The sequence below is a fragment of the Lampetra fluviatilis genome, chromosome 24 (assembly GCF_964198595.1).
Source record: "Lampetra fluviatilis chromosome 24, kcLamFluv1.1, whole genome shotgun sequence".
NCBI classification, from domain to species: domain Eukaryota; kingdom Metazoa; phylum Chordata; class Hyperoartia; order Petromyzontiformes; family Petromyzontidae; genus Lampetra; species Lampetra fluviatilis.
Window position 1 is genome coordinate 11,853,257 of NC_136298.1, and position 206,787 is coordinate 12,060,043.

Below are 206,787 nucleotides of genomic sequence, written 5' to 3' on the forward strand. Positions count from 1 at the left end.
TAATCATAAGTGTGATTGCATACGTGTATAATGTCTTCGAAAATAGTATGTTTAAGTTCCACTCTATATCCGTCAAAGGAAGCGGCTGGACAATAATTACTAGCTGGAAGGTGGCTAATGTTACTGCAGTTACTTAGGGACAGTTATTTATTTCATTTCAACACTTAATTCAAATTCAAAAAAAATACACGTGGGGAAGTGACGCTTCACATTGAAGCAGCTTCACTTTAAAGTAGATTACAGAGCTTCTCTCCGTTTCTCGTCAACATTCTAACGTGGACTCTGGAGAGACGCGCCGTCGGTGGCGAGGTGGGAACGGGGCCCGCGGTGCGTCAAGCGACGCGAGACAGCGCGGCGCCTCCAGCGCGTTCACGACCCCGTCGGCGCGTCGTTTATTGCCCTCTTGTTGACTACGCCGGCAAGCGATGTTTGCCTCGTGGCGCAATAGGCAGAGGCGCAGCCCTGCAACTGCTCACGCCACCGCTGGCAGAAAGAGTCCTCCGCTCGAGCGAACTCAGGGGAGCCCCTCTGGAGGGTACCTTGGTCTACTCTTCCCCGCACGTTCAAAGGTCACTTTACGACACCACACGTGACACTGCCGATCGACCGGCTGTCATTGAGCCACCGTGTACTGCTGGGTGGACAGGGGCGGGAGATAATAAAAACGAAGAGACTTGCAACGTCGCTTCTTCACCCGCCTTGCTGTGACATCGAATCGAGCCGGCGGCGTGTGGGCTGTGGGCCCAGCGTGCTGACCACGACACCTCTGCAGCATCGCCACCAGACATAACGGCACCTCGCGTGACTTCTCATAAGACGACTAAGCCATTTTGAGTCGCTGTTGTTCTTGTTACGTGCGTGTCATGACACCGGTAAACCTTGCGCCTGACAGTCTTCAACAGAATTCCGTGGTCTTTAACGTCAACTTTACTGCAGATGGTTTGTTTTGGTAATCTCGGTGCTTGTAACATTGGCGCGTGAGCGGGAATTGTCGTCCGCCCCCCACAGCGCCTTCTGCGTCGTTACCTCCGTTCAGCAGCCCCCGGTGTCTCCAGGTTGCCACTTGAGGGTCTGGTCACAACGAAACTTCGTCTCGCGACGAGACCCGTGCCAAGCAGCGCCGCTTCAGACAGAGAAGTGGACAATGGGAGAGAGAGAGAGGGGGGTGTGGGAGCTTGGCTGGGCTTCCCTCACGTCGTTTTACTGCTTAATGAGGAAACTTTTAAACGGGTGCGTAAAGCCCGGGGTGTAATAAAACATCGGGGGTAATAATGCCAGAAAGAAGAAAAAAACATAATCTGCGCACGTACATCGCGATGTCGTCAAAATGTGTATGTGGATCTTGTCTCGCCACCGCACGTAGCCAGCCGTGCTAATTGGAGTCAGGGTGGCTAGGAGATGTCATCTCCCTCGCCTGGTCTACAGGAGGTCGTGGGCTCGATCCCGACCCCGACGCCTGCTGCTGTATATTTGCAGTTTGCGTGTTCTTGATCCATCATTGGCAGACGTGGCACTTGGGCGTCTCGTGCTGTTAGAAGATGACTTTTGCGCTGCTTCCCAGCGCGCACACACGCACAGGTACAGAGGCTGGTAGGGCTACACAAGTGATAGGTCTCGTAGGAATAAACGAACAGATGACAGGGCTGGTAGAGAGTGCGAGACAATCAACCACAAATGTACATGATGTAGAGATGCGGTTACGCGTCTGTGCTCTCTGCATGCAAGTTGCACTGTGATTGTGTGGTATGGTGGGACAGGTCTCTCGGCCACATTGAAGCCGGCATGTCGCCCCCGGAAACATTCTTCTCCATTGAAGACAGGTTTTATAGAAAGATTAATTCGTGACTTGGCAGTAAAGTCCTGTCAAGCGCGAGGATATGCGTTTACTTAGAACGCACGCCCTTGTGTATCCCTCTCGATCGCTGCGATGGGAAATGTTCGCGATTTCGTTCGCAAACATCATGAGCACCCACCTCTGTAAATGTTTAAAAACAGAGAAGTAACGTTTTCCAATGTTGTACTTGTTGGGTGTATTTTATTCGTTTATTTAATAACTACATTTATCACACATCGAGCCGTGAAAACAAATAAACTCGGCGTTTAAATAACATCACGAGGTTTCATAATATCGTTTTTTTGGGGTTAGAACGCGTACATATAAATGTGTCGTGAGAACCCGCCACCACCCGACACAGGCAACTAGTAAGGTTTGTCACGTAAACAGAACATGCCAATTAATTACTGGCACAGCACACCGGTGTGTTGGAGAGACAATCCACAAAATTTACAATCTGAGTACGACGTTTCGCCCGTAGTTACAACTAGCTTCATCAGTCGACAGCCAGATCTGTGTCGGGTGATGGCGGGTTTAACGACACATTTATATTTACACGATCTAACCCAAAAAAAAACTATATTATGGATGACTGGCCGCGAAAGCCTCCTGCGTGTTACAATCACGAGGTTCATTCACAACACACATGCACCCTCTTTGTTTAATTCTCCTTCCAACCAATGACACAATAAACACAACACAAGGGCATCGTCAACCCCCCATTAGTTGTGATTTCTCTTTGCCTCATGGGTCCCCTTCAAAGCCAGCAACCGAGAGAAACCATTCAACGGTGATGACCAGCGGCATTATCGCATCCGATAGCCTACCCTTGTTAATATACCGTAAGTTGAACTTCTTTCGCAGCGTACATAGCCAACCGTGCTAATCGGAGGTGCGGGGGTGAAGGACATCAAACTAAACACAAAAATCAGATTTAAAGCTTTCGTGACTGCAGGGAATCATCTTCTTGGTTCTTTCGGTAAAGTCACGTAGAAGGGAAGTAATACAATAATAAAAATAAAACATAATAAAATAAAATAATATAATAAAATAAATCTCACTTATTTTATTATGTTTTATTTGTATTATTTTATTACTTCCCTTCTACGTGACTTTACCGAAAGAACCAAGAAGACAAAATTCAGTTGCAAAGAAAATGTCGCTTTCAATCTCGAAAATTAGAGGTGAGCGCTGCTAACGATGCATCCACAGTGTCGCGCTCAGCTCCGAGCTCAAGGACGCGGACTCGAACCGCATTCAGCATCCCACTGACGACAATCTCGACAGTTGGGCCCATAGTGATGTTTTGGCAAATTCCGACGCTCATCCGAAACATTTACTGACATGAACTACGAACGCATATTCGTTGTATTATAAAACACAGCTCCCCCCCCCTCCCCCCCACTGTATTTGAAAGCAAAAGTTGGGTGATGCTTTTGGAAGACGATTCTTCCAAAGCGATGCATGGCCACCCAGAGGACATGAGACACCACCAGCCGTTCAGAATCATCTTCCATAAGACATCTCCCTCCCACTTACCTGGTAAGATGAAACGATATTTTATTGTTAAATTCTTTTTTACCTTTCCTATACTTTGCGCTCCTATCGTGGTTTTGTATTGTTTGTTGTTGTAACGTTCTGACCTGCCCCTACTGGACATGTGAAAACAAATTTTTATAGCTCATCGGATTCCTCCAGTATAAATACGTGTTCTGATTCTGATTCGCTCGAAAGCAGCACTCTCATCATCGTCATCGTCTTCTGGAAGACGACTCTCCACAGAACCGCATTCCGAACTAAACTCTGGATGAGTCGCATCAGGTTCAACATCCACCTGCGTGATTAGGCTACAGAGTGAATAAATGTGAACGTGCTATGTCGACTGGAGCAATTTAATTGGACTTCCAGTAACCGCAGTATTATCCAGGGTGGCTGCTGGGTTCGAACAACGAACCTCTGAAACGAGTGGCGAACGCCACCTCAACAGGACCCGGCAAGAATTTGCAAGACTGGAAATGAAGTTCATTGTCAAGGATGTGTAAAACACATCTTACCGCGAGGTGCCTACGATTCATAATAAAGTTTTTGGGTTAGATCGCGTTATTTATAAATGTGTCGTAACCCTCCACCACCCGACACGGCCAATCAGCAAAAAAGTGTCACGTTGACAAAAGACAAATAGTTCACTACTTTAGCCCACCGGTGTGTTGATGTGTTAAACTGCCTACGATGGTTACGTGTTGTCATGACTTGTGCTATAAAATACACACCACGCGATAAATTTGGGTTTATTATCCAAGTGTTATTTAATAATTCTGTAAAACACACACACACGCGGTAAATCGTGTTGATTGTTTGAGTGCGTTTTACGTGCGGGCCTACACGTTGACCCGATGTGATGGCATCGTGGCAGACGAGCAGTGCCAATGAACTATGGTTCGGGTCGTCCCCTATCGCGGGGCTAATTGCGCTTTCGTCAATGAATAACGAGCGAACACCAAAGCACACGAGGTGGGTAACAGCGTGCAGCTGAAAGGAACGCCCGAAATCAAATCGTTGGTTGTTGTATTTCGGAGTTCTGCCCTGGGGCACCGCAGTGGCGAGATGTCAATTACCTCGCCTAGTATGCAAGAGGTCCGTGGTTTCGATCCCGACCCTGATGCCTGAATAGTTAGACTTTGCACGTTCTCCCCGTAGTCGCGTGGATTTTTCTCCGGGCCCTCCGGTTTTTCCTCCACATTTAACAACATGCGTTTAAGAGTCTTTGGCTGCTATACATTTCCACGTGATAAGCCACTTGGTTGAGCTTTCATCTGCGGCCAAGTCGCTTCTGGAAAAGTGCTCTATATCTCAGTGGGCCTTACCTGCTAAAATAAAAAAAAACTGATTTCAGTTCAGTTTTTTACACGTGAGCTCTGAACACAAAGTTTTCTGATATTTCACAATGCCCATGAATCGCACATTCAAATCAAAACGTCAGTGTCTCTGTGCTCAAAAAAATATAATAAATCAGACGGTCAAATAGCCGAGCGGTCACTCGTCCTAAGGTAAAACAATCCGCACCGCACATATCGTCATGAACTCAGTTTTCTAAAGCACCGTTTTAATTTCACACGAAGGGTTTCCAACTGAAACATTCACATGTTAAACCACCGATGTATTTTCTATTTAAATTGCATAAAAAATGTGCAGTATTCAAATTGTAGATGTTACCGTTTACAGAGTTCACACATTCCAGGGATGGCCAAACAGGCTCGCCAGCCCACACATGGCCCCAGTGCACTTCAAATGTGTCTCGATAAGGACCTTTTTAGCGATACTGTATTTCTAACTTTTCAAAGTCACTTTCAGATTGATAGAGGAACAAGAAATCTGCGCAAGACACGAGGAGCAGACACGAGGACTCCCACGGGACGCGCTCCTGAAGATTTCCGATTTCAAAACTCCAGAGCCAACCAGCGCGAGTGAGCCGACCGCGTGACCACACAATGTGGCCACCCCATGTGACCACCCCATGTGACGAATGAGTCTTGTGACGCTGGGTCATGTGATGATTGTGGTGTGCGGTTCGTATGGTCGGAAAGTTGTGTCATCTCTCTGATAGTTACGATATCTACATGTCCACCTGTGACTTGTGCGTGATGTTGTCAGTTAAAGATGGAATGTCATGGAATGTTTCTTTTTGCTCAGATCCATTTTTTTCTGGAGGTTTTTTTGTCTCAAGCGACGTTTAGGAAAGTTGTTTTTTGTTACCCTGGAAAATATGGAGAGAGAAAAATATAGCTGAATCAGATAAGTATGAAACGCTGCTGTTTGGAACATGATTGGAATGTTTATGCAGAGTTTTCTGTCATTACCTTAAAGTAGATCTGGTCTTAGATTTGAAGCTTTCGTGACTGCAATGATTCATATTCTTAGGTTTTTTCGGTAAAGTCACGTAGGTAAAACATTAAAATTAATGAAAGTAAAATAAAACAAAACAAAAAAATAAAATTCACGACGTTTCGGAGGCAACACAAGTCTCCGTCATCAGGTGGGACCGTCACATCCGAATTAGCTGCATCAAGTGAAGCAATGATTCAAGATGTAATCCCTTATAAGCAAGTTGAAGGGAGGTGGAGGGGGGTGGAGAGCTTATCAGGCTGTGGTAGCCAACGTTTCCATTCATTGGCTACCACAGCCTGATAAGCTCTCCACCCCCCCTCTCCACCTCCCTTCAACTTGCTTTTAAGGGATTACATCTTGAATCATTGCTTCACTTGATGCAGCTAATTCGGCTGTGACGGTCCCACCTGATGACGGAGACTTGTGTTGCCTCCGAAACGTCGTGAATTTTATTTTTTTGTTTTGTTTTATTTTACTTTCATTAATTTTAATGTTTTACCTACGTGACTTTACCGAAAAAACCTAAGAATATAGATCTGGTCTTCTTGTCGAAGGACCTGGGTGTGAAGTGAGTGGTTGTGTTCATTTACTGGACGTCTGTGAAAGAGAGCTTCGCAGCTAATCGGATTCCTCCAGGATAAATACAGATTCTGATTAAATTTCACTAAACACGAGGAGATCATTTGGGTCAAACACTCGCGAACTTCATCTCTCGTTTCGTTTTTTTTGTCAGTCATCGTAAAAGTAAGGGGACACATTTTTACGCTGGTAGAATTTTTAATTGGTGGGTGATTCAAAGGTGTGTGTATATTTTTGTAACTCAGGTTTTTGCTATGAACGTCTCTGCTTCTTGCTCTCTGCTCGTACCTCGTGACGAACGCGGGGGTCGAGACCCCCCACGGGATGAACGCGAACACCGCGATGAATCTAAACGTAACCGCCCTAAATTGCACGTAAAAGTTTTTGTTATTCGTATCCGTGGCAACTGCGCGTTGAATTATTATTCGGTTTTGTCCCCCAGTAAACTGTAATTCTGTACTGTACTTGATTTATTGACCCGTGCCAACTCGATGTCCGGTTGATGAACCTCTTAAACGGATATCTCGCTCGGTTCCGCAAACTTATTGTACGTAAACTTATCCCGCAAACGTATTGTACACGACTTGCTTTGCTTTAGGCCAACTTTTGCAGCTTTAGTAAGTTTTGTCACTGAAATGTCAATATCTGATGATGGTGTACTCGTTATTGACGGTGTGTTGTAACAGTAATCTTCGCCGGTGCTTTGACTCATAACCCTATACAGCACATACACATGTTTGACGATACGGATAAAGTGAGGTGAAGAGGGATTGGAACAGTGGGGGAGGAGGTGGGAGATGGGGGGGTTTATTTTATTTTTTACTAAATATGAGATACAAGATGGAAAACAGGGGGAGGGAGAAGAGATGCGAAAAGAGGCATAAAAACAACCGAGCTACAGAAAGAGAAACACAACAACTCTGAGACTCAACAACTCTGAGTCACAACAACTCCGAGGCACAACAACTCCGACTCACAACAACTCCGAGACAGAAACAGGAGAGGATCCTGCAAGCGATAGAGGCAGAGAAAGGTAAGTTTGTTATAAACAAGGAAACACACGGGAACAGCTGAGACCCGCCCCCCCTCACCCAAATATGTCACCTATTCACAACAATTCTGCCTATCGCCGAGCTGCTCTGCCAGAATCGCTGTGATCTGTTATCGCCGCAGTGCTCGCACGGCCACTCGGTCCGTGGGAGATGGACGATCATCGCTCTCGTATTGAACTCATCCCCCCCCCCGTCACTCCACGCTAAGCTGTGGGCGTTGTATCACAGGAGAGTGTGCCACGACTTGTCGATCAGGCACCAACGCTGTTTGGTAACCACACCTTCCCCCTGCCCACCACCGCCACCATCACCCACCCCACCCACCATCCCCAACTTTGCAACTTTTTCTGAGAATCTGCACAGACAACGCAGGATCTCAACACATTCGCGATTCGTTCTTCCTCGCGACAGTAAAAGAACACAAATCATCAGCTGGTCCTTCTCCGCATTTATTCGGCCGCTCCACACGCGTGTTCGAACGACACGCGCGCGTTCCATAACGCGCGTGTTGTGCTTCGGCAATGCGAGAGATCCTGCAGACAACATGCCGGAGACAACGAGCACAAGCACTGGCCCTCACGAGTAATATTCTTATTAGATGTCCCGATTGCGTGCTCCACAATTCATCCCAACCACGGGACGCGTCGTTTTTGAACGCACGTGCAAGACTTTGTACGTGCGTTGAACTTCTTTCGCAGCGTACGAAGCTAATCATGCTCATTGGAGGCGTGGTGGGCGACAACAAACTAAAGACAAAAGCAGTTCATCCAGCAGTATATTAGTAAAGTGCTTAAGACTATAATAATAATTGTCATCAGTGGTGGGAAATGTTAATGTAGCAGTCCCCGTGTGACACTCATTCGTCCCGTTGCAGCAGCAGCAGCTACAACAGCAGGAGCAACAGTCGCAGCAGCTGCAGCAGCAGCTACAGCTACAGCAGCAGATGCTGCTACAGCAGCAACAACAGCAGCAGCTACAGCAGGGGTCGGCAACCTACGGCTCCGGAGCCGCATGCGGCTCTTTACGGGCTGCTTCTTGACAATATGTACGTATGTACAGTATGTACTCAGATGCATTGCGGCTCTTGAAATACTGAATTTTGTACCGAATTGGAAAGAAATGGCTCTTCTTGTTATTTTGGTTGCCGACCCCTGAGCTACAGCAACAACAGCAGCAGCAGCTGCAGCAGCAGCTACAGCAGCTACAGCAACAACAACAGCAGCAGCAACATCAGCTACAGCAGAAACAACAGCAGCAGCAGCTACAGCAGCAAAAACAGCAGCAGCTACAGCAACAACAGCAGCAGCAGCTACAGCAGCAGCAGCTACAGCAGCAACAACAGCAGCAGCTACATCAACAACAGCAGCAGCTACAGCATCAGCAGCTACAGCAGCAGGCCATGCCTCACTGCCGTGTCCTGTCTGCGGAAACGCCGCAGTGTCGGCAATGGGCACGGTTCTGCAAAGTGCCGGTCAGTTCTCGTCTTGGCATTGCGAGGGCAGTGCCGCTGTGGCGCGGAGATGACACCACCACTCATGTAATTATCGTCAAATAAAATCCGCGCAACGACTTCAACGGCCCCCGTGTAAGGTGATCGCGGTGGAGATTAAAGAAAACGAGGCCATCGACTCCGGCTACGATCCGGGGGCTTGCGGCGACTTTCCGCTGCATCCGCCGAGCGTGAACCTCGCGTCTCCGGCGCAAAGACCAGGAGCGCGCTACCGGCTCATGTTGGGGATCCATCCCTCGTGAGTCTGAGCCAGTTCTGCGAGAGACTCAACACGGTGTTGCTGTTTCAGAGAGCCCGCTTCAGCGTGTGGTCTATGCGCACTCGTGATGGACAGGACTCGTATGCGTTGCGCAACAACAAACGCTCCTACTTATTGTGGCGATCTGGTATAATTTACTTGGGTGGCAAACACCCGTGACCTTCACAAACAAAGTTAACCCCTGACCCCCGTACCCCGCGCCTGTCCCGGCAGCCTCTGTGCTGCGTTGTTGAGGGGGGAGGGGGCATGCTGCATCCACAGGCGTGGGAAGCCACGCAGCGTTTGTTTAATCTCTGCCTGCCCAGGCAAGCCTCCAGTTCGGTAGGCACAGATGCTTTACGGTGCTCTGTATAACTTTCCAAAGTGGTGGAGCTCGAGCACATGTTCACCAAAGTACGCGGTGCGTGTAGGGAGAGCAGTCTCACTCGAGTTAACGTTTTTATATCGGACATTGGCTTGGTCTCCGGGGCTAAAGCTGATCAAACTAAAACTATTTTTTTTTACCAAGTAAGGCCCTTTTTCAGAAGCGACCTGGCCACAAATGACAGCTCAACGAAGTGGCTTGTCACGTGGAAATGTTATAGTAACAGCCAAATTCTCTAAACGCATGTTTCTAAATGTGGAGAGAGAAACTGGAGGACCCGGAGAAAAATCCACACGACCACGGGGAGAGAGACACGCAAACTCCAAATATACAGCAGGCGTCAGGGTCGGGGTCGAACCCACGGACCTCTTCCATACGAGGCGAGGTGGTAAACATTTCATGGGTATCGATTTAAAGCTTTCGTGACTGCAGGGATTCATCTTCTTGGTTCTTTCGGTAAAGTCACGTAGAAGGGAAGTAATAAAATAATAAAAATAAAACATAATAAAACAATTCTCACGACGTTTCGGCCACAACGCAAGTAGCCGTCCTCAGGCGAAGAATGAAACACCACCAAGCTTGGAGCGTATATTTAAGCTGGGTTAGAGGGGGGGAGGTGGGAAGAAGAGCGCCTAGACAAAATAATTTGCACCTCCCCCCCTCTAACCCAGCTTAAATATACGCTCCAAGCTTGGTGGTGTTTCATTCTTCGCCTGAGGACGGCTACTTGCGTTGTGGCCGAAACGTCGTGAGAATTGTTTTATTATGTTGTATTATTTTATTACTTCCCTTCTACGTGACTTTACCGAAAGAACCAAGAAGATTTCATGGGTAATCTAGCGTAATAATACTGACTTTGGCGTACTCTTTCATGCTGGCTAGGTGTCTTGAAATAGGTTGACGCATTCACATTTCGCCCTGCCACACGTGACCTGCCAATCGACCAACCGGTGCTCCTATTTACGGCGACCTCACATCTCGTGGTGCAGGCTACAGGCAAACTCTCTCCCGCAAGCCACGTGCCATCAGACTACACGTTTACACGGAACGTTACGCCAACGTTGGGCCAAAATTTCCATGCACACGCCAACATTGCATGTTTACTTGGTGATGAGGCCTGATGAAGGCTTCTCGTGCTGGTGGGTGGCGGTGGTGGTTAGAGAGTGGCCAAGTGGCGTGAGGTCACCACAGTTGTAATGAGTGGGTGGCTGTTTGCCGCTGAGTGGGCCGTGTAGTCTTACAAACGGCTTGTCCATGTATGCTTTGGAAACACACCGTGTGCATAACTTAACTCCACTGTGTCTGCAGCACCGGAGTTGTGTCAAAAAGTAACAACGGTTCATCCATCAAATACATCGGACAAAATGTCACCCATTAAGCGCGGCGTAACCATTGAGTGTGCAGGCGGTGCAACTGCCCAGGCACGGGAGAGGGGCATGGACAAGTTGGGGGGGGGGGGGATTATATGGTCGCACTCATTACACACAAAGTGCTCGCCACAAATGAACCACAATGCCTTGCTGATTTCGTCAAGGAGCATAAACCATCATCACGCAAACTCCGGTCATCCTCACAGCAGCAGCAGCAGCTTTTGGCTGGCCATCGGACAAAGACGGTCACTACATTGCACACTTTCAGATCGGCTTTGGCGACCATCTGGAACGCTCTTCCTTCCGATATTAGAAAGCCACTGGAGCTATGCACTTTAAAACCTAAATTGAAAAGTAATTTCTTTAGAACTGCTTTTTGTATTAAAATTGTTGTCCTTTCCACGTACCTCCAATTAGCAATGTTGGCTATATACGGTGCGAAAGAAGTTAATCATACATACATTTCATTAATTCACCAAAATGCAATGGCCAAATTATATTCAGCATCGTGGTTTGAACAGACGTGGCCGATGGCACTGAGCATCTGCGGAACACAACCTGTGGTTTCAATCCCGTGAAGCATTTCACAAGCACCAGGTTCTTTATAGGAAACAGGCGGGTGCAGCATTTGATATATTTTTTATTTCCATACGTGTGCTCAAGCCTCATTGTATCTGATGCCACTCCTAATTGGGCCCATTGCTTCTTCGACCCCATCGCAGTCTGTAAAAGGAGCGAGCTGATGAGTCCTTACAAACTAAATAAATGTCTGTGGGCCCTGGACTGCCAAATGTCGTTCTTGAAAGCCTGCCAGCAGAAATATTTTCAATAAATATAATGCACGAATGTAATATGTATATATTATATTTTCGCAGTATCCCTTGAAGCGGATATTAACAATGCTATGAATGTGTAAGTGTATAGAACGATTGCAGTTCTACCTCTGTTTGCTTACGTTTTATTTCACCCATGATGCTCCACAGTGGCGCGTAATGCGGTTTGTGTGTGCGGTATAATCGTTAAGAATGTATGTCAGGGAAATATATTTTATTAACATATTCACTGGCCTAGGTTCAGACGCACAAACAGGTTCGTTGGGGACAAAACACACGTCTGTGGTTACTGCATGGGGCAGAACCATCAATTGCTTGAGGCCTCTCAACAAAAAAATGGGCACGATCAGATTTCGCACTAAGAGAGTGGAAGGTTGAGGTGTATGATTTGAGAGGAGTGACAGAAGCTCCTCCTGTGTTAACCCACTGCCCAAGTCACGCGAAAAGCACACGATCTTGTCAGATCTTGGAAGCTCGTCAGGTTTAAGTCTGGATGGTGTTTTGATGAGAGAAGACGATGAAAGCAGGTGATATAGGCTACAGAGGGCAGTGCAGCAGGGGGGCAGTGCCCTGGCACCCCTAACATTCGCGCGGGTCCTCCAGGGCAACTTTAGAGCAACTCCCAGCAGTTAAAGTGAAGGCAGCACTTATGCAGAACATTGGGACACGATTTACAGCCATGCTGATATCGCTCTGATATTTATTGAAGTTATAAACGTTGCGGTTTGGAGGAGTGGTTAGTGCACTGCGCTACCAACCGGGCCACCTTTGATTCCCAGTCACGGCTAACATCAGTGGCCAATTAAAGCTGAAGCGGTCGTTGGACCCCCAAAGTCACCAAATGACCGACGTGGTAAAATATGGTCGAGCAACCCCCACGACCAACATAGCATGAGGTAACCTTCATCCAGCAGTGGATAAACTTCTATGTTATCAAGTTGCTGCTTAAGTGAATGTATACGCGAAAATAAGGTTTAAATTAACAATGGCAGGTTATTTTTTATATACCGACACTAAGCAGAAAGGAAGATTTTAACATTTCTGCCAATTGGCACGTTATTCGTTGCTGTGTTTTGCTTTCTGCAATCCCTCAATGTGCAGAGTTTTTACAGCCTGCGTGGAGTGGTAGACGCGGTTCCCCTCGCCTGCACGCTGGGGCGTGTTGGCAAGGGTGGCCGAATTCGATCATTCGCTCGGGCCTACCTTGCAGGCTTGGCTTGGGCCCTGTTGTGGCAGAGCTTTCATGAGGACATTTCTCACTATACAGTTTTTAAAGTTTCTGTCTCACATATCTGGCATTGAAACAATGTCGCATTTGAAGATTCTAATAATTAGTATTATTTAAAAAAGGAACATGTTAAATGAATCCACTGATGGATCAAGGTTTCCCGAAGACAACGCCATCTCTTACACATTCATCATCTCTCAACACAGTCTTGTGATGTATACTGAGCAATCCATCTAGTGCCTGTGTAATGTAGTAACTCCACGGGAGACGACTTCACGGGTAACACACTCTTTATTTTATCAAACTTGGTTACAGGTGACTAACACCTACTTTGTATCTCGGGTGACAACCACCCACTTAGCTACTTGGCGACTAACGCCCACTGAGCTACTCGGATGACCAACATCCACTTAGTACTCGGGTGACAAACACCCACTTAGCTACTTGGCGACTAACGCCCACTGAGTTACTCGGATGACCAACATCCACTTAGTACTCGGGTGACAAACACCCACTTAGCTACTTGGCGACTAACGCCCACTGAGCTACTCGGATGACCAACATTCTCTTAGCTACTTGGCGACTAACGCCACTGAGCTACTCGGATGACCAACATCCACTTAGTACTCGGGTGACAAACACCCACTTAGCTACTTGGCGACTAACGCCCACTGAGCTACTCGGATGACCAACATCCACTTAGCTACTCGGCGACTAACGCCACTGAGCTACTCGGATGACCAACATCCACTTAGCTACTCGGCGACTAACGCCACTGAGCTACTCGGCTTCACTAGGTCTTCAGCTCCGTCTTCGGGTCTTCAACTGGGTAACTCTCCCCGAGTGCTCTCGCGCGTCCACCTTTATACCCCACCTGCGGACGTCGCTGCGAGCACCCACTTATTCGACCAATCGCCGGGCGCTGGCTACGATCCTCTTTTCCCACATCTCATCGTGCCTCACCACTCACTCCGCGCCGCCTCGTCATCTGTCACTCCCGGCGCGCGCGTCCACACCACGCCCACAACGCGTGCCCAACCCCGCACCCCGCGCCGCCCCGTGATCCATCACTGTCACAGTCGGCGCACGTCAATACCACCACTACATCACCCCCTACCACATAGCTCGCAGCCGCCCCGGCTGCTACAAAAATATACAAACCCTCCCTGTGTGCCCCGTAACACAACACAACAACAAGAACAACAACTAAGCTAACAACACAACACGACGCGAACACCACCATCTGCAACCCTCAACCAATGCCACCGCGACAATAGAACAATATATACAAACCGGCGAGTGACAATAGCAATGTGTATACAAAAAAAATAAATGGAAAATTTTTTTTTTTTCTTTCGACTCGTGCAGTGTCCCCTTTTCTTCCGAGCGTCCCTACAACGGGACATTACCCCGGCAGAGGGGAACACCGGGCGAGCTCGGTGTAGAGCACAAAAAAAACCGTCCTCATGAAAATTGTTGAGACCTAGCCCGAGTCCGCCTTGCCGGTCCATCGTACGGCACCAGACGCGGTTGAACGTCCGGTGGTGCCGGCAGTTCAGGAAGACATCGGCCAGGCATCGAGGACTCGTGCGTGCCCCGGGGTTCAGGCTCTCGACGGTCAGCAGCCGTCAAGCCCGAGGCACCGGGTTTTGTTGGGATGACTTGTGGCCCTGGTCGTCGTCCCGACGTGGTCCTGCGGCGCGCGGACGCGGGGCCCGGCACCCGGCTGCGACGTGACCCCGAAGGCCGCAGTTGTAGCAGACGACGGACGTCGTAGGTTTCGGTTGCTCCAGCTTGCGGGGCGAACGTGTGGGCGAACGACCTCCCGTTCTCCACTCCCCCGGACACGATGCAGCGAAGCCCCGCTCCTGCACCGCAGCTGGCTGAGGTTCGGCGATCGTGGCGGCCAGTGCCGCATTCCCCGGCCATTTGCAGACGACCCCCGGCTTGCGTTTGAGGACCTCGTACGCGTGAATGCTCGTGGCGATCGCCAGGGAGCAGATCTCCATCTCGTCTGCCACGTTGATGGGGACCCCCAACTCGTGGGCCAACACCAGCAGCTGCTCCGTCACCATGGCGTCCTTCCCCTCCTTATCCATGCGGGGAAAAGCCGCGTCCGCCAAGGCGAGCAGTGCCGTGCGGTAGGCTAGCGTCGTTTCCCCAGCCACCTTCCGCCGATCGTAGAACTGGTGGCGGCACGTGGAGGGCGGCCCGAACACCTTCGCCATCAGGTGTAGTGCGGCCTGGAGCGTAGAGCGGGACGACCTTGCAGCAGATGTGAAGGCTGCAAGCGCGTCGTCGTCAAGCATCGCTGGCAACGCACGCAGGGCAGTGGTGTCGGACCACCCCGACATCTCCTGATGAGCGAGGAACCTTCGTTGGAAGGCTCCCCAGTCGCCCCCATCCGCCTTGAACGCCGACAGCGCGGGCAATCTTTGCTGGAGGACCCGATCGTCGTCGACGTCGGAGAGATTTTCCCGCGCTCCGCTGGAGTTGTGTAAAGTGTCGGCTCGGTTGTCAGGCGCAAAATGGAGGGCTCCGGCGCGCGCCGATGACGTGGGCTGCGCTGCGCGGAGGTGTCCGGCCACGTGGCGTCCGTCTTTCCCGCCAATCGGTGGCGGCCCCCCAAAAACGGCGGCAACTTCCAGGCTTTTGGCGCGAAGCGCCCTTTGGCGGGAATCCTCCACCGTCGCTTCCTCCACGACCCCCGCAGCCGTTTTTCCGCTCGCCGGAACGGAGATGTCGGCCAAGACAGCGGCGGCGGCGAGTAGCAACTCCGCCAAGCGGGCGTGCGCGTCCTGGAGGCCGGTGTCGGAGGCAAGCGGAGCGTCGGCCATCACCGCGAAGTGCTGCATCGGCGGCAACTCCTCGTCCTCTACTCCCGAGGTCGGTGTCCCCGGTACGCCGTCGTCATCCCGACCTCGCTCGTGGGTACGGGTAGTCTTCCTTGTGTCCATACTTCTTGAAGACAGGTTTACTTCTGACGCCAGTTGTAATGTAGTAACTCCACGGGAGACGACTTCACGGGTAACACACTCTTTATTTTATCAAACTTGGTTACAGGTGACTAACACCTACTTTGTATCTCGGGTGACAACCACCCACTTAGCTACTTGGCGACTAACGCCCACTGAGCTACTCGGATGACCAACATCCACTTAGTACTCGGGTGACAAACACCCACTTAGCTACTTGGCGACTAACGCCCACTGAGTTACTCGGATGACCAACATCCACTTAGTACTCGGGTGACAAACACCCACTTAGCTACTTGGCGACTAACGCCCACTGAGCTACTCGGATGACCAACATCCTCTTAGCTACTTGGCGACTAACGCCACTGAGCTACTCGGATGACCAACATCCACTTAGTACTCGGGTGACAAACACCCACTTAGCTACTTGGCGACTAACGCCCACTGAGCTACTCGGATGACCAACATCCACTTAGCTACTCGGCGACTAACGCCACTGAGCTACTCGGATGACCAACATCCACTTAGCTACTCGGCGACTAACGCCACTGAGCTACTCGGCTTCACTAGGTCTTCAGCTCCGTCTTCGGGTCTTCAACTGGGTAACTCTCCCCGAGTGCTCTCGCGCGTCCCCCTTTATACCCCACCTGCGGACGTCGCTGCGAGCACCCACTTATTCGACCAATCGCCGGGCGCTGGCTACGATCCTCTTTTCCCACATCTCATCGTGCCTCACCACTCACTCCGCGCCGCCTCGTCATCTGTCACTCCCGGCGCGCGCGTCCACACCACGCCCACAACGCGTGCCCAACCCCGCACCCCGCGCCGCCCCGTGATCCATCACTGTCACAGTCGGCGCACGTCAATACCACCACTACATCTGCACTCGAGCTGATTTCATCGCTGTATCTTCATGGCTGATGATATCTCTTATTATTGATGATGATTACGATGATAACTAAATACAGAATTCCTCTTATCCGCGGTGATCCGGGGAACCCATACCGCGGATCCTACTATTCGTGAATATTATCCACTTCTCCTGGTAAACAAATCACGGATAATTGGAAGAACAGCGCTGTGGACAACCCTGCAGCTACGAGAGATAACGGAAGTGATGCATAATAGGGTCACGTATAAGATAAGCTTTCCTGTAAGTGTTTAATTGTAAATGTCGTGGGAATTCGTAGAGTGATGGAGACTCATCTCAGTGTTGGTGTTTGTCACTAACCAAGCAGACATTCACTTGCCTCTAAACATTCTACGATTCCCCAGAGCCTCACTACCCTCTATTTATTTGCCGTTGCAATTCGTGGTGTCAATTAAATAGACACCACGAAATATGAGAAGACCCAAAGGCCATGTGGTGGATTACTGTAAGGGACACTGCAAAGGATACGTATGTAAGAGGGTTGAGCGTTGAGGGTTGATCGTGCGGCCATTGTGGAACTCTGGCAGAAGGAAGGAAGCGTTGCGTGTGGCGAAATTCTCGAACTTGCGAGTCGTGAAGACCGTTTGATGTTGACACCGCACGTTGTGCATGTCGCCGTGCTGTGAATCTAGGGCCGTGGTTCTTATGACTCGGGGCGCAAACACCACCTGCGGTTGCGAGATGGCCTTTCTGGGGTTGCGAGATATGGCCATATTTTTTTAGAAGGTAAATAATCGAAAAACAAATAAAGCATGGGCACGTAAGTATACAACTACTTTGTTTAGTCAAACCTGCGTATCCATTAGCATTACACATGTTTTCACGAATGAGAAGGTCTCCCCAAGCTGTCAACAACCTCTCACGGCTTCGTGATGCCACAATCCATCATTTCGCTGCTGCCCAAGGGTTGACCTCAGCTCCATGTCCTCAGTGGATGCCTTCTTCGGACTTGTTGCCTCCTCTGAGCTGCCAACTGTCGCGTTTCATCCTCAACCAGCGACCGTCGTCGCGCACACCTCCGATGAACACGGTCGACGATGTACGGTGCAAAAGAAGTTCAACACACGTACATATCTGTTCCGTCCGACTCAAGCCCGCTTAATTTTATGTGTCGCGGTCAATGGGGTGTTCTCCTAACTTGTATGTGTGTGCGCGTTCTCAGTCATCACGTGTGGGGAGCGGTGGTGCAATGGTTAGCGTGCTGCGCTACGAACCTGGCGACCCGAGTTCGATGACCGTTCACGGCCAGCAACACCAGTGACGATTATCTGAACCGGTTATGGGCCTCCCCTAGGTCGACTCAGCCTCAAATGAGTAACTGGCGTGGTGTATAAACATCGCCACTGGGGAGACAAAGGCGGCCGGGCGTGGTGGTGGCCACCCACTCGTGTGCCGTGCCGGCCTTCACTGGTGCTCGCTAACAGCACTTGCCCCAATAGTCTGCTCGGGCTATACGGGTGATCTTTATCTTTGTTTGCTCTCATCCGCCACGTGCGCCTCTCCATGCATTCTTCACCGCTCGTTCCACTCTCTTCGTCGGTTGTCCCCACGTGTCTGCTGGTCCACGCGTCACCGCGGGTAATGTGCTTTGATTGCCCAACCGTGAAGGTAATTAAACCTCAGCAAGCCTTCATCCTCCAACGCCGGCGTTTAAATGATTGTATGCCTGTTACGTACGCAGCGGTGAGGTCAACCACATTTGTGAGTGGCCTGATCAGAGCCGCTCTTTGTTGGATTGTTTTAATAAAGATGTATCATTGATTCGTAAACATCGCACTGATCACATACAACCGCGGTGTGATCTTGTACGAAGTGGGGGGTGGTGGGAGCATACAACGAGGTGAGCACGATACAGTTAATGTTCAGCTCTAAACAAGTGGCTGATAATGACAACAAACTAAAATGATGATGATGATAGCTCGGTCCTGAGAGCGACTCTGAACCTCGAGATACTGCGCGCTACAAACATGTACGCGTTTAATGTTCACACTCGACATCAGTGGGCTCCCAAAGCAAAGCCTTGGAGACGCGGGACGCGACTTGGTCCCCTGGTGATGGTGGTGGACCCTACTCGCTGCAGCAGTGGTTCTTCTTCGTAACCTGGGGAGCACGTACACCCCTAGGGGGTGCGAGATGCCCTTTTTGGGGGGGGGGTGCGAGACGTGGCCAGATTTTTTTAGACGCTAAATCATCGAAAGACAAACACGTAAGTATACAACTACTTTGTTTCATGAAACCTATGTATGTCATAACATTGTTCGACGCTTGAGAACTAAAAGGGGGTGCAAGGCTGCAGTCAAGGTGAAGAACCACTGCCCGACACCTTCCGTGCTTAGCAAGTTGCTACATTAATGTCCTAAACCAACGAATGATCTCTTGCTGACAGGACCGGCTTCAGTTGCCCGTTCTTGAAAGCGTCTCTCGCTACTCGCTTCTGCCACGCCAGGGCGTGAAGAGTGCGGCCCCCTCTGCTGCTGCTGATGTGAGTCGGGGGAACTATGTGTCGAACTTCTTTCGCACCGTACCTAGCCAACCGTGCTTATCGGAGGTTGCGGGGAAAGGCGATCCGACAAAGTGCGGCGTGGCTGGCGGGAGACCTTGCGAGCGGCATTGTTATGACAAGGTGGGTAATGAGTCCACCAAGGAGGAAAAACCCGATCGGCCGGCTTTTCCGAGCGCTATCAATTCCCAGGCTTGTGAATACAGTACAAGCGTCGCCTTTATTACTACCCGGCAGAGGCTCTCGGGGGAGGGGCCCTTTTACTCTGGCACTTGGGATTGAAACAGGAGTGTCGCCGTGTAGTCTTGAGAAAGTGGCGTTCTTGTAACTTTTCAGCGGAGATATGGCCTCCTAACTCTGTGCGTGGCACCTCCCACGAAACGTTCAATCCAGGACACAATTATTATCAGCCATTGTCCAACCGGAGTTGACTCGGCTCATCATCCCTCCGGGGTAAATAATATTAGTACCACTTTGCGGGGGAAGTCATCGGCGGCTGAATCTGTGGATGATGAGAAACACCCACCATAGATAGTAGTGCAGTCCTGAACAGCCATGAGTTTAAAACAACACGCAGACGTTTGTACAAAGAAATTACACAACCTAAGTACTCTTGTCTTAGATCACCCTGAATAACGATAACGAACAATGACGATGACCACCAATAACGGTGATCAATAAGGATGGCGACTTCAGACAAAAGGGACCACGGTGCATTTATTCCGTAAATGTAGTTTTTTTGCATATGCAACAAGGCTGGTGTGGATTTTACAAGTGCGTTCGTGCTGTTGGACGGTCGTCAATGGTTATCCTCTAGATAGACTCGCCCCCGTCATAGGAATGTGAAATGGCCACCACTGGTTCAGGGCTGTAAATGGGAGATGAGCAAACGTCTTGGTGCTCATTTGGGCAGCAAATCACTTCGAAGATCACGTGGGATGAGAGAACACAAACTCTCGCCTCCGCTTACCCCCCTCCCCCGCTCGGCGTGAATTCATTCCGCGAGAAGAACCGCGGGTACTGTCTCGAGGACTTCTTCTCGCGGCGAGAAAACCGCTTACCTCAAGGTCCCCTGCAGGTGTTTCATAACGCAGTGGTAGGGGGGGGGAAGGGAACAGACACTGAGTTCTCGCTCTGCGATTTAAGGTGAATTGAGCTCTTGAAAGGCGCATTGCCTGCATTTTTTGTTGTAAATATATATTTATTTTACAAAATAATTTCGATCCAATTTCCTCCCGATGTTGTACCCTCGGCGCAATGCCGTAAAATGAAGAATCCATTTGGGTCTCTCAAACGCGAGGTAGAAACCAGAGGACTACTTCTGAGATGCCCCCTTTAAGTAAGAGGGCACATTCCTTGCTAAAAGAAGCCGGCACGGGAACATCGTCATGGAGGAGACAGAGTGACCACGCCATGGGAGACTCGCGGAAAAAATGAATTTTCCAACAAACACGTCATCTGACCGGTTTGGGCTTTTGCGTGCGTACGTAAAATGGAAAGTGTCAGCTGGCGTGACAAGAAGATGACCCGCGATGCGCTGAGAGAGAATGGCTACAATCGCCAATTGCCGAGCAGTCTGATGAGAAGGAAGGTGGCATCTGTGGGACATAGCTGAAGAGGATCACATCTGGAGATGTGATGTTGGTTATGATGAATAAAAAGAAGAAGATGATTCTACAAATGAAAATGGAATGAGGGAGGAACGGGAAGAGGAAGGAAACGGAGCGATGGGTGGGAATCTTTGAGCACTTGGATTGGACTCTCCGTGAGAGACGCTGAAGAAGGGCTGCCACCTATCCATGTTTGACCCGGGACAATCCGGCGTCATTGATTTGTACCCAGATCGTGAAAATTGTGTTGAACTGCATTACAGTGCACCAGTAGCGCAGCGTTGCTAGACCTCGGCTGACCGGGAAGGATTGTGTCGGCGTTGGGCCTCCACTGGAAACGTCAGAAACCCGATGCTGAAGACATCAGCCCTCGGTGACGAGGGTGACACGAGGCAAGGAGATGGCACGTCGAATATGGAGCTGCTTCTCAGGCGTTCCCAAACAAGTCAACGCGTATGCGGGTAGAGGCTACCTTGGGCAGAACTCTGTTCTAATTCTTCACGCAAAATTTCAAGAATTTGTTTGACATTTCACCAAAATTATCAAGCAGCACGAATGCGACAGAAATGAGAACAAATAAAAATTTTACTTTCAGGTGTTTTTTTAACAATGCTCGTGTCACTTACTGGGCCTCGGTGTAGACTGAAAATGGTAGGTCGCGTTATTGTGTCAAGAGTCAAATTGTTCTTAATTTTGACCCCGTCATAAGCGACACACCACAATCTTACAACTCTTACAACTCACACCTCGTTCAGTGAAACTGGCGGAGCGGTCATTTAGTGTTTTAGGACAAACGCACACACAACGATCCCCCGTGTAGCCTTAACAGACTGTAGGGGCAAGTGCTGTTAGCGAGCACCTATGACGGCCGGAACGGTACACGAGCGAGTGGGTGGCCAGCACCACGCCCGACCGCCTTTGTATCCCTAGTGGCGATGTTTACACACCGCGCCAGATACTCATTTAAGGCTGAGTCGACCTAGGGAATGCCCAGGACCGGTTCAGATAATCGTCACTGCTGTTGGTGACCGTGAGCGCGAATGGAACTCGGGTCGCTGGGTTCGTAGCGCAGGGCGCTAACCGCTACACGACCGCTCCACCCAATCGCTCCCCACACACGTACAGACACGCACACACACAGAGGCGCATGTATACAGACTGGCCCCTTGTATGTAGATATTGCCCAGTTAATCGTAAGTAGACTTAAGGGAGTCACTGCAATGTATTGATGCCTGCACTTTTATGGGCTGGCGCATATTGACAGAAACCGATATAGTAACATCAACGTTTCATGTAAATGTAGGTGAGAAATTGGTATTGCTGAATAATTGAAATGCCTCTTCATGGATGCACACACAGCCGAGGAAAACTACTTTGATAATGCACGTTTTTTTTTGTTAAATTCCAGAAATGCACCTCATGGTTTTTCATAAGTTACGTTTTCTGCTGATGTGGCAAGAGTAATGTAGCTCGTCTATATTTAATGCGGCACACTATGAAGCCTACGGGTTAATTATTAATGTCTCGTTGTATATATCCCACGTTTAGTGGTCCTCTGCCTTGTATCACACGCAGTGCACACGGTATTACTACGGGGAATGGGGGTGACTGACGCCACAATTTCCCATATTCTTCTCGCCACGTGAAAAAAAAAAACTCAAGTAAATGTATTTTGTTCACATTCCATCGGCCACACGGGGCCTTCTGTGTGTGCACCGTTATCAGCAGCATTGGTTCAATGCAAGCAAATAATTGTTGTATTCGGTATAGGCAAATGCTTTTGTATGAAAAGCTGTAAAACATGTTGAGTTGAACCACAATGCACGAGCGAAACACGCTGACTAAAATGCCGCAAGAGCTTGCAAATTAACACCCTTTAACCCCCGGCTCGTTTGGCTGCAACAACAACAACATTATCAACAACAATTTGCATCTAAGTGCAGTCGCATCTCAAGACAAATTTGCAAGAAAAAATGTCAAAAAGTTCGCGAGTGTAGAGGTGGGTGTGGGCCCGCACTGAGACTCGCCCATTCATATGTTCTACTTAAAGATACAACTGAGAATGGTTCCGAGTCGCCTGTACCCCCCCCCCCCCAGTACCCCCCCCCCTGTACCCCCACGTAGCAGAAGGAGGTTCCGCCCTGTGCCCCACGATGCGTCGTGGGTGTGCGCGTGCGTGTGTTGGGGGGGTGGGGGGGGGTCTGTGCGCGCGCGGTGTTCTTTTTGCTGCTCTGTTTAATTGAGACGTAAAGTTGAGCTTGGAGCGGCTTCAAGTCGGAACAAGTCGGAACAGGTGTTTCGTCTTTCTTGTCAGGACTTTGGGAGACACTCGGTAGGATGTCTTCAGCCCCCCCGTCCCACCCACCACTCCTCGTGACTTCAGCGCACGGGCATGCAGAGCCCCCCCCCTTCTCTCTTCGCATTTACGCGTGGCCGCAGCGACAGCCAACAACTTTGCTCCGCGTGTCATCGCCCTCGGACGTCCACGCAGCGACGTGGTTCAGTGGGCAGAGCGTGCCGCTCGCGGTTTGGAGCAGTTTGACTCTGCAACATCATCACCACCATCACCATCATCCCTCCCGTCGGTGGTAGCCGTTTGGGTTTGACCCCGACTCCGTGTTCAGGTGGCAGGGATTGATTTCGTACCGAGGTGTGGAACCGGTATTGCGTTGAACTTTATGACAGTAGACTGCACACTGTTGATAACAGACCTAGGCTGGCCACTATCAATTGCTCGAGCCAAGCAATGAGTGCTTTAATGTTTGCATTCCCTTTGTGCTGTTCGCCTTTTGGCATCCTCTGGTCTAACACCGGCGGGACAAGGAGGCTGTCCCTGGTGTAGGACAATCCGTTTCTAGTACAATGTATGCATTATTATCAACGCATGTTTACATGTTTGACCACAAGTATGTGTGGTTGATGCACACTTGGCGATGCCTTGTGATAGGTGTGTCTCTTTGGTGTGGGAAACATCTGAACACCTCCCAGAAAGAGCAAAACCGATCATTGTTTTCACCGTCTTGATGTAGCCACATTGGTAAAAAAAAAGGTAAACATTGAATTCAATGTTAGGGACCGTCCGTAAATGATGTCACGCCCCAAGGGGGGGGGGTCAGACATTTGTGACGATGTGTGACGAGGGGGGGGGGTTGAGAAATGTGATATCGCATCAAAATGCGCAATTTTAAATAAATATAGACAACACGTTCTACTTAATTAAATAGACTTTTTAATAAAAAACATTCTCATACAACATCAGAGTGCAGTGGCACATTAAATACGCACTACAATGACAATAGTTTAAAGCGATTTGAAGCATGTTTTATTTTGGGGGGGGGAGGGCAGAGCTTTGTGACGTCATATTTGAGGGGGGGGGGTCTGACTTTTTGTGACGCCGTGTGACGAGGGGGGGGGTCAAAAATCGTCCAAAATCGCGTGACGTCATTTATGGACGGCCCCTTAAGAAAACAATGATCAGAAATGTTGAAGGCTTGTAACAAATACAATAGCAGCCAAGCCAGCGAGAGGAGACGAGTGAAAAACAAACGTGAGGTCTTTTTTTTCTTGTGCTCGGGCGATGCAACTGCAGCCAGCAAACTTCTCACGAAGCGCCCCTTGCACCAATGTCCCCTCACCACCACCCCTTCGTGGCTGAGTGACTTTTACTATAAACGGGGCTTTGCCTCTCTCGTCCTTGGAGAGTCAGCCAGGGGGGTCACTCTTGCCAAACGAGACCCGTCCGTGGCCCGCTGGAATCCTCACCTGCCCGGCTCGACGGAACCATCGTGGAGACTTCGCTTCAGAATATCGCCCACTCTGCGCGCCTGCTAGAGGGAAGTCCCCCTCAGTTTCTTGTGTAAATACTGCGAGGGGTGTCAATGTTGATCGGTCTCCCCGGCAACGCGCGTGTACGGAGTATGCACACACACGCCGCACACACGCATGTGTGGGTGTGCGTACGTGTGTGTCTATGCTGACAAGCACTTGCCCCAACAGTCTGTTAAGGCTATACGGGGGATTTTTGTCTTTGTGTCTTATCAGTGCGCTACGAACCTGGCGACCCAGGTTCCATTCCCGCTCATGGCCAACACCAGTGACAATTATCTGAACCGGTCCTGGGCCTCCTATAGGGCGACTCAGCCTCAAATGAGTAACTCGTGCAATGTGTAAAATATCAGCCCTGGGGAGACAAAGGCGGCCGGGTGTGGTGCTGGGCACCTACCCCCTCTAGTGCCGTGCCGGCCTTCATAGTGCTCGCTAACAGCACTTGCCCCAACAGTCTGTTGAGGCTATACAGGGAGTCTTTGTTTTGTGTCTTATTAAATATAATTCTTGCGTTGTAAGAATGATGTGTGTGTGTTGGACCCACTACATGTGTGTTATGGTGGAGCGGTAGTGTCGTGGTTAACGCGCTGCGCTACGAACACGGTAACCCGAGTTCAATTCCCACTCACGGTCAACATCTGAACCTTTTCTCGGCCTCCCCTAGGTCGACTCAGCCTCAAACGATTACCTAGTGCGATGTGTAAAAATCACCACTGGGGAAACAAAGGCGGCCGGGTGTGGTGTTGCTCAGTACTTGCCCTAACAGCCTATTAAAAGCTATCTGTGGGATTTTTGTAATTTGTGAGTGGGTGATGGTGGACTACATTGTTCCTGAAGATGCTCCCGGCATGTGGCGCGAAACGTCGGGACACCATGCCAGACAAAACGTTGGCACAACCCGGAAACACATCGGAGGAACCATAGAACCAGACAGCACAACCGCGACAAACCTACACATTGGCTGTTAAATCCAGGTGTCACCCAGCAACAACAGCTTACTTGTGAGTTCTGAGATTATGCAGGACGTTCAGTGCTAAACACAAAATTGCAGTTGCTCATGGACATTTCGGGAGGTTCAACCGTCAGCTGGGGGCTCATTCCCCCTCCAGCCCCCCAGCTAACTTTATTGGGCTGGGCTTCACTCAGCTTTTTTCTCAGTGTGTGTGTTCTGTACGTAGCACGCGTGGGCCTGTACAGAACGCCACGCTCGCAGTATCCGCACTAGCAAGGATGGTGCTGATGTGGTTTCATGATCAATGTCACGCTGAACTTGCAATCCAAGTGGTCGTCCGTTCGATCTCTCGCCGCGGGAGTTGAAACAATGCGGCAAGTTTCTTAAACTCCCCCCCCCCACCCTCCGTGCCTCTGACCACCCAGAAGTATAAATGGGTTAACCTCAATTCGTTGATCGGAAGGCCACGTGTGGTGGGGTAAAGTGTGCGCACCGCCAAACTCTTCCACGACATCTGCCCGGCGTGGAAGAGTAGACAAAATACCCGTGTCCCTCTCTCTCTTTCTTTAGAGGGCCTCCGTGGATATCTCTCGAGTGGAGGCCTCTTCCCACCAGCAGTGTTCTGAACGAGCCGTTGCAGGGCTGCGCCTCGGCCGTTGTACTGTACGCACCAAACATCTGCTCTTTCGAGTCGCCGCCACGATTTGGGTTTTTTTTTCGCGTTTGCGCAGCACACGCATTGGCGCGCACATGTTCATTTCTGCTTATTCCTGTAAACTTATTTTTTTATTATTCTTACTCGTTAAAGTCAGTGTGTTTGTTATGAGTTTCCATGGGAATACGCGGAGCTCTGTACACGACTTCTTTATCCCGTGTTTTCACTTTCCAAACTTTGATTTGGCCAGAAACTCCCTTCTCATGAAGAGTCATTTTCTTGCGGCGCTTTCCACGTTGTACATCACAACGGACAGCGACACTTAAGCTTCCAAGTGTGGACCCCGCTGTTTATTTTAAAGTCCCAGAGGACAAACGATTTGAATCTCCGGGTTTTTTAAATATTTTACTTCTTCTTCTTCTACTGCTTCACTTTTAGAAGTTTTATTTGGATTTGTTTTCGTTTGCCTACAATTGTATTGTCTTTGTGTAATATAGCACGCGCTACAATCGGCACGGCGTCACATATCCGACGGTCCCACGTCGGCCGCGACCAATTAACCGACCAATTTAACCAATTAATGAAACGACCAATTCACCGACCAATTCACCGAGTAATTAACCGATTAACTAAACGACCAATTCACCGACCAACTATCCGAACAATTAACTGATTAATTAAATGACCAAATAACAAATTAACCGATTAATTAACCGACAAATTAACCGGTTAATCAAACGACCAATAAACCAGTTAATTAAACAACCAATAAACCGACCAATTAGCCGCCCACACGTCCAGTGGAGTATGTGCCCTTTGGGCTGGCTGTCATTTTCCATAGATGATGAAAATTAAAAATCGATGGCTACCCTCTCTGGCAATGAAACAGGTGTTCAGATATTGAAACAGCAAATCGATACCTTTCATTGTCTTTGCGCTGTTCGCCTTTTGGCGTTCTCTGGTCTAACAATGGTGAGACGAGGCCTTGAAGAAGGCTGCTGTCTCTGGTGTAGGCCAATCAGTTTGAAGGACAATGCCATATGTTATCAGATCATCTTTGTTTGCATGTTTTGCCACGAGTATGTGTTATTCATGCAGACGTGATGCCTTGGTGTTGGAACATCTTAACACCTGTTTGTTGCAAGAAAGGGTAAAACTTATTGTTATTTTTCATAATTTTTGATATTGGCAAAACGGTCCTATATATATTTTCTACAGATATTCACAAATCTAATGAAATTTTATTTTTTGTCACTGGCGGTTATGCGTTCTTATTCTCGCGTGCATTCACTTCTGAAGCACAGTCAGGCATTCTCCCCATACACAATAATGTCCAGTAACCTGTTTGTGCTTTTTTCGTGTTTAGTTTGTTATCCTTCCCCCGCGCCTGGCTACGTACAGGTGCGCAAGATACTTAACCTCCATAAATACACGCGCAGTGTAACTTGTCATTTTCTTCAGAATGTGTCCCCTTATCCGACCTTATCACATATCCGCTTGTTCCTTCAGTGCCCCCAGCGAGTTGGATACGCGACGTTGCGATGTACACTTAACACGTCGCCTTCGCCGCCCATGTAACGATTCAGAGTGTTACGTGGTCAGGCACAGTGATCCGCCACTCTGCAGACGAGGCATTGTGGATCACGTAGATTCGTAAACCTACAAAGTCCGCTGGAATTGGTGGTAGGTCAGTGCGGCAAGTGGGTCTGTGAACTTGTTTGTGCAAATCTCCGAGTTCTATTTCCTCGTATGCATGAGTGGTCACCCCTCCCCCCAAAGCATTCTGGGTTTCCTCCCACGTGTAAACCATAAATCATTTATTTACTTCTGCGTGTACGTTGTATGTATTTGTTTTACCGAATTTCGTTAGCCAATAAAGACTCTGTAAACTCCACAATGCCAAAAGTAAATAACTGTTGCGTTGAATCGTGACCACAGATTGTAACAACCGAGGCATATCCTGCAAAGAGTTGCTAACCCACTTAACGCTAGTTTCAGATGACCCACGCTAGCTTCATTGGGACGCTTCACAATGCAACACGTCAGTGTATCATCTCCCGAAACACGCAGCCGCCACACAACGAAGTTAACAATTCACGTGTTTTTTCATATCCTCTCTCAACAACGGCACCACTCCGCTGTGGACAATGAGACCACGCGGGTTATCAAGTGTGATCCAGGACGCCCGTCACGGTTCATCACATCGCAAGGGGAGCGAATCGCCATCGGCTTAACTCGACCGTCAGTCGCCGCTTCACCGTAGCCCTCCGGCGGCTTCGTGATTCACCGCACACGTGGCTCTGGCTGCGGCGGTGGGACTTGAACCCTGACCTTCGTGCAGACGTGGGGGGCGGTGGGGGGGGGTCGGTGTGGAGCTGCCCGACCTTTTCGGTCCATTCTAGATTTGAAGCTTTCGTGACTGCAAGGATTCATATTCTTAGGTTTTTTCAATAAAGTCACGTAGGTTAAAATTAAAAATTAATAAAAGTAAAATAAAAATAAAAATCACGACGTTTCGGAGGCAACACAAGCTTCCGTCTTCAGGTGGAACAGTCACAGCAAGTGACTTTTCGGTCCACCCAGCCACTCGCGCCGGCGCTTCCGATTTCCGCGAGAGAGGGCAGCTGCTGCTGAGCGCAACGGCGCCTCTTCACCGGTCGGGCTTCACGAAATCGCTCGGCGTCGTTGATGGCGCAGTCGGTTCACAAACTCCCTCGCGGTGCACCGACTACGGAGGCCACCCCCTGACGAACTCCGCGCGCCGTGCCCCATTCACAGCGGCCGCAGAAGGTCGCCTTGACGTCGTTCGCAAAGGGAGGGCAGGCCGCTCGTGCGCCAGCGTCACGGTCCAACATTTGCGAAATTGGATTCAAATTACCCGCAGATTGCTCAATTGGGATGATCCACGGCGACCGGAGGCAACTGCCGTGACTGCTGCAGACTGTGTCGGCGACACATCTCATTCTTGCGCTGTAATTAAAGGCTACATGGGGGATCTGTATCTTTGTATACGTGTGTGTGTGTGCACGCGCGTGTGTGTGCACGCGTGTATGTATGTGCACACGTGTGTGTGTGTGCGTGTGCACACGTGTGTGTGAATGTGTGCACGGCTCCCGAGCGGTGGTGTGGTTAGCGCGCTGCGCTACGAACCCGGCGACCCGGGTTCGATTCCCGCTCAATGCCAACACCGGTTACGATTATCTGAACCGGTCTTGGGCCTCCCCCTAGGTCGACTCAGCCTCAAATTAGTACCGGGTGCGGTGTGGAAACATCGCCACTCGAGAAACAAAGACGTCTAGGTGCTGCTCGCTAACAGCACTTGCCCCAACAGTTTGTGAAGGCAATACGGGGGATCTTTGTCTTTGTGCTGTGTGAATGTGTGCACATCCCCGCGTCTTCAGGCCAGAAAGTGGATCCCTGCGTGGAAGTGAAACGACGTGGGGAGATCACTTCTCCAAGCGCTGATGTTTCACAACGGGGAGAGAGAGAAAGAGAGACAGCTGCAAGTGGAACTCTGCTGCGGGGTGAGCCGCATTCAACTGAAATCGGGAAGCAAAACGTACAAAGTCTGGGTGGAGGGGTCTTTTTTTTACGCTCAGAAATAAGTCGCGGTTAATTAAACCTAATGCCGTGCAACGACGGAACACGCTCTACCGATTATATCTGGATTCGAATTAGCGACGTCCATTTCGCCTAACGTCAGCATGCCAATGCACACGTCTCCTTCGTAAGTGGTGAATTAAAGACACGAGTCACAGTGTTGCGACTGTGGCCATGCAACTCAACCGACGAACATTACAACAGTAAACCGCTGGCTGGAGTCGCACCACCGATTTCGCACCTCCGATTAGGACGGTTGGCTATGTACGGTGCGAAAGAAGTTCAACACACTGTGCATACTGTACGTACGTCGTCTGCTGCACTCCTTCAATGGAGGATGAGTAGCACACTCATACCAACTCACTCCTGGCGTTCAGACCTCAATGTTGGGCATTTATTTCCTGGACTTATTGCTGCCAAAAGAAAAGAATAGAATGTAACGGCCCAAGCAGATTCAATCTTAGGTTTTTTATATTTTACGGCAAGTAGATAAATACAACTTCTGTCCCTGTCCCTGTCCGTTCGTTTATTTTTTCCTTTGATATTTTTCGAGATAGCCTCTCATTCGATGAAAGTGCCAGGGAGGGCCTCGGCGTGGCCGACCCGGTCTTTCGTCTTGTCTTGACACACTCTGCTGGGTCGGTTGCCCCCTGTCCTGCGTTTCCCAGGGTCGTCCTCTTGTTGAGGAAGGCGGCTGCTCACCCGGAGCGCTACATGTCCCCCGGTGTTTGTCAGTTGCGTACCTACGACGACAACAACAACAATAATAACGCACCATAATAAAATTACAATAATATTGTTCACGAAAGCCTACGTTTTAAAATAACAGACTACTCATGACAAGGCATTCACACACGGTTCTGCCCTTGTCCAGTACTGTGAGACATTCTTCCAGTAATATATTGTTTTTTTCATATTACTTCACTCGCGCAAATTGCATCTCAACACGCTGCACTGTATGTCGAGTTTGTAACGTGCACAGATTAGTTTTTGTTGCGTAAACACGCAACGCATTTTTCAACGCATGTTTACATGCGACGCGTGTTTCCTGCAGCATGTTTTATTGGACTCTTCCCTTCAGCGCGACGCCTGAACGTCACCTTGCTTTGGCTCCGATCCTCTACCATCACCGGCCAGGCTACCAGCACCATGGAAACACTTCCCATGAAGGGTCTCGCGTCTGGCGGATTGTGTCAAACTGACACAGGATCACGGTTTCGCTCGACCCACGGATTCCTTTACATCTTGGAAGCTGCTCAGCGTGCGATTCCTCCTCCTCCTCCCTTCTTCTTCTCCTCCCTCCTCAGCTTTGTTTGCTTTGGAGGACGGATCGAGGGAGGGCTATGGATCACCGGCGACTCTGCCAGCAACGCTCACCGAACCGCGCTGTGGTCCACGTTTTGGTGGATCGCTGCGCTCACCCTGGCGTCAGTAAAGTCCACGCGGCTTGGCTCTCGAAATATAATTCGTGTGTTGTCGTTGAAAACTCGTTGAAGGTTATCGGAATATAATTAGAGTTTTGTTTCCTAATTGCTCGTTTATAAAAAAATCCTCGTAAATTTGTTTTATTTTCATGCCGTTGGATTGGCTCCGTGGTCCATTGCCGTGACGGGGGTTTTGTTTTTGTGATGCAGTAATTCTGGCCGCTGCCCTTTAAGAGCTTTACCAACAACGACTGGACGCGTTTCGTACCACATCGACATAAGTGGCTAATTAACAAATTATCGAGCGATGCTGCTGCTGCTGCGCTGACATTGGTACGAGAATAACAACAACAACAACACAAATAGACTCAACACCTTCGTCAGTAACACCGTGGCCTCAAAAGGGGAAATAAGAGGCGACGTTTCAGCCAATGGCCACTTTCTGAGCGCATGAGTGATTGCCCCCTCTCCTCATCACGCATTTACGTGCTCTCAAGAAAAGCCACTGTCAAAACGTCCGACTTGTAGATTATGGTTTGGTTTTTTAAGGCAATGTTATTTACCAATGTGTTGAGTTTTAATTGCCTAATTAGTCAATTGGCGGGCGGTCAGTGCTAAAGAAGCGGACGTGCACACACACGGAGCGGGTCTGGGACCATATCACACGGAATATGCCCGATCTCATCTTGGACCGCTCAGTAGGTTGGAGCCTGAGTAGTGTCTGGCTGGATGACCGAATGCATCCGCAAGTGTTGTGGGCTGGCCCGCGGGGATACACCGTCATCAGGGGGCAGTGCTGCAAAATCCATTGTTGGACAGTACTCGTCTATGCTCCAGGCTTCACCAACCCGCGTTGACCAGCGTGGTGAAGTATGTAAAAACACCCACAACCAGCACGATGTTGTGGTAGAGTAACGTTTATAATGACGCTCGGATGGTTATATACGGTTAATCACAAACGTGCGCCCATTAACCCTCTAATTACAGAGATAGCTGCTTCAATGGCAAGCTTTAGTTTTAAGTAACGAACGTCCGATGCACGTGCGGACGTGTGGACTCCCCTCGCAGCAGATACCACAGTCACTGCGTCTGTGTGCCACACGGTGTGAGCCACTCACAGTCCCACTTGCAGTCTCGTCGTAGCTGAACACGAAACTTAAAAACTAAACGAAAGATTATTTTTAATTTTACCAGTTAAGGCCCACTGAGTTGTAAAGCTCGTTTTCAGAACGCGTGACGTTGATTCGAAATGTGTGGAGGGGAAAAGATTAGGTTTTATTCCCCCCCCCCCCCCATGACGATGTACTGGGAATTCAATCGGCACTCGTCAAGGTTCTTCCCCGGGTCAACTTAACCTGAAATAAACAAACCCCCATCGCAACAACAACAACAAAGGTCATGACTCGCCGAGTCAGAGCTGGCACGCGTGTGGCAGAGGTCTCCCCTCCCTCCCTCTCTCTGCCGCGTCTCTGTGGGCAGCAGAAGTTTACATTTTTGCTTTGTTGTCTCTGCCTGATTGACACAATGCGAGGCGCCGTCGCTGGAACATTCAGGACACCTGTAGCGCGCGGGTGGAACTGAACATGCCGTGTGGTGCGGCCACAGGTGCGAATGGACCTCTATCACTTACGGATGGCCAACATGCGTTGGGGGAGCGAGACGGCCGTGCGTGTGTCTATGTGTGTGTACGTGTGTGACGATTATCCGAACCGGTCCTGGGCCTCCCTTAGGTCGACTCAGCCTCAAATGAGCACCTGGTGCGATGTGTAAACAAGGCCACTGGGGAGACAAAGGCGGCCGGGCGTGGTGTTGGCCACCCACCCCCTCGTGTGCCGGGCCGGCCTTTATAGGTGCTCGCTAACAGCACTTGCCCCTACAGTATGTGAAGGCTATGAGGGGGGTCTTTATCTGTGTGTGTGTACGCGTGTGTGTGTGTACGTGTGTGTGTGTACGTGTGCGTGTGTGCGCAAGCGAGCGGTGGTGTAGCGGTTAGCGCGCTGCGCTATGAACCCGGCGACCCGACTCTGATTCCCGCTCAAGGCCAACACCAGTGACGAGTATCTGAATCGGTCTTGGGCCTCCCCCTAGGTCGACTCAGCCTCAAATTAGTACCGGGTGCGGTGTGGAAACATCCCCACTGTAGAGACAATGGCGGCAGCGCGTGTTGTTGGCCACCCAACTCTCCCTCGTGAGCAGTGTCCGCCTTTATAGGTGCTCGCTAACAGCACTTGCCACGACAGTCTGTTCAGGCTATACGGGGAATCTTTGTATTTGTTTGCAGGGAGGATGGGAGGAGGGGTAACATGACGATGGTAGCGGTTCTCAACCCTTGGGGCCTGGCGTTCAGGGGGGAGCGGGGAAGAGGTGGTCGCAGGCTGCGGCAGGGATACCGTGCAGGCGAAATTTTGAATGTGCGCGGGCCACGTAAGCACCGCGTTGGAGGGGCACCGAACCGAGTCTGTCTCGTGTGCTCCCTGCCCCCAGGGATCGGTACGGGGTGCGAATGATCTCAGTCAATGAATTGCAGCACAAGTCCGGGACGCGCCTTACATTTTTTTGGGAGGGATGTTGGGGGGGGGCGTCCCTTCGACACAAACAAATCGACGTGTTCGCAGCGATAGTAATTGACTTCGTCTTGTGAGATGCTGCCACCCTGGTGCGGTGTCAGGGAGTTGCACATGGCGCAGAGCCTCAAGACGCAAGGCCACGTGCTGCAATGCTGTACCCAGTTTGTGTAATCAGTTCAATGCTACTTGGAATTACTTTGTGTGTTTTTGTTTTACTTTCGTTTCAGACTGCTCACTTACTGTCCTTTCCCTCCCCCCGCTATCTCTCTAAAGAAACGAAATATGGCCCCGGTGTTCCTGTAGAATGTGTCGAGATGTCGTCGCATTTCAACGTTAACCAAATTGTCAAACCAAAACCTGCATCGTTCGGACTAAGGTAGAAACAATGATCACTAAACAAACCTTGATTGTGTTACCGGCAGCATACTGTTATCCTCTTAGGTTTAATGTTTATGGGTTTTTTTACTGGGATTGTGTTGTAAACCAGTATGAGGCCTTGTGTGAATGGCGCTATACCGTACATAAAACTGAGTTTTACTTACTTTTTACTGACTATTAAATGAAGACATTTGAACCCAATGCCCAGTAAGCAGAGTAAAACATTGTGTCAAGGAACAGTCGCTGATAAATAAACACATTGTACAACTTGTTTTGTGGAACTTTATCGACACCAGCCTAAAAGTTTGGGAGTGCCTCTTAACGTATGCATTGTCTTATCATCCGGAGAACACGTCATATATTTTGTTTTTGCCGCAGACTTACAACAAACTAAATGGCAAAGCGTCGCGAAAACATCAGAAACAAAAAGCAGTCTTTGCTAAAAAACAGAGCGAGTAAGCGACATCTGAAGGGACATGAAAGAGGTGGGGGGGGGGTCACAATGCTGCCTTTGTGTCACATTTGGAAAATGCCGCAGTCGTGAGTGGGAAGTCTCTGCCTGCTCGGGGCAGCAGTGGCTCCACTATCGGCAAAGTTTCCGTGATTCTCCCACACAAACTCGGGTCACGTGATGGCTGGCGGGCGCTGTCCCTTGGCGGAAAATCCTTCTCCAAATCGTCCCCACGCAGCGGGGAGGCTGCTCTAAGCCCCCCGCCCCCCCCCCCCCGTGGCTCCGCTGTGGCTCGGCCTCTAACGCCCACGGTCAGCGCAGGATCGAGTCGCTCATCTGTGGAATAAAGAGCTTCATAGCTCATCGGATTCCTGCAGTCAAAATAAAGATGCTGATTCTGGCGCAGGGCTTAGCCGTGGCTCTCAGGCCCAGGCTCAGTCTGGTGGGAATCCTGAGCCACGGCTGGAACCGTGGGCTCAGAGCCGGCTCTAATTAAGCGTGGCTGTGAGCCGGCTCACTGGAGCCAGAGCCAAGCTTGAGCCGTTACCAAGACTGTGGGCCTTACGAGTTTGGCTGCTGAACAACACGTGCGCTCTTCTGCGGGTCTCGTATCGGACGGTCAGCTGCACAAGTTGGCAAGTCACAGCTCCTCCTGGCGTGCTGCTGATAACGAAACTCACAAAGCATTGCACATCGATTCGTGTCGTCTACGGCACCCATAACCAAGTGAATAACTATCACACCTGTGTCAGTGCTCAACACCATGGCCCCTGTGTCTATGGCGTTGTGATCGTGACACCCAATGTCCACCGTGATGGCGATGAGTCTGTTCGGATTTTGTGCACCCGCCTGTACACTCCGTCCTTGTGGACAAAACTAGTTCTGTGCCACGGGTCAAATGCGAAACGTGTATTGCCTTCATCAAGCCACACGCAACACCGCTGGTAGCGACTGGAGAAGTGACGGTTCGTACGTGTCGGAGACCAGCTACAGCATCTGTCGCAGTCCTAACGGGCGCGGTTTGATTTATTTATTTGTTCCTGTGCCTCTCCATAAAATAGTCCTGCCTTTATTTCTCATTGGTTCTGAGTTCTAAGTTTGGGGGGGGGGGCTATATTTTTGCAGCCAAGAGAAACAGACTGTTGGCCGCCTCCGCCTTGGTAATCTGGCATTGATAAGCCAAGAGGAATTTAAAACAAGAATCTGTCAAAATAAGAAAAAGGTGTTTGGGAAAATACCGTCGTATCCTTTAATCACAGGCTTTGGACAATTATTATTACACAACGCGTGGGGTGTTTTGTACTTTAATTGAGAAACGTGATATGGTGTGGGGCCCTTGCCAGTGGCGTGCCTGGTCAGGGCACGGTGTGAGTGGTTTGTCTAAAAACAACATCGTGCGTGCTTACGTAACACAACATATATTGCTGCCCGAAAAAAAAGATACATCCACAAGTTAAAAACCGTAACGAATATGACTAAAGTTGCTTTCGTTTGAAAGTTACAGACCGCTGTGTGTGTTTTCCTTGGCGCGAGTTTTGTTAGCGAGCACCTCTTAAGGCTGACGCAGCAACGTCGTGTTCATGAGTGGTGTGACCGAACCTACCACAGCCAGCCGTCTTCGTCTTCCCAGTGCTGCTGTTAATCACACACTGCACCAGGTGCTCATTTAAGGCTGAGTTAGCCTCGGGGGGGGGGAGGGGTGGACTCAGTTCGGGCTCAGATAACACTTGCTACTGATGTTGTGAATCATGAGCACACATTAAACCCTCCCATGCGATCTCACTCCTCACCAATGTGCTCACCCAGGCCAGAGTTTCCCCTGCGAGAACGCACGCTGCTGGACAGCTTTAATTTCAGGAGGCCAATAGCCTGATGGGCGTTGCATATTTATTTCATTTCACATGGCGAAACAACGGCCTTGTTTGGTGGGTTGTATATTCATTAATTATTTTGATAACCACGTTTCGATAGACGGCACGTGTCCATTCCCCTCTTAGAGAAAATGTCATTTCTCTGATTTCACCACATCAAGCGCTGTTTAAGGGCTACGCCGTCCTTCATCTATTTTAAGATATAAATGGAACCTTTGTGCGCGCTTTTAAGTCGAGTGCTGCGCAGTGGGTGAGCATCTTCATGAATCTGACCACTCAGTAAACCAACAGCAAACGCAGCATTGCTAACAAACCTTTCCGAGTCGAACAGCTCTACGATTATTCGTTTGTTGTTTGTGAAAAAGAAATGATTAAGACGTCCCAGATGAACATTTTATGACAGAATCCCTTGCTCGGTGAGGATAGAGAATGTCTCTCCATGTCGACACGCTCCCGAATGCGCACCCAAAGGTATTCCCAGTGTCGATAACGTTGCACAAATTCGGTAAGACAAAGATCCCCCGTATAGCCTTAACAGACTGTAGGGGCAAGTGCTGTTAGCGAGCACCTATAAAAGCCGGCACGGCACACGAGGGGGTGGGTGGCCAACACCACGCCCGGCCGCCTTTGTCTCCCCAGTGGCGATTTTTACACATCGCATCAGATGCTCATTTGAGGCTGAGTCGACCTAGGGGATACCCAGAACCGGTTCAGATAATCGTCACCGGTGTTGGCCGTGAGCGGGAATCGAACCCAGGTCGCCGGGTTCGTAGCGCTAACCGCTACATTACCGGTCCTCGATAAGACACACACACCACATCTACCTTGTTAAGAGATGCACCCCCACCCCACCCATCCCCAAACTTTTTCTTGAAACTACAGGAGACACAAAAAGATTCGTCTTATAATCCAGAGAATACGGTAGCTATTAAAAGAACTCTCCTGCTGATGTCAGAAATGTGGAGGACCACTGGAGCTGATCAAAGGGCGCACAGAGCTGGGGTGGCGGGGACGAACTCCGATACAGCATCGGGTATTTGGATTGGCGGTTACAAAGACAGACACCTAAACGTGTGTGTGTATGTTTATGTTTGTGTGTTTGTGAGTGAGGAGCGGTGGTGTAGCGGTTAGCGCGCTGCGTAAAAACTCGGCGATTCGAGTTAGATTCCCCCCGCTTACAGCGAACACCGGTGACGATTATTTGAACCGGTTCTGGGCCTCCCCGAGGTCGATTCTGCTTCAAATGAATAGGGGTGCCTTGTGTAAACATCGCCACTAGAGAGACAAAGGCGGCCGGGCGTGATGCTGGCGACCCACCCCCTCGTGTGCAGTGCCGGCCTTCATAGACGCTCGCTAACGTCACTTGTCCCAACAGTCTGTTAAAGGCTATACGGGGGATCTTTGCCTTTGTTTGTGAGAGCAGAGGTGGTGTATCTGTCTCTCATCTCGGTCAGTCGACCCACAGCACCCAGGTCTGTCCTGTGACCTCCTGCCAGTGAGCCTTCGACACGTCACGTGGCCTCAAGGTGCCACCTAGCCTGGCACAAGCACCACGGTGACGTTGTGAACGGGGGGAGGCTGTTGCCGTGAGCGTGGCACCTTTCGGTGCAGTGGCTCGCCACAACAAACGCGCCTGGGTTTCCTTTGCGTCTGATTGAGTTGGCCGAGGGAACGGCATTCGCGCAGAAATGTCACTCGGGTATCGGATGGGCCAAGGCCTCCAAAATTTATTTCGGTGCAAGTTCTGTTCCTTTCACGTGGACCAAATATAGCGGCCTGCCCCGACTCGGAAACGCGTTGCCCTATCGACAGATCTCAGGTTTAAAACTCGGCCGAGGGTACGGAGAGTTCTAGCCAAACCAGAGCCTCTGTGTTCGCGTTCGTGTCTTAATTTCGCTGGGTTATATATAAAGTTACATAAAATTGTAAGCCAACCACGGAAGGCTCGTGGTTGGTGAGTCTTTCATGGTTGTGCTGTGCAGGACTCCGATGGGTTTTCCGGTCGTGCCGCGTGTCAGCGATGTCCCGACGCTCCAGTTCATGAAGCATTCAGAAACCAAAGTTGCTGAAGAAGCTTCTAGCACATGGAGCGAAACGTCAAACATAGTGTCGAACAACACGCAGCCTTTGGTTCTCCAGCTCTGTGAGGATGAGAGTTTCCTTCAGCTCTGGATAACTCATGACACCCGTGGGTTTTCAATAAGAGCCCAGAGCGTCCCAGTTTTACCGACACAATCCATCATCACGTTCTTTACTTTTAATGTACTCCGCGATGTTTCATGGGCGAACTGTCATGACACATGTAAAAGTGATGGCTTCAATGAGTACTGAGGCAGTGCTTCTCTGTTGTTTACACGCTTAAGCCAGAGGTGGAATTCCACATTCATATGACAGGAGTGGTTTTGTTTTCCATAAAAGTTTACGCATTATTATTATTTAAAAAAATGTAATCAACTACTTTATTGGTGATCGGTTGCTTGAGTCTCTTGCAACTTGGTAGCCACCCGGCCATCCTGTCTGCCCGAAGGCAGGAAACCCCCTGGCGGATGATGCCGATGACGTCACCAAGCCGCCGCCCATCGCCTCCAGTCCAGCGGCACATGTGTGAGCAGAGGTGTGATTTTGTTACTTTGACCCCAATTATATTCCTGTTGTGCCATCCATCAGTCGACTCGATTGCTTAAACAATCGTGGAGGGGGGGGGGCAGAACTCAGCTGTGATCTGTGGCATGGACGGTGGGAGAGGCCGTAGGCTTTTAATTGAACGAGACATCTGGCCTCCAACCGGTGCGGTGAGCTGGCCCCGCCCGGGGTGTGTTAGTTTTCGGCACGCCCGGCGTGTTCGGACACATCTGCGAACACGAAGCAACGCCCTGATCCGTCGCTTTGGCCGTTTCCAAGCTCCTCGACTCAGCATTCGCGTGCACGGGTTGTTACGCGTGCGTGGCAGCATTTTCTGTTTTAAGAGAGCAAAGCATTTTGTTGTTGTTGCATTTTGTGCCACCTCTCTTTGAACAGCATCAGCAGCAGCCTTGGGCAGTCCACTGCTGGATGCAGGCCAAATACCCTCTAGAGCAGTGGTGCTTAACCTTTACTGCAGCCTTGCATCCCTTTCGTTCTCAATTGTTAGGGGAAACAAATGTTAATAAATACGTAGGCTTGATGAAACAAAGTAATTGTACCTACGTGCCCCGGGCTTAATTTGTGTGTTCGATTATTTACCACGTCTCGCACCGCCAGGGGATGCGTGCACCTCAGGTGCACCACTGTTCTAGAGCGGCTCTCTAAAGCTTCGTCTTGTGGGGGCTTCTGTAGCAGGGGCGTGAGCAAGCCATTGCAGGGCTGCCACCATCGTCCGTTTTACACACGCAAACGGCGTGTGACCATCGTCGCAGATGCCTTCTTCTCCTTTGCGGAGTTATGTGTACGCCAGGTAAAGGTGTGTGCCTTTGTACTGTAAAACCGCATGCGAACCGCAGATGTAAAGCGATAGGCGGAAAGGCACATTCGCATTCGCCTGACCCAGCAACATGTCACTGTCGCCTTGGATTTAGAGGAGACTTTAATGAATTTAAATTCGGTCAGAATATGCATCGTGTAGGGGTGGTGGTGGTGGTGGTGGGGGTTTAAAATAATACGCAATGCGTTTTCAGGGTGAGGTTTTCATGGTCTTCGTACAAGCCGCATTGGAAGAATAGACGGGTCGTCTGTAATGTTAACAAGGAGTAGGTGGAAGAGGAATTTGGGTTAAGGATCGATTATATCTCAGGGAGAGAACGAGGGTCAACCGGCACTGCAGTTAAAGGCAAAGAAGTCGAGTTGGGAGTGGGCCGGACGCGTCGTCAGCGCGACCGAGGAGAGACGGGAAGACGAAACGGGCTCCGGGGTGGAAACCGCGAATCAGGAGAGGAGATGAGTAGAGCAGAAGACACGGCAGCAGCAGTGGGAGTTAAAAGGCTGATACCAACACCAACAACAATAACATTTAAGAATAGTTTTTACCCTTTCTGGAAATATAGCAGTTTTGTTAAGATGTTAAAACACCAAACTGAAGCATTTTGTAAGGAATCATGTCTGCATTGACCACATATACTTGTGGTGAGCATGCAAACAAAAAAAAACATGCTCTGGTAGTATATGCATCGTCTTTGAAACTGATTGGTCCACACCAGAGACAGCTTTCAACAATAACAAAATTACGATTCATAGTTGGGTTAGATATGCCGTGTAGGTAACATGTATGTCGTAAACCCTCCTCCACTCGACACAGCCAATTAATAAAGTTGTCACGTGATGAACAAACGTGCCAGTGTATTTCTGCTTCCGCAGCAGCAGCACCGCCTCCGCTGTTGTTGTTGTCAGACAACGATCTCACAACGTGCAACAATTGGGCAGTGCGGACGCCTCGCTGGCCGTTACAACCAGTATCATTAGGCAGTTGTCAGAATTGTCAAATTATCCTCCAGTGTTGGGCCTCGATTATTAATTCTTCATAATTAAAGCTCTGGACTGTGTTTTGGTTTGTTGTTTTTGTCGTCCGAGGCAGTCCCGCATTTCTGGGCAGCTTTCTGGTGTCGTAGAAGCATTGCGCCGGATCTGCTTATCTCCTGAGGTTCAGAAGACGGGGTCACCGTGACCCTGCCGACACGCGTGGTCTCCGCCCCACAGACCTGGCTTGTGGTCCGAGCGTTTCCCTGGCTGCCCCCGGACGCCGCGGGGTCCCGCGGGGAAGTTGTTCCACCCACGGCTTCCCTCTCCGGCTCGCATCCCGTCGACATGCAGCTCTCCTCCCCACCCGGACCACCAAAAGCGCCGTTGCCAACTCGGCAGTTATGTCGCTAGGTATAGCGGGTGGCAGGCCGGTGCGGTGGTAACCTCGGTGCCACACAACCAAAGTTCGATTCCCAACTCGGTCACCTTTCTGTGGGGAGTTTGTGCGGTCTCTCCCAGTCCTGCGGGGGTTTTCCTGCAGGAGTTCTCCGGTTTCCTCCCTTAGCTTCAGAGGGACTCACGCTGTGACCCGGCATTGGACGAAACGTCCCCACGCTGAAACGTTACCTGCGAAAATACCTCGATTGAGATTTCTGCATCGCAACATCACCCTCTGCTAAAACAACAACAAAAAACATTGGGCAGGACCCACCTCTTGCAATAAGAGTCTTGAGACTCGGCGAGGCTTCGCTGGGTAAAGAAGCCAAATAACAGCGGCGCCTTTTGTAGCACTTCCAGGATTTCTTCACCGCGCATCATCTTCGAATTGGAAACTGCATCTCGTCCGTCGATTCAAAGCCGTCCGCATGCCAACGTCCTTTAAGAATCCCGTGGCCTTCTCAATGGCTCGCAGTGTCGAGCCACATCTCCCGCTTTGGGTCATCGCCTTTGGCAACTTTGGCAATTTTGTTCACGAAAATGTAGAGCGCAGCAGCTCTTGGGGTTTCCCAACGTCGCTTTCCAAGTGACCAGCGCCCAAAAATCTCGCGGATTTCTGGGATTCCGGATCCGCATGGGGGATCCGGTATCAGTGCACTGTTTATAACACTTGGCAGATCGTCGATTTAGCTTTTGGCGGGGTTTAGAAGCTCCACCTAGCAACATCTCGCGACTTATCGAGCGCTCGTTGGGCCACCCTGCAACTTGGCGATTTGTAAAAGCCGCGTAACCAGCCAAGCCTCTCGGCAGCCACCGCCGGGCCAGTGAACGCCCGTCCTTGGCGTCCCCCGAACGAGCCCTGCCCCCTCAGAGCGTCACTCGCCGCCCTCGCAGCGAGTGAGGCCCCCTGCTCGCTGACCCCGCGCACGAGGCCCACGAGCGCTTGGTGAAGCGGCAGCACGTGGGCAGCTTGACGAAATAAGTTCACGGTTGGGATCCAGCTGCCGCCCTGCGGAACTACTTTTTATTTTACCAAGGTAAGGCCCCACTGAGCTATGTATTTATTTTTCAGAAGCCACCTGGCAATTACAAATGAGAGCTCAACGAAGTGGCTTATCGTGTGGAAATGTATAGCAGCAGCCAAAAACTCCAAACGCACGTTGATTCGAAATGTGGAGGGGAAAAACCGGAGGACTCGGAGAAAAATCCACGCGACCACGGGGAGAACATAAAAGCTCCAGATATAGTCGTCAGGTCGAGGATCGAACCTACAACCTCCTGTATACCAGGCGATGTAGTAAACATCTCGGCACTGTAACCTGCGATGCATTAACCGTTAAAGATCGCGTAATGTTGCTTGAAAAATTGGATGGCCACGTGTGCTGGCGTCACGGTTCAAATTTTACTTTTTTATATTACCAACAAATTACTGATTCGAGTAAATCGACGAAGCAAGGTCGCCCCCCTATTGGCTGGATACGCTCACACCTTGTGAAGCCGACAACGCCTTCATCATAGCTGTGTACATTAAGAATGGCATGAATGCGAAAATGTCCTCACGATTTGCGAGGCATTTTGTTTGCAAAAGTAGGGCTCGAAAAGTATAGCGGTAGATTCGCTGTGACCTGTGACCTGTAACTTGCTTTTTATCATTGGCCAAAAAAAGATGGTGCGCTCTTTGTGAATCAGCCAAGTACCAGATGGTTGCTGTGGATTTTCCGAAATCTAATCGGACACGTTTCTTAAATGCGCAGACCTCTGTCCACCCAGCGGTACAAATGTACAAACGGGTACGCCTCAGTGAATGAGCAGGTCGTGTGTCGTGTGGGTACTCCCAGAGAGTGGACCACGTACCCTCTAGAGGAGACTCGACGGTGGCGTGACCGAGCATTTACCAGGGCTGTACATTTTTATAATTGTGAGAGAGAGGCTACGCGTGCGTTTTGAGCACAGAAAGACACGGTATGTCACCCGTCTCGGATAACGATGGTTTTAAACCACCACGAACCCAGCGTAGGGGCTTCGGTGCCAAAGTGAATATAAAAAGGGAGGGGAACGAAAAAAAATAACACTCGGCTGGCTTGGCACGGCTCTATCAGCCACCAGAGAAGTGTTGCCACCTGTGTGGGTGTGGACCGAGGCCAGGCGTTGCAAATCTCCTTCAGAGAAAAAAAAACGCACACAAACCACCCATGCACACACACCCACGGGCGCACACACACACATAACCCACGCACGCACACACATGGACACACGCACGCACACACACACAACCCACCCACGCGCACACACCCACGCGCACACACACACACACACAACCCGCCCACCCACGCACACCCACGCACACACACACAACCCACACACGCACACACACGGACACACGCACACACACACAACCCACCCACGCACACACACACAACCCACACGCGCACACACCCACGCGCACACAGACACAACCCACCCACCCACTCACACACACGCAACCCACCCACCCACGCACACACACACACAACCCACCCACGCCCACACACGGACACACACGGCCACACGCACGCGCACACGTGTGAGTACGCAGGGAAAGGGTGGGTGCCGCTCTGATTTGTTTGGCAAGCGTCGCTGCCACCAATTAAGTGGCTTAGATTGCCAACCACGTGTGGGGTAATCAGATGCCATTAATGGCAATTTTGAGCGAAATGACGCTCGGTGCCCCGTGTGGAGAAATCTGTGGCACCACGTGCCTCACGCCTGGCGCGTGCGGCGACAATCAACGAAAGGAAAACTTTAAACCTCGCACGGATGAATACGGTGTTGACGTGTCGTTTTATTTTTAATCCAGGATTACATTTTTGTTGCATAATTTCAACCACAATATTGTTTACCCCCCCCCCCCCACACACACACGTACACACAAAATGCAGCAAATAAGTTAAGGGAGGCAAACATTACATTGAAAAAAGTTTTGCTTTACATTTTTAGAGTTTGACTTCAACTGGTTACTCTCTCCCCGCGCCAAATGTAGGCCGCTGTAAAAATGTAATTACATTACTGTAATTAAGTAAAGAAAAAAATGGTCTTTCACGACCAATATTATTCATCCTGTAAATGCTTTCGCTTGGGTGAGGTCGTGTTAATGAAACGTGTGTCATAACCCCTCCTCCACCCGACACACAGAACCAGTTAATGAAAATGGACCGTGAAGCAAACGCGCCAGTCGATAATTACCGATTCGGCAGCACCACCGCTCGGTGACTTGGAGAATAATGTCACACAAGGCCCCACGGTGGAGCTGCTCACCCCGAGCTGTGCGTGCTCTGATACGCGTGGCATTGTGTTTGTACTGCCCGCCTTTTGGCGATGCTCTCAGGTCTCACACTCGTAGTGAGACTCGGCCATAAAGACGGATGTCCCTGGTGAGGGACAATCAGTTTCAAAGAAAATGAAGAATATTTTATAATCAGAGCATGTTTCGATTCAAAGCTTTCGTGACTGCAGGGATTCATCTTCTTGGTTCTTTCGGTAAAGTCACGTAGAATGGAAATAAGAAAATAATAAAAATAAAATATTAAATAATTCTTACGACGTTTCGGCCACAACGCAAGCAGCCGTCCTCAGGCGGAGAGCAGGTCTGTCGAGAAGACAGAGTCTGACTCTGTTTTATTTTTATTATTTTATTATTTCCATTCTACGTGACTTTACCGAAAGAACCAAGAAGACAGAGCATGTATGTTTGTATGTTCACCACGAGTACGTGTGATTAATTCAGACTTTGATTCCTTGCAAAAGGTTTCTATTTGGTGATTAAACACATTCTGTTTTATTGCCGGAAAGGGTAAAACCTGTTCTTATTTTTAATACTTTGATACTGGTAAAAAGGTCCCATGGCATTGTCACAACATTGGCATGGGCACGGAGTCATCCAACGTGATGCCATCGATGGAGTGTAGGTGTTGTGATGCCCGACGTTCACGGAGAAATAAAATAGACTTTGGAGGGTCGATGTTTCTTCCGTAAAAATAGCTTCGCAAATTAAGTTTGTTTTTTTCTCCCCGCCCTGTCATTAACCTCCCCATTGCCACGCGTGTACCTGGCGCAAACTCATTACACCGCATACATTCTGAAGACAGATTTACATCGCTCTTTGCGGGTTCGGTTTGTGCGATTTTGCACTGTCTATGCAGCTAACCTATTTCTGCCCAAAATTCGCTCTACGCATATGCAGCTATGCGGTCGGTAGTGTGATAATGTTTGTGTACTGTGTGTGTGTACTGCGTGTACTGTGTGTGTCCTGTGTGTGTACTGTATGCGTACTGTGTGCTGTGTGTGTACTCTGTGTGTACTATGTGTACAGCGTGTGTATGTGTACTCTGTGTGTGTACTGTGTGTCTACTGTCTGTGTATACTGTGTATAGTGTGTGTACTGTGTGTGCACTGTGTGCACTGTGTGCAATGTGTGTGTATTGTGTGTGTACTGTGTGTACTGTATGTGTGTACTGTGTGTATACTGTGTGTACTGTGTGTGTACTGTGTATTGTGTGTATACTGTGTGTATACTGTGTGTACTGTATGTGTATACTGTATGTGTGTACTGTATGTACTGTGTGTGTGTACTGTGTGTGTACTGTATGCGTGTACTATGTGTACAGTATGTACTGTGTGTGTACTGTATGTGTAAACTGTATGTGTGTACTGTATGTACTGTATGTGTGTACTGTGTGTGTACTGTGTGTGCTCTATTCGGTAGGCAGCTGTCTCGTGCTGGGCTTTATTGGTTTTGTGGGATTTGTTCAACTGTACTTCATCTTATAACTCAATTTTATTCCACTTTGTTAGGTCTTTATTATTTGCATTTCCCCCGTAAAATTCTCACGACCGAGTGGTAACAGTGCGTCTGGGTGGGGGCATCAGAGGTTTTAGAACGTATCCCTTTTACATGTAAGTATGACTTCGTGTTGTGCGGTTTCGCTTTGTGCGCACTTTTTTAGAACGCATCTACCGCACGAGGCAATGGAATCCCGTGTTGCTAATGTGCTGTGTTGCACGTGTGTCGGCGCCTTGGAGGCAAGGGTTGGAAGATCTCCATGGGAAAGGGGTTGGTTTGTTGGATAATTTATCAGGCGCTACAGCGTCACAATAATCTTCATCAGCCTCACCATCATCACCGCCACCATCGTCATATAGATAATAACGCACCTCCTTGCCCGCAAAAAAAAACAGGATTTATATTTTGCATTGAAAATATCTGATTGACGATGCAATTCTAATGAGCGTCAAGGCGCATTTCACTCGTGATCGGGTAAGAGACAGACGGTGGCCTCCGTGTGAGCGGCGTTTGTCGGCTGCGTCTCGCCAAACGCGCGCGTGGCCAGCGCGCGCGCGCCTCCTCCTGCCAGAGGAGCCCAGAACGAAGCCCTCCGGCCGCGTCTCATCTCGGAAGCCGAGCCGGGTCGCGCGCGGCCGCACGGCGCTTCGCATTGATTGGGGACCACCGCGTGCATTCCAGGGGTTGGTACAGGCTCGGGGCTGTGTGATGGGCAGCAAAGGGCAGTGCAGGGGAGGGGGGGAAGAAGATGATGGTGATGCCCCTAATGCTTAAGCTCCCACATCCATGTTGGCCAACTTTCACCAAGCCACATTGACCAGTGGTGACGGTGCGGGGAGGCGCGCATATCGAACAGTGAACTTGTGTCTACAGTGCAACTTACACGTGTGTCTGTGTGTCTGTGTGCGCCCGGCACAGGATGTTAACCTAGGCTGTCGGTGGTTGGAGTGCAGGAATTTCACCAATCACTCACAACGCCCGCCACACCCCGCGTACACGCGCCGTACCAGCATCGGTCTTCACAATATTTGTTTTTATTGATTCGAGAGCGGCACACTTCTAGCCACAGTTGAATGCATTGCTACGATCGTGACAGTCCGAACAACAGTTGCGTGTAGCAGCCCCCTTTTCTATTGTGCCATGCGCGCGCAGTATATCTGGATTTAATATTTATAATTTACAAATCTGGCCACTGCGATCGAATCAACGGTGTGTTCGCTCTCTCGCTCCACGATTCACCAGGGACAGGTTTCACGAGATATACGAGGTATTCGCAAACAGTTTGTATGGAGCCAAACCTCCATTCCGACTTACGGTAAGGGGAAGAAAAAAAACCTCTAAAGTAAATATATAAATATATGCAAGAGTAATGGTGTGCATACGTGACGGTCAAACATTGGTCGCCCATGAAGTCATGAGCTATTTTCTGTGCGCATGATGTCATCGCGTGTGCCCCGTTGGTAGCTTCAATTAAATGATCAGCTTTCCAGAAGCACCGAGCAAGCCGGTGTTCACATCAGTGATATTATTATGATGATGATTTTTTTATACTCCACGAGAGGCGGTGATTCTTGCAAGACCCGTGGTTAATCTTTATAGAGGATATGATAAAGTGTAATTATTGTATGGTTATGCGTTTCGTGTTGGTACCAGCAGGGTGAATTTATTCCTGGCTGCGGTTGGAGCAGCTGCTCTGGCTGTCTTGTATCGTGGTTTGCACGCAGAGTAAACACGAACAGGTAATATTGAATATGAAAAGCACAATTTTACAGCTGATGATGGTGATGATGTAGCTACATCACGGGATCGCGATCAATGACGACGGGACGCCTTCATCCAGCAGTGAATTGATCATGACTGATTATAGTGATGATGATTATTTAAAACCCTTCGGTAATCCACTGCTGGATGAAGGGCTTCCCACACCTCGGTGTTGCGTGACCATACTTCACCACGCTGGTCATTGCGGGCCGGTGAAGGGGTCGAGGGTGTGGTACGGGTGAGAATAACGTTGAAAATGGAATCCATTACTCCACGCAGGCTGGGACTTTAATGAAGTCATGTACATTTGACAGAGCATGCATCTCATTTATGGCATTCATTATGATGACCAACATTAATTGATTATCATCATCTGCTGCTGCCGAATGACCATCATTCGGGGCAACGCACAGCAAATACTCGCCCCCTACTGGCAGACAGAATTCACTCCGGCAAAATGAGACTCATCCCGGTCTCTTGAGTTCCCAACCTGTTTTTCACCGAATAAACTTGACGGCAGGGATTTAGTAGCTGTAACGGGTGGTTCTCTAAGGGAATACAACAAAAGGTGCCCCCTTTGTACACGCGGTGCTCACAGCACCCGCTAGACAGAAGGCCGCCTCCCGCTTCTCCCTCCGAGCTGATTGAAAGAGCTCTCCGCGCGCGTCCACTCACTACCCCCCCCCCCCACACATGCCATCTGCTAATTGACTCGGTCTCTCCAGTTGGACCCCCATTCTTCCTGCCGGAACGTGATGTCGGATGAGGTGGGGGGTGGAGGAAACAAAAACGCCCTCGATTTGAACCGCGTTCCACCTGGGGATGAGAGCCACCATCGTGGTGCCGCATTGCGAGTTCAAGTTCAGAGGACAGACGTAGGAGGCTGTTGTCCGCTGCTCCGTGATCTCGTCGTGCCCCCCCCCTGCCCGTGTTTGTTTACTGGTTTTTGTTGTTGTTGTTGTTGTTGCTCCGAAATGCTGGAAGCTTCTACGGGAGGCATGAATTCACTTCCCTTTTTTTTACGGCGCGTCGCATTTCGGGGCGCACATCTCAGACGCGTTGATGAGCTGGAAGAGTCATTAGCGCCGCTGGCTTCGCGTCTCTTCGCGTGCAATGCGTTGCTGAGGCGTGCCTTTAATGTTGTGTCTTGCTGTGCTTTGTGTGAGTCAGGCTTGTGTTTCACGTTGTGTGTTAGTGTGCTCTTTGTCAGTAAGGCATTTGTTTCGTGATGCGTATTTGCGTGCTTTGTCGCCTTGACATTCTCCGGGCACGTTCTATCATTGATCCTGTACGGTATCCATGCCGCAGCCTGCGCCCCGCCCCTGCATGACACTGTCTGAACTGAATGATTTTAATTGCCCGGTAAAATTAAACTTGAACAATTTGTATGTTGAACTTCTTTCGCACCGTGCGTAGCCAACCGTGCTAATCGCAGGTGCGAATTTACTACCGCTTCATAAATAAACAGGTGAACAATACAGTTATTGTTTGCACGGGTAAATAGTTTAAGCTTGCTGTGACATGAATTTCACTTCTTGATTCCTCCACTCACGTCGAGAATTCGGTCGACTAGTCTCGTATCATGCCTACTGCGCTCAACTACCACGTTGCATGTCGCATCAGCAACATCTCAGTACTCACCCACTCGCTCACCCACTCATCCGACAATCGCTCACTCACTCATCCACCCAATCGCTCACCCACTCATCCAACAATCGCTCACCCACTCATCCACCCACTCGCTCACCCACTCATCCGACAATCGCTCACTCACTCATCCACCCAATCGCTCACCCACTCATCCACCAATCGCTCACCCACTCATCCACCAATCGCTCACCCACTCATCCACCCAATTGCTCACCCACTCATCCGACAATCGCTCACTCACTCATCCACCCAATCGCTCACCCACTCATCCACCAATCGCTCACCCACTCATCCACCCAATCGCTCACCCACTCATCCACCAATCGCTCACCCACTCGCTCACCCACTGGTCCACCCACTCGATCACCCCCCCATTCACCCACTCACTCACCCACTCATCAACCCACTCGCTCACCCACTCATCCACCCACTTGCTCATCCACCCACTCGCTCACCCACTCGCTCACCCACTCATCCACCAATCGCTCACCCACTCGCTCACCCACTGGTCCACCCACTCGATCACCCCCCCATTCACCCACTCACTCACCCACTCATCAACCCACTCGCTCACCCACTCATCCACCCACTTGCTCATCCACCCACTCGCTCACCCACTCGCTCACCCACTCATCCACCCACTCGCTCACCCACTCATCCACCCACTCGCTCACCCACTCATCCACCCACTTGCTCACCCACTCATCCACCCACTTGCTCTCCCACTCATCTACCCACTCGCTCACCCACTCATCCACAAATTTGCTCACCCACTCATCCACCCACTGGCTCACCCACTCAACCACACCACACATGGTTACAACACTTATCTTACTGCTTCCACACTCCCACTGCTCCACTTTAGAACTCCTTCCCATCGTCCGTTGTTTCCAAGCTCTTATAACCTTGCTCATTTCAAGACGTGTATTTCTGTGCAATTAGCATCGATTGCAACTTGAATGGCGCCGTTTGTTGCTGGCCGCTTGGCATGTTGGGCCTCGCGGGTTCGTGGTCAGCAAACTGCGATTTAAAAAAAAAATACAAAACCACACCGATGAAGGATGTTCGTAGAGGATGATGTCACCACCCCAGCGTGATGAGTGGTTCTGGTGTCAGGGGTTAGAGAAAGGAAAATGATTCACTCGGTGCCGAGAAGCTCATCGCGCAACGGGGCCCGAGTTGAATAAAAATCCTCAACAAGCAGAAAATCAACAAAAAATCCGCTCCGGGCGAACCGAAAGCCGCGAAAGCCGGCAGCGTCGGGGAGTAGCAACTCGACACTGCCACAGAGGTGCAGGGGGCAGCCCTGAAATGGCCCTCTCACTCCCCTGCTCGCGGAAACGGCTTCTACCAGGGGGGAGGGAGCCCTTGAGACCTCCCTCTCCGGATTGTGCGTTTGGCCTACTCTTCCACGCCGGCCGGACGTCTTGGGAGACGTCTGAGCACCGACACTTGACCCCACCCCGCCCGGACCTGCGTGAACATCGACTGCCTGCGGAACATCTCAATGTGTGTTGATCGGTGGAGAGGAACACGGAGAGGATGTCGCGACCTGCCACGACGGGAGATCGAGCGTAACCGGCGAACCCCCTCTGGAGCACAAGCCGAGTGAGCGTTGCTTGGCATTGCACCGCAGTGGCAACAGCAGCAGCGACATCAATCACGTGCGCGTTATTGATGAGATCGCCATCAAATAACGGCCTCCACCCCCCCCCCACGCCTTCTCCGTGAGACGCGCGCACTCGAGCAAGGTGGTGGTGGTGTTGTCGCTACTACTACGATCGTTGTATTAAATATGTGGAATGAAGTCCTAGCTCCTCATGGGGGGGAGAGACGGGGGGGGGTTCAGCCGAGTGCCGCGCTGGCTGGCAGCAGTCCAACGCCTCTCGCTGCCTAAGTGTGACCCGCGGCGGTCTGGACCCGGCAGTCGTGGTTCATGTTGCGTTAGGGGGGCGGCGGGGTGGTGGGAAGCGTCCCCCGCCCCTCTTCCTCCCCCACCCACCCACCACCGTCTTCCAGACGGGCTGCGTATCTGACGTCTCGTTGTTAAGGACGCGTTGACGGGAATCGCCTTTTCAACTTCTTGCAGGAGGTTAAAAGCGAAGTCTTTTTTTAAAAAACATTTATGCACCACTGCTGCTGTGAATGTTGTCGTCCGCTCGATTGGCCACAGAACAAAGGCCGGCCACTGCATCGCGCTGCGCTTTCAGATGTGCTGCTTCTGCGGCCGTCTGGAATGCTCTTCTTTCCGATAATAGGGAGCCACTGGGGAGCTATGCGAGTTTAAACCGTCTGGACTGAAAAAGCATTTCTTTAGAAATGTTATTTGTGTTTAGTTTGTTGTTCTTCGCCCCCACACACCACCGAATATCACGGTGGGATACGTACGGTGCGAAAGAAGCTCAACATACATATTTGTACAGTATAATCGAGGCACAAGAACGTGAGCTGTTCCGTTCAATTGCTGAAGAAGCTTCCCGGTTCTTGGAGCGAAACGTCGGACGTCCAGCCTAAAGATTCCACGGCACAACAATGAAAACACAGCAAGAGCTGCATTTCTGCTGTGTACTCGTTTTGCTACGATGGCTTTAGGGAAGACATAAGGGTAAGAATATCGTTTATAGGAAATGAATTATTGGATTGGATGGACGCGTTAATTGGGTTCATTGGTCCCTGCCACTTTCACTTTCACTGCTGGGCGGGTATTGAGATCTTTTTTTGGCTTGAAACTTTTGTGACTGCAGGAATTTATATTCTTGGGTTTTTTTCGGTAAAGTCACGTAAATAGAAAAATAATAATCAAAATAAAAAGCACGACGTTTCGATCGCAACACAACCGGTCATCATCAGGAAAAGGGGGTTAGCCTCGAAAGGCAAACTGTTTATAAAGGTTTAAAATGGGCGTAGCCCAAGTGTCAACAGCATGGGCGGGGCAGCTGATGTTAATGTGAGTGGTGGGCGGGGCAGCTGATGTTAATGTGAGTGGTGGGCGGGGCAGCTGATGTTAATGTGAGTGGTGGGCGGGGCAGCTGATGTTAATGTGAGTGGTGGGCGGGGCAGCTGATGTTAATGTGAGTGGTGGGCGGGGCAGCTCATGTTAATGTGAGTGATGGACAACGACGGCGCTGGTGGTGGGTTTCCACCAATCAAAGGGCTGCAAGATAAAATTAGCATGTTAATGTAAGATCGGAGAGCGGCCTCCACGGCGAGCGCGCTGAGGTGGCTATGTTAATGTAAAAGATTAGCATGTTAATGTAAGAAATTAGCATGTTAATGTGAGAGATTAGCATGTTAATGTAAGATAGTATCATGTTAATGTAAGAGATTAGCATGTTAATGTAAGAGATTAGCATGTTAATGTGAGAGATTAGCATGTTAATGTAAGAGATGAGCATGTTAATGTAAGAGATTAGCATGTTAATCTAGAAGAGATTAGCATGTCAATGTAAGATCGCAGGCTGTGTTGGTGTGAGAAATTTAAGCTGTTCATATCAAATCGGAGAGCCGAAAATAACAACTAACATCGGAAGGTGGCAGGATGGGAACATCACAGCCCGTTATGACTTAAACTGGTTGATCACGTCCTCAATGATAATCATGGCACGTCAATATTGATTTTTTTAAAAACGGACGATACGATAATCGTGGGTGTGACGTGGCACGACTTATAGCGTTATCGCCCTATCGCAGCGTCCCCTCTTTTTCATACCGGCAGCAGTGTGTGCACTGTAATGGACAATTGCATATTACTCGTGCTGCAGAGTGGTCATACGCAACGTTTGTATTTTGCTTTCTGGATGCCGGTCTACGTTCCATTCCGTCTCGCCTGCTGCCCGCTGATGGCATCAGAAACGGAATGACCCCCCCCACCACCTCCATCCCCCTGTCTCCTCTACTAAATCATCGTCACTTCAGATAATTGTAGTCTCCCTTTCGGATCTTTCTCCCACTGATGTCAATCACTTTGCTTCTCTGCTTCGTCTACCTTCCTGGTTGCCCCCCCCCCACCATACAAAGGGACAGACCGCTGCATTCTATTCTGTCCCTTCTCACCAACGTCGTTATATACAATCAACAATTGCAGATAATGTATAGGGGTTTGCAAATGTATTGTGTTGATGGGTTTTTTTGTGACATACCACTGCGTGAATTTTCGTGGTGGGGAGCGGTGGTGCAGCGGTTAGCGCACTGCGCTACGAACACGGGGATCTGAGTTCAATTCCCGCTCACGGCCAACACCAGTGACGATTATATAAACTGGTATTGGGTCTCTCCTAGGTCAACCCAGCCTCAAATGAATACCTGGTGCGGTGTGTATGAGGGAGACAAAAGCGGAAGGACGTGGTGCTGGCCACCCACCCCCTCGTGTTCCATGTCCACCTTCATAGGTGCTCGCTAACAACACTTGCAACTGTTCAGGCTATTCGGGGGATTTGTGTCTTTGCTGTATAGCTCAACGGTTTGTTAAGGGGTTCTACCGTGTGTTCGAGTTGCAACATGTACATTTCCTCTGTTTAACTAGGATGATAACTCAAGAGGTCACGTGTAAGTTTCATTTGCTAAGAATGAATGAATGAAAGCAGGGCATCGGTTAGTGAGTGAATGAGTGGGTGTGGGGTTGAGTGAGAGCGTGGGTGAGTGACATGATGGATGCGTGGGTAAATGATGGCGTGAGTGAGTTTCAAGTGTCAAGGTTATTTTCTTTCACCAAGTGATAACTCAAGAAACCAGGATGAGTCACCAATATAGCTAAACAAAATGAAATAAAGTACAGCAATTAACCAAATAGAAATCAGAGCCAGAATGACTGTGTCGCATTCAAAATCGCAAATGCTGCACAAATACAAATCGATGTTAAGTAATAACTTCCCAGCAGCGCAAGTCGGCGCGGATAGATTATCTTTAGACGGATCAGAGTACAATCACAAATTCACTTACAGAAACATGACACAGATGTCGGGTGACTGAACTCAAATGTAAACAGACAAGGATGTACGAGAGTCAAATGCGATTGGTCGCTGTCGGTGCGATATTAGATTTCACGATGTAGCGATGACCACGATATCAGTTTCACGATATACCGACTACCACGATATTAGATTTCACGATGTAGCGATGACCACGATATCAGTTTCACGATATACCGACTACCACGATATTAGATTTCACGATGTAGCGATGACCACGATATCAGTTTCACGATATACCGTCTACCACGATATTAGATTTCACGATGTAGCGATGACCACGATATCAGTTTCACGATATACTGACTACCACGATATTAGATTTCACGATGTAGCGATGACCACGATATCAGTTTCACGATATACCGACTACCACGATATTATATTTCACGATGTAGCGATGACCACGATATCAGTTTCACAATATACCGTCTACCACGATATTAGATTTCACAATGTAGCGATGACCACGATATCAGTTTCACGATATACCGACTACCACGATATTATATTTCACGATGTAGCGATGACCACGATATCAGTTTCACGATATACCGACTACCACGATATTATATTTCACGATGTAGCGATGACCACGTTATCAATTTCACGATGTACCGACTACCACGATATCAGTTTCACGATGTAGCGATTACCACGTTATCAGTTTCACGACATACCGACTACCACGATATCAGTTTCACGATGTACCGACTACCACGATATCAGGTTTTCATAGCCCTTTGATTGCTTCGCTGGGAGCTTCCTCACAGGAGCATTCATTTCCTGAAGAAGCTCCCGCGCAAAACGTCGGACATCGTGCCAAACAATACGCAGCACGAGCCGAAAACAAATGGCCGAGCGTTGTGTTGAACAACTGGCTAATTGTGTGAAGAGTAATGGCCTCTGTGCATTAGGAATTGATACGAAAAAAATTGCTGAGCTGATAAAACAAAAATACGAATAAATTGAGAGTATATACAGTCGTGCCGAATTATCAGAAGCATCTAGACGATAGACACTGACGCCAAGGTACGCATATGTACATAGCGACTCTGCCTGCAAGGTAAGCAATTATAAACTCTCACGGCTTTGCTCAAATTCAAGAAAGCTATTCACGCTGATCTCCCACACACTGACGACCCTGTTTGCCACTGGGCACTTGGCGTGTTGGGTCCCTTTGGATCCCTGTGGCTTGAAACAAAAAGCACAAAAAGAACGCAAAAGACGAGAAGAGATCGTGGACAGGCTGAGCCGGAGCGCTACTATCTGGAGAACGTATGTACGTCGGACTTCTTTCGCACCGTACGTAGCCAACCGTGCTAATCGGCGGTGCGGGGGGGGGACAACAAACGAAGGATCATCGGTGGCGGTAGCGACGGAGGCTTGGGGAGGCTTTCATTCAGCAGTGGATTGATCTTGGCCGATGATGATAAATATTCATTGTGCAGTCATTGTGCGGGGCTGAGTGCAGAGAGAGAGAGAGCTCGGACATGAGCGGTGGGACGGGAGCGGCGTGCGGACGCAACAGGACGGCCAGCGTCGTTGACGTCGTGAATTTTTGGGAAGTCGGTCACGTACTCTTTGGTTCTTTCGGTAAAGTCACGTAGGTAGAAGAAAAATAATAATAGATCACGACGTTTCGATCGCCACACAAGCAATCGTCAGAAGGTGACGATTGCTTTCATCAAGTGACCAGTGCCAGTGTTAGACTCGAGAACAACGCCAAAAGGCATCGTCCAGGAACGTAACTCCCGCGTTCGGCGAGGTCTGCTTGCATTGCCATTATTTTTACCCAGAATGCTGCACGATAATGTTCTCAGTGAGGTTTTATTTTATTTTTTCCGCTGATGGCCCATGGGTGGGGAGAAAGAGGCACTCACCAATGACATCTGGTAAAGCCATCAGTGCGGAACATTACTAACATGCCTGCTTCTGCTGACGATCCCCAAGAATGGTGAAACGAGTGCGCCGTTTGTCAGCTTAAACAGTGCCGCTGGTTAACGTCAGCGTGGAAGGTCGATAGCCTAAGCATATTTTTTTTTATGAGGAAACGAGGAACTGAATGTTATTAATTTATTACTCAAATTTCTCCCCTACAGTGAGGTTTTATTGCAAAATATAGTTTTGTAATAACCACAAAAGGCTACTGGCGCGTATCGCCATGCCTTCCCAAGTGGTTTCGCACGCATTGCCCCCAACCCTGGGCTGGCCCATCAACAATGCAGACGGACGTGACACAATCATCTTAATGCGATTCGCAGGCAAGCTCACCACAAGAGCTGTGGTGGCTACGCTGCGCGTGGCTGCCCGTCATCCGGCACTGTGTGGAGGCAGCGGCGAGAGTTGGTGGATCACCGCACCAAGTGTTGTGAAAAAAAATGACAGTCCCTTCTTCCCGTGGGCGTGGAGGAGGCGCTGGACCCTGGCTCGCCAGGAGAGCGCGGTACAGCAAATGTGGACCCCCACCTCTTCCATCTGTGTGGGAGAGCGTGTTGCCCCCTCGCATATGTGGATTTCCTCAGGGTGCTCCAGTCTCCTCTCACGTATAAACACTCCTTCATTGTTATTCTTGGGTTTTTTCGGTAAAGTTACGTAGGTAAAAAATAAAAATTTATAAAAGTAAAATATTATTAAAATGTTATTAATTTTACTTTCATTAATTTTTTACCTACGTGACTTTACCGAAAAAAACCTAAGAATATGAATCCTTGTAGTCACGAAAGCTTCAAATCTAGAACTCATTCATTGGCCGATAACACCTTCATACGTGGAGCGCCGCAGAGCTTGGGGGTGAGGGGTGGGGGGTGTGGCGCCGGCTCACCGCCTGGCTGCCTTTCCCGCTCGCCTTTGGTCCCTGTCTCGTGCCACTTGAGTCGTCCTCTCGCTACGAGAGCGAGTGAATACTGTGGCGAGTGAATACTGTGGCGAGTGAATACTGTGGCGAGTGAATACTGTGGCGTGTGAATACTGTGGCGTGTGAATACTGCGGCGTGTGAATACTGCGGCGTGTGAATACTGTGGCGTGTGAATACTGTGGCGTGTGAATACTGTGGCGTGTGAATACTGCGGCGTGTGAATACTGCGGCGTGTGAATACTGCGGCGTGTGAATACTGCGGCGTGTGAATACTGTGGCGTGTGAATACTGCGGCGTGTGAATACTGCGGCGTGTGAATACTGTGGCGTGTGAATACTGTGGCGTGTGAATGCTGTGGCGTGTGAATACTGTGGCGTGTGAATACTGCGGCGTGTGAATACTGTGGCGAGTGAATACTGTGGCGTGTGAATACTGCGGCGTGTGATTGCCAGGGGGAGACGTTGCGGCGGTGGGAGGGAGGGCGGCAGGGAGGGGGTGGAGGAGGTAGCCGCTGGTTTGGTGAGGGCCATTCCGAGGGAGGTGGGAGTCGGGGCTGGCTCCCACGGGGCGCTCCACAAACTGAGGCGCAGTGCGAGGAGGTGGGGGTGGCGGCGATGTTGAGAATCCAACGGGGGAGCGGTGGTGCCGCGGTTAGCGCTACGCTGCGCTACGGATCCAAGCGACGCGAGTTCGATTTCCGCTCACGGCCACCACCGGTGACGATGGTTTCCGGAACCGTTCCTAGGCCTCCCCTTCGGTCGGCTCAGCCTCGAATGAGTGCCTCGCGGGACGTGTAAACGTCAATGATTATACAGCACTGTTTACATTTTAAAACGTACGCGGCACATTCCTGTAATCAATACGTGGGTGACTCAGTGGTCAGAGCTCCAATACCCACACCCCCGCCTGCATGGACAGCCACCTACAGTGGTCCTGGGGTGCGTTTCCCCCCCCCCAGAACTGGAGGTGGTCAAATCAAATGGGACATTGCCTTAGCTGCGTGGGTCACCCGCGTGATCACCCGTGCCAGGAAGGTTTATCCCGGGATTTTGAAGTAATTTGGCAACGTTACAAACGGCATAGGCGCAGCCCTGCAATAGCTCGCCGTGGCCACCGCTGGCGGAAAACGCCTCCGCTGCGACTGCTATCTTTAGGCAGCTCGTCGCGAAGCTACTTTGGCCTAATCTTCCACGATGTGAATAGGTCGTGGAAGAGGTGGGAGTAACCACACTGTGCTCCACCACCCAGCGGCGTGGCCTGCCAGTAGGTGGTGGCGAGTCCCTTCACACTACCGGGTGGACAGAGGCAGTGGGGGAATTAAAAAAACTTGCAACGTTTTGTTTCATCGGAGCGAGCAGGCGGCCTCTGCTTTGCAAAGTCCACCGTGCTGCTGAACATCGCGTCGCGGTAGCAGCCCTCGGCTCTCAGCTCGGTTACATATAACTCGTTCTTATTTTTTTTTGTTTTTAAACGCAGCAGCAGGCCAACTGCATGTGCCTCTCTCTGCAAGCAAGGGGCCGCCACGCAGGGTGGTCAGTAGGTAGGGTAGTCCAGATCTCTTGGGACGCACAATTAATTGACTGACCCCTAACATAATTAATTGTCCTTTTGTATATTCTTTTTTTTAATGAACTTTACTTCAAGAAAAAATACGAAGTTGAAGATAATTAAATGGGGGGGGGGGCACAAGACATCTGGACCAGCCCTGCACTGGCGTTTAGCGTGTATAAGCAGACTGAAGTCTTGTGGATATACTTTGGGCAAACAGCTCCCAGGCAAGTTGACACGTGGCCCAAAGCAGCTGCAAGGTTTCATTTATTTTGCGGCTCGAGAAGACGTCGCCATAGCGGGCAAACCCACAAAAAAACACACAGCCAGCAGCCGGCTCCAGTGTCTGACAGCGGTGGCCTGCGGACACGTTGACTGGGGTTCCAATTCACCCCCTTGTTCGTTCAAAGTGTCACTTTGATTCAATGGGACTCTACCGTATCCATAGGGCAAATGCAAAAGTTATTCGTCGTTCCGAAAAGAAAACTCGTCTACTCACGAGCAGGAGAATGCAGTAATCTATTGAGGCTTATCACCTGCTCTGACACGCACACGATACAGCGGTGCCAGAGAACGTGTTTTTTTACGTACAGTACACATCGAGTCAAACCCATCCAATGCCCCTGTACCCGTGTGTGTGTGATGCCGTTTCCCCTTGTTGCATGGCAAACGTTACATGGCAAACGTGTCTAATCGTAGCTTCGTTGAGAGTTGTTTTCACAATTTCCAATGTTATTTTTTTTACACATTGGTACGACGTCCACTTCGGCGATGCGGCGATGACATCGGCTCGTGCGGAGGCGCTCGGTGGATTATGAGCGGTGGCGGCGGTTTGGGGAGGCCTTCATCCAGCAGTGGATTGACCCCTTCAGTGACCTTTACACTAAGGGCCCTACGCGGTGTGCAAGATTGACCTTAACGTGGCGATGCAGCCTCCAAACAAACAAACAAAAATCCCCTCCTCCTCTCTCCAATCATGTTGCAAGCGACGGGGCTCTCCAAAAACCCTGAGCTGGCAGAATCTGGCCGAGTAACAACTCCCCTTTGGTTGTCTACATTGGCTTCGCCGGGGGTGGGTGTGGAGTGGGGGTGGGAGTCACTTGGCTCACAATCACCGCCGCCCTCCCCCACCACCACCACCACCGACTGCATTTTCCTGTGGTTCCCTCCCCAGATGGCCCCTAAATTTGTCCGGCAACTTTCACTGTAATCACTTCTGTCACTCTCCCCCCAACCCGCGACCTCTGACCCCCCCCCCGCCCGTGACGCGGAGGGCTCTTACCAGGCCCTCTCGAGCCAGCAGTTTAGTCATCATTACGGTGCTGTGCATGTCGAGTGTGCGTGCCGAGGGCAGTGGTTCGCTTCTTGCGTACGATGGCGATATTGTTCAGTTGCGGAACGCCGCCAACGTCAAGGTCTGCTCGCCACGAGAGGGATCCAAGAAGAGAGTTCGTGTCGCTTTGATATCCCTGCTCCGTTGATTTAGCGCAGACTACTGTGGCTTACGATGTGGTCATTAATTCGGGTTGCATGGGCACAGTCGCACTACTGTGGTGTGTCTCGACGTGTCTCTGTCTCTATGGGGCCGTCCATAAATGACGTCACGCGATTTTGGACGATTTTTGACCCCCCCCCCCTTCGTCACACGGCGTCACAAAAAGTCAGACCACCCCCCTCAAATATGACGTCACAAAGCTCTGCCTCCCCCCCCAAAATAAAACATGCTTCAAATCGCTTTAAGCTATTGTCATTGTAGTGCGTATTTAATGTGGCGCTGCACTCTGATGTTGCAGGAGAAAACATTTATTAAAAAGTCTATTTAATTTAGTAGAACTTGTCCAATTTATTTAAAGTTGCGCATTTTTACGTGACGTCACATTTCTCAAACGTCACACATCGTCACAAATGTCTGCCCCCCCCCCCTAGGTGCGTGACGTCATTTATGGACGGCCCCTGTGTATCTCTGTGTCCCTGCGGGTTGCATGGCGAGAGCAGTGTTGCGGTGGCCCCACTCCGCACTCTAATGACAGAGCGCGCTGCTCACCCACGATGAGATTTGAGCACCAGTTGGTATCTGAAATATGGCCAATTGGTATCTGATTGTTGTGGTCATGAGTCCGTATGTTCTATGTTGAATGAGCCCAAAGTATATGGCAAGTGATTAATAACGATGATTATATTAATAATAATGTACAGTCATTTGACAATCCACTTCTGAAAGTCGCCTCCCAGCGCTGGGTCGGTCATGGGAGTTGTCTGGAAGGATTTCCACCGCTGACGTACAAACAATCTGGGACGGATCTTGGGAAGAGGGGAGTGCTGCGTGTTCGAGCATTGTCTTGAGGGTTGCTTCGTTACGCAACTGGCAACGACGACCGGGACTTTGAATGTCCTGGCAAAACTTAAAGATTTCCCAGAACAGCAGCGACCTCAAAATAAATTTAAAAAATCAAGAGGACAATCCTGAGAAAATCAGGACAGGTGGTAAACCTAGCGTTGGCAATACTTCACTACGCTGGTCAGTGTGGGTTAGTGAATGGTCAAGGGAGGGGGCCAGGACCGGTTCAGATACCACAGTAATGTTAGCCTTGGCAGAGAATCGAACTCGGGCCCTTAACGCAGTGGTCTAGATTTCCATGCCACCCCTCCGTTCCCGTACGAACTTGGTCGCTTGATGATTCAGCATCAGCACAGGAGACACAAAGGTGGCCAGATGTGTACGGTGCTGGTTCAATCGCGATCTTGTTTGCCTTACTTTCCAGGAAGGAATTAAGGAATCGAATGTATTGGGCACTTTAATGCCCCGGCATCGCAAAGTGCCTTAACATCTCATCCCGCGGCATGTCATCATTATGGGGCGGTGACGCGGCCTAGCGGGAGAGCGTTCGCCGTTTCTTGTTGAGTTCACGGTTCGTGTCCAGCGGCCGCCCTGGTTAATGCTGCGGTGAGGTGTATGAACCGTAATTGTGCTACGCGCCGTCTGCCTCACAGTGAACGATCAAGATCTCTCCTGATGACATTCGCAAGAGTGGGGTCATTGTGTGCCGGCACCGAGATCCACACTTTTCTAAATTCGAAAATAATTTTAAATTCAACTTGTAATGCCCTGCACACAGTATTCGCTCGCTCTCAAAGACAGAGAACGACTCACAAGAGGCGCGACAAGGAGGAGGAGGAACCACACGCCAGCGAGAAAGACAGCAGCCAGCTGGAAAGCAGCCACCACAACCCCCCACAAGCGCTGCGGTCCTCTATGTATTAAGTTGTTTTCCCGCACCTCCAATTAGCGCGGTTGGCTGCGTACGACGCGAAATAAGTTCAACATAAATACACCCACCAACTATAATTTATAAATAACGCGATCTAACCCAAAAACGTTTATTATGAATAATATTGGTCGCGAAAGCCTACGCGTTAAAGCATAATTGTTTTTCATCTTTGTGCAATAGTTCTGTAACATTACAGTACAGTACCACTGTACACCGTGCGCGTGCCTCGCGACGTGAGACTGTTTTCTTTACAAACTCACGCGCAGACTCCAGGATCGCGCCGGGGAGGCGTGGGGGTGGGGGTCCGGGCTCAGTGAGTCAGCCCGCGGTGCCCTGACACAGCAGCGATGGCACGAGACCGGCACTGAGTCACGCGTGGCTGTCTGGCCCATTTCCCCCCTCCCCCCCCCCACAAGCCGTACTTCACAGCTGTCTCTGACCTCACACAATGCCGCCCCCCCTCCTCCCCCTTAACAACCCCTCCCCGTGCAAGGTTGCCTCTTGCGGCGCTGGGATCACGCGCTGGGATCTCACGCCGGGGCCACGCTGGGACGGAACGAAGCCCTCTCTGCAAGAGGTTTCGGAGAGTGAATTTGTTTTGCCATCGATTGCTGCCCGATATCCCCCCATGGTGTTGTTTCTTGATTGTTTGCAAGACGGTGAGCGTATTTAAACATCAACATTCAAAGCGCGCAACTTCGATATCGTAATCGTCGTCGTGCCATGATCTATCGGCTGTTGGATGAATGCCCTCCCCATTCACACGCCGCCGTGGTCTCGCGGTGCGATAATCCACCTCACTTCCGCGCGTGAGCTGATTCAATCGAATGTCTCTGCGGTGGATGTTCCATCTCAGGGGGAGTGTTGTTGGCCTCCTTTGGCTGCCACTCCTTGACTAGTCTCGACCACCGGGGCACCATCCCTTCATGTGGCGACGCGTCGCGCCCAAGGTCCAAAGTGACATTTCTGACTCTTAGGTTTTTTCGGTAAAGTCACGTAGGTAAAAAATAAAATTAAAATTAATCAAAGTAATTATAGAAATAAAATACAATATGTTTATTATATAATATTTTTATTATATTATTTTATTGTATTTCTATTATTACTTTTATTAATTTTAATTTAATTTCTTACCTACGTGACTTTACCGAAAAAACCTAAGAGTATGAATCCTTGCAGTCACGAAAGCTTCAAATCTAGAATGACATTTCTGAACTGAAGTTCCAGATGTCTCACTTGAAGGAGGGGAACACTCCTCGCCCTTCAGAAAGGGAAATCTCGCGGATCAGGTGGCTTCACTGTTGACATCATCAAAGTAAACGTGCCCAGTCGTTGGAAAGTAGGTGTTTATAAAAAAAGAGAAACGGGTATTTTAAATGTCAATTCTCAGACGCTCGTTGCGTCTTTAAAACTCAAAACGTGATTGAAAAGGAGGGGCGACGCTCATGCGTGTTTCAAAGTATGTTTTGTTCACAACATCTTGTTGATAGGAGGAGTTGGGCATTGCCTAACAGAGCTACGCTTCACCACGACACTTCTCCATGCAATCCCCAGCAGAGTGATGCCAACATAAACAGGCGGCGATGCCATGATGCCCTTTGCCTTTCGCGTCTCGAGAAGGGTCATCCCGAGGCAACAACCCGTGGCGCACACACCCGCATATAAAACTTGGCAGCCCTCTTTGTCAAATGGCCTTTCGTTCCTGGGGATCTTTCGACCATACTTCACCGAGCTGGTCAGTTCGTGTTATTGACGAGGGAGGGCTCAGAACCAGTTCAGATAATCACTCGCCTCTGACGTGTGGATGTGGCCGGAAATAAAACTCACTTCGCGAGATTCATAAATTCAGTGTGCTAACCGCTATGCCTCCGATCCACCCCAGCACTAACCCTTGGGTATTATAATTCAGACAGCATTTCCTGCACAGTATGATGGTCAATATGCAACACACACGCACACAAAGTGTCAAACACTAACTCACCCAGTTGGCTTGAATCATGTTCTCCACTCTGTGCGTTTGATGATGTCACTTCCCATTTTTGTCACTGCCGCTGCCATCCTAGAGGATGCCGAACGAGTTTCTGCATTTTCTTTGTCAAACGCAGGTGCCCGGATACGCAGCTTGCACGCTGCCGTAATCTCGCTAGCCTTCACACGGCATCTTCCTTCCCTCCCTCACTCCCGAGAACTTCAATCACAGCTTTAATCTGTGAAAAAGAGCCTCATATGCCCATCGGATTCCTCCAGTATAAATACATTATTCTGAGCCAACCGTGCTAATCGGAGGTGCGGGGGAAGGGCAGTGCCTCCATGTGGATGCGAGTGGTTTGGTTTGTCATGTGACGCGGTTGCTTTTGCTCTAATCTTATTCTGGCGTATACGGCTGAACGTAAAAAGCCATCAAGAAATTTGGATCCAGTTTATTAGGGCAATTGGTGGTGTTCGTGGAGATCAGGTGGTGGCTCCCGCAATGCCTCCAAACGGAATGTTCATGTTTCGAGGGGAGAGGCTGCAGGGCGCGTGGTGGCGCGTTCCTGCCGCCTCCTTCGATATACGTTTTGTTAAAAAAATGGATTCCCTCGTTATTCGTGAACTTGCTATCCGCGAATCGCATTAGAAACTCGACACGGCTGCATCGAGAGAGAGAAAGAAAGTTACGAGATTAAGTGAGGAGAAAAGTGATTATTGTGCAGCATCATCATAATGTAAGGTAAGTTCATTTATAAACTTTTATTTAATAATTCTAGATTTGAAGCTTTCGTGACTGCAAGGATTCATACCCTTTGGTTTTTTCGGTAAAGTCACGTAGGTAAAAAAATATTCAATTAATGAAAACAACTAAATTAAATCACGATGGTTAATTACATCCTTCCAATGATTGCTCAATTTGAATCCATCCTCTCGGTTGAAGTTATGTTTGTATATCTGGATGGCTTCATGGACAAATCTTTGGTAGTATCCACGAGGCGTGCAGAGTACCTTGGTATCGGAGAACACAATGTCATGAGAACCAGCAGTATTATAACAGTGGTCAGCTACGGCCGAAGAATTTGTCCTGCCATGCTTCAAATCCGACTTGTGCTGGAGAATGCGGTCACAAATATGTCGTTTCGTTTCCCCGATATAACAATCACCACATGTGCAACTCAGTGTGTAGACACCAGGGTACTGTACGTCAGGAATGACATCCTTTACGGATGGGATCAGATCACGGATATTGTGTTTGTTTAGAATTTTGGAAAAAAATTTGGTAACGTCTGCTATGTATGGCAACGTAATGATTTTTTATCGGAGTCTCAAGGGTATTATTTAATACTTTTATATTTATCTCTATTTACTTTATGTTTATTACAACCATTTTGTGTCACATATGCAATACCTTGTTTGTATATTTATTAAAGGTAATTCATTAAGAGGATAGGTTTTGTAGGCCAATATTAGCCACAAAGTTTGCTTTTCACGAGCATCTCCAGAACGTATCCCTCGCCAACAACGAGGGAATACTGTAATGCTCCTGACACATGTGTGTAATTAGGAGATACAGGATAAATTTTTGTCTGATTAAAAATATATGTATATATACAAATACATATACAAAATTGTTCTTCCCAGGGATAATCGATCCCGTATCATTTTCCTTCTCAAATTAGGCCCTCTAGTGTCGTCAGCTACTAGAGGGCCTATCCTTTTTAATGGAAAAAGAACGGATAATACACTGTAACATGATAACAAATGTATGTTAATGACTTCAAAAAGTCATCAAACAGTCTCCACTTGTTCGCCATCATTGTCAACACATTGCCTGGAATCTTCTCCAGGTGGTCTCCAGAGCCCAGAGGTACATTTCTTGTGGTGTTGTTGCAAATTCTCAGAAGTGTTCACATTTGTTTGAAGCACCCTGTACATGGGGGATTAACTTTTTTTTACCAATAAATTAGCCAAATATCTCCACCTAAATGCCTAATGCCCATGTTGGCATGGGCATTAGGCCTATTGGCAAGAATTCACCTGCCCCATTACCAGTTCGTGAAGTGGCCCTTCCTACCTGGTGGGAAAAGCGAGTGCCACTCAGCCAGAAAAGTATGTGTGTTTGCCGAACTTCTTACGCACCGTACGTAGCCAAACGTGCTACTCGGAGGAAGTGCAAAGTGTGGGGAATGGCATCACCAGATTCGCGTGTTCACATCAATCACACCTGCTCACCACCATCCCCGACAGAGCCGGACCCGGGTTGCGTTGGCAATTGCCGCTCACCGCCGCATCCTCAGCCTCGCCTGGGGGGGGGGGGGATGATAAATCGAGAGGCGAATCGAGGGCAGCCTGGAGCTGGCAAACATGGGGCAGTGGTGTCCGATTAGCACGGTTGGCTACGTAGGGTGCGAAAGAAGTTCAACGTGTACGGTGGTGATCCCCCGTTGAGGCGCTGCTGTGATCCGCACGCTCTGGAAGAGTTCGCGAAGCGATGATTCGCGGGTGGGGTGGTGGACACGGGGCACACGAGCCAAGGGCAAGGGTTGGTGGAAGATCGCGTGATGTGCAACCTCAGGTCGCGAGTTGTGTTTGCGTCGCCCGATGCCACGAGTGAGCGTTCGCGTAAGTGGAAGGAAACGAGAGTGAACGCAGAGGACCCACGCACATTTCGAGTGGATGACACTCGACTCTCAGAACGCATGGACTCAATCCGTGTCCTGTACTGCCATCTGCCGACCACTTGGAAGCGCGCTGCGCGCAATTTACTTATGAGCAGAATTACTTTGGCTTCCCGGAATCTGGTCTTCGTCTGGCTGCAGTGGATGAGTCTCCGAAACAATGTGACGCAGTGTTCGGTGCCGCGATGTGGCGGGCAGATAGGTCGGCACCTCCTCCCATCGCCATCATTGTCAGTCCGAAGGGCTCAGCGTCTTTTTGGAACGCTCGTGGGAAATGGAATTCCCTAAAGCTATTTTATTCACATTTTTTACGTAATGAAAATGGATGTATTGTATACGAACATGATACGCATACCTTATTTATAAATTGCGGAGAGAACATTCCCCCAGTCTTGTAACCTTATTTGAATAATTTTTAATGTAAAATTGGGGCTTTAAACGGATATGTTTTTCTGTTGCTTAAAACCACGTGGTATACCTGGTACTGAGTACTGGGTCACATTTCTCCTGCTAGGTGGAGAGAGGCAACGGGGGGAGGGGGAGTTAATTGCCACGCCCATCGTTACTCAGCTGGCGCGCCGGGAGATGGAACTAAACGGGCGACCTGTGGGTTGCAAGCCCAGTGCGCTGACTACTCCCACACGGCAGCATCCAACATTCTTATTTGCCTGTTGTTGTTGTTGTATCAAAATGTCCTTCTTGTAAGCAGTTAAGAGCCTCTTGAAATTGATTTTTTTAGGAGCAATCGCGGTTGCATGAGAGGATTTATAAGTGTTCAGTATTTGCGAGAAATCGTCGGTGTGGTTTGGTTAAGCGCGCACACAGCTGTCAACAGATGACACCGACGTCTTCGGCCGTGCCAACACACAAGAGGCGTGCCCGGCCATCGGCACGCGTTGAAAACGTGGCTCTGCTTGGCACCACTTACAAACGGGGGGTGGGGGGGGAGTTCAATATCACGTGGTGCGCACACGGCCCTACAACGTGAACCATAACAGATGTTTCAAAATTTCTTGCTGTGGATTTCAGGCCTGATGATGATTGCTTGTGTTGCAGTCGAAACTTCGTGAGAATTTTGATTGTTTTATATGTTTATTATTTTATTATTTCCCTTCGACCTGACTTTTCCGAAATAACCAAGAATAAGATGTTTGTGTATTAGGGTGCGTCCATAAATGACGTCACGCACCTAGGGGGGGAGGGGAGTTAGACATTTGTGACGATGTGTGACGAGGGGGGGGGTGAGAAATGTGACGTCACGTAAAAATGCGCAACTTTAAATAAATATAGACAACACGTTCTACTTATTTAAAGCGATTTGAAGCATGTTTTATTTTCAAAATGGAAATGTGGTTTTGGGGGGGGGGCAGAGCTTTGTGACGTCATATTTGAGGGGGGGTCTGACTTTTTGTGACGCCGTGTGACGAGGGGAGGGGGGGCAAAAATCGTCCAAAATCGCGTGACGTCATTTATGGACGGCCCCTTATGGCACGCGCTGGGTTCCTTGGTTTTATGTTCGTGTCGCGTTGGCGGGGCACGCCGGCCCGAAGCGACCAACCGACGAAGAGCGCTCTCACGGCTGTGCCCCGATAAAGGTTCGCACGTTCGTTGAACCAAGCGCCGATTTTTGTTTTTAAGAACTTGGTGGAGAAAAATAAACGGGTGGGGGGGGATGGAATTCCAAGGTGGAGCGGTGCGACGAGAGTCACGTAGTTAGAAATAAAATAAAAAACTTTTTTTTGGTGATTTGTTTTATTTTATTTACACCCACGTGACTTTACCGAAAGAACCAAAGAGTATGGATTCCTGCAGTCACGAAAGCTTCAAATCAAGATTGAAGCGACGACAGGAGAAGTGTTGTGGTCTGAAGTGCGGCGAGTGTGCGTTGTTCAAGGCTTGCGGTGAAAAAGTAACAACGTCATCGTCATCACGACCCCGTGGGTGGATAACCACGTGGGTGTCCGCTGCACCTTTCGTCATTTGTCTCCACTTTACCTCCGTCTTGTGCCAATACGCTCAAGTCGTGGCCACATCTTGCTGGCAGCAATCTCTCAAGTCGTTGTCAAGCCATTCTCCGTTGGGTCTTCTTCTTCTTTTCTTTCCGGTTCCTTCCATTTGTCCAAACAACACACGTTTCATGTCGCCGTTGTTGTGCATCCTACATCTTTTGACCATCCTACAGGTAGACACATGCGATGAAAGAAACGACAGAAAAGAACGGCATCGGCTCCAAAGGAAAAACGTGCAGACCAAGTACAGGGTCCTCTTATCGCTTTGCAGAGACAGCTGCCACTGGGGGTGCCCTTTTACATGTCTTCAGATCAGATACGATATTTTTATTTCATGTCTTTGACGAGGTAAGGCCCACTGAGCTATATAGCCCATCTTCACACGCGACCTGGTCACGAATGACAGCTTAACGAGTTGGCTTATCACGTGGACATTTATAGCGGCCGAATATTCTAAACACGTGATGTTTATTCTAAATGTGGAGGGATAAACCGGACGACCCGGGGAAAAATCTACGCGACCACGGGGAGAGAGAGAGACATCTAAACTCAAAATATACAGCAGGCGTCAAGGTTGGGATCGAACCCACCACCATTCTGTATACCAGGCGAGGTAGTTAACATCTTTCCACCGTGGCGCTCATGTGAGATGCGATGTCAGTTGCTGGTCACGTGTCAAGATCTCTGAGAAGCCCTGCTGTGAAGGGCGCTAATCTCAAAAAGATTAAATTACAATTCATGTTAACCCCGAATAAACATGCACATCATTTTTTGTAACGGATGTAGATTTACTTATTTCATTTGAATCAAAGGTAAAGGTGTGGCCCTGCAATTGCTTGCTCGCGCCAGAGGGAATATTTGGCCTACTCTTCCACGCTAACCAGACTTCTTGAAAGAGATGGGCTTACCCACACGTTGCCTCACCACTACCCGTTTATGCTGCTGGGTGGACAGCGGCCAAGTGGCGGGTGGGGATGAGTTTTTTGTAGATAAACTCGCCCCGTTGCCCCGAAATGGAGAAAGAAGAAAACACCCCCCCCAGCCCCCCATGACTGTGGTGGCAGGACACGAGAAGAAGATGTCACGTGACTCGCCCAAAAATAATGTTCAGCTCGGAGCCCCCGGTAGGTTTGGCACCGCCGCTGGAGTTGCGATCCGCAAGCGGGCGCGGTTGTCAGCTCCAGTTTCTCGCATTTCTGTGCAGCGGAACTTTGCCCGGGCAGCGGGGAATGACACCGTGGCCGAGTCGCGTGGCAAATTCATCCAATTACCCATTGTGTGCCAGATAACAGGATTTTGATACGAGAGACTGTTGTCATTTCGGATCGCAGGATGACGCTCCACTCATGAGTGATGATGTTTACCCACGGTGGAACGCCGCCACCTCTTCGCAGAGAAGAGGATTTGCGGCGTGGTGTCAATCTCTGAGGTTTTACTCTCGCTGAGTAGAAACCTCATCTTTGTTCCTGTATTCATCTCTCTTTTTTGCATCTCTCCTCTATCGTATCTGAACAACTTTCTTTGACATGCCATCTGAATACATACGCGTGTCTCTCCTATATCAACATAAATGAGCAGACAATGTCTTTCATTTACGTCCCTCCGAGTAAAAAGAAATGATACTTCCCATCAACCCCACACAGCCTTCTGGTGAGTGCATCATTTCAACAGCATTGGTTCACTGCAACCAGGTTCTGGACCGGTTTCGACACGCAGTGTCCCATCGGCAGAGTACGGCCGGCTTGAACCATCTACACCGTCATTTGCCACCGGAAAATACAGTCCATTGCGGGCGGAATCAAAGCGACCCGAGCACAGTTGCGGCTGTAGGCTGCTGCTCGACTATTCTGTGGCCAGCACAGGAGGGCAGAGGCAGCGATGTGTCCATCGTATGTACGTTGAATTTCTTTCGGAGGTGCCGGGAAAGGACAACGAAACACAAAAATCAGTTCTGAATTAATAAATGTTCAATGTAAACAACTAATGCCGCTAAGCTGCCCGATGTTGTTGGCAAGGACCCTCTCTCTTCAAGGTATTTGTCCTCGCTGCTGTCAGTTGCCCTTCTCTTGTTGTGTGTGAACGCATGGTTCGGTGTTGTCGCAGGGCAGCGCGATGCCTTTCTTCACGCGCTGAGTTATCTGCGCCCCCTCCGATCTCTCGCGCCCGCTTCTCTGCGATTGTTCATCGTGAGACCCCATTGGTGCCATCCCCATCGACTCTTAGACGAGTCTGGCTCCATCTCCTATAATCCCTCGTATGTCATCTGTGAACGCGTCTCGCTCTCGTATTTTCTATCTCGTCTGAATGCATCTCGCCCCTAATGTCTCTCTGCTGTCTCGTCGTCAGCTTTTGCCGTTCACAAGTCGCAAGCTATCGCTGGCTATTGAGTTCATTTGACTACAATTGATAATCCCAAAGTCTGTGCTATAGGCATTGACGATGGAAGTGCTACCGGGGTCTGCGCGCAATGTCGCCGCAAATGCAAACCGTCAGGTTTTATTTGAAGTCTTTATTTTTGGAAGGTCTGACCCAGGCCATATCCAGTGCAGGTTCGGATATCAATCGTCACCCGTGCATGTCCGGCCATTTGTGTCCGATCGTTAAGAGTCATATTTCAATTTATGAGCAACAACATCATCTCCTAGATAAATATGTAAATACAGACTCACAAGGGGGGAGGGGGTGATTTATTTTTTATAAGATACTGTCACACCAGTCCTTTAAATATATTCATTTTAATATTACTATGAACTTGTAACTCGCTGCAGGGTATTCGCTCCCCGTCCTCGTAGAGACACAGCGACTCAAGAGGCGAGAGATGGAACCCGCAGACAAGCGGCAAGGCGGCAGCAGCTGCCGCGCGCTGAGGCAGCGCCAACGATTGTCCAAGATCTGCGGTCCTCCACGTGACAAACGATGTTTTCAGCTAATTCGTGAGTGTGGACGCCGGAGAAAAGTCAACGCGTGCGAGGGGTGAATCGGGTCGGGACAGGTGGAGTCCGCGTCGTGCTATGCCGTCTTACTCCTCGACGGCTACGCTAAGGCAATTTCACAACCTTTACATTGTAACAACAACAGCAACAATAATATCAACTTGTAAAGAAGCCAGGGAGGAAGACGACGATGAACAATTTGAACAATTGGATGCTCTTTGGGGGAATATCCAATGCCAAGTTGTGGAGTAAAATTATGGACAGAGTTTAGTGGAAGGAAGATCATTATTGCAAACGTCTTAGAGAAAGGACGTGGCACAGAGAACATATATTTACATCTGACAATAGGGAGTAAAAATAACAATTTTGGTGTAAAAAATCCAGTACAGTGTATACCAAAAATGATTAATCTAAAGTCATCCCTGGCACAATAACATGGTCGGTGTTCTGTGTAGGATTGTTTATATTGTGTATTGCGTATATATTTATAGTTACGTATGTGCGTGTGTTTCTCGTGTTTTTGTTATTTTTACAATCGACACTCGCCTATTGTTTTTCTTGGCAAAATTCCTTCCACCGCAGTTGGAAGAAAGCGACCGTCAACACAGCAGGCGCAGCGCGTCGCGTTCACAATGCGGGCAGCCCCTCCTGGCGTTTAATCACGGAACGGTATTTGCATTGAATTCATCCAATTGGAATTTTGGATTAAATTAGCTCAACTTAATTACATTTAGACCTTTTCAGAGCTCAAGGTTCTTGTGGTCTATTGCGAATGGCATATACGAGTATATATGGGTGTGTGTGTGTGCACGTGCGTGTATTCATTTCAACGATGAGCAGACTGTACCGTACGTCAAGGCAGTTGTTGCCTATTTCGTCTCTCCAGGACAGATTTGACAACAATTGCAGGTCCCTCATCATTATCATCGTCATCAGCCACGATGAAGTCACGATTGGATGAAGGCCTTCCCTAGCCATCATCATCTCTCACGGTTCTGCGACGTAGTAATCCACAAAGCACTTGCACACGAACTGATTTCATCGCTCTGTCTCCGCGTTGGATGTCCTCTCCAAGCATCCCATTGCTGGGTTGCCACTTCATAATTATTCTGGACGATCAACCAAACCGTTGCAACGACGTCTCGAACCTGCGTGTGTTTTCTAATCCACGTGTTCCTCCTCTTCCTGTCCCTCGATGTAATTGCAAGCGCGCATCTCTTCACGCGATTCTTCGGCGCTATTTGGGCAATGTTGGTGGATGTCCTATCGGACGCGTTGCATCCCTTGGCTGCCATTCCGTCACCACGCTCGGCCATCGTCACCCTCCGCGCGACGCGTCCTGCCCAAGCCGCACTCGCTCCTCAGTGTGAACGATGTCGTTAGCCTGCGTTTGGTCTCTAATTCACGTGCCCCTCTTTGAGGTGAATGCCAGGAAAATGACTCGGTGATGCTACAAGCACAATTAATAACAATACAAAAATGAACACATTCGTCAATAAGTGGCCTTGAAAAAGACGACGTTTTGGGCGATGACCCTAATCTAGAGCCGATAAATTCGAAGTATGCATCACCCCATGACTTGCTTTGCTCACTTTTTAGATTTTGATAGAAAAAATAAATGTCTTGCTGGCCGTGTTTCAGAACCGCACATCATCACTGCAAGGGAGCGCACACCAACCAAGAGCGCTGTGGTTCTGTTCCTTTTCATCAAACAAACTCAAAACGAACCCATTTTTATTTTACCAGGTAAGTCCCACTGAGCTATGCAGCTCTTTTTCAGAAGCGAACTGCCCATAAATAATTGCTCAACGAAGCGGCTTATCGCGTGGAAATTTACAGCACATTTAGATGTTGATTCTAAATATGGAGGGAAAACCGGAGGACCCGGAGAAAAATCCACGCGACCACGGGGAGAGAGAGACACGCGAATTACAAATACACAACAGGCCTCAGCGTCGGAATCGAACCCACGATCTCCTGCATACCAGGCGAGGTCATTCACATCCCGCCACCGCGGTGCCCCAGGCCAGCACTCCAAAAGTACTCCAGAAATACCAACAGCGCAACGCGACAGCTCACTTTCCTACACTCCCTGGAGGAAGCAAATAGTTCGTAACTGTTTGCCCGTCTTGGTCTACTGCCTCTGCTCATTGTTAACTTGATCGAGGCCTTGACGGAGCTTCTGCTTGCGCCTTTCCTCATTAACGTCAACCCTGCAACGGGATTTCAACAACTCCAGCGTGAAATCCCTCGCTACGACGCCAGGCCAGGAGGATCCCGACATTTTAAAAAGACTGATTTTTTAAACTGTAACATGGCGCAAAAATAAAGCAAAGAAATAATTACCCGAAATGTCAGCATATTATTTATTTTCTTTAAGGTCACAGTTGTTATTTACGAATATTGTGTTTGTTAACCACTGCCCACGCAGCAGTAGCATCACCACAAACTAATGCGTCTAATGTTGTGCCGGTGCAAATCTCTGCTTTATTCTTTAAGCAAACAATCCACATTCAATTGGGCTATAATTAGAGACACTCAATCTCACACCCACATCCACAGAGACGGCGGCACACAAGACGAAGGTCCCCCTTACAGCCTCACCACACGCTTGGGGCAAGTGCAGTTTGCAGCACGGTACACGAGGCGGTGGGTGGCCAGCACCACGCCCGACCGCCTTTGTCTCCCAGTGGCAATGTTTATACTACGCACCAGGTACTCATTTGAGGCCGAGTCAACATAGGGGGGGCCCAGTAGCGGTTCAGATAGTCGTTAGTTGTGTAAGGTGGCCGTGAGCTGGAATCGAACGCGGGTGGCCGAGTTCGTAGCGCGGCGCGCCCTGAACCGCTCCACTCCCGCTCCAGGCCACACAGACACACAGACTCATCTTAGCAGCAGCAGCAGCAGCAGTAGCGTGACATTGGCCTTGGCAACAGGATGGACGCAGCTCTGCAATACGATCCAGTGTGCACAGAGCCATTGGAAAATACTGGCTTGGGCTATCACCAAGTATTCCCAACAACCATCATCCTCATCCTCCTACAAGTTACTCGCAAAAAGTATAATAACAACGAATATGACCCTACTGTATATCAATGTGAAATATCCCCAATGTTCTCCGTTTGGATTAGGAGTCGTTTTTTAATGAAATGTTGCCTTGCTATACACCAACTTCTCAGGATTATAAGATGTTCCAGAAATCGTATTGGTTATTTCGGTAAAGTCACGTAGAAGGGAAGTAATAAAATAATAAAAATAAAACAATAAAACTATTCTCACGACGTTTCGGCCACAACGCAAGCAGCCGTCCTCAGGTGAAAACAAGGTCCGTCGAGGCGACAGAGTCTGAATGAAACAGCAGACGAGCTTGGAGCATATGTATAAGCTGGGCGCCTTGACAATATACTTATATACATGCTCCAAGCTCGTGTGCTGTTTCATTCAGACTCTGTCGCCTCGACGGACCTGGTTTTCACCTGAGGACGGCTGCTTGCGTTGTGGCCGAAACGTCGTGAGAATAGTTTTATTATGTTTTATTTTTTTTTATTTTATTACTTCCCTTCTACGTGACTTTACCGAAAGAACCAAGAAGATGAATCCCTGCAGTCACGAAAGCTTTAAATCAAAATGTTCCAGAAAGTAAGACGCGCACCCTCCCTTAAAGCTTGTGCCTGGTGTCAATAAAATTACACAAACCTGATCACACAGACAGACACACCCACCGGATTATACGACGCACCCCCAACTTGTGATGTAAAACAGAGGGGGTAATGCGTCTTATAGCACGGAGAATACGGCTGCGACTTGACGTTAAAGAGCGATGCTGATTATGGTCAAGCTAACGGTATCTCAGCCCTTGTTTAAGACCAAACAACGCTGCAAAAATCGTATTTTCCATTTTTAATCTATCTGCCTAGATTGTGCCTGACGCTCATGACCGTGTCGCAATGGGGGGGAGCTGCGGCATCCGAGAGTAACTCGTGAAGCCTCGCAACTCAAACCATGGACAATGTAGCCCTGCGCACCACTCAAGTCTGCGCTCCTTCCATGGAGAGACAGCAAAGGCACGCGAACTCTCTCTCTCTCTCTCCTGAAGCCCTCTCTTCGTGGTCAACTGAGCCCCTGAACACAATTGCTGCCCGAGGCAATAGAATGGAATAAAATGTGAAACGTGTGCCGTTGTAACATCCTAACAGAACGCGTGCTCTTGTAATTTAAACAGAACGGGTGAATGAAGCGACGCTTCTCAACGGCCCGCGTGTTCATTGGACGGGCGTCTATTTTTATCCCTGGACAACAATGAAGGTACACACAGCACGCCCACGTGTCCAGCTCGATTTCAATCCCGCTTGACTTGTTTCAATCTCCGTTTCCAGTTGAGGACGTGCGGAGTGGGGGACCGGGTGGGGAGGAGAGAGGTGGTGGGGGAAAGAGGGGAGATCGTCTACAAACACATTGGCACAACACTTTTAATATTTGGTTTTATGTTGCCAGATTCAATATTGCACGAGGCTACTCAAATTAGGCGGCGTAACACTTATTGAAGCAGGCATTTCAAATTATTGCCATTTTGTTCGTCCAAGAAATTCGGCCTCACCGACTCCCAAACTCCTTTTTCAGGAGGTTCCTGCCCTTACATGTATGGCCGATCCCATCAGAGTGTAATGTTAAAAAGTGGGGCCCTTGAACTCTTGGTGGAGATGCCCTCCTCGTTATGGCTGTGGCATCTGGATACCAGGGATAAGTTTCAGATTTGTTGCGGCCCAGAAGAATCGAAGCCAGAGATCTTCTGCATCATCGGCTCTTTGTGTGTTACTTCTTATGAGCTCCATTCGGCTTTCCGAGCATCGTCATCATCATCAGGATAACAACAGACAAGACGAGATGTCCTTTGATGAGTGGACGTCAGCCCACACAGCCGCCTCGTCCTCCCACACGTGGGCAGTCAGTCCGCCCGGCATGCCCTACCGCACTTCACATGAGCGATATCAGAATCAGTATTTATACTGGAGGAATCCGATTAACTATAAAGCTTTTTTCACAGGTAAGAACGTTACAACAACAAACAATAGAAACAACACGATAGGATTGCAAAGTACAGGAAAGGTAAACAAATCACCCAAACACGAACAAATAAAACGAAACCATCCTACCAGACAAAGGCCACTGAGGTATGAACGTATTGTTCAAAAGCGACTTGGCCACAAATGATAGCTCAACAAAGTGGCCTATCCTTTGGACATTTATAGCAGCAAAATTATCTAAATAGTCGAAACGCATGTTTCTAAATGTGGAGGGAAAACACAGAAGACCTGGAAAAAAAATCCACGCGACCACAGAGAGAGAGACATGCAAACTCCAAATATTCTAGGTGCAGGAGTTCAACGATTACATCGTCATTGAGACAATTGAACTGATGTCTGATTTTTATTTTTCATCCAATTAACGGCCCGCATGTCCTTTGGACGTATTCGTCCGGCCATCCGTCCCTCCAGTCAGCCAGCGACACTTATTTTTAATATATCGTATTATAGACAGACGTTCCTGTAAAATAAACATTTATTAGAAACATTCGTTCAGTTGTGTTGGGCTCCGCGAGCCACGTTTCAAGTGTTCCGGTTTGTATTTTGTTTGACCAAGGTGAGAGACGTCGAGAACGCTCAGGGATGAGTCTCATTCGCACAATGAAACGTCAAAGCCACGAGGAGGTTGCTCCACGTGTTTGTCTCTCGAACGATGCCGGTGTATTTCTTGTTGTCGCCACGAGGGGTCGCTAGAGGCCCTAACATTCTCCAGTAATTTCCCATCGCCCAGAAGGCGTGTTTAAGAGGTACAGGCGCGATGCCCTGCAATCGGTGCCGGATTATCCTCGTAGCAAAAGTAGCTACATGTGCCACGGGCCCCGCACTTTCAAGGGCCCCGCGCTAAATGCTTTCAAGCTATCAATGCATATGTTATCAGGGTATGTTTTTTGTTTGCATTCTGACCACAAGTATTGTGGTTAATGCAGACATGATTCCTTGTAAAAAGTTTCAGTTTGGTGTTTTAACATCTTAACACAGCTGTTTTGTTGCCAGAAAAAAGGGAAAACTCAATTATCATATTTTGTTACTTAATAATTAGTGCTTCAATTTTTTTTATTTAGGGCCCTTTTATAACACCATGTGCTACAGGCCCAGCACTAGCTTAATCCGGCACCGCCTGCAATCACTTGCTCACGCCACTACCGTGGCGGTGAGGGCGTCCACCCGTGGGAGTGTATTTACGCCTACTCTTCCACTCAGGCGCCCCACACTTCACCCCACCGCACGTGGCACGATGGTATTAACTCGTGGGTGGACAGAGGTGGTGGGATTCAAGAGAAACCTGTCGCATTGTTTTAACTACCCCAGTCCCCTGGCTCCCTGTACTTTGTAAACAGGTGGGGGGCCCCGTCTCCTCCGTTGATTAATCAGGGTTGGACACCTGCAAGGTTGTCCTGTGATGAGCAAACACGACGAGGGAAGACGTACGATGGAACGTCCAGGATGAATTGGTCAGGCCAATGTGGAAACTGTCTATAAAAGCAGTTGAGCCAAATATTTAAACATTAACTCAAAACATACGTCACCAACACAGTGGCTTTAAAATAAAAACATTATAATAGACGACGTTTCGGGCAATGGCTATCCTTCTTATACAGCACACAGGCAAAACATACTCGAGTAGCTGGCGAGTTCCAGGAATAAAACGCGTGCAGTGCGCCAACCACTGCACCACCGCTCGCCCCCCACCCCCCACGTACCTCCACCTGGCGCCGCGCGCACCTTGGCGCATGCGCAGTGCTGCGCTCTTGAGGAAGTTGCGTACAGGTGAACTAACCTACGCGCAGGTGAGTCCCTCCTCCTCCTCACCACCACCATCACCTTCCTCCCCCCGTGTGCGCCAGGTGCGGAACGATCGAGTCGGTGGCCCCTGGATCGCCGTGTCTCTCACCTCGCCTCCCTCGCCTCGCTCACCTCACCTCACCACGGCTCCTGCTCCAGCCCGAGTCCCAGCGGAGTGCGAGGAGGAGGAGGAGGCACCGCGCCACTCATGGAGGCCGCCAACCCGGAGCTGTGCTGCAGCCTCCTCGTCTGGGTGAGAGGCGCAGCTCCAACACCTGCCGCTCGGCCTCATCGTCACCTCCACAATCTCCTCATTCTCACGCTCATCGCCAACCTCTTCATCATCATTCCCCGCCTCGGACTTCTCTCATCTCGCTCACCCTCCAGCTCATCGTTTTTCATCCTCACCCTCTTCACCCTCATGTGGTCCTCATCAGTGTCCATCTTCACCCTCACTTGGACCTCATCAGTCGTCATCTTCACCCTCACATGGACCTCATCAGTCTCCCTCACCCCCTTGCCATTCATCGTCATTCTGCTCCCTCAAACTCATGTCCGTCCTTGTCTTTGTAATTCACCACAACCGCGTCACCGCCCGTGGTCTCTCCACTGCGGGACGAAGGGGGCCTCAATCCCCGCGCCGCGTGGGTCGTCACTGGCCATACTTCACCACGCTGGTCCAGTGTGGGGTTGGTGATGGCGGGGAGCATAGGAAGTGCAGCACAACGACAGACGGCGCTGCACCACTCCTCCTCTGCTGCTGCTGCTGATGATGATGATGCTCGTGGTGGTGGTTGGTGGTCGCCCATCTGACGAGACGGCGGTGCCCATCGCTGGCGATTAGGGCCATGCTCGTGTGGACGGGGAACCGATTAGAACTCGCTGACATTCGCCAATCTACTGCTGGATGATGAGGACACCCCCTCCTCCCTAGGTCTTGCGCGGGTTCGCGGACGACGCAGTCGGTGTTCGACCATACTTCACCACGCCGGTCGTTGGGGCGTACCCCGCACGGAGGGGCCTCGGCTCGAGGGCGCTCGGGGGAAATTCATTCTTGTCGTGATGGGGGGGGGGTACCCACACTTTACCCCACCACACGCGACCTGCCGACAAACTAACCCGCGTGTGTTGTTCCCGGTTCTCGGAATGTAAAAACAACAACATCGGGTTTGTCCGTCATGAGACGGGCATGATTGCCCTTCGCGGCAGAGCGGGCGGGGATGGCGCTGAGCCCTGCGTGCTCTGTCTCCCCCCAACCCCGGGGCCTCCTCAGTCGCAACTTGTAGAGCACCTTGCCGCATCGCTACGACGGTGTCTGTCTTGGCCACCACCGCCTCTTGTCACCGTTCGTCTTTGCTGCTGACGCTGCCACTTGCTGCTGCTGCTGCCGATGGCAAATGGTGGTGATGTTACATTCCCACAGGGGTAAACAAAAAAAGCGCTTGTTCCTTTCGTGGAGGGACAGACATGTGAAGGAGATGCATTGCCTGCTTGTTTATTTTGTTGCGTGTATTCTTCACAACGACGGGAATTATTATCGTGTGTTTCATATTCAATTTGGTTCACTTAATTTGGAATATTTTAAGTTCTGAGGACTAATAAATATCACGTTAACGCCCACGAGATGAACTTCTCTTTAGAAGGGAGCATTAGAAAATGCGGTGCTTCTAGGCGTAAATCAGAGGCGTTTAGAGGAATCTCAGAAGTAGTTCTGGGGTATCATCTTTAAGAGAACTTTCTTTGGCTCCGGGTGTTGACTGCCTTCTAATGAGGGTTGCAAATAAAAAGTATTCCACAGGCACAGACCATAATCAAGGAATTCGACAACAAAAATAGTGTGGGAGCTAGAGTGCTTTCCCTACACACAAGTCCACATACATGCATCGACATTGGCTTTCTCTTATGGCTTGCGCAGCTTTACACACATCTGCCAATCAATGAAGGTCCTTAATTAGTAGGGGCTCTGACTGGGGTCTGTGCAGCGGAGAGGTAGGTCCTAGGAAATCCTTTACTACATCTGTTGTTGTCACGTTCTGACTAGCCCCTACTGGACATCTGTACAAAAGAGCGTTATAGCTATTCGGATTCCTCCTAGAGTATAAATACATATTCTGGTTCTGATCTCTGCTGCTGTAGCAAGAATAAAGTGGATATGGGACCACCCCTGCCTGAAGCCACACTGGGGATTCCACACGGTTCTCAGCCAGCCTGTCAAGATGATGTCAAATAACCCTTACCCAGGCATTGCCACCGGCACATTCGAGGCCAATACATACGTAAATGCATATTGACGCAGTAATATGTACGTATGCATAATACAGTACTGCGTACACACACATACACGCATTAATCCCCTCTGCATACGAGGCAGCTTCGTTGCAATGCCACTGTCTACCCTTCTCCACTCGTTCCTCTTCTTCATCTACGTAGGGGCTCATGTCCATGAATGACATGAATCCTGTTTATTCATCAGATCATAAAATGCTGATTATCTGGATCTAACCCCGACCCAATTTAATCTATTCATTTTTATTCCATCTGTGATTCATTTTTCCTCTGAGTAACGTCACTGCTAATAACTCATCCTGCTTGAAGTCCGTTTTATTTTTAAGCAAGTTGAAGTCGGTCTTCTTTGCTTAAGGCAACGTTACTGGTGTATCTCCATCTTGACACCCTTTGAAATTGGTTATTAATGCCAAGATGGGAAATTGAACAAAGCAATTTTTTGTTACATTTTGTCAGATATTAAATGGAAAATCATCTTGGGAACGAATGTGCTAGTTTATAAATGCAAGCAATAAAACAATGAGTGTGACAGGTAGGTATGTATGATATTCTCAACACAATATACTCTTGCTGTCATCTTCTTGGTTCTTTCGGTAAAGTCACGTAGAAGGGAAATAATAAATTAATAAACATATAACATAATAAAATAATTCTCACGACGTTTCGGCCACAGCGCAAGCAGCCGTCCTCAGGTGAAGAACAGGGCTGTCGGAAAGACAGCGTCTGAATGAACACCACCAAGCTTGGCAGCGTATATTTAATCTGGGTTAGAGGAGGAGGGCGCCTTGAAAATGAATTTGCATATCAACACGAATTTAGTATATTTATGGAAAATGCAGATATGGGATTAGTCACTACTTGTGGAATGCGTAGGTTATGGGGGGGGGTCTCAAAGTACTCTTGCTGCTTTTAAACTATAGTGTGATGTCCCAAACCAGCTACATATTTTGCAGGTTCAACTATCGAGGCAGGGTGGTGTAGTGGTAACGAGGCAGGGTGGTGTAGTGGTAACGAGGCAGGGTGGTGTAGTGGTAACGAGGCAGGGTGTTGTAGTGGTAACGAGGCAGGGTGGTGTAGTGGTAACGAGGCAGGGTGGTGTAGTGGTAACGAGGCAGGATGGTGTAGTGGTAACATTTGTGCCTCACAGAAAGAGGGACCTGTGTTTGATTCCTGTTTCGGGTGCCTTTCTCTGTTGAGTTTGTATGTTCTCCCTCTGTTCTCCATGGGTTTCCTCCGGGTCCTGCAGATTCCTCCCATAGCTAAAAAAAGCCCCAGTTGTCGTGCTATTGGCCAAGCATCTCGATGCAAATAAAAAATTACTGGCAACGCACATGGCAGCAACGTCTCCCGCTGCTAAAAAAGAGTCTTGTGACTCGGGCTTTGCTGCATAAACGAGCGTAACTAGAAATAATCCGTGTATTTTATTTGGTATACATATGGCCCCGTTTATCCAGTTGCTTGGCTATTTTACAAGGGAGATCCGTGGGTGCGTGAGCACAGGAACGACACAAAAGACAGAGTAATAAAATCAATATGTTTATTAAAACGTTACAACAACAAAATGTCTTGAAGTTATCGTCTGGTACAAGAAAAGGGGATGTACTGGAGTAAGTCAACTGGTGGAATTATTGAGCTTGGGCTAGAGTTGGGAATCTTGCGATGAAATGTCATTTCGTGAATTTTTGTCATCCCGTTGAGTTGACGGCAACGTGTGGCATGCAAACTCGATCGTCGGCCAATACATTTTGTTTTGCCGCAGGTGACAACATTCACCGAGAACCAGCAATGTCTCACTGTCGAAAATCTCGCCGATGGAGTGGTTCTGTCCGACGTTCTCCAGAAAATGTAAGCTTCTCTGCTTGTGCCGCGTGTCGCTTTGCGAATTGCTTGACTGTGTGAGATTTGTTCAAAGTGGCTGAGTGGCCAGCCTGCGACCCACCAGACTTGACAAGCCACAGTGCCATTGTTGGCCATGCAACCCAAACTATCGACCCGACCGTACAGTAAACCACTGGAGTCTGCACTCGTTCAATGGAGGAGGAATAACAAAACTACATGAACTCTCTCCTGAAGCTCTCCCGTGGCCAGCAGACCTCAACATTGGCATTTAGCGCCTGAACATATTGACATATGTAGGGGGGAAATGAATTGGTCTACTCGGATTACTAAAGTGTGCTAAGTGCTTTGCAAACCACCATTTCATGGGCTGTGCACCGCACGTAGTAATACTTTTCAAATCAAAAGTCTCTCTGTTGTGTGAATGGGATCATTTGTTTTACGTGGCATGTGTGCATGGATTATCATCGTCGGCCACGGTCCATCCCCTGTTTGGATGAAGGCCTACTAAAGTTACTGCCATCTCGAGCGAACCTGCATGAAAGAGGCATAATTAATTACAGATCTAGTCCATTGACTTTAGGAAAGTGGCAAACTGACAACACATTTAGCTTGGCATGCCTTTTTGCTAAATTATGTTTGCCAATCACAAAATAACAGACGCAATTGAAATGGTAACCGCAGTCATTACACATCCTCCATTCAGTGATAGGGAATCCCCCCCCCACTCCAAAACGACCTTGAGCTAAAGTGAGGACGTTAAATTCACCAGCTTTCCCCAAACACAACGATCCCATCGCGTGGCTCGTTATTATTCAGAATATAGGAGTGTCACTCTGGCATGAAGGCTTCCTCAAATTGCCTCTGCCAGATTTCTCGATTGGCAAGAAGGAATCGACAGTACCGTATCTGAAACAATTTGAGAACGAGAGAGAGAGAGTTGGAAATTTAAATGATGTTCCTTGCTTTGAAGACTCTTCACATTGACTACTCTCTCTGCTCGATGTATCCTGCACCCCACACCTCCGGACGGATTCGGAATGCCGCTGTCAGACTTGTCACCCCGCTCCTGTACACGTGTCCACGTCTCGCCAATCCTCCGTTTCCTCCCACTGGCTTCCGATGAAATCTGGAACTCAGTCGGGGAGAGAAAGTCGGAGACTGGCATCTGCTGCTTCTGCGGCGCCCGAAAGCAGCATGCACTATGATGCATGTGTGTTTGTGAACGTGCAGCAAGAGTGGAGTTCATTATTAATGAGCTGCGATGCCTGTGATTCCACAGAGACCCCGGGTGGTTTGACGCCGCCTGGGTCACACGCGTACGGAAGGACGTTGGGGACAGCTGGCGGCTAAAGGTGTGGAGACGTCGGACTGCGTAGCCGAAGGACATGAACATAAAATTAGTTATTTGTGATTCTTTTTGTCTTGCTCACGCCACTGCTAACAGAAGGGCCTCCACTGGATGGAGCTCGAGAGAGAGCCCTTCTAGTGGGTGTTTTAGGCCTACTCTTCCATGCAGGCCAGACGTCGTGGAAGCGTTTGGAGTTACCCACACTGTATTCCGTCACATGCGATCTGCCGACTGACTGACTGCGCGTGTGCCCATGTAATGTTCACCATTGCACAAAAGAGATGAACGTGCAGTTTGAGTTTAAAACGTTATTAAATCACAAGTTATAGTTTCAAGGTAATGCTCAGTTGAGAAAGCGTACTCCAGACATTCTTGTTCAAGCCAATGTTCGGTTGCAATGGGCAAATCAGTCATGAGGCATATTGCCCCCTTTATATGGGAAAATGAACGTCACTTAACTTTTATTAAGAACATAAAAGACATGCATGAAGTTGCAACACTATTTGTAGTTTGCATATGATGTATCACGCCTATACATTGTGTTATGTATGCATATATAGTGGTATTGCTACACTAGACTGTACTAATGCGTTTTATATTGAATCCCTAGGTCAGCAACCTGAAAAAAGTTCTGCAAGGCATTCAGGACTATTACAGCGAGGTGAGGCAATGAGGGCCGAAGAATAAAGACAGACACACACATCCATCGTAAAAACACGGGATTGAACTCTCAGTTTGTGGAACTTCACTGGAAAAAAGTCTTTATCTGACAACCTTGGAATACCCGATACTTACTGACATGCCACCCTCCTCACTTCAATTTAGTTTCACGAATGCATACAACTGGACAGCCGCAGAATTGTGTGTGTGTGTACGTACGTGTGTGTACGTGTGTGTGTACGTTTGAGTGGCTGTGTGTTTTGGGAGGAGCGTGGCGCTGTGGTTAGCGCGCTGCTCTACGAACCCGGCTACCCGCATTCAATTCACGACCAATAAGTGGCGAATATTTAAACTGAGCCTTCCTTAGGTCGACTCCGCCTTAAATTAATACCTGGAAAGGTGTGGAGTGCGCATCAGCACTGGTAAGACAAAGGCGGTCGGGCACATTGCTGGCCACCCACTGTCTCGTGCGCCGTGCCGACCATCATAGGTACTACTCACTAACATCACTGGCCCCAACAGTCTGTCAAAGACTAAACGGGAGGTTTCTGTGTCTGCGCGTGTGTGTGTGCGCGCGTGTGTGTGTGCGCGCGTGTGTGTGTGCGCGCGCGTGTGTGTGCGCGCGTGTGTGTGTGTGTGTGTGTGTGTGCGCGCGCGTGTGTGTGTGTGCGCGCGCGTGTGTGTGTGTGTGTGCGCGCGCGCGTGTGTGTGTGTGTGTGTGTGCGCGCGCGTGTGTGTGTGTGTGTGTGTGTGCGCGCAGGTGCTCGGCGTGCAGGTGTCTCCGGCGTGCGTGCCAGACGTGGCGGCGGTGGGGGAGCATGCCGACCACGCGGAGATGGGCAGGCTCCTGCAGCTGGTGCTGGGCTGCGCCATCAACTGCGAGAACAAGCAAGGTGCTTTGCGCTCGCGCACGGTCTGAGTGACCGTCGGGTTAACCAGCCACCCGTGGTTGATCATTGTGGCTGGTCCGTCAATAGGGCAAGTTCCCTAATAGCAACACATCTCCAACACGTCTGGCTCGTTCTTATTGGATCATCTTTCATGGAGTTTCGTCCCCCCCGCCCCCCGTTACGGGTGGACTCGTAGAGCTCGTGAAAGCTTAGTATGGAAATGTGAATGGGGACAACAGTGCAGTGGCTGAATAGTTAATATGGAGGCTGCAAAGCAGCAGCTCCTGTCTGGATTGTTGAATCAAATCCTCAACTGATGCATTACTTGGTGACGCCGAGTTGGCAGTGGTGCGTAATTAAAAAATAACGAACACATTCGTCAATAACACTGCGGCCTTAAAAGGAAAAATATACAATGGGTGACATTTCAAGCAATGGCCCTTCTCTTGCCCAAAAGTCACCTATTATGAATCTTTACAGTTAAGGCCACAGTGTGACTGACAATGGGCTACTGGGAACTCTTAGCCTCCTAGGTTGTGTGTATGTGTGTGGAGAGTGGTGGTGCAGTGGTTAGCGCCTGCGCTACGAACATGGCGACCCGAGTTCGATTCCCGCTCGTAGCCAACATGGGTCATGAATATCTGAACCAGTCCTGGGCCTCCCCTATGGTCCACTCAATCTTAAATGAGTACCTGGTGCGGTGTGTAAACATCAGCACTGAGGAGACAAAAGCAGCCGGGCGGGCGGGCGTGGGTGCCAGCCACACCACTCCCTCATAAGTGTGCCATCCCAGCCTTCATCGGTAATCTTTATCTTTTGTTTACAGAGCACATTGAAAACATCATGCAGCTGGAAGAGTCGGTTCAGCACGTGGTGATGGCTGCGATACAAGAGGTGAGCGCTTGGTTAACGGGGAGATGATGCGATCACCGTGGACGCGGCAGCTCCATAGCGAATGCGTGTGCCGATCGTTTCGCCACCCGTTTGTGGCAACTTGCAGCAGAAGCAATGCCCTGTATGGTGCAGTATTAAACACACGCTTAAAAAATACATATAATTTTCAACCCTTTGTCTATCCACTACTTGATGAAGGCCCCACCGGCCCCCCGCCCCCACGCCCCCACATGCTGTGCATGTCATGGGAGTTGTTTGATCAGACTTCACGCCGCCCGGTGCGGGTTGCGAACATGGGGGGCAACGCCGTCTGCGTCCCACTACGTAGCGTCACAGCAGTCTATATAGCACCTGTGCTGTACATGGTGGTGGGCCGTGCAAGTGTTATTCAAGTAATGTGAAGTAAGATGAAGTGTGGTTATGATGACCGTGGTAGTGTTGAAGTGAGCGTGCTGTGTTTCAACAGCTGTTGAGTCGAGAAGGAATGGGGCCGTCGGTTTCAATGTCTGCTGCGGATCTGGAAGCCCTGGAGAACGAGGTATGGCGTGAGTGAGCGAGCGAGTGAGCGTAGTGAACCACTGCTTTGACTTTGTTGCCCAAGCGGCTGTTATCCAAACCATACACTGGCTAAAGGTGAAGTCGTGAAATTTCTTGGTCATGCTTCTGCTAGCAGAAGGGTCTTCGGTAGAGGGAGCACTAATGGAGCCCTAGTTATAGGTATTTTGGCCTACTCTTCCCGCTGGTCAGACGTCTTGGAACGAGGTGAGTAGTAGCTGCACTTGAATCCCTCCACATGCGATCTGGTGATCGCCTCACTGCGGCGAACCCATTCCTACTGCTGGGTGGCCAGAGCATCGAATGGAATAAAAAAAAAACTCGCACAGTCGTTTCAACTGCCGTGCCAAGAGATTGAATTATAACAGACCTCTGGATTGCAAGTCCGGTGTGCTAATCGTTACATCACTGCAGCATTCTGCTACTTCACATGCAATGCTGAATCGTGACAGGCTGAGATACGCATCATTGTAATCTCATGAACGTTGCATCCATAAGCTTTATTTTCATTATCGTAGGAATTGTCAGTGTTATTAATTCTTACGCTTGTGATTAACTTTTCTGCCACAGTTTTATTTATGGAATTAAGTATCTAATAATTCAAACCTCAAGACTGCCTTTTAAAACGCCACTAAACAAACCTTGACAAATTAAATTGTCAGTTTAAACGTGTTACATTATTCGTCAAGTTCCATTTCTTTATTTTTTTGCCGGGTGCTGCTGAAATATGAGCGGTTGACTGGAGATGCTGCGCTTCCCCCGTTCTCTGCGCATGACCTCGCAGCTGAAAAGGTCAATGGACGCTCTGCAGGAGACGGAAGCGGAGAAGGCGGAGATCACGCAACGCTGCCACGTGCTCGATCAGCAGGTTTGAATGAAGAAATATAACAAATTCTCCGGGCGCACGCCGGCCCTTGATAACAAGTGTTCAAGCTCATGTCTCCGCATGCGGGCACTGGTAGCACACACCTGGAAATCCACGAGCGGACATTAAACGTCAAGTAACGTAAACGCGAAAAAGAGTGGGCCACGTGTGCCGTTCTTGCTGTCCACGGTTTGTTCAGGTTGAAGCGTACTCACAAATTTACTTCGGTGTTTTAAAATCGCCAAGCAGCATAGCCCTGCATGCTCTGAAATTACTGAGACGACTCACGTCTGTGAAAACGGTGGCACCTTCGTGAGATTAGCCTTGTGCTGCGAGAACTGCGCCAATTTCCGCACGAACGTGCCGACGACTTTATTCGCTCTGCGACAACGCTCTCCAGTTTAAAATCTCGGGCCGTCCCCTTCGCAGGCGTCCGCTCTGCTGGAGGAACGCAACGCCCTGCTGGCCGAGAACGAGGCGCTGGTTGAACGGCTGCACATGCTGGAGGCCGGGGAGGACTGCGTCGACGGGGGCCCGGGCAGCTCCAGCCGACGGGGCCTCCTCCACGTGCAGGCCCAGCTGGAGGAGCTGCGAGAGGAGAACTTCCGGTGCGTTTGCCGTCCGGAGTGCCTCGTGTGCGTGTTTGGACGCGCAGCCTGGCGTGTCTCCCATACTATCGTTTCCCACGTTACAACCGAGCTGTGGCGAGTAAAAGCTTGGCACGGTTCAGGAGGCGCCAGAGGGTTTTGTCCCGCTGCAGAACCCGAGCTGCGTGTCGCCGACTATCACATGCGTCCAACGTGTGACGTCTGCGGCACACGTGTGTAGTGGCTGACTTGAGGATATGGTTAATGCCATTAATGGTGAATGCAAAAGGAAACCTACTTTAGCGACCCAGGTGTTCCACCAGCTCTTAATTGACAACCCTCCCGCGTTTCAGGCTCGAGGCTGCCAAGGACGAGTGTCGCATACAGAACGAGCAGCTGCACAGGGAGCTGCTGGACGCGCAGGAGAAGAACGTGGAGATGTCCTCGCTGGTGGAGGAAACGCAGATACTCAAGGACGAGATGGACATCCTGAGGTGCGCAGCACCAACGGAAATCGTTCACACCGCTCGCGTATACAAATTTGCACCAGAAACTATCTTAAAATTACAGCTCCACGCCTGGTTCTGCCATCTCTCACCCCTCGCTCGTCCTCGCTCTCTCTCTCTCTATCTCCGCACGTGACAGGCACTCGTCCAGCCGTGTGGCGCAGCTCGAGGGCACAGTGGAGTCTTACAGGCGCCGCCTGGAGGAGCTGGGGGAGCTGAGGCGCCAGGTGCGACTGCTGGAGGAGAGGAACGAGGTGTCGCTGACGCGCGCGATAGGCCTGGAGGAAGAGCTGCGTCGGGCCAACGCGACGCGTGCCCAGCTCGAAATCTCGCGCACACAGGTGAGCCGTCCCCTGGGTCGTCACTCGCTCATCCTCGCGTCATCATCGTCCGTTAACGTCCTCCTCCTCCTCTTCTGCAAGTCCTCAACTGTCCTCCATGCATCTTCTTGGTTCTTTCGGTAAAGTCACGTAGAAGGGAAGTAATAAAATAATAAAAATTAAACATAATAAAATAATTCTCACGACGTTTCGGCCACAACGCAAGCAGCCGTCCTCACCTCACCTGATGACGGCTGCTTGCGTTGTGGCCGAAACGTTGTGAGAATTATTTTATTATGTTTTATTTTTATTATTTTATTACTTCCCTTCTACGTGACTTTACCGAAAGAACCAAGAAGATGAATCCCTGCAGTCACGAAAGCTTTAAATCGAAATGTCCTCCATACAGCTAATGCCTCTGACGGCTGATTGTTTTTAATCATGGTCCATCGAAGCAGATATCACAGAACTACTTGTGATGTCCATCCAAGTGTTTGGTAGAAGACGAGGAAAGAAGTCAATTGTCGTTCCTCAAGTTCACCAGCGTTTGTGCTTCCAGCGTGTCACATTACGAGACCAAGAATCTGAATCACTCGCGCAGAAAGTACAACCCTGTGGTAGAGAATTGGCTGTGGAAGTTTATATCACAGCACTACCTCCGAGATCCCTTAATATTATCTTTGGTTCACACAGCAGAGGTAACCTTTGCGCTGCCACTGACAGTAATAATTGTAACATGGCAATGAAACACATATGTTCAATTATCAGGGTTGGAATTTAGCCAAATTAAATGAAAACATTAATTTGATGCGATTGTTGTGGTGGGATTGGTGGCCGGTGCTGAAACCAATCAACTCGCTACACGTGAGATACCCGGTTTAATCACAGGGTAGCTGCCTGGATTTAAACCCCGGAGACTCATCAGTGGCAACCCGGCGCCCTGACCTCTGAGCCACCGGGTCACCTCTGGTTACCAGATTGTCAAACAACGCCACCATTCGACGATCGTCTCTGGGCTACGTTCACCATCGACCCCACGTTTTAGTCTCCTGCTGTTGTACAGTTTCTATAGCCGCATCATCGCTCATAATGCTTCGGAGACTACGAACATGAAACGAAATTATCGATGATGAGGCGCTGTGACTGATGATGCAGCCAGCACAGCGCTCCATCATTCGCTGTTTTGTTTTATGGTTTGAGTCGTCTCGAGAGGACCCCGCAGAATCAGACCTTTACAGAAATGCGGCGATTGCACCTGAAGGTCTTTTCAAAGTGGCAGAATGACTCGCGCGGGTATCGATGCCCTTGCTGTAGCATGGAACCGACGCCCTGGAGATTATGGGTTGGGATTTGGGCAGCTTTTTGTGATTGCATCAAATTTGAAAGCGTATCGAGTCCACTGGTCTCTGCTTGGTCACCAATAACCAATAACTGCACAAAAAAATCCTAAAGTTTGGTTTTTCATTTTTTCGATTTAAAGCTTTCGTGACTGCAGGGATTCATCATATTTCCCTTCTACGTGACTTTACCGAAAGAACCAAGAAGATTTGGTTTTTCACTTAGAGCCATGATAACTAAATTGTTTTGTGACCACATCTGTGGGGGGAGGTTGTTCCCTGCAATATGTGGTAAATATCTGATTATTTCACAATATTTATAGCACTTATTGCCCTATGCAAGAACATAAATACGTGTTGGTTTTTGTTCATTGGAAAAAAATACATTTGCATTGCATCGTTGTACCAAGCGTGCTCGTATTGTAGCATGGCATGGTCTCTATGCGGCTTGCTCACAACTCCATGCTGCCGGCCTGCGGTCGCTACGACCCCTGACCCCTGACTCCCGCCCCCTAGGCCATGGAGCTCCAGTCTCAGCTGCAGATTGCGGTGAGGCGCGTTGACCAAGCGGAGCTGGAGCTGAAGAGCCTGAGTGAGAAGCATGACGCCCTGCTGCAGGAGAAGGGGGTAAGGCCCCCTCCCCCGCACTCTGCTGTGAAGGCCCTGGGCAGACACGGTCGCAACGCCTGTTGAAGGCCTTTGATATAAAAGGATGCAAAAATGTTCGTCCGATTCCTGCTGATATTGCCTTAGTTTGTATGTATGTATGTTGAACTTATTTTGCACCGTACTTGGCCAACCGTGCTAATTGGAGGTGCAGGGGAAGGACAACAAACTAAACACGTAAAGCAGCTTAAAAAAATAAGTTTTAAATCTAGATTTAAAAGTGCATAGCTCCTTTGGCTCCCTAATATCGGAATGAAGAGCATTCCAGACGGCCGCAGAAGCGCATCCGAAAGCGCGCGATACAGTGACCATCTTTCAAGTGAATTGTTGACGTCTCTATTTTGTGTTGGATCCACATAGTACCAGAAGATGCCATTGCACCTCTGCTCAGAGGGTCGACACTTGTTCATGGCAAACGGTGGCAGCACCGTTTCACACTGGCCATCCAAATGTAGGAGGTCTGACCAGGAAGTTAAATGAGTTAATTATATTTTGTCCGTAATTATTTTGGCAGGGTGGTTGTGGCTATGCACGTGGCTTTTAGAGGCAGCGACAGTTGCTGGATCGCACAAATGTTGTGAAACTCCAATCCCGTGGGCGTCAGTGTCATGCCCTGACTTGCCAGGAGAAGGCAGTACAGCAAGTGGACTAATCACCATCTGTTTCCATCTGTACGGGGATATTGTTGCCCTCTCGCACACGTGCGTTTTCTCCGGGTGCTGCGGTTTCCTCCCACTCATAAAATAAACACTCGTCATTAATCGACTGAAAACATATTTAAATAAAAAACAAATTGCAGGACCCTCCTGAAAAAGAGTCATTGGACTCTATTCATTTTTAATGCGAGTCCCAATCAAAGCAGTCTCCTTCCACATCGACACATCGCTGACAGCGACCGCGCGGCCTCCGCCATCTCGCCGCATTTGCTCTAACGATGTTGACGTCTTCAAAAACGTGTGATCCTTTAAGAGGCAAGTTTGCGGAGATGCAGCGAGAGCGAGACGGAAGGAACCGCTCGGCACGCGGGCCTCGTCCGGAAGGTCACGTGTGGATCACGAGTGGCCGTGAGGGGGAGGGGAGCCCGCGCGTGCTCATTGCTTTTTGTTATTCCGCTCTGGGCAGCGCCTCGTACTGGAGCGGGATGCTCTACGGGAGGAAAACGACGAGCTGCACTGCTCGCAGCTGAACTCGCAGGCCGGTGAGTGGCGTGGAACTCTCGTTAGAACGGGACAGTATCCCATTTCCTGGAAATAACGGCCAAAATAATATGTTCAAACTGTGTGTCGGTGTAAAGTTGCCTGTTTTTAGCCTTACCCGGGCCTCTCCTGTGAGCTCCGCCAACCTTGGTGGCACTCGCAGGGCGTTTGGACGGAAAGGGCTTGACACGCGGTCCCCTGGGGTTAAACCCCCGAGTGGAGGGTTGGTTCCCAAATGCCTACAAACAAATATTTCGGAACGGCAAGCCATCAGGAGACCGGGAGAGTTTTGTTAGCAAACCTCCACTCCAGGGCGGCTGATGATGATGTTACATTTATGGTAATAGGGAGAACAAAACATTTTAATGAAATGGAACAAATTAAAATACAATTGAGACGAAAAATTATTGTAAGAATGAAACGACATGGCATTCATTCTTGAATAAATATGATGCCCAAATTATGTCAATTAATAAAATCTCTGTGGGAGTGAATCATGTTAAGCTTACGGCACAGCCACCGTAATTATCTTTTCAACTTGCCTGTGGAGAAACAACCGTCTCTCTCTGTGCTCTGATTAAACATCTTGAAGATTAAGTACATGTACAGCCCTTGGTAAATCCACTGCTGAATGAGCGATTCACCACACGGTGTGGGTCATGGGAGTTGCTTGACCTTACTTGAAAGGCTATGTACGGGTCGCCACTGAAATCGCTTCATGGGCCTTACCAAAAATAAACCGACTTCGCCACGCTGTTAGTGTGGGTTTGTGAAGTAGGTGAGCATAGATGTGGGAGCATAGGAGTATGGCACAACAATGGATTTTGCTGCGCTGCCCTTTGCTGCCCACCACTTAGCTCCGCAGCCTGTAGCACTTCTTACGCATGGCGGTTGCCCATCCAAGCACTGTCCAGGTGCAAACTCTGCTTAGCTTTCCAGATGTAACGTGTTTACTGCAACTTTTTTTGTCTTTCTCAGCCAGTTCCATGGGTCCTGGGGACAGTCTCGCTGGGGAAATCCTGCCACTCGATGTCCAGTGAGTTTGATTGATTGCCTCTCATGTCACATGTCCTCTATTTTCCTTTCTACGCTGTTTAATAATAAAATATCCTCGCTGCAGTTTGTCGGTGAGAGACCTTCTCAGCCAAGCTTTGATGAGTTCCGTGTCGTTTGGAGCAGTGTCCGACATTCCGCTCCACTTGCCCAGGAGCTTCTTGAGGAACCGTTAAAGTTTCACATTTATTTTGGTTAACCAAAGTGAGAGCTCAAGATAGTCCACGACAGTGCAATTTGCAAGAGTGACCTGGGTCGCCAAAATGACAAAGGCGAATCCAGCAGAAATCGGAAACAAAAACAAAAAGCGCATCACTGCTAACGAGCGTGGGCGTTGATGGTCTATGCAGTTGACCAGCGCAGAGCGCACATAATTAAATTGCACCGCAGACGAGAGTGCCTTTTTAATTGTTGCCCAAGCCTGGGCCCTTGCAGAGTTATAGGTGAAAGCTTGCGACGTAACTCGAGTCAACAAAAGCAAAACAACAACAACAACGTGCATTTGTAATGCGTCCCATCATGTAACAAAAGTCTCTGCAAAAGGGAGGGGAGAGAAATGATGCAACGATGGGGGATCCGAAGGCACGAGGTTGAAGAAAGAGGTTTTGAGGGAGAGGCTTATAAGCAGAGGGAGGGAACCAGGAGGAGTTGCCTGGTAGGAGGGAGTTCCACGAGATGGGGGTGCAGTTTTAACTTGTTCATTGTTACCGCGTGTGCTGTCTGAAGGGAGATCCCGAGGAAAAATGTTTTGCTCTTTGCCCTGCTGCCCATACAAGTTCTAGAGTGTAACGAGTAGCCAATGTAGAGGGCACAGCCACCACCACGGAGGTGGCGGCTGGGCCCGTGCGCGGGCGCTCGATGGATTGTTGTGTTTATAAGATCTCTTGGGGAGGCCTTCACCCAGCAGTGGACGCTGATGATGATTATGATGAGCAATGAAAAAGTAGTGCACGTACTCTCTCTCTCACTCTCTTGCTCTCAGCCTCTCATCCAATCGCTTGCCTCACGCGCAGGGAGCAGGTGGCAGGGCTGCAGAGCGAGAAGCGTGCGTTGACGCGCCGGCTGGAGGAGCTGGAGAGGAAGCAGGCGGACGCGCTGAGCGCCCTCGCCACCGACTCTGCGTGCCGGCACGCCCAGCTGGAGGCCGACAACAGGTGGGGGTCCGCCACGGGGCTCCGCGCCAGGGGTGGGGAAAAAGCCTACGGCCCCCGGGTCAGAAAGGGCCCATGAGTCAGATGCGGCCCCGTGACGTCGTCTCGTACGGCCCGTCGACGCGTGAGGCCCACCGCTTCTAAACGGCCCTCAAAACGATAATTATCCGTCACTGCAAGCATCTTGGCGGCACTAATCGGGTACTGGAGGGGGGATATTTTTAACCTGGCAGAGATTTGGTAGATGTCAAAATGCGAATCGTGGTGGCGTACGTGAGGGCTTAGAGGTTGGGAAATCGTGTGGCCTCATTGATCATTTAACCATCTGATGTCATCTCAATCTACTGAGGTGAGTCAGACGCAAGAGGGTGGACCTTTTCGACCTGGCAACAAGGCTGTGTTTTCCGATTTTAGCTCTTGCAGCAACAGGAGAAACCGAAGTGTGCGTATTTATTTGAAAGTCCTATTCGACCCTCGAAAAAAATAAAAAGGCTTCCCCACCACTGCTCTACACGCATAGCTAAATACGCGCGTCCGCATAGCTAGATGCGTGCGCTTGACTGTGTGCAGTCCTGCATGGCTGCGTGTGCGGCGCCCGGCCGGATGGTTTTCCTGAGCCCGTGCGCTTACGGCGTGCTTGGTACAGGCTTCAAGGGGAACAGGTGAGCGCGTTGCAGGCGCGTGTGGAAGAGCTCCAGTCGTCGCTGGCAGAGCAGGTGGAACGCGCCGACAACGTGAGCCTCTTGGACTTTGCAACATTGCGCCCTCTTCGCTACTTATTCACCCGCACAGCAGACTCGCAGAGGTCACTCGCTAATATCGGGATGTTGGTTATCTATAGAGCTCTTCATGCTCTGCGGCCACACTGTAAGTCACTCATTTGCTCAGCCTCTCACTAAATAACTACATCATCCATCTACTTGCTTTTATCAATGCCAACATCCAGAATAAACAAACACGTCATACGAGACCCAAACATCGCTCCTCCTGGCTTTGACATTCCTCCTCGAAGACACCAATGGTGTAACCATCAACCACACCGGAACATCACCAGGCCGATGCGCACGTCCCCTTCATAAATTGAAAACTGAAGACAAGCCACAGTAGTGCGATTGTGGCCATGCAACCCAAACTATGAGCCATGATAGTTTACCACCGTAGTCAGCGCTCCTTCAGCAGAGGAGGAAGAGAAAGACTCCTCCACGCACACTCTCGTGAAGCTCCTCGTTACGGCTAGCAGACATTGACATTGGCATTGAGCTCCTCGACACGTTGCCATCGTGTACGTGAGAGTAGAATCGCCCAGCCACACGTGGGAGTTGACGATGTTTAACGTTGTACGCGCGGTGTGGTGCCCACACAATGACAACACATGCAGTGAAAACGTTATGCTCCAATCGCTGTTAACCGCAACCAACAAAGGTCTAGGCCATTTTCATATGAACGTAAGTTTACGTGCATCTTGTTTTGCAAAAACATTCAAACATCATACGAACTATATATTTATAATAAAAATAAAACATAATAAAATAATTCTCGCGACGTTTCGGCCACAACGCAAGCAGCCGTCTTCAGGTGGAGAACAGGTCTGTCGAGAAGGCAGAGTCTGAATGGCACGCCCCAGGCTTGGAGCGACTATTTATGCTGGGATGGAGGGGCGAAGTGCGTCTTGACAAAATCATTTGCATATCAAGAGGAATTTAGCATATTTATGGGAAATGCAGATATGCGATTAGTACTACTTGTGAAATACGGAAATGCAGATATGCGATTAGTGGTGCCACTTACAAGCTGTTGAAACTGAACAGTTGTGTTAAATACAATCTGCACGTCTCACCTGCCTGATTGTTTCCCTTAGGCCACTGCTCTCAACAAGAAACTGGACCATCAACTGTGAGTTTGAATTTACACGGTGCACTTATATATTATACCAGTACAAGAGTGGCTTTGCTTAAACCAATGCTGGTGAACTGCCAGGTGTTGATATGCAAGCTATACAATACAGAACGCAACGTAATAATTTTGGTCGTTGTAGAGAATGTAACAAAATAAGCCATCCTTCACTTATCCCTCTCTCTCGACACAAACATTGTAAGTAGTTTTTTTGAGACATCCCATCGGCCACACACCAATACTGCTGAAAACAGTAGATAACAGTCGGTGAATGCATAGCCTCATCCATTGTGTAAGTATAGGCCTAGGCTTCTTCATATAATTTAACTGAGATTGCATTTCGATTTAAAGCTTTCGTGACTGCAGGGATTCATATTCTTGGTTCTGTCGGTAAAGTCGCGTAGAAGGGAAATAATAAAATAATAAAAATAAAACAATAAAATTAATCACGACGTTTCGATTGCAACACAAGCAATCATCATCAGGTGTGAAAACCACAGGAATTTGCTGAAAAATTTATTGTTTTATTTTTATTATTTTATTATTTCCCTTCTACGTGACTTTACCGAAAGAACCAAGAATATGAGATTGCATGTCCAGAGCCATCTACAAATGTTATGTTTGTGTGCTTACTCTCGTACACACGACCGGATGCTGAAGTATGAACTAATTGGGACATTTTGTTAACGTGACAAACCTCACTAATTGGCCTCGTCAGATGGAGGTAAGTTTACGACACATTTACATTTTCTCGACCTAATCCCCCAAAAATGCTTATGAACATGTACATCTTGCCTGAATACTGCAAGACCCTTGCCACACTTGTACGGTGGACGCTAGTCCAGCGATCACCGCTGCTGGAGTCACTCAGCGCAGATCCACAATACACGCGATGGGGTGCGATGCCCTCGTTGGTTGTAAGTTTGTGTTCTAGCTTGTGGACAAGTTAATATTGACATTAAAGAAGCCCCATCCTGTTAAGCCCAGTTTAAATATTGTCACGGCTCTTTGAGTGAAGCCAAAATGAGCTGCATTGGCTCTTGGTGAGTAAAACAGCGACTGCCCCTGCCACGTGTACCAGCTGTGGGAGTCTTTGTCATTGATACAGCACACATCCGCTATGAGCAGTGGTGTATTGGAAAAAAGAGCTCTGAATGTGCTTCCAATCTCGGCACATCGGTAGGTTGTAACACCCAAAGGAGGCCTACAATAGCCAGCTTCTGTAGAACATTCCCAAAGCACTCTGGTCTTGTAAGCGATGCAATCATTTGAAGCTGTTGATTTTTTTCTGGAATCTTAAGCCTAAATTGCAATTTTTGAACCAAAACAAATTAGAGACATAATTTTGACTGGTAAGGAAAGGATGATGGCCGATGGACGAGAAGGGTGACAGAATGAGAGCCAACGGGGAGCTCTGGACAGTGAGTGATGACTGCTCATATAGTCATGAAATCACCTTGTTTGCATAAGAGGGTTTGATTGTGGCATTACTGGGTCATGGGATGGAGAGGCCTCAATCAAGCAGTAGAAGGACCATGTCTGATGATGGTGACCCATCATTATTCCTCTTTCAAATTTGCTTCACAAATTGTGGTTATGTGGACTAAACGATGATAATTCGGAAATGTTTTTAAAAGACTTATCTGGGTCTTATAGGTCAAGGCCATTGTAGGTGAACTTTAATATTAATAAATACCAAACCACCACTGGAAATATATTATCTTGGCCCCATGGGGCACAATAAGTCAATAATTGCAAACCTTTTACAAGTGCACTGGTAAAAAACAAATATTTGGTCAAATCTACTTCATGTGATTTTTTCATCACACATTACGACTGAATATTTGCAATCGTGACAAATGCCCTCGATTTAAAACGACCCTGTGGTTTCCTTGTGCCCCTTCCCGCCCGTTGCTCTGTGTAGGGAGACATTGCAGGAGTCTAGGCGCAAGGAGCCGCAAGAGGAGCAGCCCCAGCAGCCACCGGTCCCTAAAACCTGTACGCCGCTCAGCCCACCGGGGCACCCTATTATGGGCTGAAATAAAAAACAAAACTCCCTTTTGCACTCTACACAGAACGACCTGGGTCCAGTGCAGTTTGGAGTGGTCTTGCAAATGAGGCCTACAAGATCCCTCCACTTCTTTGGCAAGGGTAGACGGTTGTCTGCCAGGGCAGTACAAGCAACCCAAATTAAAAATGTCAGATTTGCTTTAATATGACACTAATTTAATCAACGTTAATAGTGGTGCGCTGAACCAATCTGACCTTATATACACGGCACTGCATGTGTCGTCTCTCGTTACGCCAGTGGCAATGCTGGGGTGACGCAGATCACACAGGATCGTGACACGGGTGACAACCCCTCGTCCTCTCCACTATTATGACATCACCATAATATCATTAAACTCGCAACCGCAAGTGTCGGTGCTTCTAGTGGTCTCAAGATGATGGGGCATTGGTCTCATGAGCTTGCCTTGTTATTTTGGATTGGGGCTACTTAGAGCACTAGAGTCTGGTACTAACACGGTGCTAGAGTCCGTTTCGTCACTGGGATCTCAGCGGTACCGGCTTCATTATTTTGGTCTTTCGGCTGCCAAGCCACACCTCCACGTGCGTTTGTTATTTACCGTTGGTAATCAAGCAACTGCGGTGGGTCGCGGCTCTTTGGCACGGTGGTGGTGATTGGCATCGTTGTGTGCTTCAGCTGAGCGTGAAGAGGAGTTGGAGTCGTTGCTGCGAAAGAAGACCGAGGACATGCGCTCCATGGAGGAGCGCTACAAGAGATACCTGGAGAAGGCCAAGCTGGTGAGTGCCTCCAGCATGACGCTTCGCCAGAAGCCACCTTACACAGTTGCGCTATGTACACGTTTCAAGGTTTATTTTGCGTAACCAGGGCGAGAACTCAAGAGTATTATTCGCAAGACTGCATTGGGTCACCAAAATTACTCGAGCAAAAACTAATTAAAGTACTGCAATGAAGCAAATATAAATCAGAGCAAAAACAACTGTCCCATGAGAAAGACAAACGATTGCACAAACACAATTTAATCAACGTTAATTAATTCCGTGCAGATAAAGTTGGCTGAGGCAGATTAGTGTCAGACTGATCGTATGACAATTACAGTTGCTCTACTCGCCTCCCCCCCCCCTTATCCAAGAGGCAGCGGAGCCATGCCCAATGCCTGCCTGTGCGCGTGTATGTGCTGTAAGGACCTGTGTATCTGTTCGTGTGCGTGTGCATCAGGTGATCCGCACCATGGATCCCAAGCAGAGCCCAGAAATGGCAGCGCTCCGAGGGCAGCTACTTGAGCGCGAGCGGCAGTTGAACCAACTGCAGGTGAGAGCACGGCCGCCCAATTGTCTTATCAGCTATTTTATAAGTCAAAATAAAAGAAAAAAAAGTTCATTTCTTACCCCCTTATGTTTCAAGCAACACAAAACTCACTTGGGCCTTTGTGTATTATGCAAAAAAAAATAACTTCCTGAAAGAATGCATTATGGTCTTCTTGTCTAAGGTCTCACCATCACGAGTTATTCCTGTGGTTGCCATGCCCTCGTTGGCCTGCAATAAAAGTCAAGGGAATTACATTCGAGTCTTCTTTCACAATATCGCTTACATGCCAATTCTAGTTTAAATGTCAGCAGGATCTGATGACCTTTTGGCCTTTTGACTTTTCAGAAGGAAAATGAGCAGATTCTGGCTCAAAAGCAGGAGGAGGAAAAGCTGATGACGACTGCTTGGTACAGCATGGTGAGTCTCCCGCTGTCTCGTCCCTGTTGTTCGCTTGATCCCTCGCGAGTATATTGGACGTGTTTAAAATAGCTCCCAAATCAAACGCTTCATTCGCGACGGATTGATCCGAGACACCGCGCGAAATAACTGTGGAACTTTGGAGTTTGGTTTGTTCCACAGATGACGATCCCGTTTAGCGAGTTGCCTGGCTGTTTTACACCGGATATTAGCAGTTTCGCGAGCATAGAAGCAACCGCAAAAACAAGACAAAAACGTCGGTATTGCAGAGAACGAGTGCAGGGTCCTTAGTGATGACACAATGTTGCTCTGAAGAGTGTTGATAAATACATTTCAACTTGTAATATGCACAGTATTGCCCAAGATCTGTGGTCTATTAAGTTGATATCAAACAATGATGGTGATGTGATGATTTTGATTTTATTACAACAGTAATTTATAATTTGTAACAGTTTTTGTCTACTCACAACAAGGGAAGGATTAAAAGCGCAGGAAGGCAGCCAGAACCGGCGCCAAGCTCTGTGATCCGATATTGGAATGTTTGGCCAACTCCATTAATGAGTGTTTATACATGTGGGAGAAAACACACACATCTGAAGGCGTGAATAAAAAAAATACCCTAGCAAGCCAGGTGATGGCGTGTTCAATGCCCCACGCGTGGTTTGTGTGACCCACCAACCCTCCCGTCGAAAGTTCCGGTTTACAGGCATGTTGCAGCAGCGCCCAGCTGCTGGTAATGATTGTTGATCTGATGTGATGTGGGGTTTTTTCTGGTGACAGGGCATGGGGCTGCAGCGTCAGTCTGTGCAGGAGAGGCTGGCCGCCATGGGCGGTACGGAGTGCTCCTTCCTGTCGCGCCAGCGCAGTGTGTCACGTCGCACACCACAGAGCTTCCTGGCTAACCCGGCCACCCCGCTACGCAACCCAGCAATGTCGCTGCGCAACACCGCACCAACAGAGAGCAACTTGTCCTCCAGGTTCTGATTCCAAGTTTCTTGAGGTTTTTGTCAGGTGAACTAAACATCTTGCGAACGTGTGATGTAAACTGGACCCCGATTGGTGCACGTTGGAATATAAGAGGGTAAAGCTGCATCTCTGCAATTGTTCGCTCACAACACTGAGAGTGAAAGGGTCTTTTCTGGAGGGAAGCTCTAGAAGAGCCACTTGAAGAGATGGTATGTTTGCCCACTCTTTCACACGTTGGATTAATTATAATGGAGCCAAAATACAATTTTAGCAATAATACATTTTTAGAAAAATTCAAGCAACATCATCATGGTTGTTAACCTATAAATCTATTTCGGAAATAACTATGTTTGATCAGTTGCCACTATTCATTCATTATTAAAGAAAGCAATTATCTAAAACATTGTAATTATTTTCCCAAATTTATTTTGAAAAGCTTCCAATTCCTTGACTTGTTGGTAAATATTGTGATGAACTTTTTAGTTGTGATTGTGCATCCTCAACTTCAGTGTCTTAACATTTTCAAGAATTTCAATAAGATATGTTAATATTAATTTCAGGGTTTTTTTTAATGGAGCATATACAATCCTTAAAAGCAATATATGTAAGATTTGAAGAGAGCTACCTAACATAGGAATATGCTAGATTTTAATTTCAATGACAAACCATTATTTTTTTTTATCTCCATAAATACTTCAAAAACAATAAAAATGCAATGGTTTACAGTTTGGCAGAGTTAATTTTCAAATCAAAATACGTTCGTGAATTACCTTTTTAACGCACGTTTATTTGCCTTAAGATATAGAGACAGCAATAAACAAAAACTGCAATATCGTACACATGACCCTACAGAGGGAACATCTCTTTTAAGCTCTTAATGTTTTGATCTTGTCAATGACACGAAGTACAACATGGACAGAATATGCATGCGGAACGTGGACTTAATTTATGCAGTCGGCATACCTCTGTGAAAACGAAGGACAACCATTCGACAAAGCATTTCTATATTTCCCTGGCATCCTACACTGGATATTTTTAATGCTAAATGTGTGTAAGTTGTCTAGATGGATTTCACTGTTGATTTAATTATACATGTCTGTTTTAATAGAAACGCTAACTTTCTTATCTTAAGTACTTTTATGACGCGGTTTGTATGGTAATTAAAACACATTCATCAAGCTGAAATTTACCCAAATCATAATATATTTTGTACAATTGTCTTCAGAGCACCGATGTTGTATATTGATTGAATGTATATTTTAGATTCAGTATTGTAACATGTTAAATAATAAACACCTGTTATAAATGACCCGCGTTTAAAATGTGTAAAATGTTGAATGATAGGGATCGTTGAATGATAGGATTCGCTTCTGTTTTGACCTTCTCGTTCTGGGCGATTTGGTCACAGTTAGATATTGCGTGTGTGTGAAATTGAATTCAGCTGGCATACATAAGGGTGATAAAATGTATATGTTTTATCTGCGCTGGATGTTTCCTGCCACAGACACGCGATGAACGGACGTGAAGTGGTCGTACGCGGAGCGAATGATAAATCGCAGATGCTGAGCTTGAACTATTTTTACCTGGAAGAAAAGGTCAAAGTAGTTAGGCTATCATGTTTCATCTTCTCAGAGTGGCAAACAATATCATGGGGTCAATTAAAATGCACGTTATTATTTTGAAAGTACCACACTTAAGTGTTATGATTATAATCACTACGGAGTGCACCCAACTAAGCACGGGAGAGGAACACGAGAGCTTGTGACAAGAGGAAGTGCTGACACGTTTACCATCCACTTCTGAACCCACCGAGCTGACACCGATGGATTAAAGGGTGTCTTGATTTACAGAGTCCCTGTAAAGACGGGAGTTCTCTAACTTCTACCCCACCATACGCGACCTGCCGGATGGCTTGCGATGTACCCATTTATACTGCTGGGTGGACCGAACATACTGTGGATCTGTAGTTTTGCCCCATATGAAATCCTAAACTTAAGTTCCCAAGGGAAATTTTCTGTAATCTTTGTGGATTGCTTTAAATTTGTGATTTTTTTTTATTTAGCTATAATACTGGTGCTAATGGGTCCATTCTAAAGCTCTGCAACGCTTTTGGTAATTCGCAGAACGTACTGCAAGGCAGCATGAACACATTGGCTGCATGCAGAAGTGGATAGCTGTGATTAGTCACTCAGCCATTCAGCCACCCAGAATGGATGTAAAGTGTTGAAAATTAGCTGGTGCTTCATAGAAACCAATGTATATTAATTAATATTAACTCACATTGATGTCTTCAGTCTGCAGATTGCTTTCATTGTGTTCAAGCTCTGGTAGGGAAAACAAGTCATGCATTCTTATTAGAGTAAATACAACAGTCGATTACCACCAACCCTTAGTCCTCCGACTACCAAAGGTACCTTTGGCATTTAAGCTTCGTGCATGTATGAATGTGTTAATTTTGCAATGATGCATGCAATAGAAAACGCTTTATTTTAACAAATAGATTGTGCTGTGACACGTCAGCGTAAGCCCCCTTCCCCGAATGTAAAAGCCCCCCCCCCCCTTTGACCTTCAGCTTCCATTACAAGACCCCCACTGCTCACTTTCCCACTCTTAATACTTAGGTCCCGTTATTTTATGACATGTTACATTGCATATCTGACCAGTGCAGTATTTGTCCACTGTGTGACTGTCGTTTTCGATAAACGTTAACATATCAGTGCTCACAATTCCGCCTGTACTTAACCCCGCAGAGGTTAACTTCGTGAGCTGTCAGTTAACATGCTTGGTGATCCAGGCTCAAACCTGCTTAGATCACGCAGCAGTCAGGGTGATTTGGTCATTCGCCTTAATGAAACTTTGACGTGCAGGTTACATTCAATGGAATACAGATTGTGGATAGCTCACTGGAATCGTTGATTGAGTATTGCCACAGGTAAAGGTGCAAGCAAAAGAAAATACTGACCGCCATAGAGAAAAATAGCAGGCAGACAGACAACTTTCAATTTTATATATACATACACGGCGTGATAACCGGAACATTTTGCTTCATGATATGCAATGCTGCCAAATGCGTCCAGGCATACCTATCTCAGACAGTGGCTCGAAATTGATTGGCTCGGATGAGATGCTGTGCTCCACAGCTAACTTGCGCACTGAAAAATAACAAGCACACATTTACATTAAAGCATCATTACCGTTTTCAAATTACCAAAAGCTGTGCAGAGCTTTAGAGTGAACCATTAGTGCCAGTATTATAGCTAAATAAAAAAAATTGACACATTTTAAAGCAAGCCACATTACATCCTTCGCTGCCCCGTCTTCACACCCCCAACATGAAATGTGACAGTATCTTTCATAAAGATACTTGGATCGAACAAACGATACATCTCTGCCAAAATTACTGTCGCATCATCTAATGCACTCGTGATTACTTGAACTGTATGGCAATTATAGAACTTATAACTGAACCCTCTTTCATGAGACACCCCCTTGAAGCATCGTGAATGTAACTGGATCCTGCTCGACACACCAAAGGCCGTTTTCCCACTAGTTCTTTGAGCGACCCTCTCGTTCGCTCAGAGTGTTGCCACCGCAGCTTCGAGCTGCGCAAAAAGCAGCAGTTTTTGCAGTTATCTGGAGTTTTGCAGCGCACGGTCCTTTGCGTCACGATCTTTGACTGTGCGGGCAGCACGTGCTACACGTGTCATCAGTGGAAGAGGGTTACCATTGTAGCACTCGATCCTCATGGACTGGATGCTGGTGACATCTGCCAAGGTGATAATAAACTCTTGCGGGAATGTGCCTGTACTCATCCAGAATGTGGAACTGCTCCTGCAGGGAAAGAAAATAGAAACACACACAAACTACTAACAGGATTCTTTATTCCAGTGATAATCACGCTATCTTCCCCGGAGCCTTTACACCAAGAGTATAATATATTCCGTGAGAAATGAGCAATTAATTAGAACGTGCAATGTATTCTAATTAAACACATTGTTATTGTACCGTTTCCAAATTTACATGCGTTTGGTTTCTCCCATGGGAAAAAAACTACCAAAACTGTTTGGGTCTATCTCCTCCACAAAAAAAAAACTATTTTGGTAAATCTCACAAAGCTAAGCACTCTTGAACCACATGTCTCCCAAAACCCGGATATATTAGAGTACTTCAACGATCTGTTCTGGTGGGCCACGTAACAAAGTAAGCAGCCGTCGGTACAAGCTGGTGAAGGCGGGGAGGATAACCCAAGACCACCAGTGTTGATATCAATCGCCACAGGTGTTAGCCGTGGCCGTGTCTTCCCGGGAGTCGATCACGCACTACGCACACCACTGCCCCACCGCTCCCCAACCAAGTCCACTCAGCCATCTGTCATTCAATCCACTGCTGGATGAAAGCGTGCTCACGTGGTGTTCACCACGGTTTGGGAGGGGGGGTAGTCTGGTGGACCATAATTCTAGATTTGAAGCTTTCGTGACTGCAAGGATTCATATTCTTAGGTTTTTTTAGGTTTTTTTTTTAGGGTTTTTTTTAGGTTTTTCGTGACTTTACCGAAAAAACCTAAGAATATGGTTGACCATACTTCACCACGCCGGTTACCACGACAGTGAAAATGAAGTGAACTCGTGACCGGGTCTCCCCAGCGGTCGATCACGCACTGCGCACACCACTGCCCCACCGCTCCCCAACCAAGTCCACCCAGCCATCTGTCATTCAATCCACTGCTGGATGAAAGCGTGCTCACGTCGTGTTCACCACGGTTGGGGGGGTAGTCTGACCATACTTCACCACGCCGGTGACCACCACAGTGGAACTGAAGTGAACTCGGGAGCCTTCCTCCCGGGGTCTCTCACCCGTCCGTCACGCTCTCCGCGGGGTATCGCTCGTCGCTGCTCGTGGCCAGGGAGACCCGGGCTCCCGCGGAGCTCAGCGCCACGTCCTCCATCACGCACACGGAGACGCAGCCAAGAGGCCCTCCAACACCACCCCGGCCTACCGCTCGCTGTGCCCGTGTGGTCACGCCGGTGAGAATCACCGCCTCGAGTATGAACGTAGCTCGATTCGTCGAACGCACGGCCGGTATGTTCGTCAGCCCGTGAGTCTATTGCTCTATTGAAACGTCACCCTATCGATCTATTTGCTCTGAATGATCGCTTCGTCTTTGCATCGTTGTCGCCGCTACTCCACGAGTCGAGGCGACGCAGCTACTGTACCTACTGTCTCTGAGTCGCGCGTTGCCAATGGTGATGGATCGATTCCTCGTTTCTCGATTCACGAAGGTTACAATTTTGCCGGAATCGGAATCGTTCATTTCTGAATATTTATACTGCAGGGAGGAATCCGGTGAGCTGTAAAGCTCTTTCACACAGATGTCCACTCGGGGGGGCGGGCAGAACGTTACAACAACAATGCAAAATCTGGCTGTCGCATGATTACTGGCGAAACTTCGCACTCACTATACACTACATTACTACACTACACTATACACTACACTACTACACTATACACTACACTACTACACTACACTATATACTACACTACTACACTACACTATACACTACACTACTATACACTACGCTATACACCGGTGTGCTGTACTAGTGACGAATTGGCACGTTCTGTTTACGTGACAAAACTTACTGATTTGGCTGTGTCGGGTGGTGGCGGGTTTAACGACACATTTACATATTTACGCGATCTAACCCAAAAAAACCTGTATTATGAACAATGCAAATAACACACGATAGGAGTGCAAAGTATATGAAAGGTAAACAAATCACTTAAACATTTATATCTCTTCTTGGTTCTTTCGGTAAAGTCACGTAGAAGGAAAATAATAAAAATAAAACAATAAAATAATTCTCACGACGTTTCGGCCACAACGCAAGCAGCCGTCTTCAGGTGAAGAACAGGTCTGTCGAGAAGACAGAGTCATTCAGACTCTGTCTTCTGAAGAACAGGTCTGTCGAGAAGACAGTCATTCAGTACTTGGATGTGAGACAAAAAGTTCAACATACATCCGAAATAAATCCATATGAAAAATACTTTTGACTTGTTTTTTTTGGAAAAATCACAACAGCATTGTTTGTGGGGGAAAAACACAAAGGAAAAGCAGGACGAGAAATCCACAACTGAGTTTTAAGATTTTTATTTTATGTGTTCGTGACTGCACGGATCCATACTCTTTGGTTCTTTCGATAAAGTCACGTGGGTAGAAAATAAAATAGATCACGACGTTTGTGTTGCGCCTGAAACGTCGTGATCTATGCTATTTTATGTTATACTTACGTGACTTTACCGAAAGAACCAAAGAGTATGCGTTTTAAGACTTCATCCTCAGAGTGCTGAATTTACTTCATTTGGCCACGTCCCGTTTTAATGATTAGATTTTGAATGAGGGTGGAAAGCAGACTTCGGGACTTGAGGACAATCCACACACGAGGGAGAATCGTTCATTAATTTGCACAAGTCTGCACAGATGGGTTACAAGCTAAAGTGACGTGGTAAAAAATGAGAAAGTCTTGCATCGGCACACAACTGATTTATTGACGAAAATGTAAATACAAACACAATTCCCCGATGTGCTCTCAAATGATAGAGTGGAGGATGTAAAATATGAAAGTTGAACATCTGGGCAATTTCATTCATGAGTGAATGAGGATAAACACAAACACACCTGGGGGGGCCTTTCCTAGACGCCAATTACTTCCTCCCGTGTCAATATTGGGTTCTGGGTCCCCCTGTTTTAGGTGTTGGGACCTGACGCTGGCTTTCGGTCTCTATCCCTGTCTGAGTATTGGTCTGTGAGCCGCGGCATACATTGGAACCACCTAAGATAGCAACATCTCACGTTGCAGCCATGTAATTGTATGGCCAATACGAGTGAATTACTTGATAACCCAATCTTTCAAATGGTTATCACATATTTCATTGAGATTGGCCCACATAAGGACATTGGAATTACTAAAGTTATGCCACCTCAAGTGGTACCGGAGAAGTGAAATGTTTGGTCTGGGCTCATGGTCAAATATATATTTTGTAAACACGACAGCACTGGCTATCAATACACGAGTAGAAAATAGCCGAATGCTGTGATTTCGCCTCTCCCATTGTTTTCCTTCAGTTATCTGTGTACTGATGTGTGTGTGCTTGTTATTATGCCAAGATTGGCCTCGATTGGAGGAGATTCGTGAAGGACGCGACTGGGCAGTTGGGAGGCAGTCGCCCTCCAACAACGACGGAGGGCGGAGGCGTGATGCTCACAACAACGAGCGGAGCACCGGGCAGCTAAAACGAAGAAAGTTGGCATAGTAGAGGGCACAGGTGTTGCATCTGGCAGTCATCTCAGTCAACCCATGGCACCTGAGTCTGTTCCCTGATCTCCCGCCAGCGGGCCTTCGATACTTCACGTGGCCTCCAAGTGCACCTAACATGGCACAAAGCGCCGTGGTGACGTCAACGCTACTTTGTAGTGAACGGCGGTTGTTGTTGGGTAATTGCCACTTGTATTTAAAAGTGCTATTAAGACCTCGGTAATGAAAGAGCTCCTCATCCATGCTTTAGAGATGTGCCAATTAATTAAACAACAGCATGTGCAACCACATTGCAGCCTTTAAACTGTTTAAAGCAAATGCACGGCGATGCTGCTGCATCTGTAGGTCAAGGAGATACAAAGGGGACACTTCCTGTTCTTAAATACGCGAGGATGAGTTTAAGACTTCAATATTTAGAGGGCAATTTCAGATCCTTTACATTGCGGCATTATTTAACGTGGCATCGCACGAACAAAAGCACGGATGTGATGACATTAAAGTGATGTCACTTTCTGTGATGTCATATGTTCGGATAAATTCGAAACTGTCTTATTTTTCCTCTCTCCGGATTATCCAAAATGTCGTATGTTGTTGCCCCAATGTTTGGATTTTCCAGATGAACTTGAAAGTCGGAAACACAGCCAATAATATCCATAATACAGGTTTTTTTTTAGGTTAGATCGCGTAAATATTTAAATGCGACATCCAGATCTGGCTGTCGCCTGATGAAGCTAGTTGTAATTACTGGCGAAACGTCGTACTCAAATTGTAAATGTGGATTTATTCTCCAACGCACCGGTGTGCTGGAATTGGCATGTTCTGTTTACGTGGGTGGTAGTGGGTTTAACTACACATATTTACGCAATCTAACCCAAAACAAAACCTGTATTATGGAAGTTATTTGTCGCGAAAGCCTACTACATGTTAAACTGACATCCATAAAAATTAACCCGTAAAAACAAAGTTTTTCACTATAAATCCTTTATATGCGTGGCGGCTAGAGTCCTCTCGTCCTCTGGCTTGAGATGGCTGCCACCTATGGGTCAGATGATTGCCTGCCACCATTAAGCAATTGGTAATTAAATCTAATTTATTTTTTCCTAAAAAGTGTAACATTTTGGAAAAATTTTTTCACGAAAATTAATTGTCACGCACAACGAGTCTGTGTGCAAAATGTCAGCTCGATTGGATCACGGGAAGTGGGTTAAAAAACGACCGAAAGATTTGCACGGTCGTAAGCGTGCAAGCAAGCAGGTGAACTTAATATAAAGGATTAAAAAAATACACACACACACTCCCATATGCAGGGCCAACCATAGGAGGAGGGGGGGTAATGGGGCTCGGAGCAAATCCCACCATGTGGGTCTCCAGACCCCTTCAACACAAACTGCATTGACATCTGACACCGTGATGTTGAAGCGCGGGAGGCGGGGGGGGCAAAGCCCCCCGAGTCGCTGTACCCTTGGGACGGCTCTACCCATGTGGATCCCGCGCACGGAAGATTGCGCGAGATGAACGCGTGCGCTCTTCCTCCCCGTGTGATTGTATTGCTGGAATATTCCACGTGCAGGATGCACAGAGATGAGAGAGGCTTGAATAGGGGGCAGCTTTTACACCCGGTGACTCACCCGCAAAGGCAGTGGCTCCCACACACGCACAGCGCGTCGGGCCGATTGTGTGTCGGCGTAGACCCACTACGACCTATCAGTATGCCTGCCAACTGTTGGAGTGTGGGGTGGGGGAAGCACTGCAGGTGGTGTTGGGGGGGGGAGACCTTTAAATCAACAATGTCAGGAACTTGTGCAAGTCTGCCTTTGTGCTGCAGTTCCTTAGAAACCAAGAGTAACCTTCAACCCAAACAGTCGCGTCATTTCTGTGTGTGGCGTGTGTGCTCGAAATCAGTTTTTTGCAAATCGGCTCTCACATCTTACCTCGCGTTTAATGAATAACAGGCGATTCTGAGGTGCGATTTAAAATTCAAATTGGTTTATGTTCTCGAGTGTGTTGCTAAAAAAAATCGGGGTTTTTTTTGGTAATCAAAAGTACTTTTGGGACTGTTAGATCGATTCGTAGAGTGCGGCTGGTGCTGTAGTAATAGAGCCCTTGGGGTGACCGCACGGAGAGATGAAATCCAATCGAGTTCATCCCTCGCGGAGCAAGGTGAGTTCTTAAGTTAACCTCAAGGAACCACACACACACACACACCGCCGTCATGATTATGGTGAATACAGAGACCGCGGAGGTGCATCAAACGCTCGCAATATAAAAGGGTAGTCATTAATTTACAACTACAGTACACAACATCGTGGCATCACAAAGGATGGAAGGGGTGATCATTTCAGACCCAGGAACGCAAACACATTTTCCCCATAAGGTATCCTATTTGTCGAACGCGGTCTTGCCCAACACGGTATTTTCTAGGAACATAACCCCCCCGCGTTCGGCGAGGTCTGCCTGCATAATTACGCATCATATTGTGGTTCATGAATTGTGGCACAGAGGACGATCACCATCACTGTCATCATCATCATCTTACATACTATTAATCATGCACAATTCACACAAATGTAATGTTACCAGGAAATGTTAGATGCGAGAATAATATCTTGGCTCTCCAACACACCGGTGTTGTGTACTCGTAACGAATTGGCATGTTCTGTTTACGTGACAAACCTTACTAATTGTCTGTATCGGTGGTGGCGGGTTTAACGACACATTTATATATTTACGCGATGTAACCCCAAAAAAACAAACCTGTATTATGGATGTTCAAGGCTCGAAGTTGGCCTCTGTAAAACCGTGAGCAAGAGAAAGTTGACGTGCGCGTTCGCTGAACAGGTCGAGATGTCTGTAGGAGGGACGCGACTGGAAAACAGCAGAATCCTTGTCGAAGAAGAGTGCCGAGACGAGAGAATTACAGTGATTTTGGGAGGTCGTGCCGAGTGTGTCATACAATCAATGGCCCTTATCCAGGAAAGCCTCACCGAGTCTCAACTATGTGTAATAAGGGTCCTGCTTTGACATGTTTTACTGATGGCATGAATATGTCGCTTCGTGTGGGAGGAAAAAAAGAGTATCTAGAAAAACACTCTCCTATACGAAAGGATTACACTGACACCTATGCACAGATGGATTCAATCTACTGCTGTGCAGCATTCATCCTGCCACCACACAGCGCAGGCCTCCGACACCTCGTATTATCTGATCCAATGACTGAACATGTCTCACATCCACGTACTAACCTCGCTCAGCCCAAGATATGACAAGATCGGGTGCATTGAGGGTGTTGGGACCAACAGGAACTGAGTGTCTTCTTGGCAAATTTGTTCTTTCGCCTTTGCCCGTTGTTGGTGACGGAGACATGGGGACATTCTTTTTGACGACAAAATTTGACCAGCCAGGGGAGAACACTCACTCCCACGTGAAGCAGCCCCAGTACCGCACGCTCAACTTCTATTACCTTCAGCGCACCATACTCACGCGTCGTATGTGAGTCTGACATTGTTATCCAGAGTTGTGATCAGACCATCGCTCGAACCGTTATTATCATTATCTCGACTTCTTGCTGCTATCGTGAGCGTAACTTCGATCTTGAGTGCGAGTCACGTGGGGAAGCGATGCAGTAGGTGCCCGACTGCTTTTGCATGGCTACGTGTCGTGGTCGACAGTACCATGGCTGACGATGACTATGATGGATCGGATCTATGAACTTTCTGGACAATGAGCAAAAGCGCAGGGTAACCAATAAGAACCGCGAGGTGTCGGCAGTCCTCGAAACTTGAGGCCTCTGCTTGGTGCCGGATCAAGCTAGTGCGGGGCCTGTAGCATATGTTGTTATAAAGGGGCCCTAATCTTTTTTGTAAATATTAAAACACCAATTTTTTACTTGCATTGTAGAGTAATGGTATTTTTTCATTTGCTATGAAGCCAGATAATACGACAAATCGCTAACCTTAAACACCCAGTCGTTCATAAAAGTTAAAGGCGGTATAGTACTATAGTAATAGAGCAAGTGCAGAATCACTGAACCGGGAATTGATAGCTTAACAGCATTTAGCGCGTGGCCCTTGAAAGTGCGGGGCCCGTAGCACGTGTAGCTACTTTTGCTACGAGGATAATCCGGCACTGCCTATGCTGCCGGCCTAACGTCGAGTGCACAGATCTGGCGTTGTCCCTTCGTGTTGCTCCCAGCAAGGGCAAGGAGTGTGGCGGTGAGAGTGTGCCGCTGATGTGAACCAATTCAGAGACAAGCGGCCGGTTTTGAGAGCATTGTTGTAGCACGTCGATAATTTAGGCCGAGTCTGCTTTTAATGATCAAGAGAATTGACAACTTTCATGAACTCGAGTTGGCGAATGAAACGCACGCGGGTGTTTATTGCCACACTCGTGACTCGTGACGTTTATCAGCTGTTGCCTGCCAGGTAACGAAACGAAGACGGCGACATAAAACAGAATCTAAAGATAAATCACCCGGTACCGCGGCAGTGTTAGTCCCGTAACGAGCCGTGCCGACACGGGACAGACATCTCGAGCAAAACCACTAAACACAGACAAGCAAATTAAGAGAAGAAATAGCACCTCTGTTTAAACACAAGCGGCCACGGCTATGAAGTGCCTGCGCGATATAGTGTCCCAATTTGCGTCCAGAGTAATTGCTCTGAGAGTTCACCGGATACAGAAGATGGGTGGATGGTGGCGTAGTGCGGTGTGGAGAAGACACGGCGGGGGTGGAGAGCTTTGTAGTCGCGGTGCGCAAGACATCGTTAAATAATTCATGAAAATTACGTTCATTTGGTGTTCGTGTTATTCTTCCGAAGGCGCTGTGTGTCACAGACCGAGTAAATCTCCGATGGTAGGGGGACGATGTCGCTCCGTGCTTTCACCCACTGAGCTTATTTGTGAGAAATTATTTAGGGGCATTTTTGTTGTTGTTGCTGCACACATTGCATCCTCATATCCCAACGACCCTTAACGTCCACTGTGAAGCAGACAGCGTCTATTTATGGCAGGTACACTCGCAGTATTAACCATGGCTGCTACTGGGCTCGAACCGCAATATGTGCAAAATGTGGCGTGCGTGCCACCGCTGTGTCACGTGTCCGCCCCGTAGAGGCTTCTTCTCGTTGGTTCAGGGAACGAAGAGGCCTCGTCGGATCGAATCTTGGTTCCCCCGAATATCGGTTCCCGCCAGCGAACATTTGCTTTCCTCCCGGACATATTTAGACCCCTGGGTTAAGGGGTTTCCGCACCTCAAGCACCTCCGATTAGCACGGTTGGCTACGTACTGTGCGAAAGAAGTTCAAGATACGTACGTACAGAGGTTAAGGTTCACATCAGGCCCTCATGGGTTAGGAGAAGGTTAGGAGCATATATATGGAACGAACTAATAACGCTCTTCTCAAAGCATATTCAGCAACTTAAACTTTACGGGATTTTAGTTGAAAATGCACGCGTACACTAGAATGCAAAGAAAGATTGACTTTGTTACGGCATATAATGTTAAATGTTGTGTGCCTCGTGGCTCTCGACCAAATGAAGATGGTTGGTGAGTGGCCACGAGTAGAATCGAGAAGGTTGGCCACCCTTGTGATGGAGCTTCCGTTGATTTCCTCCAACTTTAAATTATTGTCAGCTCAGCTCTTCTAATTCTTCCTTCCCGGGTAATATTTGCTAATCATTTCCCCTGCGTATGAGTTCTGGTGTTTGTCTGGCTGAGTAAATCTCCTCGTCTTGCAAGTCAACTATGGTTGCACTGCGCTGAATAGTTTTGTGTTTACTTTCGGGGTCTTTTTTCACAACCCTGTGTGTGTCTCTTAGTGGGGGGCACTTCCACCTCTGACGCCACTTCAATGGCTTGCCGGCTCAGAGACATTCACATTCAGGACTGCCAAGTGATGGCCCAACCATCAGGTCTAGCTGCCTACACAAAGCCTGATTGATACTTGATGGTCCAGCCCAACCCGACCTCGTTTTAGGGATTAGGGATATCATCAGGGATTAGGGTTATGGTTAGAGGATATTACGGCCTGGCATGCTGTTTAAATGTGGGAGAGAGGTCGCGTTCTACGTTAAGTTGTGGTTAGAGTCAATGTCAGGTTTACGGCAGGTTAGAGACAAGGCTTGTACTTGGGATTAGAGTTATTGTTAAGACGTTGACTTAATATGTGGGTTGGAGGCATGGTTAGGGTGAAGATTGCAGTGGATAAGGCTACAGTTATGGTTACCATTCAGGTAGAATATGTACCAGATTGCCAAGTGATCAGCCTTTTTACTAACTTAGTCTGCAGTAAATTACACATTCCGTTGTTAAAAGGGGACACTTGTAAACACGTGACTCACCATGACAGTTCTCCCTGGTAGTTAAGGGGCCGTCCATAAATGACGTCACGCGATTTTGGACGATATTTTACCCCCCCCCCCCTCGTCACACGGCGTCACAAAAAGTCAGACCCCCCCTCAAATATGACGTCACAAAGCTCTGCCCCGTCCCCCAAAAAATATATAAAACATGCTTCAAATCGCTTTAAACTATTGTCCTTTTAGTGCGAATTCAATGTGGCGCTGCACTCTGATGTTTATTTAATGAAGTAGAACGTGTTGTCTATATTTATTTAAAGTTGCGCATTTTGATGTGACGTCACATTTCTCAACCCCCCCCCCCCCCCCCATCGTCACACATCGTCACAAATGTCTGACCCCCCCCCCCCCCCAGGTGCGTGACGTCATTTATGGACGGCCCCCAGCACCGTTCTGAACTCAAACATTAGAGGTGTAACGATGCACTGATTTGTTGATTCATATTGATTGTTACGCTCGTGATTCATGATGGTGTGGGTCATTTTCTATAGAAATGTTTTGTCATCCCTCTGCTGGATGTTGCACGTGATGTGTTCACTTGATCGCTGCCTCCACGAGAGGCCGCTACAGCTACCACACATTTAAAAAAGTCCGTTGTGGAATAACGAACTTGAATCGTGACAAATAGTCGATTTTCCCTGGGGGACGGGGGAAGTCAATGATGAATCAATATGTGATTGAATTAATAATTTTATGCTTATCCTACTTTGTTATTATCCTTTAATTTTTCAGTAAAATCAATACCCGCTGACAAAGCTCACTGACGGGGGGGTAGGGTGGGGAAACTGTTTTGATAGCCATTGGCAAAGTCACACAATTCGCTCGGCGTGCCTTTAAACACGCGATTAGGAAACCCTCCTTCTGAATCCCAGTAAAAACAACACTCGACTCCACGCGCGTCTACTCACACGCGCACGCCACACACGAAGTGAGAGCTGGAAACCAACGCAATTCATTCCCCCCCCCCACCCCTTTTTGCACACTGCGATGGAATTATGAAAAAAGGCAAAATGTATTTGAATAGTGTGCCTTGACGAGAGGACATCGCTTAATGGGTGACCATGTAATTGGGATTGGATGTCTTTGAGTGAACAGGCTTCACGGCGCCAATCACATTGGCGAGGCGAGGCTTTGTTTACATACTACTGTATGTATGCTGAACTTCTTTCGCACCGTATGTAGCCAACCGTGTTTATCGGAGGTGCAGGATCGTGTGGTATGGGTGATATTAAAGTGAATATGTAAACGTACATTGACGCCTTCTGAGACTATTAGGACATTTTATGATAAAAATAACGATCTGTCAACATGATGTCTGGCACCGAGATACTACCCAGCATTGAATCTTCCCTCCTGCACCTTAAACCCCAAAGTATCACCAGGCACCAACACACCCTTCTCCAAGCATTTCACATTTCGATTAGAAAGACCATCCTGAGCTCCTGGAAGAATCATGGCGCCCCTCATTCACCCTCTGGCTCGCGATTCGCCCTTGCAGCTTTAGAACACCCGAGTGTGAAACTGAGGAATCGGGAAGTTGGAGTTCGCCCAGATCTGGGGCCCTCTCGTGAATGCCACTCCAGAGACCCTAAGTTGACTTGATGGAACTTGAAATGAGACTGACTCCCCACTCTTCCCCCCTTCCTTCCCGAAGAAAAGAGATGTGACACACCGCGCACCACATGACGCTACGGCCCTACACGTCCACGTTGGTTGTCTGTCCGAGCCGCCTTTTCCTCTATGCGCCACTCACCTGTCACGGAAGCTGTACACCCACCCCCCACTTACCGGTTAGATCAATAAAAATAATTTACAGAAAGAAAGTGAATGTGTAAATACGAGCAACGGGTCATACCGCCAGACTGCACACATCTAAATTAAACGAAGTCACGACACCATTTCCCAACAAACATGCTGGGCGACAAACAAACAAAATAACTGAACAATTGGCGAGGATTATAAACATTAAATATGGTGCATTGGATACATTCCGGACTGTTACTACATTAATCAAAGAGTTCTAGATTTGAAGCTTTCGTGACTGCAAGGATTCATACTCTTAGGTTTTTTTCGGTAAAGTCACGTAGGTAAAAATAAAAAATACAAAAAATAAAAATAAAAATAGAAATAAAATAATAAATCACGACGTTTCGAAGGCAACACATGCTTCCTTCATCAGGTGTAAAAAGGCACAGCAAAATAAGTGTAGAAAAAAAACCTAGGAGTATTAATCAAAGAGTATACATTAATCAGTTTGTTAACTTCCACTGTTGCCAACCATGCATATGACAACAACCAATACGCCGCAATAATTGACGCATCGCTTGCTTTGCATTATAAAACGAATGTCAACACAAAATGGGACCTTTTTGCCAGTATCAAAGTATAAAAAAATAAGAATATGTTTCGCCCTTTTTCGCAAGAACACAATTGTGTTAAGATTTTCAAACACCAAATAGAAACCTTTTCCAAAAAGAATCAAGTCTGCATTAACAACACATACTTGCGGTGAGCGTGCAAACAAACGAATGTCAACACGTCTGCTTCGCTTTGTTGTTGTTGTTTTTGATTGCCGGAGTGAGAATGCGTTGTCAATGTAAACACTTGCTGCGGCAGGGTCGCGCACACGCTGACGTCACTCCCTCGTGACCCCACGGGCAAAAAAGCACTCTGTCGATAAAATAAAAAAAACCCGTGTGACCTTAAACAAGGAAACATATGTGAGGCGACGCTTTGGGCAATGATCCTTCTTCATAGTGTCACCAGTGCGGTTGTGTTACTAATAAATGGTGCATATATTCTCACTACCGTATTAGGGAGGATGTAAATTGGTGGGTGTTAAACCTTTGCGAATGTTACTGGGCCTCGATTGGCTTCGGATAGATGCCAGGCCCTTCGTCAAAAGCGCGTTAGGCAGGCAAGTGACTCAATTGCCAGAATCGCGTGACCACTGGACAATGGGATCTTGAAGACAGGGAGGCCTGTATAGAGAGGCAATCGCATACCTGTCAGCCAGTCATCAGTGCCTAATTACAAACCAATTCAGATCTTATTGGGTCACCCCATGCCCTTATAAATCTCAACGTCCATCTAACATTAAAGTCCCATCACAAGAGAGAAACACCCAAAAATTAACTAAACTTTGTTTGCTCGAAGTGAAACGGTAGTACGCCGTATGGACCTGAAAACTCAATTTCCCTGCACAAGAAGACGGGTAAATCGACATGACAGGTCTGTTGGCGTACCTGTGTGCTGGGAGCCGTACGAATACACAGATGCCGGTTTAGAACCTCGTCAACCCCTTTGTGATGTGCACGTGGCCGGCGTTGGGAGCGAGGGCGAGCTGTTTTGCAGGAGGATCACGCAGCGGAAACCAAGGAAAACTACGCTGCGTTACCAAAACTTTTATTTCGTCATTTATTGATGACTGCCGCCCTGTGTTCCTCAATACCGATCACGGCCAGGAAAGACCGAGGCACAGTGGGTATGGGTCACAACAGTGTCTGTATGTATGTCGCCTTCTGACCTGCCCTTACTGGACATCTGTGGAAAATGAGCTTCATAGCTCATCGGATTTCTCCAGTCTCAATAAATATTCTGATTCCGAACTTCTTTCGCGCCGTACGTAGCCAACAGTGCTAATCGGAGGTGCGGGGAAATATAGAGGGGCCAGAGAGATGGAGTGGATAGTAAGAGTTGGAGGCTGCGCCTGTTTACACCATGGGGGCCTGATAACAATGACATTTTTGAAAATGAGAATAACTTTTTCCCCTTTTATCTGGCAATAAAACACCTGTTTTCCCCTTTTATCTGGCAACAAAACAGGTGTTTTAAGAGGAAACACTTTTCCCATATTTTGGTACTGGCAAAAGGAGGTCCCATGATTTTTTAAAATGTTTTCTTGTCGACCAGTTTGTAATCTGACACATAAATAGATACATATACGAATAGTTGGTTGTCTATTCATCTGCACATTTATACCTGGCAAATTACTTCATTGCGTAAAACCACAATGCAACATTCCCCCTCTGCTGGCAGACTAAATCCATCTGTGGAACAACAGCTCTGGCTTAATGAGTAAACCTAAACGTTTGAGTCGAGTCCATCACGAATGCGCGCTGTAGCCTTTCTCTCCGAGAATCGCGCGAATATCGAATTTGTTGTCCTTCCCCCGCATCTCCGATGAGCACGGTTGCCTACGCACGGCGCGAAAGAAGATCAACATGCGTAGATGCGCACCAATTGATTGTTCATTACACTGGTCAACACACTTTTTCTGGCATAACGTATTCCAACGGTTTTAAGGTAAATTTGGGGTGCTGATTCTAAATCTGGCATCAGTTTTTTGTCTATCACATCAGGTTTTTGAGATATCAAATATTGCATTTTCAATAAAAACTGCAGAAGAAAAATATTGAATAAATGTAGATATCTACATAAATGATATTATAAACACACTATCCTAAAAATACAGCACCATATTCTAACACTAAAGCAGTCACTGACTCGCAACAACTTGCAATCATAAGTGACAGAGTTAATTTCGGGTAAAATCAATGAAAATGGGGTATGCCGATAGCATAAAATGAGATGTGATAGAGCAAATCTAAGATCAGATTTGGAATCAGCACCCTGAAATTAGTCTAAAACAGCTGCAAAAGTCCAGGCCAGAAAAAAATGTTTTTTTTTTGTTGACCAGTGATTTATTCATGCGCTCTCTCGTGGTTGTGGTTTTCTTCCCACAGCGCAGCCGCTCGCCATCCCAGGAGTCCTTCGACTCCACCCTCACGTTCGACAGAGAGACAGGCGAGACCTCCCGCACTTGCTGCTGTTTGACACGGCCCAGTCAGTGCAGCGGCCGTCAATGCGTCTGCGCTGCCAGCTGTTGATATTAAACCATAAACGCATTATCTTACTTTACCAGGTAAAAGCCCACTGAGCTATACGGTTCTTTTTCAGAAGCGACCTGGCCACAGATGATGGCTCAACGAAGTGTGGCTTATCACATTGGGTATTTATAGCAGCCAAATACTCTGAACGCGTGATGTTGATTATAAATGTGGAGGGGAAAACCGAGAGGGCCCGGAGAAAAATCCACGTGACGACGGGGAGAAAGATACGCAAACTCAAAATATACAGAAGCAGCAGGCGTCAGGGTCAGGATCGAACCCACGATCTTCTGTATACCAGACGAGGTAGTCAACATCTCGCAACTGTGGCGCCTGACATGGCAGGAGAATTGCCCAAATCCGCGACCCTATCGGAAACTTCACAGGAGGGGGGGGGGGATTGGCGCGGCGGTGACGACATGTCAAGTTCTTTAAATCGATTCCCACGTGAATACCAAACATCAATAGAGCAAGTTTTAGAGTGTCGGGGTGGGGGGGAGGATAACGCCCCCACCACCCTATCCCCTACTGCTGAATCCTATTCAACATGGGAGGTGAGGTCCCTAGCAATCCAGAGGTCACCGGTTCGATTCCATCTCCTGGCAAGGCAGTGGGGAAAGTTTGTTAACCACCCCCCCCCCCCCACACACCACGGCTAGGTTCACCCCGCAGTGTGAATGTGTACACCACAAGTTCGTTCATTGGCACGTCGTGTGTGGTGGGGTACCTACTCCCATTTGTAGCCACTGTGGAAGAGTAGACCAAGTAGCCTCAAGAGCGCCCTTTGTCATCCAGCAAGAGATTGACAAAGGGCTTGAGACGGTACCACAACATTCGTAACAAAAGCCCCATCTGCTAGCAGGGGCGTGAGCAAGACATTGCAGAGCTGAACCTCTACCTTGTTTTCCTTACTGCTGACATCGGTGTTGCTGGTGGCTGCTGGTGACTGACTGCAGGGTGCTGCGAGGGCGGGTGCCAGCGCTGGTGCACACAACGCTGTGTGTGCCTGATCTTCATCTGCCTGCTGGTGGTGGCGGTGGTGGCGGTGGCCGTGGCGCTTGGGGTGGTGTATGGGGTGCCGAAAATCAGCGGAGGTAACCCGCATAAAGACGAAGATACCCCCCCCTACCCCGTCCCGCGTTCGCCGTAGCAAACTGTTGGGGCAAGTGCTGTTAGTGAGTAGGACCTATGGAAGGCCAGCACAGCACACAGAGGGGGAGGGTGGCCAGCACTCTGTCCGGCCGCCTTTGTCTCCTTAGTGGTGCTGTTCACACATTGAACCAGATACTCATTTAAAGCTGAGTCGACCAAGAACTGGTGCAGATAATCGTCACCGGTGTTGGCCCTGAGTGGGAATCTAACCCGTTACGAAAAGGTTCAAAGAGCATCATGCCGACTGCTATGATCCCACTCGACATATACCCACACACATGTACCCATATATTTTATCAATACACTAAAGTCCGATTTGTGTTTGTGCAATATTTTCGATTTCTCAAGTGACAGTTGTTTTTAATCAAATTTTTATTTGCTCTTTTGTAAGCGCCTCGTGCTGGCTCGGCTGAGATGTGCCAGTGGGAATGGGGGGGGGGGGTCAAATTTTAGTTGGTTGGCACTAAAAATACTACACCGTAGCTCCAACTATATAACACCACACACGCATTCATACAACGCGTCTTAGAATCCTTCACCTCCACGGACCAGAGCATCGCGTTCGCTTGCACCGCAAGCAGGAGCTTGTTTGCTGACTGACATGGGAAGCTGAGTATCTCAAAATAACCGCAATTCGGAAAAACTTCACGAAAGTAAATTGCCTTGAGTGGTGAATTATTGTTGTTATTATTATTACGCAACTACCACAAAACTGAGACTTTTAATGCACCGGGGAACACTTTAAAGATTTCCCTGGACAGGAAGATGCTCCTGGAAAACCAGGAACGGGTGGGTGGCAAGGCTAAGCGCTGCGCCATCCATCTCACGCACCGCGATCGTCCCTGCGCCCCACGTGCTCCTCGAGACTCGTGCCGCCGCTGTACTCCGCGTGCGCTCCCTCAGTGAACCGCGAGTGTCAGACGACGCTCAACCAATCGGGATTTCTCTGCGACGACCGCATCACCTGCATCTCGCCCTCCAAGGTCTGCAACCAGCGCTCCGACTGCACCGGGGGCGCTGACGAGAGCACGCAGTACTGCTGTGAGTGCACTTCGGACGCCGCAACACAGTCGGTCGCGGCGTCGCTCGTGCCAAAGGTTCGCGGTTCGAATCCGGCATGCTGCCCCGGTTATTACGGCACCACAGTTGCGAGATGTTAACTTCCTCGCCTGGTCTGCAGGAGGTCGTAGGTTCAAGAACCGACCTTAACCCCTGTGTATTTGGAGTTTGCGTGTCTCTCTCCCCGTGGTCGCGTGGATTTTTCTCCGGGTATTCCGGTTTTTCTCTCCACGTTTAGAAGCGACATGCGTTCAGAGAATTTGGCTGCTATAAATGTTCACATAATGAGAGCTTCGTTGTGCTATCATTTGTGGCCAGGTCGCTTCTGAGAAAGATCGATATTGCTCAGGTAAAATAAAAACTAGTTTTGTTTTAGTTTATTACTGTGGATGTCCTGGTCCGGCCCCGCCTACTCTTGGATGGGGGAGCCAGTAGAGATGTTGTGTGGGGGGGGAAAGGGTCACCACAGCGGCGATTCACCGACAAGGAGAGAGAACTTGAATGGGGCAAAGGGGACGTGAGGTGGTACAGCGCCCACCCCCGGACGCACCTCCTAGCGCCCGGCCTGGTGCATTAACCGTAGAAGTACGCGGCCGCCTGCTTCACAGCGGACGTTAAAGATCCCGTGACGTCGTTCGGAAGAGTAGGCCGTTGCGTGCTCGCGTCACGCTGCAAATTAGAAACTGGCAGGCAAATGACTCAATTGGAATCTAGACAGCAGTCATTGCCCCCTACCGTGAAAGGCCAGGAACGCTTTCCTGCCTAGCATAACGAGTAAATAAAAACGAGTGGTAGCAAATTCCGTCTTCGCAGACATGGTGAACACACACGGAACGCCTCGCCACTCGCTGGCCACAACTTGCTCGAGGTGTAAATAAATATTCATGGCAATGTGCAAAGACGAATATCGTTAATCATGCGCAAGTCGGTCCCCCGTTTGCGGAGAAACCGGCCTCGGAGGAAAACATTTTCCGTGCGCAGGACGCCATCCGGACGAGCAGCGGGAAAACTTTTGATGCATTTCCGCGAAATATTTTTTTCCCGCAAGTTTGGTCATTTTTAGGGCCTGTGGGCATGATTCACGGGTTGGCATGGGGCCATTTAATCCTGCTAGAGCACTCGCTCTGTGTGCTTTTCCATTAGTGCCGCCACGGCGGAGAGCTCCGCCAGCTTAAGTGGCTTTCTGCCAACACACAAATCATATCCTAGACCTCATTGTGCTCTTTCCTGCCTTCAAACGTTGGCATTTTTGTTGTTGTTCATTTATGCAGTGTAAGAAATATTCATTCATGATAACAACCGCAACAACAAAAACACCAAACCATTGAGATGCATATGCATAATCCCGTAAAGGTAAGCGATGAAAGTGCAGCCTGCTTGGCCACGTGACTTCTTGTGGCAGGGCATCGTCTGCAGGGAGCTCTCGAAGGCCCCATCTTGGAAGAGGCAGGAGTACCCACACTTCACCACACCATACGTGACCTTCTGATTGACTGACTAGTGACCTCATACTGCCGCTGGGTGGACAGAGGCGTCGGGGGGGGGGGTTAAGGAATTTGCATCAATGGGCAGCGCTTTGTGATCTTTTGATGAAAGGAGCTATATAAACGTGAATTATTGTTGTGTCAACTGCCGCACCTTGAGATAAAATCGAATCAGCAACCTCTGGATTGCAAGTCCATTGTGCTGACCGTTACACCAATGTGGCAGCATCGGTCTAAGAAACATTTTTCCTAAGTAATAAACACGCACGTTTTTTTGTATGCATTTGCTGTACCCCTGTTCCCCTGTTCCAACCTGCGTTGCCACACTGCGTAACCGCCTCTAATTTGACTGTCGGCGCGAGCAGCTGACCCCGCAAACACCCTCCCGAGTTCCATCATATTCCTGTGCGGGGACGGGAAGACGTGGACGTACACGGACAAGCTGTGCGACATGCACAACGACTGCGGGGACTGCTCCGACGAAACAGGTGCAGGAGTGCCGCTCTTTCTCTCGCGCTCTCTCTCGCGCTCTCACAGTCACATCATCACCTCCCTTTGACTCATCCCCAGCAAACGTCATCTCCATCACTTTTCGGTGTCATCACGATCAATCATCAGTGTGCAGAGTCACAAATCACGTTGTCCGCTCGTAATTGGAAATCGCTGAACCCCGCTGGAGAGGTTTTCGCGGTTTCTCCTGTAAAGCTCTCCAGTGTGCGTTCGGGTTGTACCCGAGCACCGTTTGGCACGATGTCCGACGTTTCCCGACACATGCGTGGGACCTTGTTCAGGTACTGAATTCAATTTCTACAGATGCCAACTTCAGTTCCTCAAGAAGCTCCCAGGTCGTGGAGCAAAACAAATTTTCGCGAGGTGGAAACACGTCACAGCAGTTTTTGTGCACACAGTTTGGGTGTCACGATTTCAATTAAGAATCCATAATTGCTTGTTTTTAAACTTGATTTGTAGCTTTCGTGTTGTTTGTACCGTCTCGTTGTTTAGTCAGTCTCGTTTGATTTACCTAATGGAACATTAGCATGTCATTTTCCGAACGTAGCACTCTGCACGAATTATAAATGAGGCTTAAACAACTATGTGCGTGTATTTAATAGGGACATATAATGTTGTGCAGTAACTGGTGACCGACCACCTCGACCCACACCCCATGAGAGCCCGGTTCAATCGCAGGCAGCTGCGTCGACTCAATGTCAGGGATCTCGGCGCTGCGACCTCTGAGCAGCCCAGACACCACGTGACAGTTTTGAGCCGTCCTCTCTCTGACGCCCGTCTACGCTGTCGTGTGTCTCCCACAGCGTCGCAGTGCCCCGTGTGTGGCGGGTGGCGCTGCGCAACCGTCTTCTTTCAGGACTGCGACTGCATCCCAACCACGCGCTGCAATGACTCGGTGCAGGACTGCGTGAACTGGAGCGATGAGTTACTTTGCTGAGGGCGGCACCCCACGGTGGAATCGCTGTGGCCACAGCCAGCTGCGAGGTCAACGTGTCTCACCAAAGGTCATTAAGGAGGTCAGGGGCACAGCCATATCTTAGAACGGTGGTTCTCAACCGGGGACATGGGGACCCCTGGGGGTTACGTGTCAATGTCCCAGGGGGGTAAGTGAGTTGAACTGTGTGAATCGATGTCACACGTTAGAGTCATTGGTGAATAATCATGTATGAATCTGTCAATATGAAATAACTACGATCAAATTTAAATTCGTATGGTAACCGAGAACGATAAAGCGACCTATAGTAAACAATGCGCGGGTTTCCAGCGAGCGCGAACAAATTACGTCATGCATGCGGAGCGCCCGTTAAATTATTTTTTTATTCGCTTGCAACTACTAGCCTAGTTAGAATACCTCACAAAATGGAAAATTGGTGAAAATATTGATGTTCATTATTCATACATTCATTTCTCAGAACCATGTTGGGGTCAGGCACGGGGGAGTACTGGGTTGAAACAAAATTCAACAAGGCGGGGGGGGGGGGGTGCAGTCGCCAAACAAGGTTGAGAACCACTACCTTAGAAGTTGGGTGGTGTTCAGCGAAGGGTGAGATTACAGATGGGATCCCTGGCAATTGCTCCCCCACTTCGGAGTTCTACTGCACTTTAATTACAAATTAAATATATGCCAACGACGAGCTGCTGACTACAGTATCGAGCCTAATGTCCGTGCACTACTGTGCAATAGAAAGGGTCTGTCATCAGCATAATTGGCATTTATTTCGCCTTGTTGAAAGCCGAAAAACCCGGACTAAAAAAAACACAATTTTTTTTATGAAATGTCACGGGTTGTTTTTGTCCGTATTCTTGTGGTTGCGCCCCAACTGGAGGTCACGTTGGTTATACCGCATCACCTGCTCTTGTTCAAGTACGTTGTACACTATTCCTGTCATCAGGGCCGTCCCTAGGTGGGTGCGGGGCCCGGGGCAAATCACAACCGACTCCTTAAAACTAAAGCGAAAATGTTACATCTGACACCCGTGACGTCAAAGCGTGGAGGCCCCCCAAAAGCGCGGGGCCCGGGGCGATCGACACTAGGGATGGCTCAGCCTCTCGTTAAAACCCAGCCTGCAGCTCAGTTGCGTTAGTGAGTTGCGCTTCCAGCAATAACTCTGGGGGAGTTTCCCTGGCTTTGTGCCTTCAACGAGATCCCACCCATTGTGCCACCTGAGTGCAATGGTAGCAAGCCCAACGGTAATGTGCATTCCTGAGACGACAGCGATGGAGAGAGCACTCCGTCACATTTTCCTTGGACCGACTTTGAAAGAAGATACCACCAGGCTCCTTGTAATGACCGTTAAATATGATCTCATTAACGACAACCGCGGCTCGCTGCTCCCTGCTCAGCCCTGTATGTGAGCGGAGTGCCAAGTGTCCATCAATTTGAATAATATGCCAAGCTCCAATGGGTAAGAAATAGGTGAACATCCATATGGTAATAAAGCGAAGTTTACATCCCTCTGTCAATCCGCTGTTGGACTAAGTGCATCCCCACACCGTGTCGGTCACGTGGGTTGTTTGACCATACTTCACCGTACTGGTCAATGCAGCGCCAAATATTACTCGCCACTTAAGTAGAAGTGAGGTGACCAGGTTCAAACCACTGCGCCAGTGTTTTCAATACAGTATTATAGATCTGTAGCTCTCATAATAACGTTTTCGTTTAAGATCATTTTCGTTCATGCAAACTTATTCTCGCAATCGCTGAAGGAGCACCGACAGTCAGGCGGTGGTGAGCCGGCGTTATCAACAATCGCCCCAGCTGTGCAGTCCTCTATATTGCTCTTTGGTTCTTTCGGTAAAGTCACATGGAAAGAAAATAAATTGAATAATAGAATACGACGTTTCGATTGCAACACAAGCAATCGTCATCAGGTAAGAATGAATGAGAAAACAAAGCTAGTAAATCGACATTTGAAGTTTTCGTGACTGCAGGGATCCATACTCTTTGGTTCTTTCGGTAAAGTCACGTGGGTAGAAAATAAAATGAATTAAATTAAATCACAATTTATGTTATTTTATACCTACGTGACTTTACAGAAAGAACCAAAGAATGTGGAAACCTAGTAAACTTAGAAATGTAATGCAATACAACACAGAGAGTCGGCTAACACACCAGTCAACACCCTACCTGGTTGATTTTAGTCTTCTATATATTAAGATGTTTTCAGCCAATTAATGAGTGTTTGTGCGTGTGGGAGGAAAGCAGAGCAGCCGGTGGAAACCCACGCGGTGCGAGGCGACACAGATATGTCTGGGGATGTCACACAGAACTTTACTTTCTCCACCCTCGAACTGTATTGCCTCTGAATTATAATGAGCTGGATATTATCGCTGATGTGCCTGGCTTGCATGCCGCCATCGGTGCCACAGATACACCGTCACTGCTGTCTATTAATTTGACAATTTTTGTATTTTATGTGTGTGCGTACTAAAACTATGCTGTATTTACTATTATAATCGGACAGCTTAAGAAAAGCTGAATGAATAGGGAAAATGCGCCAATGCTATTTGTTGGCTGTTGGGTTTTCAGTGCGGGCTCGCAAGAGTTGGTAGTGGAAGAAAGCAGTTTACAGCACCGTGATGGTAAGAGGCCAAGACGAATGGTGCAGTGGTAGCCGAAGGAGGCAACACACGTGCCCGACGGCGATGTCCACCGTGGAGATGGAGCGAATGAGATCGTGGAATGCAGGAGCAAGACGGTTGCATCGTGTCACCGTAGAGAGAGTGCCGATTGCTTTGGGATGGATGCCTTCATCCAACAGTCGATAGGTTGTGGACGATGATTAACGATGATAGCACTTTACAGGAGATGTGATCTAACCCAGTGGTGTGGATTGCATGTTCACAACACCTACTGGAACCATCAAATGTGGTTACACATGTGGTTACAAACGTTTCCTTTATTTTGTCCGATTTACATAACTCTTATTCGCAACCCGTAATGCCCGCAAAAAAAACTCCGATTATCCAAGGCCTCGTTTCTCGTACTATCTGCAGTTATCCGGGGGTTGTCCCATTCTCTGTGAAACGGCTTCCAATTATCTGCCAATGTTTCACGCATAAGTGGAGTCAAGCAAGACGTAATTACCCGCGAATTTTGTGCGTTACCCACAGCTATTGGACCCAGCCCTGTTTCACGGCATGCACTTCAGGGAAACACTTCATATTTGTTTAAGGATGAGAAGAGTTCATTGGCAAATGTATCCTATAATTATCTGTGCTTATCTCCAGATGTTTATCGCGGATAAGTGGAGCACATTTGCAGAGATACTACAGGATCCGCGATATCCGCCACCACTTAATCGAGGCTAAGAGATCTACACCACTGTTATTGAGATACGTTTCCACAAGGAATGCCAGTGGCAAAAACACCCCAGCTCTCACCGTTTTATATTTAGACCAGAAGCGAGGTCATAAATGTCACAGTCTATTCTTGCTTATTTCTTCATACGTTATATATTGTATAACATCTTCCGAGTGTCAAAGCTGGAATATGCAAGTACAGTACTAGTCTATAAAATTGTAAGGTAATAAATTCTGTACGAGGTTTTTGTTACGGCAATAAAAAAAAATGTGTGTAGTGCTGTGATGCCCATTTGTGTGTGTTGTTTCCCTTGGGTTGACCTCTGTGGGAGTACAGTGAGAGTATTGGGGCTTTTAATCGAGGTACTAGCTCATCGGGAGATGAGAATGCTTTTATAGGCCCAATAGCAATGCTTCGGTGCCAGGTAGTAAATGAATTAGGGCAAAACCTGGATTTATGGGCCGTCCATAAATGACGTCACGCGCCTAGGGGGGGGGGGGGTCAGACATTTGTGATGATGTGTGACGAGGGGGGGGGGGGTGAGAAATGTGACGTCACATAAAAAAAATGCGCTACTTTAAATAAATATAGACAACACGTTCACCTTAATTAAATTGACTTTTTAATCAATGTTTTCTCCTACAACATCAGAGTGCAGCGCCACATTAAATACGCACTACATGACAATAGTTTAAAGCGATTTGAAGCATGTTTTATTTTCAAAATTGAAATATGGTTTTGGGGGGGGGCAGAGCTTTGTGACGTCATATTTAAGGGGGGGGGGGGGTCTGACATTTTGTGACGCCGTGTGACGAGGGGGGGTAAAATATCGTCCAAAATCGCGTGACGTCATTTATGGACGGCCCCTTAGTCCGCGTGTGACAGCAACGGGGGATGCTACCCGTGGTGTTACGGTCAGCACACTGAGAATCCCGATGGTCGCCAGCTCCATTTGATCGCCCGTTGCGGCAGTTGAAGCGGTGGGGTCAAGAGTTTATTCATCCCCCGCCCCATTGCCTCTACCCAGCCACCAGCAGTACAAATGGGTCCGGCACAGCGAGGCGCTCGGCAGCTCGCGTGGCTGGAAATGACGCTCAGGGGAATGTGGCACAATGCACGAACCACCGCGCTCGTCACACTGCACTAAGACAAAATATCGCCTAGCCCTCCCCCTCCCACACCGTGATGGCCCCGAACGTAGGGGCGGTGACATGGCCTTGCAGGAGCACCTTGTGGCAGTGGTGCATGGTTCAATTCAAGTGGCCGCCCTGGTTATTCCTGGGGGTGTCATAATAACCACAGACAACAATACCCTTCGCAGTGGCCATTAAAAGATGCCCGAGACGTCATCTCGCGCGCCCGAGTCACGGTCCAAATTTGCCATCATCAGCACGCAAATCAATCTTGGCAAGACCCTCCTGAAGAACAAAAAACGTGTCACGAGACTCAGAGGAGTTTTTTTTTGGCTCAATAAGCGTGGTAATAAGTGGTTAGACACCGTGACGTAGTGACGACGTTATCAGTGGCGTCGTGACTTACATTGTCAGGCCAGCGAGGTGCAGGAATCGGTCAGGGTGCTGGCCCCATGGTTTGATTTGTCTCGCACGGTCGCACCTAACGTATTGTACGATATCGCCCCTCCTCTTGCCTAATCACATCGTTACGTAAGTGTTCGTGTTATTTAGACACCGTTGTTGAAGACAAATTACATTGGGGTTTGTCAAGGGGAGGGGGGCCCCCCAACTCGTAGCTGTGGCCACCAGGGGACGGTAGAAGCCAAGGCCCCTCCCACGCTGCTGGTATATAAACACGCGGTCTGTGGGTGGGGGGCGAGCGAGTCTCGTAGACAAGCGGCAAGACACAAACGCCCAGGGTCGATCATCGTGCGCAGGCCCGAGCATGCCCATCACAAGCCGGGCGCAGGTGCTGCTCAAAAGCGGCCCCGCGTCTTGCGAGCGTCACGAAGGGGTGGAGGGGGGCAAACGATGGTCTGGGGAATAGACCCCGGTACTACAAAGCTGTCAAACATCCTTAGCAGCGCCCTACCTTATTACAGACAAATTCGGACCTTATTGGTCACCCCGTGCCCTTACAAATCTCGACGTTCATCTTACAAAGTCCCATCACAAGGGAGAAACACAAACACACAAACAAATGATGTTGCTGCCCCTATTGAAACGGCTGTAAAAACGCCTTATGGACCTGGAAACTCAATTCCCCTGTACAGCAAAACGGGGTAAGCCGCATGGGTTGACGGCTGTGGGAGTGACTTGTGGGAGCGATTCTGCCCGGGCAGCTGGCCACAACAGCGTGACGGAGTCAATGGGCGCGTAACGCCGCTCCGAGTGAGACCTCGGATTTCGCCTGCCACCAACAAGAGCCCTTCTTCATACGCAGCGGGTGGCCAAGGTGCAGTGGCGGGAGCATTGTTTTGGGACTATAATTCTCTCTTGATGAGAAGCTTTCGTGACTGCAGGGATCCATACTCTTTGGTTCTTTCGGTAAAGTCACGTAAGTAGAAAATAAAATAAATCACGTTTCGGGTGCACCTGATGATGGACGCTTGTGTTGCGCCCGAAACGTCGTGATTTATTTTATTTTCTACCTACGTGACTTTACCGAAAGAACCAATGAGTCGAATTCTCTCATCCGCAATAAACTCGACGGGCAATGTCAACTAGCGCAGCATGGGATAATCACATGTTTATATATATAAATGTTTTTCAACACTCGTTCTCAGTTGCGCTATGCATGTCAAGGCGGAAATAATTCTAGATTTGAAGCTTTCGTGACTGCAAGGATTCATATTCTTAGGTTTTTTCGGTAAAGTCACGTAGGTAAAACATCAAAATTAATAAAAATAAAATAAAATAAAAATCACGACGTTTCGGAGGCAACACAAGTCTCCGTCATCAGGTGGGACCGTCACAGCCGGATTAGCTGCATCAAGTGAGGCAATGATTCAAGATGTAATCCCTTAAAAGCAAGTTGAGGGGGGAGGAGAGGGGGGGGAGCTCATCAGAATGTGGTAGCCAATGAATGGAACGTATCGGGAGGGAGGGGGGCGGGGCTCAAAGACGGCACGGAGTGCCACGTACAACGCATCGGGAGGGGGAGGGGAGGCGGGGCCAAAAGAATGGACGACGGCTTGGACGCGGTTGCTGCTGCACACGCCAACACAATGGACAGAGAGGGGGAGGGGAGGTCTGATACACATGATAGACAAAAGAACGAAAATGCCCATGTTTATACCAATGCTGGCTGAACAATGAAGAGAGTACTATTAAACACTAGGGATGTTAACACTCGGTAAAGTAAAGTAAAATAGTGCCTGTCAGATAAGATGGTCCAAAAAAGTGTAATTAAGTCTTTTTTTGCGTGGTTGATAACATCTTTCCAATGATTACTAAGTTTGTACCCATCATCACGGTTGAAATTATGTCTGTGTTTGTATATTTGTATAGCTTCGTGTACAAACCTTTGATGGTAGCCGGGAGGTTTACAGAGAACCTTGGTCTCGGAAAAGACAATTTCATGAGAGCCCACCGAGTTGTATCAATAATCGGCAACGGCCGAAGAATCAGTTCTGCCGTGTTTCAGATCTGACTTGTGCTCGCGGACACGATCAGAAACATGACGTTTCGTTTCTCCAATGTAGCAATCACCACAAATGCAACTCAATTTGTAGACTCCAGGATACTGTAAGTCAGGAACGACATCCTTCACAGATGGAATCAGATCACGGATTTTATGCACTGTACTGAATCGGACTTGGATCTTATGTTTGTTTAGAATTTTGGAGATCTTTTTGGTCACGCCTGCTATGTATGGTAACGTGATAGTTTTGGTCGGAGTTTCATGTGGCTGTTTCTGTGTGGTGGGAGAGACAACTTGGCGGAGAGTACGGTCAGAGTATCCGTTCATCCTGAGGGCCCGATGTACATGTCTTAATTCACCGGTCAGGTGGTGTTGGTCAGAAATGCCATGGGCTCTGTGGTATAGCGTTTTGATGAGAGAATTCTTTTGAGATGGGTGGTGGTGGGAATCCGGTTTCAAGTAGGAATCTGTGTGGGTGGCTTTCCTGTAGACATTGGGACATTCTGTCTACAGGAAAGCCACCCACACAGATTCCTACTTGAAACCGGATTCCCACCACCACCCATCTCAAAAGAATTATCTCATCAAAACGCTATACCACAGAGCCCATGGCATTTCTGACCAACACCACCTGACCGGTGAATTAAGACATGTACATCGGGCCCTCAGGATGAACGGATACTCTGACCGTTCTATCCGCCAAGCTGTCTCTCCCACCACACAGAAACAGCCACATGAAACTCCGACCAAAACTATCACGTTACCATACATAGCAGGCGTGACCAAAAAGATCTCCAAAATTCTAAACAAACATAAGATCCAAGTCCGATTCAGTACAGTGCATAAAATCCGTGATCTGATTCCATCTGTGAAGGATGTCGTTCCTGACTTACAGTATCCTGGAGTCTAAAAATTGAGTTGCATTTGTGGTGATTGCTACATTGGAGAAACGAAACGTCATGTTTCTGATCGTGTCCGCGAGCACAAGTCAGATCTGAAACACGGCAGAACTGATTCTTCGGCCGTTGCCGATCATTGCTACAACTCGGTGGGCTCTCATTAAATTGTCTTTTCCGAGACCAAGGTTCTCTGTAAACCTCCCGGCTACCATCAAAGGTTTGTACACGAAGCCATACAAATATACAAACACAGACATATTTTCAACCGTGATGATGGGTACAAACTTAGTTATCATTGGAAAGATGTTATCAACCACGCAAAAAAAGACTTAATTACACTTTTTTGGACCATCTTATCTGACAGGCACTACTTTACTTTACTTTACCGAGTGTTAACATCCCTAGTGATTAACAGTACTCTCTTCATTGTTCAGCCAGCATTGGAATAAACATGGGCATTTTCGTTCTTTTTATATCATGTGTATCAGGCCTCCCCTCCCCCTCTCTGTCCATTGTGTTGGCGTGTGCAGCAGCAACCGCGTCCAAGCCGTCGTCCATTCTTTTGGCCCCGCCTCCCCTCCCCCTCCCGATGCGTTGTACGTGGCACTCCGTGCCGTCTTTGAGCCCCGCCCCCCTCCCTCCCGATACGTTCCATTCATTGGCTACCACATTCTGATGAGCTCCCCCCCTCTCCTCCCCCCTCAACTTGCTTTTAAGGGATTACATCTTGAATCATTGCCTCACTTGATGCAGCTAATCCGGCTGTGACGGTCCCACCTGATGACGGAGACTTGTGTTGCCTCCGAAACGTCGTGATTTTTATTTTATTTTATTTTTTATTAATTTTGATGTTTTACCTACGTGACTTTACCGAAAAAACCTAAGAATAAGGCGGAAATAGTTCAACATCGACCAAGGAAAGAAGAGCTGAGAAAGACGTTTGAAAACCACCAGAGCGAGAGAATGACGTGTTAAACACACAGAGAGGCGTTTTCAGTGACTCTGAAACAAAGTGGCGAGGCGATGCAGCACGTGGCGCCTGCACACCTGGGGAGGGAGGGGGGCGGGGGTCGTCTTCCCGGCAGCTGATTGGCTGGAGCGGTGCGAGTTCATGACCTTTGGTCCTTAGCGACGGCTCGTTTACAGGAGGAGGTCCCGGTTACGATCTCGTTACTAGGGCAACCACGTTTCAGAATTACTTCACGGAGACCCGCGGGAGGAATCCGATGAGTTATGAAGCTCTTTGAGGAGTGAAACAAAAATTTGAGGAAATGGTAAGCGAGTTACTAAATCTAAGTTACGATACGTTTTTTTGTTCTTGTGATGTCGTACCTGCCAGACTTACGACAAATCGTTATAGCATTGTATTTGCTGCACTGAGCCATCTGGGGCCATACAGTGGGTAAGATGTCCACCTTCTGAGTGTGCCATTCCCTCGCTCCTAGCTTGTAGGGTCAACGTGGCTGTCTACCGATCACGTTTCTGTTTCCCCAAGGGGCCGTCCATAAATGACGTCACGCGATTTTGGACGATTTTTGCCCCCCCCCCCCTTCGTCACACGGCGTCACAAAAAGTCAGACCCCCCCCCTCAAATATGACGTCACAAAGTTCTGCCCCCCCCCCCCCCAAATAAAACATACTTCAAATCGCTTTAAACTATTGTCATTGTAGTGCGCATTTAATGTGGCGCTGCACTCTGATGTTGTAGGAGAAAACATTGATTAAATAGTCTATTTAATTAAGTAGAACGTGTTGTCTAAATGTATTTAAAGTTGCGCATTTTTGATGTGACGTCACATTTCTCACGCCCCCCCCCCCCTTCGTCACACATCGTCACAAATGTCTGACCCCCCTCCTCCCTAGGTGCGTGACATCATTTATGGAGGGCCCCCAACACAAACTTTCCCTGCTCATCTCCTCATTCCTCTCCGCTGCTTCACCGTTTTGTTTTAACGCCTTCCCTCATTTCGTTTCCACCCAAATGCCCTTGGGTTAACCCCCCGGTAACTGCCAGAGGTGGGACAAAGTCATTGTTATGCAAGTCCAAGTCGAGTCGCAAGTCATCAAATTCATGACTCGAGTCTGACTCGAGTCCAAGTCACATGACTCGAGTCCACATCTCATAGGTGGGACAAAGTCATTGTTATGCAAGTCCAAGTCGAGTCGCAAGTCATCAAATTCATGACTCGAGTCTGACTCGAGTCCAAGTCACATGACTCGAGTCCACACCTCTGGTAACTGCCTGCTACTTACCTACTCATCCTTGCCCGCCCTCTCCTCCACTGTTTTGCTCCTCACTCTCACTACTGCCGCCTCCTGTTCGCACCCCGGCCCTCCATGGATCTATGGGTATATTTAACTTCTTTCACAACATTATGCCAGTTAAAAAGGTAAAAACCTATTACGATATCTTGCTACTGGCAAAGGAAGTCTCATAATGTAAATGCTTACCCAGAGCTCTCAATACTCTGATGGTGCGTTGTCTTTGAGTCGTGCGCCTTTTGGCGTCATCTGGTCCAACACCATGTGGGACTAGGCTCTAAGAAAAGCTGTCTCGGGTGTGGACCAATCAATTGTAAGGACAGTGCATTCATTATCAGAATTGTCTTTTTGTTTGCATTTTGACCGCAAGTGTTGTGGTTAATGCAAACATGATCCTTTGTATAAAGGTGTCAGTTTTGTTGCCAGTTAAAATGGTAAAAACCTATTACTATATTCTTTCACACCGTACGTAACCAACCGTACTAATCGGAGGTGCGGAGGGGGGGGGGACAACACTCAGCACAAACAAGGCAGTTTTAAAGAAATTAGTGTGTAAAACTAGATGATGATTTAAAAGTGCGTAGCTCCAGTGGCTTCCTAATGTTGGAAGGAAAAACGTTCCAGACGGCCGCAGAAGCACATGTGAAAGCGCAGCGCGATGCAGTGGCCGCCTTTGGATAGTGTATCATTAGTAGTGGCCGTCTTTGGATTGTTTATAACCAGCAACGCCCTGGGACTCGTTGGCACCCCAAGTTGCTTGAGCCCGAGCTGCGTTTCTCTTTCTCGTCTGCCCCATGGAGCCCCCCATGCCCCCTTCGTTATCTCCGAATGTAGGAGGGGGGGGGGGTTAGTTCTCAAGCATCTCGGGATCCGATTACATTGGGACACGAAATCAATTAAAAGTGCCGTTTGTGTGTTTGGCCAATTTATTACTCCTGATTTTCTTTGATACTGTTGTAATTAAAGCTTCGTTTAGAGATCCTTTTATCAGGGCCAGAGCCCATGGTGATACATCGTCTCTTTCCAAGGGAGACCTGTCGTAACCTACCAGGACTCGAGCAGAATAACAAATCAAATCGTCTTAATAATTGAAGACCCGTCGGTAGGCTATAACACCCACCCCCCGCCCCGTGTTATTAATGTGCGTGTACACATTTTATTTATGACGGCGAGCCATAATTATTTTATGTCACTCATCTCCAAATGCATCTTCTGCTCGAGCCTACGCTACACAATCGCGGCGATGTTATTGCCACGCGATAAATCATAACAGGGGCAATGCTGAAGATGAGGTTGGCAGGCTGGTAACAGTCGTGTTCACAGCAAGGAGGGCCTGGGTTCAGTGTCCAACTCGGGCATCTTTCACTGTGGAGTTCGTATGTCTCCCACCACTGTTCTCTGTTACGTCGGTCATATATTACCTGCCAGTTACACATAGCATCAATACCAACCCCTCCCCTACAAAACATGTGGCAGGAGCCTCCTGAACGGTTGGCTGCGTACAGTGCGAAAGAAGTTCAACATATACACATACACGTATAAAGTCTTTAGACTCCGTGAGGCTTTCCTCGGCTATACATAGTATTAATAATGTAATAATTACGCCACGTACAATCTCGACACACCAGCGGCGTGTGGCATTGTCTGTCACAATAGGTAATAACACTTAAGTGTATCATCACCATCACTGTCATGCGTTCGTTAACATTCGATGCAAATTTCCGCTTCAACTTGTCAGCCGTGCTCATTTTTTTACTCCATCAAGGCAATTCCCGATCCACAAATACGAAGGAGACATCACAGCGATACACTCAGCTACTTCCTAACGCGGTTATCTTGCTTGACCACCTGAATGTGAAATTGTAGTTGTTGCTCTCCATCTACATCAGCAGCCACGCGAAAAAAGATGATTTTCCACCTACAGACAGTAGATACTACTTTACGGTCAGTAGATACTACTGTAGAGTTAGTAGATACTACTATGGTCAGTAAATACTTCAACAGTCAGTAAATACTACTGTAGAGTCAGTAGTTACTACTGTAGAATTAGTAGTTACTACTGTAGAATTAGTAGTTACTACTATAGTCAGTGGATACTACTATAGAGTCAGTAGATACTACTGGAGAGTTAGTAGATCAACTACAGAGTCAACAGGTACTACTATAGTGTCAATAGATACGATAGTCAGTAGATACTACTGTAGAGTCAGATACTACTATAGAGTCACTAGTAACTACTCTATTGTATGCAGGATGTGTAGGTATATATGCCTATGTGGGGGGAATATTTTTTGAGGGGGGGGGAGGTCGACAATTTTCAGAAACCTTTTAGATAATCTATTTATCCCCCACTTTCTATAACTTTTTGGACTTCTGCAAGCCTCTCATAATTGTGTTGACGGACAAATGTACAAACGGGCACGCCGGGCTTTCGCAATAGCTTAGTATTTGTGTATGTATATGTTATGTTTTTAAGAGAAGTTTTGAAATATATTTCCCCCCGGACAACGCTGGGTACTTCCCGCTAGTATGTTATAAAGGGGCCCTAAATAAAAAAACACAATTTTTTTTTACTTGCATAGTAAAGTCATTGTATTTTTTCATTTGCTATACAGCCAGATAATACGACAAATCGCTAACCTTAAACACCCAGTCGTTCATAAAAGTTGAAGGCGGTATAGTACTATGGTAATAGAGCAAGTGCAGAATCACTGAACCGGAATTGATAGCTTGAAAGCATTTAGCGCGGGGCCTTTGAAAGTGCAGGGCCCTTAGCTACTACATATGACGCTACTTTTGCTACTAGGATAATCCGGCACTGGGTTCGGCCACTAACACTCAGACTTAGCTCAGGCTCGAGTCGCTCAATTGATTTCAAAGGCCCATGATTGAGCGGCTCAGCCATGGCTCGGGGACTCGGGGGTTGAGCCTCATGGAAATCCTGAGCGTGGCCCAGACCATGCCCAGAATCGGCTCAACGAAAGCACGGTATGGCTTTGAGCCAGCTCTCCTTCAGCCAGAGCCAAGCCTGAGCTCAGACCAAGAGCAGGGGCCTCGGTGCTAAAGATAGATGCATAGGCTTGTCAACAAGCCTTCCAAAGGATTACGTTAAGAACGCTTAACTTACTCATCCTAGAACAAACATTATTAATATTTTCCCACGTAAAAAAAATAATTGTACGTGACTTTTGGTTTGCTCATTTATCTCGAGCCCAGCTATGAATGCCTTCTTTGTCAAATTTGTGAAGTACATTTTCAGAGATTGTTTTGATGTATATAAAACATTTATGAATGTGTCATTATTAAACACTGAACATTTCCCCAATTAATTCGCACAACTGCTCAATTTTGGTTGTGAGAATTGCTCAACTTACCGGTGGGCGACCAGAAAATAGTAATTGGCGTGTTAAACGCATGTACACGTGACACTAAAATTGGTTACGTCGGCTGGTGGAGGGGATAACGACACATTTGTTCAGATTTGCGTGGCCTAACCCAAAAAATGAGAGTTACTCAAAAAGTCATAATTTTTATATTGGGCCTTTTTATCTCCAAGGGCCGATGTGTGTAACAAATGCATGCTTGGGGTGCCTCTGCCAAACTTGACATCTGTATTCGAGGAGAGCGCATTCTCAGTTTTAGTGGCAAGGAGTGGGCTTTAAAGGATAATGGATTTGGCAAGAACTCAAAGTGTCTAGTTTGTGCCCTTTTAGCATCCGTGTGGTCGAGCATATATGAATGCAAATTAACGCCACATTGTACGCTTCACTCGGGCCAAGGTGCCACAGCTTTTCACACATTTTAAAATCTGCATTATTCTGCACGCGCACGATCTGGGATGCAGCGAGCCGCGTGCAAGGTAACACGATCCGCGCAGCGACACGTTACTGTTATCATCTAATTGAGTTGCACGATAAATCTTATTATCCCTATTAAGCGAACGTTTTATTTTCCACACAGACGATAGGGAGTGTGGGAGCGGCGGCACAAGAGATTTAGCGCAGTGCGCTAAGAACCCGGCGATCCGAGTTCGATTCGAGGTCACAGCCAACGTCAGTTGCCAGTGATATCTGACCTGATACCGGGGCGCCCCTTTCACAAATCGGCACGATGATAGCACAAAACCACCGTGACCCACACGGCACGGGAAGGCCCTCATCCAGCAGTGGCTTTAAAAGCGTCCGCAACTCTAAATAATGTGTAATGGGAAGCAAGACGTTTTTTTTGCACCGTTTGATCGTAATTTACCATATTGGTGAGAGCGGGTCAATGAAATGAGAGGCTCCGGACCAGTTTCGATGTCGCTTGCCACCGATGTTAGACGTGCACGGAAACTCAAGTCAAGTCTTCAGCGGCCCCTTCAACGTCCGTGTTTACAGTCCCCACCTGCGTGCCGTTATTTATGGCTCCCGTCTGTGGCACCGCCGATGGCGGTGGCGTGGATCAGGTGCACCGAGCGGTGGCGTTGCTATCGGGTGTGCAGGCGGTGCAACTGCGCCGGAACCCACAGGGAAAGTGGCCCTGGTACCGATCTACAAAGTGGTGGGGGGGGGAGAAATTGGACAGGGGTCCCCCCTACTTCATTTCCTGCACCAGGGGGGTCCATGCCAACCACGCGTCACCACTGCTGCCAAGCGACGTTCTTCTGCCAGTCAGGCGGTGGTTGTTGCATTGCCAAACCGAGTCTCGCGACTCGCTTTTAGGTGGGAGGGGGGGGGGAGGTCCTGCCAAGTTTTCGCAGGGGGGGGGGGGGCGTGATCGCGATGTAGGTACAAATTGGGTCGATATGGTTGTGGTGGATGATAAAAGTGGAAACGTTGGAGATCGGCTATCGACAGCCGTAGACAAAGCTTCATGGAATTTCGGTGTGGTGGCATTCGCAGAACTCGCCTTGACCTTGATCTTTAGACGAGCAATGACAGCGCACGCGAGCGAGCGGCTTACCGTGCTCAGAGCCACCAGTGAATAGGGGACATGTCAACAACATGTGCCCACGTTTCAGCCTGTGGTAACCATATATAACATAATACAATTTTACACAATCATTAAAATAAATCGGACTACAGCTTGGGGATTGTGTGAATCATAAGTGAGATTTAAGATAGTGTCAATGCTGCCACAATGTGAACTAATTTTATTATAATATATATTACTTAAAATGTTCATCATTTAGATAATTATGGTCAACCAATGCAGAATTATCACATTATACCATGTGCTATGTTTATTAGGACTAAATCCAACCCAATACGAAGCTATTCAATATGCTCTTACTGTGAGCTGACCATTTAGGTTTAGAAACAATCACCGATAATTGCCAATTAGCGGCATTCCAATCAGAAGTAAACATGACAGAGTTGGTCATTTACACTTCAGCTTGCTGTGGGTTGGCCGATGAAGACTTTAGCATATGGCAGCTATCAAAAGACGTGTAACAAGATGTGACAAGATAGCAGATAATTACATTATAATATCCAACTGGTTAAGGCAGTCCAGCTTCAGCTAGGAAACCATGGTGCAGTTTTGCGATGCTCTTCAACTGACATTTCACCAAATCAACGTGATTTTCTGCTCAAATGAGCAGTGAAGGCAGTGCGCACGTGCCCGGTATGCAGCCCTAGGCCCTGTGGTGGAAATTCCACATTCATATTGGAGTGAGTCTATCTATAGGTGCAACCACTGCGCAAACTATCCGCGAATTGATGTACTGAGTCCACTCCCAAACCAGGATTTGCTCACAACCTTCCGAACGCGTGGCCCGCTTGCTCCACCAGAGCCACCTGGCTGTAGCTTTTCACCAAATAATTCCAGTGTCAATGTCAAGCGATCTGCAGCATGCGTAGGATGCGTCTCAGTCTTGATTCCATGGCCCACGGCAAAAGTAGCGGAGAAAAAAAAAAGCATTGCATTTGAGTTTCAGTAAAGAGTTTAATCCATTAACCACTTGCAATCTAGCTACACAATTGATCTTGTATTGAATTAACAGTACCTTATTTTCCCCACACACATCGCAAGCTCGTTACTCTGATGCAGTCGCACTCCTACAATCAAGCGGAGTTTAGAAACAATGTTACGTTTCTAATTACATTTTGTGGAATGGATTACTTTACTTTATAACAACCCGCACTAACAATCCCGCTGCCAAATTAAGCAAAACCTTAAGAATAATGCATTACAACCCAAAGCCTGCGAGAGAGAACCAGTCAGATTATAGAGGTGTGACTGCACATGGACATTTAAACAAATGCAAATACCGTAGGAAAAGACGAGAGACCTAATAGAACATTAAAACCTTGTCTCTTTCTGCTGTTGTTTATATCCATCTGATGCCAGAACAAACATTCGCAAAAACGGCTGCTTACACATTTTAAGCAATTCAAATGTCCCACGTCTTTAGAAACTCAGGAAAAAATAACAGATTCTCGAAAACAAAGACACCTTAAGAGCCACCCACATGGAACAGGGCTAATAAAGCCCACCCCACTGGTGAACGCTGTGGGAATAAATGTCGCCGGTACACATATATCAAGAGCACTGCCATGGGTTTAGCGAGAGGTTTCTATAATCTATGAATCGGCTGACGAGGAGAGAGAGAAAATAAATATTCAGAAGAATGTAACGCATTATTTGGCCATTAATCCAGGGCTGTGTTTATCAGAAAATGAGGAATGCTCTGGATTCATAGTGGTAATGGTGCAGGCCTGCAATTCCCTGCTCATACCAATGCTGGTGGACGAAGCTCCACTGGAGAAAGCCCTCGAGCCTTTTTAGAGGGTTTTTGGCCTACTCTTCCACACTTTACACTGTATATTGTAAAACAAATTCTATGGCTTTAAAATTAATAACTTTTTTCTTGCTCCATGAAAAATTAGGTTTCATAAATAATACAATTTAACGAAGATGCTTGTTTAATTTAATTTCCTATGTCCAAAGAAGGATATGGTCTGTTCCATGAATTACACAGCAACCCATTAACACCACCACCATAGGATTGAATCCTCCGAAATAAGTGCCCTCCATGTGTTCGATCCGAAGAGGATTTTTTTTTTTACAATTCACCTAATATTGATTTGCTAGTCACCGATTTTTAGCCAACTTCAAACAGAATTTATAAGTAGACCATTACATTCAATATATCAATGTTAATTCGGCTCTACAAGTATTGCATTGTACAACACAGGTGCATTAATCCAGGGGTTCTTCTTTATCGTGAGGTTGCATTACATGCTTCACAGATATTTATATCGCTGTTGTTACAGTGTCCAACTGAACCGCTGCTTGCGGCGATGCAAAAACAATTCACCGTTTGAATGTCACTTCTGAAGCTTCCGTGACTGCAGCAAGACACATTATTATAGAGGTCACCACTACCAAAGTCTTTGACGTCAACCTAGCACATCAAGTCATTTTCCAATGTTTAAATTTCACCACTTTGCCAGGTTTTCATCGGTCCCATCTTCTTTAAATACTAACCCATTTGAGATGCTCAAAACTGAAAACAAGGTTGTTTATCATATGGTGGAGTGCAGAAATGGGTCACAACGGGAACACTTCTACCAGAAATTTCACGAATGTCAGAAAGTGACAATATCGTACCGCGGCCAATTAAGGAAAACATTTTACATAGCATGTCCGTATGCACACTTGAATGCGCCATCTTGAAGTTAACGTCTTGAATTTACTGTCCAATTATCCCAAAGTTAAATTCAGCAAAGGATTTGTGCTGTGAGATTGGGGGGGTTTGTTTACATCAGTACAAAAAGATATGGCGCAAAAGATAACAAAGCAATGCTCGCTGTTGACAAAGAGGGAAAATCAAATTTAGTTTTGAGCATCAGGAAGTAAATAAACCGGGCGGGTTTTTCTCTCTCCCACACCAGTGACATTTTCAAGGAAAGAAAAACCTGCACTCCCCTTAAGCCAACAAGGTTCAGTCCAGGACAGAGCCCCCAAGATTCAGAGCCAACACATTTCCCAGCAGGACGACAAATAAAAACAACACACCAGAGGCCATTACTCAAATTAGCGAGTTCTCAATCCATTAAATGTATTAGGTTGTGATAAAATGCAGTCAAGCATTTGTTTACTTTCTTCCCTCTTAACATACTTTCGTTTTCCTCAAACTATATCAGTCCACCTACACCTACCCCAAAAATGGAGCGACAAAATACGCTAACTTAAAGAGAAAAAGAAACACGTTGGGAAGGGAATAAGTCATTTCACCTGCATCAATTTCTGTGAAAACATTGAGAAGAGAGTAATTTTGATTCGATGACCTAAGATTGCGGGGGTCCAACTCCAGTCGTGGCAAAAAGGCCTTCGTTACGTGCAGTGCAGCTGTAACTCATAGACGACCCCCAAGAGAAACACAGATCCCATTTGAATGTTAATGGTTTAGAAGCAAACGGATCCCTTGAGGCTCCGACTCAATAACATGCACTCAGATTAAATGGAGTCACTTATTTTTGCGGTGTCACTTTACTTTTTTTACCTTAACAGCTAAAAAAAAAAATATCGAAAAAAGTTGCCCTTTCTCATTCCCGCAATCTATCCCAAAGAGTCCCCCCCCCACCACCTCTGTCAGGACAGGAATCGGACCCCCAGAATGTTTTTCCCCCCTGGCGACTCTGTCACAGCGTGGCGTGCAACATGGCAACTTTGGCCGGCAGAGGCCCTCCCTCGTCCCCGTCGTCCTCCATGGCCACGCTCACCAACGGCACTGTGGAGTCAAGCGGCATCTTGAGGTACAGCTCCTTCAGGTACTGCAGGTCCCCGTTGATGCTCAGCTTCTGCACAATAACAACAGCAGCAGCAAAGTCGGCGGCGTCAGAAACAAAACGGTACGCAGCCGGACATCATCAACCACGGTCGCTGGACAAAGGCCTCCCTCCCCAAGCTGTGGCCGTCTCTCCATACTCCCGCGATGGAAGATTCCACCCGGCACTTACTGCACGAGCCGATTTCATAGCTCCATCTCGGTGGATGTCCTCAGAGACGCGTCACGTTCCGTTGGTTTGCCGCTCGGTTATTAATCTCACCGTCGGCAATCCCCTTCTTGCTACGTGTCCCTGCCTGAGGCCACTCATTTTAATTTCATGCGGAGACTTGCAATTGTCAAATATTGCTTGCTCTTCAACATAACCGACTTTGCTGGAGGGTGCATATCTCTAACGGAGCCGGGCAGTGGTGGCTATGAACGTGTCCTGTAGTTCAGCACTGTGAGGCGTAAACGTTGTGAAACTCCCTTCCCATGTAAATGAGGTGCCATACCCCGACTCGCTAGAAGAAGGCAGTACAGCAAGTGGACTAATCACCATGTGTTTCCATCTGTACGCGGATCCAGTGTTACCTCCTCACTACAAGGCGTTGGTTTTCTCCGGTTTCCCCCCCACTAGTATAAACATTCGTTAATTGGCTGAAAAAAATCTTTAAATAAAAACCAAATGCAAAACCCTCTTTAAAAAGTCGTACAACTCATTGTGGCTATCCTGGATAAACAAGTAAATTTATTTTTATAATTAGTGTAAATTATTAATGAGACATAATACCCACATGATCCAACTTAAACATTAGTTATGACCCCACTCGTTTTCCCCAACAGATTTAATATCATTAACATGCGTATGTTCTCTAATCCACGTGTTATTTTTTCGCTCTCTGAACGTACTTCCAAGCAAGCGTCTCTCCCCCGCTTCTTTGTGCCCTTCTCAGTTTTGGTCACGTGCATTGTCCTATAACGACTGTGTTCCCGAGCCATTTGTCACAGCAGGTAGTGCAGCTCTGATAAAAAAAAAATGCTCTTCTTTAGCCGAGTTGGTAGGTTACATAGCGAGGCATGGGGGGAGTGGCATTCATAAAAAATGTATAACGGATGAGGAATGGGACTGATGGAAAATAATAACACCCATAGCAGTAACATTTTTGCACCAAGCCTAATATTGTGAGTGGTGGAGAGTCATGGGACAAAACATTTAAAGGGGTCCTGTATGACCCATTTTTAGACCTAAATTCGACAAAATGTATGGGAGTATACGCATGTGTGAGTGTATGCGTACTCACAGAAGTGTAAACTCACGTACATTTGTGGGTATTATGTGTACGTATAAGTACGTAACCATGCGCCAGCATGTACATTTAGAGATATACAAAGATAACGATCATTCCTCATTTTCTGCAGAGGCTGTTGGTGTACGTGCTGTCAGCAAGCACTTATTAAAGCTGGCACAGCACAAAATATAGTGGTGGGACCCACATCTCACGTGGCTGCCTTAATCTCCCCAATGCTGACAGTGGAGGTATTTTTAGGCCAAGTGAACCTAGGAGAGGTTCACGCCAGGTTCAGAAAAAAAAATCATTATTGTACTATACTGCCTCCGCTTCCTGCCAACACACACAAACACTTTAAATCAATCAATGAATAACCTAGGTGAAATCATTGAAGCAAGGTGAAAGCCCATCAAGACAGCAAGCCCTTTTTATGATAGATGTGGGGAATACAAGAGAAGATACAGAATTTAGTGCTAAATCAAACACAATGTAAATACAAAACATGGGCATGATGGCACACTGTCAAAAATATTGAGAGTGGCAGCCAAGGAACGGAATCCATCCGAGAGGACGTCCACCGAGGAGAGGGAGTGATGACATCAGCTCGTGCGCAGTGTTAGACAGATTATTGTATTCTATAACCGTGGGATATGCGGGCTATTGGGGAGGCCTTAATCTAGCAGTGGACTGATCATGGCTGATGATGATCATCGCCGCGGTTGTCACATCTCGTCCCTTCAACTCATGCCGAGCACGGTCTCTCGCTCTCCGCAGCTACTCTGCACACGGAGTCCTCCCAGTGGCGTGGCTCCCACCCCCACAGCTGGCATCGGTCTCCAGCTCCACCTCCGGGTGGGTTCCTGGCAACCCCCCCCCCCACCCAAGGATGTTTGTGGCAAATGGCTACCAATGAAGCTCACGTCACCTGCGGGTGAGACACTCATCCATACGTGAAGTGGCTCCCTGCACGGGGAGCACGTCATGTCACTGTAGTAGAGTTAACTACTCGATGTTCACAAACTGGGAGAGCAAATCGTTAACAAGGTTTTCCCGCTCAAACTAACGGTCAGGGTCTCACAAGCTGTGAGAGCTGACCGTAAACAAGGTTTTCCCGCGCGACCAAACGGTCAGGGTCAGATAGGGTGAATTGGGATCGAAAAGCAGATTGGGAACGACCAATCACAGGGTTCCACAAGGTGGCCGGGGATTGGACAACCCGGCCACGAACAAGTATAAAGCCAGAGCGCTCAGAGCTCTCGGGGAGTTCGACTACACGAAGACCCAAGACGGCGGAAGAAGCCTAGGACCCTGGACCAAGCCCTCCAGCCCTTATAAGGGCTAGGGTTCAGAGTAACCAGTGGTCGGGGAGATATCTCCCTAGGTCCAGTCAGAGGACATTGAAAGAGCAGGGTATTAAGTAGCCTGTAGGGTGCAGAGGCTTGTACGTTCTGAGTGTATAGGGTGAGGGGACCGTATACCCCTCAGTGCATAGGGACTGTGTTCATAAGACGAATAAAAGTGTGTGCTACAAAAGACGTCGAAGAGTCCGTCTGTACAACACTACATCACCATAACGGCCCACCGCACACGTCTCAAGCGAAACCTGGGCCGGTGTTAGCAGCTCCATCTCCATCAGCGCCGCATGGAAGCCAAGGGCTATCGGTAGCTTCCTGGCAAACGCTCCTTCTTATTGCAAGAGCGTCGACACGATCGCACGCAGGGCTTCGCGTCTTCCCGGGGACTCGCCCGCTCTCTTTTGGCACAAGCGAGAACTCTGCTCCCAAGGTGAATCTGCTTGGTGTTGTGGCAGCCATCTGTAACATGGAAATTCAAGGACCCATCTGTGCTTTATTTGCAGCTCTATTTGCAGCTCTCTGTAGCCCGAGCGACAGAGCACAGCAGCTGCTAATGGGGAGAGGCCCAGCTGAGGTTGCTATGCAAACACATCAGAAGGCATGAGATTGAGCAGGCAGTACATTCTTTGGGGGGGACACAAACGCGCTGGCTGGCTGGCTGCTAAAGTTTTTAGAACTTGTGTTTGGAAAGATGTCCATCGGCAGACCTGAGAGCTGCGACCAATTTTTAACGAAATTTTTTTTTTTCAAGGATCCACATGAAATGTTGCATTTAACTTTTGTCGCGTAAATTTGCCGAGTCGGGTTTCAGGATGCAAGCGGTTTATCGATGGGCTTGACAACGGTGTGAGCTCTAATGATGACGTTTTGCCATACATCGTTGGATCCTTTATCGGGCTATCTTCAGTAATTTAGTTTGATTAACCCGTGACACAATAACGATGCGGCCATTCAAGCAGCAGAAAAGGTGCACACGCTTTTTCAGTTTGCGGTGGAAATAAATAAATATATAACAACGCAGACACTGCCTCAAAACCGACACACATTCATCACGCCACTAACGATGCCACGCTCAGCAGAAAGCAGATAAACAAAGTGCGTCGTCAATTTTCCCGGGACAGCCTTGTCGATAGTCAGCCGGGACTTCAATTGATGCGGCGAATAACTCCCTCTTGTCACCTCTTTTGCAGAGAAAAAAAAAGAAAAAAAGCCTGTCGCTCCTCAATCCCACGAACAGATGACTGAGATGCCTGAGAACCCACGCGATGTTTTGTCCGCGGTTGTATTGTGCGTAAGCTTCTCCAGAACAGCGTGCGTTTTAGTGTTGCCCACCTGCCAGCTAACAGCATATGGCAGCCAGAGCTTCGGAAGTTGGTTTCCTAGTGATTTGAGCTTTTTTTTTTTTACAATTTTCAGCTATGTTCAGCTATGTCAGCGTCATCAATTATAATTATCTATCCGCTGGTGGGCGAACGCCTCCCCACATTAGCGTCATCGTCCCTCGCAGGCTGTGGGAAGCCACAATCAATCTCGGTCATGCACATGAATCGCTCTCATCGCTCCATCTCCATGGCGGTCATCCTGGTCGAGTGCATTCTCTCCTGTGCCGAGTTTACAGTGACGCCTACATACACTCTGCACCCTCGTGTTGGTGTCAACATCAGCAATAAGGGGAATAATGTGAGGGGGGGGCGGGGGTTAAGATGTAGGAATCCAGAAAAGTAATATTCTCTTTAGAAAAACAGACTTAGAGGTAAGAAGAATTGTAAGATGCTAGTTAGGCTTTGAACCAATTACATCTAACAATGAGAATGAATATCCATAGAAGGAAGAAGCAATGTAGCTATAACAACGGTGCTGGCTTTGACAGCGTTGCCGCTATCCTGTGCCAGCGACATCAGCACTGGCCTTGCCAGCGGAGCTTCGTCACCGTCATAAACGCTACGCGGCAGCATCCCTGTCGGTAACAAGGGGAGGAGCGTTGGACAAGCCAAAAACCCAGCAAGGTGGCACAGCAGGAAGCACAGGTGGCGCATGTGCCAACTGTCCCGTAATGTTAACCAGAACACCTCGCTCTGTCCCGTGACCATCTGCTAGCGAGATTTCACCATTCACGCGTGGGCCTCCTCAAAATGCATCAGGCCTGGCCCAAGTGCTGCGGAGATGCTGCAATTAACGAGTGGCGAATTATCTCTGCCGTTGCGGATGTGCATGCAGTCCCACTGAAACGAAGCAATTTGATGGAATGCATCGTGACAAACACTGGACGGTGTGCTTATGCAGAGTTCTGGGTTGTCATTGAAGGTCTCGCTCAGATTCAGAAGAGCGACGGCATGATCAGCCGTCTAAAGCTATGCGGACGCTGCACGGCTTGTCACGCCACACAGGGCTCTGATTTCTCAGCCATGGTCAAGCGATTTCCACGCTTTCAAAACGTGCGAACTTGGATAAGACCTGCCACGGCTTGAGACATTCAGGTCACCCTGCATCCACTTTCCCAGACAGGATTTAGCTACACAGATACAAGAACAAAAATCTCAACCAAGTCATATTTGTTGGCTCCTAAGGTAAGAGCCGCAATTGCGAGATTGAGAACAGGAGCGAGGCCAGTGTGCCAAGGGCTGGCTGCCTCTAAGGCAAGTCATTGACTGAGGCCACACCTGGCAAGGTCCAGGATGAGACCTGAGAGTCCTGAAGCCAACGTTGAGGCCAAGGATCGGTCTCAAGGACACAAGACTGTTGTCAAGGCCCCACGGCCCTCACACCTTGCCTGAATGCCACGACAGGCTCCATGCAATCCCCCCCCCACCCCCCCAATGATACCACTGATCTCACGTTTCATTTGAAAAATTGTATACAATTCTAAGCATGGTATCTGCCTTCCGGGGGCTCGCAATCTTGAGACTCGCCAAGCTCTACATGGCAAGGTGCAGGAACGCGATGTCAAGACTGGTGTCTGCGGAGGGAGGAGCTGTGCATAACGATGCCACTGTGCAGAAGGTGGCAGCCCTCCAGCCACAACAGTAATTGCCCTAACGATGATTGAATTATTAAGCGGTCGAAATACAGCACGTGCCAGTACTGTGCCGAGTGCAACAACTGTGCAACCACAAAAAAACGCATCTGTTATTGCGAGGCATTATGGGTAACACAATAATAATATCTGTGCCTCTCCACGTAAAAATAAGTTTAAGTCTGTTTTATAGGTTGTTAAATATGAGAACAGTAAGGTACAGATTGTAAGGTCTGCTGCGCCCCGTTAAAGAAATGTATAAAATGGCCAAGCCTCTAGAGCAGGGGTCGGCAACCAAAATAACAAGAAGAGCCATTTCTTTCCAATTCGGTACAAAATTCAGTATTTCAAGAGCCGCAATGCATCTGAGTACATACTGTACATACGTACATATCGTCAAGAAGCAGCCCGTAAAGAGCCGCATGCGGCTCCGGAGCCGTAGGTTGCCGACCCCTGCTCTAGAGCAAGCTGCAGCAAGCACAGTGGCACAGACGATTGCCAAATATTCCAGCTTTTTTGTACCAAACACAAATAACGCTCTACATTAGTCATTAACAGTGCCGTAAAATATACATTTATAAGACTAATGCGGCAAGCGAATATTGATTGAGTGGTACATTGGTGTATTAAACAATGGCTGAATGGTATTATACAATGATCTCATGTCTACGTTGACCGCTCGCTTCACGCCCATTAGGCTAATGCATTAATCATTTACACCTTCATGGGTCGACCCCATTTCCTTGGCACGAGAGAGTGCCAATCGCGGAGGCAGGGGATGGACGGCTCCTTCTCTACGCATCGCGACGCATACATCTCCCTCCCGCCTCCCCCCCCCTCTGGATGGGTCCAATGAATCAGGTTCGGGTCAATGGGGCATCATCTGCATACCTCAGCAAGTTTTTTGTCCAGATGCAAATAACCCATGGGGCAGTTCGCCATCTCCCCACAATCCACCTTCGTTCACCGGATGAACGAGAGTGGAGGGAACGCACGTGATGGTTGTGTAAAAGCACAGAACATCTAAATTAACCGCACCTCGCCATTAACATTGCATCACAGGGTGATATTTTACAAGTCTGTTTGGATCGTTTGTTTAAGGCTTAATGTTTTACCCGATTTTAACCATATTTTAATTTTACATGGCGCTGTTATGTGTGTGCAGTCACCGTGGTGGTATGCTTTACCAGTCTCTGTCATTTAATGTTTTCTCGATATTATTTTATGGAAATAATTATTTACGAGCAGCATCTAGAGATGCTCTAAGTGTTAAGATGCTATATAAATCTAATTTATTATTATAGCATAAAAGGCTAATGCTTTGGGCAGTGGCGAGTATATGTCAAAACATTTAAACAAAACTTACATGATACAATACATAATGCCTTTTTCCCCACATCTCTCTCTGCGTAAAACAATGAAAAGTATTTTTTAATCTACAAAACATTTAGAGTGGGCTTTCTAGTGTAGCAAGTTGAGAGTACCAATCTGGTCAGGAATGATAGCGCACAAAAGCCACCTCATGAAATGAATCTTGTCACTAACTTTGACTTATTCCAGCTCTGAGAATTAAGATATTTATTTTGTTTCGTTCGACCGACATTCCATGAACGTATTGATGTCGGCTTTCATGGCTCGGTGCACGAGCATGCCTCCACCGTGCGAGGTGAAACGTCACAGAGGAGAAATGAGCAGCAGTGCTCTCCACAGCCATCCCCAAAGAGCAGCTTCTTAAGAGCGTTTCTCGTGCAATAAATGTCCCTTGCACGGCATATGATAGATGTGCCCTTCTTGTGGGCAAAGATATCTATTGAAGTTACTTTAGAAGTCGTTCTCTGCTATCACGTTGTGGGTCCATCTCTAACAATGGGTGGTATGCATAGCTCACGGCTATAGTTCCAACTGGAAGTCCATTCATTTCATAGCAAGACACCCGACTGGATCGCACAAACGGAATGTAAATGAGAGGCAATTAAACGAAAATATCTGCTTGGGTCCAGGCTTCTCAATCTCTGCACGTCTATGGAAAACTTGACAGAAACGGAAATCGTAGCACGGCCTGGGCCCCCCTTATGTGGGCTCAGCCAGAAATATGTCCTTGGTGTGTGTGGTGTGCACGGGGAGATTTATTTAACAAAAAAATTATGCTTGTTCACCCACGAAAGGTTCACCAAGTATTAAAGCTCTTTTTTTCAGGAGGGTCCTGCCAAGTTGTCAGTGGAGGACAGGGGGATGCTGCTATGTGTGATTAAACTTGAGTAATTTGCAGGTTGTTTTAAGTTATGGGAGGAAACTGGAGAACCTGGAGGAAACCCCTGCAGAACAAGGGGAGAACAGAGAATCTCCACACAGAGGAGCGCCCGGGTCTGGAATGAAACTCAGGATCCTTTTTGCTGTGAGGCGCGAGTGTTGCCACTGTGCCACCAAATTGCTACCCCAGAGATGAAGGTAGCCCGGTTCTATGTTGCCTCTCGTACAGCACGACTTAGCAGGCTTTGTATTTAACATTTTTCTCTTTTGTAATGCGTCTTTGGCTGCGAGCAGTGATATGAAATTATCATTGACTAACCTTCTTTCCCAAGGCCTGTGCATGACAATAACGGTGAATATCTGTCTGCTCCTGTCAGCCTGAACGACTGCTGGGTTGCTTGCTCATTCCTTTTGGGTTAGAAACGCACTTTCAGGGCATATTTTAAATTCGGAGACGTAACCGAACAAAAACTGCAGAATGTACTAAAGGGAGAAAAGCAACGCTCGCTGTTCACAATGCACGTTACGTAATGGCACAATGTGCCCACGGCTTTAGCAGAAGTTAGGTTTCGAAGCAGATTTTGCAAATACAGATCAAGCTAATGAGAGTTATGATATGGCCGTTCGATGTTGATCTTGTTCAGTCCAAATGAAACGTGTACATGGAAAAACACCCTCTCATCGGTTTAAAACAACTTAACATATTAAATGCACCTCCATGTTTGTGGATTTTGCAGCATACCCAGAATCAGCCTGCATGAATGACACAACTTAAAAACACTTATTATTCTCATTACAAAGCAGAACTAATATATGCGACCTACACAGAGACCCATCGACACACGTAGGACTCGTAGAGTCACAGAGGATTTATATAAATGACAAAAGGAGCATAGACTGGCATGGAGACCGTCAGAATTAAATAGAACCCATCAAATTAGACAGAGACCCAAAGACTAATTTAATGTAATATATGCCCTACCGTTTACATTCATACGAGCAAGGCAAGCCGGCGGGAACCGAAAAACGTCCGGCACGTGGAGCGAAACGTCATTACGCGGGTCCAAAACCCTCTCCACCACCACCACCCCCACTCGGCACGAGCGAGCATCATCCGGCACCGCAGCGGGGTCCGAGCGACACACGGAGCGGTGAGCGCGAGACAGGGCGGGGCGCGCAGGTGCGGCCCTGCCGCTGCTGTGGAGGGAGCGTGGCACCTGGGGAAGGCGGATATACTGGTCGGGCGCAGTGGCGGTCGTCGCGCAGCACAGCCAGAGCAGCACGACGATGGAGAGGATGAGGGTGAAGGCCAGGATCCAGCGGGGCAGCCCGGAGCGTCTGCGGAGCGCGCGTCACACGTATAGGCATGTATGGCATAGACAAAGATCACCGTCCCACCTTATAGCCTGTGAAAGCCGGCACACGGCACACGAGGGGGTGGGTGGCCAGCACCACGCCCGGCCGCCTTTGTCTCCCCGGTGGTCATTTGAGGCTGAGTCGACCTAGGGGAGGCCCACGAGCGGTTCAAATAATCGTCACTGGTGTTGGCCGTGAGCGGGAATAAAACTCGGTTCACCGGGTTCGTAGCGCAGCGCGTCAACCGCTACACGACCGCTCCCCGCACATGTACAGACACATATAGACACACACGCACACACATGCACGGCCACTAAGGCATACACGGAGATATAAGGACACACGCCATGCGCATTCATGTGCAAAACACAACAAGCATTTTATATGCAAATTCTGTAAATAAATACACATAAATGAAGCAAACTTAAACTTATGCTAAATAAATGCAGGCTAAAGTACATACAGCACTTGCAATCATGCATAAACACCGCACATGCTACAAAAACAAACACTTATATCTATGCACTTCACAATGTGAGGGAAGTCATTTAGACCAGACCTCACAATACTACCACCACAGTCATATTCGAAACAAATACTTTAACAGCAATTACATTCGAATGGTGTTTCATACTTAAAACTACAAGACATGCAAATATAACATAATACATTTTGCTTTTATACAATGATGGGCAGCTGACGAATTGGTAGGTGAAGTTCAGCGCCGATTCGGAGGTCAAGGGAAGGTCACGGCAGCAGCGAGCACACAACGATCGCTTTTTCACTTTCTCCCTCTTGCTGTGCCCAAGAGATGCGAGCATCAACAATGCCGCAGCACTTAGCGGTGGGCTAAGCTGCATAATGTCTACTAATTTGCCGCACTGCCAGTGGCCCAGGGAAGGCCGCATTGTTCCTCACTTCCCTGCTTTCAAGGAGCAGACACTGGGGACCCATTATCAGGCTGCGGGAAAATTCCTTTGGGTCAAATTGGGCAATCCTATAGCAGAATTTCAATTGTGTGTTCACAATCAAAGGGGGCTTTGGAGGCAAAGCTTCTCCTAACGACGCCCTGTGATATCGCTCTCCTTTGAGGTTACATTAGCAACATGGCCCTAGTTGTTGTGTAGCATTCAGTTTCTGTGTGTGCGCGTGTGTACGTGTGTACGTGTGTGTACGTGTGTGTGTACGTGTGTGTGTACGTGCGTGGGCTGGGCGAAGTGGCGTAGCGGTTCGCTCGCTGCGCTCTGAACCCGGCGCAACCGAGTTCGATTCCCGCTCACGGCCAATACCAGTAACGATTGTCTGAAACAGTCGTGGGCCTCCCCTAGGTAGACTCAGCCTCAAATAAGTACCTAGTGCAGTGTGTAAACATCCTCACTAGGGAGACAAAGGCGGCCGGGTGTGGTGTTACCCCCTTGTGTGCTGCTACCAGCCTTTATAGGTGCTCCCTAACAGCAGTTGCTTTAACAGTTTGTTCAGGCACATGGGGGATCTGTCTTTTTTCTGGGCTGGGTGCTGGCCCCCGTGCGAGCGTACGTACGCATACATCCGACTGTGAACATTCTAGCGCATGCCTGCCTTAGCATGTGCCCCGTAAGGATACTCTGCGATTTTATACACCCCTGCATTCCAAGCAGCACGTGTATCTTTATGCTGACGTACCATGATTACACGTGTGCCCACTTCCTGATGACCATAGCTACATACACATATACCTGCACGCACACCTGTACACATGCCAGTCCATTCCCATGTATGTATATGTATGTTGAACCTCTTTTGCACCGTATGTATCCAACCGTGCTAATCGGAAGTACGGGAGAAACACAAAAAGCAGTCGCGAAGAAAAATGAGTTTTCAATCTAGATTTAAAATTGCATAGCCTCCAGTGGTTTCCTACTAAAATTGAACTTGTACGTGCACGGCACTGTGCGTACGTACGTGCACTTACAAGCCTACGCACCCCCCGCCCCCCCCCCCCCCCCTGAGCACATGCCTACCTGTGTATATTATGAGCCTGTGTGTGCCTGTGTGTATTAGCCTGCGTGTGTGCCTGTTGAAGTTCAATTTTACTTTGTGTGACCAGGTGAGAACTCTAGAGGCCAGGACACAAGAGTCGAGCCACCAAACCTACAAATTGCAAAACAAATTCAATGAAGTACGGCGGTGAAGTAAAGTGATCAGGACACAAACAACACAAAAAACAAACACTGAATCACATGAAGAATACAAAATACGCATTAACATCTGTCCATGTTTCTGCATCCACGTCTGGATGTTTCTCTGGCCGAAGACAAGATCACCCGCACTGCGCTCAATCTAAATCAGATCTCTGAAGCGAACCAGGATTCTAAGCCTGGATAGTGCCTGGATGGGCAATCACCATGCATACAACGTCATTAACAAATGGCAGTGCAGCAAAACCCATTGTTGTGCTGTACTATGCTCCATTGTACATGCTTCCCACATTCACCCCCTACTGGCTTTATAGCTCGCCGGATTCCTCCAGTAGGAAACTTCTGATTCTGAAATACAGACTACTGGTCAGCACAGTGAAGCATTGTAAAAAAGACGCCCGTAACACGCACGGTAGGGACAGGCCCAAGCCCGGTCACCGATTTGCCGACGCGCGTCTCGTCAACAGGGCCGTGTGCGCGTGCGTGGCGGGGTTCTGCGCTGTGCCTGTGGCCACACCTGGACATGCACGAGAGGAAGTCGTGCTTGGCGTGCTCCTCGTACAGCAGCTGGAAGCTCGACTCGCCCGAGTTGCTCCTCTCCTCGCGCTTCGCCTCGTGCTCGGCGGCAAACTGACGCACGTCCTCCTCGGAGGAAGCGACCCGCTGCAGGCCTGGCAACACCGCGCCGCGCCACGCCGTCAGCCACGCGCATCACCACCTTACACGTACAGCGACGCAGATCCCCCCCACCCCCCCCATCACCCCACCCCCCCACCCATCCTGCACAGCCCGCTGGGACGAGCACCGTCAGCGAGCGCCTATGAAGCAGAGGTCGGAAACGGGTTTTGATTCCTTACCCGTACCCGTATCCGGCCGGACCAGGGTCGCAAACGTGTACGGGTAGCCGGGTATCGGGTAGGGTACGGGTATCGGGTACCCGATCGCGACCTCTGGGATGAAGCCATGTTGCAGGCGCGGGTGGGTTGATTCTAGGAACTTGAATTGTGAGAAGAGACAAGACGTTGGGAAATGAGTGACAAACGGTTACTCACCAGTGACTCACGGCCTACCCGTACCCGGCCGCACCAGGGTCGCAAACGGGTACGGGTATCTGGGTATCGGGTAGGGTACGGGTATCGGGTACCCGATTGCGACCTCTGCTATGAATCTCGGCGAGGGTGCACGGAGTAGGATACTGGGACAGAACCACGTCCGGCCGCCTTTGTCTCTCCAGTATTTGAAGTTTACGAACCGCACCATGTGCTGTACTCGTTTAGGGCAGAGTCGAAATAGGGGAGGCCCAGGGGTGGTTCAGATATCACTCGCCACTGATGCGAGCCCCAGCTGGAAATGGAACTCAGGTCGCCGGGTTCGTTGCACATTGAGCTAAACGCTGCTTCACGTGCGCTCGCACACATGCATTCACACGTACGTACATATTTAGATGTTCCTGTGTGCCTGGCTACTCGGGTACATAGCTTCGTACAGAAATGTGTACGTGATTAATACATGCATGGTAAATATTAACATCATTTAACAATTCAACATCAGTGTGTGCACATGCACTCTCTCACCATGTTTTTGCCAGGGGTGTTTCAGAGCCCTTTACATGACGCCTTATGCATGTATGTTGAACTTCTTTCGCACCGTACGTAGCCAACCACGCTAATCGGAGGTGCGGGGGAAGGACCGCAAACTAAACACAAAAGATTTAGAGGACTCCCCCAGTGGCAGTTGTCCCTGTGGGCACAAGGCGACCGAGTGCCTGGCCTGCAAACTGCCAGTCTGCCGGTGGGGGACGATGATTGCTGCCGAGTGAAATCCCACGCAAGCACACTCGTCTTAGTGGACGTACGCCCCGGCACGCACAGTTGCGTGGCCCTGTGGTTGAACCCAGAAGGCTTAAGACAGACACACACAAACACACAAATTCCCCACTCGCTCACGCGTTCACATAGCAGCTGTCAGTCACCGAAAAATTGGAAGTGATTTCTCCACGGTGTCTGTCGCAGGTCAGGTCAGAACCGTCTGAACTATAGCCCGCGGAAAAAATACGGCCCGCCAACTCACTTAATCTGGCTCACGGCACCCAAAGCTTTGATATTAAATTAACGAATTTAATTATTTTTCATCGTTCTGTAAAAAAATAAGTTGGCCTTCTTTAGCAGTATGTGAGCTCTGCAGTGATGCGAGACGGTGGAGAGGTGCTGGCCTGAGCAGTGATGACAGCAGTACTGCTGTACACGTGATTCACCATGCGGCTCTACATCTCTCCGATCACTTCTGATTACATCTTTCTACTTTCTCACTCTCATACAACATCTCTAGTCTTTCTTTTACGTCTCTAATTTGAATACATCTATCTCCTTTCTCTGATAATTCTCTTTTGCTTATAATTCGTATATCACTTTGAATCATATCCTTTTCCTATCGTTATTTCTCACATCGCTTGTGATTACATCTCTTTCTTCTGAATATAGCTTCCCTCACCATCCTTCCCCCATAACCTCCGATTGGCCCCCGGCATAGACAGACCCAGCTGAAATTAAACCCTGGCCCAGACAAGAAGTGTTACAATTACAAAACCAGTAGACAGATTGATTGGTTCAAATAAAAAAGGGAAGAAGAAAAAAAATCCCCAGACAAATATATTTTCTAGAAATTCATAAAAACCAAATCGGTAATTTTTGTTGTAATTCAGTGTAAAAAAAAAAATATGAAACGCTACTCTTGGAAGTTGTCAGGGGGCTTTGAAAAAAAATGGTGGCATTAAAAAAGCAAAGAAATAAAAAAACGCACATGACCTCTTTTTCTGGCGGCGTGCGTCGACAGCGGCCCTGGGGAGGATCTGCTCGCAGTGCCCGGCGCGATGAGATGACGAGCTATGGGCCACGTGGCCGCAGCGAACACTACCTCAACGTCAATCATCTGGAAAAGCCAATATTTCCAAATGGCTGCAGCGGGCATCACTCAAGGGGCTTCTCCACTGAAATACGCCTCCCCACATGCCTGAGCGCATTAACACAACCACCCCACCACCACCCCACCCCCGCTGTCCCTACACAGAAGCCGCCCGGCTGCCACCTCCACCGACAACAATTTTTCCTACCACCACCACCACAACCACATTTGTGTTCAGTTTGGGCGTGCCCCCCACCACCCGTTTGGTTGCATCAGCTGAAACGCGACAAACTGTATAAACATCATTCACGTTAGAAATAATGCATGCGTGTCCGTGAATGGCCTCTGATAAAATTGCCTGGAATGCACTCAGTTCTCATCCAAGTAGGGTTGAGCTTGACAAGGTGCTTGGATGATCGACCCCACGCACAAGCAGACGGCCATAGGGCTGTGGGGCTCCGTGGGTGGACCACAGAGGAAAGTGCAGCAACATCCATCGTTGTATTGCACTATGCTCCCACTTCCACGCTCCCCACTTTAAGCAACTTGCACTGGCTATGCTGGCGAGGTATGGTCAAATAACCCCCCCATGAATTAAATGGTGTTGGGAGGCCCTCATTCAACAATGGACTGGTATAAGGAATGTAAATACAAATGGTTAATTTTCAGGGTTTGTGATATAGCAATTATTGGCTATGAAATGGAGGTTTTGTAACCAATACAATGATCCATATTTGTTTAAAGGATAGGCCGACATTCTTATCGTTACCCCTCCACCACCCGATTTCGGAGTGCCACTATCCGAAAAAAACCAAAGCAATTTGAGCGAAAATCGCTGCCGTAAGTTCTAGTTAAATTCAGCCCTGAGAATGTGAGCTGGAGCTTGATCAGTCAGAATTTGGTCAACACATCGGCCACGTATAAATAATATCTGTGTAAACATGACAATCTTGTCAGGTGGTGAAGGGCTCAATGTAAAATGAATTTTGGCATACAAAATACTCAGTGGCAATACCCCAAAAACATTATGGATCAATACAGCATTCTCCCTACTGATATTAACCAAGAAAATATCAATAAAGCCAGAGCCAGTTTGCAATGCTTTCTTGGCATCATCATCATTATCAATACTCCCATGATCAATAAAGGCAGCAACAACAGCAGCTACGTCACCCAGGAAATTGCGCAAACTCAGTTGTACTTTAGGCCACGTGGAATGCCAAAAGCTCATGGGGGCTCACAGAACCCACCGAGGGTGTCATGGGTTAACCAAGTGCGATGGCTGGCACACAAGCTACCTACCAGACAGTTAATGATTCACCTAACTCCAAAACCTCCCCACAAATTCTAAGAATTCGCACAATTCCGAGTGGTGATATCACTAAAAAAAATCCAAGATGTTCTTTTGTCTAGTTATTACCACCTTGTTTTTTATGTTGGTCTCATTTTTAGTGTTATTTCACTCCATTAGCCCAAACGTCACATTAGCGCGTCGTTTGTGTAAGATTTACAAAAATGCTACATAAATTGATTCTTACACTCACATCTTCAATGCCTGCATCACGAGCGCAACCATTCATAATAACCGATGAACCCAATGCACGGTTGAGTGCGTACACGACCCTGCGCTGAGGCTTAGATATCCCGGCGTTCATCGGTAATCGCGATGAGCCTCAGTTGCGTCAATGCCGATCCCAATGTCATTGGTACAAAGCTGGCAGCAGAGCTGTCAAAGCAGCCTCACGAAACCTTCCTTCTCTGAAAACGGTGTGCCACTGCTCGGTCTAATTGACATCTTTGAAAAAGAGCTTCATAGCTCATCGGATTTCTGCAGCCTAAATGTTGAATGCTTTCCATCACTCTATGCTCCGTGTTTATCTTTCCTTCCTTTGCTCTACAGGTTTTTTTGTCCTATTTATCAGTCGTATGTAGAGACAGTTCGTCTGGTTTCCTATCACTGTTCTCTCAGCTCTCCAGGGCTCCCCTAAAATCTGTCCTGAATGTTATTTGAAGCTCTGTGACACGAGGCCACATTCATACATTCTACAAAAGTGCTAAAATACACCACGTGTGGCAATTTTCCACAAAGTTGGTATAGGTGAGCCATGGTTTTATGAGAGATAATAACGAAAATATCTAAATAACACAAAGAAACATTTAATTTTGGTTAGGAAATGTGAACAATACTCAGGATAGGTACGAAAATGGAAACGAGGGAAACGCAGGAACGAGTGAAGAGGCAAAGGTGCAGCCCTGCAATGTCACGCTCACGCCGCTGCTGGCGGAAGGGCCCTCCACTAGAGGGAGCTCAAGGGAGCTTCTCTATAGGATATTGGCCTACTCTTCCACACTGGAAGGCCGATCATGTCAACTGTATTGTACCCAACTGAAGTGTAACTATAGAACGTTTCCAGGAAAGTCGTTTTTCAAAACATTTGTTTGCAGGTTTAACATGCAGATTGATGTGTGCAATATTTAAACTCATTGTGAATTCATGCTGCTAATGCATTTGCAAAAATTTGCTTTGAAATTTAGGGCCACTTTTCCCAGGGAACCATTTTAGCAAGAGGAGAATGTATATCTTGTTATTGTCTTGAATGTCAACGCAGCCTGCCAAATGTGTGCCCATGCTGTGGTATGAAAACCTGGTATTCTGAGATAAAGTTCAAGCTGCAATGGCACTTTACACATCATCGTCCGTGGCAACCTAACGATTGGGAAGGAGCTTTGGCGCTTTTTGCGCAGAGCTCACGCCAACCCAAGGTGTACTCTCCCCTTTCTTTCCCCGCCAATGCTGGATTCATCATCTCACCCCCAATGTGTGCTTTGTTAACGTGATCACGTTCGTTTACCCAGGAGAGCCTCACTGAGTCTCAAGACCTTTTCAGGAGGATCCTGCCAAATTTAATTCACAATACGCAGCGATGTTGCTGGAACTGCTGCTGTGTGTGATCCAAAGTGAGTAATTTTTAAGAGGAAGTTTCTCAGCATGGGAATGTTTGGCCGATGCCAGGTGCATTGTGTGGGATTTTTATTCTTAGCTATGGGAGAAAACCGGAGAACCCCCGAGGAAACCGATGCGGAAGAGGGGGAGAATTTACAAACGCCACACAGAAAGGCACCCGAGTTGGTATTCAAACCCAGGTCCTTTGTGCCTTGAGGCACGAGTGTTACCACCGTGCCACCAGGCTGCCACCCGTTACTCGCTTTTCTTTCTTTGTTCTTTGCTCTCTTTCCTCCGCTTCTCCGCTTGGTTTTTGCTTAGATCAATTCTTACCAGGACGCGGCAACCTTCGGTACCCCGGTTGTTTTTCTCCGCTTGGATTTGTTGAAAACGTAGACGCAATGAATCAAATATTGAGTGGGTAGGTCGCTACTCACGGGGCAGGAAATCCTGGTCGAGCTTTTCCCTCTGCTGGGAAGCGGCCATCAGCCCTCCAAAAGCCAAGTGCAGGTTCGGGATCTCCAGCTCCAGCTCCGGTTGGGACTGACACACACATGGCCACAGCGGTTTAACGCGCGTAAAGACCGGACAGTGATAAGGACGCAAACACAACACAATAGGAGGCATGGAGACACAAACATCAGCACATCGTGTGTGTGTGTAGATGACTCGTTGATGCATTCCTAAGTATTCTTAATTGATCACGTGGCAGTCCAGCCAATTGCGGAGACCTGCAAGATACGTGTTCAATGTAGTTGATGATGGTGATAGAGTGGTGGTGTTGGGGTGGGGAGCGGTACTGTAGTGGTTAGTGCACTGCGCTACGAACCTGACGACTGACATTTTATTCCCGCTCATGGCCAACACCAGTGCTCTCCCTAGGTTGCCGGGGAGCACTGGTACCTAGGGTAGTGTATAAGCATCAGCTGGGGAGATAAAGGTGGCCGGGTGTGGTAGTGGCCACCCACCCCTTCTTATGCCGTGCCGGCCTTCATAGGTGCTCGCTACAGCACTTGCCCCAAAAGTCTGTGACGGCTGTATGGGGGATATTTGTCTTTGATGGCGGGGGTGATGGTGCAGAATAGTGAATGGGTAATGAGGTAGGTGACGTGTGTGAGTGTCGGTGGGGGTACAGGTGATGGTGCAGAAACGAGCTCAAAACACAGACACACCGAGACGTACAAAACAGAGAGACAAACAAAAATGCAGGGTGGAATATATTGAGCTACAAAACATGATGATTAACACGGATAATGTTCACATACAAATGGGGCAAACACAACAATAAAATAAGGGACTGCACACGCAATGCCTGCGTTGAGTCTCCCATCTGTATAACTCTAATTTATTGAAATTGTAATCCGTTTTAAGTATGCATATGCTGAGTAATGTACATAATACGCGTCCAGGTTAGTCTATTAATAAACACACCTGCCAGCCAAAAAAGCAGCGCAGTTATGGATAGCTGGACATTTATTGCCGTTCTCAATAATTGCATTTTAATAATTAACGAAGGACTCGATATTAAATGCAGTGCGACGAGGTCATTTTTTTTTCTGCAGTTCAAGGGAAGCCAGCTACTCTGGAAGCATGCTGCAGCAGCAGCAGCAGCAAACGCTCTATGAACAGCAACACCTCTGGTTGCAAACGCTGCCTCGTGCATTAATGCCTGCCACCCACACAAGACATTTCAAAGGGCAAAACAACAGAGCCGAGAATTCCGCGGTTGTTGCCGGTTCGTTTCAGCCGCTGAAGGAGGCGACACGGACGGCATGACCTCACGACTGGCTTTAAGCTCAATAACGTTAACAATAACCACAGCCAGAGCTCCACCGCTGAAACTAAACATGCCTGAACTAACCAACAACACAAACTCCTCCCTTTTACCGATCACCCCACCGCCGGCCAGCCCTCGAGATACACACGTTACACCCACGCTTCTATATTCCGTTGAGATAAGGTTACATTTTGACACTTTATTCATCCCAGCTGAACTTTAATTTAATCCCTAACGCTTAACTAGAACCTTAATCCGAGCCGCAACCCCAATTTTTGTTGGCCATAACCAATGTAACTCCAGGCCTTTCTCTAATCCGAGCCTTCAAATGGCTTTTCTTAATTCTATCCTTACACACCAACTCCAATATTAACCCAAGCCCTGTACAACAGCCCTTGCACTCACAATTACTTTAACCTTAACCCTAACCCGAGCTATATTTCGTACCATCACTGGTAGACCTGTCACAGTCAGCTGACAAAGTATACAGCTTTCATGGGAAAACATCATCCAAAACGGTAATGAGCCATTTCAAGTGTAATGTTTTTCACAGAGCAAAGTGAGAAATGATAGCTGACAGTATAGTGTCCTAAACTAATTATAATCAAGTTTTAAGAAATAAATATACATCCCCATTAATTATTTATATTTCATTAATTTTATAAATCCTGTGCGTTTGAAACTGATATTTGGTTTTGATGTCCCTTTTCACACCAGCCTCGAGGGGAATAGAGAAGCCAATTAAATTCTGAAACCTTTACTAAATCTCCAGACGTTATTAAATGCTGGAATATCCACCGTTGAACGAGACAAAGACGACGGGCAATATGGGCAAAAAATCTAAACCGTTGAAAGCAGTCCCCTGAACAGACAGCTTCAAGTTTCAAAGATTCTGTTGGACATCGACTTCTCTGAACCGTGGAAGTGCTTGGCCCATGCACAGGTCACGCAGCACCGGTGACAAATCTCATCAGCATTTTCCAATTTCATTTGAAGTCTCTGTCGGATCGACGACAACAACAACCTGTGGCGGGTTCTAGGCATGTCCTGGTCTGTGGTTCTCATGTAGTCGTCGACGAGAGCAGTCAAAAGACTACAGTCTACTCTCCCAAACGTGATTGTCTGGGTTGGGTTTCACATTGAGCATTTCTACTCCTCGAGCTTTCACCACGCACTACTGCCGGCATCTTCAATCGGATATTCATCTCCTGAAGGCGCCCGCATTGGCTGTGAAAACCTCAGCGTCCAATTAGTCCACTCTCAAGTTATTCAATATTGGTGTGAGGTGCATGCAATTTCATCGCACCTCCCCAAAATTATGAGGTTAGCCAATCGGTGAATTCAATCGTTGGTTTTATGTACATACGTAGCCACTTACCCTGCTTGGTCTCCCTAAGTGCACCGCTGTCTCTGATGACGTCCCTAAAATATCTTAGCCTGCGTCTTCAATCAGGCCAATTAATTTTGTCTCGTCACGGTCAGTCATGCCTCGGTCTTCGGTGGGTAAAGTAATCACCATCACGCTTTATAATTACAATCCATAGATAGTGTCCGCCGACCAAGATAAATTACACGTAAGTACTTGTGTTCAGTCTGCTTTTCAGAGGTGGTCACCGCCACGCTCCGGGTAATTTAATGATGCGGGCCGTGTCGGTGACCCCCACCGACAGGTACTTCCGTCACAGACTGCGCGAACAAAAATAAAACTCACCTCAGGTGGTGCCGATCTCACCTGAAAGACAACGACTTTTCCGTCATCGGCCTGCAGGTAAAATGTCCAAGAGGAGGAGATGAAGGACTGCGCCGAGCTCATGAGGTTCCCGCAGAGACTGGACACCAGCGTTAGTGGGTAGAGGAAGTGGATGCGTGGCACCATCGACATCAGCTGTGCACACAACGACAAAGGTCCCGCCGCCCGTATAGTCTTCAGACTGTTGGGGCAAGTGTTGTTCGCGAGCGTCTACGAAGGCCGGCGTGGCAGGTGCAGGGGGCCACCTTTGTATTCCTAGCGGAAATGTTTCCACATCGCACCAGGTACTCATTTAAAGCCGAGTCGACCCAGGGGTAGGCTCAGGACCGGTTCAGATACTCGTCACCGATGTTGACCGTGAGTGGGAATCGAACTTGGCTCGTCGGGTTCAAAGCGCGGCGTGCTACCACTGTGCCACCGCTCCCCTCGTACGCACGCACGCACGCACGATAGCCACTTCCCCAACCAGCGGTGGGTGACACCACCGAGTGTCTTGCTCAGGCTCCTTCTTTGAACGTGAAACAACACGAACTGTACATTCGGCAACGCTCGCTTTCTTGGCACCGCTTGTTTTTTGCACCTCGTCATCGCCGTCCAATTACTTTTCCTTGCATTTCCACGATGTTTCCATTTAAACATGGACTTAATGTCTCAAAAGGCTTTCTGAAACAACAGCAAATGTTTTGGCATCATCCGCCGCTGATGATAAGAATCTGGCTGCGAGCAAGCAATTTAATTGCTAGAGTTTGTGTGTATGTATATACCACCCACATAATTTATGAGACGGAACACTTCCTTGCTAATAATATCTCTGCGGCGTTATATCAATCAGTGAACCCTGCATGAGAGAGGAGAGTGCAATACCCATTAGGCTGCCCAGCTGACCGTAAACAGGAGTTTATTTCCCAACCCAAATCATCTTCTTGCGAACGTTTCTCCCACTCGCGAGCGTCCTGCTTTCCGATGCCTCTCCACGAATCTTCGATCATCCATCGCGATCATCAGTGCCTTTTTTTGGTTTTTATATGACTATCATTTGGTTTTCATACTCAGACAAGTCTCACTGAGTCTCAAGCCTCTTCAGTTTTCGCTGTAGGGAGCGATGTAACAATGTGCAATCCCAATTGAGTAGCAGGTAATAATTAAACGTTGGGATGTTTGGCCAATACCAGTTACATTTTACGATTATTAGTTTTTTTAGCTATGGGAGGGAACCAGAGAACCTGGAGGAAACCCATGCAGAACAGAAAGGTACCCAAGTCAGGAATCGAACGCAGGCGCTTCCTGCTGTGAGGCCCGAGTGTTAGAACGGCGCCACCACCATGGCAATCGTCTCGCCACGTCATCTTCAGTCTCCACCCCCCCCCCCCTCTTTCTCGTCCCCTCAACGTTCACGGTCTGACCTCTCTCTCTCTCCAGGGTACCCTTCTGACCTACTGACCAAACGTCCTGACCCACACGAGAGCTGCACAGAGATGTCTCTACCTGTTTTTGGCGGAGGACAGCCAGGGGCTGCTGGCTGTCGCAGCCGGTGCTGCATGCCACCTGCTCCTCCGCTCGCTTGTACGCCTCCATGCAAGCTGCACACAAAGACAAAGATCCCCCCCCCCCCATATAACCTTTAACAAATTGTTGGGGGCAAGTGCTGTCAAGCGAGCGCCCGAGCTGCACACATGCACGCGTTCAGACATGCATGCACACACACACATACCGGCACGCACGTGCACACAAACAACGGTCGTGATTTGCATTTACCCGGGCTCTTACTCGGCAACTCATTAAGGACACCGAATTGAATCTCCCTCCTTGGCCTCACATTCACACAACAGGCAACGTACGCATATTAAAGAGGTGGGCTTAACGCCGCTTGCTTGTTCCCAGCCAGGCTGCTGAGCACATACAAGCTGCAATCCATGCCCCACCACCACCGCTGCTGCCGCCGTCAGCGATCCCACTCGCCGCCCACATCTCAAACACACCGCCGCCGTCACCACCGCCTCTGCTCTGTGGAGTGAAGCCATCTGTCCCTCAAGCGGAGAAAATGCTAAACAATTATTGCAAGCGCCCAAGTCCCACAATGGCCGTAAACAGCCGAGCACACTCACCAACTCCGCACGGAATGCAAACCGTGAAATTATACAAATTGGGCTTTTTTCGTGCACTAAACACAGATCATTATCTGTGGTGGACACTTTTAATTTGCATAATTTTATGTCATTTATTGAGGAAGTGAAGCGCTGCGAGATGGATTATGTCTTCCACAGGAGTAACTGTACTTGGGTTTGTAGGTCTCTCCTGCAGGAAGACAATGGTTAGCTTGCTTAAAGATACATCTGCAACGCCTGCGAGGACATCGACCGTAACACACACTTCTGGGGTCTCAGGCGGTTGCATTTGGCAGAATTAGATGTGTGCCCAATTCCTTATACCTTTACTAAACTTAAGAAACACGTACTATCATGGAATATACCTTCAAAAATACGAATGCTTGTTGATGGCTGCTTGGCATTTTGTGCCTTTGCACCTGTGCCTGGCAATTGATAAACAAAAATAGCCGGAGCATGCCAGCGCCGGGTCCAACGCAGAAGACGCCGAGGGCGCTGACTTGGCCTAGGCTGCCGTAACAGCCACCGCAGCCGAGGGTCAGCCACCCGAAGCTCTAGTGTCCATACTCGGGTCTCCTTGGTGGTACCGACCCGCTGTGGATGCGAGGTGTGCTCCAGGCCAAGCCATCTGGACAACACGAATTTCCTCTCCAAGGATGGTAATGTGGCGCAACGTCCAGGCATCTGTTGCTCGTGTATTCCGCACTCGTACGGAGGAAGCGTTAGGGGTGGCCATCCCCCCAACTGGCCAAAAGCCCCCTGGCCCCCCAACCCACCCTGCAACTCTCACATCGGTCTGCAGCACAGTCCTTTATAGACACTTAACGATTAGCCCCCCCCCACCCCCTCGCAATTATGCGACTCGTCACAATTAAATGAACCTTTCACAATTCAAGGTCTCATTCCATTCAACCTCTCATTCCATTAAATCTGGTTTTCAGAGGTGGTCAGGGTCTCATTCCATTCGTTCAATTCCATCGTCTGATTGACGAAAATGTGTTTTACTGACAGCGGTGAATGCAGCACCGGTAGTGGCTGATGGAATGCAGATGGAGCGATTAAAGTCAACACATGCAAAGAAGAAACAATGTATCCCTACATGCACGATTCTACGCGTGCAACGTAAGCGTGAGAATCGATTTTATATCGAACGCTGACACAACGCATCGTTAAGTGCCAATGACGCTGCAAACGCAAGCAGAATTGCCGCGCGATGGATTTATTTATAGATTTCCCCCCCGCCCCCTTTGGGATGTGGACGTTGCTAGAGGAACAGCGTTCAATGCCCTTCCCTCATTGCCCCGAGGTGGCGACGATGCCGGGCCTTCTCCTTGAACTTCTGCGGTCCTTGTGGTGCGTGGCTGTTCCCATAACACCTTCCGCCAAGACAGCTGCGGTTTCACATAACGAGGCGGCCGGGCAGCACGCGTTTTGCAACAACATTTTTTCCTCCCTTGACATCGTAAAATCTTCCTTTAAAAAAAAACATATCTTTGAAGCAGAAGATGAGTCAGTGCTGGATCCAACCACATTTGCAAATGTGATTTGTAACTCTGATCCTTGTCAACAGTGTATGGATAGTTACATTTTAATGTGCAATTTTATTGAGGGAGGCGTGTTGTCGTGGTGTGGTATGAGACTGTTTTTGTTGTTATGTTGTTGCCTTGCCCGAGCTTGCATTTTTTCATGAAAAATCGGCAGGAATGTATGTACTTATGCAATTTGTACTCCAATATTTTGTTAAAACTTGCTGACCCACCGCTACTGGACATCTGTAAAAAAAAAAGAAGAGAGCTACATAGCTCATCGGATTCCTCCCGTCTAAATAAAGATTTTGATTCTGACGTGTGGCCAAGAAGGCGACACGGAACCAACTTGGGATCTGCACAGAGCTTTAAACACCAGCGACGTGCGGGTGCTGCTGTGCCAAGCGCCGGTGCGGGTGCTGGTGTGCCAAGCGCCATCAGCATCGGCTGGTCTGAGGTTGTACCGTAAACAGTGGCATAAAATGAGAGTGTAAAAAAATAAAAATTGAAGATATTGGAACTGGAATGATAGTGATGAAATAACGCCGAATATAACGGACCACGTAAAAAAGTAAGAGGCCAAAACGTGACCAAATTAATTACGTTTAAAAAACATGCAAAGGCTAATGTATAATGCTAATGTATGAAGCTAATGTCTAATGCTAATGTTGGGGAAAATTAGGTTTTCCGCTCATGGCTAAGTAAATTGAGAAAAGGCGCCAGACTGTGCAGTCTGGCTGATCAAGTGAATACATAAGGAAGTGAGATCTGACAGATTGATATCACCTGACCCCAGCGGTTTGGACTGAACCATCTGCAGTCGTTGGAGGGGGTTGGCTATTCGGAGAACCGCCAGCACGACGTCGCGTATCCAACTCGCTGGGGACCGAGGTCAAGGCGGATGCGCGAGCACCTCCAGGGAATGACAGTCACACCGGGGGAGACTCGAACTAAAATTATGACGTGGGAAAAAAATTGTGACTTAGGGAAAAAACCGGTGACTTGGTAAAAAAAAAAGCACCAACTGCTTTACACCTGGGAAAACACTTCACTGCACCTTAGAAGTAAGCGAATTTAAACGAGCCGAATAATCAGTATGCAACAAGGACATATTTGTGATCGCCTATAGCGAATGACAATTACACCGTGCACAAACACTGCACTGGGTATGGGCAGTTAATTGGTCATGGCAGATATGTGACGGTCGGATATGCAACGTTGCACTCGATGCGTTACACCAAAGTTTAAGATGCCAGACCCTCATTACACCCATGTGCATATTAATGAAATCCACTACAATCAGCTTAACAGTGCCAATAACAGTAAGTTTAATTGTGCGATTTCGTTGTCAGTGCTTCACAGGAAGAGTTATATCACACAGCTGTAGTGGCGGTGCTGTGGCAGTGCTGTGTGTGAACACGATGATCCTCTTGAGCATCATCTTTTGCCACATGGGTTGGCATACAGGCTTCGAGTAATACGAAACCACAATACTTACACTTCCATGTGAATAAAACGATGCCCACGTTCAATGGTAATGCATTCTCTAACACACTTTGGTAATGCTCTTCACAACGTCATCACTTAGGGATACCCCTATTATTGAGTTTTTGGAGCCCAACCTTCTCTCCCACTCTACCAATGGGTGTAACCATCTATCACTTATTTACCCGAGTCTATTCATCTTAATTACCGGATCCATCAAAAACACAATACAAAACCATTTAGACTCACTCAGGGCTGCTTGACTGCACCAGGCCACGTCAGTATAAATGTGGATTCACAGATCGCTGTCTGTGCAGACCTCTAAGTGTTAGCAATTTGTATTTGTGGGGTTTCTCCAGGTACTCTGGTTTCCACCCACATGTTAAATTAAGTTCTTAAAATGGAATTGGCAAAACATGTAAATGCAAGACCCTTATATAACACTGTTTGATTGAGATTAAGTAAGCCTTCACTGCATAAATTATGTTTTTGTACTCCGTAAACAACAAAGTAACTTAACACTTCTCTCTTGTTACTGAAGTCTACGATTGAATCTGCAGGCTTGTGGATTGAGAATTATTTGACGGTCACCATCCAAACCAAGTGAATGGGTCCCACTTAGAACAGAAACTTACACGACCGACGATAAGCAACCAACGCGATTCGATCGCACTTGTCGCACACCGCAGAAATCCAAGTTGACCACAAACGAGTCCGTTTCTTTTTGTTTCTACCCGCGCACTGAACTCTCAACCCCACCTCCCCCCCATGTTCGTTGAGAGGCAGGGGCTGGAGGGTGACCGTTACTCGTGACAGCGGCGCTGGAGCACTCCGAGGCCACGCGCAGCGATGCAAAGCGTCTTGGAACAGGCCGACCTCCCCCCTCCCTAGTGGTCAACGTGGCGTCGTCGCGAGCGTTCTCGCGGCGTTGTGGAGAGCTTTAATCTGCATTTTGAGGATCAACTTGTGAATTGTGATCACTCTTTCAGGTTCACTAACGAGCACTTTTACCTAACAACAAAAAAAATAAATTTCAGCTTATTACATTTTAGCGGATGATATTCACGTTAGATTGATGCTATGCCAGTACTTTACTGTATGCTGCATATTCACTGTTGGCTCTGACCTGATATCAACAACTTATGACCCAAAACGTTTATTGCCACAAGCCGATCTCAACACACATCAAGAATTTCGTTGTTATTAGGCTCAGAACTATCTGATGATCACTTCCATGAGCAACATTCGTCACACATTCTGAAAGAAAAATATATTTGTTTACATCTGCCTTGGAACACGCTTTACACTTTATTACTGGACTCATCAGATATCAGAAGCTAAGCTGGGTTAAGGCTGGATGGTCCTTGGATGGGTCACCACCCTGCCCCTTAAACGTGTGCAGTAGGCATTGCGGGCAGCAGAGGGCAATGCAGCAAAATACAGTGTTGTTCTGTAGTCCCCCCCCAACTGCACAAACCATCGCGGTGAAGTCAAACAACGCTCACTGCCTGCACGGCATGGGGAGGGGGGGTCCTCAACCACGATTTAAACTTCATGTTGCTCACCAGCAGTGTGTGGTGAACATGTCCAACAGATGCCACCAAGTTGCCCGGCACGATTGTTAAACGCTGACAATGAACACTTCGGGAACATTCAGTGCAGCGCAGCAAAAGCGCGTAAAAAAAAGCATTGCGATGTCGATATGGATCGTGGTTAATAAAATAATAATCAGACCAGGGTCCGCTTCTAAAATTAGACGTCGCCCGTTATTTCTTTTGGCAATGATAAAGACGCCGGCGCGTTTATTATTTAATTAAAAACAATCCAACGTGACGGCTGTGCAACGATTCAGTTTGTTTTTATTAAAATTAGAACCTATCAACTCATTTGTAATATTCACTTCGGAAGAGCCAATAGCGCCAACGGAAACATATGGCGGCATAAAACACGCGCCCTACACATCAGCCGCATTAACTGCCAAGGTAGCTCAGGCGTGGAGAGTGGCGGCTTTACGATCATTAGACGCCAAATTCTATTCCCACATCTCAACCCTTCATTACTTTGGGGGGGGGGAGGGGTAGGTTTATTGTATCGCGGGGTGTCGTACTCGCGTGCCGCTGGGCCGCATTACCATGCGTATGACCCACGGCAAAATACAAATGCTTTTCCGCGTGGCCCACAGCCCCGCTATTTGGTTCCCGTGCACACCGATCTACCCCCCAACCTCCCCCTGCCTGCTGGTTATGCCGCAAGTGCTGCAAACCGTTCCTCGACCACGCATTAAAGATGCAGTCGACCAACTTGCAGAGTCAGCTGGAGTGGCTTGCAGCTCCAATAACTCTGATACCCATGTTCTAAATCAGGGAAGGGAAACCGGTTCCCATCTCAGGGTCCAATAGGATTTTCAAGAACCTTTGGCAGGCAACACATTACCACACCCCTTTGGCATTATCTAATAATAACGCAAAATATAATTAGGGCCCGTACTGCAATACTGCAACGGCTTCCCTTTCACCAACACATGGATGTCGAATTACTGTCGCAGTTCAGGAGTTATACAAGCAGCAACGATGCTTCCGGTGAAGATGAACACATCATTTTCTGGCCATTTCGAAGTGACAGGCCTCTCGTGGCCCATATGAAATAGCCCAGGGGCTAGATAGGGCCCAAGAGCTGTCAGCTCCGTGCCCTTGCTCCCAAGGGACGAGGGTAGGAGGCAGGAAATTTTTTGCGTGTGCGTGCACAGCAGCAAGACTCACCGGCCAGACACTCGTAGCGCGTGCCGTTCAGATCCACGCCATCATCCACAAACTGGCAGATGGAGAACAGACGGCATCCCCGCTCACAGGCCAGGGTGAGCCTCTCCTGCAGGGAGAACACATACAAACAATGCACGTAAAGACAACGATCCCCAATATAACAATGCAAAGACAAAAATCCCCCCGTATAACCTTAACAGTCTGTTGGGACGTGTGCTGTTAGCGAGCCCCTGTTAAGGCCGGAATGGCACACGAGGGGGTGGGTGGCCAGCAACCACGCCCGGCCACCTTTGTCTCCCTCGTGCCGATGTTTTACACACTGCACCAGGTAATCATTTGAGGCCAAGTTGACCTAAGGGAGGCCCAGGACCAGTTCAGATAATCGTCACTGCTGTTGGCAGTGAGTGGGAATCGAACTTGGGGTCACCGGGTTCGTAGTGCGGCACGCTGACCGCGATACGACCGCTCCCCACTCGTATAACAATGAGCGCACAGCCACAGACAAGCGTGCAGCTCAAAGCAAAAACGATTAGACGAGGCGACCTTCTCCTGTAAAGAGGATTCCGCCACGGCAAACTCTTCATTGAAATGCAACAAATTAGTTGGCAACGCCGCTGAATTGGCAGCGATGCACACGTACAAATAACAAAAACTCTACGCATTTCCATAACACTGTGGCCGTGAAAGGAGAAGTATATTATAGGCGACGTTTCGGCCAATGGCCCTCCTCTTCCATGGCAGCTGATGCCAGGGGGGGGGGGGTGGAGAGTAATGGATGTGGACCAGCGTGGATCCTGACATAAACACAAGGAAATAATGCACAAACGCACACACCACGCAGCTAAGGATGAAGAGATGAGACGCGCCCACCACAACGAGAAGAAATGTTTTTGTCCATTCCAGTGGCCTCTTTTTCTGCACATTGTAATCATTCATGTCCGGGAAAGATTTAATCGGTTTGAAGTACGGATACTTGGAAAATCCGAGGGCGGTATTGATAGAGTTCCCAGTATCAAATCGGAAAATCTGAATTGAGCGCTCATCTCAGGTTTTAGCTGTGCACCAGCATCTTACAGAAGCATTTTGTCACCCACTTCATTTAACGCAATAACGCACTTGAGTTCATCTTCAGGAAAACCATGGAAAGGGCACACACAGCAAAGAGCCACCCCCACCACCAACAAATAATTTGCTCAAGACAAAAATCAAAACCCGAGCTAAAAACCTAATGAACACAACATGAAGACCAGCATGGAACGATCAGCGAGTGAGAAGTTACCCAACTTAACTAAACATAAATCTCCCACCGAGGGCTTCATTTATATCGACTCGCTACATTGCGGGGGCATGTTTGAGGTCAACTCGTCCTGGATTAAATACCAGGTGACAGCCCAATTAAGGTCAACGAGTATAAAAGCAGAACACAAAAAAGATATCGCCACAATCATTTATTCGGACACTTCACAATATCCTGCAGGGACTGCACATCGCTGCAAACAGTGCAAAGTCGTTTTTCGTGCTCTCTTTTAGTCCCCCCCCCTCCCGATACGTTCCATTCATTGGCTACCACATTCTGATAAGCTCCCCCCCCTCTCCTCCCCCTTAACTTGTATTTAAGAACTTGCATCTTGGAATCCCTGCCTCACTTGATACAGCAAATCTGGCTGTGACGGTCCCACCTGATGACGGAGACTTGTGTTGCCTCCGAAACGTCGTGATTTTTTTTTATTCTTTTAATTAATTTTAATTTCATTTTTTACCTACGTGACTTTACCGAAAAAACTAAGAGTATGAATCCTTGCAGTCACGAAAGCTTCAAATCTAGAAAAAAGTATTTTTTGTTTCAGGAGCAATTCTTTGTATTCCGGTGCATGCGCCACTTGGCCCAGCCAGACGACAGCGTCAACATCAGCGTCGACATCTCCAGTGTTCGGTGCTCTCAATGCTACCCTCCAGTCTGCTCAGAGGGCAATCCCCTTCCTCCACTCGTTGATGACCCGGTCTATCAGTGCACTAACCACTTACACGACCGACCCGCACATAGCGCGCACACATGCGCACATTCGCAAGACGTAAATAACAAGCACAATTGAATAGACGCTCACATGCAACATAAACCCAATAGACGACACACACGTGAAGCAAAGCCACAAGGATCACTCGTATAGCCATAAAGACTGCTCTGGAAAGTGTTGTTAGAAACCACTGATTGAGGCGAGCATGGCATAGGATGGGGTAGTGTGGCCAGCAACAAGCCTGGCCTAGTGCAGATTGTTTACACATTGTAACAAGGTACTCATTTAAGGCTTAGTTGACCTAGGGAAGACTAAAAGAAAAGTTTCGGATACCATTTGTCACGAACGTTGTTAATTGCTGGGCATCAAACCCAGGTTTCCATGTTATTAGAACAAAGGTTCGGAAATTGGGTTCCCATTGTAACAAAATACATACAAACAAACACAATGCAACACACATGAAAACGCATGCAACACACGCAATACAACACAAACACATTTTCAACAAAGCAACGTAAACCGCCATTGACCACAAATTGGTGGTTACATGAGCACGATGCTTGGATTGGGGGCTAGGTGCACTCTGGAAGCCACATAAAAAGTTGAAGGCGAGCTGGTAGAAGGTCACGGAGCAGACACAGGTGTTATGGTTATGGGTTAAATGAGTGAGATGACTGGCAGATGCACCACCTGTGCTCTGCCACTACGTCAACTTGATGCATTTTAGCCGCCCGGCGCTCTGCTTATTGCATCGCCCCTCCGCCTCCCATTTTTGCCGGAGGGAGACTGCCTCCAACTGCCAAGCAGTGCCTCTCATGAAGCTTCTCCACAGCGGCTGATCGTGCCACCGCTGGTATCAGTTGTTGGTGAGTTAACTCATCTCCAAGTCCTCCTGTACCACATCAGCCCATCTTTGCTCTAGCCTGTGCCATGCCTGTTTAGCCCCCCTATCCGGCCAAACAAAATCTGCTGTAACGTGGTGGCTGGGTATGCAGGCTACACGACCCAGCCAATGTGTCATTGTAGACTGTAGGAGCCCATTGATGGAATCATGTCCAGATCTTTCAAGGCTCTTTCTAAGCTCTTCACACAATCCAGCTTCGTTAAACCAGGATGGATCGTAGACAAAGTACCCTGACTATTTTAAGCTAGCACAGGTGTTTCTGTAAAAGGCATTATTTTGATTGAGAGGACATGGATTTTTCGGGTGACAAACCAGGCAGATTCAACACAGCATTTAGACAGACGATGAAAAGCAAATGCCACTCGACCAATCAGCGTGAGACACGTGCCACTCAATGGAGCTGGCCATTAGCACACTGTCCTGTATGGGAACTCTTCCACCCGCTCCGCATCCACCCCATCACTCATGGAGATCAGACAGCCACTGTCAATGGGGGGGGGAGGGGGGTGCATCCTCCAACCTTTGAGAATCCTCAACCTCTGCAGGGTTATCCATCACCTGTCCCATGATGTTGTTTGGGCCGAGTGGCTCTCCTTCCCCCAAGACATGATGAAAAAAATACTTATTAAATCTGCAGGACCTGATCAGAGGGGCCAGAGATAGGATCTCCATTCTTCCCATTTGGGACAGTAATGAGATGGTGCTGCGAGTTACTTTTTTGCGCGAAATTAAAGGACGATTTGTAAATCGCAGGTTTTTGGGGAAATTCCTACATCATCTGTAACATGCAAGCTCAGCTCGACGCTGTGATCTGTGAGCCATATGGCCACCTCGGATCAAGCAGATCTTTAGAAAGTGAATCTTTAAAAAGTCTTAAAAACTGACTGGACACGAAGTTCCAAATGTGTTCCAATCATGTGATAAATGAAACCCCAAGTTGCTGGTATTGCAGCATTGTGCACCGCCTCACAAAAAAAAATCCCCCATATAGCCTTAAAAGACTGTTGGGGCAAGTGCTGTTAGCGAGCACCTATGAAGACCGGCCTCGCATACACAAAGATAAAAGATCCCCCGTATAGCCTTAACAGACTGTAGGGGCAAGTGCTGTTAGCGAGCACCTATGAAGACCGGAACGGTACACGAGGGGCTGGGTGGCCAGCACCACGCCCGACCGCCTTTGTCTCCCCAGTGGTGATGTTTACACACCACACCAGGTACTCATTTCAGGCTGAGTCGACCTAGGGGAGGCCCAGGACCGGTTCAGATAATCGTCACTGGTGTTGGCCGTGAGCGGGAATCGAACTCGGGTCGCCGGGTTAGTAGCATAGCGCGCTAACCGCTACACTACCGCTCCCCACACACAAACACACACACAAAAAAAAACACCCAATTCAGCCATGAGAGCTCTAAGGCCAGCTTCTCTCGAGAGCTCACAGAAAAGAAGCAGAATGGACAAGGTGCAATGACACCAACAGACACGCACGCGGAATTCCATTTAGTTTCGCCATGTGTGCCAGGCCCAGCTGCTCCCTTCACGTATTAAGCAATCCTAGTCCAATGCAAAGGAAGCAGCATATGCAGGGCTGCACAAGCAGATCAAGCTCCCTCGCCTCTCTGGAGAAGCAGCCTGAATGGGGCCAGAAGTGGCTGTGAAAACAGCCAGCACAAACGGCACACTTCTGAATCAAAAGCGAAGGCCTGGCCTTGGGTTAAGTCTGCGCACGTGTGAACATGGATATTATTAAGCGCAGCACTGATAGATTACATTGGGCTTGCTACCCCTTGGAACAACTAATTATCGTGGAAGCACCCCGGAGGAATACGGCAGGCGATGCATTCGTTACGTTTCCTCGCCTCCGCCGCGCACAAATAACTGCCAACAACATCGTTGAACAAAGGTGCGGTGGTGTCAGAGAGAAGGGATTGCCTGGGCCCCAGATAGCTGCGTGCGTCTAGGCAGCCGGCTCGATTAGCACGGCCAGTCAGCATGCTCAAATTCGCTAACAGTTTTGATTCCTGCAGCAGCCATATCAATTATTATATGGATGTATTAACCTAATTAAGTTTAAGAAAAAAATAAAAAAGGGGACATTTAATACAATAGGCTTTTTGCGCAGTCATTTGTGACAAGGGTTGAAACAATCAACTCGCTCCACTTGAAAACGCGCTGTAATCATGGGGTGCCATTTATTATTATTATTAAAGCAAATGTTGAAAGAACCAATTGACTATTCTTGTTTGGCAGGCATACAATTAAGGTGCGGAGTTGGGGTCAAGAACTGTTTGTGGACACTACACATGCTGGACTTCTGCTTTCGACAGTTCCGAGTGGATAGCGTCGACAGTGATGGCAGCGCCACCCTGGAGGCTTATGTTTATAAATTAGAAGCCTCTCATTAAAAGGGATTACTATCATCTTGTCAAGGGTACGAATTGCACATCTGACAGAATGTGGAACGATTTTACTGTGACATTCACCGCGCTTGCTGAAAGCAATTCCACCCACGCTCCCACGGCGTGGGACACAGTTGTTATTTCGTAGCGTTAACATTTTTTTTTCTCTAATCAAAATTTTACATTTTAAACCCAGTACAGTGGTGGGCGAGACCGTGAGAGATGGTAAACAGAATCAGAATATTGATTTATACCGGAAGAATCTGATGAGCTATAAAGCTCTTTTTCAGACCTCAGAGAGGTCTCCATCTAGCAATGGATTGATAATGACGGACGATGATGATGATGAATCAGTGCAAAATGACATCTTCCCAAAATTGCACCACAAAAAAACACTTAAAGAGAGGCTATTGTTGAAGAAGAATCTTCGAAAACCTGAGCAAAGATGCTGGATAGTGGAACCCATACCAGTCAGGCACTGTGTAAAGGTGCTGCAAAGCGTGCTCCGTTCACCACAGCTCGAAGGTGAGATACTGATAGAATTAGAAGACGCTGATGATCACTGTGTATTAACATGGGGGGGGGGCGGAAGAGTGGGGTTAGTGATGGTGCAGTGGTGATTTCACTGCACCACAACCTGTGGCTTGAGTTGATTCCCGGTCATGGCAAACACCAGTCGTGAGTGATATCCGACTGGTACTGGCCCCCCAGCCCTCCTTTAACAGCCCGCATTGACCGGCGTGGTGAATTATGATCATAACAATCCTCACGGCCATCGGGCGGTGAGGGAGGCCCTCATCCAGCAATGGGTTGACAAAGGGTGTGTACATTCTGATTTTAATAACACGAGATGCTTTGGGCCTGACCTTTGCTAGATACAACACGCAGACCTCTGTTAGATGAATCAAAACCTCGTTGGAGTGGAGGCAGAAACGGTGAGATTAAAAAAGGCTGTAATTGGCAATGAACAAGCTGAAGAGCAAGACGAGTGAAAATGTCAGCCAAAATGAGAGAAAGTCAGAGAGGATGACACACGCCGAGATGGAGTGACGGAGTCCGTTCACGCGGAGGAGGTGAATTGTGGCATCACGGCCGTGCGGGACGGCGATGGTGTCGGGCGGGGCCTTCATCCAGCAGTGGATAAAATATGGCTGATGATGAAAGGCAATTCAACCGCTGACATCATGCAAACTAGTTCTGTGTCGAGCACTCTGACCACTCGGCTATCCAGCCACAAGCACAGCTACCAATGAGTGGAGGAAAAAAATGCAGTGTACCATGGCTCTGTGTTTCTATGATTTGGCCAAGATATGCTACCATGTGGTTCAAAGATAATTTCTGAAAGGATACAACTGCGGAAAGACACTGTCAATGACAACTGCAGGAACATTCTGCCGTTTGCCCATGGAAGCCCCATCGAGTCTCAAGGCTTCTCCCTTTTAGGAGCATTCTGCTTTTGGATGTTTTTGCCAAATTCCACGAATGACTATTGGCATGCGGAAGGAAACCACATGCCGAAAAAAAACCCCCATAATTACGAGGGAATTAAACAAAAAACACTGCACCGATGGGTTTAATCACCCATTTGCTGTCGGGTCATCTCCTAGGCAGCCCACAGCCCAGCAGGTTAGGGAGCTCCACCAATCTGTGCGACCCACGAAGGCTTGCTTGCACGTGCTATAGCCATCTGTGAAAAAGAGCTTCATAACCCATCGGATTCTTCCAATCTAAATATTCTGATTCTGGATTCCAGGCATGTGCCACCAAGTCCAGTATAATGATGTAGGTACTGTATGCTGATCATGATGACAGTGCATCAGTAGAAATGTACAAGGGCCACACACTGGAATGCTTTATATGGCTGGCTAATTGCCTTTGTTGTGAACATTGTATTGCTTGATACGGCCGGCTAACTTCCTTTGTTGTGAATTGAAAAACGCTCTCCTTTATCGTTTAAACTTCACAATTTCTAATTGCGACAGTACAAGTGCTCAGCTGCTGCGATGTAAAAGCGCGTTGCAATTGACGACCGCGCAAATGCTGCGTGCTTCCTAGACGAAGGCTCACAGTTGCGCTCAAGAGCGGGGTGCCACGCTCATTTACCATGGCACAATTCATTTAACCCGTTTGTTCAGCACAGGCTTGCATTGAACGCTGCGCAATCTGAACACCACCATCTTCCGTGCCAGCGCGGTGCCCTCACGGTACGGGTGGTGTCTTTTGTCCAATGCCTATTTACTGTGCCAAGCGAGAACCTAAATTTAAAAATTATTTTACGAGGTATGGCCCATTGAGCTATTCGGCTCTTTTTCAGAATCGACCTGGCCACAAATGATAGCTCAACGAAGCGGCTTACCACGGGGAAATTTATAGCAGCCAAATACTCTTAAACGCGTGTTTCCAAAATGCGATGGGAAAAACTGGATCCGGAGAAAAATCTACGCGACCACAGGGAGAGACACGCGCGCAAACTCCAAATATACAGTGGTCAGGTTCAGGATCGAACCCACGACCTCCTGGATACCAGGAGAGGTAGTTAACATCTTGCCACATTAGTCCTGTAAGACGACATCCAAATCTTGCTCGGGGCCAAGCAGGACCATGGCGTGAGGTTAATAATGTTTTGTCTTGCACAGTACATCAAGGCCACAGCCTGATTTCTGCGGTAACGACATAACCTGGTGTCTCCGCAGCCACGCCAGGCTAGTCCGGCACCGACCCTGGCACAGCTCAGTTGTGCCAGTGGAAAAAAAAAAGGTATGGCAGACAGGTGAATGGGCTCAGCATTGTAAAGTGATACCCCCCTTGCAAGCACAAAAATGTTTAGGGGTGACAGACCGACACGTGTTTTTGTATTTCGCCACAATAGTCTGTTGTGACAAACGAGTTCGGCAAATGAAAGATGTAAAAACAGTAAAAAGTGAATAAATACTTTCAAAGGGTTGCACCGTGAACGGGGGGAGGGCAGCTGCCCAGTAGGAGACAACAACAACCGCCATTCGCCACTAAGTGGCGGTGACATCACCACAACGCCAGGCTGTGCACCTTGAGGCCACGTGAAGTGTCGAACGCCCGCTGGCAGGTCACGGGGCAGACCCAGCAGATGCCACAGGTCAACTGAGACGACTGGCTGATGCACCACCTGTGCCCCCGACTGTGCCAACTTGCTGTGCTTTAGCCACCCGGCGCTCCGCTCATTGTTGTGAGCGTCGCTCGTCCGCCCTCCATTGTTGTTGGAGGGCGACTGCCTCCAACTGCCCGGTAGCGTCCTTCACGAGCCTCCTCCACAGAGGCTGATCTTGACACCGCTGGTTCCAGTCATTGGCAAGTCCACTCAGCTCCACATCCTTCTGTACCACATCACTCCATCGCTTCTCTAGCCTGTGCCGCGCCCGTTTAGCCCCCTCGATCCGGCCGAACAAAAGCTGTTTAGGCATGCGGTGGCTGGGCATGCGGGCTACATGACTCAGCCAACGCAGCCTTGCCTGCCGGAGGAGCTCACCTGTGGGACTTTGTCCAGATCTTTCAAGGATTTGTGAGCTCCTCACACAATTCAGCCTGGTTAAACCCAGGATGGATTGTAGGCAGGAGAGCTTAAATGTTTCTAACTAGCGAAGATGTTCCATTAAGGGGGTCCACGTTTCGCAAGCGTAAAGAAGGGAGGGAATGACTGTGGCCGAGAAGACCTGAAGCTTCGTGCGGAGCGACAGACCAGGTAGCTTGTTCCACATTGTTTTCCTGGCCGAGGGATATCCCCTCACCCAGGATCTCACAGAAATGCTCAGAAAATCTGCAAACCTGTTCCTGGGGGTCAGAGATTGGATCACCGTTCTTTCCCCTAATGATGGTAATAGGTTTGGCACTGCAGGTTACTTTTTGATGGAATTCAAGAGCGGTTTGTGATCGTAGGAGACAACCACCCGTCACACCACCAGCGAGACCTCTGGGAAAGCTTTGGTAATGCTTTAATGAAGACAGGTGAGATCACCCTATTGGAGCGTGCAATGCGTCGGCTTCTCTCTGGGCACGCGGGCTTGACTCGGGAGCGCCGTACCTCCGCGCAGAGCTCATTAGCCGTGTGCATCACGAGCCGAGAACTCCCCAACGCCAGCAAATTGGGTTTCGCGCGAAACGTATGCGGTGTTTTCACAAATCCTTTGCGTACATTTTAGGCGTTGTTTGGCCCATTTGCACCTTAAAAATGTTTTGGTTAAATCGGTATTCGTGAAATCTCCATTTTAACTACGAAGAGACAGTGAGAGGCTGTAGAGAATCCATCGGCTCCGTTGCCGCTGCCCACGGAGGAGCTGTAAACCGACCTCATCGGGAACAGCAGTGAAAGTTGCAATCCTCGTAACATGTGAGAAATATCACCGCCAAAGGATAACGTCCACTGTAGAGTACACAGTGGACAAATCGTGTATTTGTTGAAACATTTCAGCCAATATTTTATTGTGGGGAAAAACTGGCAAATCAATGCCAAGTTCTGCTGATGTAACAGTCCGTTTGCCAAAGTCCAGCAGAAAAGGAGAGCACAGAAAGACATAAAAACCCTGCTGCCTGCTGTATATTTGGAGTTTGTGTGTTTTCCCCGTGGTTACGTGGATTTTTCTCTACATTTACAAGCATGCATTTAGAGTATTTGGCTGCTGTAAATTTCCACACAATAAATTTCCACACGAGCTCTCATTTGTGGCCAAGTCGCTTCTGACCAATAACTATACAGTTCAGTGGGCCTTACCAGGTAAAATAAAAAAAATTGTTAAGTTTTTTTTAATTGGGCCATCGACTGCTCAAGTTAACGTTTCAGATTTGAATTCACTGAAAGCCAACACACACAAGTGCTTACGTCCTCGTACACTCCGGTAATCAAACGCACTGTGAATAAAAACAATGTGAAGACTAATGATGACATTGCCTTTGACTGGGGGTGATTATCACGGTTCGCTACGTACGGTGCGATAGAAGTTCAACGCACGTACATTGTATAAATACAAACCGTGTAAGTTATAGATTCCAAATGTTTATCTACGCGTCGGTATACGTTTGCTATGTACGTGTCAGTTGAAACCCTGGATGCCCTTGCAATCTGGACGTTTCATCTCAAGCATTTATCCAGGTGAAATATTTCCACAATGTTAACAATAATAAGATATTCACTTCGCGCCGAACGTGCCGCGTGCACTAGCAGCACCAGATTAAATCCCACCATAAACACATGCACGCAACGTCAACATTTGGCTACTAAATGACTTTTTTTACTCGGCGCGCAACCCACGTGTGTGTTTACAGATAAGGAGAAGAAATCGCACAAAACAGCGCTGTCCTCGGAGCAACGATGTCACGGCTACACCAGCAGAATGTCAAGATGCGCTCCACACGCGGGCGATGTCTCGCGCACCTGCTTTTCTGTTGCCGTCTAATACAGGAGTAATGGATGTCTGGATGGTGCAGGGATGATGGACACAATCCAATAAGTGTGTTGACAGCACACAGGTCAACACTGCTCGCCGCCCGAGCCAAATTGCACGTTGTCAGTGGTTCCGTACTAGAAGTGAGCACAGCAAATGGAGTAGATAATTGCTCGTATGGATATATTAGGCATTCACAACTGGATTTGACTTCACACCCGAATTCCGACGAGAGAAAGAAAGAGCACCTGCCACTGAATTGCAGGAATATAACCGTCTCCTCACGTAAAGCCTTAAATCTCACTTTCAAATATTTATTTTTACCCTTTAACAGAGCTCTCACTTGTTAAGAAACCGCCTAACTGTTGTGTACCCAATTCTACCTACCGCTGGTTGAACAGATGTGCAGGTGGGGGGGGGGGGTTTCAGAAACTTTCCCTACGATTTCAACTCCCGCGCCCGGACATGGAATTGAAGCGGCGACCTCTAAACTGCAAGTCCAGTGCGTGACCCATTGCACCATGGCAGCAGCGCTCTTGAAGAAATTAACGACTGGCTCTTGCTCGAATTGTTGTGATAGTAACTGTTACGTACAGGGACTTCTCTTCTACTTACAAATATTCCACTTACGAACTTAAAGAGACACGAACAAACCTGTCCGTGTGTCCAGTTGCCCTTTCGGACCGAGAGTCGTAAGTTCAACCGCCACGCAATAGATGGCGGTGGTGGAATCTACATCTGCAGAACATGAAAAACCAGCGGCATCCACAACTACAGAAGATTATACAACTATTAAAGCCATTCCCCATGTTTAGTGTGCATGCCGTACAACATGTTTGGAATCGAAAGGAGTAAAGTTGGACTTGCCAACAGACCTCTGGAACCTAACTCGTTCTTAAGTAGAGGAGTCCCTGCACAGTAAAAAGCCACCAAGTGGTGATGCAACAATGCATCGATGACCAATGAAAATCACTACCTACACTCGTGATGCATCATCCACTGAGCCACACGAATACCTATCTCATTGGTTCTCATGAACCCTGCGGCCACTGGACGGGCACTGAATTCACAAATGCACAAATTATGGACCTGCTGGCCCTGGCTAAAACTATTATTTGCAAATATGAGAAATGATAACAAACAAACAAAAGTATTTCGATTCTATTCAACTTTGAATTCTGGCTGCGACGCAAAGTATTGAAGTGGTTTAGCATCGCAATTTATTGAACAAACCTCGATCGGTCACTTCACAGTCGTGAGTGACGTCCGAGAACGCCGCGCTGCAAACATTACCCGAGACAGTCGTGGGAAGATTAGACTTCACTCTCTGTGTAAACTGGCCTCATGGCCTCTTTGAGAACATAGCAATAAACCCCATCGTTTATGCACAAACATTTGAATTAGTATCTGTGAAATGGAGTAGGCACCGTGGAAGCTGTGAAGATCATATATGTTATTGAGTGTTCGGTCCTAAACACGGCACATTTTGACATAAGCTCACCTCAAATGTAACTCACAGACTCAAAAACACTGCATGGACATCATAATTAAGAGCACCACCACGAAATAAGTTTCCAAGACATCTAATGAGCAGATTCATAACTTCAAATTCAAAACAGCCAATTGCAGCAACTTTGTAAAGATGCCGTTCGTGTCGGCTCACTGGCCTCTTAAAAGAACACTCCAACTGAACAAAACTCGCCTCATTTTTGTGAGCAAACAAAGTATATGACAAATTGCCTTCTTCCAAACATATGAGAGAAAAATAAGAATGTTCAGCTCAAGGAAACAAACATTTCAAAACAATGCAATGTGCAATTCACTGGGTTATAGCAACGGCGAGCGATGTGATGTGAGCTAACGTTTCAATTGTAATCTTGATTTTAAGCTTTCATGACTGCAGGAATCCATACTCTTTGCTTCTTACGGTAAAGTCACGGAGATAGAAAATTAACAGATCACGACGTTTCGATCGCAACACAAGCAACCGTCACCAGGTGAGACAAACACAGCAGGAGAACTGCCGAGGCAGGAGAAAGAGCTGCTGCTGCTGCTGCAACAAGAGGTTATTTAGGCTTTAGGTGGGATCAACCCAAGGGTAAGGGGCGGAATTAGAGATGGAATTTGTACGTAAATGTAAGAGATTAGCATGTCAATGTGAGACGGCTCCAGCAACCAGGGGCTGTGCCAATGACAAGATTAGCATGTCAATGTCAGAGAGCCGGGCAACAGGAACAAAAAACCCGCAAGAGCAACTACAAGGAGAGACCAGCATGTCAACGAGAGAGATACACATGGAGAGAGAGACACACACAGAGAGAGACATCCACATAGAGAGAGACACACACAAAGACACACACAGAGACAACCACAGAGAGACACAAAGAGAGACACGCACATAGAGAGAGAGAGAGAGACACACACAGACACAGAGAGAGAGAACCTAGAGAGACATACCCATAGAGAGAGAGAACACACAGAGAAAGACACATACGGAGACACACACAGAGACTCAACACAGAGAGACACACCGAGAGAGACAGAGAAACACACACAGAGAGACACAAGCACATATAGAGAGACACGCACATAGAGACACACAGAGAGAAAGGCACACAGAGATATAAACCAGGTCTGTTTTTCACATGGTTTATTATTTTAACATGCAAAAGCCGCCTGACCCACAAAAGCCTTACGTGGCAGTATGGCTCCTTCAGGAGGACCCTTGAAAATAGGATGTGGGGCCAAATGCATTCAAAGATGTGTGTTTGTATGTGGGATGAAACACGAATACGTGGAGAAAAACTCATGCATACGAGGGGGATAACACTCAACTCCACATCAATAGATAGAGGAATAAATTCCTCCTGTATTGCCATTTCATAGCCACCTTGCAGATCAAACCTACAGCACCCAGTATGCCCTGGCAGTGTCCAATACGAGTTACGAACCAGGCTTCAAACCTGCTTAGCTTCCGAGATCCGGTGCACTTGGGGTGATTTGGCAAAATCTGGGAGTATATTTCACGTGATGATAGATCTGCCATGTACAAGTGATCAACCAGCCTACCGTAGTGGCATTTACAGCAGGGTGGATCGCATACCGCCTTCATAATTGATTCCAGACAAATACTTTGTGGGGGTTTTTTGTTGTTGTTGCCAACACCAGCTGGGTTAATGCAAAAAATATTCAAATCCAGACAATCAATATAATCAGCTTATACACCCTGCATCAAGTGGCCCATTTCAGTATTTTGCATGCAATCAATCACGTGCGTAAAATCCACACTACGGGTGAGCAGCGTCTGCGCCGCATCCTCTTTGTCTGCTAAAGGAGATTGCGGCAGCATCAAGACACGCAGTATGGGGGGGGGGCACACGGCACGGGTACAGATTCCCTACACACTTCCAAGCGCACACGTGTTCCCCGACTTGTTATTTTGTATGCAACTCCAAGAGCCTCCATCGTCGCCGCCTTTTTCCCCACAATTATACTCCGACTGTGCTATCGGGGCGCCACGTGATGAGACGAACACATTTCAATTGTTCCAAACAACCGCAGCTAGAAGTGCATCATGCTGTGTCGGAGAACTGCTCCAGAAGTTGACATCAAAGAACTACTTCTCAAGCAACATGCATATCCGCCTTTTATATACCCTGCAAAGACCATTCGTCACACACGTCAATCAAACTTAAAACATTTAAGCCTCAGAAGTGAAATAAGCCAAACTGAGTGACAAATCCACGTTCAATTGTGTATTCTGTGCAGCAATTGTTGACCAGGCTGAGACTTCCAACTGCACGACTCTTGAGAACCGAGCTTAACCAAGGACGGGGCTGTAACTCAGAATTGAACCCAGGATTCGAACCCAGGCCCTCAGCGGTGCCGTCTTGGCGCTCTGATCTCCCAGCCACCGGACCACCTCTTCCCTCTCATTCTCATTCCGTCCCCATCTCTCACTCTCTCTCTAATTGTTTCCTTCCCCATCTCTTTTTAATTCTCTCCTCGTACCACTCCCTTTGTTTTCCTCCCCATCTCTCTTTGTTATTCCTTGGTCGTCTCTCTTCTTCTTAAACGTTTCTCTCCACTCTCTTTTCTCAAAACATTTTCTCGTCTTACTTCTCAACATTTATTTATTTTAAAGCTCGCACTGTCCTGTTTAAAAAATATTTCCCCCCCCCCATCTCTCCCAATCTCTTTAAATTCTCTCCACCTCTCTCTCACACCACCTCCTTCAATTATCTACACCGCATCTCCCGACGAAAATGTGCTAAATATTTTAAAATCAATAAAAGAAACGGGTACGAGTGTTTCATTACAAAAATAAATACGTTGATATATTTATGACCAACAGACTGCAAGTCTCCCAGAGCAATGTCTCTCCCAAGCAGTGTTTATTTAAGCAGGAACACGCCGGGCCCAATATCGACTTTCTGAGTCTCATCCGCAAAACCAATGTGTGGCTTTGTTAAACAAACTCTGCCGAGTCTCCTGGTCGCACAGACAAGGGCAGTCCACAGACACAGTTAGACCTGTTCGGTGCACTAAACCGAAAGGTAAATAAAGCTCGACTAAGGTTCACCCATCGTTGGGCACTGAACCATAGTTCTGCCAGACTGGACCTGGAAATCCACACCCCTTCCAGTCCCGTCAACAGGCCCCCTTCAACCATACGAGGAGGCACACGTCTAATACGTCCTACGTGGTAGCATGTTCACTGCATGGCCATCGAATCGAACATTTAAAATGAAATGAAACGCAAATATAATATAGCACTCCGATGCTAGTTTGGGTTGCACCACTGACGCCAGTTGTGTAAAGATGTGTTATTTATCATAGCTCTGCTTATATAAGGTGTGCTTACACAGTAGTCGATGGATGTTGGGAAGACCTTATAACTACAGTTCTGATATAAGTAACACATGCTTACATTACACAGGTGGGGGGGGGGAGCAGATGGTGACTTCTGGTACAAGAACCTTACTTTCAGATATAAGCACACCTCTTGGGAGTGCTTGTATCCAGCTTATCCTGGCGCTGCGATAAAACCTGGCATTGGGAGTTAGCCACGCTTGTGGCACGTCGGGTATGGTGCCTTAAAAACTTGCTGAACATTCACATTTTTTGCCTGGTCCTGTTTTTTTACCATAGCGATGTGTTTGTCTCTCATCACTCATGCAGCGGACACACCTTTTGAGTACCTGCCCCGCAGCACAACTCAGGATACGGGATCCCGATACGCCGACCAGCGTGGTGAAGTACGGTTAAATAGCCACCACGATGCACACAGCGTGGGGGAGGAACTCGTCTAGCAGCGTACTGACAACAGCGCTCTACGTACACTCAAGTCATGTGGCGATGCTGCGTAGGCGGTGGTACAACAGGCGCTAATTAACGACTCAACACCTTCGTCAATAACGCTGTGGCCTTAAAAGAAAAAAAAGATATGTCAGGCGATATTTTGAGCAATGGCCCTTTGTCGTAGCACTTAAATAGGAGGGGGCTATGGAGTCAGAGTGGATAACAAGAGATGGAGACTGCACTGTTACACCATGGGGCCTGCACCTCCCATTAGCAGTTGGCTACGTACTGTGCGAAAGAAGTTCAACATACATATATATTTGAATTACATTTTTGTAATATTTCCTTAAGGCCAGTGTTCAACTTTACATACGAATAGTTACCTACTAGCATCCTGTAACAGACAATTTCTTCAACATATACTCGGCAACGAGTCTACATGACACACTATTCACACACGCACCACCACCCATCATCGCTTACTGACCAACACTCAGCGACGCTTACCTCTCGCCATCACCCACAACACGCCAAAAATCATCAGCCTCTCGACACTCACGGACACTGGGCAACCACCAACACTGCATCAGCGCTTCACATCAGTGTGAGAGCTGCCACACTGCCTGTGAAAGGTGTTGTCACATTTGCAAGGGGGCGCACGTCAGGGACCGCACTAGAGGCCACCAGGGACCGCCAGTGGCCCGTGGGCCTTGCAATGAAGAACCCAGCTCTAGAGGGCATTTGGCCTACTTTTCAACGCTGACCGGATATCCTGGAAGGGGTTGGAGTACCCACACTGATTCCCACCATGCGTGACCTGCAAACAGACAAACACGTTTCGACACTAAACACAAACACCCTGGTAGCTTGCAATCTTGTTTTTGGTAAATCACACCTTGCAGATGGCTCTTTCAGACCACCTGCCATGCTGCCTAATCCCATGACCGAAATGTATAGACTTGTTACTGAATGTCATTATGTCGTGTGAACTCAGCTTCACCCACTTAACTAAACAGGTCAGGCATTTTTGCAGACCCATAAGTGATTGTTCTATATAAATCGATAGTTTCACCATCAGGCCTCTACAAACCAATCTAGTGAGCCACTCCTGGCTGCATAGTGACAAATTTCGGACACACATATATACTTAACAACATCATCCTTTACGGAACGTGTACGCTGCATTTAAATTAAAAAAATCCACTGTTTTCAACTAGACCATCAAGACAAGATGCTCCCTTTCCAAGGGTAACCGCATACACAAATAATTTTTAAAATTGCAAGGTAAAAATAGTTGGTAAAAGGTACAATACAATCAAAATCATCATCGGTTATTATTTATATTACGCCCTCCCATGCATTGCTACCTCAAGGTGCCAAACCAAAGGGGCATATGAATAAATTGCTCAAGAAGGTGATTGCAAACCAATTGTGATGTTCAAAGGCAATGCAGCATACGCAAAAAATCCACAGCAAATGAGAATAAACTCGATTCAAAAGCTAAACTGCGGTTGAGACTACCATCCATTTCATTTGTGGTCTTCATACGCCACCAAGGTGTCCGCGCGATCAACTGTAAAATTTGGATGGTGACGCATGGTTAAAAGGGATGCAATGAAGGTGGAAGAGGCTCAAGTCCACGTGAGAGCACTTGTTTGTATGTTTAGCTTCTTTCGCACCGTACGTAGCCAACCGTGGGAATTGGAGGTGCGGGGGAAGGACAACAAACTAAACACCAAAAGCAATGTTAAAGAAATTAGTTTGTCAATCTAGATGATTTAAAAGTGCATAGCTCAAGTGGCTTTTTACTATCGGAAGGAAGAGTGTTCCAGATAGCCACAGAAGCACATCGCTGAAAGTGCAGCTCGATGCAGTGATCTTCTTTGTTTGATGGCTCGCCAAAAGACGCCGCGAGGATGACCAGACTTCGTGTGATGAGACCATCAAGACAAAATGGTTAACAGCGCCAGGTCCTGGATTTGAGTCTGGGCTGCCACCCAAGATTATATCCACGTTCGAGTGTAGCGAGCAGGCAAGGAGTACGGAATAACAAACGTAACAGCTAGACACACTGACAACATTGAAATTCAACAAACGGGATGAGGAATAGAAATATAATTGAAAGAAGGCTGGAACAAAAAATGGAATGGAATATTATAAACTTTTAGTGACAACTTGGAATTGTACAAAGAAAATATGATGTTACAATCAATAACCAAACCAAACTGTGTTTTTTTTCCGTCTCCACAAAAAAACAATCAAATGTTTTTTTACTCACAAAATCCGTGGCATTTTGCCCACTGGTCTATTAGTGTTTATCCTCCCAATCTGGAAATATAGATTTTTAGCAGGATGATGCCACTCTCCGCATGGGCTGTATTTTGGTCTTCTGGGCAAGGCGCACATAACGGTGGGCTTAATTTGTTATCAAAAGCTGTTTCTGGTAAATAGTAATATTGATAAGAATCTTGAGAGAGCATTATTCCAGTTTTGTGACTGCTATTCAAAAACCAGGCTCTGTTGGTCCAATAATAGCCGAAAAACAAACTCCAAAAAGGAACCACCATCACCATACCTGAGCCCTCAGTGGGCTCAGCCGTTTCTGCTGCATACTCTCCATTCTGGTTCAACTTTAAATGCCACCCTGCCAAGCCCCTAACCACAGCAGCCCAGGAACTTTAGAAGTTAGCCCAGCAGGATGTGCTTTACTGGGCAGGAATTGACTTTAAGTCAAGGGGCAGTGGCCAAGAAGTAATGTAAAAATCAAACTTCGTTAAAGACAACATTTAACGTTGAGAGAAGCAATGTCAGAGCATGAATTCATGTCTTGTTGCTAAGGTGGCTTCATGACTTAACAAATGGTTAAAATAGAGTGGCACTCTTCTGTCACTGGGACCAGAGAGAAACAATTGCAAAAAGGTCTGTTAAAATGGGATACCATGGAGACAGACTGTTCTGTGGCCAAAAAGGTTTAAGAGTGGCCATGGCAATGATGCATCAGTCTGGCTCTTTGAGTTTTTCAAATTGCTAAATGCACAGTGCTAGAAATCATGCGTGCCTTAGTCTGGTTCTGTAAGCGAGGATTAAGGCTGAACATTTTTATTGTGAAAATTATTAATGGGGAAAGTGGTCTCCGTACCCGGCTCCCAGAGCTAATTTCTCGGCCACGGCTAAACATCGGTGGCGAATGATATCTGAAACAGTCCTGGTACAGACCCCCGTCACCAGCCCGCACTTACCGGAGTGGTGATGCATGATAAAACAATGCCCGTGATTGACAAGGCATGGGAAGGCCCTCTTCCAGGATTGGATTTACAAAGGACTGAACCTAATTTTATACAATAATTATAATTAGTGATTGGCTTAAATGGCACTATTTCCCATCCTGCTGAATATTGATATTAATTCAATATTAATTTGATCACATTGACAAATAGACTGATTACAGTTGAAATGCGTTTAATAGCGTTGTTAGACTTATGAGCATTTTTATTTTAAAACGAACGGAGTTTGAGCTGAAATTTGGCGCACCCCTTTTTTTTAGCTTTTTCTTCGTTTGCGAAAGTTGCAAATGTCTATCTTTTTTTTCTTCCACGTGACAAATCCAATTGTTCACCGAAATTTCAGTTTGGCCTGTGGAGGCGAAATAGTGGAGCGAGGAACCAATTTAGACAGAGTTTCATGTGCCATGCAGATGAATGGGCGCACAAAATCACAGCGGTGTTTGAGAAAATGGCTCTCTTCATCTCGTCAGACTACATTAGATGGAGGGTAAAAAATTTTTTTTACATCTGCCATCTGAATAAATAATGTATTTTTGTTCAGATAAATAAATAATAAGATCATTACCATTATAATGTCGTCCCTTCCATGTCCCTTAATACGTGCGTTTAATATCTTATCAAACGTATTTAACAGATTAAATAGAATAAAGCTCTAATCAGCTTTGCTCCAATCATGACCTGGCTGCATTTCACCTTGGGCAGAACCAGGTAAAATGCTGAGGTGCATCTCAAATGGGCAAGAAGTGAGCGAATATTGACTTTGGATATGAACTGGGGGAAGTGGAGTACATCGACATACACCTTGATCCCATTTAAAATCAGATTAAGGAATAAATGAAAACCATTTTAAATGCAAACACGTTAGATATCCATTTCTTATGAATGCATTCATACTTTAATACAGAGAAATGTAATTAAAATGCTAAAGTTTAAATAGTTTTTATAAAAAAAGACCAACTTGAAATATAAAAACCACATCAATACAGTAATTGCAAAAATTTTAATGACATTAAAGACATTATCTTTTCATCATCCAGCAGTGGATGAAGGCCTCTTCAAGTACCATGCCATCTCTCGCGGTCCTGTGATGTAATAATCCAAAATCCCTTTGGAGAGCAGCGAACCCAAGGAGGAGAAATGAAAGAGGGAGATGCGAGGCTGAAGATTGAAAACACAGAACTCTGTAGAGCAATTAGGAACAACATAACGAGGAAATAAATCAGAAAATAATGCGCAAACATCACTGAAGATGTCACAGCAAGCAATCGAAGCATGAAAGCAGCAAATAGCAGGTTGATGAGTGGCAATCATCTCTTAATTTAGCATAAATAAGCCTTCTAATTTACATAAAACATTTAATATTGTAATCGTAACATAAACACATAAACACATTTGCGTGTCTTTAGGCAGTGTTACATTTATGAGTCTGTGCAAACATTAGGCAGTTAAACTGGAGAGGTGTTTAGTCCAGACTCCAAACGCAAAGCTACCCAGCTCTTACAATTTAACAAGGGCCACTAACATCTGCTTTCTCAAAAATGAAGCGTGGACAAAGATGGAACATGTTTCAGACAGTAGGAACAGCAGAAGAGCAGCAACTGCCGCTAGGCGACGACGACGACAATTATAGCGAAAGTGGTTTAACGGCACAGCGAGGGCTCCGAGAGGTGTGGGGGGGAAAAAATGAGGTCAGATGGGTAGGAAGGCAGGATTTTTCAGAGCAGCAATAGCAATTTTTGCCGTTGATCTCCAAGCAGATTAAGTACTAGTACCCGGATCTGATGTTTGAGGGCGATGTTGATTCCTGTTGGGTCACAAGCCGAGCTGCAGCAGCGAGAATTTTTTGTTATATATATAAATTTCTCAGCAGAGGGAATTGGTAAAACCATGAATATGGGAATTGCATTTCTCAAAGAAAGCTATGACTGACGAAAGAGAGGTTAAGGCAGGTGTGGGACTAATTATAGTAGGTGATCACAATGCTCCTGCGATGCTTCGTCGAGGCAAGATGTCACCTCCGCTTTGAAAACAAAGTGGACCGCACGCGATGCTCTAACAGCATGGATTCAGATGCTTGGAGCTTCACACACGCGCAGAAAAATTAACCTTTTCACGGATCCTTCATTCCAATTATAGATGCGCTATTGTAGAAAAAAACCCATACAAAGGTCCCCAACAGCGTTCAATTTATTCAGTAAAAACCATTAAAGTTTGAATTGGCTTTTTATTCTTTCACAAAAATGCAATATTAATGTCATTGTAAAAATAAACGTTAATTGCGAGACTCCAAAAAGCGTCGCTGTGCGCAGAGCTTGTTGGAAATATATGTCACAAGGATGTTTATCTTTCTCGTATGCTAGTCCACGCAAACATCAGGTACAGTGCACAGCTTGTGTGCCGCCGAGCGGTATTAATAATGACGCAGGCTGTGTACTTTCGGCATAAATATCAGATGCAGGCAGCGACGACATGGAGAGAATCGTCGCACGCGCCCACTCACATCAACAGTGGACATTACAGCACCAGTGTGGAGGTGGACATTCTGGACGGACACACACACACGCGCGCACACAACGCTCGCGTTTTTTTGACAGCGGCCGAGATGCGAGGGAAGGTTTGAAGCATGAATGGGCAATCATATGAGGACCATTTGTGGCTCATTTGAGCAAAGCATATACGTGGATGATGAAGAGCATGCACGTTTGGTCAATGTGCTCATTCACGAGCGATTTATCCACCTGGATAGGGAACGATTAACGCGCGTTTTGCAACCCCACCTTTAAATTACCCGGATATGTACGAGTCAAATCGCGCACACACCGATCGTACGTTTAGGAACGCAATATTTATCCCGTAATATTTTTAAGGTTACATTCCAAACTTCGGGATGCTGCCCATATAGGCCACGGCGTGCACATTTTCTCTCCACTGCCAACGACGCCGTGACACCAGAAGGGGCCAGGTTCAAATGTCAATCGCCAGTCAACTGTGCACGGTCACGCGCATATTTACTTAACACAATAGCAGTACAGTACAAGTAAAAAAACACACACCTGAGTTAGCCAGACCGTCAATATTTATTGGTGACGACAAATCTCTGTTTGCATCCGAGTTTAACCTGCTGTTGTTAAATATCAAGATAAAAACAAGTGGCAAAAATGTAATACTATTCATTGTACACACACACGCGAACACAAAGCCACGTGTACAGCGATCGCAGTTATTCGCGGCTACATCCTGCACGCAGCCCAAAACGTGGAGCCAGAGCCCATTACAATACCCGGCCGCCTTTGTCTCTCCCAAGCGATTACTTTCCCACAACCATCCCAGGTAATCATTTGAGGAGTAGTCGATGGTCGGCAGGTTCACAATCCACTTGCCGTGGTGTACATGGCCACACGTCGAAGCCAGATCACCCATGATTACAGCACACTGCGCTAGGCGCACATGTACACGAGATGGCTTTACATATACCGTACTGTGGAGAAAACACGGGCAACACGGGCCCTGTATTACACCGTCCCTCTCACGCCCCACCTCGCCTGATCTCAATTTATCGTGTTCCGTCTCACTCTACATATTCATATCGCTGGTGTCAATCAACGGCTTCTCTCCCCCACCGTTTCGCTATCCCCCACCTGCACGTGTTTACGTGAAAGGCCCCGCACATCCACCATCTCCCACTATAAACAGGTGTAAAGATGTGTGCATGTGTGTACGTGTGTGTGTGTGAGGAGCGGTGGTGTAGCGGTTAGCGCGCTGCGCTACGAATCTGGCGACCCGCATTCGATTCACGCTCACAGCCAACACCAGTGACGATTATCTTAACCGGTCTTGGGCCTCCCCTAGGTCGACTCAGCCTCAAAATGAGTACCTAGTGCGGTGCATAAAGATATCCCCACTGGGGTGACAAAGGCGGCCGGGTGTGGCGCTGGCCACCCACCCTCTCGTGTGCCGTGCCGGCCTTCATAGGTGCTTGCTAGCAGCACTTCCCCTAACAGTCTGTTAAGGCTATACTGGGGGGGTCTTTGTCTGTGTACATGCACAACCCTCTGTCAATCCACTGCCGGATGAGGGCTTCGTCACACCTTGGCAGTGATGGGGGCTATTTGAGCGTGATGCATCACGCTGGTCAATGCGGGTTGGTGCAGTCGGTCTGCATTGATGTGCGAACGTAGAAGTACAGTGCAACAATGGATTTTTCTGAACCGCCCTCCTCTGCTGCCCATCCAAAAACAATACAGCCTCAAACCTGCTTTCCTTTCGAGGTCGAGTGAGATTTGGGACATTCTTGGTGACCTGGGTCACAGGCATGTCCCCCCCTCGCATGCAGAACTCCCCACCTTACACGTCCCACCTCGAGTCCCACAGTCTCCGATCCTATCCGTGCCCCGGTCCCACACATTCGTTAGCATATCACCGTCCTTCTAAAGCTTTGGGCTCCATATTCCTTTCTCTCTCTCTTTCTCGCTGGCCCTCTAACACTATAGTGCTCTTCCTCTACATTTATCCTCCACTTTCCTTGTCAACGTTTGTCTCCATCCACCTCACTGCCATCGTCTGTACCCCACTCACTAATCCATACCATCCCTTTCTTGTCCTTCAATGTGCCCCTCTATCCCTCTCTCTTCTCCCCGTGCTATCCTTCTCACCTTTGGCACTCTCTCAATCCATCATTATCACCGGGGCTTAATTTCTCATGGAATATTTTCTGGAGCCCACCTACTCCCTAAGACCCTGACTGGGAACCTGCTCCTGCCTCGACACAGCCAGAGGTAATATTTTCCACAGCTCGACCTCGGGCAGATTTGGACGAAATGAAACCATGTTTATCATTATTTTCGACACTCGGTTTGAGATTTTCTCTTTTGCTCGATTAAAATGTATTCTAATATTGTGGGATGGAGATTAACAATACTACAGTGAGATTGGCAGAGGACAGAGGTGAAACACTCTGCCAACCATTCAAGAAAAGAGGATGTCCCTATGTGAGGAGGTGAGATTCCAACGTGAACTGTTCACGAAATTGGACGGGGAAAAAAACGTATCACACTTAAGACCCCATTAGTCCTTTACACTAAACAATGCAATCATAAACAAAGAGTGATTTCACTTAAGGTGTCTTATGGTTCCAGTCACAGGCCATATATTTAAATATCCTTTTTTTTCAAATTAACACATTCAAAAGGCAGTGATGCACCCAGTGTCAAATAGCATTTCTTTTTGCCAGTAAGTGCTATTTATTCCGCTAAAAAGGATTGGGAAAATCAATATGATGGATAAAAATTATACCCTCTTACCAAGTGTATCAATCAAGGCCACAGCATCCTCGACAAGTCCATATATTTTCTCTATTAAATGCATTTAGGGCATATTAAATTAAATATTTTATTTTATACATCACTGGGCTTTTCATTAGGGGCAGAAGAAATTACTCCACTTATACGACAAAATTATTTATCGTCACTCGCATCCATTTAAAATGCAACTATATTACATTTAAATTGAGGATATATACACATAATATCTCTTAAGCAAGATCACATTTTATAGGAGGCGTAATTTTGCGTGCCTCGTTTATTTGACAAATACTAATTTACTAAAATTAACAGCACTTACGTGAAATTATAAAGTAGTTTTTCTGTTCTCGAATTAGTCGACCGATTCGTCCTACTTTAAATCAGAACACCCCCCCCCCCCCCCGTGACATCAAACATATCCTTTTTTCAAATGTAGGACACGGTGAATGACGAGAACCCTATATTCTTTCCTACGTGAGCACTCCAGAAATCCCTCCCCAACCCCCTCCTCGTGAACGGAAACCAGAGGGTGGCCGGCCTACTCTGCACCAGTTCCTCCTACCTGACTGGAAGCCAGGCGAAAGCCTATAAACGTATAACATGATTTGAGCAAGGGGAGTATAGTGATTTCCCAAACCTCTAATTAGCAACCCAGTGAGCATAATTAATCCTGCATCTCACTGATAATCCTTTGAATAAGAATAAAGAAATTCATTTTATCATACGAACATGTACAATATGGCAATGTCTCATTTTTCTAATTAAGGACCCAACGCTCAATGTCCCTCACATACCATGGCCATTGTCCCATATCGCACTCTACAATGTCCCGTACCCAGTGCCCCGTGGCTTAGGGCTACGGTCATTTTTGTTCGTACAAGTCACGGCCAAGGTGCAGAGAAAAACCAATTCAGGGAAAGGTCACGGCATGGGGTGATACCTCCCCATCAACGCCTCCCTCCACTCCCCCAACCACGTACAGCCATTTTAAAGATTCCATGTACTTCATTAAAATTCACGATTTCTGTGACCAGAGTGACCTCCGTGCCAACATCGTAGATTGACCAATACACGACTGCCCTTATTCCCATGCCATGTGTATCATATCCCAAACACCTGTCCCACCTCCCATACCCCAATCCTTTTAACCGGTCCCATTGCCTCCCGCCTCAAAACACACAAACACGCCGAACGTCCAACCTCATCCCCGGTTCCCCCACGCCAACTACCACCCCACCCCGAAGACCCACAGCCGTGCCCCCTATCCCAACCCACGTCCCGACGTCCCACGACCTCCTGCCCCCGTGCCCCACGTCCAACAACCCCACATCGCAAATCCGCGTCATGCGAAATCCTCTCCCCCCCCCCCCCCCCGTGTCGAACCCCAAAACTCCCCCGTGCCCCGTGCCCCTCTCTCATCGCCCGCGGGGTCCCAACAGCCCGCGTGCCCCCGTGCCTGACAGGGGCTGACAGGGGCTGGTGGTGGTACAGGATGGTGGTGGTGGTACAGGGTGGTGGTGGTGGTGGTACAGGGAGGTGGTGGTACAGGATGGTGGTGGTGGTACAGGGTGGTGGTGGTGGTACAGGGAGGTGGTGGTACAGGTGGTGGTGGTGGTGGTACAGGGTAGTGGTGGTGGTACAGAGTGATGGTGGTGGTACAGGGTAGTGGTGGCACGGGCTGGTGGTAGTGGTACAGGGTGGTGGTGGTGGTGGTACAGGGTGGTGGTGGTGGTACGTGGTGGTGGTACAGGGTGGTGGTGGTGGTACAGGGTGGTGGTGGTGATGGTGGTACAGGGTGGTGGTGGTGGTACAGGCTGATGGTGGTGGTGATGGTGGTACAGGGTGGTGGGACAGGGTGGTGGTGGTGGGACAGGGTAGTGGTGGTTAGAGTAGTGGTGGTACAGGCTGATGGTGGTGGGGGTGGTGGGACAGGGTAGTGGTGGTACAGGGTAGTGGTGGTTAGAGTAGTGGTGGTACAGGCTGATGGTGGTGGGGGTGGTGGGACAGGGTGGTGGTACAGGGTGGTGGGACAGGGTGGTGGTGGTGGTGGTTAGAGTAGTAGTGGTACAGGCTGGTGCTGTTGGCGGTGCTACTCACGCGCTCCTCCATCCCCCCTGCCGCCTCCGCCCCACCGCCTCTGGTGAGGTTCTCGCTCGCGTGTCCGTCCCCGGCGACTTGTGCCCCGTAGCGGTCCCCGTAGCGGTCCCCGCAGGCTCGCTGGCAGGGGCCCGCGTCGCCCAGGACGGCGTCGAAGACGTCCGCCGCCGAGACGCCGCTCAGCGCCGCCGCCACGCACAACCACAGCCACAGCGGCGCGCCCTTGCGGTCCATCCCGCCGTTTAAAGTCGCTGCACTTTCACGAACGACGGTCGCCGCTGGTGTTGTTGGAAGTAGTCGTCGTAGTTGTTGTCGTCGTTGTTGTTGTTGTTGTTGTCGCTGTGTTTTGTTTACACGCCACACGCTCCGTGCGCTCCGCTTCCTCTTCCTCCTGCTGCTGCTGCCCGTGTTGCTGTTCGCGTTCCGGACCCTGCCGAGCTGTGGCCCCCGCAAGTCTCGCGAGATCTCAGGCGGCCCCCTCCCCTCCCCCCTCCCCTTCTCCCTCCCCTCCCTCTCCTCCTCCATCCCCTCCCTCCTCTCCCTCCCCTCCCTCCTCTCCCTCCCCTCCCTCCTCTCCCTCCCCTCCCTCCTCTCCCTCCCCTCCCTCCTCTCGTTGTAAGCCGCTGCGGAGGGAGGGGGAGGGCGGTTATCGCGATATTTGAGGAGGAGCAGGAGGAGGAAGAGGCTCCGTTGATTTTGCTGAATGGTTGATGATGATGATGCCACTACAGCAACGTTGTCAACATAGCTGTCAACTCCTTAGCAGTGTCCTATCCTCTATTAGAGACTAATACAGACCTTATTGGTCAACCCGTGCCCCTAATAAACCTCAACGTTCATCTTACAAAGTACCACCACAAGGGAGAAACACTAACAAATAGACAAAACTCATGCGGGGTTTTGTCCGTATTGAAACGGATGTACGCCGTATGAACCTGAAAACGCAATGTCCCTGTAACAAGAAGAATACGGGTAAACCGTATGGGTTGACGGCTGTGAGTTGTTGTGTTTGTGATTGTGCTGATAGTATTATCAAGAGGGCAGTCCGTCCTACACGTGGGGTGATGCGACAGCTGATCATAACCAGATACTCACCAAGCACTCACCAGACACACTCAGCACTCAGATGATTCTCACCAGACGCTCACCACTCAGCTGTCTGATTTGTATACGTTGTATGTAATGGGTACAGGGAATCCCTCCAGCCACTAGGGGCGTTACATTCACCACAATGTGATTCTTTTTTATTAAAATAATCACATTTCTTTACTAATCCACAATGCTCCTGAACATGCTTACGTTTTGACCGTAGGATGTAGGTGTGTTTAGGGGTTTTACAATGTAGTTTATGCCGAAATCTGTAGCGTGGTTTATGTAAAACCAATATTACATGTTTTCAAGTGATTAAACCCACTGAAAGATTTGCTGTTACGCCTTTTTATTGCACACCTCATATCATTTGTAGACAATACTGTGCCCGTAACTGCTTTGTCTTGGCGTTAGTACATGGGTCGGTAACCAATCTAATAATTTTGCCATTTTTGTCGAATTAGGTAAAAACAAAAACACTCAATACTGTATTTCAAGAGCCGCGATGCATTGTGAAAAACGTCGCAAAGCAGCAGTGCTGAAAGAGCCGCAGACTGCCCACCCCTCTCGTCGGTGTCACATGCAATGTGAGACACAGCATTCATTGGGTCACGGATATTGGTGATCATATTTATATGTTTTAAGTTCTCACCTGGTAAAACAAAAGTCAACGAATCAATAATTGTTTTCACACGAGACTTGAAACTATTTAGAACGTCAGGCCGACCGCACGAGTAAACCCAATAAAACCCAGGGTGTTGATATTTGGTGGCCCAAAATCGAAACATTTAGTTTATGCTCTTTTTGTTTTGTGGCCATCTGTATAGAACAGGACTGGAATCTAGATCAGAAAGTGACGGTCATCTTTACTTAAAAAATTATAAAAATGTGCAGCCCTTCCTCTGTCCATCCATTGTTGGATGATGGCCTCCACATGCCGTGTCGTTCATGGGATTGTTTGACCATACTTCACCAGGCTGGGTGCAGTGCGGGTTAGTGAAGTGGGAAGCCCATATCGCTCACCACTGTTAGCCCTGACTGGGAATCGAACTCAGGTAGCCGGCTTGATAGCACAGCGTGTTAACCACTTTGCCGCCACGTTCCCTATTTATGATACATAATTATCCGTGGATTGTCAGTTTATTACGTTTTTGAGCCAGCTATCAAGATTTGGCAAATCCTATCTCATTTTATACTCAGGCAACTGGAGAGCAACGCAGACTAAATGTTTCTAAACTAACATTAGAACGAACAATCACGTGTTTAACAATCATAGGTAAGAGACAGATGGCATATATGCTATTAAATATCATTAATTGCCATTCATGCGACAAAGCTTCCAGAGGCACATCCATCACCAACTGTCACCGCCTCTATTTATACACACGTTCACCTTAAGACCCCCATTGTCTAGTTTGGGTACAGATTGTCAAAATGCATCCGACTTGATGAGAAAGCCACGTGCTCAGCGGGCGACCAAGTCAACATTTCCCTCCCGTCGCTCACTCTAGCAGCCACAGACATTGATGCAGAACCCCACCACCACCCCCATGAGTTGCGGGGAAATTCTTCAGTATTTCTCGGCCTTGTTGTGCACAGCGCCCAAACAATGGGAGACCTTTCCCCGAAAGGAGGAAGACCAACCTGGGTGAATCTCAAGCGGAGAAAATGCCACGGTTTTTCCGCTAAAAGGTCACCACCGTCCTCCCAGACATAAACGCGACAACCGTGAGCTGCAGGTCCTCTGTGCGTGCGTGCCCCGCGTGCACGACCGACGCGGGCATTGCATTGTTCCATGTGACAAGCGTTTGAGATGTTGTTCTCGAGTCAACAGAGAGTCCGGCAAACTTGGCCTGTGTGGCGTGACGATGCGACTTGAGAATTCTCACTTGTCAACAACAACAACAAAGACGTTGCTGGCATTTTGAAGCACTTGCGTCTTGACACGGATGCTTGGAACGTCATGGCAAGACGTGTTAAGCAACGCGGAAGTCCAGAAAGGAACGCGGCAGGTGAGTGTTGTGGGAGGGGACACGTGCACACGATGGCTCCATGAAGCCGGCATCCAAGGGGAAGAGATGGCCTAAGACGAAATGTTGAGAAGCTCTTGAGGGCAGATTTTGGAGTTTGCTGCCTGTCTCTTGTGTGGCAGAGAACCAGCGGAGGGCAGAAAAGCGCTGGCAAGGATGGTGGCCATCAAGGGCTTTGGCCACGATGACGTCTTGGTCTTTGATGTCGAGGAAGATCTATGTTTGGTGTGCCAATGCATCAATTCGTCGATTTACTTAGATGAAGTGATAATTCGATATTCACCGTGTCGCAGGTAGACTGGAGTCGGCTGAGATTCCTGAATCTTCACACCTCTGAAGGCCTAAGATACTCGATGTCATTTCGGTGAGATTGATGAGATACGATCAGATTGACACTGCATTGCATGGATAGCAAGCATGCAATAACCGTCCAAGGGGAAGCATCATGCATCTGTGCGGCCGCAGAGAATGTTGGGAGTTAGAACAGCGAACAAGAGGGGGGTAAACGTGGCAGACCGTTCAAAACGAAGGTGTGAGTATGCGTGTTGCCCCAGCCATCGTTTATTTCCAGCATAAAAGATGTTTTAGTCACGGAGTTAAAACAGAACTGTCTGGATGAGTTATTTGGCGATGCTGCTGCGTTGGCAGCGGTGTAGAGGCAAAAAATATCGAAACAGCAAACTAACTCTACACATTCGTCACTAAAACAGTGGCCTTAAAAGGAAAATACACAATAGGTGACGTTTCAGGCAATTACAATAAAAAATTGACATCCCTCAATCAGACCATAGCGAGGGTTGCCAACTGTCCGGGTGCAACCCGGACACATCTGTGGCGCGTTTTGTTGCTTCGGGTGGCAGGAATTGATTTGTACCGAGAACTGGTGGCGTTGTGTTGACCTAACCCCTTTGATATTCAATCGTTAAAAACAATGCACAATACAGGTTTTTTTTGGGTTAGATCGCGTAAATATATAAACGTGTCGTTAAACCCACCACCACCCGACACAGCCAATTAGTAAGGGTTGTCATGTAAACAGAACGTGCTAATTCGTCACTAGTACAGCACACCGGTGTGTTGGAGAGCCAAGCCACAACAATTACAATCTGAGTACGACGTTTTGCCAGTAATTACAACTAGCTTCATCAGGCCACAGACCGATTTCTTTAATTTGTGTTTTCTATAATCAACCTTCTAAATAAATCTGACCATATCTAGCACCCCCAGAAAGGGCATCTCGCAGCCCAGGTTAACATCCACTGGGTTAGACCTTGGCTGACCGAGATGTACTGCATGTCCGGGTTTTATCTACACTGGAGGTAGTCACAATGCTATTGTTAAGCCCCTTGTGTTACGGTGAGTGGCGTTTCATGCATTCCGACGTTTTCAAAGACTTGGCCGTCTTGCCGTTGGACGTGGACTTTGAGAAACCACAGCTAACGACATCAGTGGTGCAGGCATGGTAGAGCTACAGCCAGGCGGTCCTGTTGATAAATCGTGCTGCTGCTGCTGCTGTTGTCAGCAGCCTGTAAACTTCCCACTGCTGGGAAATGGCCTCTCTCACCCCCCCCCTCTCTCCTCTCCAGTAGCGGGCACCTGCGTTTATTTGATTTCATCTCGCACACTCCACTGCGGTGCGTACAAAATAAAAATAAAAACACCGCTCGTCCCGTTTATTATCGCACTCCAATGGGGGTTTTTTTCTGTCATCTCGCCATTTCTTTCGCTCGTCATCCCTCCACGTGTATCCCCTCCCCCCTCTATCGGGGTCCCGACGCCGGTCGCGATCATCTGGAAGAGTCTGTGACATTCCAATGATTCTCGATGCACAACAGTTGCGTGACAAGGCTTCTCGCAAACGAATGCGCATGGCCCGAGACGCAACGGCATGGCCCGGTGTGACAGCGCTGCCTGATCCCCGCTCAGACGGCGAATCGGGGACGTTCTCGAGACAGGGATCACCACGGAGACGGACCCACAATGTCAAAATATTTTTTTCAATCTGGCCATTCGTGAATACGAAACGCATTCAATGAATATCAACAACATGCTCGACCAATTGTTGGGGGTTCAGTATGTACGTAAGTACGCTGAACTTCTTTCGCGCCGTACGTAGCCAACCGTGCTAATCGGAGGTGCGGGGGAAGGACAACAAACTAAACAGCAAAAAACTGTGATAACAACACGAGTTTAAAATCTAGATTTAAAAGTGGCGTCCTAACCGCTCCATTGTCTTCCCAATTGTAGTATCAAGTTGAGAAGAGGGGGGTGATATTCCTGCCTGCCCGCACCCCAACAACCTCCTTTTGGCATCTTCCATCTACTCCCCCCTAATGCTGTATAAGCACCACGCATGCCTCATGCGTTCATCGAATTATCTCCGCGCTGTGAGAAAGAGGGAGCTCAACGGAACCGCATTGCGCTCTCTGGTTGCGTTGCCATACCCGGGCTCTGAGTGCACAATCGCGCCCTCTAGTGGAACCCGAGCGGTGATCGCTGCCAATGCAATAACTTTGATGGACGATTGACGGTGGTTGTGACGGTGATGGTGTCAAGATCGACCTCTGTGGAGGAGGCTCGTGAAGGACGCCGTTGCTGCTGGGCAGTTGGAGGCAGTCGCCCTCCAGCAACAACGGAGGGCAGAGGAGCGACGCTCACAACAACGAGCGGAGCGCCGGGCGGTTAAAATGCAGCAAGTTGGCACAGTCGTGGGCACAGGTGGTGCATCAGCCAGTCGTCTCAGTCAGTCGACCTGTGGCATCTGCTGGGTCTGCCCCGTGACCTCCTGTCAGCGAGCCTTCGACACTTCACGTGGCCTCGAAGTGCACCTAGCCTGGTACAGGCGCCGTGGTGACGTCACCGTCACTTCGTGGCGATTGGCAGATATTGGTATTGGTGACGGTGATGCCAATTGTAGCGATAACCTGGACCCGAGTTCAACACCAGTGACGAGTATCTGAATCGGTTCTGGTCCCCCCTTAGGTCGACTTAGCCTCAAAGACGGCCACGACATCACGTGCTTTCAGATGCGCTTCCGCGGCCGTCTGGAACGCTCTTTCTTCCAATAGATTGAAAACTCATTTCTTTTTAACAGCTTTTGGCGTTTAGTTTGTCGTCCGATTAGCACGGTTGGTTATGTACGGTGCAAAACAATTTCAACACACATACACGTATTCTCAGACGCTGGCTGCAGGGGCTACTAAAGGGCATTAGGCTCTCTAACCCCTGGTTTGTGTTTTATACCGGAAAGAGCCGGAGTAAAACAAAGAAAACGGAACATTTCATGAGAGCAAAAAGAATCTCACAAGAGCGGAAGAGGGGAAGAACTGCGTGTAATCGCATTGTCTGGAGCGGAGTGTTGTTATGCAACCGTCAAAGGCCAGGGCTCTTCATGTTGCGGGAACGCTTATAGATTTCCCAGCATAGTTACTTCAATGAGATCCTGGGAAACTGGGAAAGGTGGCAACCATATGAACAAGCTCGTGTCCCTGGCTCCCTTCCTTATCTGTGAGAACTTGTCCAGAAATTATCCGCCATCATCTCCAAACCGACCTCTCCTTTTCCCCGCAATGTTCTGGAAATCACAGACGGCGACTAAAACCTCTTTTGCTCTCGGGAAAGTTTTAGGTTTAAACTGAGAGACGGTGCTCAGTCCTCTGTGGAAAAAAATGCAGTCCCAAATGGGACGTGAGGTTATGCCCGACTTCCATCGGGTGTGTGCAGATTCGCAAGGGAGATGAACATTTGGCGAATAAAAAAGACAAACTTCTTTCTTTCATGTGGCCAGCGAAGAGCAACTTTTAGAGATTAACTCCTATTTGACAAAGCCATTCAATTCTAGAGTGGGTGAATTGCAGAATCACACATCCACGCACTCACTCCATCACCCGCTCAACCACTCGCCCACTTGCCCACATACTCGCTCACCCACCCACAAACCTTGACATGTATATTGGGGCAGAGCGATTGTGCATGGCCCATGGTTTGGTCTTCGTAGCCACAGTCGCACACAGGCGGAGAGTCTCTGATGCCCAATGTGTGCATTAGGTGTCAAAATCAGAATATGTATTCATCATGG

The 206,787-nt window shown here is 48.1% G+C and overlaps 4 protein-coding genes across 5 annotated transcripts; 2 read left to right on the forward strand and 2 right to left on the reverse strand.

The window, feature by feature from the left end:
* The first annotated feature begins 78,949 nt into the window (after positions 1-78,949).
* LOC144941181 (protein Hook homolog 3-like) lies at positions 78,950-102,096 on the forward strand. The gene is made up of 22 exons (XM_078867746.1): positions 78,950-79,104; positions 82,897-82,982; positions 84,256-84,328; positions 84,935-84,985; positions 85,745-85,877; positions 86,701-86,768; positions 87,235-87,306; positions 88,108-88,191; positions 88,618-88,796; positions 89,129-89,269; positions 89,421-89,622; positions 91,455-91,565; positions 92,727-92,802; positions 93,779-93,836; positions 94,867-95,007; positions 95,651-95,738; positions 96,863-96,897; positions 98,822-98,895; positions 99,602-99,702; positions 100,142-100,234; positions 100,577-100,648; positions 101,429-102,096. Exons 1-22 carry the CDS (start codon positions 79,060-79,062, stop codon positions 101,630-101,632), a joined length of 2,187 nt encoding a protein of 728 aa, XP_078723872.1. The 5' UTR covers positions 78,950-79,059; the 3' UTR covers positions 101,633-102,096.
* A 180-nt stretch (positions 102,097-102,276) lies between these two features.
* On the reverse strand, positions 102,277-106,839 carry IFT25 (intraflagellar transport 25). Its single transcript, XM_078867744.1, has 5 exons — positions 106,468-106,839; positions 105,339-105,445; positions 104,698-104,766; positions 103,895-103,938; positions 102,277-103,197 (listed from the first exon to the last, which is right to left on the reverse strand). The coding sequence occupies exons 1-5, from the start codon at positions 106,557-106,559 to the stop codon at positions 103,090-103,092; spliced, it is 420 nt and encodes a 139-aa protein (XP_078723870.1). The 5' UTR covers positions 106,560-106,839; the 3' UTR covers positions 102,277-103,089.
* A 4,024-nt stretch (positions 106,840-110,863) lies between these two features.
* On the forward strand, positions 110,864-125,807 carry LDLRAD1 (low density lipoprotein receptor class A domain containing 1). Its single transcript, XM_078867743.1, has 6 exons — positions 110,864-111,087; positions 120,030-120,090; positions 121,130-121,267; positions 122,229-122,366; positions 124,234-124,356; positions 125,182-125,807. Exons 1-6 carry the CDS (start codon positions 111,052-111,054, stop codon positions 125,313-125,315), a joined length of 630 nt encoding a protein of 209 aa, XP_078723869.1. The 5' UTR covers positions 110,864-111,051; the 3' UTR covers positions 125,316-125,807.
* Positions 125,808-141,347: 15,540 nt separating this feature from the next.
* Positions 141,348-200,043, reverse strand: TMEM59 (transmembrane protein 59). Of its 2 annotated transcripts, none has more exons than XM_078867742.1 (8): positions 199,591-200,043; positions 172,885-172,990; positions 166,495-166,589; positions 164,992-165,144; positions 161,920-162,025; positions 156,155-156,308; positions 153,322-153,442; positions 141,348-144,228 (listed from the first exon to the last, which is right to left on the reverse strand). In XM_078867742.1, exons 1-8 carry the CDS (start codon positions 199,822-199,824, stop codon positions 144,070-144,072), a joined length of 1,128 nt encoding a protein of 375 aa, XP_078723868.1. In that variant the 5' UTR covers positions 199,825-200,043; the 3' UTR covers positions 141,348-144,069. The 2 variants fall into 2 exon arrangements, with proteins under 2 accessions (XP_078723868.1, XP_078723867.1); XM_078867741.1 differs by having other exon boundaries at positions 164,971-165,144.
* Between the last annotated feature and the right edge of the window lie 6,744 nt (positions 200,044-206,787).

What these genes read in the sequence shown, in the direction of transcription:
- LOC144941181 (XM_078867746.1), top strand. Translation starts at nt 79,060, where the DNA reads ATGGAGGCCGCCAACCCGGAGCTGTGCTGCAGCCTCCTCGTCTGG. An exon ending in GCCACCGGTCCCTAAAACCT is followed by an intron (nt 98,896 to 99,601) that starts GTACGCCGCTCA and finishes TGTGTGCTTCAG; the next exon opens with CTGAGCGTGAAGAGGAGTTG. An exon ending in CGACTGCTTGGTACAGCATG is followed by an intron (nt 100,649 to 101,428) that starts GTGAGTCTCCCG and finishes TTCTGGTGACAG; the next exon opens with GGCATGGGGCTGCAGCGTCA.
- IFT25 (XM_078867744.1), bottom strand. Translation starts at nt 106,559, where the DNA reads ATGGAGGACGTGGCGCTGAGCTCCGCGGGAGCCCGGGTCTCCCTGGCC. An exon ending in GCGGAGAGCGTGACGGACGG is followed by an intron (nt 105,446 to 106,467) that starts GTGAGAGACCCC and finishes CTTTCCCTGCAG; the next exon opens with GAGCAGTTCCACATTCTGGA. An exon ending in CGAGCCACTGTCTGAGATAG is followed by an intron (nt 103,939 to 104,697) that starts GTATGCCTGGAC and finishes TTTCCCTACCAG; the next exon opens with AGCTTGAACACAATGAAAGC.
- LDLRAD1 (XM_078867743.1), top strand. Translation starts at nt 111,052, where the DNA reads ATGAAATCCAATCGAGTTCATCCCTCGCGGAGCAAG. An exon ending in TTCATCCCTCGCGGAGCAAG is followed by an intron (nt 111,088 to 120,029) that starts GTGAGTTCTTAA and finishes TTCTTCCCACAG; the next exon opens with CGCAGCCGCTCGCCATCCCA. An exon ending in CACGTTCGACAGAGAGACAG is followed by an intron (nt 120,091 to 121,129) that starts GCGAGACCTCCC and finishes GACTGACTGCAG; the next exon opens with GGTGCTGCGAGGGCGGGTGC.
- TMEM59 (XM_078867741.1), bottom strand. Translation starts at nt 199,824, where the DNA reads ATGGACCGCAAGGGCGCGCCGCTGTGGCTGTGGTTGTGCGTGGCGGCG. An exon ending in CTGTCCTCCGCCAAAAACAG is followed by an intron (nt 165,145 to 166,494) that starts GTAGAGACATCT and finishes TTGTGTGCACAG; the next exon opens with CTGATGTCGATGGTGCCACG. An exon ending in TTCCTCTCGTGCATGTCCAG is followed by an intron (nt 153,443 to 156,154) that starts GTGTGGCCACAG and finishes CGCGCTCCGCAG; the next exon opens with ACGCTCCGGGCTGCCCCGCT.